Genomic DNA, 288358 nt, shown 5'->3' with positions numbered 1-288358 from the left:
AAAAACTAAAAGGATGTCATGAATGTGGCTACTGTCCCAGGCTGGACCTACAGAAATGTTAGGTTCCAGTTCTCATCTTGGTGAGCCAGCAAGGCCAAAGGTGAAGGTTATCCAAAGCATATGTATCAGATTGGAAAATGTTGGAATAAGAGTTTGATCTATAGGGAAGAAAGAGAACTAAAAGCATATCATGGAATTTTTACAGCTGCTATGGGTCTAGAGCAATGATTCCCAACCTGTGGTCCGCAGACACCTTTAGGGTTGCGATGTCATCACAGAAGATCCACAAAAGCTTGAAGAAATGTTTTGATTTAAATCTTAAATCTTGGGGGTCCTGTGGCCATAGTCTGTGACTACGAAAGGTATTTAAAAGGGTTCTGTGGTGAAGAAAATGTTGAGAATCATTGGTCTCTAGAGCCATGATAGACAAAACCAGGCTCCGAAGCCCCTAGGGCTCCCCAAGAAGTTGCTGCCTCAGTTGAAATTGTGACATGAAAGAGGAGCATTATTAAAAAGTAAGAAAATAGTCACACCATGTATTAATTTATTTTAGACTTGTTTCTATTTAAGTAAATTGAAGTCAAACTCTGTGTCCTGGCTTTGTCCATTACTTAATTTTATCCCTGCTTACATTTTAGAATCCTGTTCGCGGAATAAGACTTACATATTCCTTTGTACAACACAGGTAGTCCTTGACTCACCATGACAATTGAGGCCAAAAGTTTTGTTGCTAAGCCAGGGAGGTGCTGTTAAGTGGGTTTTGCTCCGTTTTTTGCCAAGGTTGCTAAGGAAATCACTACAATTGTTAATCATGCAATCATTAAGCAAATCTGACTTCTTCCATTGTTGGTTGCTTGTCAGAAGGCTAAAAACAGAGATCAGATGATACCAAGACAGTGTCATCAATTCACGGAAGCTGGCAAGTGCCCAAATTCTGATCACATGAATATGGGGGTGCTGCAATGGTTGTAAGTGTGAAAATTGGTCATAAGTCACTTTTTTTTTAGTTCAGTTGTAACTTCAAATGATTACTAAATGAATTATTGTAAATCATGGACTTCCTGTAGCATCTAACAAAGAATCTCTGCCTATTTTTCTCCATTTGGCTCCAGGTTAAGCTCCTCCATTAAAAAAATAGTTGATGGAGGAGCTAAATATCACACACTGGTCTACATCTAGTTGCCAAATGTTTTGGTGATTCCTAATCTATACATATATATAAATGTGTGTGTGTGTGTGTTTCAGCATAACTCTGGAAAGCCTTGAGCAATTTCAAACAAACTTAGTACACATATGGCTTACTCTCTGGAAAAAAATATTGTGGCGATAAGATACCCCTAAAACTCCTTGGTGTGTGTGTTCTGTTAAGATACAGCCTATTGTGCCTTAAAATGGATTCTACTGTACTGCCGTAAAATGGCTTCTACTGTACAGCACAGTAGAGTTGCCATGGCAATGGCTTCAAAGTATTTCACAAGGGGGCTCCCTCTAGTAAGGGAGAAAATCCAACATTAGAAATTAAGTTTGGTCTGGACATTTCTCCCCTATAAATAAATACCCGGGCATCAGCAGGTTATCGGCTAGTTTTATATATATCCTGCCTTTATTATTTTTACAAATAACACAAGATGGCCAACATATCTAATGCACTTCCATCCCCCGATTTTCCCCACAACAACAACCTTGAGAGGTGAGTTGACTTGAGAGAGAGAGAGGGACTGGCCCAAGGTTACTCAGCTATTTTTTCATGCCTAAGGCAGGACTAGAACTCACAGTCTCCCGATTTCTAACTTGGTGCCTTAACTACTAGACCAAACTGGCTTTCTAATAAAGTTACACAGACAAGGTATTTAAAGCAGAGAGGCTATTTAAGTCAGAGAAATAATAAAAGGTAATGTAAACTTGCAAAGTGTGCTGTTTGCAATTATTAAAACAGTATCTTGGATTTTTGTTTGCAGCTCTGTACATGGCTTTCAGAGACAAAGTGTATTTAATTTTCAAAGCCGGGCAATAAGACAATGGTAACCAGCCTTCTTTTTTCTTACTGCTATTGAGTCTGCAAGTATTTTTTTTATTAGGGGAGGAAAGGACAAATTTAGTTTTAATCTTCCTCCATCTATGGAATTAAATCATTGTACTTGTAAATTATGCATGTGAAATTACCAACAATTTGGGCTTGAGCAATTTCCAGTAAAATGTGCTAATCCTGAATGTGTGATTTGTAGTGTTTCAGATAGACTAATTTGTCAAGGCTGACTGAATCCATTTAGTGCCTCCTTAAAGGTGTAGATGAATTTGATTTTGAAAAAGATTTACATCCCCTGCACATAGCAATAAAACTGTTGGAAAATTTCTCAGATCTATCCCATAAATTTCCTCCTTTCAATATCATCCAGGTCACACTGAAGGGGAACCGTTCCAGGTCTCAGCTAAAAATTAAACATGAAATTAAAATACTTTCTTCAGTGATCTACCTTGAACATTTATTCCACGTTGAACGCTAGGACAACAGAGAAAGGAGACCCAGAAGTCCTTTCCTTCCAAAGATTACATTTGGGAAGAGCTTGTGTGGTTATGAATAACCTGGCAGGAACTTTGCAATAGAATTAGAACAAAAGCCATTCCATTCATAAAAGTCTAAAAGAAAGGAGGAGTGTTGCTAGTCTTAATCCACTCTTTTCTCCCTCCTGTCATTCATCAGCATTCATCACCTTACAATAATATGAGCATGAATGTGGGCAAAGTCAGGGGTGGGATTGAAAAATTTTAGCAACTGGTTCTCTGTCCGGTTCCTGGGTAGGCGTGGCCAGGGGGGGCATGGCCTCCTCAGCCTCCTCATTGTGTGGGGAAAGTTTTTGCTCTCCCCAGGGTCCAATGGCTTTCTTCAAGCCTCCGGGAGGGTGAAAACGGCCTCTCTGGGCTCTGGAGGCCCTCCGGAAGCCCGTTTCTGGACTTCTGGAGCTTCCAGTAGACCCATTTTTCACTTTCCCAGAGCCTCTGTGTGAGCCCTGTACTTACCTGGCATGATGAACAGGATGTGTGAAGACTCCTGGGAGGGGAGGGGTGGGCAGGGCCAGTCTGTCCTTGCAACAACCAGTTTGGTGAACCAGATGCAAATTTAGCGTCCCATTCGCTTGAACCGGTGCGAACCGGCTAAATCCCACCTCTGGGCAAAACACCAGTGGCACCAATCTCCCTTCCAGGTTTTAGTGGTTTACATTTCTCTGCTTCCTATTTCTGAGTGAAGGAAGGGAGTATGTACTTTCACTCTCTTTCATAAGGATATCGTGGAATTACATAGGAAGCCCACTCAGAGCAAATCCAGATCTTCCTCCCTGGGATTTTATGGCGAGAAAAGGCATTTGCCAATAGTTAGGAGCTCAACTATCTTTTATCCACAGGTGCATAAAACTTGTAACATTTGGGATAATGTCATTTCATAAAATAAGTGGTATATAAAGGTAGTCCTTGATTTACAACAGTTGGTTTAGCGCCCATTCAACAGCACTGAAAAAAGTGACTTATGGACTGTTTTTCACACTTATGACTGTTGCAGCTTCCCTACGGTCATGTGATCAAAATTTGGACACTTGGCAAGTGGTTCATATTTATGATGGTTGCAGTGTCCCAAGGTCATGTGATCACCTTTTGCAACCTTTTGACAAGCAAAGTCAATGGGGAAGCCAGATTCACTGGTTCACTAAGAGTTACTAACTTAACAATTGCAATGATTCATTTTACCAACTGTGGCAAAAAAAAAAAGTTGTGAAAAAGGGGAAAATTCAATTAACAAATGCCTCACTTAGCAACCAAAATTTGGGGCTCAATTATGGTCGTAAACCAAGGACTACCTGTACATTGATTAAAATAATTATATTTTATAGAGAGCAGGGGGACATTTCTCTCTGAATGGGGTACTTAGTACTCTCTGAGGTTGGTTGTTTTCTTGCAGATGTTTCATTATCCAACCAGGTTACATGCTTGAAAGAATTGTAGTCCTTTGAGGAGTGAGATCCAGCTCTGATAATGTTAACTGGTTGGGTAATGAAATGTCTGCAAGAAAACATTTAAATTCAGAGATCACCAAAGACCCCACATTTCAACCCCAAGCTACAAATATTCTCTTCTATTGATTATGTTTTCTCTTCTTACCCTGTTATTCTCCCCAGTCCCCACTTAATTTGTGGAGCAAAAAACCCCACAACTGTGCACTCAGTCCATGCTAGGAAAAACAAACCATTCTATTTAAATGTGGCTCATGAAAAGGAGAGTAATTCAGAAATGGTGCAAAGACACTGGATTGAGGTTAAGAGTCCTTAAATACCCCTTAGAATCTAAGAAGGTTAATTACTAAAGGAATGGACACATTTGAGTGAAGAAGCTAATTTACATATGCAGAAGAAGAACGATGTGAAAAATCCTGTGGGGACTATATTATTTCATTACATATAGAATATATTGAATAACATAACTGACTGCAAGCTATATCCTGTTATGAGCGATGCTCAAGTGATTGAAAACTACAACAAATCAGAGAAGGTATGCCCTTTTTTCTTGAATCCTAGATTTCCATGTGCTTCTGGATTACAGATCTGTTGGACTGAGCAACAGAAAACATATTCATCTTGGCTATAATCGCTAGTAACTAGTCTAACTCTTTAATGGATACACACCCATTTGAAGCTTACAGCGTTCTGATAATTGCTCTCATTTCTTATTTGGACATTCTTTTAATAATTCATAAGGAAGTCCATGTTTTGTCTTGGGCGGAGGTAGGAGTATTATATGCAACTTTTATTTGTCTGTTTAAATAAAATGTTATATTTCCAAGAAGAGCCAAATCTATGTGGCAGGCTTTCACAAGGCTTCCTTTTCAGTTCTACAAGTGAAAAGCGCTCTTTTCTTGCCAGATTTTTCCCTCCCAATAAGCTTTCCAGGAGTTTATTAAACATTTGAAAACACAATTGTTTATATTGTTTACATCATAGAAAAAGAATAGGGATAGTGGGGCATGTGCTGGGGAAAAATAAACTGTAGCCTGCACTCATATTTGCATCTAAATTCAAGATAGTCTAAAATAAAATGCATCCAAAGATGGGGAAGATTTTTTTCCCCAAGTGCAATTTTTCCATTTCCAGCAATGTGGATGCAACCTAAAACAGGAAGCGCTTACCCAAGGATATCAAACTTGATTTCATTAAAGGCTGCATCAGGGTTGTGTTTGACCTCAGGGAGCTGGGTGGGCATGGCCATAGTGGGCATGGCCAGCTTGATGTCACTCATGTTGGGGGCGCTTGTGATAGACCGAGTGCTCTGCCAATAAAAACAGAGTTTGGGAGGACCGCATGCAGCCCTCCGGAGCTCTGTTTTCACTGGCAAAGGGCTGCAGGATGCAGTTGCAGCCAACAACGGAGCTTAGGTGGACCACAAACGGCCCTCCCGAGCTTTGTTTTCGCTGGCAGAGGCACCATAGACAAGTCCTTTGCTGTTTCCAGGATGGCTCTTCGGGCCAGCTCTAAACACTCCATGACCTGGATCCTGTCCATGGGCCTTGAGTTTGACACCCCTGCCTTAGCCAGAATCCTCCCCTGTCTTGCTCTGGATCTGACTAAAGATGGAAATCAGCTTTCTTATACTGCATGCTTCTTACTCGGGCAATACAGTTAAGATTAGCAACATATAAGTTGTGGCTTTAAGCCTTCTCCCTCTTTTTGGCTTTAATATGCCCCCAGGATTACAACTTTGATATCTGGCAGTCAATCATCACAGCAATGTAGTTCCTTTCCAAATCTGGGAAGCATAACAAAATAAAAATAAAGTACACTAAACCTTCGTATAGACTTAGCATTTCCATAGTAGTAGCCAGCCTCCTTCTCAAAATTAGAACATCCCAACTGGATCAGGGATGAAATCCAGCAGGTTCTGACAGGTTCTGGAGAACCGGAGCAGAAATTTTGAGTAGTTCGGAGAACCGGCAAATGCCACCTCTAGCTGGTCCCTGAGTGGGGTGAGAATGGAGATTTTGCAGTATCCTTGCCCTGCTACGCCCACCAAGCCACACCATGCCCACCAAGCCATGCCCACAGAACCGGTAGAAAAAAAAATTGAATTTCACCACTGAACTGGATGACATCATCAGAAAATCATCCACTTCCTTCAGACCCAATTGTTGTTGTTGTTTTTAAAAAAGTGTTTTAATTCAATTGCTTCCTTCATGAAGACTGTAAATATAATTGAGAGTTATTAAAATCAGACACTTTATATAGGTCATCAGGTCATTTTATATATCTAGTCCTGAAAATATATATTATTCTAATATCTAGAGTTGACCACCACAAAATACTGTAGTAGGTTGTTTTCAAAAGATGTTATTATTATTACAACCTGTAGGTCTTGTAGCTACTGAAACACCATCTACAAAGATATTAATAGAGACAAATTACATGGAACATATGCAAACATTTTTTTGTTCAATTCCACATGATAGCCATCAAATTGTGAATTCCTCAGCTCCATTGGGGAATGTTTTGCTAGCATTAAAAATCTGGCAAAACACACAGCTGAATAGGGCAGAGTCCAGAATTCACAGTAAGGAGGACTCAAGCAAGATGCAACCCTGTATAACTTTCAGCAGTGTAAAATAATGTAAAGCATAAAACAACAGAGAATTCAAGAGTAAGATAGTGCTTTAGGCCAGCGGTCACCAACTCGTGATCCATGAGAAAATTTGGTTGTTTGCAGAAAAATTATTTGCATTTTTTATATTGCACTAAATCAGGGGTCCTCAAACTATGCCCCCTGTGATGGATGTGTGCAATGGCCTTTTGTTTTGCTGCAGAGAGTCTCTCCCTTCAGGGTCTTTTTGTGTGGGTCAGAGAGGGGCAGAAATTCTGACTTGAGGTCTGCTTTGGCCTCCTGGTGTGGGGCTTTGGGCAAAGGCTGGAGGGAAGTGCCACTGGTAGTGAAAAGCTGAGGGACCTTGTTCCAGTGGGACTGCATCATGGTTTGAAACTGGCTGACCATCTCAGCCCGCTGAGCCTCCAGGTGCCTGGCCTTGCACTCCCGCAGGTCTTCCCTCTGCTTGGAAAGCCTATGCTAGTAGTCCTCAGTGAGGTGCTTATGTTGAGCCTCCTTCTCAGTGAGATCCAATTTGAACTGAGCTGTTTTGCCAACTCTTTCTCATGGTGGCTGCTTAGCTCCATCAACTGCTTCCTGTTGGGGATCTAAGGAACCTTGGCGGGCAGGCAGGGAGTGACTGGGAGGGGAGGGGCAAGTAGATGCTGGTGAGGCGCCCCTCGACATGAGTGACATTGAGTTGACCATGCCCACCCAGTCACATGACCACCTAGCCACGCCCATCCAGCCTGTCATTAGGCAGATCATATTAATGGTCCGTGGGATTTAAAATTATGAATTTAGAAGCCCAAAAGGATGGGGACCCCTGCTTTAGGCAGTTCCATACACACAGTATTCTCCCAGGGATATTTCCTCTGAATTCATGCCTCTGAGCCTGAGAATGGGTACCAGATATTGAGATAATGACATGTAACGTCTCCTCCTCTGTACAGATACCAGGATATGTTCTCTCAGTGATGGGTAATACCATCTTGAAGAAGCAACTTTATAAAACATTGGCCCTATCCATCACAACTCTGCAGTCTTTGAATTTTCCAAAACTAAAGAAGTTGTCAACACAGTAAATAATAGCTATTGATCTGCAGAGAGATATTGCTTGGGAGTTGCCCTTGTTTTAACGTGTGGCCTTCATCCTTACTGGAAGAAAGCTACCATTGCATTGATTTCACCAGGGGGTTTGTCCTTCTCATTTGGAAGCAACTGAAACTATGGACTATGGGTTGCAAACACTTCATTCTGTGATGAAATATCCCCCCCCCATCTGACCTCACTTATTAGCAGGTTTCTTGACAGAGCTAACAAATTCTACCCAGGGGTGGGTTCTGGCTGCTGCCACTGCCAATTTGCTCAGGGACACGCTGTGCACTCGTGCTTAATGAACGCTACATGTAAATGCACAGTACTAAAAAATGCTTCTGCGCATGCGCATAAGCAAAAAACAAGATGGCACTGCAATAGGCGCCACTGAGAGAGCCGGTTCAGGGGTATGGCAGGCCAAGTTACTACCTACTCAGCCGAACCAGTCGGAACCAGTTGGAACCCACCTCTGATTCTACCTCTTGCTTAGACTCACAGATCACAATGATGTTATCACCTCTGGAGTCACCTATTTTTGCCTTGTTGGGAAATAGCGACAGACAACAATTATTCAATCAGACTAGAAATAAATCATGTAATCCAGCAACAAAAATGTATGTGTGTATGTATGTGTGTATGTGTGTATGTATGTGTGTATGTATGTACACACACACACACACACACACACACACTTACTTTAGGCTATTTTTGTTCTGTCTTACAAATCAGTATGTTTTTCTTCTGTACTTTTGCTTTTTGACGGCAAGTTGTGTAATCAGATTTAAAGATGTTGAAGATGTTGAAGAACTTGCATGGAGTACTTGGTATTTTAGTAGCTTAGTAGTTTAAAATTTTAGTATTTTGTGTGCAAAGAAATTTTCTAATTTAGCGATTTAGTTTAAAGTATCTAACCTTTTAACAGGCTAGTACTAGTATTTTATTCCTGTGTTTTTGTCACTTTTATTATGCTGTGTGCAGTCCTGGTCAGGAATTGTAATAGAGATATCCAGTCTGAGCCCTAAATAGAAATACAGCTTGATTTTATTGCCTAATATTCCCATTGATTCAAGAAGCCCTTCCATTTAAAGTGGCTTAACTTGCCAAGAGGCTTGGATTCCAGCAGCCCTAAAGAGATGAGGGATTTCTAGGCTAGAGAAAATGAATGTAACCTGGTCAGGCAAGAAATGTGCTGGCAAATTAATTTCACTTTCCTTCGACCTTTTGGAACAATGGAGTTGCCCAGCCCTTGTTTTGAGCAACCCCCACTAATCACTAATACATAGAATAGAATAGAATAGAATAGAATAGAATAGAATAGAGTAGAGTAGAGTAGAGTAGAGTAGAGTAGAGTAGAGTAGAGTAGAGTAGAGTAGAGTAGAGTAGAGTAGAGTAGAGTAGAATAGAATAGAATAGAATAGAATAACAGAGTTGGAAGGAAGCTTGGAGGTCTTCTAGTCCAACCCCCTGCTCAGGCAGAAAACCCTACACCACTTCAGACAAATGTTTATCTAATCTCTCCTTTAAAACTTCCAGTGTTGGAACATTCACAACTCCTGGGGGCAAGTTGTTCCACTGATTAATTGTTCTAACTGTCAGGAAATTTCTCCTCAGTTCTAGGTTGCTTCTCTCCTTGATTAGTTTCCTCCCATTGCTTCTTGTCCTGCCCTCAGGTACTTTGGAGAATAGTTTGACTCCCTCTTTTTGTGGCAGCCCCTGAGATATTAAAACACGGCTATCATGTATCTCCTAGTCCTTCTTTTTATTAAAGCATCTTCTGAATCTATAAATCTGTGACTTTGGTCCATATGTCATTACATGACTGTAGACTCTTCTTGGACCTATTTAGTCAGAAGGATGTCCAAGAAATGTCCATGTGAAACTCCTTCACTTCAGTTTTCATCCTCACTTGTGCTGGAGGTGTTGATGTGTATTTCATACAGGCTAGACAGATTTAAATTTACTGGCTAGGCTGATTCACAACTTCAGAAGGCAAGATTAATTCCAAGAATTAACCAGTGGAACAGCTTGCCTTCAGAAGTTGTGGGTGCTTCATTACTGGAGGTTTTTAAGAAGAGACTGGACAGCCACTTGTCTCAAAGTATATAGGGTTTCCTGATGGATAGGCTCATGAAAGAACTAAAAGAGAAAGAAGAATCTGAATATTACTCCGTATGGGATTTATGGTATAATTGACTAGAGGAAGGGGGGGGGGCGGAGCAGGAAAGCAAAAAAGAAAGAAAGAAAGATCAACAAATTAATAAACAACTACAAAACCGGAAAATGATTAAAAGATAGAAATACGAGATAGACTGTAGCAAATAAATAGTATACAAAATGACTCAAATGTAGTAAAGGCTGCTATACATAGAATATATAGAATATTATATATAGAATGAAAAAATATGAAATAATATAAATGTACATATATATAAAGTTATAGTTATAAAATATTTATTTGTATAGATAAATGAATCACAACAGATATGTAAAAAATGTGTTGCGAAGATGTTAGGTTAGGTTTAGGTTTATTGGACTTATATGCTTATAACACATGGACTTATGTTTATTGGACTTAAATATGTAAAGTTTGTACAGACAAAATAAAAAGTTATTTTTAAAAAAAGAAGGTGATGCCTTTTCCTTTGCAGAGTTTGTCATTTGGTGTAGCTTTCTAAGGCTTCACAAAGTTGCATGATTTAATTGTTCCTTAATATAGCACCATTTGTTGGAATTCAAATGAAAGACAGTGAAACCATACTGAGAATTGACTCCTGTTTAGTGAACTATCCCCAGGATCCAAATTAAAAAGATATTTTATGAACGCAAAGCCATTACTAGGTATTAATTCATCAAGAGAGTAAAATACATTTAAGTCAATATAGTTTTAAAAATATGTGAGTGTTTTGTTTCTTCTATAGAGACCTCCTACAGCAACATTTGTCAATCGATTCATGGTTACAGAATCAAGTGCTTCCAGCAGTGGGATAAGATGTTCTAAAAAATCGATATTTATCCAGTTACTCTCTAAATCTCTAAGAAAGGCAGTAGCTGCCATTCTCCCATATTTTATTTCAAATTTATTTAGCAGCATATGGTTAAGGACAGTTTGATTGGAGGTGACCCAGCAGCTGTCCAAAATTATTTGATTAGATTTGCAGAGCTGAACAGAACAGAAAGTAAGAGCAATTTAAACAATTTGAAGTTTGCAGTACAGATGTTCCTTGCAAAGTGGCTTTTGCTAACAGGTAGCGTGCCAAGGTAAAGCAATATGCCAGGAACATTTGGCCTGGCTAAAGCAAATGGCTGCAGAAAATACATTCTTTTATGTGAAAAGTAAAAGTAGAAAATACGTACATACATCATATTTAGCTATATTTAAATACGAAGGGACAAGAGTAACTTTTTTTTTTCCTTTAAGAATATAGAAAGACAGACAATTGCTTAAAACTAATATTCAATTAAGGTGTTCTCTGAGCTTGGTTGTTTCCTTGCAGATTTTTATTATCGAAACTAGGTAACATCATCAGTGCTAGTAAGGAATGAGATTTGCTCTCAGTTTACATTCTAGCGACTTGCCCTGGGCTGGTCTTTGGTTGGGCTGCTCACTGTTGCCTTGTTTGGCGGTTCCTTGATTGGGGTACGGTTTGCTTCTTGATTGTTGGTCTGATGTTAATCTAGCTGTTAACTCTATGCTCATCTAGGTGTTCATTGCTGGTGGGGACGTATTGTGGTCTTTTTGTTCCCTTTTTGACTTGTTGATTGTTGTTTGTATAAATCAACACAGGGGTGGTATTCACTTACCTTCTCTACCGGTTCTCAAATGTGAGTGGATGTGTGTGCATGCTTTGTTCGCACACGCCAACTCCGAGCATGCATTCAGCCTTATGTGCATGTGCTTTTGGCTAAAAAGGGGCCTAAATAGGATGTCATAGAAGTGGGGCAGGTGGGCGGGGCCACCTACGATTTTCGCTACCAGTTCAAGCGAATCAGTCCGAACCGGTAGAATACCACCTCTGAATCAACACCAAGATTAACATCAGACCAACAAGACCACCAACATTGATAAGTTAAGCCTCTAGAATACAAATTGACAGCTGAGTAAACCCCATTCCTGACTAGCAGTAATGATGTTATGTCATTTGGGTAATAAACATGTGTAAGGAAACAACCAAGCTCAGAGAGCACTAACGATCCCTTATTTCAGTCCTGAGTTACAAATATTCTCCTTTATCAGAGGTATTCAATTAGGAGGTAATCAATGGTGGAATTTACAAAAGATCTAAGGAAAAAGTGGGAAAATCTCAGAAACTCCAAGTAGTATCAAGGATTTTCCCAAAATCGTTTTACCTTTCTGGACTTATAGGTCCCATTCCAAACTCTGGAGAAAGGATTTTAGGATTGTAAGTAACTTCTCAATTTCAATTTTAATCTGCATTTAAATTCCAAGTGCTGTTGGTGTCATCTGGTCCCTTTGATGTGGCAACTGTCAAAACCAAGAGATCTTAAAGTCAGTTTTTATATATAAAATAACTTTGCATTTTATTTCCACAGATGAAGTCAAGATCAGAATTTAATTTAATGTTAATAGTTTTGATTCCAATGACAGTCAGACATTGTTTGGTTTGGTTTGGTTTATTGGGTTTATATGCCGCCCTTCTCCCAAGGACTTTGTCCCAAAGGTGCTTTTTCAAAAGGCAACTGGACATTCTTCACTTTTGGCATTTCACATCTCATCCAAGAGGCTTCTTCAGTTTTGAACTGAAGAATTAAAGAAGCTTCTTGGATGAGGAGCGAAACATCTTCAAGCAGAAAAAAAAGAAAGAAAGTCCAGTTGCCTTTTGAAAAAGTACCTTTGGAACAACCATGACCTGGACAACACATACATACATACATACATTTTAATTATTACAATAATCAAAGCTCCTGGATCTGGAACTTTCAAAATTCATCAAGCTTCCTATCTTATTCCTATCACAAAATGTAAAACACTTACCTAAATAGACTTCTGCTTATTCGTTGCAATAGAAAAGACTCTCTCCCACTATCCCTACTATAATTTAATTAAAGAATTACAACAGGAAAGGATTCTTGGGTTATATAGGATGCTCCAATATCTCAGTACTATTACACTCTGGTCTAGGCATTGGATAACCTTACTATACAGTAATAGAAACTGCAGTAGAGATTCTCAGTCATCCAAGTCATGGCAACCCCAAAGCTGCTTTTTTTCAGGAGGCAAATATGTTTTGCTTCTGATCCAAGAAGCTTCTTCAGCTCTGACAGGATAGTGGGGAATGGAAGGATTTATATTCCTTGTATGAATAATAAGGTAAAGGTTCCCCACACACATATGAGCTACTCGCTCCCGACTCCGTTTCAAAGCCGAAGAACCAGCGCTGTCCGAAGACATCTCCATGGTCATGTGGCCGGCATGACTAAACACCGAAAAAACACGGAACGCTGTTACCTTCCCACAAAGGTGGTTCCTGTTTTTCTACTTGCATTTTTACATGCTTTCAAACTGCTAGATTGGCAGAAGCTGGGACAAGTAATAGGAGCTCACTCCATTATGTGGCGCTAGGGAGTCAAACCGCCGAACTGCTGACCTTTCTGATCAACAAGCTCAGAGATTTAGCCACTGAACCACTGCGTCCCTCATATAAATAATATAAATATATAAAAAAATAAATTCTTCCATTCTCCACTATCCTGTCACAGCTGAAAAAGCTTCTTGGATGAGAAGCGAAACATCTTCAAAGAAAAACCAAGAAAGTTCAGTTGCCTCCTGAAAAAAAAGCATCTTTGGGACTTACTATAATGATGAATTTTCATTTGCTGGTCATGATATCAGATAAACTCTGAATATACCTAGAGCAAATTATAATAAATAGCTATGTCCATAGTGAGTAGTAGTTATAATATATATAATATATATACAATACTCTAAGGAAACCCCAAAATAATAAATTTCATTTTCCATAAATGAGAAGTTAATTCTTCACTAACTGCATGGGAGTTATCTGCCTGAATCTGAAAGAGCTGGTGTCTTAAAGAACATAAATATGTATTTCTTATATTAACATTCATTCAGCGGCATAACCCAGCTAAAACATTTTACCAAAAAAACAAAGAAAAGGGGGTCACACATTTATAGTTCACCTCACAAAGATAGTATAGCTGGGGAATTCCCACACCCATGAGAAATTTACAGGGCCATTGTTTTATTTAACTGCGCATGAAATATAGGCTATAGCAACTGCAAATCTGTGGAGGCTTAGGAACAAAGCCCTTTGAGTGGAGGAATTGGCACCTATAAAAAGATACATTATTCCTAAAAATATGTACAGTCCTCCAAGCAGCCTGAAATTAGACGTGTGAACAGAATTGTTAATACTCATAATGCCCTGTATAAGCTTAAAACAGCAACTGAATTTCTTAGATTTTGTTCAAGCAAGCCTCCGAAACTGGAGAGAAAGAGAGACAGACAGAGAGATCTATTTTTGTGTCCCCAAAGTAAGTGAAGAGAAGACCAGCAGTGGAAGAAAACACATGCAAAATTGGGAAATTCTCCCCTGTTTTCTCTAAGTGGCATGTCCTCACTATTTCAGGAGAGCTGGCTGGCCCTTTGAAAACCAAAGAATGTGGCAGTAGAAGGAGACAGGGATCAAAAAGAAGGAAGATTATGAAGACCATGGCAACTATATGGAAAGGAAGCAAAGAGTGGTGGAGAGGCGTAGAAACAGGACAGCTGTAGGAAGTGAGATGCCACAGGAGCAAACAAGTGAGTCCTGGGCCCTGGGATATGGAAGGCCCACATGCTGGCAACAAAGGGTGGCCCAAAAGTGTGGGAAAGAGAGCAGCAGCATTGGAGCCAGTTACAACCATCATCTCCTAAAGGACACCAGGCACCATGATGTACAGCTGCAGAGAAAAGAGGAATTAGACCCCCAACCAGAAGCAAAGAAAGGAAAGCCAGTTTTATGTAGGGGTTAGAAAAGCAAGTTTTAGTCCTGTATTAGATATGTAGCCAGCTGGTTGAGTTTGGGCTAGTCACTCTCTCTCTCAGTCTTAGGAGGAAGGTGGTGGCAAATCACTTCTAAAAATGTTGCCAGGAAAACCACATGGAAAACCACAGGCCAGGGGTTTCAAACTCAAGGCCTGGGGGTTGAATCCAGCCTGTGGGGGGCTTAGATCTGGCCCATGGGGCTGCCCTGGAAACAACGAAGGACTCTGCCATAGAGGTAGGTTCCTACTGGTTTGGACCCGTTCAGCCGAGTAGGTAGTAACTCAGCCTGCCATAGCCCTGAACCAGTTCTATTGTGGGGGGCGCCATCTTGATTTTAAGTTCTGCGCATGCGCAGAACAATCTTCAATGCAAAAATGTAATTTATTTTTTCCTTTTCTAACGTGCGCATGTGCAGACCTTTATAGGTGCAAAGGTGCATGCGCGCGGAGCCCACGTTTTGCGCACTGAACCGGCAGTAATGCCAGCAGCAACCCACCCCTGCTCTGCCAGTAAAAAGGGAGTTCAGGAGGGCTGTGCCTGACCCTCCCAGGTTCTTTTTTTGGCCACAATGGCCTCCTGCAGCCCTTTGAGCTCATGCAGGCCCTCCCCGGCTCCATTTTCTCTGGCAGAGGGCTGCAGTAGGCCGTTGTGGCCAAAAACGAGTGACGTCGAACTGGCCACACACACCAGCACTCCTGAGGTCAAACAACCCTGATGCAGCCCTCAATGAAATCGAGTTTGACACTCTGGTCTAGGCAGTCACCAGTATAACAACCACAGCCCATGTCTTCTATGAAAGCCTGTTAATACAACCATAACTGTAGATGCAGAAATATCTATCTATCTATCTACAAAAAATAAAGATATTTTCAGGTTCTCTAATAAAGCTGATGGGTGATTAGTTAACCTCAGCATTTCCTGAACATCCCTGGCTATATACACTATTGTCCTGCTTTTTTGTTTTGCTAGAATCACAGTGTAATTTTCACCTGTTCATTGAATGTTCATATAAGATTAGTGCAGAATGTCCAATTTTGACTTCATTGATAGATATCTGAAGAATTTTATGTCCATTTTTGCTCAAAGAGAATTTTCTTTATACTGTGCTATTTTACCATAATTATATTCTGAATCTGAATTATTCTGTGCATGTTACTTCGGAGGGAGAGGGGGGGGCATGCAAATTCATTTAGTTCCCTATGGCTCCATTATTAAGGTCTTTTAAATTTGCATCATCTTAGGTTAAAAGCGATTTCTGCCAAAACCTCTATTCAACACATTATTTAATTTTCCTTGAATAAATCAAAGAAAGGTTTTGTGTGCACATTTCTTATTTTCTCACAGACTCTGGGGAGAAAAACTTAATAAAAACAAATCAAAATTTTAAAAATCCTTCTAGTAGAAAAAGATGTATCATATTATACGTAAAAAGCTCTTTTGAAATATTACATTTTAGAGTTTAAATTTTAAGAGTTTCTTCTTTCTGTGATGAGTTGCTGCCTCTGAAAAGCTCCCTGGCCAGATCAAGGCTACTAATTTCTCTAACAAGAGAGTACAGTTACCGCAATATGAAACAGTGTTCACATTGTGAGTATCATTGTGTTGTTTCATTTTCTTGTTCCTAATGCAAATAAGTGGATGGTTTCCTGCCTCTTCCTTTGGCTTAGTGTGATGTGAACTTAGCCACAGGGGTGAAATCAACTTATCTTCACTGTTCTGACCCTCCTCCCCCGTCCAGGAATGAAAGCCGAGACAAACGTAAATGAGAATGTTTTTAATAAGTCCAGACTCTCGGTGGCTGAAAGCCAAATCAACAAAGAGATAAGCATTTTGGCAGCAAGTCCTACAACCTTGGAAGCAATGCAAACAAACTCTGGCAGCAATCCAGCCTGCCAAGTTTGTTTCCCATTAGTCCCTAACATTGACTTCTGCAAGAAGGGCGTGGCACAAGCGGTCTCTTTTATAATCGGGAGAGGAGCTTAATGAGCATCAGCTGAGCGTAATTACCTCCTGTAATTACATAGTTGTTCTTGACACCGAGTAGCCCTTCGACGGCGTGCATCCCAGAACAACTCACAGGTGGTTTCTGGATCACTCACTCTTGTCTCCTCCCAACTGATCCAAGGCTCAAGCGCCACCTGGTGGCCAACCAGTCTCTCTGTGCACTGCTTGGAGTCAGAACCCTGTCCAGGGTCCTCCACATCCTCCAGGGCCGACTCATAAGGCCCCTCACTGTCGGAGTCTGGTGGCTCTGTCGTCTCCTGCCGGGCCACAACACTTCACTATCAGTTCACAATTGTGAGTGTGAGTATGTGAGTGCTTTCCGTGCATGCGCAGAGTGTCAAAACAGGATGTGATGACATACGGGTGGGTAGGCAGAGCCTCTTGCTGCCACCGCTACCTATTCACCCAAACTGCATAGAACAGGCTGAATTAAAGATAAAAAATAACAGAGTTGGAAGGGACCTTGTAGGTCATCTAGTCCATCCCCCTGCCCAAGCAGGAGATCCTACACCATTTCTGACAGATTGTACCACTGCTTAGCCATGAGGGTTTCTAAGTTAAGGTGACCAGACATCCCACTTTTAGCGGGACAGTCCCAATTTTTCACAATTTGTCCTGCGTCCCACGGCATTTAAAAAAGTCCCAATTTTTGGAAAGAAGGCACGACCAGCTAGGGAACGACGGGAGAACGGGAGAACAAAAAATATCTAGGAAATTGTTCAACAATTAGGAGATCGACCCCTGGTGGCCAGTCACAACTCTTCACGTACAGAACAGTAACTGAGCGGACTTGTGACAGCGACTCACCACGAATCTTCCAGTGGCATTTAATAGCCCGTCGACACCTTTAAGTGGGAGAATCCTGTCAGTTTGTCCACCTGGAAATATCAAAGTTACCCGCTGGTTGGATAGCGAGCGGCGATCGCAGCATCAACTCCTGCCCGAGGACCTGGGGTTGACTCGAAGTGATCCACTGCGCACCTTTCTCATGCCAAATTCCTTGTGCAAGAGGGGTGGGAAGGGGAAGCTGCAAGGGAGAGGTCCGAAGAGAGTCCCCCCTCCCTTTTTAACCAATTAAGGCAGAGCAGAAATGGGCTGTGCGCTGACCCTAGAGAAGGGGCGTGGGAGGGGCCAGCAACCGCTCCTGCTGCAGATCTGGCTCTCCTAAGAGGGAGCTCTCTTCGGCTTCTGTCACCTCAACCGCTTCTTTGCTGCACAGTGGTTTGAGGGGAGCCCGAGCAGGGACTTGAACTCTGGTCAAAGCAAACCAGAAGGGCCAAAAAACAGGACATCAGACTGCCAGAGGGAAGGGAGGGGGAGGAGGGGGGTGTTGGAAAAAAAACCCACACGAAGGACTTCTCTAGGTAGCCGCTTCTGCAGACAGACTCAGCTCTGCCAGACAGGAGAAAGTGAGGTCTTCTACCCTCCTTTTGCTCGCTTCTCTCCAGCTTTTCGGGACCCAAAGCAGCAACTGAGAAGCACGCTTCCTTCTCTTCCGCCCCTCATCTTCACCCCCCTCCACATCCCTCCATCCCCCCCATGCCCACCACTGCCACACCATCTGAGCGTGGGGGGGGAAGGAAGCAGGGGCAGCCAAGAGAGAAGCCGAAAGTGTGCAGCTGGGGCAGGTCGAGCAAGAAGCACCGCTCGCCCTTCTTGCTTTGGCCGTGCATGCGCGCTGAGAAAAAGAGAGAGAGACAGAGAGAGGGCTGGCGGGCACAAGAGCTCAGCCCCGTGGGGAGAGAGAGGAAGAGAGAAAGAGAGAATGGTTCGCTCGCCGATGCTGCTCACCGGGACAGAGGAAGCTTGAGGGACGGACGGAAGGGAGATGCAGCCACGGTCTCCAGATGGGAATCTCTGGAGATGAGGCGGGCGCCCGCCGTCGCCACTGCATCTGTAGCAGCCCCGCATTTTTGAAGGTAGTTTGTGTGGATGGGAAAGCAAGGTGTGACGGGGCTCAGCCTAAGTACCCCCTTTGCCTAGGATGCCTGGGGGTGGGTGGGTGGGTGGGTGAAGAAGATAATTTAGACCAAATTTTTAATCAAGAACACCACACACACACACCCCGGTCAAAGTGGTGTCCCACTTTACCAATGTTAAAATCTGGTCACCTTATTCTAAGTCACGTTATGATTTAGCATGTTTTGTGAAGCAGTCTCTTATGGCATGCTCAGCAAATCAGAGCTTAACAGTAGAAATGGTTTCAGCCATTCTAACTCCCTTCTGATCTGCTCTTTTAGGCATTTCCAGATAGCTGAAGGTGCAGCTATACAAGTGAATGACAATGTCTTATTTCATTATGTTACAATATTTCTGCTGGGGTCCAGTTGTATAATTATGCCAGGATCAGAGGTGGGTTGCTCCCGGTTCGGCCCAGATCAGGTGCAGAAGCATCACACATGCCCACAAGCAAACCGGTAGTAAAAATAATGTAAACCCACAATTGGCCAGGATTCAAGGAGATATGGTTGTATCTGAGCAAGATCAAGTAAGAAGGAAGTACAGCAGACAATAGATTATTAACCAAGGGGTTTTCAACATTTCTTACAAATAATAAAATGAATTTGACTCCTCTCTGTGAATATAACCAATGATTTCATCTTAAAAATAATTTTATTAGGAATTTTAACAATAAGAAAAGATAACACAAAATGAAATTAAAGAAAGGAAATAAAAATAGAGAAAAGAATATGAAGAAAAGATGAATAGTGCAGAAGATAAAAAAGGAAAAAAGAAAATATATTTAAAGGTGACTTCTGTTCTTCCTTACAGCAGTTGCAGACAAATTTCATCTCTTTCTTCCCACTTTGTAATGTCATTACATGAATCAATATTTCCCAACCATATTCAATCAACAATGCCAAAAATCCTTTAACAGTTCTGGATAGAGAGAAGTTCCCTGAAGATGGGCTCCAGCATGAGTCCGAAAGCTCAGAAGACAATACCTCTGGTGCCGGTGACCAACCCAGATTAGATTTTGCAACATTATCCTGGTTCACATATATTCACCTTCATTCCTATGAACAATTCTTTCCGGTTTCTGAGAAAAGTCCATATAGGATTTCCAATTGTTTCATAATTATTCTCTCAGCTTGCTCATCCCTAAGCTTGATGCTAATTCCCAGAAGAATAAGAAGAAACCAACATTTATGCATTTGATTTATACTTTGTCCTTCTGCTCTAACAAGCACTCAAAATGACTCTGAATTAGTCAGAGAGGCACCTCATATTTACTGACGTGATTATATAGCCACAAATGATGTTGCAATTATTATAACATTATTTTCTTGAACTGGACATCCTCTTTCTCCTTGCACATACCCAATAACATAGCTAAACAGCTATGTTTAGGTATATTTCTCCCTTTCCGTGTATCTGTTTATATTATTTTAACACCAGCATTGCAACATATTTATAAATCCTTCCATTCTCCCATCCCAAAGATTTTTAATCTAACATTAGCTATTGAAGAAATAGGAGGTTGGCTAGTATTTACTTCTGCAAATATAAATTATTCCTAGCCTTTTATTCTCGGGGCTTATTTTCCCCATACAGTAGGCGAACTCCCAGTTTTGCAACTACACATCTTGCTAACCAATTCCCATATGGCATAGCAAACAAAGTGGGACTCTGCCAGATGAAGATCCAATTATAGGTTGCTCAATTATTGCATTTGATGCTATAATTATATTTTATAACTGTAAAAGGTTGCCATTTTGGCAAATATGGGGCATCCGCTTGAGGGATTTGGGAAGATGCATCAAAATTCATTTATGTTATATACCTATTCTTCTGGGATATGTATATTTATGAAGACATACTCATACCGAAAAAAAACGGGAGAGGAATATCCAAGAGATTGCTTGGATATTCAGATTAAAGGTTCCCATTATAAATTCTGATCCTGTTATTGAATAAATTGTTTGAAGGCCTAGGCCAGGGGAGTCCAAACTTGGGAAGTTTAAAACTTGTGGACGTCAACTCCCAGAATTCCCCAGCTGTCTTAAACTTCCCAAGTTTGGACACCCCTGGTCTAGACCAAAGAGTTTGACTTGTGATACTTACATAATGGGCTATCATTCATAATCTCACAGACAATGGGGCCCTCCTTACCAGGGAGCTCCAGTTCCATCACTGGAGGCAGTAGGAGACTAAGACCTGCTCAAAAATGATCATTTAGCCCTGCTATAGCTCAAACAATGGGATACATCATGTGTTAGTCAGTTCCAAAAGAGCAAACTCAAAAGGGAACCTTTCTCTCTGGACCGCCCTAGGCTATAAATGATGATTTGGATCTTGACTTCAGTTCTATCCTCATTTATACCCTTTGCAGGTTGCCCACATCTCCCAGAAATTAACACATCACTATAATTAGTGATAATAATGTTAATGATGGGATGCAGTGGCTCAGTGGCTAAGACGCTGAGCCTATCAATCAGAAAGGTCGGCAGTTGAATGGTTTGAATCCCTAGCACCACGTAATGGAGTGAGCTCCCGTTACTTGTCCCAGCTTCTGCCAACCTAGCAGTTCAAAACTGGTTCGGGGACGTGACAGGGCTGGGTCACTGCCGGTTCCAGTGACCCAGGCTGCCAAACCACTACCAGTTCAGCCAAACCGTTCCAAACCGGTAGGAACACACTACTGCTCCCTAATATTATCACAACTTTTGATACTAAGCAGGATACGGAACCAAAGTCATGAAGGTCTGCACGACTCTCAATATAAAGGCACAGTAACAGAATCTTGGAAGTCTGTATGCCCTTCCCTCTTCCCCCCTTCATCATTGTGAGAACTAGGGAGGGTCTTCTTTGAGACATTTTCACAGGTTACAATTCCGACCTGGGTTTAGTTTTCTTTATCTAGCTATTTTCTTGGTAGCAACTCTACCCACTATAAATACACTGTTATTAGTAATGCTGTGATCAGTAATGTTTTAACAGATTTCCTCAGCATATAACCTGAGTGATGCAATCAAGAAGAAGTTGGCTGTCTGCTGATTGGAGTCATGACAAACCAGGTTCATTTATTTAATACAACTTAGAGATACACATTCGTAACTCCAAATAACTCTAGATGGCTTATGCTTAAAATAAGGGTTTTTTTTCTTGTAATAAAAGAGAAATAGATAATAGGTTCCCAGAAGGCAAGTTCTACATAACAATGCCAATGCATTTTACAGGGACCCAAATCCTATTCATCACTTCATCACTTGAGACTTTCAAGAAGAGACTGGACTGCCATTTGTCAGAAATGGTGTAGGGTCTCCTGCTTGGGTGGGGGGTTGGACTAGATGACCTATAAAGTCCCTTCCAACTCTGTTAATCTAATCTAAATCTAATCTATTCTGCTCCAAGGCCTGGGGAAACAGTCAAGCTTTCAATTATTTTATATGATCGGGATGGGTCTCATGTTCACCTAAAGTCTAAGGATCCATCATAAATAATAGCTTAATTGGTATTATTTAAAGAGGTATGCTGTGGAATCTTTAAACTTGCTTTGTTTGTCAATACAATGTTATTTTCCCACTCTGTTGTGGGGTCCATGTAGTAGCTGATAGGTGGATTTGTATTTTTGATGTTATTTTGCAAATTTAACTTTGTTCCATTTACTTTGATTACACTATGAATGTTTTATAATAAATTACTGTTGCAACCCATTGAGAGTCAAGTATACCCTGACTGCAGCAGCCTAGAATCATATCAAATAAATATTTCAACATTTGCCTGACATTTCATCTACTTTAAAGAAAATAAAAGCTTCAGGGATGATTTTACTATTTTTAATTCACTTTATTAGTGAAAACTAGACTTTTTCTTCATCATATATTGCCTCAGTTCTGAATGCATTTGGGCAATCTCAGATGTATATGAATTCTAAAGAACATGGTTTCCCATTTTATTCAAAAGCAGAGACAACATACAAGTCAAATATTAATCTAAGAATGAATTTGGAATGAATTCTCATAACAATATTCCACAACAAAGAACGTCTCCTCTCGGGCCCTTGGAAAAAACACTTATATACAGAATACAGAATAACAAAATCAGAAAGGATCTTGGAGGTCTTCTATACATGGTGTTCACCCAGTAATTAAATAGAAACCTATTCAATAGAAATCTATTCAATAGATTTAGAAGTAGAAATAAAGGTGACCTCTTCCCAACTCAATACATTTATCTGCTAAATTATGGAAAGTGTACTTACTTTTTTCAATATTTTTAGTCTAAGCCACCTAGACGAAATTTATTATTAGATGGTCTATAAACTTTGTAACTACATAAATAAGTATATTTTCTGATTGATATGCATAAGATAGATGGCAGAGGACAGAGATATGTGTCCTCTGAGAAAAAGTAGGTTAGGGACAGATTGTCATGGAGTAAAATCTATGTGGTCACTGACAGCTTGGTGGCACTTAATCAGAGGTGGTATTCAGCAGGTTCTGACCAGTTCTGGGGAACCAGTAATGGAAATTTAGAGTACTTCAGAGAACCGGTAAACACTATCTCTGACTGGCCCTGCCCCCACCTATTCTCTGTCTCCTGAGTTCCAGCTGATCAGGAGGAAATGGGGATTTCCTCCCCTGGAGTGGGGAGGGAATGGAGATTTTACAGTATCTTTCCCCTGCCACACCCACCAAGGCACGCTCAAAGAACCAGTAGTAAAAAGTTTTGAATCCACCACTGCACTTAATGTGGCTGACACCAGCTTGATGCAGTTGATCAAGCTTGATGGCATATAAACAAAAAGAAAACAAAAAAAGACAGTTTCAAATAATACAGCAGCTTTTGGGTTTTGATGCAGTCACACAATACATGCCATTTTTCAGCTTTAGTTAGCAAACTCATCTGGGGTCAACAAAACATAAAGACAGAATGGTGAAAGTTAAATGCTTTGCTGAATTAGGGCTTCACTAAAGTAATATCTTTATCTTAGATCTGTGATGCCTACGTTCGGCTTAAGCAATACTTTTTCAAGCAGATAGCAAGAGTGCTGAATGAACACTGGTGAACGTAAGATAATTTTGCTGAATGCATGTGGGATAGATCACTGAATGAATCCTTTAGGGACAAATAAGGCTTTCTTCCGCATCCATCCTTCTGCTTAATTTATTATCCAAGACCTCACAGCAAAATCTTTACCATTGATTATTTAAGTCCTGCTGGTGCCATCTTTGCTTTACCCCATCTTCTTTTAATTTTCTTGGCCTGGGCTTTTGTTGGAAATAAAATGCTAATGCCTCCTTGCTATAGAAATCTCTACTGTAGTCAGGAAAGGTAGCTTAAAATACTTCAAGGTAGCATTCTGAATAACGGTTCTTATTTTTTTTACACAAAACCCAGATCACAGAGTAGGAAGTTAGCACTCACCCCTCTCCTAGAAAAATGAAATATTCTAAGAAATATTAAAAAGGCAAAATATTATCTTTTCCCTAGAGGAGAAACATGTTTCTAAATATTATCTTTTCCCTAGAGGAGAAACATGTTTCTAAAGAAATGAAGTCAGAGACTCAGCTCCCTGACCCACCCTCCTAGCAGATGGTGCCAACATATCTGCAAGACAAAGGCTGGACCAACTTATCTACAACACAAAAGTCCTTCACCCTCAGGACATCTTCACCCATCTCAACACATGGCACCTGGGAAGATTACATCACCATCAAGAGTCAACCAGGCCTGGGACTCAAGACAACCTACAAAGTTACCCCTGCATGGCCTCATGGTAGTCTGACAGGCAATCAGAGTACATTTCTTACACAGGAACAGGAAGCTCCAAGGCAGGGCCCAAGAGAGGGTATAAATCTCTCTCCCTCTCTCACCCATGTGCTCTTTTTTGTCCAGGACTTCAAACCATAAGGTCCTGTCCACCATTAAACCATCTTTCCAAGCAGGCTCCATGTTTCCAATGTCTTTCTTCCCATCTGGAACTGAACCCAGATGGACATTTCTTCTAACAACAGAATAGTACTATTGTGTCAGAAATTTATTCTTTGAAGCCTTACTTTTAGTTACTTACTAAATAAGTTACTTAGTTATTTTAGCTACTTACTAAGTATTAAACGCCTGTATTTACTGTATTTACTAATGTTGCAAGTATGTATTTGTTGCTCTCTATAGACAGATATTATCATAAAGAGAATGACTTAAAAATAATTCAAATATTGACAAAATATAAATTTATCTGATTTTTTTTTACTGAAGTTGATGATATTTTCTGAGCGAAAGCATATACTCTACACAATTCTATACATATATGCAACTGTGGTTAAATAAAACCCATAACAATATGTAAGTACTGTACACTAAGAAGTGAGAAATTTCCTGACCTAATGCATATATCCTCACTCTCACGTCCCACCACTTAAATCCAATACTTAAGGAAGAAATGAGACACCCCTGTTTGGTGAACTAGGACCATAATTTTTCTTTAACCTGTTAAACGCTTTGCTGACTCAGTGCTTCTTCTAAGCAGCATCTTAAAACTGTAATTCCTTCCACCTATTCAATGAATATATTTCAACCAGATAGATGGAGAGTGGATGGTGGGGCTGTGAAATATATTTTTCTTATCTGATACAGGAAGGATAGATCATTGGAAGAACACATTAAAGCCCAAGACAATAAGCCTTTCCTTTAGCAACTCTCCTTTCAACCAATTTGTTTTCCAACGATGCCCCCCCCCCGAAAATCTACATGAATATTGATACACACATTCATACATGTTTCTCTTAATATACATTTTTGCAAGCTCTGCTTCCTAAGACATATATTTTGCAGGCAAATTTTCCCAACATCATGTATTTTTGTGTATTGTATTCACTAACATTCATTTACACAGATTTTCTTTTAATGAACAAATTTCAATAAACATTTTTAAAATCAGATGACTGCATTGCAACCATTGGTAAGATGTGCCTATTGAAGTACAATTCCATTTCAGCTGATATATATTTTTTGTAAACAAAAAAGCAGAAATTTGGTAAAGTAGTATCTGACTTACATTCATTTAACAACCATTTAAACTGAACAATGGGGTTGAAAAAAATGGCTTAAAACCAGTCCTCATACTTATAACCATCACAGTATCCCCACAATCATGAGATTACTTGGCAAACAGCATGTCTTCGGACAGCACTGGCTCTTCGGCTTTGAAACGGAGATGAGCACTGCCCCCTAGAATTGGGAATGACTAGCACATATGTGCAAGGGGAACTTTTACCTTTAATCTAGGATCCCGCTTCCCAGATCTGCAACAATGCTTAATCATGGCAGAGGGGCTGCTAACTGGGACAAATAAGTGACGAACACGGAGAGTGTGCCAAGAATACACAATCCTGGCAGGGTCACCCCAAGTGTGAAGGTCCTCCTCACCCCCTAGTTAAAGCAAGCAGGCATCTATATTGCATAATAGAGTCTGGTCACTTTAGAGACAACACCGAAGGGATCATTTCATACTGCAAAGGAGAAGGAGAGAGGGTACATCACTCTTGCATTTTACGAAGAAAAATCACATGAATAGACAATATAAAATGATTGATGATGGCCGGATGACACTCAATATGCTATTGAGGAAGAGCCGAGGACCTTTCAGAGTACTAACGATGTCTGTGAGATTAAAGCCTTTGGGATGACTCACTGCTGAAGTCACCATGCAGGAAAGGAAAATCCAAAGCCGCAAAGACACATTACAAAGGGAACGTGTAAAATAAGATGCATGAAATGGGAATGCTAAACCTAGCAAAATATGAAATAAATCAACTATGCATTGACATCCTAGGCATCAGCTATTTGAAAGAGACTAGAAAAGGGCACTTTTTGTCAGAAGATCCTTCTGCTTACTATTCGGGACACAAAAGACAAAGAAGGAACAGCACTGCTTTCATAGCCAAGGTAACATATAGCAAGAATAATATTTGGTTACAGTAAAATCAATAGCCAGATAATTATTTAATTATCTAAATTTAACTATCTAATGTTCCAATCAGGTGTGCCAAAGAAGAAGAGTTTGGTGAGATTTGTGATCAAGTTCAATTTGAAATCAAGAGAGCAGGCTAGCAAGATCTGCTGCTTGTGGTTGGAGACTGGAATGCTTGAGCTGGAAATATTAAAGAGAAAAATGTAGTTGGACTATATAGTCTAAGAAACCAAAATGAAGCAGGAGAAATCGATTTTTTGGCCAATCCACCGATTTCTTCATTGTTAACGGTCTTCGAGCAACCACAATGATGCCTGTGAATAGAAACATCACCAATTGATGTTTGGTGCAAAAATCAAATTGACTGTCTTTTTGCTTCAGCTCAATGATAACAGCAAAGATGAAATTATATAGGGCTGTGATGGAGAACCTATGGCATGTGTGGCACATGGATCCATGTCGCTTGATATGCCAGACATTGTCTGTTCCTCCTCTGGGTTTCTGGTGCATATGCGCACACAACTATCGGTTGGCCTTCATGCGTGCAGCAGCACCGGAAACTGAAAGAACTGGTCTTCCATTTTCTGGTGTAAGCATGTATTTCAGTTAGCTGATCGTTGTGTGTGTATGCGCACCAGTAACCGGAAGACTAGCTGGCCAGCACGCATGTGCACGCTGGAAACTAGATGATCATTTCCTGGTGCACACATGTCCCCTGGGCAGCTCCCCTTCCAGGTTGCGGCCCTGACAAGTGTGCACGCTTTCTTTTCAGCACTCAGTGCTGAATCATCACTGATATAGGGTCTCCTGCTTGAGCAGAAGGTTGGACTAGAAGACCTCTAAAGTCCCTTCCAACATCTCTTATTCTGTTATTCTGATGTGGCCAGGGATTGACTATGGAACAGAAGGTTGGACTAGAAGACCTCTAAAGTCCCTTCCAACCTCTCTTATTCTGTTATTCTGATGTGGCCAGGGATTGACTATGGAACAGAAGGTTGGACTAGAAGAACTCTAAAGTCCCTTCCAACATCTCTTATTCTGTTATTCTGATGTGGCCAGGGATTGACTATGGAACAGATCACACGCAAGTTCAAATCAAAATAAAATAGAAAATCAACAGTTTCCATGAGATGAATGTCAACTATATACTGCCATTGTCAGAGAGAATATCAGGAGTCAGCTTGAAGATCAGGGCGTTACTGAAAGGGGTCTAAGGCAGCTATGGCACAAAATCAAAGGTGTTGTCAAGGATGAAAAGAGATGGTCGATGATCAAGAAACAGAGGAAAACAAATTGGACATCAGAACAAATAGTGGAAATTGGCAAAAAAAAAAAAAAAAAAAAAACACCAGAAGAGAAGCCAAAGCCAAGATAGGCAAAAAAAATAAAAATTCAGGAAGGAATTTAACAAAGAGTTTGGAGAACTGTTAGCAGAAACAAGATATATATTACAATATCATCTCTAAAGACATTGAAGATGGAAACAGATATGGGAAAAACTAGAAAAACCTTCCAAAAGATGCCTGAATTAAGAAGGCAGCTAAAGATGTTTATAAAAATAGATTGGACAACCATTTGATTGGGAAGATATAAGGCTCCTGCAGGGAATTGGTACCTTCTCCATTGCTTGTTTCTCCTTCTGAGGTCCCTTCAAACCCTAAGATTTTAGGATTCTATAATTATATGATCTTGTATGGGAATGACCCCTTTCTGCCTTAATACCACCCCTATATAATCTTCTTCCTCCAGGGATCAAGTGAGTCCTAACCCTACTGGTTTTTTACAAAGCCCTACAGACCTGGTACTGTGCTTAGATCTGGGATCCTGCATATGTAAAGGTCTTATCATTTGGGTATGATGTGGTGTTCTCAGTTGCTGTGTATTAGTTATCTATCTGTTTATTTGTTGTTTGTTTATATCAACCAGGTGATGCTGAGCAGCAAACAAACATACAGCAGCGGCCAAAATTGTGAAAACCTTTTGGGAAAAGTGTATTTTTGAGGTTTGATGGCTAATAACACCCCTTTTGGGGGGGGGGTGTTTCAGAATAATCATATTCCACTGCTGGAATGGTCTGGGAATAGCCAAAATCTTAACCCAATTGAAAATCTATGGAGCCAACTAAAGCCAACTGACCCAGCAATAAAACCCAGTTAATACAAGCAATCATTCAATCTTGGTTTCACAGTTTTTATAATAGCTGAAGAACTAAAAGACTTGGTTCACTCCATGGGAAGACATTGTAAGGCCATAATTCATGCTAAAGGTTACTCAACTAAGTATTAATTGATGTGACCATTTTTGCATATCTCGTTTTTTTTCCTATGGTGATAATTTTTTGTATATCTAATTTTTTTCTATATGTTTCATCTTTCCATTGATATATACTTTTATGGTACTACTAAAAAAAAATTGGTGCTATTAGCTAGTTTTAGAAAATACACTTTTCCCAAAAGGTTTCCACAATTTTAGCCACTACTGTATCTGTTTTTATTTTTAATTAATGTCTGTTTTCCAGAGTCTTCCAGATAATACAGTGGTACCTCGGCACTCATAGTTAATTGGCTCCAGGAGGTGCAATGAGTACCAAAAACAATGAGTACCAAAAAAAATTTTCCCAGAACAAATATTGTACAGCAGGGGTGCCAAACTCGATATCATTGAGGGCTGCATCAGGGTTGTGTTTGGCCTCCGGAGATCAGGGCCCGTGGCCAGAATGGGCATGGCCAGCTAAAAATCATTCATCGAGGCTTCGTTTTAGGCTGCAATGGCCTCCTTCAGCCTCTGCCAGCAAAAACGGAGCTTGGGGAGCTCCATTTTTGCTGCTACAGGTAGCACCTTCAGTTTGACACCACTGATGTAGAGAGTCACAAGGCAGTTGACACAGACAAGCTCTAGCTTGTGCTAAAACAAACAATGAGTACCAGGACAAACTTTTTGCATCAAAATTCATTGAGTACCAAATTTCAAAGCAGTTGAGTGCCAAGGTACCGCTTTAAATAAATTGATATTCCAACTTGATATATTGATGGACAACAAATAGATAGTTATTAATTCAAAGAAAATTAAACAAGGATGGATGGCGTATACTGCAGTAGTGTACAGCACAGATGTCGAAACCCAAGATATTCTCTATTTACAAGAACTCCTAGTACTAAAAGATGAACCTAGGTGAGTATTTCAGTCAACTCTGAAGGTTATAGGAATAGGTGAAATAGCTACTGAGATATGACAAGAAACAAAGGAAGAATCAGTTAAGGTTCACACAAAGCTATGCTGGAAAATCTGGAGAATAACACAGCAGATTACAGATTGGAAAAGATCGGTTTAAGATTTGATAATGGGAAGAAGGGACCTATGATATTAATTTGAGAGAGTGGAGATGATAACGGCTATGTTTGTAACTGCTGCAAAGAGGATTGGAAACTGCTTCTTTGGATATTTTTCTTTTTAGTAAACTTTCACATTTTATTGAATTATTTACATTTTCTTTCTTTTCCTATTTTTTCTTTTACATATCTGTAGGTTTTTTTTAACTGATAAAATCTTCTTATAATAAAAAATACTTTTAAAAAATAAAGAAATCTTATATACTAATACCCAGTGGTAGGATTCAAATAATTTAACAACTGGTTCACCCAGGATCAGGTTGGCCATCGTGGGAGGCATGGCCCATCCCTGTCCTCCACCTCCATCACACATGCAGGACGAGCCTCCCACAATGGCCCAACCTGACCCTGTATGAACCAGTTGTTAAATTACCACCACCATCTGCTATCAAAAGTGGATCCTGGGCGCTGCGCTACAATGGAGAGATGGGAAATGGAGGGAAGGAGGAGGAGCAGGGAGAAGAAAGAGTGAAAGTGGCCTCCTCCTTCCCTCACATCGGCTGCTCCATTGCTTGTTTCTCCATTGTAGTGCCGTGCCACAGAGCTTGCCCCACTTATCACCATCCAGATGTCCTTGCTTCCCCCAAGCATTTCTTGGCCTATCTGATTTCCAGATCCATCATGTTTCTCCATCATGTTTCTCACCGTCATGCGCAGGGAAACAAAAGTTTGTGGGACTAAAAAAAAAAGTTCAACCAATCAATTCCAACTTTGCGAGATCCTTTTTTTATAATGAAGTTGGAATTGATTGATTTGGACCTCTCTTTTTTTAGTCCCACAAACTTTTGTTTCCCTGCACTGGATGGTAAGAAATGTGACAGAGAAATGCGATGGACTTGGAAATCAGGTAGGCAAAGAAATGCATGGGGGAAACGAGGACATCTGGGTGCCAGGTGCTGAAATGGGCCCATCCCTCTCCAGCAGTTGCCAGGCCCACCAGAGGGAAGCCCGGCATCTACCGACACTTAAATGCAGCAGCCCATTCACTTCAGCATCCTCCCAGAGATTCTGGTGCTCCATCAACACTTTGGCCCTAGCCTACTGCCCCACAGGCCAGGCCAAGGCACTGCAAGCTGGAGGAATTAAAATAGATGCTATTCAGCCGGTTTGCCGAACTCCACAAAAAATTAGCTACTGGTTCTATTGAACCGGTACTAACCAGTTGAATCTCACCACTGTTAATACCTAAGAAAGGAATGTGCAAACCATCACATAATAACCATTATTTTACCTGCTAGCAAAATAATGCTTAGAATCATCCAGTGTATCTTCATAGATATATTCCAAAGATATTCATAGAAAGGGAGATGCAGATATTCAATATGGCTGTAGAAAAAACCAAGGACTATAGTACGTTACAGTTGATGCATGCTGGATAACTGAAAACATCCTTGTACTATAATCCCTAAGAGTTGACGTCAACTTGATGGCACATAGGAAGCCATTTTGCAGAAGGCATACTTAGCCACTTTAAGAAGCTAAGAGAAAACATTATTGAAGGACACCATCACTTTTTAATTTTTTTTACTTTGCAGCTAAGTATGCTTCATTTTATGAAGCATAAAGATTCCCTCAAGGCTTAAAACTGGAATAATTCATCTGCTTCATTAATAAATAAAGGAAAGCAATAACTATCTGCTGTATTCATATAAAGGTTGAATACCTCCTCTTGGATGGCGAGTTTCTATCTTCCTGAGACTTTTACACCATTTTTCCCTCTGTTTCCCAAGTTAAGCGCTGAGACATGTTAATGTCAAAGAAGATGCCGAAGTAACACAGGTCTGATACAGATGGAGCAAAGATGATTTTCTGAAGCCCAACATGAAATGATACTGTGGTTTCCCCATTTCAGGAAATGAAGCACCATAATGCTGTCATCTCTCATTTAGACTATCATGTTTTGGTTCAAACACACACACACAACCTGTCAAAGAATATACAATCCTGATTGATCGTGTCAGTTCCTGTCAAAGCTCTGTCCATTTCTTAGGGGGAGAAAAATTCCTTAGCTCCATAAATTTAGAGAAAAGTACTTTTACTAGGAATTAACCGAAAGCAAGAAATTCCAGGCAAGCTCTGAGGCAAAGTGTGCAAAAGCAGAAACTTGAAACAATTTGTACAGCCCAAGCCCCTTGTAGCTAGACAACTAGAGGGCTGCTGCATACCAGAGCTAGAAGAACAGACCTGGAGAGATAAGCAAATTCTAGGCCGTAGTTGCAAAGCTGCAATGAAAAATTCTCCACTCATCCCTCCCCTCTTTTCCATGGCAGCAAGCAGCAGGCTAGCTGACAGCTCCATTCAAGGGTATCCATGGATGCTTCCAGCTTTTATCAAAATGGTGAAAGCCGATCAGTCCATAAATTTGTCACCTTTTATAAACACTTTCCACATCATAATGCAAAGAAGGAGGAGGAGCCAACGACACGATGATGTGGAAGTGTGGTCTTGATGCTCTGAGACCGCAGCCAATATTTTTGCCGCTGGGTGGTCCAATCGGACCTAAACTATCCCGCAGAGATGGTGAACAGGAAGAATATGTCTTGTTGACCTCAGGGACATCACAAACTCCCTGATAGAAGCAAGAGAAGTTCTTCAAGCCGGCAACAAAAAATCCAGCCAAGGCTGACAAAGTCGGGGCAGCTCCAAAACAGAAGGATACGGAAAGAGAAAGTGTTTCCAGCTGGTGAGGAACTTTTACTGTTTTAAAAAGAGACTACCTATAAAAAAACCTTAAAATTAATTCAAATTGGAGAACAGAAGAATTGAGCGGCGGAATTAAATTTGGAATGGTTTTGGACAGTGGTTATCTTACTTTTTAAATGCTATCTTCATGGACAGAATTTATGCAAGCCTTTTGAAATGGATGGATTAAGCTTTCTTCTATTTTTTCTTTTATTGTTCTCTGTAACCTATGGACTAAAGTTTTCCTCTTTCATTGCTGTGGGTGTTTTTTTTTAATTCATTTAAAGATTGGACTCTTTTTTTAACTTGAAATACAAAAAGATACAAAAGAAATAATATTTGCAATGGTAACACTCCTGCTCGGAGGCTGGAGGGTTTGTTTATTGGAGCTTGTGTATTGGAAATGCAACATTTTTTTTCTTTGCTGATAGTTGTGGCTTGGCACTGTAAGGTCTTACTGCTTGGTTATAGAGAGTGATAAGAAGGGAAGCACATAGCTAACCCTTTGAAGTATATCTCTAACCAGAGAAAAGTGAAAACAAATGTTATTGAGAATCTAATTTTTTTAACCTTCCAAGCTAGAGTAGCTGTGTTTGTTAGCTGGAAAGAATGGCACAATTTCAAAAGCAAACAGAAACCTTGAGCTTTCAAAAGATATTTTCAGAAATACAGAAATTATCAAATACATATGAGAATATAGACAAGAAGTTGGAATACTTAGAGCACATAACAGCAAAATATGATGAAGAAGTTGAAGATGTTTATCAAATGCAAAATGTGGTGATTAAAACTCAAAAAATCAAAGTGGAAAGTGAATATAAAGAGATTAAATTTGCTGATATTTATGGTGATTGGTTTGTGTCTGGAAATGGAAAGAGTGGAATACTGAAAGAGGAATTAAAGGGAGGTGAAATTTATCCCATAGGGCAAGACACAGAAGAAGAAGAAAACAAAGAATTTATGGATTTAAAGAGAAAAATCTCATTAGCAATAGCATGGATAACACTACTGACAATCAAAGATAAGCTGATTAAGGAAACAGAAGAAGGGCATCAAGATTACATGAAACATCTTATAAGCAAGGAGTTGCTAAGATGAGTCCATACAAAGTTGATCAAGGAGATGATTAGAAGACTGGCATCACAAATGACAAAAGATAAGAGACTGTTTTGCTATTGGAAAGATACAGGTTGATAGATGGAAGAATATAATTTAAAACTAGTTAAACTTAGTGAAATTTATTGACAATAGATATAGTTTAAATAAATAATTGATAATGTTATTAATGTATACAATGTGTAGTGTTATGATGAGTATAATTGGATATGAATATGGAATGGTACCCATGTAAGGAAGATTAGAAATTCCTTTGGATTATACATTAAGGTTAATAAAAAAAGGGAATCAACTTAGATGCAGCTAACATTTTGATTATTAAGGGGGAAATGTTATGATACAGGATATAGTCAAATAAAGGAGGGATAAGAATAACAAATGCATATAGAAATGGGTATAATATAGAAACTGGATGTAAATTTTAAACAGTGATTTGGAAAGGATGCTTAGAAAACTTTGTTATTAAATATTATGGATGTTTAGCTAGAATAGGACATAAGGATTTAGTGTTAGTGGAGGATCTTAGAAATAGTAATCGAAAGGCCAATATGTGGTTATGTATTAAACTTTGGTATATTTTATGATGATAAACAATTGTAATCAAATGAAAATGGAGATATGATGATGGTGACATGTTTAAATATTTGAGTTAAAATTCTTGAGTTAATATAAAGTATGTTTGTTGACTGTGGAAGAGATGCACGAAAGTCTTTTTGTAACCAACTGATACACTTTCTACAGCATGAATAGAAGGATTGTGTTTGTTTTAAATTAAAAATATTTTTTTTAAACATAATGCACGTGCAAAGAAGTGGGTCTTTTGTCATTCCTATCAATTATCCTATCTCCTTTCTGGAATATTCATGTGAGTGACCCAACTCATCAGAAGTCTTATAACCTGGCCAAAGTCAAAGTGGAAGGACCACTACTCTATATCTTTCAGAGAGTTCTAGTATCAGAATTTCAGAGAGTTCTAGTAGAATTTCAGAGAGTTCTAGTATCAGAATCTCTGAAGAATCTAAAGATCTTCTGGCGTAAAACAGACCAGAGCATAATGATCGTGTTTTTTCTCAACTCCTAGCTGGGATACATTCTTTAGGCCCACTCCAAGATTCTTCATTTGGAGGTTCAAATCCACAACTTTTCTTTTCCTCTATGGTCCAGGCAACATTTGATCCTTTTAATCCGTTTTGACAATGGATTTCTTGCTTAAGCAGTAGTGGGATGCTGCCGATTCAGACTGGTTAAGGCAAACTGGTAGTTGCGACCTGAGAGTGGGTCCTTCCACCTGCGCATCCACCCCAGCACTATGCTATTCTATTTAGCCTTGTTTTTGATGCCGCAAGTATGTGTTCAAGGCGTGTGAGTGAGCAAAATGCATGCGCAGAAGGTCGGGCGCATGTGTGGTTGGCGTGTGCACATATTTTCAGTGCTGGGCAAACCAGTTGTTAATTCATGTGCCGCCCACCTCTGTGCATAAGGAAAGAAACTAGTTTGGAAGCAGCTGCCATGAGGAATGGGCAAAAGTGGTTTCAAGTCAGGTTTTCATTTGTGAGGTCAGCATTTCCCCCATTTCTGTTTGATCAGCGTTACCTCTTGCCGCCCCAGTGACACCACCTCAGCCACTCAGACTTTGCCTTTTCCTACATCTTTGGCAGTCCGGACTTAACATCTTTGGCATTCCCCTTAACCGCCTTAGACTCTTGGGACCTTTTCAACCTTACCAGAGGGGGGAAACGCCACCCTCCCCCTCTGCATACCCTCTGTGGATTGTGCCTGGGTTCTCAACCACCTTAGTTAACTTAATTGCCATAGGAAGGGAGAGGAGCGGAGTACCTCTCCCTCCCCCTTCTCACATTGTTCCATTTAAGATCTGCGCAATTTTTTAGTTTCTCTGCATTTTATGAATGAGGTGTGTATGGTGTGATTGTTGATGTATGTGCCCACTCTTTTAATCCCTATTATTATTGTAACTTTTTTGTGTTTTTAAATTGTTAGTGGGGAGTGATTGGCTGCGTGATTGTGTATGTCTGAGTAGGCTGGGACCTCATCCAGGTACCCTCTGCACTGAGTGCTCTGCAGAAGTGTCAGGGGGGCCTGGGCCCAATCCCAGCCTCAGGATGTTTGATTCGAAGGGCCTGCCGGAGCATGCGGGGGCTATGGGGGTGGGTGGAGGGACCACGGACACGGGAGTGGGCCGGAGCATTACGGTCTTAACAGGGAGGGGCAGATATGGCGGGGACTTTAGGGCTGGCCATTACCGGGGAAGGAGGGCTCGCTACGTCACAGAGATCCCTCCTTCCGGCCCTATGAGTCCCACTCCGAGGCCAGATGGTGCGAGTAATCAGGACCCTGGTCTCAGGCTGTTGTCGCTAAATGCCAGGTCTGTAGTTCATAAGGCTCCTCTCATTCGGGACTTAATTTTAGACGAGAGGGCAGACCTGGCATGTATTACTGAAACCTGGCTGGGCCCGGAGGGAGGAGTCCCCCTCGTAGAGATGTGCCCAGAGGGCTTTCAGGTGCTTCATCAGCCGCGAGCCCAAGGAAGGGGTGGGGGTGTGGCCATTGTTATCCGAGAGTCTCTAGTACCTCGTAGGATCCCTGCTCCGGAGCTTGTCGGGTGTGAGTCCCTGCTGGTGAAGTTGGACCTCAAGGGTCAAGTGGGCTTGCTGTTAACGTACCTGCCTCCCAACAGCATTGCAGCAGCCCTCCCCTCGCTCCTCGAGTCGGTAGCCGAGCTGGCAGTTGAGTTCCCCAGGCTTATGGTTCTGGGGGATTTCAATTTGCCTTCGCTCGGTGAACACTCTGATGGAGCGCAGGAGTTCATGGCTTCCATGACAGCCATGGGCTTGACCCAAGTAATCCGGGGCCCAACCCACTCAGCGGGTCACATGCTCGACCTCGTATTTCTCTCGGAGCAGTGGAGCTGTGATCTTGGTCTGAGGGGTAGTGAGATCTTACCCCTGTCATGGTTGGACCACTACCTACTGAGGCTTGACTTTCGGAGACCAAACCCCCACTGTAGGGAGGAGGAACCGACCAGGTGGTTCCGCCCCAGGCGACTTATGGACCCGTCGGGTTTTCAGACGGAGCTTGGGGTTATTCCTGATACTCTCGCCTGCAGTCCGGCGGAGACTCTGGTTGCTGCTTGGAATTCGGCAGCGACAGAGTCTCTTAACCGGATTGCGCCTTTACGGCCACTCTGAGGCAGTGGATCCAGGAGGGCTCCTTGGTTTACTGAGGAACTCCGGGAGATGAAGCGCCGAAAGAGACGCCTAGAGCACCGATGGAGATCCAGTAAATCCGAGTCGAACTGAGCACTTTTAACATCCAGCATCAGAGCCTATATCCGGGCAATTAGGACGTCAAAAAGAACATACATTGCCTCTCTGATTGCTTCCGCTGAGTCGCGCCCAGCCGCCCTGTTCAGGATAACCCGTTCCCTCCTAAATAGGAGGGATACGAGCGATCCTTTGCAGGGCAGAGCTGAGGACTATGTCCAATTCCTCGCGGATAAAGTTGCTCGGTTTCGGGCAGACCTGGACTCCAATCCCGCAGAACCAGCTGAGGCATTAAGGGATAATCTGGTAGGACATCACTGGATTGATTTTCAGGCTGTTACCCCTGAGGACTTGGACAAGGCCATGAGAGCTGTAGGTGCCTCCACTTGTGTACTGGACCCGTGCCCCTCCTGGCTGGTTGTTAACAGCAGGGCGGTGACACGGGGCTGGATCCAGGCATTTGTTACCGCCTCTCTTCGGGAGGGGGTCTTTCCCCCGCATTAAAGGCGGCAGTGGTGAGACCCCTCCTGAAGAAATCATCTTTGGATCCAGCCGTCCTAAACAACTATCGTCCAGTCTCCAACCTCCCCTTTGTGGGGAAGGTTGTTGAGAAGGTGGTGGCCTTTCAGCTCCAGCGGTCCTTGGAGGAAACCAGTTATTTAGATCCATTCCAGTCGGGCTTCAGGCCTGGCTACAGCACGGAAACCGCTTTGGTCGCATTGACCGATGATCTCTGGAGAGCCAGGGATGGAGGCCATGCCTCCATCCTAGTACTCCTTGACCTCTCTGTGGCTTTCGATACCATCGACCATGGTATCCTTCTGCGACGACTGCGGGAGGTGGTGGTGGGAGGCACTGTCTTACGGTGGTTCTCCTCTTACCTCTCGGACAGGTCGCAGTCGGTGTTAGTCGGAGGGCAGAGATCGACCCCTAGGCCCCTAACATATGGGGTGCTGCAGGGTTCGGTCCTGTCCCCCCTTCTCTTTAATATCTACATGAAACCGCTGGGTGAGATCATTCGACGGCACGGGATAAAATACCACCAGTATGCGGACGATACACAGCTGTATCTGTCCGCCCCGTGCCAACTCAATGAAGCGATGGACGTGATGAGCCAGGGCCTTGAGGCTGTTAGGGACTGGATGGGGGTTAACAAGCTTGTACTCAATCCAGATAAGACCGAGTGGCTGCTGTGCTTCCCTCCTACCAATTGGCCAAGTGTTTCATCTCTCAGGCTGGGGGGTCAAATAGTACGCCCCTCAGATAGGGTCCGCAACTTGGGAGTCCTCCTGGACCCACAGCTGACTTTCGAACACCATTTGTCAGCTGTGACCAGGGGGGCATTTGCCCAGGTTCGCCTGGTGCACCAGTTGCGTCCCTACCTGAACCGGGAGGCCCTCACAACAGTCACTCGTGCCCTTGTGACCTCTAGGCTGGAGTACTGCAACGTGCTCTACATGGGGCTGCCCTTGAAGAGTATCCGGCGACTTCAGCTTGTCCAGAATGCAGCCGCACGAGCGATCGTGGGTGCGCCTCGATTCACCCACGTAACACCTATCCTCCGCGAGCTGCACTGGCTACCTGCGTTTCAAGGTGCTAGTTGTCACCTACAAAGCCCTTCATGGTATTGGATCTGGGTACTTGAGAGACCGCCTACTGCCAATTACCTCCACTAGACCAATAAGATCCCATAGACTAGGCCTCCTCCGAATTCCATCAGCCGGCCAGTGTCGACTGGCGACTACCCGGAGGAGGGCCTTCTCTGTGGCTGCTCCGACCCTCTGGAACGAACTCCCCGTGGAGATTCATACCCTCACCACCCTCCAGGCCTTCCGCATAGCCCTTAAAACCTGGCTGTTTCAACAGGCCTGGGGCTAAAGACTTGCTGCCCCACTCGAATGGTATAATTGCTGTGCTTTTTAACTGTGTATGGACTTTATGTTTTGTAACTTTGTTTGTTCTCCCCCTCCCTTGAACTGTGAGCCGCCCTGAGTCCCTTCAGGGAAAAGGGCGGCATACAAATAAAGTAAATTGAATTGGGGAAAAAATTTCCCCAGTAACCTGGATTTTCTGGATTTAGAATGAAGTTGTCGTGCATGTACATTTACATATTCTTAGAAGAGATCATTGTTCAGCAATATTGAAAAGACACCAAAAGAATGTTAAGTTATCCTAGCCCAGTTTGCATGTGCACTGAGGAAAGGCAACTTTTTTGGGGGGGTGGGGGGAATCACCAGGATGGACCTGAACATTCTGTCATCATGTAGTAGCAAATATAACTATGGTCTTCTCTAACTTCATGATCTGTTGTGACACTTAACAAATCTGACAAGGAACTGATTCCACTTAACTTGGTAAGGGTCACTTGTTTTGTACTGATGAGAGAATAATAATTCAGAGGATTCTGAAATTGAGTTTCAGCATGATTTTGTCTTACGGGGACAAAGGTGAAGGCCCATGCTTCGAAGTAACACATTGATAGAATTTCGTGGGAAGAAAGGAAGGGCATCTGAAAGTTACTGAACACCATCATGCAAGCTGTTACTATCTTGGGTTGGCACCTGTATTGCATTTCTTATTAGGGCATATTGTGTGAGGAAACACTACAGTGAGCAAGGTGACCTTGATAAAATGTAGTACTTTCACTTCTCAGCCAAACCGGTGAGAATTACAGGGAAAATATCAACATTTTTACAGAAGGGATTCAAACTTTTTTTTTATTTCAGGGTGGCGGGGAGAGCTTTGATTGTCCAGCCTAGCATAATTTTTTTCCTGTATTTTATAATGCTTTACATTTCTGCTTTCTTCATTTCACTGCATAATTTCTAAATAAGTATTCTGAAATAGTTTTGATGCTACTCACAGTGCCATAATTATTCAAAATGGTTCCTAAATTCCTGGAATAACAGAGTTGGAAGAGTCCTTGAACGTCTTCTATTCTAGCCCCATGGTCAAACAGGAAAAAACAATTTCAGACAAATAATTGTTCAATCTCTGCTTTAAAACCTCCAGAGTTGGAGCGTTCACAACTTCTGGAGACAAGTCTGAATAATTGTACCATCAGGAAATTTCTCCTTAGTTCTAGGTTGCTTCTCTCCATGATTAGTTTCTATCCATTGCTTCTTGTCCTGCCTTCAGGTGCTTTGGAGAACTTGATTTCACCTCAGTTATAACTGTGGTTAGGTCAAATTTGTGACTTTCTGAATCTTCGTGGACTATTCAAATGTTGAGGTGTTCTGTAACTACAAAGATCAGGATTGTAAAAGTAATTATTTTCCCTGTGACATTCCATGAAAATGAATGTCAGACTTTGAAGAAGCAGGATAGAAAAAATATTGAAACTTGAATAGCCTAGAAAACAAATAAATGCATAATCAAATAAATCAACACAGAGTTCTCATTCAAGGCACCAATCACCAGGCTCAAATTATTATACTTTATGTTAATTTTCTAGAGAAGTTTCTAATGTTGAGAAAGGTGGAAGGAAAGAGAAGAAAAGAATGATCAGCAGCGACCATTTGACAAACCTGCTAGAACACACCTGAAGATCCAGATTGGAACAAATCATTGTGGAGAAGGTCTATTACAGGGATGTCAAACTCAATTTCATTGAGGGCCACATCAGAGTTATATATGACCTTGGAGGGCTGGAGGGGTATGACTGGGGGTGGGCATGGTCATGGCGGGAGTGAATGGGGTGGGCATATTTATAGTGGGCATTTGACACAGGCTGAAGATGTGCTTTTTCCATTCTCTTCTTTCTTTCCACAGTACTCCCCTGCCTCCAGAAATACTCTGCTGGCCAAAAACGGGCTGTGCAGAGACCCAAAGAGGCCCCCGTACGGCTCATTTTTGGCCTTCTCAGCCTCCAGAAGCACTCTGCTGGTCAAAAACAGGCCTGTGAGGCCTCCGAGCATGTGCCCCCCCCCCCCCGGCCCGTTTTGGTCGGTAGAGGCACCACAGACTGATCTTTCCAGGCTGGCCCCATGGACCAGATTTAAGCATCCCATGGGCCAGATCCTGCCCATGGGCCTTGAGTTTGACATCCCTGGCCTATTAGGTTACCAAGAATTATATGACTCCTAATCAATCAATGATCATCACTTTATCTTCTATTTATCTCTCTACATACACACACACACACACACACACACACACACATATACATACACATACATACATACATATGCTGTATGTATGTATGTATGTATGTATGTATGTATGTATGTATGTATGTATGTATGTGTGTATGTTCCAGCATAACTCTAGAGCGCCTCAAGCAATTTCAACCAAACTTGGTACACAGATGACTTACCCTCTGGAAATAAATATAGGGGGACGAAGAGACTCCTGGTGTGTGTCTGTATGTGTGTGTTCCAGCATAACTCTGGAACACCTGGCCCGTTAAGGAAACTGAATGTGGCATCAGCAATTGTTTGTGATGTCAGTTCCTTTGCAGCTTCCTTTGGAAAGCCAGCTGTGATGTTTGCCCTCCAGTGGACCAGTAGGGAAGCGTCTGATGGATTTGTGTCAAAGTGCCAGGTTTGTAGACAGGGCAAGAAAGAGGAATGCATGGCAGGGGAAAGGGAGAGGGTAGGGATGATGGGCATGGGAGTAAGGGGAAGAAAGATCCCTCTCAATGGCTCCCTGTCAGACAAACACTTTTATGTCTATAAATACCCGGACAACAGCAGGTTATCAGCTAGCAAGAAATAAAGAGTTATTTCTCTGCCTCCCAGAAAGATTCTAAAACTTCTAAACACACCTCATCTAATTCAATAATCGATAAGACCAACTGCAGATAACTTCTTTTATTGCTTAATGTAAAAATGACAATCCATTGATTGTAAATGGCCTCAAATGCTGATTAGCATTCAACCATGCAGTTCAAGATTGTCCAGTCTCTGTATCATCGTGACAGCTGGATAAAAGGCTGCCAGCTCAGTTCAGAGAGATCTGAGCATGTTTACTAAATAAACGAACCTGTAGATAAGCCACATATCTAGAGCCACAGCTTAGTGCCCTCTTAATCTTCTCCTGCTGTCCTGCAGAAACATAGTCTTTTAAACAACTATTCCTTCTTGAGAAAAGGCCTGTGATTCCATCTTTGATTTATTGATCAGTAAGAATTAAAAGCTCAGCTTTTTTTTCTCTTAGTTTTAAGCAAGTCCAAAAGATAGCCACACCATGTACTAAGCAGGGCTGCTTCAAGTTGCAGTTCAGCAACATTTTAGGTTCTTCTTATTCTTGATCTAAATTTTAAAAAAATCTTAATGCTGAAATAATTTTAGAGTTTAATGAACAGAGAAGAAATAATAATCAGATTTATTTTCTTATTGAAACAATAATTTTATAGGAAGTGAAAATAAGAAGAATTCTGTTAGGGGTGGTTTTCTCCCGGCTACAAATTCTTATTTTTTTTTTACTTTTCTTTGTTTAATTTTTGAATTAGTCAAATAACCAATCCTACCCAATATTAAGTAAGATTACCATTGGAGCTAATATGACAATGGTATAATTAGATATCAGTATAAAAACCAAATTCTAATCTGATCGTGTCGCTGATATTGTCTGAAAGCAATTAGGAGAAGGATGACATTATGGAAATGATGTCTTCAAGCACTTCAAAACTCAGGTTTAGGAGGAGTCCCCCACAAAAAACCTAATAGAATATGACTCATGTGTTTATGCTCTACATAACATAAGAAGCAACAAATTGTTTCAACCAAACTTTGATCTTCAGAATGGCATATTGACTGTAGTTTAATGAATTATTATGGCTTGTCACATGGTTAGGCACATAACTGGAGGTGGCATTCTTATGCAAGGATAAGTCCTTTCCAAAGATCTATGATAGGCAGATGCTGCTGTTGGATGGTGTTAACAGTATCCTCACTAGATGTAAGCTGTTCCAAGTAAAGTTGCCTTTTGCAATAGATTGATGGTGATTTTGTTAATGCCAATTGTATTCAACAGCTTTTCCAAATGTTTTGGTATTGCACCAGGCAGTTCTGGCAATCACTACTGCTGGTTCACTCGTAAGCGCACCGTGCACGACTTGATGCGTACATGCGCAGTGCAATAAAAATTGTTCTATGCATCTGCAGAAGCAAAAAAAACAAGATGGTGGCGCCTGCGGCTGCACCCAAAAAATACCTTTGGGGGTGTGGCAGGCCTGGATCACTTCTGGTTCTAGTGACCCAGGAAGCCAAACCACTACTGGTTCAGCCGAACTAGTCCGAACCAGTAGGAACCCACCACTGGATTGCACCCAAGGCACCTATTACTATTAGAACGAACTTTGTTTTCTTTTGCCTCATTTGTTCTACTTGTATTTGCAGGTCTTTTGAGAGTTTCTCTAGTTCTTTCTGTCCTATTCTGCTTATTACTTGTTCACAACAATGGAAAGCCACAACTGCCAATTCTTTAGCTGGTATTGGTCCTTCATATCATCAGGTTCTTCCCAAGAACCTAGAATATTATAATGTATTAGCATGGTATATGTGCAGATCCAAGCAGATTGCAGTTGATAGATTTGGCTTCTTGCAATTTTGAATTGACAAATTAATTAATTATTCTTTTAATTATTGATTATATAACAAGTCTTCCAACCTGGTTTTCTCCTTCTCCCATTTCGAGCTTCATCCTTTCTGTTTTTGGCTTCTATCAAGTTGTTTTCTAATATCTTGATTCCAAATCATGCAAAATTGGCCTTTGTTTTATTTTATTAGTAGTATCATAAACAGAACATACTTGAAGCAGGTATAAATTGTGCTGTATCATTGGTTCAACCCATGAAGATGCTGTCAACAAACATGTTATCTCCTTTCCAAACTCTGACTCTAATGTTGTTGAAATATCTATCACTTCAAATGGCCCCCTAGAGATTTATGTGTCGGTTTGACTGGTATCTTGTTTTCACATAGATATTCCAGGGAAGGACTTCTCCAGCGAGCTTCCACAGCAAAATGTACTTCTTTTATTGCTGACAAAACTCTTGACACATATAAGTAAGCAATGATTTCTCTCAAAAGCTGTTCTCTGCAAGAACTAACAAACAGCCAGGAACAGATGGACCAGGGCTGACTTTCACTCACAAAGTTGTTAATGAGCTATCCTGAGAAATATTTGACAAGACAAAGTAATTTTTTAAAAAAATCAGAAAGAAATTGCATACTATAGTAGATTTTGTAGTTGGATTTTTTTTTAAAAAAAATCTTCACCATTAATTATAAAATATTATTTGCATTTTGGTAATAATGTCCACAAAAGCATAATGGGAGGACAGAAACATTTCCTGTTAGGCCCAGCATTTGACAGAAGTAACAGTATTAACCCAAAATCTTCTGTAAATGTGAGGGTGGAATGAATCAAAGATAATTGGGAATGTCAGCCTGCCCTGCTCAATGCTAGTCCATGTCATATTCATCTGCCATCTGAAATAATAGCAGACAAATATAAAAGTGCCTTTCATCTGATGAATCCACCAAGTGAAACCACTTTCCATATTACTTTCATCAGAGCTTGAAGACATATTTTCATTTCAAAACAACTTGTACTTTCCTGCCATATCCCCTAGCCTCGATTTTTTTTACTCATTCTGGGTACTTCTCGAATTTTTCATTTATATTACTGCATTTTCCATGTTTGTTAATGTGGATATAATTTTGGAACTGCTAAAATTATCCAATCATTATGTTATTTTCATTTTTCCCTAATAACTAATAGAAGAGCCACTGGTAACCTTAGATCTCTCAAAGTGTAAAATCTCTAAAAATGGCAAACAAACAAAAATTGGAAGGGGTGGTTTGACAATTCTCTTGTGATATCATAGTGACATCATCACATCTGCCCCCTTTAGCGCTCAAGATATTGCTTAAAATTTTTTTCATAAAACAGTTGCTTTTAGCCCTGTATTAAACACAGTCAACTGCCTTGAAAGACAGGGGTCTGTTCTTCATTACACTAACACAGTGGTCTCCAACCTTGGCAACTTTAAGACCTGTGGACTTCAACTCCCATAGTTCCTCAGCCAGCTTTGCTGGCTGAGGAACTCTAGGAGTTGAAGTCCACAAGTCTTAAAGTTGCCAAGGTTGGAGACCACTGCACTAACAGATTAACACAGTTGGAAGGGTCCTTGCAGTCATCAAGTACAACCCCCCTGCAGGCTTTTGAGCAGAGATAGGAAGGAGGCTACAGAAACAAGTTACTTCCATGATTGTATCTCTGTGATTCTAGAAAATCATACATATCTTTTGTTAATGATGGCATTAGCCATAATTGTTATATGACTACCCTCTCTAAACCCATGATCTTTTAGTCTGCATTTAATTTGTTGCAATTTTAATCTGTTTTTATATTTATAATTGTTTTTAGATCTCTATTTTTATTTATAGTGTAAGTCACCCAGAATATCCTCAGACAGTGAGATGGGAAGCATAAAAATATAATAAATAAACAAAAATAAAAATCGGTTTCAGCAACAGCAAAGCCAGTAAGTCTAAACTTCACCCTAGCACAGTTTAAACCAGTCACATAGTGTCTGCCTCCTGGTAACTGACACCACCACACAGGATACACACGGTGTAAAACAGAGTAATTCCTTCCCCCTTAAGAGAAGAGGTAGAATTCATGTAAAATCTCATGCACAGAATATGATGTAATATAATTTTTCCTAACAGAATAACAGAGTTGGAAGGGACTTTAGAAGTCTTCTAGTCCAACCCCCTGCTCAAGTATGAGACCCAACAATTTCACATAGATGGCTGTCCAGTCTCTTCTTAAAAGCCCCCCATTGATGAAGAAGCACCCACAACTTCTGAAGGCAAGATGCTCCACTGATTCATTGTTCTCACTGTCAGAAAAATTCTCCTTTGTTCTAGATTGCTTCTCTCCTTGATTAGTTTTCATCCCTTGTTTCTTGTCCTGCTTTCTGGTGTTTTGGAAAATAGGTTGATCACCTCTTCTTTGTGGCAACCCCTCAGATATTGGAACGCTGCTTTCATGTTGCCCCTAGTCCTTCTTTTCGCTAAACTTTTCTGTATTTCTCTGCTCTGAGAACTTAAGGAGAGGTAATCTGTATAGATCATTCTGATTCTATATATTCCTTGTTGCAATCCCACTGGGCACAATGGCCTGGATAGTTCTTAAAGTTAATGAACTGCAAATAGTCATCTAAGATGCAAGGGTCCATAAATTCAATTCCCAGGAAAGGGTTTAAAGGCCATAGGATAGGTTCTGGCTATTTAAACCCAACAATTCCTAATACACTTACCATTTACTACTTCCTGCTGGTCAATATAACAATGCAGTGTGGAGGAGTAGAAACCTGATACAATAAAGATATAGGAGTCATTTGTCAAAAGCCTAATGAAAATGTTCACAATGGAATCACTCTGATTCATCCAATGAATTTCAGACTTCATCTAGGCAGGAGGGGAAGGAACAGCAATGCAGATCTAAGGGACAAAATATCTAAGGCGGACCCATTGTCTTTGTAAATTACAGACCCATTCCCGGTAGATGAGCACCGCTTTAAAAAGGACAAACTGTAGGTCTTTCCTTTCACAGAGAAGCCAATCTTCAACCAACAAAAAGACAAATTTTCATCCAACAAATAAACAAATTTGCCCATTTAAAAAAGGACCTGTTTGGGATTAGCAGGAGCGAAGGAATGAAAAAAGCAGATTTGTTCCTTTTTAGATAGGTAGAAATAGCAATAGCAATATTATTTTTAATAGCAATAGCACTGAGACTTACATACCACTTCGCAGTGCTTTACAACCCTCTCTAAGTGGTTTACAGAGTCAGGATATCCCCCCCCCCACAACAATTTGAGTCCTCATTTACCAACCTCAAAAGGATGGAAGGCTCAGTCAACCTTGAGACGTTCAGAATTGAACTGTGGGCAGTGAGCAGTGTAGTTAGCATGAAATACTGCGTTCTAACCACTGCACAACCACAGCTCCTGGTATATATAAAGATAATAGTACGTTGTTGATATTAAGTCCACTTACCTTTTTTATATCTTGCCTGGTTTCTTTTTCTCTCCCTTCTTTTGCTTGCCATTTTCCTGTTTCGTTGTTAACTATTTTTGATGTGAGTCGATGTTTAATGATAAAATCAAACTATATTCTTGGCTAGCTAAACTGAGTGTCATATGGAATAATTCTGAATTGACCAGGAGTTTTCTGGCTATAAACTAAAGTGCAATTACTCATACAAATTCTCCAACAACAGCAAGACAGCCGTTATCAGTCACATAAGCATCAACATCACAGCTGCTGCACATCATGGCTGTTTTTAAGCAGCTAATGCTTATCTAGCTTTAAAAAGCAGAGAACCGCACTGCTTCTTTCATTATTGGGAATTTATTTCTAAGCTGCACTGTTGGGCTTGCTAGTACAATTTCAAGTGTGGTAGGACTTGCTGTGAGAAACAGGTTGAGGGGTAGAAGGGGAATGAATCACCTTCAATTTTAGAAATCTGTTTGTTATGCACAGCCCCAGAGACTGGTAGAGGAAAAGCAAGTGTAATTGAAGTTTCCAGACTAGTAACCATGTTAATCTCATGGTATTTGAAAATGAGCTTTCAAATTCTACAGCCCCATGGTATACAAACAACACCCACTAGACTTTAAAAGGATTAATGTACAGTACACCAATCTGAAATGGCAATATCACTGAACAAGTCCTTCAGGAAACTCTCTTGCTGATTTCAAGATTTACAATGGATTTAGAAAGTCTGATTTTAGCATAAAACAGTAGAGTTAAAATTTGTTAGAAGATTTAATACCATTTCTTACTACTAACAAAAAGCAAAGTTCTTATCACACTACTTCAGATTAGCTAACTATTCCATGGAAAAAATGACTGTGTCACCCCTACTACTGCTTTCCTTATGGTCATAGGTAAAGGTTCCCCTCGCTCATATGTGTTAGTCATTCCTGACTCTAGGGGGCAGTGCTCATCTCCATTTCAAAGTCGAAAGCCAGCGCTGTCTGAAGACATCTCTGTGGTCATGTGGCCGACATGACTAAACACTGAAGGCACACAGAATGCTGTTACCTTCCCACTAAAGGTGGTTCCTATTTTTCTACTTGGATTTTTACATGCTTTCGAACTGCTAGGTTGGCAGAAGCTGAGACAAGCTCACTCCATTACGTGGTGCTAGGAATTCGAACCGCTGAATTGCCAACCTCTCTGACCGACAAACTTAGCCACTGAGACACCACGTCCCTATGGTCATAGGAGAAGGTTAATATATTTAGTGATCTTTATGTAATGGCCAAGATTGAAACAAGCTGAAAATCCATATCTGAGAAGTTTTAAAAAGAGCTAAAAAATAGAATGCATAGGTATAAAATATATATGCTGGACTTGTTGTATTCGGGTCTTTTCCCATGTAAGATTGAGATTGTCTTGGCAACATTTCAGCGAGGTCTCACTCGCCATCTTCAGGCTGGGTTTTAGCATTTAGCATTATCTTAACATTGTGAGCCTTCCCTAAACCTTTTTACACCTCATCTTTTTCTACCTCCTTTTTTCCTCCTGTTTCTAATTCATGTGAATGTTCGCCAACCCCTGGAGGAAAAAAAAATCACTTGAAACTGAAGATGTTAATCTTGAAACCTCTGCTTTTTTTCCCATTCTGCCTTCTCTTTTCAAACTCACCACCTCTTGTTCTGAAGTAATCTCCATTTTGTCAACCAAACTGTGGTCATGGTTGGCGGCTCTATGCTTGGCATTCTGCTTTCTTAACAGCTTTTTTCTTATATCGTCTCAGATGAAGTTTTATTAATGTCACATTTTTTTTTTATTTTCTACTGTTCTCTCTGCATACAACACCCCAATGTACTTATTCAAACCACAAGTTTTCTGTTTCATCTCCTCCAGATTTGTTCTTATTTTTTCCAGAGCAGCTTTCTTTCTTTCCCAATTGTCTCTGCTTTCTAATTTGTATTAGTTTGCTTTCCTATCTCCTACCACTGCCTTCCCAATAGCAATTTTCCCTCTCCCTCTTCCTTCCTCTTTTTCCACTGACCTTTTTTTTTTCATTTGTCATTTCTCCATAACATACTTATTACTGTATGTCTGTGTGTGTGCGTGTCTTATGTGTGTTTATATATATATATATATACATACATATATAGCACTACTTCTGAGTATGAATAATAAATAATATTAACAATACATAATGTACCATATTTATCATTGCCTTTCTGTCCTGCATACCACACATGTGTCATATATCACAATGACCTTTCCTATAAATTGTATGAATTTGTATTCCATTATGCCTACTTCAAACAACCCTGATTCTCCTCTCTGCCCTACTGATACTTTTGCCACTGAAAAATCTTTGAAAAATCTTTACTGTCTAATCATTCTACCATTATATATCAATTAGGGAGATATATACACACACATACACAGATATTCACATACTATGTGTATGTGTGTATGTGTATATACACATACATACTATGTGTGTGTATTCATACTGTATATATTCATACACATACACACACACCATTTCAGAACATTTAACTAAAAACAAAGCACCTGCGTTTACTGTTCTTGTTTTAATTTTTCCCCAACAATCACAGGCTTTTTATGTTGTCTTTTAACATTATAGCTAATAGGAAATTCACATATTTCATTCTTTTTTCAGTGTTACATTTTTTTGTGGCACTTTCTTCTGTGGTTTGGTTTTCTGTCAGCCACTGTCTCCTGAAACAACAGCCTTCATTGATCAATCTTTCAGATTGAATTGAAAACTAACTCTTAATTTTCCTTCCCTCTGCCAAATTTGAAAGATAACAACTCTCTATTAAGTACAAATTATCTCAGCTGTTCTCTCTATTCCTGGTCCTTAACTTCTACTTTAACGCAGAAGGTACCAAAATCAAATACCATAAATGCCTACATTTATTCTACCATTTTCAAAGTATCTAATGTGGCTCTATCAAACCATTCTTTTAGCTATTGGACCAACTACATACCTAAATCTCATGATTTCCTGTTTTTGCCATTTAGTCTCCAGTTTGATTAAAGATAGCATGTACCACAGTTGTTAAGTGAATTATATATTCATTAAACAAATCTGGCTCCTCTTATTGACTTTGCTTGTTTGATGCCCTTTGGAAAGGAAATCACTTGATCCCAAGATGCAGCAGCCATCATAAATACATGCCAGTTTCCAAGCGTCCAGTTTTGACCATGAGGATACTAAGAGAATCATAAGTACAATTACCAATTATAAGTCACTTTTTCAGGGCTATTGTAGCCTTGAACAGTCACTAAACTAATGTTGTAAGCTGAGGACTATCTGTATGTACAAGCTAAAGTTCTTGAGAATAATAGTGCTTTACAAATGAACCTCAAATTGCAACATTGCCTTGTCAATAGAAGAAAATATTTGCAGCTCAGGGTTGAATTATGGAATTCTAAGTGTTTTCTGGACTTGATTATTTTCTTGCAGACATTCCATTACCCAACTAGGTAACATCATCAATCTTAGAAGTTATGGATTTGCTTCAGAGGTGGGTTGCTAATTTTTTTATTACCGGTTCAGGTGTGCTCCCACATGTGTTCGCACACGCAACACTTCTCCGCATGCATAGAAGCATCTGGGCAAGTGGACAGAGCCTCCCACCGCCGCTACTACCGGTTCACCCGATCCAGGCTGAACGTGCAGCAACCCATCTCTGATTTGCTTTTATTTTATTACTAGTGGTTTGCCCCACCATTGTTGACTGGAGTGTTCTTGGTGGGTTCTTGGTTAGACTATTGTTTACGGTTAGCTTGTTTGTTAGATTAGTTCCTTGATTGGTGTACTGCTTATTTCTTGATTGTTAGTTTAGTCTTTATCTTGGTTTTAATCTCTGCTGGGTTTGATTGCTGCTAGAAGATGTTGTGGTCTTTTTCATTTCCTTTATGACTTTTTATTTGTCTTTTCTTTTTTAAATGGTATGAAGATGTTGTTTACCTCTATGTGCCTATTGATGGCTGATTTGTCGGAGTGCCAGACTCCCAGAAATTTTCTAGAGTTTTTAGACTTAACTTGATCTAAGATGCTCAGTTCCCTAATTGAAACTACGGGGAAGTCTGTCCATGTTTGTGTGGTTATGCCTCCTTCTCTCGACTCCATTTTGAATTTCATCTGCTTTCCTTTTATCTCCAGCTCTTTAGACTGTTTTCTTTCCTTAAAATGTCTAAATATTCAGTACTTGGCTTGATTTGGAATTTACATTTGTTTGTGGATTATTCTTGTTAACAGCTCTTTTTTTTAGGCAGTAGCAATCTCATACCTTCCACACTGACTCCTTCCTACTGGGAGCTGCTTCCCACATTAGTTTTTTTAACAGTTTTACTTATGGCAGCCATTTCTGGTTTTGTCAATGTTTTCCTTTCTGTTCACATTCACAGCTCCCCTCCTCCCCCCTGTAATTCTTTTTTATGAATTCTTCCATGTTTTCTTATTTTCTCGGGCCCTATCCAAATATATATATACATACATACATCTTCACATGAAAAGATTCCTCCTAGACCGAATCAACAAAGATCTCCTCACACTTCACCTCATACTCAGCAACAAGATCCACCCCACACTTTGGGACAAATTCAAACAACTCGCCGCCTGGAGAGCTGAAACAAAGACCACCCTCAAGACAGAAACACACATCACCAAACTCCAAAGACTAAAAGAACGCCAGAAACCAACCCCTCCCCCCTCACAGCCACACATGAAACAAACAGTGCATAACATCTCAGATAGGATCCTCACCAAAGCCGAAACCAATGTCCTTTCAAAAGGATTCAACTTTGCAGTTGCCCCCAAATACATCCTCACCATTATATGCGGAGTTGAAACCAGCCTGACCAAAATCAACCCTGATGACGCTAACAGAATCAGACTCGAAATCACCAATATCCTCTGCACCAGCAAGCCACCCAAAAGCAACTTACCCAAAGAAGAACAGACAGCACTACTTAATCTGAAAGAAGACACCAGCATAATAATCCTACCAGCAGACAAGGGCAATGCCACGGTGGTTATGAACACTTCTGACTAGCAAACCAAATTAACCAACCTACTCCAAGACTCCACATACAAACCCCTAAACACGGACTCCACCACCTACCTGGAAAAAAACACTAGATCCAAAATAAAAGCCTCCCCCATCAGCAAAGAGATCCAGCAAAGAATCATTCCCAGAGAGAAATCATCCAGATGCCCTAAGCTCTATGGTCTCCCCAAGATATACAAAGAAGGAACTCCACTTAGACCCATAGTCAGTTCCATAGGCTCACCTCTACAAAATCTAGCCAAATTTCTCACCAAACAACTACAGCCGTATGCATATTCCATCACCTCACATGTAAAAAACTCTTTCCAGTTCATAGAGATCATAAAGAAACAAAACTTACAGCCCAGCGACCTACTCGTGAGCTTCAATGTCCTATCCCTCTTCACCCAAGTGCCAATCAAAGAAGCCTTGACAGCTATCCAAAACAAATATAATCCCCCCAAACACATCCTTGATCTGACCAACCACTACCTATCCAACACATACTTCATTTATAATGGACAAAAATACAAACAGATAGAAGGAGCACCCATGGGATCACCCCTCTCACCTGTCATTGCCAACCTCTACATGAAAAACTTTGAAACCCAAGCTCTAGAAAAATCTGATCACAAACCCAAACTCTGGCTCAGATATGTAGACGACACTTTCATAATCTGGCCACATGGGAAAGAACAACTGGACAATTTCCTTACACGCCTCAACAGCCTACACCCCAAAATTCAGTTCACCATGGAAACAGAAGTAAACAACCAACTTCCCTTCCTGGATGTCTTAGTCTACAGGAAATCTAATGGCTCCCTAGGACACACCATCTACCAGAAGAAAACACACACTAACCGCTATCTGCACACACTCTCACACCACCACCCAGCCCAGATCAACTCCGTAGCCAAGACACTCATCTCCAGAACAAAACGCTTAGCTGATGAACAACACCTAAAAACCGAACTACACACTCTGACTAACGTACTGATATCCAATGGATTCCAAAGAAATAAGATCACCAACCTAATCCAAAAAGAAACCCCCACTAAAATCCAGGACAGAGAACAAGAAAATGGAAAAGCCCTCCTCCCATACATAAAAGGCACCACAGACAGAATCAGCAAAAACCTCTGCAAACACAACATCAAGACAGCATTCTGCACAAACCGAAAAATATCCACCATCCTAAGAAACTCCAAAGACAAAATTGAGTTAGAAAATCAAAGAGTATATGAAATCCCATGCACCACCTGCCCCACCACATACATCGGAACAAACCAACAGAAGAATAAGTGCACACAAAAACGCAATCAGAAAAGAGGAACCAACTTCTTCCCTGGTCCAACACCTTAAAGCCACAGGACATAAAATTGACTTTAAAAAGACCAGAACTATTGCCAAGGCTGAACATTTTAACAACAGAATAATCAGAGAAGCCATCGAGATAGAAAAACGCCCACACAGCATGAACAGGAGGGATGATATCTCCCGCCTGCCAGCCATTTGGAAGCCTGCCCTTATTGATAAACGAGTCCCTAACATGATGAATGACACCAGGCCCACACTCAGAAGGACCAGAAGCCAGACTGCAACTGCACCATTAGCCACTTTAAACCCCTCCTATCCTTACATGAAACACAAACCCCCAACCAATCAGAACACACCTCCACCCAATCAGAACACAGCCAAGCTCCCACCCAATTAGCTCAAACCCCGACTGGCAGTTAAAAGGAAGAAACAGCTGAGATCTCACATTGCTCCTGGAAGCACGAAGCCTGAAGATGACGAATGAGACTTCGTCAAAACGTCGCCAAGACACCTCCAATTTTACACAGGAGAAAACCCGAATAACCAAAGACCTACATACATACATATATGTATGTATGTAGGTATGTATATACATACACACACACACACATACACATATATATCCTTCAGACTTCCAGAGTTCTCTGATTCCTGTCCTTTTTCTTCAGCCTTTCACATTCCACTACCAGCATCACATATGGAGAAACCAGTCTTTCATTCTGTTGGGAGATGTGTGTGTGTGTGTGTGTGTGTGTGTGTGTGTGTGTGTGTGTGTGTGTTCCAGCATAGCTTTGGAGTGCCTCGACCAATTTCAACCAAAGTGGTACACAGATGACTTACTCCCTGAAAACAAATACTGTGGGGGTAGGGCACCCCTAAAACCCCTTGGGGTATGCGTTCTGTAGATACATCCTGTTGTGCCTTAAAAGGCCTCTACTGTACTGCATTAAATGACTTCTACTGTGCAGCGCAGTGGAGTTGCCATGGTAATGGTTTCACAGTACTCCATAAGGGGGCTCCCTCCAGTAAGGGGGAAAATCCAACATTAGAAATTACATTTGGTCCCGACATTTTCCCCCTATAAATAAATACCCGGGCAATGCCAGATTATCAGCTAGTATATAAATAAAATGTCACTGTGATTACTCCCAACCAGTTCTTACATTTTGCTTCCAACATTGCTCCAATTCTTTTTTTCCCTTTGTTCAGATGAACATCTTAGATTTAGATGTTGGGAGAACATTAAATTGTGTGTCTAGAAGACCAACTGATTATGAATAATTAAGCTTATATTTATCAAATAATCCTAACACATAATATAGGATATGATGTTTCTGTTTAAAGAGGTACATTAATAAAAGAAAAAAACTTTCTCTTCCTCCTTAATTGCAGAATGAATGTCTGGCCTGCCAAAAATGGTTACTAGACTCTCTTTTTCTTTATGATATAATTGTTGTCTTCTTTTCTTTTCCTAACAGGAGGGAGTAGGGTATATTAAATGAGCCAGGAAAAAGATCTCCACCCACCAACAGGTTCTCTTTGTTAATCTCTAAATTCCCTTAATTTAGAAACAAATGTCTATTTAACTCTTTTCTTTGCCTCTAGCAAAACAGTTTTCATTGCACCACAGTTGGCCCTGCTGGGGAACTGTTCTTATTGTTGGGAATATTTTTTTTTCTTACATTCATTCAAAAATATGCCTTTCCTGTAAATTAAATCTATTATTCCATATCTAGCTACAATTTTTTCTCTCTCTCAAAGCTACAATTTCCTGATTATTCCCATTTCTCTTATTAGTTTTGGTTTCTAGTCTCTGGATGATTCCTAACACCCTTCTCTGAATCTTTTACCAGTTCCATGAAGAATGCCCAAATCTGAATACAGGTATTCATCAACTTATGAACTTAGCATTTAAAGTTAATACCTCCAGACTTCCCTGGAGGTATTAATGACCCAAATTCTAAGTTCCAATGGGGGTTATCCCCCCCCATGGTCATGTGATCACACTTGGCACTTGTCAACAAAGCCTCATTTGCAGCCAACTGCAGCATCCCACAGTCACATGACCAAAGAAGAGGGAGTCAAGCACCTGAGGGTAGGACAAGAAGCAATGGATGGAAACTAATCAAGGAGAGAACCAATGTAGAACTAAGAAGAAATGTCCTGACAATGAGAACATTTAATCACTTGCCTCCAGAAGTTGTGAATGTTCCAACATTGGAAGTTTGTAAGATGAGATTGGACAACCATCTGTCTGAAAGGGTGTAGGGTCTCCTGCCTGAGCAGAGGGTGGACTAAAAGACCTCCAGGGTCCCTTCCAACTGTTATTCTATTCTATTCTACTCCATTCCACTCCACTCCATTCTTGTCACGTTTTGACCAAAACCTGACATTTACATTTTAGCAAAACCAGCCTACAGCAAAACATGAGTTCATTTAACAACTATGGCATTTGCTTAATGACCACAGCAAAAAAAAGTTTGTAAAATTGAGTTCATTGTGCGGGTGGCCCAATTTACAAACATCACAAGTGATGGGCATGCTCCACTAAGGTCATAACTCAAGGACTATCAGTACAATGTTTGAAATGGGATTTCACCACTATAAAATAGAATGCAATGATGACTTCTCAGAATTTAACTATACTTCTGCTGATACTGTCTGAAATTGCATTTCATTCTTCAGCAGCCATAGTGATGCCACTCCTATCAGTTTGTAATAAAATAATATTCCATATTCTCCTTACAGGAACTAGGGCTAAACCTGCCAAAACCCATTCTATATCTGAGCATTTGGCTTCTGTTTCCCAAGCGCATAACTTCACAATTGTCTGTGCTGCATTTCTTTCTGTCATTTCTAATGAATATTATTAACTTCTTGATATCATTTTGAATTTCATTTTTATTGAATAGGGTGTGAGCTTTTCTCCCCAGCTTTGTATCAACAGTAAACTTGATAAGCATTTTCTTCACATCTTCATCCAACTCATTAAGAAGAATATAAAATACAGATCACAGGACTGAACTTCATGGCACTTAATTTTGTATTTCACTCTAATTTAATAGGAATCACTAAAAAATACACTGTGAATCTGATTTCAAGCCAGCTATTTGGCCACTTAATTGTCATGCCTTCTAGCCCATATCATTCATCAGAAAAGCATGGGGCATTTATTGACATCAATAACATTGGCATATAGTGCTTTATTGACAACAAGATATATAGTATTACCTATAAAGCTTTCCTACAATGCTGACAATATTCCACACTTGGGAGAAAATGACAGTGAATTTGAAGAAACTAATTTTTACCTAGACATGTAAATCATGCAGGCTGCAAGTCTTCAGCTTCTTCTCCTTTTTTTAATTAGTCACAAGAGGAAAATGAGCTATGCAGCACACTGGAACTTCAGCTCCCATCTCTGAAACTATAATTTAGGTTTTCCTCATGTACCTTTATTTATATTTTGTATGATCATGAGGTTTTAGCAACTTGGGTTTCCAGGTAAATAAGCCTGAAGGTTCATTTCTAGCCTTAATATTAGCGCATTTCGCTCTCCCATGAAACTGCAACACACATACAGTTTTATGCAGGTCCTGAAAACACAAAGAATTCACAGCAATCTTAAACAACTTCTGCCCCAGAGTTCCTACCTTTGAAAACCTTCAATGAACCAAACCTCAAGAAACTGGCAAATCTCATGAAAACTTGGTGATTTTGCATATGGGTATGCCAATATTTTCATATAAGATCTTGATAAAATTCCTGGAATCTCAGAAGACTACATTATAAGATTTTTTGAAAAAAAAACAGGTATATACTCAATGGTGGGACTCAAATAAATTAACAACCAGTTCTCTGCTCTAATGATTTCTTCCAACAACCAGTTCGCCAAACTCCTCAGAAAGTTAACAACCAGTTCTCCCAAAGTAGTGCGAACTGGCTGAATCACTGTATATATACTGTATACCCTGGAACATGATATCTATATCATGAAAATCAGCACACCACTCCATTTCTCCACCATGCAAGCTTACAATGGCTGTGTCACTCAGGACAGGCTTTTCCTTCACACAGCAAAATGACCTACTTGGGTGTTTGTTATCCTTCCAATTTGGGTAGAAGTGCAAAGGAATGAGTTGGCTCCATGTGCTAGCCTTTTTACCTTCAGAATTGGACTTCTAAATCAAGCCCAGAGAGCAGTGACTGAAAATCCATTCAGGGGCTGTCTGCTCAAAAGGTCACAGAATGAAATAGTATAAGATAATTTTGCTATAGTTTATAGTGGTGCAATCTCTATCACAAAGGGGGAAACCACAAGAAAAAGTGCCATTTAATTCAGTTGGCCCAGGATCTTCAGGGTCTAGAGGGACAATGGGAATAAAGGAAACTGTCTTTCAGACAAATGAGTGAAGAAAAATATGGGCAACAATGGTATTCTGAATTGGGACATTTATAGCACTTCTCAAAATAAAAAGGGCGCATTTTGAGGGTTTGCCAGAAAGGTTTCGATTTGCTGTTGGATGGAATGCTATCAGACATTTTTTTTTAATCAGACATGGGTGCAATACTATGCATGGAAGTTGGAGCTGCACTGAACATAATTTATCCTTCAAATTATTACCTACAGAGATTTCCTCAATTGCCCCATACTTCCAACAACTCATTCATAATATTATTACTATTGATAACTTTTATAGAGTGTGATTAACATATGTGTGTGTGTGTGTGTTTGTGTGATGAGAGCTAAATAGCTTGAAATAGATCTATACTAGTCTCCCTTTATTTTTTTATCAGCACAAATGCAACACAATTGTAACAAAAAGGCAACAGTAAAAATAATGGCTTTCTGTCTGGATGGTCTCTTGGGATGAGCCGATAGACAGAGAAAGGAAGCAGTATGCTTCCTCCCATATTTGGGCATACCAGGGGTTGTGACACAAAATACATGTGTGTGTGTGTGTGTGTGCGCGCGCATGTGTGCGTGCGTATGCATGTACATACATACATATACACATACATACATACATACATACACATACATATATACATACATACATACATACATACATACATACATACATACATACATACATACATACATACATACACATATTTCCATACAAGAATACTTAGGAAGATTCAATAGCATCTTCTTAACAATAGTTTAGATTGGGGCAGCAGGTGAATTGACAGTGCATTTTTAGCTTTTTCAGTGCTACAGTATTTGTATTCTATGCCTGACCTTTAACTGAGGTTACAGACTTAATGATTAATCCTAATCTTGCCAATTTATTATGTTGCCATGGGAGGAAGCCTTTAAACTGACTAGGAGCTAGTGGGCTATAATTTGCATTACTTCAGTAATCAACAGATTTTGATTGTTGATAAGGAGATAAGGAATAGGTTTGTCAAATGTTGGAGCCAGAATTTTAAAAAGTTCAAGACACTACTTGGGAAATGTAGAGGATACAAACAAGTAAATTCAGAGCTGAGGAAATAACTTGTTTCAGGAACAGCCTATCTATCATCCAGGCAGAACCAAGAAAAAGTGATGCCCCAAACCCACTGCTAACAGTATCCTTCCTGCTGCCACAGAGACAAAACATTGTCAACCTCAGTCAGTCCATCATTTATAAATGTGTGGTCTGTGATGGATGATGACATCATTGGAAACACATCACATGACCCACTGCCTCCCTTAATCTGCTGAATCACAGTCAAGGACGCCAACAATGACAAAAAACATTTTATACTACACCATCCAGAATCCCTCTGTGAAGGAGATGAGAGGTTTTTAAATTTGATAAATAAATAAATAATTTCTCCCACTCTCTGGCTCTCTGTCATCTTTCCTGCCCTAAATAAGGGGCTCAATCAAGCACTGTTTCTTAACCTTGCCAACTTTAAGATGTGTGAACTTCAATCCCCAGAATTCCCCAGCCAGAACAGTTAGCTGGGGAATTCTGGGAGTTGAAATTCATACATTGTCAGGGCTCCAAGTAACACTCCTAATGAAAAAAGACTCTGAGGCTTGAGTTTCCTCAAAGTTCCATTTTATTAGAGATGTCATATTGGCACATCTGGGAAAACCCAAATCTGAAAGCTTCCAGGTTTTCCCCACCCGAACGAAAGTTCAAGTCCCTGCCCAGCACCCACATGTCCAATCAGGCACCATCCAAAACTGGAGATGCCTCCCAGTCATACCACTCCAGATGTAGGACAAGATGCCCTTTACTCTCTGAGAAAGGAATATTATTTAGACTATATTTTTCCCATACTCCATATAATCCCCCCACCCATTATCCCACAGCAGAAAATATGGCTTCCAGGCCTGACACACATCTTAAAGTTGCCACAGTTGAGAAACACTGAAATAAAGGATAAGGAGTAAAACTAAGAGTTTCTTTAAGCATGGTTCCCAGTTACCACGAAGCATTTTAAGGCAGTTCCTCCTTCTTGCTTTTCTTCTGAGGTAAAGAAGAAAGGGAAAGTTGGCTGTTTATTGTTTTCTGTTTGATTCCATCTCCTCGCCAGAATAGCTTCGAAATGGAAATGTTAAGTGTTGAGTATCAAAACCATGCTTAACGCCGTGCATAATTTAGGCATCATTAACAGGCTCAAAAGCATTAAACAAAATGTCCTCTCCCAGTCCCTTAGCAAGTCAGCCGCTAACAGAAATGTGTACAGTTTGGGTGGATGCTAATTTAAGGCAAAGAGGTGAAGGATTCTTGCCACCAACCAGCAGTAGGATTTAGGCAACATGATGACATATGGATCTAAATCTGGATTTTTGTTCCAGAGGAGAGCTTGAGGGATTGCCAATAATTCCAACATGTTTAGGAAGATGTTTCAGGACTCCTCCCGAAAGAGCGATTCCATTAATTGCTTGGGAGTTTTACTCAACACATATCCCTGTGCTCAAATCACAGAGTGACAAAACGGAGCCATTCCCCCCCCCCCATCCAGTCATGATCTTAATAAAAAGCACCTCAACAGATTTGCCAATGTTCCTGATGTAATGCCTCTCTGCAAAGTTTGCAGCATTTTCAGAAACAGATCTTCTGCTTTAATATGAATATGCATCTGATCCCTCTCAGGCTTTACCTTAATCACAGTTAAAGAGCAGTGTTATTATATAAATAATTCCTGTCACCGATGCAGCAGCAGCAGCCCAGAGGGACAGCAGATTTACACATCTCCAATGCCTTACAAAGCTAATATAAGGAGGATTTGCTACAATTAAGAGAAAGGATTAGGAAGGATATGTGAAAGGTGTTTGACTAATAGACAACCACACAGTTCTCTCTCTCTCTGCTGTTTTTCAGTCATATAGCCATTTTGTTCATCTATGTGCAGGCCTGTCAAACTGACGGCCTGCGGGGCCAGATGCATCATGCACAGGAGACACCCATCCTGGCTCCACAAAGGCAAAAAATGTCATGATACGTCATGTGACATGATCAAGTTTGACACCCGTGGGGAGGATTGCAGAAGTGACATGCTATGTAGCCATAACAAAATTCTTTCTAGAAAGCCAAGGTCATCCTTTGTCTTTGCACCTCTGCATCTGACTGGAACTGGATGGGTGGAACTGCCAGCATCGTAGTTGGAAATTGGACCATGTGATGGACTTGTGGGTGTGGGGGCAAGATCTTGAACTTTCAACTAGGTGGGAAAAACTGGGAAGCTTTCAGATTCGGGTTTTCCCAGATGTGCCAACGTGGCTCTCTTAATAAATTGGAACTTTGTGCAATACTTTGCCTTGGACTCTGATTTACTTTTGGATGCTATTTGGAACCCTGACACTGAGAAGCAGAGGGGAAGAGAAGTAGAGGCTTGCCCTAGGGTGGAGTCTAGCAATGAGTCACTATTCTCTCCACTTCCTCCAGGCTACAAAGCAGGTGGATTTCATCATGAAAAATAATATCACAATAAATTGTTACAGCTGATATGCCATGGAATAAGAGTCAAAATGTTAGTACGTAGCACATGAGGTCTCACAGATACAAAGAGCTTTAGACCTGGCTGACTCATAACGCACCTCTATTCACAATTTGACAGTAGAAACTAAGGGAGAGGGGAGGGGGTTGCTCGGAATGTATTGGGAGCTGGGAGGGAGGGGAGGAATGTATGTGAGCCAGTTTGAAGCATCAGAAAATCCTGACACTTCAAGGCCATGCAATGGGAACCTTCCGAAGGCGCAGACTGTTTTCCCAAAATAAAAACATGTTGGATTGGTGGACAATGGACAATGGATGGCTCATATGGGAAATTAACCATGCTTGTTTTTCACGCAAAAACCTCAGAGCTAGCTTTGCTTCTTCTGTGCCTGTATGGATCTATCAATAAAGTTATACTTTTGTTCAAGTAATATCCCAGGAGTTTCTTTTGCTGCATATGCCAATGGGGCAGTTGACACTACACTCAAGGTAGCCTGCTAGCTTGGAACAGCCTCCCAGGCATGGAGTTGTGCAGGCGGGAAAAATGGGTATATAGGATTGTCTCAACCTGTGTAAGAGTTATGCATGTCCTTCTTGATCCAAAAACATGATCCACCATCCTACAACACCAGTTTGATTGGGAAGGAACAGAAAACATTGGCCATGTTAGCACCCGTCATACACATGAATTTGTTGAGGAGTGGTATGCTACCAAAAGATCAATTAATTAAAATATTGACATAGTTCCAGCTTGTGAATATATATGAAACTAGACCTTTTGTACAACCAATTAACAAAAGAACCAAACAGCTGCTCAGAATTTAAATATAGCTCTAAACGAACAACCAATCACATGACCAACTGACCACACTGGCACACAAGACTTTTATAAAGCCAAGGAGAATAGGACAAGAAAATCCTGATGATGATGTTACTTAGTGTGATAACAAAACCTTTAGAAACTAAATTGAAACAGGCTTGGAGAGAAACTATTGCCAAAAATCTAAAACCTGAGCTACAAATATTTTATATTATTTCAACGATCCATCTCTATTTCAAGCCCTCCCATTTCATCTCACCATCCCAGAATGCTGTTTCCCTGGCTTTTCTCTCTCTCTTTTTTTTCTTTCCTCTGTCTTCTTTCCTTTGATAATGGACTTGAAAAGCAAAAATTCCAAAATACAAATCATTTTATTGCCAGTTATATCAATTTCTCTAATGTATACATATTCTCCCAGTCATGGTTTTTTTTTTCAGGCTGCATAGTGGTCTGAGGGTCTGCAAAATGATCTGAGAGGTTACTATAATGGGAAAGCACGTAAAAGGAAGTCGGTTAAAATAAAATTAAACAAAAGCATTGCAAACCTCTGAATCTTTTTCATCTGCCTTGCCAATATTCTCCTGCTTCAGTTAAAAGCCACTCTTAGTTATAAAAATGAAACAACAGCATGTTTGCAATTCCGCATCCCAGTAATTTCCCCAATTAGTTGTGACTATTGCATGTTTCTACTGTGGCTGATATAAACAACGGGGTTCTACTAAATGAATGTTTTTGGTTTTTTGGGAAAAAAAATCAAGCTCCAAAAACAAGATTCTGAATCTAGGTGGGGAGAGGAGAAATGATGGCTGGCTTATCCCACAGAAGCTAGGAGAATTTCTGCCAATGGGAAAATAGACTGCCCACTAGGTCAGCCGATCTGCAGTGATTCACAGCAAAATGCCATTTTCGGAGTCAAAAATAAATTGTCTCAGCTCTGCAGAATAGACAATATCATATATCAACCACAACCCCAGCTAATACTGAAGGTGTGCAAAATATTGATGTGGAAGTGCCCTCAGGTAAAAAGGGACCTTTCCCTCCAATCATCTATTTTCTTCTCTTTTAAAAAAAAAACCGTGGAGTTACCAGGACATAGTGTGCCATATGATCTTTAGCAGCCTATTATGGCTGTTGCTGCATTGGTGCATGTAAGAAAAAGGAGAGAGAAAAGGAGAGAAGAACCTCAGTCTTGGTGAAGAACAGCTGTGCTGCCATGAGGGCTAATGGCAGGCATAAACAGCCAGACACACGTCTAGAATTCAAACTAGCTACTTTATTGTTCTATGCTAATAATACAGGAATCTCCCCAGACTGGCAGCTTTGGTTGATTTCAGTTGACTCAGCCTTCCATCCTTCAGAGGTGGATAAAATGTGGACCTAGATTGTTGGGGACAATAGGCTGACTCTGTAAAACGCTTAGAGAGGCTGGAAAGCACTGTAAAGTGGTATATAAGTGCTGTTGCTATTCTCTGGACATAGAAGGAAGATAAATTGCTGATGCTGAAGAAAGCAAATATATGTATACTTGCATTCATGTGCGAGAGAGGGAGATTATGTATTCCCAACAATGGGAATCTACCCGGAACAGGAATGAGTGAAGAAAATACAGGAAGGAGGTAGGAAAGACTGCTACCTAGCTAACTTCATTTTACCAGGTGGAGAATCAGTCAGCAAAAGAGCTGCAAATTATGCAGAAAAACAAAGAGGTTAAATGCCTAACTCTCTACATCCTTGTGGTCAATAGGCTGTCAGATGCTAAAGATTCAGTGGCACACTTTTCCTTCTGAGAACAATATTAAGATTTGGTCTAATTAAGTACATACCCATCAGATTTTTCCCATCTGCAAAGTGCAGAAAAACTGTTCAATATTTTGGAAATCAGGAGAAAAAAGAAAGGTAACTTAATTTAGTTTACATCAACTCCTTATCTTTTTGTCCTTGCAAACTATCTTTCTTTCTACCATGTCTATACACTATAAACCAGAGGTGGTATTCAGCAGGTTCTGGAGAATCAGTAGTGGAACTTTTGAGTAGTTTGGGGAAACAGTAAATACCACCTCTAACTGACCCTGCCTCCATCTATTCTCTGCCTACCAGCTGATTGGGAGGAAATTGAGATTTTGTAATAACCTTCCTGCTATTTGTCCTGGGAAAGACTAGATGAAGCTCAAAGGCATCCACGGTGGTTATAGCAGAGACCACCCTGGTATGCAGGTATTAGAGACTATAGCCCTGGTGGGATCTTCACCTCCTCAGTAGATGGCGGATATGCTACTGCCACTCTGACCCCAAACTGGAGAGAGACAGAAGGAGAAGAGAGAAAAGAAAGCAAGAAAATGAGAATAACAAATGTCATGTTAGTAGTATGAATGTAGTATGAAGGAAAGTTCCATTTTTGGAAGACTGTTCTAACATTCCATTAAAATGATCTTTTGCACAAACAAAAAAATCACCCTAAAATGGCATAATCCTAGAATAGCTGTGCATTATTTCCACCATGGTGCAAAATCTTGCATTTTTCCTCCAAAGCCAAGCCTTTTAACAGCATATTTCAAATGTTCGGACATTTCACAGCACTTCATTCCTGAGGGGTGGTTTTTGTCATCATATTCATCTACAGGCATATTTCTCTCTACTTTCAAGTTCTCCACACCTCTGTGGATTCTGACTACTTTACGTAATACACAATCTTCATGGAATTCATTTACTGTTGCATTCAAGAGATTGCATTCTCCCCCTCTCTCCCCAATGCAGGGATCAGCTTTGAAGTACCCAGAGATGTTGACAGCTTCTGTTTATAAATTCTTGGACTCTTGTTGAATTCTACTTCTTCCTGTTCCCACTCATCCTGGCCGTCAAAAACATTCACTGAGCTTGTGTAACTGCAAATAATATTGAAGTTGCTTCTTTTCCATCCCTATTAGTTCTTACAGAAACTCATGCTGCTTTCTCATCACTATTTTGCCTGCACTGGCTCTTTCCTTCGCCTTCACTCACAAGCACTGCTTAACACATCATGCACCATTATTTTTAATATTCATCCCGTTTCATGAATCAGAATGAATGACAATTTACAAGCGTAGTCAAGAAAATCTGTGTACTGTGTACTGATAGTGCTTTCTATCTATACAGATAGACAGACAGACAGACAAAACTAAGAATCAGTTAGGTCACTAGCTACAACTGAGGAGCTGTACTTCCTCCTCAGTGAAGGTTATCGAGTCTGACAGGAGACACAGACATTCGGTGAACTGCACATCCCACTCAGAGAGTGCTTAGCAATTTGCTGAGTTGTCTGCCAAGGCAGTTCATGAGCAGTTTGCACAGAAAAAAAATAAGACAGCTGTGCTGAGGGGGCAACACAGATACTGGCAGCAACAGAAATTGGTTTTAAGCAATAAAAAAAACTCATCAAAATCAGCCACCTAGCCACCCCTAAAAAAGATGAAATAATATGACAGGGATCATAATGAAAGTAAGTACAGGTAGTCCCCATTTACCAACCACAATTGGGACTAGGAGTTATGTTGCTAAGTGGAGCATACCACCTCATGCAGAGGTGGTATTCATCAGATTCTGACCAGTTCTGGAGAACCGGTAGGGGAAATTTTGAGTAGTTCGGAGAACCAGTAAATATCACCTTTGACTGGCGCTGCCCCCATCTATTCTCTGCCTCTCAAGTCCCAGCTGATTGGGAGGAAATGGGGATTTTGCAGTATCTTTCCCCTGGAATGGGAAGGGAATGGAGATTTTACAGTATCTTTCCCCTGCCATGCCCACCAAGCTGCGCCCACAGAACCAGTAGTAAAAAAATAATTGAATCCTATCACTGACATCATGGGACCACACTGACTTACAATGTCAGTTCTGGGTGCAGTCATTAAGCAAAACACACACAGTCACATGACTTCTATTTGTTATTTCCTGCTGGTTTCCCCATTGACCTTCATTGTGAAAAGCCAGTGGGAAAGGTGGTAGATAGAAATTCCATGACTAGGGGTTGCTGCAAATGCCATAAATGCATACTGGTTGCCAAGCACCTGAATCGTAATCACGTGACTGTGATGACGCTGCAGCAGCTGCAACTTCAAGGACCAGTCATAAGTTTCCTTTTTCAGTACCATCATAACATTGAATGGTTGCTGAATGAGTGATGGCTAAGCAAGGACTATGTGTACAATCTTATCCACTAGTTACATCTAAATGAATGGTGCCCAAGTTAGACATCTCACTCCATTCTGGATAATTCCTCTTCCATAAGGAATTGTCAAATATAAACGGAACCTGATGAAATACAGGCATCTAAACAAAGGATCAGAAAACAGGGCCCAAGAGACACATCAACAAATCAACAGAACAGTAGTTCTCAGACCGCTCAGGGTCCGTGAAGGCTTGAAGGAATGTTCTACTTCAATCTTGAGTTAAGTCTTGGTGGTCCGTAGTGATGGTCCGTGGCCACAAAGGGTATTTAAAGAGGTCTGTGGTAAAGAAAAGGCTGAGAACCACTGCCTTAGGACAGAGTTCCCCAAACCTTTCGGCTTTGCAGACTGATGGTGGGGGGGCGGGGACAGTTCTGCATGAGCATCGGGCAAGCACGCGCACACAGCTCCATTTGCATGAATGGTGTGTGCGCACACCCATTACTTGTGCAAATGGAGCATGCACATACATTCTCATCTGCTGCTCATTCTCATGCAAGTGGAAATGCATGCACGCATGCTCACCCACCACTTCCAGACTGTCAAACTCACGGGCTGCAGGCCAGATGTATCACGCTCTGGCCACACCCGGTTTAGTGAGGGGGGGGAGATCACAATACGTCACATGACGCTGCTATGACTATGCGAGTTTGACACCCCCAACATAAAGGAGCAATTGAAAAAAGAAAAATTGTTAGCAGCTGGTTTACAATTGCCTAAATGAATAGTAAAATTGTTTTCCCAGTCCCACTCTCATGGCCTATATTGAATTTTTGTTTCCATTGTGGTGATTCTTTCTAACTTGCATCTACATTGGCACATGCCCTTTTTATCCATTCAGATCTTTCTTTACTAGTATAGTAGAGATTCTCCTTGAGGTTATTTCCTGCTTTTTCTGTCTATATCTTTTCTGTCAAAGTTTTAATTTCTTTTAGCATCTTTTCACAAGTATCAAAGTATCCGATTAAACTGTATTTCCTTTTATTAATTGCCAGTCTGGCCAATTTCTCCTCTCACAAAAGGGTAGGTTTACTAACAAATGATTCATGATCTCTCTCTTCCTCAAATTTGGTACAAAAATCTCCTGTTATCCACCCTTCCCAATAGAATATCAGATAATGCTGGCAATTGATGCTAACTTTAAGATTTCAAAATGGGGCTCTGAGTGAGAAACGTGGGAGCAACTTTCTAATCTAACATTTTCTTATGTTGCCTCTGCCCTTCTGTATGCACAGTGTACTGCAGAAACTGGAATGATGAGGCCTTTGGGGTAGACTAATTTTGCAACTCCAGCAAAAGAAGCATCTCACCCTCCTCCGGAGACAACTAATGATCTGATTTCATTGACTGGGTAGGAATACCGCTAAAATTCCCAATCTCTCAAACTCCATTCATCTTAAATAATGTCCAGATCCAGAAACAAGCCCTCATTTGAACACAAAGTGACTGTAACCTCAATCTAGTTCCCCTCTTTCCCATTATAGCAATAGTAATAGCAGTTAGACTTATATACCGCTTCATAGGGCTTTCAGCCCTCTCTAAGCGGTTTACAGACTCAGCATATCGCCCCACAGTCTGGGTCCTCATTTCACCCACCTCGGAAGGATGGAAGGCTGAGTCAACCTTGAGCCGGTGAGATTAGAACTGCTGAACTGCAGAGAACAGTCAGCTGAAGTGGCCTGCAGTACTGCACCCTAACCACTGCGCCACCTCGGCTCTTTTTAACATTATGACAGAGTGCCAAATAGTACATTTCATGCCACCATTCCTCACAAAAATGAGGCTGGGTCATGACTCCTGAAAACCCAAAAATTATCTCCCAGCTATATGGAAAGAATCTATCCAGGGGTGGGCTGCTACAGGTTCGCCCAAGCTTGGGAGAACCTGTAGCTAACATTATGGCCGGTTCGGAGAGCCTCCAAATCCCATCCCTGGCTGGCCCTTCCTAGCCCCGCCCACCCTGCCCACCCCTGCCAGGAGTCTCTACGTGGCCCATTTTGGATGTAAGGTAAGTGCAGAGCCTGCACAGGAGGAGGAAAAACAAGCCTCCCGGAAGTTCCAGAGGGCCTCCGGAGCCAGGGGGAGGCAGTTTTCATCCTACCAGAGGCTCAAGGAAAGCCTCCAGAGCCTGGGGAAGGAAAAAACACATGCTCCCCTGCCATGGTGCAGGAGGCCAACTAGGCCACATCCACCATGGCCATCCTCACCCAGCAACCGGGCAGAAAACCCATTGCTGAAACTTTTGAAGCTCACCCCTGAATCTATCTGTATTTACTACCAACACAAGTTTGTAGAATTCCATTTCAATATATGTACGTTAGAACAGATTGTGATCATTATGTCTGACTGCTGTCAAATCTAGAGTAAAATCCAGCTAAACAGCAAGTCATAATAAGGATATTGCAAAGGTTGTATTTTTTAAAAAAAAAAATGCACTCCCCCCTCCCCCCCCCCAGCAGCACAGCATATTTTGCCAAAGGACTTTTACTTTCTTAATATACCCAGGTGCACTACACAATCTTGGATTCACAAGGTGTATTTCTTCTCTTGTAAAAACAATGAATCTTTAATTTAAAACCCTGTACTTTATTTATCACATTAATACCCTGTATTTTATTTATCTCGATGTATGCCCCAACTCTCCCAGGCAGAAGCTCAGTGTAACTTGCAGGGTTAATACTATCTGACTTTTATCCACAAAGAAAACCTGTGTGTTAGAGTTATTGGAGGACCATGGTCTTTGTGACTAACCAGTGGGTTATATATGGATCTCCCCAGCTCAGCATTTGGCTTCTGATAAGACAACCTTCTTTCAAGTCAACATTAGTTAGACTTAGTCAAGTCTAACTAATCAAAACAGAGCTATTTTTCAGCTGCTATTTTATGTGTTATTTTAGAAGGCCTCAAACTGTTCTGCCTATCACCAGCGCTCATCTTGACATTGTAATTTATAAATAGTAAATGTGATATGAGACATATTTTGAATATTTATCCATGTAAACAAACTTCCATGGGTATAATAAGCTGGTACCACTGCACATCTCTCTGATATGATAGCATACTAAATCAGTAAGGAACTTTCTGTGTGAATATGCCTAAACTTACAGAGTCAGTGGGAGAAAGTTTGTAAACATCATACAGAAGCTAAGACAACATTCAATTGAATTCCAAAAGGTTAATGGATTTCTGCTTTGTTACTGTAGCAAAACAGCATTCTATAAAAATCTAAACACAGAAAGAATCATATCACCCTTTGTTTAGCTGCTCTGAAACGGGAAACAATAGACAATGGGGAATATTTTTTTTAGAATGGAATATTCCTATTTGGTGTTTGTTATAAAAGCAGCAAAGTCAGATTTTATTTCCCAAGCTGGCTCTACATTTTGTTTACGTTTTCGATATCTAGAAGTTGTAAAATTGCAGATGATTGTTGTGATAATTGACTGAACAAATCAGTCAATACTGTAATACTGAACAAATCAACTCTATTATGATTGTATAGAACTGTAGCATTTTTGATAAATGGGCATATTTCTGATTAGAATTGTGGACGTATGTTTCTAAAATGCAGTTTGTATCATAGGATCAGCAATACATTTTTTAAATATAATTTCTTCCTGTTGAAAACTATATTAAAAAGTGACTGGTTCCCTGAGTTAAATGCAATGGTTAGATTTGCAAGAATGCGAACTAGTACTGCTGAAGGCTGCGTACAATGCTGCGTACAATGCTGAATTTATTTGAAAGAAAATAAAAGAAGAATAGCTGCCTCTAGATATGTTTTATTTTTAAGTTTCCTAAGAATGGAGGTAGATTTTTTTTCCCCTCTAACTATTTTTTGGTGGGGGTGGTATTCACCTTAAATTCTTAGTCATCTTCCTTTGCAGCAAATACAGCATTATACAGATTTATTCCCTGGAAAAATACTAAACCAGGAAGCTATGCAATCATTTCACTGAATTGTAAAGCTGGATTGTGCTGAGAGAGAGTGACTGGTCCACAGTCAGCCAACTGACTTTAATGTCTAAGGTTTCTAGCACTGGACCAAACATGGTACTTTCTTTATGTAGTCTATAATGCAGATCCTAATGCAGAACAGCTTTATGAAGCTGTTCAAAGTCTGACTGCTTAATACATTACCTACAGTAAAACTGGATCAGGGCTACTTGGAGAATATTACAAAGAGCTGCTTTCCACCTCTGAGGTTTTTTGTGAAATAGGGCACCTCCCACCTACAATAGCATTTCTCAATCTTGGCACCTGTAGGATGTGTGGACTTCAGCTCCCAGAATTCCCCTGCCAGCATGCTCAGTTCTGGGAGTTGATATTCAGACTTCTTAAAATTTGTCATTATTAACTTCGTTGGCTAACAATGACAAGGCTTCTCTGTCTATCCAGGCAATGCTAGATGGACACGTATTACCAGTAGATTGAGAAAAACCCTTTTGTTCAGATCATCCAATGATCTTAGCAGAGGGACCTCCTGATCTAGCAACCATGCAAATAAAGCTGAGTGTGTATATAAACTAAAACTCAGAATACTATAAGGGCTTAGTAAAAACCAATGTTACTTTCAACTTGACTTTTGATGAGTTCAAGGGCTGTCCATGAAATCACTAAGAATCAAGCTGGATATGGCCTAACCCTAACCTTCTCATATTGTAAGTTCTCAGTCTTGTCTATAGCTCTAGTATTTGTTTGTGGTTTTCATCAACATATTAGCTGAGGTCACGTTAGGAGTGACCTTGTCCAAGGTCAAATTCAGTCAGGGGCCACAATTGCTGGGTTGAAGTTCATATTCACCAATTGGTATAAAGAATATCATATACCGAATTATTTTACTCGCCAAGGTTCTGTAACTTTAATATCCTCTGCTTTTTTATGGCAGTGAAAGGAACAGGAAACTGAAAAGTTTTGAGTTCAGATTTACAGTTCTTTGTTAGTCATGCTATATAAAGAATGTTTGCTCTGCAGTCTAGAATTCTAAGACTCAAACTATTATATTTTATATAATATGCAACCTAATTAATTATTTGTTTTCTTCTCTCTCTTTAAGATCCACCAAACATCTACCAACACACATTAACAATAATATTCATTAGAATAACTGGTGACAAAAATTGAACTCATTGAATAGCTTCTTTCTCCTAAAAGAGATCAACATTAAAAAAAGAGGTAATATAACTTGTAGTCATGAATAATAAAATAAATGTAATATTATCTGACTGGTCGAAATATAGACCAAATATTTCATAATCAGCAGTCCAGATTTTTTTTTTAAAAAAATCCTGTCCACATTTTGCTAAAGAAAAAAAAATCCAGGTTGCTAAAAATCATAATAACTATAATTTGGTCCTTCAATGATATAATCAGGAATCCACCCCCTCGATTTTCTAAATCGACACCTATAGTTATTATTTTATAGTGAGTCTTCTGGTTATTTATTTGTTAGCATATGGCAATGTTACATTAGCTAGGAGACTACAATGCTAATACAGAGTAGTAGTTTGGATGCCTGTTTGCTAGCTGTTTGGTTCACACTCATGCACTTCCCAAGGTGCACCACAGGAGGGCAAACTACCTCCGCACCAAAAAGAAGAACGGCTTGCCTGCAGGGCCATCCGAGGCCTCTCCCTCCACTGAAGCTGCCTCAGAAACTGTCATTGCAATGGGAAAAGTTCAGCACAGGCAGGATTCTGACCATCCACACAAAGCACCAGGTTGTCTCCTCACCGAACTGGTACTTCTTTATCTAGTTGCATAGAACACTGTTTCTCAACCTTGGCAACTTGAAGATGTCCGGACTTCAACTCCCAGAATTCCCCAGCCAGCGAATGCTGGCTGGGGAATTCTGGGAGTTGAAGTCCGGACATCTTCAAGTTGCCAAGGTTGAGAAACACTGGCATAGAACATGCTTTCAAACTGCTAGATAGGCAGAAGTTGAGGCGAGTGATGGGAGCTCACCCTGCCACATAGTGCTAGGACTCAAGCACTGGAGTAGAGACCATCTCCAGTGTCATTAAGTCACTGAGCTACTGTACCTCTAGTTTTCTAGGTTAATGCAGAAATGAGGTTTTACAATTGAGGAAAACTGATTTGAATGATGTGACTTGCATTCTCTTTCTCCCTATTAAGTGGTTGGATAAATGACCAGCAGAAATAGAGCATAGTAAATCTTAATGTTTCCATGCTCACCATACTATGTTTTCATTCTTGTTCTTCTCTGAGCTATATAGACCTTTCCAGGTAAAATAGTATATTTTGCCAATATTCTCTCAAGTAATTACACCCATAGTGTTAGCAGTGGGAAGTCTCTGATGCACAACATAAAACTTCATTGCGTACACACAAAGGACAGTGTGTTATTCAAAAACCAAGAACATTTTGCTGCGTTGAGTGCTTATGTGAAACACTGATGAAAAAGAAATGATTTAATTAATTTAATTTAATTAACCACATTTATATGCCCCCCAATCCCGAAGGACTCCAGGCGGCTTACAAAAATAAAGAGAAAAAAAAGACACATAACGAACACATAACGAAAGAAAACGGTTTAAAATAGCAACACCTCATACATTCATTCTAATCGGGGCTGGACTTCAACAGTGAACAGCCAAGTTTTTACAGCTTTCCTGAAGGCCATGAGAGTGGGTATGGTCCGGATCTCTGGGGGTAGCTTATTCCAAAGAGTCGGAGCAGCCACAGAGAAAGCTCTCCTCCGGGGGCCCGCCAGCCAATCTGTGGGATCTTACTGGCCGCTGGGAGGTATGTGACAGTAGGCGGTCTCGAAGGTACTCTGGCCCTAAGTCATGTAGGGCTTTAAAGGTGATAACCAACACCTTGAATTGCGTCCGGAGACCAATTGGTAGCCAGTGCAACTCGTGGAGGACAGGTGTAACGTGGGTGTACCTCGGTGCACCCAATATCGCTCGCACGGCCGCATTCTGGACTAACTGCAGTCTCCGAACGCTTTTCAAGGGATATCAAATACTATATAGTCAGATGCAGTTAGACACGATTTAACACAATTGCACCAAGTTAAGGGTTGGCATGAACTCCCAGCAAAGAAATTATGAGTAACTAACCATAATGAGAAAAGCTGTGTTTTCTTTGCTTGCTATCTTCATTCTCTCTCAAGTCAGAAAAATTAATAGCAGTTCCAAGGGAGCTGATAGTTCATGGATGGCGAGAGATTTTTCAAATTGGAAGGAATCTGAGGTATTGTTGTCTGTCACATGATGAAATGCTAATAATACTCCAGCAGGTTTGCATGGAGTGATAGAAAACATGATTTATTTCAGGTGTCAGGAGCAAAGTTGTTTTTTATTAGTCAGGAGGAACATTAGGAAGATTGGAACTAACCGGACATGGATAAATGTACTGCAGAAAGAACATCCAACAACTTTATCTTATGTCGCTGGTTGATTTCTGTAGTCTGCTAGTCCACAATAGTCTTTATTTTTTTTAAAAGTTCCTTAGAAAAATATGCAAATAATTATTCTCTTTTTTTTCAGTCAGAACATGGCAGTGACAACCTTACTAAAATTCTTATTGGAAGCGGGGGGGGAGAGGAAAGCTTTCCTCTGAAGCCTCCAACTACAGTGCTGACAACTGGATATGTTCAAAAACTTACTTTGGAAAGAATTTAAGGACAAAGATGTTATATATTATTGCAATTATATCAATATATAGTTATATTATTAACATTATTGTAACAAATATGATAACAAATATGTGGATTATATAACTGTTTAAATAACTGTATCTAGACCACACACAGTTTGATGGAAATGGGAAGTAATATAAATAAAACAAATAAAACATGAAAAAAAGACCTTACTTTATGAATGCTCCAAAGCAGGGGTGTCAAACTCAAGGCCTGTGGGTCAGATCCAGCCAGTGGTGGGTTTCAAAAATTGTTCGAACCTACTCTGTGGGTGTGGCCTCCTTTGTGGGAGTGGCTTGCCGCCCATGTGACCGGATGGGAGTGGCTTGCCACCCATGTGACCGGATATGAAGATGCTGACGATACTTGTCAGAACCACCTTAAATTACCTCACACACAGCACTGGCATGCATAAGAATATGATGTAAACTTGTTTTTTAAAAGGCATCTTTGGTTTGCATTAAAACAACTTCAACACACGCAATGTTCTGATTGCACCACAAACGCAGTAGTCATCCTTACCTTTCACAGAGGCACTGAGATTTATAAATATGAGCATGATAGTGTAGAATAATCATATCCAAGGACCAGTGGTGGGTTTCAAAAAATTTAGGAACCTCTTCTGTAGGTGTGGCCTGCTTTCCGGGTCCACTGGTGGAACCTCTTCTAACCGGTTCGGTAGATTTGACGAACCGGTTCTACCGAATAGGTGCGAACTGGTAGGAACCCACCTCTGGATCCAGCCCATGGGGTGCTTAGATCTGGTCCACAGGGCCCCTCTGGAAACAGCAAAGGATCGGCCTGCAGTGAAAAATGGAGCACTCAGGCCGCCACAGGAGCCAAGGTGGCGCAGTGGTTAAATGCAGCACTGCAGGCTACTGCTAGATCAGCAGGTCAGCGGTTCAAATCTCACCGGCTCAGGGTTGACTCAGCCTTCCATCCTTCCGAGGTGGGTAAAATGAGGACCCAGATTGTTGGGGGCAATATGCTGACTCTCTGTAAACCGCTTAGAGAGGCCTGAAAGGCCTATGAAGCGGTATATAAGTCTACTGCTACTACTGATACCAGTGATATCAAGCTGGCTATACACAGCGTAGCCACACCCACCCAGCCCCCCAAGGTCAAACACAACTCTGATGCAGCCATCAATGAAATTGAGTTTGACATCCCTGCAGTAAAGCTTACTTTGTCTATTTGTATGTTTAGTTAGTTAGTTAGTTAGTTAGTTAGTTAGTTAGTTAGTTAGTTAGTTAGTTAGTTATTCTTTAATGTTGTCTTTAAAAAAGCTAATGAAGCTGTTAAAAAACAATACTAAAAATCCCTAATACCAACATTCTAAGCTTTGGGAAATTCTGATTTAGAAGCACCTGGTTGGGTTTTATTAAGTGTGTTTTATTTTCCCTAGCATGCAGGAAAAAAATGATAGGCATCCAATGAATAGATCTGGATTAGCAAGCTATGTTTTATAACGCAGCAACAGCAGCAGTAACTCAAAGATCAAAGAAGAAACTCTGGGTTAGAGCAGTTTATATTTATTTCCAGACTGATTACTTAAATTATTTTCAAACTGATACTGCATTTTTCTACAATAAATTACACTCAAGAGTTGTCAAATTGGAATAAATAAATAAGCAAAATACAATCCTAACCATAAAATCAATAGATCAAAATGATAAAATACTGGCATAAAAACATCTCTCGAGAAAGCACAAGGGGGGGGGGGAAATGCTATCAGAGCTCTCCCACCAAACTGCCACCGATTTCTTAGCAAAGTCTAAATAGTGAAGTTGGGGTCGCACACGGCCATTACCTATATTCTTGTTCGTTTGGCTCTCACTTAGTACATGAGATGAAATCAGCCATCTGGTGGTTTCCTGGGTGGGAAATAATGATTTATCCTATTGTAAGAGTCCAGAAATAAACCATGATTAAACAAACCATATTGAGAGGCTGCACCTGGCAAGGTCATCAGATCAACTTAACAGAGTTGGAAGAATCTTATAGGTCATCTAGTACAACACACATATACCCTCAAACAGGAGACCCTATTACCATTTCTGACAAATGGCAGTCCAATCTCTCCTTGAAGCCCTCCATTGATGAAGCTCCCACAACTTCTGAAGGCAAGCTGTTCCATTGGTTGATTGTTCTCACTGTCAGAAAGTTCCTCCTTATTTCTAGGTTGACTCTCTCCTTGATCAGTTTCCATCCATTATTCCTTGTCTGGCCTTCAGGTGCCTTGGAAAATAGTTTGGCCCCTTCCTCTCTGTGGCAGCCCCACAAATATTGGAACACTGCTATCATGTCACCCCTGGTCCTTCTCTTCACTAGACTAGCCGTGCCCAGTTCCTGCAACTGTTCATCGTATGTTTTAGTCTCCAGTCCCCTAATCATCTTGGTTGCTCTCATCATCTACTAGCCTTTCCTAAAGATTGCAGAGGGTAAAAATTGCCCTTCATTATATACATAAAATATGAAGTGATGAGAGGCCTATTGACCTGGGGTCCTAAGGTGTCAATCATATCAACTTAAAAATAGATCGACACAGAAGGATTAAAGATTAAAGAAAAACCTCAAAAAAAAACCAAGGAATCTTTTTTGTTTGCAGTATGAAGTAAGATGCCGTCCAATTATTTAAGATCCTAGCTAGATCTGATCCTATTTCCCATAGAAGAATGTTCAGAATAAGCATGAAAATAACACAGTGCTGACTGAGCCACATCCCAATACAAATTGCTTCACTATCTAATCAGAGCATTTTTGCACCATCCTATGGGAAATGCTGAACTGCTCACTACCCATTGACTTGAGCCTTGGAATGTCATGAAGATGACATTTTCATAAATCTTCATCAGCCAATAAGCCTTAATCTATATGCTTGGGCCATTGGGAAATGCCCATAGCATTAAAGCACTAAATGTGAACAAGAGTAAGTAAAGGACAAAATAAAGCTGGCAAGAATCTTGATCATTTGAGCAATATCAACTTTCACCTGTCCATGAATACTTGGCAGTGGGACCAATGGCTGCCAAATGAAGTCTGAATTTTTTTACTACCAGTTTGGTGGGTGTGGCTTTGTGGGTGTGGTGTGGCATGGCTTTGTCGGCGTGACTTTGTGGGCGTGGCAGGGGAAGGTTACTGCAAAATCTCCATTCCCTCCCCAACTCACTAACTTGCTTCCCAGCTCCGTTCTCCTGTTCAGGGCAACAAAAGAAGATCAGCTAGGAGGCTGGGAGGCAGTGGGGGCCAGGCCAGTCTATTTTCTGGTTCTCCGAACTACTCAAAATTTCCACTACCGGTTCTCCAGAAGCTGTCAGAACTGGCTGAATAACACCTCTGAATGAATGTCTTTGTGTGCACTTTGTAGGAAAAGAAACTGCTATAACATTGGATGCTTCAGAGTTTTAGGAACAGTTCCTGAGAACCCACACACCCGCACAAAATGTGGTTTTTATGTATATAACAAAAGAGGGAAATATCAAATATTAAAATATGAAATATCAAATATTAAAATATGAGGAACTAATGCATACATATAATGTGACAATTAAATTTAACCAAATCTTGTTTAAATCCTGCTTCACACATCTCAGTATACGAAATATAGTTTAATCTTTATCAATGAACAATATTGCACAACTGAAAAAGAGGATTATGAAAATTTTCCATCATGGGTAGTCCAGTCTAAATCCCCATCATTCTCCAAATAAAATAGATATATGCAGTGATGGGATTCAAATAATTTAACAACCGGTTTTCTGCCCTAATAATTTCCTCCAACAGCCAGTTCACCAAACTGCTCAGAAAGTTAACAACCGGTTCTCCCGAACTGCTGGCTGAATCCCACCACTCGATACATGGCAATGCTGATGCAATGAAATAATTTTATTTCTTTCTTAGCTAAAGATAAGAGTTGTTTGATTGTCCACCATCACACTCTGATTGTGACAACATTAAACTCATAAATGAGCAAAGGAATATGTGGTGTGTCTATGTATATGCATTATTTTATTTATTTAAAACATTTATACAGCTCTCCATCTTCCAAACAACTCTGGGCAGCTCCTAATCAAAAATTAAAATAACATATAAAATCACGTTAAAACTATAAAACTGCTGTTGCTTCAACCAGCTCCGATAATATCTCCATGGCAGAAATTGTCTATACCTGATAGGCAGAAATGGGGAACAGGAAAAAACGCACAATTTATTTGGAATTCTCATACGGGAACCAGCTTTTCTTCAGAGCGGGCTGGAGAATTCTGGCAGTTGAAGTCCACTCATCTTAAAGTTGCCACACTGGAAACACAGTGATGTAATTTAATCCCTGCCTTGTTAAAACTTATCTAGGAAAGGAGAAAGGAAACCCATGAAGCAATTTATTCCCCCTGAATAGCAGCTCTTAATACTGGGACATTTTAATGGATGTCCAAGTGAAATTTCTTTACATATAATTTAAATTTGTTATTTAAACTCCTGTCTTCAGAAACATCTCTGAATGCTTTCTTCCTATTTTTTGTATGACAGCTCTTTAGATATTTGAAAACGGTCATCATGTTAAATATATCTGTCTCCAACTGTTCCTTGTGTTTGTTACATCTTGGCTGACTTCCTGTGGACATTAAGCAGTTTAATATTTTATTTGCCCTTCACTGCTTGCACACCATCATATCAGCATTATTTTGGCCTTGTTTGTCATTTAATGAGCATAAGTTTTGACATTTTCCTATTAATTATTTGCCTCTGAGGGCTCTGGTTTTTTCCTCCACTTTCTCTTTGATTGCTTCTCTTTCTGATAGCTGATACTTTGCTCTAATTCCTTCTCTTGATTTTTGCATATACATATTTCTCTGTGTTTTCTTTTTTGTTAAAAATGTAATAGCTTTAAAGTTCCAAATTCAAATTATGTGGTTGCTAGTAATCAAAAATAATCTAATAATACACAATCGATCATTGAATCAGCAAATTAGAAGGTAAAGGCAAAGGTTCCCCTCGCACACATGTGCTAGTCATTTCCAACTCTAGGGGGCAGTGCTCATCTCCATTTGAAAGCCGAAGAGCCAGCGCTGTTCAAAGGAATCTCCGTGGTCATGTGGTCGGCATGACTAAATACAGAAGGCACACAGAACACTGTTATCATCCCACCCAAGGTGGTTTCTATTTTTCCACTTGCATTTTTTACATGCTTTCGAACTGCTAGGTTCGACAAGTAACAGGAGCTTACTCCATTACGTGGCACTAGGGATTCGAACAGCCAAACTGCCAGCCTTTCTGATCGACAAGCTCAGCGTCTTAGCCACTGAGCTCAATGAAATTAGAAAGCCAAAATATAATTTAAGAATAAATATTGCCCAAATTATGTATCTAGGTTCTAGTGTTCTTTTCATTTGTAAAAAAGGAGCAATGCACAGCTCTGATGGGTTGAGCACTCTATGTCATCCAAAACTCTTCTTCCTTAGATCAAATGTTCTTTCCAACTCAACGGAATGTTGGACAGAAATTATGCAAATGGGATCAGGACTTTACCTGCCCACCTATATGTCACCAGAATAATACTGTAAACCAGGTGTGTCAAACTCAAGGGCCATGGGCCAGATCTGGCCCATAGGATGCTTAGATCTGGCCTGCGTGGCCACCCTGGAAACAGCAAAGGACCATCCCACAGTGCCTCTGCCAGCAAAAATGGAGGTTAAGAGGGCCACGTGATGCCCTCCCGAACTCCGCTTATGCTGAGAGAGGATTGCAGGAAGCAATGCAGCTGAAAACGGAGCTTTTGGCAGGACAGTCCCGATTATTAATAATTTGTCCTGTGTCCCGCGGTGTTTCAAAAAAGTCCCAATTTTTCACGCGGCTGCACACATGGTAAGAAAACACCGTGTGGCAGTTTGCAACTGCTGCGCAGTGATTTCTACTGTCAGAGGCTCCGGAAGCTGGGGAGGTCCTTTTCAGGTGGCTAGAACTGGCCACCCGCAAAGGATCTCCCCGGACTTGTTTTGATGAGCATGGGGCAATTGACGGTAGTTTGCACCAGCCACGCCCACTCAAACTATCGTCAGTCGCTCCGTGTTCAGCAAAGCAAGCCCGGGGAGGTCCTTTATTACATACCGAATTGGGGAGCATATTGCACTGTTATTTTATGGCTTTCCTATTGCTGTTGCGGCTGCTGTCTCTAGTAGTTCTTGCAAGCCCCGCGGGAAAGGAATCATCTTGTCTGAACCGATGTTACTCTAATTGTAAGTGTTGAAGCTTTTTTATTTTATTTTAAGGAAATAAACCGGGTGAATAGAACTTACTTCTGAGTAAGCACGGATAACCGTGTTTCACATCAAATATCTCCTGAAGAAATTCGCTTCAATTCGCCCCACCACTCACCCACCTCACTTTTCACCCGCTCTCCTCTTTTCAAAGCATACAAAAATGCAGGACGTTTTTCCCTGTTGCACAGCGGAATAATCTTTCCCCTCACCAGAGAGCCAGATGGACTCTTTTAAAGGGCAGACGCCGTGTTTCTGGAGTGAGGGTGGTGGCGGCTCCAGTGGCAAATTTACTAGGAAGATTCTCGCCATGGATGACCAAGGTTGTCCCCGATGCAAGACCACCAAATACAGGAACCCTTCCCTCAAGCTGATGGTGAACATTTGCGGGCACACTCTGTAAGTGTCTCTGGCTTGCAGAGGAGCGGTGGGAGAAAGGCAGGTGGCTCCGCTGTTAGGGCTTTGAGTCTCCGCAGAAACTGAGGATGGGAAAGCCTGTTTCAAAAGCTAACATAGCTCCGGAACAGAGATCTTCAACCTTGGCAACTTTAAGACTTGTGGACTTCAACTCCTAGAATTCTCCAGCCTGGCTGGAGAATTCTGGGAATTGAAGTCCACAAGTTTTAAAGTTGCCAAGTTTGGGGACCCCTGCTCTAGAAGTTACACACTGAGCATCTCCTTTATTATCTAGAGATAGCAATAGCAATAGCAGTTAGACTTATATACCGCTTCATAGGGCTTTCAGCCCTCTCTAAGCGGTTTACAGAGTCAGCATATTGCCCCCACAGTCTGGGTTCTCATTTCACCCACCTTGGAAGGATGGAAGGCTGAGTCAACCTTGAGCCGGTGAGATTTGAACCGCTGAATTGCAGATAACAGTCAGCTGAAGTGGCCTGCAGTGCTGCACCCTAACCACTGCGCCACCTCGGCTCTCTATAGATGATGGAGATAGGCTGCAGTGAGAGAAACGCAATTTTGCAGATGTTTAAAGATGCCCTTGTTTACATGCTAGGAGACCAGGTCATAAGCCCTAGAGGAGTTTTAAACAATACAGAGGATTTCAGAGGACCTCTGCAATAAAAACATTGAAAGGTGAAGCCGCCAAGCTCCCGCCAGCGCCCTTGCCCATGGCAGTGGCGCCTCCCCCTCTTCTTGGAGCACCTGAGCTGGGCACCACATTACCCCTGCCCCCTCCTCCTCCGCCATGCTTTTGAGGAGCCATGAGGCCGTGGGAGCCAGTAGGAAGGGGGCGGAGGGGGCGGGAGCAGGAAAAAAAGGCCCCATGGATTCTCAAAAGCATGGCGGAGGAGGAGGCGGCGATGGCAGGGGTAACACGGTGCCTAGCTCAGGTGCTCTGAGCAGAGGGGGAAGCAGCAGGGCCACTGCCATGGGTGGGGGCACCAGCGGGAGCTTTGGCGGCTTCACCTCAGCTGCAGCGCCCGGCGGCAAAATTTTTAATCAAGAACACACACACACACCCGGTCAATGGTGTCCCGTTTTACCAATTTTAAAATCTGGTCACCTTACTTTATCTCTCTCCATGCGCTCACCCTTCTGCATCACATTATTAAAAAAAACATAGGTGATTCCCCCAAAGTAAAACCTCTGGTTTTTGTGCCAAGCACCTGCCTTTCATTAGCTGCAAGCATCTCAAAACATGTTTCTATTAATAACTGCATAAATAGAGCCCAGGTGAAAACTCCATTGAGATTTCTGGATAATTAGGATGTGATAGTTGCACTGGCACATGAATGGCAAAGCATTTTTGACCAAGAGATGACTGTTTGGGAGGGGAAAGCACCTTCTTTGCATACTAAAGGCATCTCCTAGAGACGTTTGATTTGTCAGCTTACAAAGACCCACATATATAATTTATCCTTTTAAAGCATTTCTGTTTTGATAACATGACTTTTACTCCTAATGGAAATGAAAGGAGTGGTAATCAGACCATGAGTGACAACAGAACCCATGACATTTGAAAAGAGAAGGTGGAATAATAGCATTTCTCGTTAATTTAGACAACAAAACTAGCAATTCCAGGTGTAAAGGGTGAGAGGGAAATGCATATATACGTGTGTGTGTGTGTGTGTGTGTGTGTGTGTGTGTGTGTGTGTGTGTGTGTGTATGTATATATGAGCCCAAACTCTTATGTGGCCAATGTCTTGATAGCAGTCACTCACACCCTCGTCACCTCAAGACTGGATTACTGTAATGCGCTCTACTTGGGGCTGCCCCTGAAAAGTGTTCGGAGACTACAATTAGTCCAGAATGCAGCCGTGCGAGTGACAGTTACACCTATCCTCCGCGAGCTGCACTGGCTTCCCATTGGTATCTGAGCATGATTCAAGGTGCTGGTTATCACCTTTAAAGCCCTACATGGCCTAGGACCCGGATATCTACGAGACCGTCTTCTGCCACATACCTCCCTAAGACCGATAAGATTGCACAGGATGGGCCTTCTCCAGGTGCCATCAGCTGGACAATGCCAGCTGGCGACACCTTGGAGTAGGGCCTTCTCTGTTGCCGCTCCGGCCCTATGGAATGAGCTACCCCCAGAGATCTGGAGCCTACCCACTCTCATGGCCTTCCGTAAAGCTATCAAAACCTGGGTTTTCTGGCAGGCCTGGGGCTGTTGACCTCTTGATTGAGGTCCAGCCCCGCTTAGACTGGGTGCATGTTGTGCTTCTTTTAATTTGTTGTGTCTTATTTGTTTTAATCCTTTCTTAATATTTCTTATTTCTGTAAGCCGCCCAGAGTCCTCCGGGATTGGGCGGCCTATAAATTCAATAAATGGAAATGGAAATGGTTTTCCTCCTGGACTTCAAGGCCATTCCTCGTACAGAAATGAAGCTTTGCTTGTAGCAAGATTATTGTCTAGTGGGCTTCATTAGGCAGGGACCAGACCAGTATAGCTACAACAGCATTTATTGACTCAAAACTGGCACTAAGGAACTGCAGGCAAATGCCTGTAATTTTTACTCTGGGACAATAGGGCCTTAACCAATCATAATACTTGAAAAATCTTCTCAAATATGAATGTTCAAATTTCCCTCTAAAACAGTTGGAACTAACAGTGAGGGTAATCTAAAGGTTAGTTTCACTTTAGCAGGGCTTAACACAACTATATACATTCAATACATAACAAAGATGATCTACTTTTGATTTCCAACAAGATATTTGGTCGGGGGGATGGGGGAGGAAAGTATTCTATATGAACTAATATTCTCCTAAAACATGCACCTTTCTTTCAATAATGATACTATCCCTGAAAACAAGTGACTTTCTTTTTTTTAAAAAAAAAGATAATGGTCAGGTTCCATGCTTTCCTCAGAAGCAAGAAAGCTTCACCCACATCACAGTTGCCAGGTCATTGGAAAAAGACTCAGGCAGACTAAGCTTGCCTTCAGGAAGTCCTCTTCTGTATCTAGCAGGAGACAGTCAAAGGACAAAACTTCAACTGTATGCTGACACATAAATACAAAGAAAATGTTTCAATACCCAGATAAAACTGGTTAGGTTTTTTTTCCCTCAAATCCTATGGGCATCACAACACATAGCCAAAAATTGGTGGGGAGTGTTCATGAAGGAAAACAAAAAAGACATTTTGAAATGCAGGATACATGTTCCTTTCATGTTTGCTAGAAATTGTTCCTAGGGATCAAGATCTTCGGGACTAATGAATGACAGGCAGCGTTCTTCAGCCACCAGCTAGTAGAGAAGAACAGGGAAATGAGGTTATCTTTATGGCCCTCTTGTCCAGGGTTATGATTTGCCTGGATTTATCTGATTGGCCAGCAGATGATAGAGAATGCTGGATTACATAAACCAATGGTGTCAAACTCAATTTCATTGAGGGCTGCATCAGGGTTGTGTTTGACCTCGGTGGGGGCGGGGTGGGTGTGGCCAGTTTGATGGGGGGGTCACCTATGGTCTCCCAAGCTCTGTTTTTAGCTGCTGTGGCCTCCTGCAATCCTCTGCCGGTGAAAACCGAGCACGGGAGGGCTGTTTTCACTGGCAGAGGCACCATGGCTGATACTTCACTATTTCTAGGGCAGCCCTGTGGGCCAGATCTAAGCACCAGGATGGCCCACAGGCCTTGATTTTGACTCCCCTGACATAGACCCCCACTAGCTTAAAGTGACCAGACATCCTGCTTTTGGTGGGACAGTTCCGATTTTTCACAATTTGTCCCGCATCCCGCAGCATTTTTAAAAAGTCCAGATTTTTGTAGAAAGGGTGCCCCACCCCTTTTTTGGCTCCACCATGTGGCTTCCTCTTGCAAACATTTTCACTCATTTTTCCAGGTCTATTTTATTTAGGGGCAGCGCTAAGTCCTGCCTCGCAGTCGGAGATGTCCTTTGCTTTTCTCTTGGTGTGTGTATGTGTGTGTGCGTGAGCATGTGCGACACACATGAGTTGCGACTCAAAAGGAGTTGGGGGGGGGCCACTGGAAAAAAAGCCATTTTCCCAAGCCCACCGTATGAACTTGCATCCAAGTCAACCGCCCCCATTGATTCCACAAAACAGGGATCATTGCCCCTTCTTTCCTCTTAGATTCCCCCTCCCCCTTTCCTTCCCACAACCAAAATAGCCGGTTTTTCTTACTTTGCTAGCCCCCAACATAGAATAAGAAACTTTTGAAATCTAAAGCAATTGTTAAAAGTTTTGAAAAGCCTAGTCGTCTCCGTCTCTCCACCCAGTGTATGTGAGTTATTTTCTTCTTTTCCCTCCCACCTCCCATGACTCACTACCCAACATTTTATGCAAAAGGCATCAGCCATGAACAAGCTGTATATTGGAAACCTCAACGAGAACGTGACTCTGGCGGATCTGGAGAAAGTCTTCAACGACCACAAAATATCCTTCTCTGGCCAGTTCTTGGTGAAGTCTGGCTATGCCTTTGTCGACTGCCCAGATGAGCAATGGGCTATGAAAGCCATCAAAACTTTTTCTGGTAAGCCAATGGATTTATCGCTCACTCGTTCTGTCTTTTTCATCTCTTTTTTCCCCTTTTCCTTTGGAAACCTTTGAGATTTTGGAATGAACAATTGTTTTTCAAAAAAAGAAGAAAATCCGCATAATTTTATAAAACGGATACTGCCACTCAGAACTGTAAATACTACCAGGCCGGTTCTTTTTGTGTGTGCAAAGACTCGTAAAACGTGGTGTACAAAGGATGCGGCCACAGTTTGCTCGTACTCGCGCTTCTGCCCTTTCTTTCTTTAGCTCTCTGTAGTCATCAATGAAAGTTACTTTCGTTTCGTATTTTTCTCTCATCCACAGGAGGGGGGCACCCCTTCGATTCCCCCCTCCCACTTTTCTCCTTGAGTATTGAACTGGTGGTGAGTATTTTAACTTGTTGGGCCTAGAATCTCCTATCAACTTCCGTAGACCAAATTTTTAATCAAGAACCTCCCCCCCCCCCCCCGGTCAATGGTGTCCCGCTTTACCAATGTTAAAATCTGGTCACCTTACACTAGCTCCTCTTATTCTTAATGACATCTGTCAGGTGTGTCTGTGTGTGTGTGAGAGAGAGAGAGAGAGAGAGAGACAGACAGACAGACAGACAGACCTAATCCATACAGCATTTCACAGCTTCAGACTCTCAGAAAGCAATTCCAGATGAAGACTTGCCTTTGCATCTACATTTTCTTAAACTAAACTTTACTGAGCAGCAATATTAAAAGACCCTGTCATTACATTAAGATGCTTTTTTTAAACTTTCCTACTCTGACCTATAGGCCTGGGGTTTCCAGGTAGCCTCCTTTTCAAAGTCCTAACCAAGTTTGACCTTTTCTCAAGGTCAGTCAAAGTCAATTCACTCGTATCATCTGCTGCAGGAGACAGCCTAAAGCTAAAAGGTCTGAAAATAGTAAAATTCCAACTGCAACCTCCCCCCCCCCACCCCGCTGAGTTCTATTCCGTAGTCTTTAAAAAAGATCAAGTGGATTCTGCTGATTTTTAAGGGAGAAAACGTCTGCCTTCGATGTACGTGTTGTTTTTCTTCAAAGAAGCAGCAAGACTCAATGATAAAAAGATGAGGCACCAGGCTGCTTGTGCTTGCCTTCCTGCCTATTTACTTAGTTATTTGCAGACAATAATTCTGCTAAAAAAGCAGCCATTCCCAGGAAAGTAGCTATACCGAGGACAGAGCAGTAGAGCCAGGGGAACAGAGAAAACTTTTCAAATAAGAAATTAGCTCATAAGTTGTTATTATTCACGCCTGTGCCAGGCAATTCAGTGTCTTTTGTTTGTGTATGTGTTTGTGTAACATGAGCTGGTTTATTGGGGGGGAGGAAGTGAGCTCATCCCTCTGGATAACAAAACTCTACAATCTGACGCATTCAGTGAACATTCCCAGGTAAGTACTACATGTAGAAGAGTAGCTTAAATTCAAGTTTCCTACAGATGTGTTGGTATGGAATAACCTTGGAGTAAGGTCTTCTTACCTTACCTTCTTTACCTTTTCACCTCACTATTTAATTCCCACAACACTGTCAAATAATTTATTACTATTATTCAGGGGTGGGTTCTGGCAGGCACTACTGTCGGTTAACTTGTGTACGTGCTGTGCGCGCACACTTGATGTGCGCTGCACGCGCTTGCACAGTGCAATTATAATTGTTCTGCGCATGCGCAGCACTGAAAAACAAGAAAACCGGTTTGGGGGCGTCGCAGGCCTGGGTCATTGCCGGTTCCAGCGATCCAGGCCACCAAACCACTACCAGTTCAGCCGAACTGGTCCGAACCGGTAGGAACCCACCACTGCTATTATTCTTCTCATCCTTCCTAGTACCTATCTCTTCCCACTTAGGACCATGTTGCGTGTATCTTTACAATTTATATTGTTTTGTTTCCTAGTATAATTTGATTGCTTATTAGTAACCTATGACTATCACTAGGTATTGTATCTTAGGATTCTTGATGAATGTATTTTTTTATGTACACTGAGAGCCTATGCACCAAAGACAAATTCCTTGTGTGTCCGATCACACTTGGCCAATAAAGAATTCTATTCTATTCTATTCTATTCTATTCTATATTACATTACATTACATTACATTACATTACATTACATTACATTACATTACATTACATTCTAGGAATATACAGGTAGTATTTGACTTACAACAGTTCATTTAGCGACTATTTGGAGTTACAATGGCACTGAAAAAAGTGATGTATGACCATTTTTGACACTTACAACTGTTGCAGCATCCCCACGGTCACATGATCAAAATGTGGGTTCTTGGCAATTGACTCATATTTAGGAGATTGTAGTGTCCCCTTTTAGTGTCGTGTGATCCCTTTTTTTGAGCTTCTGATAAGCAAAGCCAATGAAGAAGGCAGAATCATTTAACAACCATGTTGCTAACTGAACAACTGCAATGATTCACTTAACAACTGCCACAAGAAGAGTCATAAAATGGGGCCAAACTCACTTAACAACTGTCTCGCTTAGCAACAGAAATTGTGAGCTCAATTGCGGTCGTAAGTCGAGGACTACCTGTACTCCCTGCAGGGTTGTGGAGCTGACATCTGTTTTAGCTCTTTAAAAAACCCTTAAAGCCCATCTTTTTTTTTGTACAGGCATTTTATAGCTAGTTTTAACTGTTAACTGAATTAATTTCATTGTTTTATTGCTATTTTAACTGTGTTTACTGCCTCAATTTTAAATTTGCTTTTATGGTCAACCACTGAGAAACTTCGGTAATCAGCAGTATATCAAGTCAAATAAATTCAAACTCTGGTACTGAATAGAAGAGATGATGAATCTACAATGTAGGAGAAAGGAGACTGGTTGACTGAGACCCTCTCTGTTTTGCTTTTTTTTAAATTCCCTCCTCTTCTACTCAGGCTTCATGTGAAAAAAAAAGGATAAAAATGAATTGGCACAAAAGGCTGCCAGACAGTTCAAAGTAAACCAATCTGATTGTCAATCCCTGGACTCTTGTTCAAATGACAAAGTGCTAGAAACCATGTGCTCTTAGTTTACCTGGAAAAAACTCAAGAAGAGACATTTGAAATGTCCGTAGTGTAGGAAGAGTCATAAGACCCTCCCCTTTTATTTCCATGTCCACAGAGAAGGCAAAGGAAAACCATCCATAGAAGCAGGGGTGGAGTTCAACCAGTACGGACCGGTACGGCCATACTGGATGGTGAAATTTAGCATGCCTTCCCGTACCCGTTGGTCAGGAGGCTCCGTACTGAACCCTACCTCCACTTGTTCGCTCTTTCACTCGCCCCGCCCATCCTCACCATGCTGCCAAAAAGTTCTCAAAAGAAGAACCAGAAGAAGAAAAAACTGGTGAGTGGCTGGGGTGGGGGGGAGGATGTTGAGGAAGAGGGAAGAGGCAGAGGGGCTGCTAGAAGAGTGTTTGTGAGTGAACAGGCTGTGGATTTTTAAAAAATGTCTGAGTGAATCCAGGAAGAGGGAAGAGGCAGAGGGGCTGGAAGTGTGTGCTGTGCACAGGCTATGAGTTTTAAAAACGTCTCAGTGAATCCAGGAAGAGGGAAGAGGCAGTGGGGCTGGAAGAGTATTTGTGCTGTGCACAGGCTGTGGGTTTTAAAAACATCTCAGTGAATCCAGGAAGAGGGAAAAAGCAGAGGGGCTGGAAGTGTGTGGGTAAGGTGGTCAGTAATGTTGAACACTGACAAGGACAACCATATTTCCTATGTAAGTAGCTGTTTTATTGTTTTGTGTACTTATTTTATTCTTATTTAAGTAGTAAGTGCACAAAATAATAAATTTCCTTTTTTATCTCTTCTTTTTGTAGGTCATTCTTTGGGGCAAAAAATTCAGTGACATCGACTTGGCCACTCCCACCCAGTCACATAACTGAGTGGGAGTGGCTTGGCAGTTATGTGACCGGGTGGGAGTAGCTTGGCAGTCAAGCTACTCCCACCCGGTCACATAACTGCCAAGCCACTCCCACTCAGTCACATGACTGCCAAGCTACTCCCACCTGGTCACATGATCCCCAAGCCACTCTTACCCAGTCACATGACCACCAAGCCACTCCCACAAAACATGCCACACCTACAGAATAGGTTCTAAAAAAAATTGAAATCCGCCACTGCATAGAAGCTAAAGGAATCCCTGCCTCCAAGCCAGAATTGTTGTTGCTGTTAGTTGTGAAGTTTTGTCCAACCCATCGTGACCCTATGGATGATGTTCCTCCAGGACTTCCTATCCTCTATCATCCACTGGAGTCCATTTAAGCTCATGCCAACTGCTTCATGACTCCATTCAGCCACCTCATTCTTTGTTGTCCCCTTCTTCTTTTGCCCTCAATCATTTCCAGCATTAGGCTCTTCTCCAGTGAGTCCTTCCTTCTCATTGGCTGGCCAAAGTATTTGAGTTTCATCTTCAGGATCTGGCCTTCTAAAGACCAGTCAGGGTTGATCTCCTCTAGGACTAACCGGTTTGTTTGCCTTGCAGTCCAAGGCACTCACATGAGTCTTCTCCTGCACCATAGTTCAAAGACCCAGCCAGAATGGCCTCAAGTAACTCCAGTTAGAAGACTGAATTGACAGGATTAAGTCAGAAAACACAAGGCCACACTGGATTTACATTCCCCACCTTTCCTCAAGGCTAGCCTTGACCCTGACCGCTGTAGGAGGTTATCACCCAGCCCTCTCCCTGAAAAATGAAATATCCTAGAAAATATTGAAAAGGCAGAATATTTCTTTGGATGTGAAAAGGAAGAAACATGTTTCAAAAAGACAAAGTAACTCTCCCTGCAGCTTGCTGCCCCCACCCACTTTGTCCATGTGTCATTAAAGCCTGAGCTAGTCCCTTTACATAATAAAGAGTTCTCCCCTTCAACTCCAGGGGGATGGGATTAAGGCATGATAATATTGGCCTTTTACCCAACTGACCACATGGCATCTGAGAATTCAACCAAACCTGGACTCAGCCTAGAGAGTTGCCCCTCCATGGCCCCGTGTGAGTCTGACAACCAATCAGAATACATTTCTTACACATGAACAGGAAACAGATAGGTGGGGCCGAACTGATTATAAAAAGCCCTGCAAGCCCCTCCCTCGACTCTTCTTCTTCTTCACCTGGAAGCATGTGATCACCTTTTTCCCCAGGACCTCAAACCATGCGGTCCTGTCCACCGTTAAAACATTAAACCATCTTTCTAAGCAGCCTCCAAGCCTCCAGTGTCTTTTTCCCCACTTGGAGCCGAACCCAGAATTTCTTCCAACACCGCCACCCAGGAAAATAAAAAGGGAACAATTAGAATACAGAAAAGCACATTATTCATCTAATCAAATGACCCCAGAAAGCATCTCCATCTCAAAGGTCCCAAACTGTATAAAAATCACTCTACTCCCCATGCCTGGCTGTCAGCTGTCCCAGAACTGATGTTTGCTTCTGATTCCTAAATAAATGGAGACCTCCTTTTCTGCAGCTTGCCTCCAAATTCATTGGCTCTTGCTTCTTTCTCCTGGCTTGGAAATAGACTGGATTTTACTTCCAACAGTAGGTTCTGCCGTCTGACATAATAGGAAGCTAAATACATTGAGTGGCTGCAAAGACCTTCATAATGTTGAAAAATTGCTTCTAAATAAGGACTGTTTCTGAAACAACAATAAGGCATAATGGACTTATTAACGTGCATATGTTGAAACCGGTCACAACTGGAAATAAATGGATTTAATCTATCCTGTTTCCCATCATGCCATGCACCACCCACAAGCATAAATAAAGTTTCCTTTTTCTACCTCATCCCTTTTTTCTCTGTGACATGTATTTTACAATGGTAAACTTGGGGACGGGGAAACAGCATCTGAATTTCATTTGATGATTTGCTATGGAAAGCCTTCAGGCTGAAGAAGGTCTGTAAATCATACTGGTAAGAAAAACCAAGTCTTATTTGGGATCTCCAGAACTTCTTTGTTCCAGTTTAGTTGGTGCTGTCCTTTTCTATAAACTGCTCAGTCTTGGTTCCTGGAACTACACTAGTGTGAAAAAGCATTTGCTCCCTTATAGATTTCCTGTGTGTTGTATATGTTCTCCGTGTAATGTTATTAGAGCTTCCTGTGGGTCTAACTGAGATGGAAAAGGAGTCTTGAATGAGCTCACATTTGATGTTTGCTTCCTTTATTTCATAGACAAAATCATTCAACGAGTGATTATTGTACGAGAGAGACAGAAAGTTTAGCCTATAGAAATAAAACCACTATCGAGTGATCCAGATAAACAGTCTACAAATCTGGCAAAGGCTGTTCTGCAAGACTAAACATATTTAAGTCGAAGGCATGAATGCCATGGCCAATTATCATCAGAAATAACACTGACAACATAAGAGATCTCTACTGCACAACAATTCCATCTCTCCAGAGGCTGCTTTATTTCGTATTTCGTATTCGTATTTATTATAATTTATAGGCCGCCCTTTTCCCTGAGGGGACTCAGGGCGGCTTACAAAACGCGGGAAAGGGGGTACAAGACAAAAAACATAAGACAATACATAATTTTAAAAATGGAGCACAACATTCATTCATCATTCGGGAGGGGACAAACTTTACATAGGTATGAAGAACAATGCTGCATTTAAGAGAGTATTAGAATCATTAAGCTCTTTGACTGGATTGGAAAAGCCATCTCAATCTCCTCAGGGTTTTTTCAAGGCTCCTCTAAGCTGGGCACTTGACGAAAGAGTTATTCCAAACTTGCAGAGGTGTTGGCAGCTCTATCATGCTTCAGTAAAACTGTCTATGCCAAGGTCTGCCTGAAGAATTCATCAGTGGCCAAGCAAAAAAGGGAACGAAATGTCTACGGACTGGTAAATAATATACTACCTTCATTAAGCCATTCACAGGAGGTGAGGAAATTGATATTGTGGTCAAGAGGCTTTTTATCATATACTTTTAATAACTTTGATGAATACATTAAACTGCTCTTGTAAACAAAATGTAGCACATCCCGTAAGGAATTCTATGGAATTTCTGGATACAATCTGGCTGGCTCCCAAGATTTTCTAGTTGAAATTAATCAGAGCTGTTTTTTGAAGTGTGTGTACAATATTTCTTAGGACATTTAGAGCGTAAAAAGGACTGTGGATGCCTCAAAAGGCTCATCTAGTGCTGTGTTTTCTTCCGATGCAGATGCTTTCAGAAGCAAAACCCGAGTCTCCATCCCCAGTACTGACAACCATACAACCTCTGGTCAGGAAAGAATCAATTTGCATAAAAACACAAATTGCGTTTAATAATAAATAAATAATAAATAAAATAAAAAAACAGATGACTAGGAGAAAAGAAGAGCAAAGGAATAACTTTGAATAAATAAGTTATTAGTTAGAAAATTAGCAAAAGGGTAAGCAGGGTAAAATTAAAGATGGGTAAAGAGATTGGCTTTTAATTTAAAATGGAATCCTTCCATGGTGGGTTCCATGTGGAAGTTCTCCTTCATGATGGTCCTCCTACTTTTCTATTTATGAAGAACGCTATGACTCCTATCCAGAAGTTCCCCTTAGAACAGGGGTCTCAAACTCAAGGCCCGGGGGCTGGATCTGGCCCATGGGGTGTTTAGATCTGGCCTGCAGGGCCGCTTTGGAAACAGCAAAGGACTGGCCCGCAGTGCCTCTGCCAGTGAAAATGGAGCTCGGGAGGGCCAAGCTCCATTTTAGCTGGCAGAGGGTTGCAGGAAGCTGTCACAGCTGAAAACAGAGCTCAGGAGACTGTTTTCACTGGCAGAGTGCTCGGGCCACACAGGTCCCCCCCCCAAGCATGAGTGACATTCCCATCCTGGCCACACCCACCCTAGCCCTGAGGTCAAGCATAACCTTGATGCAGCGCTCAATTAAATCAAGTTTGACATCCCTGCTTTAGAATTTTCTGATTTAAAAAAACAAAAACTTGGACATTTAAAAAACTGTTGGTGCCAAGATTATATGCAATGCACAGAGTGCAAGAAAATAATCCTATTGAATGTACCTTGGTTTCTAATACCTGCAGTTACATGGATGATCATGATAATAGTGGTGCTAATCGTCTGTCTATTGTGGATTATAATTTTTACATCATTTTTCCTTTAAGAAGCTCAGAACAATGTACAAAGGTTTTACACTCACAATGACACTGAAGGGTAGGCCTCAAACCAAGAGAAATTGGCAGATTTACCAGTTCTACAAGAAACAGTAGTTTCAAATTATTTATCAGGATTGCATTACGCCTGATAATCATCTCATCTATCATTACCAGGGTATGGGATAAATACATAATAAATATTTATTTACATAGATATAGCCATTGGGGTCTTGTAACATATATTAAAGTCAAAATGTGGTTTCCTTGTTTGTGATTTAGTGTTCTATGACAAGTCATTTGCTCTGTAATCCATGCTTATGATGGTGGGGAACAGTTTCTATGAGCTGGGAACTGACTATATGCCTATTAGTCAGGCTGCAGAAGACTTCCTGATGACATTGTGATGATACCAGAAGAAGCAATACCTTACTTTGGAAGATTTGGTGGGCAGAATAAGCTTTGGGGGATACTTTTTTTTTAATGCATCATTGAAATTTGACCATTTTGGCACTGAATTTCAATGGTGCAATTTCAGTATTTGGAAAATATATTCCAAGGCTGTGATGTACTTATACCTATAAAGAACAGATGTGTGCAAGCCACCATGTTCCCTTTGACACTCTATGGAAGTTGGACTTTGAAGACTCAAGATAGGAAATGTACTGATGCCTTTCAGCTTTGGTATTGGAGAAGCCTCCTGAGGATACCATGGGCAACCAAGAAAAGAAACAAATGGACCACTGAACAAATTAACCCAGATGTTAGACCTGACCCAGCCTGGTCTTCTAGGAAAGAAACATTCTCAACTCCATTTAGTAGCTAAAAGGTTACTTTTACTTAATGCCAAGTAGAATGGAGTGGAATGGAGTGGAATGGAATGGAATGGAGTGGAGTGGAGTGGAGTGGAGTAGAATAGAATAGAATAGAATAGAATAGAATAGAATAGAATAGAATAGAACAGAACAGAACAGAACAGAATTCTTTATTGGCCAAATGTGATTGGACACACAAGGAATTTGTCTTTGGTGCTTATGCTCTCAGTGTACATAAAAAGACAAGATACATTCATCAAGAATCATAAGGTACAACACTTAATGATAATTATAGAGTACAAATAAGCAATCAGAGAACAATCAATATCAATATAAATTGTAAGGATACAAGCAACAAAGTTACAGTCCTGCCATCATAAGTGGGAGGAGATGGGTGATAGGAACGATGAGATAGTAATAGTGATAGTAATGCAGCCTTAGTGAATAGTTTGACAGTGTTGAGGGAAATATTTGTTCAGAGGGATGGCATTTGGGGAAAAAACTATTCTTGTGTTTAGTTGTCTTGGTGTGCAGTGCTCTATAGCATCGTTTTGAGGGTAGGAGTTGAAACAATTTATGTCCAGAAGTGGTTATAGTAGCAAAACTGAATCTAAATATTTGTGCCCAAAGATTCCCTAGTTAACTTTCCCTTCTCCTTTCCACTGCCTATTATCTCCCCATTGTCCAGTCTTATTCCTAGACATCCCTGTAGATGGATAAGTGTTGAATTCCATTCCCAGATTTGCAGCCTTGGGATGTCTCAGAACAGCATGAAGTTCATTTTCGGTTCCCCTCTTTTCTTCCAACAGCTTCCCCCTCTCTCCCCATGTCTTATGGCAGGCTGGCATCTAGCAAAGCATGCATGCAAGTGAAGGATGGCAGCTCTGTCACCAGAGTTCTCACGCAAGGCTTAAATTACCCTACTTCCGACACAATATGTGGTAAAACCTAGCTTTCTGGAGAAGGTTTTAATTCTGGGAAAGCTGAAGGAAAGAGAAGAGGATAAGCAGCAGCAAGGTGGATGGACTCGATTATAGTAGTGATGTGGATGTCATTGGAAGGGCCAAAGGTCCAGTTTAAGGACAGATCATCGGGGAGAAAATCTATGCCACTAAAAGTTCGCAGTTACTTGATGGCACATAATCAATCACTTAAATCAATATTAGTATGCTGGGAAATTTGCAGGTTACCAATATTAGGTTATAGTTTAATATTTGAGATGAACCCAGTCACCTGTGGTTTATTCAATTAACCATGGTTAAGCAAGTCATGGCTTCGCATTCTGTCATAATGCAGTCAATATCTCATGGATATTATGAATCAGTGCCTAAGGATACGCAGAAATACATTCTGGACTTACAGTTTGAAGCAACCTAGTTGAAATACAGATTTAATAGCTTAGGCATAATTAAATCTTTATCTAAAGAAGAAAATGCTTTGGCATTGTTCTCCACTCCTGTTCTGTGAGCCAGATATAATGAGAGTTGTAAGTCCAACACATAAGAAGGATACTGGAGATGGAGACCCTAGCCCTAAGGCAGTGTTTTTCAACCTTTTTTGTGCAAAGGCACACTTTTTTCATGAAAAAAATCACGAGGCACACCACCATTAGAAAATGTTAAAAAAATTTAACTGTGCCTATATTGACTATATATAAAGTAATTCTCTTGAATCCTCCGCGATTGTTGCTATGGGCGCACGCATGGGACATCAGTGACGTCCCTGCGTGCGCTACCTCCTGGCGGTCCCTGCGTTTTTAAAGTAAACGCGGGGCCACAGGGACTTAATACAGACAATGTTCCCTCTAATTTTTTTTCAGTGTGAGCAGAAAAGTATAGTGTTTGAGCGGCATATTTTCATGCCTGAGCACCTGAATTTTTTCACAGATGTCACCTAAGACAACAACGAAATCAGTATTATTTGAAACTCAAAGTTATGTTTATTCAAGGTACCTGCTTAATTAAAAGTGTTATATAATATCAGTATCACTTAACAACGGTCCTGCTTAGCAACCAAAATGTTGGCTCAGAAACTGCAAGTCTTAAAGCTGTCAAGTTACAAGACCTTTTCACCCCTAACCCTTTAGAAAAAAAAATCCCTTAACAACGGTCCTTCAAAGGGATAACACGGGGGCCAGCTCAGGTGCTCTGCTTGGAGCCTCCACACATAACCGGTGTGCTCCACAAACGTTCCTGCTCACTAGCTCAAAAGGGCCCTCGCTGTTTCTCCAGGCAGCCCTCGCCCCTCCGTCCAGCCGAAGGTCGCTCCTGGCCAGGCAGGCTCCCCGCAGCTGCTCAGAGGCTCGCTCTCCTCGTAGCACCGTGAAATCCTTGGGTGGCTCCCAGTTCCTCTGCAATACAGCCAGTCCTTGACTTAGCCTCCACGCAGAGCACCTGAGCTGGCCCCCATGTTATCCCTCCCCCTTCCTCCTCCGCCATGCTTTTGAGGAGCCATTTGGCCGCGGGAGCTAGTAGGAAGGCGGCGGAGGGGGGGGAGCAGGGAAAAAGGCCTCATGGCTTCTGAAAAACCACGGAGGTGGAGGCGGCGGCAGGGGTAACCCAGAGCCCAGCTGAGGTGCTCCGGAGGGGGAGGCACCGCCGCCACTGCCTTGGGTGGGGGTGCCTGCGGGAGCTTTGGAGGCTTCACCTCGGCTGCAGCGTTGGCGGCAAATCCGGCAGTGCTGTTGGAGGAGGAGGAGGCAGCAGCAGCTATTCCCCTCAGCTTCGGGAGCCTGTGGCGCAGTTTGAAACGGCTGCGTGTTTTTCCCACGGCACACCTTACACTATGTCACGGCACACTAGTGTGCCGCGGCACAGTGGTTGAAAAACACTGCCCTAAGGAATAGGACACAAATGCATGTAAAGGAGCTCAGAAATATTTGCTTAAAGGATAATGGTGTATTTATTATTTGAAGCATTTAAATCCAGAGTTTCATCCTGAAAGGCTGTTACTGTGACTTGTTTAACACAAAAACAGACATCCCTTTTCCTTTGGTTGATGCTAGGACATAGAAAAGAAATGGGGAAGGCATATGCCATTCTTCACATTTTATAGCTAAACATAGATAGTCCTTAACTTAGAACCATTGTTTAGTTTAGTGACTGTTCACAGTTAAAATGGCACTGACAAAAGTGACTGATGACCATTTATGACATGACCATTGCAGCATCAGACACTTGGCAACGGGTTTGTAACAGTTGTAGGGTCCAGGGGTCATGTGATCACCTTTTGCAACCTTCTGAGAAGCCAAATCAATGGAAAGCCAGAGTCATTTAACAACTCTGTTATTAACATAACAAGTGTAGTGATTCATTTAACAACTGTGATAAGAAAGGTCATAAAATGGGGCAAAACTCGACAATTGCCTTCTTAGCAATAGAAATTTTGGGCTCAATTGTGGTCATAAATTGAGGACTTCCGAGGCTTCCCCCCCCCCTTTGTTCAAAGAAAAACAAGTATTGCACATTCAATTCAATAGGATAAAGCAGGGCCACATTTGAAGTTGTGGAGCACCCATCTTCTTTAGGAAAGTCTCCATAGTTAAGCTGTCACTGCCTCTTGTGGGAATATCTTGCCAGTTCAGAAATACTTGGGTTTTGTGTTTTACTTTTGGAGAAGGTCTCCCCCAGAAGTGGTATTCAGCCGGTTTGGACCAGTTTGCCTGAACTGGTAGTGGAAATCACAGATGTTCCCATCCCCGCCCACCCACCTCAGCTCTATGCTGTCCTATTTAAGCACGTCTTTGAGTCTGGGCGCATGTGCAGAAGATGCATGCATGAGCAAAGTGTATGCGTGGAAGGTGCGCATGCACAGAAGAAGCGCATGCACGGCAGGGTTGTGTGCACAGAAGGTGAGCATGCAGAGCGAGCACGCACATGGAAAACCAGTGGTAACAAAACATGAAACCCACCGCTAGTCTCCCCACTCTCAAGTACTCAAGACTGTACGCACTGGTCTTATCCTATCCCATTCCATGCACACTCAGGTTATCAAGTGGAGGGGGTGAGGGTTAGAGAGAGATCACTGCTTGATCCAATGTCAAAAGCGCCAAGGAAGAAACTTTTCCTGTGAATTGGAAGGGCAAAATCAAAAAGTGGAAAGGGACAGATAAGACCTTTTATACTTCTTTACTGTATTTGGCCTTCTCCTCCATTGTATTGTGTCCTGAAGTGGGAATGCCACCCTGGAAGGATAGATTCTACAAGATGAAAAGGGGTGTGAAGATCGGCTTCCAGGAACATGAAAAATGCCCAAGTTTTTTCCTCAATAGGCAAGAGGAGAATAAGAGGAATGCCAAAGAAAGATGCTCTGAGAAGCAGGAAATCAGGTATTGTCAGATTGCAGCGTCCATCCCTTCTGAACATTAGCCATGGTGGCTCAAACTAGTAGGCGCTGGATTCCATTGTCTTTTGAAAAGTCATAGGCTGTTTATCTCTGCTGTAAACCAGAGTATTCAGAGCACCAGTCAGAACAGGAACTGAATTGGACATAAATGCCTTTTGTTCACAGTCTAGATCAATTAAAGGAATTCCAATTTTGTGGGAAATACTGTTTGTTCTTTCTTTATTCTTAGTTTACTAGGCTATAAACGCTTCCTGCGTGACAGGTTTCCCTTATCCAGCGTCACCAAATTAAGCTACTCTAACCCCATGATTTGCTGCCCAGCCCCTCTGGCCGTAATTCCACACCTGCCACCCTTGCTTTCAAGATCTGCCAACAGTGCATGTTTACAACATTGCAAAGTTCACCCTGCTAAGCAAATAGGACCAGCAAGATATAAAAGGCAGGAAGAGTTATGGCCGAACTGCAAAGAGAAGCAGAAGTATTTTGCAAAAGGGACAGAGGAGTCTGCAATAAAAGTCACTACAAATGAGATCTGGCAGTTGGGTCATTAAAGTGTCACAGTGTCTATACAGCCCAGGAGTGACAAGCGCTGGCCCACAGATGTTCTAACTGGAGAACCCAATCCATCAATCTTTCAGCCTGTACCTGGCTTTAATTGTTGGAAATCTAAATGGCTGGGAAAAATCATATCAAAAATCTGTTTTCTCATTTTCTACATCACTAGTAATCCATATCCAAAGTTCCGCGGATACTTCACCTGGTAGGAATATCACTGAAAAGCTGGTTTCCATGGGGACAGCCCAACAGCCTGCAACAAAGTACATTAAACACATAATAGTGGGACACACACACACACACACACACACACACACCTTGTTTATTATTGTTTATATCTCCTGTTTTTCTTGGTGTTAATGCCCAAGGCAGATACCAATAGTACATATTGGGATTTAAAACTTTAATTATGAGATCAATTACAACAATACAATTTAATATGTAATTAGGCTAACTTAAGAAGCATGTTAAATATCTCCAAATGCAACCAATTAGAAATCAATTCAAAATAACAAAAGCTTAAGCACATAGAGAAGACTTTTCTTGCTAATGGAAATAGATTGTTCATCTTCAGTGAACTCAACTAATAAGGACCAAGTTGAAGAGTTCTCAAATTTTGTAATCCTGTGATAATTAACACAGCTATGAGTAACTCCTAATAGCCCAAATAAGATTAATGGTTTTAGTGGGATTAGTGTTGGGCAAGAAATAAACCAATCTTAATAATTAAATATTAATTCATAAATTGAACAAAACAATGATAGAATCTGACAGTTTTTAAAAAATATATTACTTTCATTGGAAATAAATCCCAAATGTAATCAAATATAAAGCCATGTTTTTAAAAAGAGAAGAGAATCTCATTTACTGTAGTATACTTCCTGATTCTACTTCTGGATTTTACTACTGCATTGAGATTATTCTCTTCTGTTTTCCATATTTGTTTTGGATAAATATTTGCTTTTTACAGCCCATGGTGCTAGCTGTCTCATTTAAGTTTTGTATGCCTTTTATGCAGTGGTGGGATTCAAATAATTTAACAAATGGTTCTCTGCCCTAATGACAGGCTGGTTGGGTGTGGCTGGGTGGTCATGTGACTGAGTGGGCATAGCCAACTTGATTGGTCTCACCCTTAGAAAATTTCTCCTTAGTCCAACTCAATAGAACAGAACAGAACAGAATAACAGAGTTGGAAGGGACCTTGGAGGTCTTCTAGTCCAACCCGCTGCTTAGGCAGGAAACCCTACACCACTGCAGACAAATGGCTATCCAATCTCTTCTTTAAAACTTCCAGCGTTGGAGCATTTACAACTTCTAGAGACAAGTTGTTCCACTGATTAATTGTTCTGTCGGGAAATTTGAGGGGTTCCTACAAAAATGAGGGAGTCAAACTATTTTCCAAAGTACCCAAAGGCATGACAAGAAACAATGGATGGAAAGTAACTAAAGGACAACCTAGGACTAAGAAGAAATTTCCTAAGGGTGAGACCAATCAACCAATGGAATAGCTTGTCTTCAGAAGTTGTGGGTGCTCCATCACACACAAGCAACACAGTTACAAGATAATTTGAAATCTTTACAGTGTAATACTGTAAGCTAACTCTGAAATGCTGAAAATGCAGGATCAAAATACATAAACATAGAAACAGCATTGCAACCCTATCCCAAATTAATAAAATCAATTCTGCTAATTAAAACGTGTATTTAAAAAGACACAAGAACTCTGACAAGAAACTCCTGCTCCGTATTAACATTTTTAAAACTCCTTCTCTGGCCTAATCCTGTCAAGAACAAGGAAAGATTCGATCTAGAAATAAGGAGGAATTTTCGGGCATTGAGAACAATCAACCAGTGGAACCGAAGTTGCCTTTGGAAGTTGTGGGAGCTTCATCACTGGAGGCTTTGAAGAGATAGGACTACAATTTGTCATAAATGGTGTAGGGTCTCCTGCTTGGGTGGGGGGTTGGACTAGATGACCTATAAAGTCCCTTCCAACTCTGTTAATCTGTATGATCTGTAAATTTCTATTGTTTCAGTGCTGACTGCATTCCTGTGGTTTGGTTATCACAACTAAGTATTTGCATGTTAAATGGTTCTTGGCTGTCTCCCTGGGCCAGAGCTATTAACTGAAGAGAGAGAAAAGTTGGGGGGGGGGGAAACGACCTCCCTTGCACTTTAAGCCTGAGTTTGTTAGACTTTTTCTGCTGAGGAAATGGCTATGTGGTTATTTCTTCTTTTTCTTTTCCCTTCCTTTGGTTAATTATAAATGGGAATGTTTGCATTGTGTGAGAGCTACTGGAATCGGTAGGCAGGCAAGCAGTTCGCAGAACTCCACAAAGAATTAACAAACAGTTCTCCTGAACTGGTGAGAACTGGTTGAATTCCACCACTGCTTTTATGTAAACTTAGAGAGATACTGTGCATAGGTAGGAATTTTATTTTGAAGGAAGGTAAGAAGAAATATCAGTGAATTGCCCCACCAGAACAGTACTGAGTAAATCAGTTCTCAGTTTATCATCATACAGATTCACTATCTTTACTAACACCCACACTTCTGTATAGACACTCCAAAGACTATTTAAAGTAATAGGTAAATATACAAAACATTATTGGCAGATTTGCTGGAAACTCATATCAAATATTTTATAGAAAGTTCAAACCCAGCTTTTGGCATTCCATGTTGATGGATAAAGTCTAGTAATAGTTTATCACATACTGGACAGTTGTCAGCAGTTATATCCTGCCAAAAAATAATAAGAGTTTAATCCATTTCAACTGCATTAAAAAGCTGCATTACACATTAATCAAAGTAAATAAAACTGACATTTTTGACACAACAGTGTTTCAACCGATTGAAGTCCAACATTCTGCAAAACAGATAAGCATGCATAACAACTCATTTACAAATAATATACTGTAGCATAACTTACAAATTACAAAAACAACGTTTTTGGCAGTTCATAAAACTGTGGTGCCTTTCTTAGGAAAAGGAAGCAGGTAGAAAACCCATTTGCAAGCTCGGTAATACTCAAAGGTTCAAACTTTACAAACCTACCTAAAAGTTTCTATTTATTAACAACCTCACCATTTCAGCCTAATGAATGAACAATGTATGAAATTTAACAGTCTAAGAACAACCGCCTAGAGCAGGGAAGTGCAGTCAGGGGAGGCAGGGGAGGCAGAGCCTCACCACTTTCATCATGAAAAGAAAAGAAAAAGTGTAAAAGGAAAAAGGCAAGAGCTGAGGCCAGGCTGTTTAAAAAATCCTCTAAAAAAGCACCCTCTACAGGAGGAGGCAGGAGAACGACATGCTTCATCTAGTCTGACTTTAGGCATTTTATGATCACTCAAGCAGAATTAAGCAAGGTTTAAAAGCCTAAAAATTCCTGACATAGGTGAGGCACGTCGTTCTCCTGCCTCCTCGTGTAGAGGGCGCTTTTTAGAGGATTTTTTAAACAGTTAAGCAGAGTCATTCTCTGACAGCAACTAGCTCAGCCTAACCTCAGTTCTTGCCTTTTTCCTTTTACATTTTTTTCTTTCCATGATGACAGGCAAGAGCAGAGTTGAAATCCTCTCTGAAACACCTGGAAAAGATGTGGGTCAGAGGGAGGGGGAGGAATTCAAACTTCATCCTCAAGTGTAGATTCCTCCCCAAGTGTAGTTTGATTGCAGGCAGAGCCACGTTGCCTTTTCAAACACACACACACACACACACACACACACAAACATACAGTTGGATAAAACTATATAAGCCCAGCTTCACTGATTACAAGTTTGAAAAGGCAACGTGGCTCCGCCTGCAATCAAAAGCTCGGATCAACTCCAATCCAACTTCTCTGTTTGTGTTTGTTTGAGAGAGAGAGAGTGAGAGAGGGAAGGGGTAGGAGAGATAGTCCAATCCAACTTCTCTGTGTGCGTATGTCTGTTTGAGAGAGGGGAGGGAGGGAGAGAGGGAGGAAGGAGGGAGAGGGAGAAGAAAAAGAATGAAGGAAACTTTTTTGCAAAGGAGAAAAACAAATGCTGTCACTTTAAATCGGAATTGAGCATGCCTGACTGTGGAATTCTGGGAGTTGAAGTCCACAAGTCTAAAAAAATTTGAAACCCACCACTGTGTCAGTGCCTCACCAGCCATAAACCTCACCACATGTCACTGATCTAGAGACATACTTTTGTGTTTGCATTTGGGTCATGATGCATTTTAAAATGTTGCAATTGTTTTGCAAAGATCCAACAACCTTGTGTTGGAGGAAGTATACAAATCCACCAAATTATGAATAAAGTCTCAGAATCTCATGCTAAAACTCTTCATTCTTTTTGAAAGACAGGAAGGCTGTATCACATCACAATAATCCCAGGATAAATGAGTTCTTCCAAAATAGTAAACCCCAAGGAAATTTCCATTTCTATGTGGCAACTTTAAAATTTGTGCAATTGAGTCAACTCTGCTATGCCTAATAATGATACAATTGAATTCCATTATGGATAAAATGCTCTATGTGTGTGTGGATGGATGGATGGACGGACGGACGGACAGAGACAGACAGTAAGTCAGTCAGTCAGTCAGTTTTTGCTTTAAGTCTGATTCTCATGAAAACATTAGGCATCACCTCTCTTGATTAGTTAAACAACACCTCCCCCTCTTGGACACACATGGTATTAATTTGCTTGCTTTATAAGAGAAGAGGAAGGTTAGATTTTAGCATTGCAATTTAAGGGTGCCGTTAATTAATTACTGCATGTATGTACTATTTAATTCATGGATAAATGCACACATTTACACAGGTACCAGGTAGACATCCTAAGGTTGCTCTGTCACCATGCCAAAGCTGGGGCATGACACAGCAAGAGAAACCCTCTGCTGTCCATAGATATTTAATGAGCTGGTGGAGATTCTGCAGAAGAGATTTGATGCAGACCCCTTTTGCCATTTGTCAGAGTTCAGCATCTGCCTAATGACCTGCTGATATTTTCTGCTGATCCTGTCTTTGTGGCAAAGGGCTAATGAGAAGAGGATTCAAACAGACTATCAATGAAGGCAGACCTGTATAAATGCACCCCCCTTCAGGGTGGATGAAGGTTAGCTCTTGTTACTCCCAGCATTTTCAAATAGGAGCTGCCTGCACACAAATCCAGCCTTTTGGGTAGTTTGAGGTGAGCTGATGCACATTTTGGATATGATGGCCTTGCTTTATGCAAGGCAGCAGAGAGCCAGTCAAAAGGAGGCTCTTCCGGCTAATTTATTTCAAAGGGAGAGCTAGAACACTTTGAACTTTTGTGTCAGCACCTTTCACTCAGGAACATCAAAGCCTCTTGCAAGGCAATTAGTTAATGAGTTGGTCAGCCTTTAGGAAGCAAAGGAATGAGGCTGCCAGCCAGCAGGGGGAAAATATAGAAACTGATTGGTCTAAGAGGGCTATTCTCCTTGACTGAGTGATTTACGATCTGAGGCTGTCCATTTCAATGCTATTGAAAAGAAATCGTCTCTGAATTTCACTGAACTTAAAAGTGGTGTAAATATGCACAGGGACAACTTTTAAAAATGAAAACTACTCTTCTTCTTTGAATCTTACTTGATTCTATACTTTGGGATTCCTCCTGCTACCTGGGAGAGATCAAAGTGAAATATAAAGAAACATTTGAAAGCACAAAAGATTATTAAGAGTTTCAATTTTTTCTTAAGACTATGGAATAGAATTCTTTATTGGCCAAGTGTGATTGGACACACAAGGAATTTGTCTTTGGTGTGTATTCTCTCAGTGTACATAGAGAGACAAGATACATTTGTCAAGTATCATAAGGTACAACAATTAATGATAGTCATAGGGTATAATAAACAATCAGGGAACGATATCAATATAAATTGTAAGGATATGTTGGAAGAAATGTCCTTCTGGGTTCAGTTCCAAGTGGGGAAAAAGACACTGGAAACATGGAGGCTGCTTAGAAAGATGGTTTAATGGTGGACAGGACCACATGGCTTGAGGTCCTGGGGAAAAGGGTGATCACATGCTTTCAGGTGTTGGGTGAAGAAGAAGAAGGGCCGAGGGAGGGGCTTGCAGGGCTTTTAATAATTTGTTTGGCCCCACCTATCTGTTTCCTGTTCCTGTGTAAGAAATGTATTCTGATTGGCCGTCAGACTCACATGGGGCCATGCAGGGGCAACTCTCTAGGCTGAGTCCAGGTTTGGTTGAATTCTCAGATGCCATGTGGTCAGTTGGGTAAAGGGCTTATACTAGCATGCCTTGATTCTATCACCCTGGAGCTGATGGGGTTGGGTCTTTGTTATGTAAATAGACTGGCTTGGCATCTTAATGGCCCATTGACAAAAGGGGGGGGGGGTGTAGGCAGGAAGCTGCAGGAAATAAAACATGTTTCTCCCTTTTTTACATCTAGGGAAGTATAATATACTGCCTTTTCAATATTTCCTAGGATATTTCATTTTTCTAGGAGAGGGGTGGGTTTTAACTTCCTACAGATAATAAAGTTACAGTCCTGCAGTCATAAGTGGGAGGAGATGGATGATAGGAATGATGAGAAGACTAATAGTGAAGGGGAATAGTAATAAGGATATAAACTTGTTGGTTTTAGTAGAAACATTTGTTTTTTGTAACATACATATATTATGCCTTGTATTTGTAATGTACCATATTTTTCAGAGTGTAAGACGCATCTTTTTTCCTCAAAAAAAGAGGCTGAAAATCTGGGTGCATCTTATACACCGACTACAATGTTTTTTGCCTCCTGAAGCCCCGCCCCTTCACCAAAATGGTCATGCATAGCCCTGTGGAGGCTTTCAGAGAGCTCCTGGGAGCTGGGGAGGGCAGAAATGAGCAAAAAAACGGACTGTTTGTTGCCCCCCTCCAGCCCCCAGCAGCACTCTATAAACCTTCATAAGGCTATGCATGCAAGTTTTTGCACTCTGCAAACCTCTGAAAAACGGGCCTGTTTTTGCAGAAAACAGATCATTTTTTGCTTGTTTTTTGGCCCCCAGCCACCCAGGAGCACTCTGCAAGCCTCCCCCCAAGGCTATTCATGCCCCCCCCTTTTTTTTTAAAGGGCCCATTTTTGGGAGGTTTGCAGAGTGCAAAAACTTTTTTTTTCCTTTTGGAAAGCTCTTTAACTGATTGATGAGAATTACATTGATCAAGTGCTATGCCAGCAGAAACAAAGTTTTAGGTGCTGCAGATTGTCAGCAATTTCCTTCTCCAGCACATGTATAAATACACTTGGAAACATCTATTTACCTACCTACTCTCTCTCTCTCCCTATCTACTGTATTTCTCTCTGTCTCTCCCTCCCTCTCCCTCTCCCTACCTACCTACTCTCTCCCTACCTTCTGTATTTCTCTCTCTATATATATTTCTCTCTTTCTATCCCTCTACCTATCAACCAACCTACCTACTCTCTCTTTCCCTCTCCCTACCTATCTACTGTATTTCTCTCTCTATCTCTTTCTATTTCTCTCTATCCCTATACCTACCAACCTATCTACTCTCTCTCTCTCCCTACTATATTTCTCTCTATCTCTTTCTATTTCTTTCTCTCCATCCCTCTACCTACCTACCTAGCTACACACATTCCCCCACCTACCTACTGTATTTCTCTATCTTTCTATCTATCTATCTATCTATCTATCTATCTCTATCTCTATCTCTATCTCTATCTCTATCTCTATCTCTCCCTTTATCTACCCACCTACCTAGCTAACTAACTAACTACTCTCTCTCTCTCTCTCTCTCTACCTACCTACCTACTGTATTTCTCTCTCTTTCTCTCCCTCTCTATCCTCTATCTACCCACCTACTTTATTAAAAAAATGCCTCTTCAAAACCTTGGTGAGTCTTATACTCCGGTACATCTTATACTCTGAAAAATACAGGTATATCCTTGCATGCTGTAAATGCCTTTTGTTCCCTGCAACTGACTTCCTATGGCACTGTTATTAGGGTCTGTAGAATATCTGGCAAGTGTCAAAACCTGTGACCCTTGCCATTTGAACTCTTATCAATCTGCAATCTATGGGCATAGAACTTATCCCAGAATGGAGCTGTAAAGTGCTGTAAAACTGACACTTTTGATATGTCCCCCTTCTGCCTAAGAACGTATCTCACCTTTGATCTGTGCCCTTCACAACAGGGGGCCAAATGGCCAATCGTGAGAACAGAGGAAAGAGATAATGCTGATAAGGCTAGTGAGGAGTATTGTAAAGCCAGGATGTTATTTGATGTTTCTGTCTGTATAAAAAAGAACTACACCTTCTCTGAAGAGTAGTGTCAGGCCTACAATTATATTCCTTTTAGAATTTTGGCCTGCCATACTTTCTCTTATTTCATTATGCTGTTTCATTAGTATAGTCGATGGGAGGGGGGAATAGAAGGAGTAGGATTGTGGAATGTATTGTTTTTTATTCTTTACTAGAAGCCAAGGTCATCCTTTGTCTCCGCACCAGTACACCTGACCGGAAGAAGTTGGGTGTGGATGCCAGCGTGGAAGAAGAAGATTGGACCATGTGATGGATTGTGGGTGTGGGGACAAGATCATGAACTTTTAACTGGGTGGAATTCTGATGTCATTTCCAGTATTGGAATTCCATAGCAAGATGCCAACATGCCTGCCTTATTAAATTGGAACTTTAAGCATAGTTTTGCCTTCAGCTCTGATTTAATTCTGCTTGGTATTTGGAATGCTGACAAGTAGTTCTTCCCTACATATCCTTGGGGTATGTTGAGAACAAGTGACAACCATGTCTTTAAACTCTAATCAAAGATTAAAGGCTGATAAGCCTCCGTTTAAGTCTCATGTGACTTGGATGTTTTCTCAAACTTCTATGGGTCTCAACGTATTTTCAAACCTTACAATAGTAATGCAGCCTTAGTCAATGGTTTGACAGTGGTGAGGGAATTATTTGTTTAGCAGAGTGATGGCATTGGGGGAAAAACTGTTCTAGTGTCTAGTTGTTCTGATGTGTAGTGCTCTATAGCAGTGGTTATACCAGGCAGTTATTTCATTTTTCAGGGAGGGATGGAATGAAAAGGGGCAATGCAGGGGTGAAAGAACAGAAGGGGGGCAATATGGGGAAAATGGAACGAGAAGTTTTGGGGACACTTATGAGACTTTTTTCGTACAGTGAACCACTGTATATCTGTCGTACAAAAACATCAGATTGTTTGCTATTAGTGGATTGAACTGTGTTTTAAAATGTTCCTCCAGTTAGCTTCAGTACAGAACGCCGTACATATGTGAATATGCATCGCTCATCTTCATGCCCATTGTGCAGCAGCCTCTCACTCTACCCATACAGTGGTGCACCCTTGGCCAGAATGGGCAGTGATGGAGGGGTGAGCACCTTTTCGAAATATCGCATGCTGAGTGGCTGTTCCCTGTGATGTCAGCTGTAATATCAACGTAACTGTTGAAACTAGGTTTATCGACGTTCACATGTGTTTTATAGTGTTCCAGTGCAGTCGAAGATTTGATTTGCAGTTAGTGCCTTTCATTTTGAAGACTTCTCAACATGGCTGAGAAGAGGAAGTCGCCAATATTCAACAGAATACCTAAAATTGGGATTCATTCCATTTCCTTCCAACATACAGCTTCCGTTTTGTCTTCTTTGTGAGAAAACATTTTCAAATGAAGTGATGAAGCCTTCCCGATGAAAGACCATTTGGTAAGAATTCATTTGGATAAAGCCGACAAACCGGTATCATTTTTCCAATCCTTAAAGGCCAAGTTTGAGGGTCGCAGCACTGTTGAGAAGTTATTTGGAAAATCGTCACTCAATGCCAACAAGGGGCTCATTTGTTCCTATGAAGTATCTTTGTTGATAGCAAAATGTGGCAAACCTCACACTATCGGAGAAACACTGATTTTACCAACAGTGAAACAGATTGTTGCCACCATGTTGGGGCCCAGCGCAAGCACTTTCACGCAATCGATTCCTTTGAGCAATAACACCATATCAAAAAGAATTGATGAAATGGCTGCTGAAGTGGAAGAAAGGCTTATTGACACCTTGAAAAGTACAGAATTCATGATACAGATTGATGAGTCAACGATTCGTGAAAATGAAGCCTTGTTATTGGCTTATGTCCGTTTCATCAACGGAAATGAAGAGATCAGGGAAGCTGTTATTTCCTCAAAATTTAGCCACCGACACAAAAGGTTCTTCAATATTAAAAAAGGTTGAAGAGTTTTTTAATGAGAAAAACATCCCTTTGACAAACGTCGTGGCATGTACAACCAATGGAGCTGCATCCATAGTTGGATGACATCGTGGATTTCAAGCTCATCTAAAATCAGTTGTATCTGGAGTTATGACTGTCCATTGCATCGTTCATAGATGAACGATGCACTTTGTCTCAAAAAAATTGAGTGGCCGTTTGCATGAGTCTATACATTACGTCATTAACGCTGTGAATAAAATTAAGTCAAATGCCTTGAACAACCGACTTTTTCACAAGCTTTGTGAAGAAAATGACGAGGAGTTTGAACGTCTCCTTTTGCACACCGAAGTAAGGTGGCTTTCAAAAGAAAAGTGTTTGCGGCGATTCCACCACCTTTTTGACACAGTTGTCAAATTTCTTGAATCCATTGATCCAAGTCTAAGCAGTTCTCTTAAACTTCAACATCTGGATGTAGCTTATCTCACTGATGTTTTTGACAAGCTGAATGAAGTGAACGGAAAGCTGCAAGGAGATAAAATCAATTTTTTTTAAGGCCAAAGGAGTAATCTGCTCATTTATTTCCAAATTGGACCTCCTTGCAAGCAATATGAATCGCCAGGAGCTGTATCAGTTCCCAAGCCTTGGTAATGAACGTCAACTCCAAGCAGAAGATTTTTGCTGCCATTTTACAGCAACTAAAAGAAGATATGGAAACCAGATTTTATGATCTGATAAATCTGGAAGTGCCCACTCCGTGCTAAATCCTTTCACAGCAGACTTTGCACAACTTCATCCCAAACTGCAAGAGCCACTGACAGATCTGAAATACGACTGTGAAGCCCAATCACTTTTTCAGAGTTACGGCCGTGAAGCTTTTTGGGTGAAAATGAGGAACACTTACCCAATATTGTGGGAGGAAGTTAAGTTGCTTCTTTTTCCACTTACTTAGTGGAGAGTAAGTAATCCGCCATCCAAACGATCCTTTTAGTGCCATCCAAACGATCCTTTTAAGCCAAGCAACATGTTGAAGATCACAGAGCGCGGTGATTTAAGAATGAGATTAACAAAAATGGTTCCAGTCATCAAGAAATTGGCATCAGCTCACCAAGCACAAGGCAGTCATTGATGTTCTTTTCTTGTTTTTTGTGTACATACATTTTCTTCGTTAATAATTGTCTCAGCTCTTATTGCTGTATTTGCTTCCATTGGATTTCGCGTTCCAGTTTGTGTTTTCGGCTTCATTTTTGAATTCTTGTTGTGCTCTGTAAAACATTTTGCGTGTCTCTTTGTATTGTACTTTTTTAGCATGCACTCCAGTTTGATATTACATTTTCTCGGTTTTATGGTTTCAATTTTTTTTGTTGTGCTCCATGTAAACTTTTTGTGTAGATATATATATTTTTCTTCAGTTTAAGGCATTAAATTTGTCGACCTGATTTTTGTTGCTTTCCTTCTGTAAAAATATTCTTTTGTGTCTTTTTAACTCTTTTTACAGTGTGCATGAATATATATTTTCCTCGAATCTTAATTTAGTTTCAGAGTTTTCGTCTTGAAATTCTTAGTTCCTGCATTGCGGTTTGTTCTTATGCCCTTTTTATATTTATTTTTGCGTCTTAAAATTCACTTGTAATTAAATCATTAAATGTTACTGTTTTTTTCGGGCATTTCATTTTCTTGCAATTTAATTTTGTTTTCAGTGGTCATTGCATTTAAGTGTCTTGAATAAATAAGGTAATAATGAAATACATGTATCACGAAGTTTGGGAGTAAAGAGATGGAGGCATCAGAATTTTTCACACAGTTGAGATATGGGGAAAAGACTTGAAATAAATTATTTGCATCGATATGTCCTGATGACAATTTTAAAGAAAACAAGAAATGTCTTTGCATAAATTGAAGAATTATTTCCCTGTGTTGTGATTGAGAAGTTATGTTGGGGAAGGGGGGCGATGATAACTTCCTCAATGGCTCAAAGGGGCGATTCTTTCAAAAAGGTTAAGAACCACTGCTCTATAGCATTGTTTTGAGGGTAGGAGTTGAAACAATTTATGTCCAGGATGTGAGGGGTCTGTAGATATTTTCATGGCCCTCATTTTGACTCCTGCAGTGTACAATTGGTAGCAAATGTTTTTTCTGCAGTTCTGATTATCCTCTGACTGTCTTGTTGGGTTGCAGAACCAAACCAGACAGTTATAGAGGTGCAGATGACAGACTCAATAATTCCTCTGTAGAACAGAATCAGCAGCTCCCTGGGCAGTTTGAGCTTCTTGAGTTGGCGCACAAAGAACATTCTTTGTTGTGCTTTTTTGATGACGTTTTTGATGTTAGGTGTCCATTTTAGGACTCAAGATATGATATGATAAGACAACTGGCTGGTGAATGTTTCTAAACAAAGAGATAAGGAAAACTTGTGAAAGATCATGTAACTCTAGGACCACATAGAGCTGGATGGTCTAAAGGAAGATATACATAAAAAAAAAACTTCAAAGATGCTGCAATGGTCATAAGTGTGAAAATGGTCATAAATCACTTTTTCCAGTGCTGTTGTTACTTAAAATGGTCCACTAAATGAACTGTTATAAGTCGAGGGTTCCATGTACTTGTTTAAAAATCTGCAATAAGATTTATATTTTTAAAAGTCTGCTTTGAATGAATCCATCAACAGGACAAAGGAAAAAAATCTAAAGGTGTAATTGAGTTGTTTAAGATGAATGACTAAAGGTAAGACATAATTAAGATTAAAGAAGGGAGATAAACTTTACATCAATTTGTGTGTGTGTATACACACACACATTCTGAAAATGATGAAAACAAATTAAATGAGCCTCAATATACTGAAAGGAATTAAAAATAAATATGAGAAAATGATTTGGGATAAAACTGAAATAGAAAAATGCTGGAAGGAGTATTTTTGGGATTTATATGGGAATTATAGTGATATATTGAAAAAGAGAACTGAAATTAAGGCTAAGTTGTGTCCAAAGAAAAATTGATGTAAAGGAAATTATAAGTACTGTGAAAATGTTGAAAAATGATAAGGCTGCAGATAGAGAAAATGTTACTGGAGAAACACCAAAATATATATTTAGTATGCTTATGTTGTGCTATGGCACTTGCATGCAAGTGCATCCATGCTTTACAACAGTATAATGAAATAATAATAATATTCTTTTGTATGGAAAGATAGCCCCCAAAATATAGAAAAATTAATTTATTAAATGTGGTTGGCAGGATTCTGGTCAAAAGATATAACAACCATGAATAAAATCTAGGATGTGCAGTGCAGCTTTATGCTGAACAGTATTTCCAAAGACCATATATTTCATCTTCAGCGGACCATTGAGATATGCATGAATGTGGGAAAGAAACTTTATTGTACATACGTTGATTTAAAGTTCATGCTAAAGTGAATAGAATTGAATTAGGGAATGTTTTCTGTGAATATGGAGTAAAAGCTTGGATGCTGAATGCAATCGTAGTACATGATGAATGTAATGCATGCATTAGAATAAATTAAATGGTTAATGCTTTTTGAAATGCTTATTTCAATACTGGTATGGAAAAAAGACAAGCCTATGTGATGTTCTCCTGGTTATTTAATGCACTTATCCTTGTAGTAACTTTAGAGATGTATTAGGTGGGGTTATGAAGGAGCATGTTCTTTATATTCAGATGATGTCACTGTTACATAAGAATTCAAAGAATTTGCAGTGATGGCAATAGACTGAGTTAAGAATTGAAAGTTAATGTATCAAAGCAGGTGCATTTGTCAAGAGATGGAAATGAATGGCACATGGATGGCAAAAATTACATTAACTTAATTTGTGTACCTCGGCAGAACGCTTATTTAAAAATGAAGATATGGGTTGATAATATTTATTGTGAAATACAAGTGAAAAATTGATAGTGCTTCTGCTCACTTTGTTACGCATAAGCGAAAGATGCCAGGAAAAACATGTCAAAAAATTGACTGCAGTGCGAGTTGGAAATTTATAAGTGGAGTAAGGGGAAACAAGGGTCAGGAATGAATGGGTGCTAAGAAAATGTAGACTGATGGCAAAAGCAAGTGGTCAGCGCAAAAGTCAGAAATGAAATTTGCCATAGAAAGAGGATGAAGGCAGGCTGAATTGCAAAGAAAATATACGGAGGGAAAGTGAATGTGTGGAAAGAAAGATAGTAAACGGAGTTTGAGTAGACGAGATTGCTAAAAAGAGAAAAATGAGACATTTAAAGGACAAAAAGTTATGTTTATAGCAATGGTGGGATTCTTTTTTTTTTTTTTACTGCCAGTTCTGTGGTAGTTGCTTGGCTTGGTGGGCATGGCAGGGGAGGTTACTGCAAAATCCCCATTCCCTCCCGATCAGCTGGGACTTGGAGGCAGAGAATAGATGGGAATGGGGCCAGTCGGTAGTTCAAATTTTGAACTACTCAAAATGTCCGCTACCGGTTCTCCAGAATTGGTCAGAACCTGCTGAATACCACCTCTGGTTTTTAGCATATAAACGTGGTAGAAGGAAAGATAGTTGGCAAGGACAGAAAAATAAGGAGTTGATGTAAACTAAATTAAGTTACCTTTCTTTTGTCTCCTGATTTCCAAAATCTTTTGCTCAATATTGAACAGAACTTTGCAGATGGGGAAGAATCTGATGGGTATGTACTTAATTAGATTAACACTTAATATTGTTCTCAGAAGGAAAAGTGTGCCATTGAATCTTTAGCATCTGACAGCCTATTGACCACAAGGATGTAGAAACAAAGATGCATTTAACCTCTTTATTTTCTGCATCATTTGCAGCTCTTTTGCTGACTGATTCTCCACCTGGTAAAATGAAGTTAGCTAGATAGCAGTCTTTCCTACCTCATTCCTGTATTTTCTTAAATAAAGTTTTTTTTTAAATTACTTTATTTATTTATTTATTTATTTATTTATTTATTTATTTATTTATTTATTTATTTATTTATTTATTTATAAAATTTATAGGGCGCCCAATCCCAGAGGCAAAAGCATTTATGCACCTGCTTCACTCATTTTGTTCCGGGTAGATTCCCATTCTTGGGAATACATAATATCTCTCTCTCGCACATGCATGCAAGTACATACGTATATATTTGCTTTCTTCAACATCAGCAATTTATCTTCTCTCTTTGCCCAGAGAATAGCAATAGCACTTAGACTTATATACCGCTCCACAGTCCCTTATAGCCCCTCTGTAAGCAGTTTACAAAGTCAGCATATTGCCCCCAACAATCTGGGTCCTCATTTTACCCACCTCGGAAGGATGGAAGGCTGAGTCAATCTTGAGCCTGGCGAGATTCCAACTGCCAAACTGAAGGCAGCCGGCAGTCAGCAGAAGTAGCCTGCACTACTGCATTCTAACCACTGCACCACCAGGGCTCAATCCTTTCTATATGTAGATATCAAACTATTTCTCATACATCAGGACTGGTGCCATTACAGATGTTTAAAGTTAATTCTATTGGCCTGCTGGCCAAGCGGATAATTACATTGTCAAGCAGTCCCAGATGTGCAATGATTAGAAAGCTGTCTCCTCCATGAGCCAAGAAGAGTTTATCTCCAAAATCGGGTTGTTTCCCCTGCTCTGCTCTAATAAACCCTCCTGCCTTCTTTCTCTTCCATACACACAATAGGATTTTTAATATTTCCAAAACAGAGCACAGAGTGAACCTAAAATAGCTTGAGCATAACAGATCATAAAACTGTTATCGCTGTCATAAAACAATAGCAAAAATAAAAATAGAAAAAGGAAAACACTATAGTGGATGCTGTTTCTAAAGACACCAAAGTTTAGAAATATCTTAGCCTGTTTCCAGAAGGATGATAAAGAGGCTGCCACACAGGAGCTGACATTGATGCTTATTTGCACCACAATAAGCCTCCACAAAACAAGTTTAATACGGTAATTGAATTAACCTTTTACTGAGTTGCACAGTATATCAAGCCATGTAAGAACAGTTACAGAACATGCTAAATCACCTAAAATCAATCATATTGTGTTCACATATTGTGTGAACGCAGCCACTCTTTCATTGACATGGATATGGGTAAATGTTTGGTTTGGTGTGGGTATCAACTTTTTTCAATGTTGACTGGAATGTCAATGCCATACTTTTCAAAAACCCAGCTTTCTGAGTTCAAAACATGCCAAGACTCTAATGTCAATATTCTCAAGTTTTGGCAGGACCCTGAAAGGGATCACAATAGCGGTGGGTTCCGGCAGTCAGTACTGCCGGTTTGCTCATGGTTGCTCCATACACGTGCACACACTTTGTGCTCGCATGCTCAGTGCAATAAAAATTGCAGTACAGGCACCGCCCGAAGTACTGGTTTGGGGGCGTGGCAGCCCTGGGTCGCTGCCGGTTCCAGTGACCCAGGCCACCAAACTACTACTGATTCAGCCGAACCAGTCCAAACCAGGAGGAACCCACCACTGGGTCACAAGCAACTTAGAACAGGTCACAATTTCTTTTTTTTAAAAAACCCTGATCATGTAAACTCTTTCTGGACTTTGTTTCTTGTTTTATCTATGCAAATCAACTGTGGGCCAGTCCAAGCAAAGCGGAAGCAAATCCCAACAGTGCTTCTATTTTGCCTTGACAAAATAAACTCCCTCTAGTCTTTGCTCTTCATTTTGGGAGCAATATCACAAAGTTTGAGAAGTTTGAGAAAATATATTATATTTATCATATATATGTGGGAAACCATATATAATTATGCATCATTATAATATAAGCGACAGATGTGATGGCTCAGTGGCTAAGATGCTGAGCTTGTCAGTCAGAAAGGTCAGCAGTTCGGTGGTTCGAATCCCTAGTGCCGCGTAACATTGTGAGCTTCCGTTACTTGTCCCAACTTCTGACAACCTAGCAGTTTGAAAGCATGTAAAAGTGCAAGTAGAAAAAATACTTTGGTGGGAAGGTAACAGTGTTCCGTGTGCCTTTGGTATTTAGTCATGCCAGCGACATGACCACGGAGATGTCTTCGGACAGCTCTGGTTCTTCGGCTTTGAAACGGAGTTGAGCACTGCCCCCTAGAGTTGAAAATGACTAGAACATATGTGCGAGAGGAACCTTTAGATTTACCTTTATAATATAAGCGGTCATGGCACTGCAAAATTGCAAAGCCACTTCTTGTAATGTGAGCCCTTCCTCAGATTTAACAGTATTAGGAAACAAACAAAGCCATCTCAAAGCAGTCTCTTGCTGCACTCAAAATGGAGAGATAGGAAACCAGGGCCCGGGCCCTTCTTACTCCACCACTACCACCACCCCAAATATTAAGTGATTTCTACAGGGTATGAAATATGATTCTCTGAGTAATTTCCTTGAAGCCCTTTTCCTCTCCCCCCTCCTCACCCCCTACCTTCTAAGATCTTAAAAGGCCAAGGAGGCCAGGCAGACTGACAGAAACATGGAGGATGGTTTTGGTAAAAGAAACTAATGTGGTAACGTGGCTGTGGTCTGGGAATAAAACAAAACTAAAACCTGTAACAGATGTTAAATGTGTAAAGAGTATGGGAGACAGGGCTGGGTTTCAACCGGTTCGCACCGGTCCCTGCGATCCGGTTGGTCGCCGAACCCGGAAGTAAGTAACTTCCGGGAACGGCGAAGGCCCCCCCCCCGCGCCCGCGCGCGCTCGCACACCCGCGCCCGCTCCTTACCCGGTTTTTTTTTAATTTCGCGCTTTCCACGCATGCGCAGAACGCCTGCGCGATCCTCCAGGAGCAGCTGGAGCATCGCGCAGACGCTAATACGCATGCGCACACCGCGTGCGTGCGTGAGGACGCCCCCGGCCTCGTTCCAACCGATCCGGTTGGAACGGGGCGAGAAACCCACCCCTGATGGGAGAATACTATAAAACCCAAGAGAAAAGAAAATCCAAGAAAAATCCAAGGGATAAATTCCATTTTATACTCATAAAATTAAAGGGAAGCTTATCTTTCTTTTCCCCTGATAATTTAGGAACAATCTGCTAACATTTGAACAATACACCTGGGCCTTTTTTTGGGATTGTGCAGCTACCCTCTTATGGCTGCCCCGTGACAATTGCAAGCTTGGAATTACATTTGCGCCCTCCCACTTCCTCCAAAGCACCTTTTGGAGACTGAATCTTAAGCAAAGCACAGTCCTAGCAAAGAGAGTCTGATGCATTGAGCAACTTCTCGAATGCTGGAGCTAAACAGAGTCACAGGTGAGTTGGTGGTCTTAGAAATTGATCTAATTAACAAATGCCTGAGATCCAAGTGGGGATGCAAAGAGATCTTGGATGAACTTTCCTCCTCTTACAAGTAGTCCTCAATTACCAACGGAACGAGGACTGGCAACTTCATCACTAAGTGATGCGGTTGTACAGCATGATATTGTGTGACCATGCTAACTTATGACAGCAGTTATGGCAGTGGCAGTTGCCTTATATTAAGCAAACCCCGCACACCGCAGCATCCCACAATCACATTTATCCATTTGTAGTCTCCTGCTGGCTTCCCCCACTGATGTTGTCGGAAGCCACAGCTAAAAGTCACAAATAGCAGTTGTGGGTTGCTGTGACTATCACAACTGCAAGACAGTCACCAAGCACCCAAATTCCAATCACGCAACCGCAGGGACCCTGTAATGGCCACAACTATGAGTAATGGTCATCAATCCCCTTGTTCAGTGTTGTTATAATTCAGAATGGTTAGTGAAAAAGTAGTCATTGAACGAGGACTACCTATATATCCATGAATTAATTAATTAAGTAGCTTCTTTGTTCAATTTTATAGCTGTTCATCTGAATCAATGACTCTGGACAGCTTACAATTCCAAAACATGCCAAGGTAGTGAGGTTAGGCTGCTCCAATCTTCCCTACAGGGAACAGCTGGGTGGGCAGGGGTACCAGCTTAACAACTGGTTCGCTGAGTGTGCGTTTGCTGCTGCGCACTTGCGCTGTTTACAGAGAAATCACCTTCCTCATTACTCATGGGGAGGAAAACAGCTGAGGAGCGGCAATCCACTCTGCCGTATCTTATCAGCTCAGCTTCAGAAAAGGGAACATAGGTGAGTATAGTGCAGGGGCGGGCAGGTGGGCCCAGCTGATAGTCGGAACTACCGGTTCACCCAAACCGATAGAATCCCACCCCTGTGGGTAGGTGAATGTTTACTGACGTCACTTGGGGCACATTTACATGTGTTCATCACACAACAGCTGCTGGCTTCTGATGATCACCCAGTTTATAGATGCTTGTGACATATGAACCCTTTAATGATTGTAGCCTCCCAAACTAAAGTTGGTTTGCAGCATTTCTCGTTTCTTTAGGAGGAAGTCATTATACCTATCGGCCCAATTATACCTATCTTCCTGTTTACTGATATTTGAATATAGTTTTTACAGCAAAGGGCATCATGGAAATTATTCCTATAGTCTAGCCTTTTGCAAGCCTATTTAAAAAGCTAAAATATAGTCAATAAAGAAATATAGGAATAATGTCTATGTTAGGGTACTGGATGGAGACCAGGAAATTTACTTTCAAGTCTCCACTGGGTATGAAGCTCATCTGGGAATGTACTTGCAATATATAACCTATTGTTGTTATCTCTTTTATTCATTAAACATGAAACTCAAGTCAACTGAACATTTAAAAATGTATCATAAATATCATTGACTGGTGCTAATGGTTGATACAGATTGCTGCCAGCCTCCTAGGTATCAACCAAGTATCTTCTTAAAATGTATGACGTTCCAAGTAGCATAGTTTTTTGCAGTTCCCTTGGTGTTATTGCACGAAGCTGCAATTTCTTGATGTATTTTATAAAACTCTTGGACATGGTACCAAGCGCCCCGATGACAACAAGTACCACTGTTACATGTTTCATCCATAATCACGTAATTTCGATGGCCAGGTCATGATATTTCGTGATTTGTTCCAGTTCTTTTTCTTCAACTCTAGGCTCTCCTGGTACAGCGATATCAATAAATTGTACATTTTGGTTTTCATCAACTGTGATATCTGGCATGTTGTGTTCCAAATAATGATCCATCTGTATTCAAAATTCCCACAAGATCTTCACGTTCTCATTTTCGTTTGTTTGTTTTTCACTTTATGTTCCGATGACTTTTTGGATTACAGAAGTCGTATTTTTTACCTAATGACCAGTGGATTAATATAGTAATTCAGTCATATTCATTATTAGTTTATTATTCCTTTAAATCATTGTTGACTCCTGGCAACTGTTTAAATCCTTGCAACTTTCTTGATTTCAGAACTGATTTCAGAAAAACTTTCTCAGCTTTCAGAAGTGGTTTGCCATTCATGTGGCTGAGAGAGAATGACTGGCCCAAAGTCAGCCAGCTGGCCTTGTATCTAAGGTGGGGCTAGAATTCATGGTTTCCTGTTTCTAGCCAGGTGTCTTAATCACTACACCGAACTGGCTTACAGGAGAGAGAGAGAAAAAAAGGGGGGGTAATGTAAGTGCCCTTTTTCGAGAAAAAAGTGAGATCTCAATAGTAATGATTTCCTCTTATTGTAGAAACCATATTCCAACTGATTAGCTACCTTGAAAGGAGACATTTCAAGGGAATAGAAGATCATCAGTGGCACCATGTCTCCTTAGGGTGGTATCTGCAAAGCTCAGCAGCTTAAAAATATGTGGACTTCGACTTCAATGGAGCTTGAAGATGGTTTTGGGGTTGGGGGAATGGCTCAGGGCCTAATCAAAATAGTGCAATTTCTGTAATAAGGGCTTTTATTTATTTATTTTTATTTTATTTCATTTCTCAGCTTGAATGAGAAAACAAGTATACGTATGAATATAACATATAAACATATAAGCATAAGCAGGTATATGTATACACATAAGAAATGGGTACATATAAATGGGGCCAGTAGGACAGGGACGGTAGGCACACTGGTGCACTTATGCACATCCCCTACTGACCTCTTAGGAGTGGGGTGAGGTCAACAGTTCACAGTTTAAGGTTAAAGTTATGGGGGTTTGGGGATGAAACCACAGAATCAGGTAGAGCATTCCACACATTGTCCACTCTGTTGCTGATGTCATATTTTCTGCAATCGAGTTTGGAGCAGTTTACTTTGAATTTGTATCTCTTGCGTGCCTGTGTATTATTGTGATTAAGGCTGAGTAATAAACTGAGTAAAAGAGCCAATGACTACATCAGTATCTGGCAACACCTGATTACATTCCTTTGAGCTACTTATCACAAGAAGTAAATTATTGTTTTGCAAACCCCAAAAGTTGTTTCCTCCTTCAAGTTAATGTTAGCCAGCAGAGGGAGTCACTGTGTTATGGAAGAGTCTTCCTTATGCAAGGACAAACAGGAAGCATATAAATCTTAATATACATAAAGAGAGAAAAGAAAGGAAAGCAAAGAAGGAGAAGAAAAACTTCCTGCTCACCAGAAGTCTGGTAGCATCTTGTCCAATTAACCCATTTTATAAGGCACAAACTTTTGAGAGCTGAAGTTCACTGCATCACATGCTTCTTGTAGAAAGAGTTACACGATTGGTGGCCAGTGTATAGAAAAGCCAGTTTGGTGAAGTGGCTAAGGCAACAGTCTGGAAACCTGGAGAGCATTTCACTCAATGTTCCCTCTAAGCCGGGCAGGTGCGCAGCCGCGCACATGGCAACAAAACACCCACAGCAGTTTCCAACTGCTGCACAGTGGTTTTTGTGAGACACCTTCCACGATAATAGGAGAGGAGAGCCAGCCTGGAGACAGCAATCACAAGGCAGAAAGTAGCTGAGAGAAGGGGTGTGAGGGTTGGGAGAAGGCATGGGATGGGCTCCCAGCAGCGGCTGCTTGGATTTGCCATTTGAGAGGGGGGTAAGGGGGAGAGAGAGAGAGAGAGAGAGAGAGAGGGAGGGAGGGAGGGAGGGAGGGAGAGGGAGGGAGGGAGGGAGGGGGAGAGAGAGAGAGAGAGAGAGAGAGAGAAAGAGAGAGAGACCAACACTCTCGCTGGCATCCCGGCCAGATGAGAGGGACTGCAGAGGGTGTCCTCGAGTCTAGGGCAGCGAGTCATTCTATGGGAAAGTTGCCTCTTGGAAGGAATGACCTGGCTTGACTCCCGCTTTTGACCGAACGGAGAAGCGAAGAGCCAGGAGAGATGAGGCAGGAGATACAAAGTGGCAGCCAAGCTGGGTCATTCCTTCCAAGAGGCAACTTTCCCATCGAATGACTCGCTGCTCTAGACTCGAGGACACTCTCTGCAGTCCCTCTCGTCTGGCTGGGATGCCAGCGAGAGTGTTAGTCTCTCTCTCTCTCTCTCTCTCTCCTTGTTTCTCTCTCTCTGTCTCTCTCTGTCTCTCTATCTCTATCTCCCTTCCCCCCCCCCTCTCTCTCAAATGGCAAATCCAAGCAGCTGCTGCTGGGAGCCCATCCCATGCTTTCTCCCAACCCTCACACCCCTTCTCTCAGCTACTTTCTGCCTTGTGATTGCTGTTTCCAGCTGGCTCTCCTCCCCTATTATTGTGGAAGGCGTCTCACAAAAACCACTGCGCAGCAGTTGGAAACTGCTGTGCGGTATTTTGTTGCCATGTGCACGGCCGCGGACCTGCCCGGCTTAGAGGGAACATTGCATATAGCCAGCTGAGTGACCTTATGTCAGTCACATTCTTTCTGCCCTAGGAAGCAGGCAAGGGCAAATCACTTCCGAAAAACCGTGCCAAGAAATCTCTTAGAGATTCCCAAAAGTGTTTTCAGAACACAGAGAATTCTACCTACTGATAGAGGGGGGAAAGAGGATTCAGGGTTGGAAAGAGAGTAAGTGTCTCTTTTTCATTTGCAACTGCACATTGGAAAATCTGCTTTCAACTACAAATGGATTTCTGGGAGAAACTCTGTCCTCCAATCTGGACTTTCATAGAACTGTAAAGGAGATAACCTCAGTTTTTTTCACACTGGGGCCATGGTAAAATTCATTTTTTTTAACTATCGGTTCTCTGGGCATGGCAGGGGAGGCAGGGCCTCACCACTGTCATCATGAAAAGAAAAAAAATGTAAAAGGAAAAAGGCTGAGGTAGTTGCTGCCAGAGTCATAGTGGATGACTCTGCTTAGTGCTTAACTGTTTAAAAAAGCCTCTAAAAAAGTGCCCTCTGCAGGAAGAGGTGAGAGAACCACGTGCCTCATTTAGTCTATCTTTATGATCACTTGAGCAGAGTTAAGCAAGGGTTAAAAGGCGAAAAATTCCTTATGTAGATGAGGCACTTGGTTCTCTCGCCTCCTCCTGTAGAGGGCACTTTTTAGAGGCTTTTTTTAAACAGTTAAGCAGAGTCATCCATTGGAGGCTCTGGCAGCAGCTAACCCAGCCTGACTTCAGCAGCTCTTGCCTTTTATATTTTTTACATTTTCATCATGGCAGACAAGAGCAGAGTTGAAATCCTCTGTGAAACAGCTGGAAAAGGTATGTGAGTCGGAGGGAGAGGGGAGGAATTCAAAATTATTGTAATTTGTAAGTAATTATAATTTGTATTATTGTAAGTAATGTGTGTGTGTGTGTGTGTGTGTGTGTGTGTGTGTTTTACCCGCCTCTGCTGGCGCGCGGGCTGCCACTTTATTTTTTATTTTTTATTTCTTAAAGCCCTGCCGCCGCGTCCGCCATAGAGCAGGACGCGTCCCGCCTGTATGGCGAACGCGGCGGCAGAGCTTCAACGGGACTTTTGGAAAGCCCCGGCGCTGGCAGACATAGGGCGGCTTTTGCACACTTGCCTCACCGGCCATGAACCTCACCGAATGTCACTGAGGGAAAGGATACTGCAAAATCTCCATTCCCTCTCCACTTTGGGGCCAGCCAGAGGTGGTATTTGCCAATTGTCTCAACTACTCAGACACTACCACTACCGGTCATCCAGAACCTGTCAGAACCTGCTGAATTTCACCCCTGACCAGGGCTATTTAGAATACTCTGAAGTATATCTCTTTATTGTGTCTGCAACTCAGGAATATACAGTTTTTACAGCAAAGGGCATCATAGGAATTGTTTCTATATTCTAGCCTTTGGAAAGCCTATTCAAAAGGCAAAAATGCAAACAATAATGAAATATAGGAATAATTTCTATGTTAGGGTACTGGATGGAGACCAGGGAACTTAGTTTCAAGTCTCCACTGTGTGTCAAGCTTATCTGGAAATTCACGTGCAAAATAATAATAATAATAATAATAATAACAACAACAACAACAACAACAACAACAACTCCGCCATTGCCGGTCCCAAGCCCGGATGAGAAAGGAGGAGGGTTGGGGTCAGGTTGGCAACCTGGCCCTATAAAAAAAACCCGCCAACCCATACAATATGGTGAAAGAAACGAATAAAAATTTTATACCGCATCGGTTGTCGTGCGGGTTAACAAGGGCCGCGGCGGATGTTGGGGTCCCTGGACATCCGTCGACAAGTGGGCTACAAGTGGACCAGCCAACAAAACGACAAAAATATAGTGCAGATGAAAACCGTGCCATAATGGCCTGTTACTACAACTCAGAGCTAGAAAAAAGAGGTTATTTAAAGCAAATGTATGAATTATGGAAACAACAATATCCAGATTCAAATGTTAGTGAACAAAGACTAGCAGATCAAAGGCAATTTATTATATGGAATAAAGTGTTTAGTGAAGTTGAATTTGAAGAAATTCAGGCAAATTGCAAAACCAAAAAAACAACATCACAAGCGGAAATAACTGATATTCAAGACACAACTAAAGACATTATAGTAGAACTCCCAGAAGAAGCTGTCGGGGAGGAAATAACAACACTACCACTAGAACCAGTTATCACTGAGCCAACTGATGAACTAACTCAAAAACAAAAAGAATTAAAGGATAAGATCATGGAGCATTTTCTGCTAAATGAGGAAAGGCAACGTTTATCATCACTAAAAACTGTGCCTAAGAAAATTTGGGCCCCTATCATGAAAATGGTTAATGCAGTGTTTTCAACAATTGAATCAGGATCCATCTTGGAAACGAACCAGTTAATGTACAGCGCAGCTGTAATAGTCACTAATGAACTAGGCATTAAAATCAAAGTACCTAGTCACACAACGGAAAAAGCATCAAAGTCAAAGTGGAAAATCCGATCAGAACAAAAAGTCAAAAAATTAAGGGCAGATGCTAGTAACTTAAAGAACATGCATGAGCAATTGCTTAAAAACAACAAAATCATAGATCAGCTAATCAGAAGATATAGGTTGGATACAAGAAACATCAATGAAGCTGTAGAGATTGTAAAACAGCAGATAACAGCAACAGCTAGAAAAATTGAAAGATATGAGGCACGAATCATCCAATATAAATAAAATCAGCAATTTCTATCACACCAACGGCGTTTTTATCAAAGTCTTAATGTAAATGGTGACACATCTTGCCAGTAGAGCAAAAAGGCAACAAAAGAAGGAGCAGGGGCACAAAAGATCAGCTCCTAATTGATAAAATGATATTAGAAAATTGTAAGAACAGAAAAACGAACTTGAATATGGTCTGGATTGATTACAAAAAGGCATTCGACTCATTGCCACATAGTTGGATCATAAAATGATTAGAAACAACTGGCATTAGCAAAAATATTACATCTTTTACTCAAAAGGCGATGAAACAATGGAGAACTGAATTGGCAGTAGGGAATGAGAACTACGGAATGGTTAATATCAAGCGAGGAATTTTCCAGGGTGATTCACTTTCATCTCTTCTCTTCATCATCGCCATGATCCCACTATCAATAATCTTAAAAAAAATGAAATTAGGCTACCAAACAGCCAAAGAAGCTGAAAAAATTTCGCATTTACTATATATGGATGATTTGAAACTCTATGGAAAGTCAGAAATAGAAATCCAATCACTGACAAACACAGTCCGAGTATTCAGCACCGATATTTCAATGCAGTTTGGCATGGAAAAATGCGCCACTGTATCCATAAAAAGGGGCAAAATCACTGCATGTGAGGGAATTGAAATGCCCAATGGCCAACTAATTAAATGCAACGAAAATGAAGCCTACAAATACTTAGGCATTCTGCAGTTGGATAACATCAAGCATGGAGAAGTAAAAACTATTGTCAGGCGAGAGTACACCAACAGAGTTAGGAAAATTTTGAAATCTAAATTGAATGGTGGAAATACAATCAAGGCCATAAATACCTGGGCAATACCAGTTATAAGATACACAGCTGGTATAGTTAATTGGACACAAGCTGATTTGGACATTTTGGACTGAAAAACCAGGAAACTAATGACAATGCACTACAGTTTACATCCACGTGATGATACTGATAGACTATACCTGCCCCAAAAATCAGGGGGCAGAGGATTATTACAAGTGAAGCAAACAGTTGAAGAAGAAAAACATGCACTGGCTGATTATTTAAAAGAAAGTCAAGAACATCTATTAATCGAAGTAAAGAACAAAAATCTACTGAAGGCCCAACAGACGAAACAAGAATACAGAAAAGATGTGATAAAATCAAGAATGGAGAGTTGGCAGAACAAAGCACTGCATGGCCAATTTCTGGAAAAAATAAAAGATAAAGTGGACAGTGAACAAACTTGGTTATGGTTAACAACAGGTACATTAAAGAAAGAAACAGAGTCACTAATCCTGGCTGCGCAAGAACAAGCTATCTGCACAAATGCCATTAAGGCCAAAATCGAAAAATCCTCTGATGATGCCAAATGCAGACTTTGCAAAGAAGCTGATGAAACTGTTGATCACATACTCAGCTGCTGTAAAAAAATCATGCAGACTGATTATAAATTGCAGCACAATTCAGTAGCACAAATGATCCATTGGAATTTGTGCAAAAATTATAATATTAAAACAGCAACAAACTGGTGGGAACATCAGCCTGAAAAAGTCACCGAAAATCAGATGGTCAAGATCTTGTGGGATTTTCGCATACAAACAGACAAAATACTGGCGCATAATAGACCAGACATCACACTGGTTGAGAAAAATAAGATCACAATCATAGACATTGCAATACCAGGTGATAACAGAGTCGCCGAGAAGGAACATGAAAAAAATCGCTAAATACCAGGACTTAAAAATCGAAATTCAACGACTATGGCACAAACCAGCAGTGGTAATTCCAGTGGTAATTGGCACACTGGGTGCTATTCCAAAAGCACTGGAATTACATTTAAAACAGTTAAAAATTGACAAAATCACCATCAGTCAAATGCAAAAAGCCGCACTGCTTGGATCTGCACGCATATTACGAAAATACATTACAACGTCCTAGGCCCCTGGGTGGGGCCCGACTAGTAACCAATGCCAAATCCGGCGAAACAACTGGCCTCTATAATGATAACAACAACAACAACAACAACTTTTAAATACAGATGGATCATCATTTGGAACATAACACACCAGATATCACAGTTGTTGAAAACTGAAACTTTCAATTTATTAATATTGCTGTAGCAGGAGACGCCAGAGTCGAAGAAAAAGAACTGGAAAAAATCACGAACTGTTGTGACCTGGCCATTGAAACTATGCAATTATGGATGAAACATGTAAGAGTGATACCCATTGTCATCGGGGCACTTGGTACCATGTCCAAAATTTTTACAAAATACATCAAGAAATTGCAGCTTCCTGCAATAACACCAGCGGAACTGCAAAAAACTGTGCTACTAGGAACATCATACATCTTAAGAAGGTACTTGGTTGGTATCTAGGATGCTGGCAGCAATCCATGTCAACCATCAGCGCCAGTCAATGGTATTTGTGATACATTTTTAATTGTTCAGTTGAGCGAGTTTCATGTTTAATGAATAAAAGAATAATAATATTTTGATGCCTTTTCCAAACACACGTTGGAAAATCTGCTTTCAAATAGATATGGAGTTCTGGAGAAACTCTGTCCTCCAACCTGGACTTTCATAGAACTGTAAATAATTCTGTTTTTCCACACTGTGGCTATTTAGAATATTCTGGACTATGTTTCTTTATAATGACCGCAACTCAGGAATATACCTTGAACACAATGAGGACAAGTGACCCTTGTCACACATCTCAGTGTTTGCAGTTTTGTGTATCTGCAGTGGATGAATTTCAGTAGATGTATAAAACTTTTCATAGATTGTGATTTTGGCTTTGCTTTTTGTTACTTTATGTATATTTCAAATGGCAGAAATACCTTACTTAGCACATGCATTGAATACTAATTGGTATTGAAGAATCATTGGCACTCAACTTATGACAATTGGGACCAAAGCTTCTGTTGCTAAGCAGGGTTTAATTAATTAAGAGAATTAATTAAATTAATTAATTTTACAATCATTTTGCTACTTTTGTTAAACCAATTACTGCCGTTATTAAGTGAATCATGTGATCACTAAGCGAACCTGGCTTTCCCCATTGATTTTGCTAGTTGGAAGCTGGCTCTGATCGCAAATAGTGATCACATGAGCTAGGGATGGCACAACGGTGGTGAATACATTCTGGTTGCCAAGTGCCCAAATTTTGATCATACGATTGTGGAAATGCTGCAACAGTCATACATGTGAGGATTAGTTGTAAGTCACTCTTTTCCGCTCCACTGTAATGTTGAACTAGGGCAAAAGGAATGGTTGTTAAAGTCGAGGATTACCTGTATTTTTTTTTCGGGTCGATGAACATGTTACATTATTTGCTTCTCGATGCTTAGTCAGCAACACTGCAGGGTGGTTTTGTCCTCACAGCAGCTGGCTTTCCTTGTGTTATCTGATCTGATAGATAAGATCATATTTTTTGCACCATATAGCTGACATTTCTCTACTCTGCTCTCTCACCCAGAAATTCAAGCCTGCCAACAGGAGGGCTCCTTGCAGATTGCTCCGATTGCAAAGAATGCCCTGTGGGCAGCATTTAACATCCAGAGGCTTTTCACAACTCTGTGAACGTGTAGTAGGGTCACCTTTTTGTCCCCATGTCCATCATTTGTCAGGCATAGCAGATATTGTCCAGCTTTTCAGGTGCTTTATTTTATTTTAACCAATTTCGTTGTATTTATTTAGTACAATGACAATAAAGGCTACACTATTTTGGACTGCTTTCACAACAGGAGTCTTTAAAACATTTGAGCATTGCGACCTTGTATTATCTGCTTCTTTTCTTTCCCTCCTTCATCAACACAGCTCAACAGTCTAGATTTATGTAGTTTATTTCCTGATTCCAGTGAACAGCTTCCATCCAGGTCCTTCAACTCTATGTAGATCACATGACTCATGTTTCTATGGTGAAATTTGCAGCTTTTCACTGCAATTTTTGCCCAGGTGCCAAATCATTTGCGTATCCTTCTTTCCCACCCCAATCTGTTGTTCTTTCCAATTGTCCCCCATTGCCTGTTGACGAGGTACATGGAGCATTGCACAGTGTCCGTTATGGTGCTTAAGCCTAAAAAAAGTAAACACAAACTTTTTTTTTTCTACAGGAAACAACTAGTTAAAGAAATGGAGACGTTTTTACAGCCAAATGGTAAACAGATTGATTTCAGAGGATTATGAAAGCCTTGGGGGGGGGGGGGAGTTAAGGGCCCACATCCTGCAGCTCTTAACCACTACTTTCTCACAATCCACAAATTACAGATTGGCTTTGGTGTCTTTAATTAAGACCAGGGTACATCGGCCATGTTATTGCTTAGCATAATTCATGACCCAGACTCAAATATATAAGCCAAGTGTTGTGTCTGGTTCAATGAACAAATTATGGTCACAAATCGTGGCTTAGCACACTGATGGCAAACCTTTTTAGGCACTGAGTGCCCAAACTGTGCATGTGCACATGGCCAAACTGAAAGGTGTGTGCGAACGTGGACATGCGTGCATGCGCAGCACACCTGAAGACCAGCTGGTCGGTAGGAAGTCGGGCATCCCAACACCAGCAGCATGGCAAGAGGTAAGATCTTTTTCTTTTGTGAGCTTCTGTTTCCCTGCAAATGACAAAACAGAAGCTCACAAAAGAAACAGCATGGAGATCTGACCTGGGGTGCTAGCACATGTGCCAGCAGAGAGGGCTCTGTGTGCCACCTCTGGCATGCATGCCATAGGTTCACCATCACGGGTTTAGCATATCTGAACCTACCCATAATTTCAAGTTACATCACAAAGTGGAAGGACAAGTCCCAACCCCTCCCAATTTCCTCCAGACCAGGAGTGGGCAACTATAGCCCCCTTTACAACTTGTGGACTTCAACTCCCAAAATTCCTAAGCCAGGAATCCTGGCTCAGGAATTCTGGGAGTTAAAGTCCACAGGTCATAAATTTACCATAGTTGCCAACTCCTGCTCCAGAGTATTGTTGGAGGAAAAGGGGGCTGAGAGTGGCTCATAATAGGCCTAAGAGAGAGCAAGGCTTTTTCCAGAGAAATAACCCGAGGCATTTGAAGCCTAAGGAGAAAAATATAAGCAATGCCCCTCCCACCCCAGTAACCAAACCCCAGCCATTGATAAAATCAGGAATCTGATTTTCTACCTAAGGCAAATTACCTCAACCTCTGGTGTCAAAGGGACCAATTTGAAATCTTCCGGATATCCTGGTGGGTTGCAGAGACAGGTAGGCTGTGTTACATTAGACGATTTTCTGGAAAGCAGTTTTCCTGATTGCAAAGGGCAGTGTGTGCTTTCCCAACAAACAACATTTCCTGGTCTGACACCATTAAGCATTAACGTACCTCTGAGTAGGTAAACATGGCATTGTTCACCTGTCAGCAAAGTTGTAAATTCTCCTTAAAAATACCAAGGATGGGCTGCTGACACACTTAAGCCCCAAGCATTTAGTCAGCATCGACTTGCAAAATAATGGCTTTTCCTCCCTGTTTTTCAGACATTTTCATCGAGTAAGCACCAGGAAGCCAGTAACAAGCAGCAATTCTCACCAGAGTTAGAGAAGTGTAAGGCAATTTCTACTAATCACGACAACCTCACTTAACCTAGCCTTAGAGTTGGCCACTGCATCCAGCAGCATCAGAATTCATTCATTACACTCCTAACGTTGCTCAAGGTTTCTGTATGGAAAATGCTGTACAGCAGTCTTCCCAGCCTTGCTGTTTCCTGGAACACCAATGTAAGGTGGCTTATTATTATATCCTGACAGGGAGAACAATTAACTATTGGAACAGTTTGCCTCCAGAAGTTATGGGTGTGCTGACGCTGGAGGTCTTTAAGAAGAGATTGGACAACTGTTTGTCTGAAATGGTTATTAGGTCTCCTCCTCTCCTCCTGGAGAGGGTTGGACTAGAAGACCTCCAAGGTCCCTGCCAACTCTTCTTATTCTGTTATTCTAATTATTTGTGCAGGTAGCCCTTGTTTAGTGACTGCCTGGGAGAACAAACTTTTGCAGCTATGATGTGGTGATGAAAAGCAGCAGCTTTGCCACCAATTCTCCCATTTATGGCCTTTGCAAGGTAAAAGGAAGCTGTAAAGAACAGTCATGGTTTCACTTAGAGACTATTGCACATAACAAAGAAGTTGCTGGTCCCAATTGGGGTTGCTAAACATGGACCACCGGTAATGGATTTGAACTAGGTTCAATTCTCTGTTCAGCCATTGATTTGAGGTTTTCACTCTCTCAGCTGAACATGTCAGAGGGAGGGGTTGCTGTCACAAAAGTAAATGTGGTAGCCGAGAGAGAGATTAATAACTGGTGGCACCTTGACTGCCATCTTGACTTTTTTTGACTCTTCTCCCATGGTTGACCCCACTATCAATCTAACCAACTTCAAAGGATTAGTGCTGAAAAGATAAAATGAAGACAGCTGCCCATGTAAGCCCTCTGGAGCATTCAAAGAAAAAGCTGGATATAAATGCCACCACTAAATATAAATGATTAGTAAATTCTCCATCTTCCTCAGCCAGCATTCAACACTTCTGAAAGGCATCAGACTGGGAAAGAGTTGTGCACAAAATACAAAATTAAAGCAGCATTCATTAGGATTAGTAATGAGACAACAGGCCAAGGATATCCCACATTTCAATCATCAGAATAGAGCTGGAAGGGACCTTGGAGGACTTCTAATCCAACCCCCTGCTCAACAGGAGACCAACTTCTGAAGGCAAGCTGTTCTACTGGTTAATTGTCCTTACTGTTAGGAAATTTCTCCTAATTTCAGATTGCTTGTCTCCTTTGTTAGGTAAGCTCCCTGTTGGGAGAACGAGTACATTCAGCGAAGCGTTGTGAGAGTTGTGTTGGAGAACACACAAACCAGCATACAGAGACACTGCAGTTTAAATAGGCTTTTACTTTCGTGAAAATAGAGGTATCAGAGTCCCTCAAACAGTCCAAGTCATACAATGATAAGTCAGTCAGTCATCAACGTCTTTCAGATAAGGGATAATCCAAATAACATAGTCCAGTATCCATATAATCAGTCCAGTACACAAAGTTTGCTAACAGTTGCAAAACTTACAATAGCTCATGGCACTTCCAGCTTCCAAAAACACTCAGATCAGATCAGCCCAGCATCTAACAAAACAGAGAGAGCTAACAGTCATTCTGGCTCCCTCTTATGGCTGATTGAGGAAAACAGCAACCAATCACATTTTACAGTATGATTTAAAGAAACAGGTATAGCATTGCTACATGATTTATATATTGCCAACCCAACCAGTAGAATTATATTCCTAACATCCTTGATTAGTTTACATCCATTGTTTCTTGTCCTGCCCTCTGGTGCTTTGGAAAATAAGTTGATCCCCTCCTCTTTCTGGCAACCTCTCAATTTTATTCAAGCCAAGGGCCATTTTTGGTTTGTAAATACACTACAGAGTAGATGAGGTCAGGAAATACAAAGGATGCTGTCTATAAGCAACTGATGGCTCCAGATTCTAGAATGTCTGAGAAAACAAAGGTGAAATACTGTGCATTTAATCTTTGAGGCAGCAGCATTTTGGGGAGGAAATAGAAGGTGATACACTCCTCTCTCTCCATTACTATTTGCTTCGTGTCAGTGAATTGGATCTTAGAAATGGCTTGTATGAGTTGAAAGCATTTATGCTAATGAAACATGGAATGTGAGAGGGGGGGGAGGAAAGTAACTGCAATTTCCCCAAATCTCTTTTTTTCATCCTGAGGCATGGTCCCCATTGTGCTAGATAAATCTCCAACCTTCAGGAGCTCCTTTAGAACAAATGCAAAGCACAAAGATATTCTCAGAAAGGAAGCAAAAATTGCCAGCTCCTATGATTCAATTCCCTAACTTTACTGTCATAATATTTTATCTTTCTTTCATATTTTCATGTACTGTTATACTCAACCGTGAGCTGTGTTGACATGCCAGTGTAAAAATGATCAATCAACATGGGATGTAATCAAATTTCAATTACAGTAGAACTTTAAAGTCATCTGAATCATAATTTCCTCATAACACTTAGCTTTTTATTTTTAGTTAGCAAGGATACATGGTGAGTTCCAAATAATGCAATACTTAATTCTGTCATGTCAAGGTAGGGGAAAAGCCAGTGCAAGTTTACTCTGAAGTAAACCTCTTTGATTTCAGTGATCTACTCCCAAGTAACTGGGTAGCCTTAAGGAATCGGCTTTCATTTTGTCCTTCATTTTCCACACATATTAAAACTGTCCAAGCTTCAGATTAAATTATGATTTAATGATACACTTGTGGCCATGAATTGTACTCGCATCCAGCCAAAGAAGATAATCATACTTTATGGGTCTGTTCTTAAGAAGCAGGAGCAATCATATTGGTGGGGCTATTTTTGAATGGTCATTTGGGTTTCAATTACATCTACTGAAATGTTACACGGCTCAGAGAGAAGTATTTTAAATATGTCTATGGAGATTCTCAGTCATCCAGGTCATGGTTGTCCCAAAGGTGCTTTTTTAGGAGGCAACTGGACTTCATTGTTTTTCTTTGAAGACATTTCGCTTCTCATCCAAGAAGCTTCTTCAGCTCTGACTGGAGGGCAGGGAATGGAAGGATTTATATTCCTTGCAGCCAGCTGGTCCTTTGCATTCTTTTAGAATGTTAACTTATTTAAATTTAACTTATGTTAAATATGGTTATGGCAATCATATCAAGGATTTTAAGAGTGGAAGTGGAAACAGTTTGCCTGTCTGAGACTTCCAATTCCTATCCTCCCTCTGAAATCCCATCCAAAACATTAAAAGAGCTAACTGCCCATTGATATCTCTAGCCTCCAGATATTCAGAAGGGCAAGATATAGCCACCAATTCTTAGAAAACTGCTCAGTCTTGTAGGAAACTGAACTGCTATTATGGCTTATCATATTGCACACAAATAGATCAAAGTCTTGCAAGCTATATAACAGACTTTAAGGAACAGTTGTCTTTCTATTGTCTTTTTCCCTTTAAATTGGGAAATGAGGTTTTTTAGAGTTCATCCCACCACTGCGGCACTTAATCCATCGCCACTTAAGATTCTACTTTAGGTTTGAAGTCTATAGTCTACAGTTAAGAAATATAATACAAATTAAGCACAATAAATTCAGTCTGAATTTCAGACAGGCAAGCAAATATCATCAGCCAGTCCAAGAGTCAGAGTTTCAAGTTTCTTATATAAGCTAAAGACAACACACCAGACATAGAAAATCAGATGATCGTTTCTAAATCTTACATAAGACTGAAGTACTGTAAGTGTTACATAAGGCTGTTTTTAGTTAAGCCAGGTGTTTGACAGGGGTCTCAATGAGCATCATTCCTCTGCTCTCCACCTTACCTCTAGAGCCCAAAGGCTGGGAAGTGAAATGCCATCATCTAATTATTCTAGCTTTGTGATGCTCCTTATCAGCTGATTCCTGACTTGGTGTTTCCTAAAGAAACTTGGTGTCTCCATGGTTCATGGCTTCGTGAGATTCAGTATTATCTGAGCCTTGACACTAACAAGTATTTGCTGACTGTCCTTAAAGGCCTAAATCCTTATGACTCTGGAAAGCTGTCTCAACATTCCAGAGACCCACTTTTAAGCAGAAATGATTGAAATTGGCTTTATGATCTAAACTAGTGTCTGTTACATCTTAAGCATCTCACCTGATATATAAGCTAATCAGCTATGCTTATTTGTTGAATATAAAAACCCTAAAATTGACTGTGAAAAACATGGGGAATGGCCTTGAAAGGTAGGAGGAAGAACTATTATCAAGGCAATAGTCAGATAAAAGGGGCATGAGGCCAGGCTAAAAAAGTAACTTGAGAAAACATCTCAAACAAGTCCCTCTTTAGTTCACACTAAATAAAGCAAGGGAAGGGGAAGCACCTTCAGATTTTACTACTATAGCTGTTACAATAAAGGTAGTCCTGTTTATAAGGCATTTGTTAATCTAGTCTACCTTATTGGGCCAACCCTGTTCTTCAAATATTACATTATATTTTAGAACCCATTTTCATTATCCTGTTTTTCTTCCTCCTGATGCCTCTGGATTCACAAGCATTCCTACTGTGAAAATAAATGTAAAACAGATAAGAATGTGATTAACTTAGAAAATGCCAAATTCTTTAGCTCAAATCCAGCGGGAAAAGAAAAGTGATGAAGGCAGAACAAAAGGGCACCAGATGTTTTAATCTAATGTTTCACTCTTTCTAAATGCCACATCGTGGTTGACCACAACATTCAAGAAATTGTTTAGGTCTCCCCTACCCTTCTTTTTCAGCTATGATAAATGGCTCAACAATGTGTTATGATAAGTATAATGGTAGACTCACATGCCTGGAAGAACTGAAATGCCATAATCTAGCTTCCAGAGCTATTCATTTTCCTAACCAGCCTTAATTGAGATGACATGAGAAGAATTCAGGTAAATCAGAGTTAAGAGGAGGAAAATCTCCTAGAATTCCTCCTAGGATAGTTAATTTGAACATTACTGAGAATTCTGGGAATTGAAGTATGGTTTTTTTGACGGTCCCAAGTTGAAGAAAAATGTTTAAGGAATAGCAATAGCCCTGGAACACCTCTGAATGTGGATTTTGCCTGCAGTTGTCAATCTGGAAATGCATTCCAGTGAAGTCACTGGGATTTAATCTGGAAAAAAAAATCAAATCTCATTGTGGCTCTTGCCCCAATTGTGAAATGTAATTAACATGGGATTTACATCCTGTTTTGTTTCCCTTCAGCCCTCAGATAGATTACATGCTATCATGAAAATAACACAATCAATTTGGCAATAAAAAGATCACTTTTTAAAAAGATTATTCTAATTATAAACATACATGCACATAATTTACTAAAACACAGTGATGCCTTTCTTTCCAAGGAAAAGTCCTGCAATCACTGCAATAAAGAGAAAAAGTCCTGTGCTTTATTTCAAATTGAATCCACTTTATCAGGCAAATGAAAAAGATGAAGGGAGATCGAGTAGGCTAGAAAGGGTGATAACTTCAATAGTTTATTTTTTGGGTTGTTTTGCAAACCATCAAACCCACCAGGGCAACTCTTCCTAACAGGCAATAGCAGTTCGACTTATACACCACTTCATAGGGCTTTCAGCCCTCTCTAAGCGGTTTACAGAGTCAGCATATCGCCCCCACAGTCTGGGTCCTCATTTTACCCACCTCAGAAGAATGGAAGGCTGAGTCAACCTTGAGCCGGTGAGATTAGAACCGCTGAACTGCAGATAACAATCAGCTGAAGTGGCCTGCAGTACTGCACCCTAACCACTGCGCCAGGTCTCCTCCTTATCAGCTGACAGTAGCCAACAGTAAAAAACATTGGGTTTCTGTCGTGATGGAGTCTTGTGACGAGCCGATTGACAGATGATGGAAGCAGTTAGCTTCCTCCCATAATTGGGGCTTACCAGGGGTTGTGACACTATATACATGTGTGTGTATGTGTATGCATGCATGCATACATACATACATACATGTTGCATTTGTACACACACACACACACACACACACACACACACACACACACACACACACACACACACACACACACACACACACACACACATATATATATATATATATATATATATATATATATATATATATATATATATATATATATATGTATATATATAGTCTTTTTGTATTTGGGACCCCAATACAACAAGACCACCATACCTACACCCATGAAAATCTACAAAAACATATAGACATACATACATACATACATACATGCATACATACATACATATATATATGAATTAAGTATAGTATAATATAGTATAAGTATATTTATATAACATATATGTGTGTGTATCATATTCTATAATTATACATACATGCATACATACATACATACATACATACATACATATATATATGAATTAAGTATAGTATAATATAGTATAAGTATATTTATATAACATATATGTGTGTGTGTGTGTACCATATTCTATAATTATATAATGAGCAGACGTTCATTAGCTCGAGTTTATTAACCGAACTCTTTACGTTTAGGATCAGAACAGGAGAGAAATTGTGGTCGTGGGATACCAACGTCTTCCCACCGCCTCAAAAAAAGGAAGGAGACAACCCCGAGTGATTGTGAGAACACACACACACACAGACACAAACCCCGACCAATCGCAAAAGTTGCCAACCGAAACCGGCCTTGAAATGCCAGGGAGCAAAAGAAGCTTCTCAACCTCGTGTACACCCCCACCAACCCGATGAAGCCGGGCGAGCAAACAGCGACACCTCCGACCAGGTTCCCTCGCACCCCGACCCCTGATCTCTCTGAGCCAAGGCAGATCTGATCCAGCCCCGCGCGGCACGTGATCCCCGACTCGGAGCTTATGGGACGCCAAGCCCCGGCGAGCACCTGGAAGGCGGCCGCCAAGCTCCTCCTTTCCAGCCTCCGGGAAAGCCGCTCGCCGATCCCCGACGAGGCAGCCACAGAAGGAGGAGGAGGAGGAGGAAGGCGTCGGCGTTAGGTGCCAGGGAGACGGCTGGAAGCGGGGGACGTCGTTCCCAGCTCTGATCCGAAGATCCTGGTCTCCCGAACGGGCCTGAAAACTCAGGCGCAACTCAGCATGGCTTTTGGAAAGAGTCAGAAGGATGCCTTCGGCACCCCCATAGGCCATCTGATCGGTAAGCGGCGCCTGTCGGGCAACTCATTCCCTTCAGATTCAGATTAACAGAGTTGGTCATCTAGTCCAGCCCCCTGCCCAAGCAGGAGACCCTATAACAGAGGTCTTCAAACTTGGCAACTTTAAGACTTAAGGGCTTCAACTCCGAAGTCCACAAGTCTTAAAGTTGCCAAGTTTGGGGATCCCTGCCTACACCATTTCTGACAAATGGAAATCCAGTCTCTTCTTGTGAAAGCTTGGGGCTAGCCCGGAGCCTTCTTCCTGAATTTAGCGGCTGGATCGCGAACTTCTGATACCCTGACATCGCTTGGGTTCCTGGCATTTTCCAATTACGATTATGTGAGGCTATTGAATTTGTGTATTCAAGGGGTTGTGTGGGGAGAAGTGCGTCACCCGGTGGGCAGGCGCATTTCTGGTAACTCATAGTAAAATCCCAAACTATTATCCCCTGCTGCTGAAAATTAGATTGTTATAGAAATGCTAATGGCAACCTATAGGGTAATTGAACTTTTTGGTGAGTTTGGAAGACTGAGCAAATGAAGAGATTTGATATTCATATATTACATATTTGGTAAGGTTGCTTAGAGGAAACTTTAGTCAACAACTGAGGATCAGAACTCCCCAAAGTGCTTCATCTATGCTTTCCTCTTCTTCTTTTTTTTGCAAGAATTTTTAACCACAACAGGTGTGTCCAATAAAGGCAACCAATGCTGAAGTCTCCTTTTTTCAGGGTACAAATTGTGAATATGCAGTACTGGAGTTCTGCATCTAACAGGGCAATGGGTCAACTTCCAGAAGCTGTTGATTAAGATTTATGATGATTAAGGTTCAATAGCAATAACTTTAGTCCCATTTTATCTTGGATATACCCTTCTTGTTACCCACGTCTCCTTAAATGGCATTGGAAAAATATCTTTGAGCCAGAACACCATGTTGAAACTCCACCAAATGCAATCTGTTACTATTAGCCGACTTCCCTACATTTAAAAGTTGGCTCAGAGATATGTGTTTATTTACAAGTCGTCCTTGATTTAGGACCACAGTTCAGCACCAGATTTCTGTTGCCAAGCGAGACAGATGTTAAGTGAATTTTACTCCACTTTATGACATTTTTGCCATAGTTGTTAAGTGAATTGCTGCAGTTGTTAAGTTAGTAACAAGTTGTTAAGTGAATCTGGCTTCCCCGTTGACTTTGATGGTCACAAAAGGCGATCACATGATCCCGGGACATTGCAACTGTCATAAATATGAGTCACTTCCCAAGCCTCTGAATTTTGATGCTGCAGTGGTCGTAAGGGTGAAAAAAGGCCATAAGTCACTTTTTTCAGTGCCATTGTAACTTTGAACAGTCACTGAATGAACTGTTGCAAATCAAGGACTACCTGTACTACATTTATATTTGGCTATTCACTCATTGTTTTAATTTGAAAAAAAACTGTCTCCTAAATGTCCTACTTTGGTCATCTAAAATAACAGTTTGTTCCTAAATGTCTAGCTTTTTAACTGTGAGCCCAATCTTTCCCTTGACAGAGAAAGCTACTTTTGGAACCTTGCAGACAGAAGAATGGGGTCAGTTTATGCATATTTGTGACCTTATCAACACAACTGAGGAAGGGTAAGCTGCTTGATCTTCTTTGAAAAGAGAAGCATTTGATCTTTAGCTAGGAGGTCAGAGAATGACAGTGCTTCTTCCTGAATTGTTGCATTTTTGTTTGTTATCAGTTTGCTCTTCAGCAGTTGGGAAAAAATAATGTTTGTGGGCAAGCATTTCCAGAGTAGTGGATGGAAACGTCTTACTTTTGTTTGCTTGTTTGTTTGTTTGGGGCTTTGTAAAATTTGTGGCTAAGAAGTATAATATGATAGCCCTTCAAGTTTGAAAAAGGTACTGTTTTTCAGTTGTGTACATGGAGATGGCTCTGCAGTCCCATTCTAGAAGCACAGAATCTATTGCAGTAGGGGCACAGGAAAGTCCATTGTTGTGGTGACTGTGGGTGATATTCTGTGAGTCCACCCACAGTTTTCTATCAATGTTTGGTGGCACATGTCTTCAAAGATGGTGACAGCTTCATAGCAGAGAGCTTGGCAACGGGTTCTGTCAGCAGCTGCAGCTTCTTGTTCTCTTAGCTGGAAGTCACAGTGGTGTGATTTCACCGTTTCTTTGTATGACCAATCTTGAGAAGTTCTCAAATTTTGAGATCTCTTCCCAGACTCCAGGACACAATGGAGAAACTGGAGAGGCATACAGCGACCATCCATTCTGATGATGTGTCCCACCCATCTCATCTGGGCTCTGATAATCAGAGACTCAATGCTGGTGGACTCTGCATATCCAAGATCTCTAGGTTGGAGACATGGCCTTGCTAACAAATATCAAGGATGGAGCAGAGAGCACGCATATGAAATTTCTCCAGTTGTTTGATGCACCTTCAGTACAGACTTCTGGATTCACATCCATATAGGAGGGAAGAGATAACATGGACTCTGTAGACTTCCGGCTTTGTGGTGGTATGCATGTTGTGTGGATTGAGCACTCCAGTACACTGCTATCCCAGCACTGGGTGGCTTTGCTGACCCCCTAAGTCAGTTTTGTATCCAGAGACCCATCACTCGAGATGATTCGAGATGATGCTTCCCAAGTATTTGAAGCTGTTTGCCTTTCCCAACAGGTTATTATCAACAATGATTTTTGGGGGCTTTTTCCAAGATTTTTTCTTTGGACTTGTACTGCTGGTAAAGTACTTCACTTTTGTTCAGGCTGATAGTCAGGGCCAAAGAACATAGCAGCTTCTAGAATTTTGTTTATTATTTATTTATTTCTAATTTAGAATTTATTTTAAGAAGGAAAATAAATATATGTTAAAACCTTTCAGGTTCCCTCCACCAAAAGTTCCTGAAAACAATGCATTTGCAATTGGGAAGAAATTTACTGGAGTGGGGAGGGAGAAAAATCCGCCAATCAGACCGTGTAAAATTTGTGGTTTATCCATTTCAGCTTTATATGACGTTGTGGGGACTTCTGCATCTCTTGCGATGTATGCTAGGAGTTACCAATGTTCATCAAGTCCCTCTAGCTTACCTTTGAATATTACTAGAACTCTTCTGAGTACTAGCAAAAGTAGGGCTTGATTGGCATAAAACACAAGCAAAAGTTTCTTTCCATGCTGTGAAATTTTCACCTTGACATTTTTTAAAAAAATCACAGACAGCAAGAAAAGACTGGATTGAAAATTGGTATCGCTACGTGTTTTGATGTTGTGATTACTGTTGCCTCATGAGTTGGATTTGAATGTGAATTGTCCAGCGTCTCTGGAACAGAATATAAATGCTAATAAATAAATACTGTACATAATAAACAAGACAAATTGTATGTATTAGGCAATCCTAGCTTCCTGGTAGATGTACTTGCATCCTACCTCCTGTGAAAACTCTTTATTTGTTGTGCATATGTTCATTAAATGTGTCTGTAAATTAATGACAGTGTACACTTTGAAAACATGGTGAGTAAAGCAGTTCTATAATGGATTTAGAATGGGGTGTCCATCTGCTGGCTGGGGAATTCTGGAAGTTGAAACCCACAAGCCTTAAAGTTGCCAAGATTGGACACCTCTGATTTATAGGATCGGGCAAGTTTGGTTAGTGCCTTCACTGGTTTTTAGCATTTGAATAGATGTGAGCAATAAGAACTTTTCTTACCCCGGAATAAAAAGGTCAAGGTCAAGATTTCCCTGTTCAGCCATGTCTGATTCTAGGGGGTGATGCTCATCTCCGATTTCTTAGCTAAGTGAGCCAGCATTGCCCAAAAACATTTCCATGGTCATGTGGTCAGCTTGACTATATGCCAATGAAGCCCGGTGGCTCATGTGGTTAGGATGCTGGGTTGACAATTTGCAGCAGCAAATTGTTCAAAGCCCAAGTGTGTCAGGGTGAGCCCTTATCATTCTCTCCAATTCCTGCTCTCCTAGCAGTTCCGAAACGTGCAAACAAGAGTAGAATAACAGAGTTGGAAGGGACTTTGTAGGTTATCTAGTCCAACCCCCTGCTCAAGCAAGAGATCCTGCCTATACCATTTCTGATATGGCTATTCAGTCTCTTCTTTAAAGCTTCCAAGGATGAAGCTCCCACAACTTCCGAAGGCAAGCTGTTTGACACCCCTGCTTTAGAGCATTCATAAAGTAAGGTTTTTTTCATGTTTTATTTGTTTTATTTATATTACTTCCCATTTCCATCAAACTGTGTGTGGTCTGGATACAGTTATTTAAACAGTTATATAATCCACATATTTGTTATTATATTTGTTACAATAATGTTAATAATATAACTATATATTGATATAATTTGGTTGATTGCTCCCACCGTCAGTTTACTTCTAGGTTGACTCTCTCCTTGGTCAGTTTCCATCCATTATTCCTTGGCTGGCCTTCAGGTGCTTTGGAAAATAGGTTGACCCCTTCCTCTGTGTGGCAGCCCCTCAAATATTGGAACACTGCTATTATGTGACCCCTGGTCCTTCTCTTCACTAGACTAGCCATGCCCAGTTCCTACAACCATTCTTCATATGTTTTAGTCTCCAGTCCCCTAATGATCTTGGTTTCTCTTCTCTGCACTCTTTCTAGAGTCTCAATATCTTTTTAGTGTGGTGCCAAAATTGGATGCACTATTCTGGTTGTGATGTTACTAAGGCTTTATAGAGTGGTGTTAGTACCTCATGTGATTTTGATTGAATCCCTCTGTTAATACATTTTAGGATTGCATTGGCTTTTTTGGCTGCTCCCACATACTGCTGGCTCACATTTAATTGCACTAACACTTCAAGTTCCCTCTTACAGGTACTGCTATTAAGCCAAGTTTCACCCAATCCATATTTGTACTTTTGGCTTTTCTTGCATACATGTAAGACTTTACTTTTCGCTACATTGAATTTCATGTTGTTAGGGCCCGGTGTTCAAGTCTATCAAGATCCATCTAGATCTTGAGCCTGTCATCTAGGGTGTTGACTATTCCTGCCAGTTTAATATCATCTACAAATTTGATGAGTTCCCCTTCTATTCATCTAAGTTGTTTATGAAGATATTGAAGAATACCGGGCTTAAGACAGAACCGTGTGGTACCCACTGCTTCCTTCCTTCCTTCCATGTAGACATAGTACTATTAAGGACTACTCATTAAGTACGATTTGTCAACCAGTTACAAATCTATCTGGTGGTGATGCTACTTGTATCTAGCTTACCAAGAAATAGGTTATGATCTATAAATAAATAAATCGATACTGCTTTGGTGGGCTCATTCATAGGGAGATGAAAGGAGCCCCCAACTGTGAATCAGAAACCAGCAAAAATATTGCAATTAACAATTACATGACTGTGAGATGTGCAACTGATAATAAAAGTGAGCCAGTTGCAAAGCACCTGAACTGCAATCAGGTTGGATGGGTAACAGTTGTAACTTCAGATTTAGGTCATCACTATCTTTTACTGAAGTTGTTGCTAATTCAAATCATCTTTAAGCGAACTGTCATAAGACAAGGGCGACCTTTTAGTTACGTTGGTGTCCTGCCTTCAAAAAAATGCAGAAAAGTCCATTATCCTCAGAGTAATCCTGAGATGTATTTTTGCCTGAGAAAGAGTGTTTAGCTTGGTGAGCCTTATGACCGAGCCTTGTGACTAATTGACACCCATGCCAATGCTCAATCCATAAGCTGTATGTCAAGGAAACCTCTGAAGCAGGAATTGCAAGGCACCTAGCAGAAAACATCCTATTTGAGGTGTGTAACTTTGCAAAAAAGCAGCATGTGTTTTGAGCATGTAATTCTATATCCTGAGGCTTGTTGTTTAAGAGCTACAGTACTAGTTCAAATTGACTTTTTTAATTGTACCAATTAATTTTACGGTTTTTATGGGTGGGTCAGATTCTGTATTCAAAAGAGTTCTAGTAATATTCAAAACTCTCTCAAGTATGCACCCTATTTGCTAACTACTGCTATGTAGGGTAGCTTACCCTGATTTGCTTGAAGTGATGGTACCTCTTCTGCTATCATGCAAAAAAAAATCCCAAGAAACCAAGTTTAACCTACTTCATGTAACACAAGGATAGAGGCAAATGACATCTCTGTATTGATAGTATTGCATAAATGATGCAACTTGTCCTCCCATCAGATATCACAGCACAGAATTGCATTATTTGCATGACAATATGACACACTGATCTGTTATTGTGACTTGTAATGTATGTGGCTGCTGCAATGGGAAACTGTCATTAAAGTGCTGAGCTACAGTTACTAGCATTCCTTACCATTGGCCATGATTGTTGAAGACTACTGGGAATGATAGTTCAGAAACTCTGTAAGTCCAGAAATGTGTGGACATAGTTCAATGCAGAGGTGGGTTGCTCCCGGTTCGGCCCGGATCGGGCAAACCGATAGAAGTGGCGGTGGGAGACTCCTCCCACTCACCCAGACGCTTCTGCAAGTGCGCCTGAACTGGTAGTAAAAACATAGACAACCCACCACTGCTTCAATGTATGAAGTAGCAGTAAACACAACATTTAGAATCTTGGATGAGTTATTGGGGGCTGTATATCTGGGTCTTTGCATAATTTTTGAATGTAATTCTTCCCTTTACAGGCCCAGATACTGTGGTATCTCTTGGCTGCTTTTTCTCAGGAGAGAAAAATAATCAAACTTAGTCTTCTCTAACTGTGTGTGCTCTAGATGAGTTGCACTACATGGGTAGTCCTTGCTTAACAACCAGTTATTTTGAGAATGTTTGCAGTTATGTCCACAGAATGGGGTCCTTACAGTCCAGAAAATACCCCTGCTTTTCGTAAATGGTCACACCACGTTCTCCCTGCGGTCATGTGGCTGCATGCTGGGCAGATCAGCTTTGTGGCATTCCTCAACCATGTGACCACAATCCCAGCTAAAAATGCCCATTCAAATGAATGGGTTTATTAATAACTTCCACGTTCGTTTAACGATTACTGTGTTTACTTAAGAACCACCACCACAAAAAAAGAAAGGTCTGGAAATCACTTCCAGTCATGTGAATGCCTTGAGTTATGACTGTAACAATTTATGATGGTAATTCCAGGCTCAAATTACAAGGCAAGGGCTACCTGTAGTCCTATATCTTTAACCAGCATAGCCAAAGAGAGTTACAGTCCCACATATTTTGAAGACAGCAGTCTGTGAGAATCATTGCTTCAAAGAGCAATTTTTGCTCAAAGCAAAATTGGAATAAAATAAGCTTTGTCTCTTACTGTTTGCTCCTAAGATATAGGTTGATGTTTATATGCACTTAGAAGAATTGCTTATTGCTAACCCTCGGTTTATTTGTTCTGGGATGGGTTTTGTGTTTTTGGTAGGGATTATTCTCTGGAATCCAGCCATGGCCTTTTCTTTGTACTTTAGCAGTAGAACCTGTTCTTCCTTTTAAAAGTGTTTCCTGGATGGCTTATTAAAAGAATAATAATAATAATAATAATAATAAAGCAACAAACCAGCAACAAACCAAATCAGCAAAAAAAAAAAAAAAAAAGCAACACATAGTGACAACAGTATTATTGCTGTCCGTGCTACTGCCTGTGGACTTAAACCTCTAAGCAATTTCCAACCACGCAAAGAAAATTGGCACATTGTTTTGAAAGACATCTCAGTTTAATTTAATTTGATTGCCTACTCTTATTAGATTCTGGGTGGCTTGCAAAACCCAGAAAGAATAGATTAAAAACAATCAAAACATACACAGGCAGCCCATATCAAAACACTAGGCCATGTAGATATGAAGGGCCCTCTACAAATACCTCAGCTAAACATGTTAACCTCAGATAAAAGCTAGTTTTTAAAGTTCTTTCAGGACTCCAGGAGGGTGAGTGCCTTTCATATCTCTGAGAGATGTTTTGCAGAGGGCAGGCATTGTGACAGAGAAGGCATACTTCCTCTATCCCACTGATGGCTAACCTTTTTGTCGTCGTGTGCTGAAAGCGTGCATGCACACACCCATAATGCAATGTGTGCGCGACTGCCCCCTGGTGCGCTCTGTCCCTAGTGCATGCATGTGTGACTCCCCTGCATGCCCACTCCTGTGCATGTGCATGTGTCTCCTGCATGCACCCCGTGCATGCACTGCAGAGACCCAAAAACCAGCTGGCCGGCTGGAGGTGTGCGCACATGTGCGGTAGAGCTGAGCTGAGCGACAGCTTGCTTGCCCGCAGAGAGAGCTCTGTGTGCCACCATCACGGCTCTGTCCTATAGTAGAAGGGACCTACAGTGTAACCCATTCTATGTAAATGTACCAGGCAGTATCAATTGAAGATAGACAGTACTTCGGATAACCAGGCCATATGCCACTAAGGGCTTTATGTTACTCTTCTGAAACTGTCTTTACATCTTCAACTTGGGGAGTTATACAGTACCTGCTCCCTTTCCTAACTATACTAACTTAAGATTGATGGGAGTTTTCAGTCAGAATACCTGGAGGGAACAAGTTTGAGGGAGAATCACCTAGAGTTGATGTGAATTTTTCTTTGCTTGTCCGTTCAATGTTCAGAGAGCAGAAGAAATAAAAAAGAAACAACATTCTGGGTTTTTGTTTCCCCGAAAACTTGCCAACTTTCTTTGGATCTGCATAACCACAGACATCTGTGGGCTTAGCTAAAGAGAAGCCATGTTCACAGGGGGAAATAGGATTATATGAGTTTTGGTTTGGTTTATGTGTCAGTCAATGAGAATATCCAGTGTTTAGCAACCCTTAAGCCTGTATCCAGTTCAGCATTTGAAATTATTTCACTAAAGGCTGGTCATTTAACAGTTGGTTGGTATCATTATCCTTAAATCTAGATGAGCAACAAAGATAGCCACCATTAAGCTTAGATTTACCAGGATCAGCAGAATATGCCAGTTTACAAAGCATTAAAAATGCAAATGTTCTCTTGCCACAGAGAAAATTCACCCCTGAGGGGGGGAAATGCTCTAAAGCAAGGGTGCCCAAACTTGGCAACTTTAAGAGTTGTGGACTTCAGCTCCCAGAATTCTCCAGCCAGCATAGCTGAAGTCCACAAGTCTAAAGTTGCCAAGTTTGGGCACCCCTGCTCTAACGTCGTGCTTTTCCATTTGTATTTATGAGTGTCAGAAGTGGCTTGAAGGCAACATAAGGTTTCATGCAGCATTGGAAAGCCACCTTTCAAAAGTAAACAGGATGTGACTTTGAAGTCCATTGTTGATGCCTTACGTTTCTGCAAGGCTTAAACGGGCCATTTCACCGTCCAAAAATACAACACAGTCCCTCAAATGAACTAGTGTGGCATAATAAGATATAAGAGCTGAAGTGGCGCAGTGGTTAAATGCAGCACTACAGGCTACTTCATCTGACTGCAGTTCTGCAGTTCGGCTGTTCAAATCTCACTGGCTCAGGGTTGACTCAGCCTTCCATCCTTCCGAGGTGGGTAAAATGAGGACCCGGATTGTTGTTGGGGGCAATATGCTGACTCTGTAAACCGCTTAGAGAGGGCTGAAAGCCCTATGAAGCGGTATATAAGTCTAACTGCTATAATGGATAAAATATTGGATTAAGAGTAGGGAGATCCAGGTTTGAGTTCCTGACCTCAATCATGGGAGCTGTTTCTCATAAGTTTGTTGCTTTATGTTTTATTGTTATTTTTTGGAAAATAGGATTGTGTCCACACAGACACAGACACAGACACACACACACACTTACACACACACTTACACACACACGCTTACTGTTACTGTAAAGGATAAGGATATGCAAATAGAAGCAGGCTGGATTTTCAGTAGTTAAATACTTTGGAGGCTAATGGAAGCAGGGAGTAGATTCAGAATTTATCTCGGTGTCACTCTGAATATAATCTTTTATTGTTTTGTTTTTATTCTCTTTCATATTGATGAGTATTATTTTCCATGCCTCCAGGAAAGGCATCTTACTTACAGCACTGACTGTTAGGCATGCTATACAGCATTTGGGGCTGATGGGACTTGGAATTCAACATTTTGATAAGCCTATAGGATTCCTACTGTAGACAGAAATGATGCACTGAGTTTGGGAACCATTTCAGCGAAGCTTGTGTAGTGTCCCCAATGGCGGGATATCCAACCTTCTGTAATAGGGATGCTATGTAGTCAACTATAAATTAACATTTACAAATATAAATCATCTCGGACATCAGGTCATGCAGATGTTGGAAATTAGTTATCTAGTGTACAAATTTCTGTAATGGAATGAAAAAATTATTCTTTGGCAAGACATAAATGTATGTCGGATGGGCAGCTCTGGCCATTTTAGGACCTGAAATCCATGAGTCATAAAGTTGCCATAGCTGCCCACCTCTAGTGTATGTACTCTCAACACACAACTCATCTTTGTCACTGAAGTGGCCACCTTGCTTTATTCCTGTTTTGATTTAATTTTTCTCTTTGGGGATTTTTCATTTCAGCAATCTTAATTCTTTATTTTCAGCTAACATTATAAGAGAAATAATATATATGTAGAATTGTAATGATCAGTATGTTTTCTGGTTTTATTTCTTCTAACCACAGACCCAAGGATGCAGTGAGAGCACTTAAAAAAAGGCTTTCCAAAAACTGTAATCACGTGGAGATTCATCTTACCTTGTCCGTAAGTACAACACGTTTGGTCCTCATAAAATATTTGCACAGCATAGGATAGAATTTGTAGCAGTTTTCCAGACAAGTGTGTTGCTGAAATATTAGCACAGTTTTCTGAAGCATCAAAAGTCAGCTTCATGGGACAGAAGTTGCCATTTTGGAATTAAATTTGAACTATCATTTGGATCCCCTTTAGTTCGATAGGCAGAGGACTGCTCCTCCCATTGAGAGTAGGAGAAGTGCTTTGTATACTTCACTTGCTTCTCAGACAAATGGCAAGGGAAGGAAAACTAAAGCAGAATACACTCTTACAAGTTTTAGGTTCCAGCACTGTAGCCTGGAAATTAATTTAGAACCTCCAGTTCTACTTACTATTAGTTTTATAGGGTGCTAGTTGTTCAAGAGCTCAAGACAGTTTCCATTCCCTACATTTTTACCATTATATAGTAGCAGGCCTCTGAATGATTGAGAATTACTTATTCAGAGCTAACCTGGGATATTGTGTGCTGAGGGGGGACTAGAGTCTAGCTCTCCACACTTAACCACTATATTAATATCCTTCTCCTCCACCTCCTCCCCACTTCTCTTGAATAAATATGGAAGTACAAAGCACCCAATTTAAAATAAACAGAAATTTAAGCAATGTTCAGAGTTCTAAGTTTTTTTTTTTAACATTCTAGTTTTATCCAACCCACTCTAAAGTAGAAAGCTTAGCATCTTTAATCAGCATATTGCCTCATATTTTCTTTTTAAACTAAGTATTTGGAAAGTTTGGAAGAAAAAGAATGACATCCTATTAAAGGAATTGTTGCTTAACCACAAAACTCTCTTGAGTTTTCCACTTTACAGTGGGCTGTAATATCTTTACCCGCTAGTATCAAGTACTATGAGAATATTATTGAACCAAGTCCATTGATACATGTAGTTTTAACTACACAAAGGTGTTGTTAGCTCAGAATCCGTTCACACAGAAAAGAGATGTTTATTTTGCAGTTTAAAAACGTCTTACATTATTTTATCTGTTAAGTCAATATGAAAAATTAATGTATGTTTGTTCGTGTATTTCTGTCTTTGTTGAGTTTTAATTGAGGGAGAAACTATTTGAATAACTAGATTAAAACTTTATTATAACTTAACTAAGATATAGGATGCTGGGAGTTATACTTTAATAATTATTACTGGGCAACAGTTCACTTTTGCTTTATTTGCAGGCATCTATAGTCTTTCATTTCAATGTCACAGTGCTGGATGGAAGCTTTATATTTTCAAAATCATAATTCATTATCTGATTGTTATGTTAAAAATATATGCAAGTTAAACCATGGTATTTTAGCAATAATAATATTTATATTATATGTTTGAACAGGCTACAGCTTGTTCCGCAAATCATAATTGCACTTCATCTATGATTTAATGTGATACATGAACCAAGTCATAAGCCGTTGAAAGGAGTTTAAGATAAACACATATAAGGATCTCTGTCTTGTGCATTTAGCCACCAGCCCAGTTTCCAGGATGTTGTAGGAAATAACATGCAATTTTAAAAAGTGGAGTTAAATGGCACGAGAGCCCATTTAGTGCAGGCACTTGGCTAGCAACTGGAAGACTGTGAGTTCTGATTCTGCCTTAAGCCAAGCTGTGTGACCATGGGCCACGCTCTCTCAACTCTTGGGAGCAAGCAAGGGCAAATCACTTATGGAAAAAAAAATACTTGCCAAATAATAACAAGTAGGTGTGAGTTAGAAATACTTGGAGCAAAAAAAAAAAAAGAATTTCCTGTATAGTAGCCCAGTCTGATATTTTAATGATGTTGTGTAACATTCCTATGTAGGCTGTAATCGAGGCCAGTATGGTCAAACAGTGATAGCAGTTAAGGAGGTTAAGGCAATGTAGGCTGGTCCATTGCTTGAACTTATATATAGTAATTGTAATGGTAGACAGATTCAAATTTCTATGCTTTTTTTTTAAAGTCACTAATGGTTCCAATGATTGATAGTTCTTGTTCACAGGATTACCTGCCTCGTTGTTTGTAATATAAGACACAACTTTTGGAATTTGAGGAATTTGCTTTTCAAAATAATGATTACCACACTGTATGAATGAATTCCTACTGATTTAAATTTCCCCCAAGGTTTGATACCGCCTAATGTTTGAATCCTTCCTTTCAAATATTACAGAACTGCAATAATGGATATTTTCCCCAAATGAGTACGATACCTTTCACTCCTAACTTGCACCTGTCATCCTGATTAATTTGCAGACAGTTTTAGAATGTGTGAAGTGTTGTAGACCACTATTAATCTTGTTATCATGTATTATTTTTCTTCATATACATATGTACATACATACACATACACAAACACATACGCGCACACACACAGAACAAGGATACACAATTATATCCAGCCTCTACTGTAATTAATAATTATTCATCATTTGAGAAATGTGAAAAATAGCAGGGGTCCCTTGAGATTTCATGTCCTATAAGAAAATAGAGGCATTTTTTATCTAGTGGTCTTTCAATTGGGGATGGCAGATGCATTAAAACAGTGATGGTGAACCTTTTTCTTATGGCGTGCCAAAATTGTATGTGCGCTATTGCACATGCCAACATGCCCACTAAATCCTCCCCGCCCATCTTTGCATGTGTGTGCAACCCCCCGCGCATGCACGCACAACCCCATCCCAGGCTCTGGATGCTTTTCTGAAGCTTAGAGAGGGTGAAAAACTTTCCTGAAGCCTGGGGAGAAAAACAGCCCCAACGTGCCAACTGGAAGTTCGGAAACAATCCGTTTCCAGCTTCCGGGGGGGGCAGGGGACGTCGTTTTTGCCCTCCCCAGGCTTCAGGAAAACCTCCGGAGACTGAGGAGGGTGAAAAACAGCCCCAATGGGCCAACTGGAAGTTGATTCCCAAACTCCAGAAGGGTAAAAAATCATCCGGCTCGGCATGCCACCTGTGGCAAACGTGTCATAGGTTCACCATCACAGCCTTAAAATATTAAATGGAATAAATGAATAATCATACCCACCATTTCAGAATTCTTTCAGCAGAATCAAGTTTGTAGATGTGTGTTTCTGTCTCGGGGATTTCTTGCAGAAATGATTTTTGAATTATAAAAAATCCATACACTTTTATAAATTGGGAAAGAGCCAATTTGATGTCGTGGTTAAGGCATAAGGCTAGAGACCATCTTAGCCACCCAGCTGCATAACTTTGGGCTAGCCCCTCTCTGTCTCAGCCCTAGGATCAGGGAAACACAAAATACTTCTGAAATCTTGCCAGAAAAAAAAAATGTAAGGACTTGTTCAAGCATTCCCCAGGACTCATCTGTCTGCCTATGGGCCTTTTTCTTGAGGAATTCTTATAGAGAGGTATCATGAAAAATAAAATGCTGAAGTGTTCACAAAAAAAGGATAAGATAGGGAGAAATCTGAATATTATGCCAAATTTCAGGGTCTGTGTAATCATGCAGCATTTGATCAGCAATGAATACAGGTGAAAACAAGATGCTTGCTACCTCTGTGTCTTAGGAGAAAATAGTATTGTGCAATGTGTGTGTGTGTTACTAACTTCTCTGCTTAATCAGAGGAGTTTATTAGGGATGATTATCAGATGTGCAGGAGCACACTTATTTATTGCATATTCTGCTTTTCTTCTGGTAACTTGTGGAGCAGGACAATTATCAGCAGAGTTGAGCTAATAATTTGGGTTGATCAGTGGCCAACATTTTCCAGACATCAATTTGGACAGCCTTAGTATGTTATGCTGGATTGGAGATTCAGATTCTTGGGTATGTCGACACACTTCTGTGCCCCCACCCTCTTCTTAGTAACTCTGAGTCACTACTGTAAGTATTTTGAAGTTCTTCTGAGTTGCGAACATATGCATTTTTTTATTTATAAAAAAACAGCCTTTGCTTCCTCTTGGCATGTGGATTAGATATCAAACTATCTGCCTTTTATTTATTTTCCCCTGCTTGCTCAGCACACCGTAATGTATGCCTTGAAAATGCCTTGGGATAATTTATCTAGAGATTTACTCTGCAGATGTTAATTTGCCACATGGAGTTTAAATAAAGAAAATCCTATATATTTTTATAGCTGTATGAGTTGGTGGAAGTTGGGAACATGACTGAGCTGCAAGTAATTTCTACAAGCAACAGTAAAGGCAACTTTTCAACAAGATTTTTCTTCTGCCCAATTCAGCACATTATTTCTGTACCTCTGTTAAAGAGTCAAAATTAGGAATTTGAAACTGGACATATTGTTATGTACTTGGTTTTTTAAGGCACAAGGGAGTTTTGATATTTGAGTGATGAAAAAATGGAGACTAAAACATGATGAAAATGACAATAGATATAACATTGAGACAAAATGCCCCCCCCCCAATTCCATGACTCACCTGTAAAGATTATTTTTTCATCGATTAAAAGAAGTAATATTTACAAATCAATATTACGGAGTTTTGTTTGTGGTGGGCCTTAGAAGAATACTTAGGGGAACAAGCAGCCACAAATCTTCACTGTTTACAATATTTGCAAAACATAGTAAGAAGGAATATTTTTAGATAGGCAGCCAAGATCTCTGTGTGGTTAGATAACCTCCTTTATTAATAATAAACTTTGGGTGTGTCAGACCTGTTTTCGTGGGAGATTACCTAATGGTTTAATGTAAATAAACAAGTTGCTGGATTTACTGGAGCCTTGATAATTCTCTAGGTTTTTGTCAGTCTGTTTATATGGTTTTTGCAGCAGTAGTAATCTAAGTGTTAATTGAAAGATCCTGCTGCTTTGGGTCACTATAAAGAAGATCTATGGAAGATAAATGTTTTCCCAGGCAAATCTGATTTTAGGGATCTGGATGTCATGGTACCACAGCTTTCTCAAATGCAATTGCACAATTCCCATATTAAATGGCTGGATTAGACAGAATGAGAAGATGACCGTTTGAAACAATAATGGGATTACAAATTAGAATCAAGAAGTTTATACCCCTTGAAGGATAGAAGCTTGAAATAGGGCTTTAGGGATAAACGGGAGGGAGAAAAATAGTCTCTCACTTACAGTGATGTCCTCTTTGTAATGAGCTGCATCATTATATGCTACCTGGAACCAAAAGGTGTCTTTAAATTTGTTAATGTAAGGACAACCCTAGTGGGGTTGCATCTGAAAAAGACATTCCTTTCTTCTTGTCTCCCACAGCTGGCTAGGTGTGAGGATTTGGGGCAGGGATTGATGTTTTGATTTACAGGCAGATCTTCTAAGAATGCAACATTCCCAATTTGTAATCTGAAGCACTGACATTGAGAAATTTAATGTATTTTGACCTATGTAAATTGAATGGAAGATAGGTACCTCCATTTCATCATTCATTAGATTTACATCCTGCCTTTCAGGGACGTGCAGCCAGAGGAGGCAGAGCCTCACCACTGTCATCATGAAAAGAAAAAAAATGTAAAAGGAAAAAGGCAAGAGCTGAGGTCAGGCTGAGCTAGTTGCTGCCAGAGTCACCATGGATGACTCTGCTTAATGCTTAACTGTTTAAAAAAGCCTTTAAAAAAGTGCCCTCTACAGGAGGAGGCAGGAGAACGACGTGCCTCATCTAGTCTGACTTTAGGCATTTTATGATCACTCGAGCAGAGTTAAGCAAGGGTTAAAAGCCTAAAAATTCCTGACGTAAGTGAGGCATGTCGTTCTCCTGCCTCCTCCTATAGAGGGTGCTTTTTTAGAGGCTTTTTTAAAACAGTTAAGCAGAGTCATCCACATGATGACTCTGGCAGCAACTAGCTCAGCCTGACCTCAGCTCTTGCCTTTTTCCTTTTACATTTTTTTTTCTTTTCATGATGGCAGGCAAGAGCAGAGTTGAAATCCTCTCTGAAACAGCTGGAAAAGGTACGTGTGGGTTGGAGGGAGGAGGAGGAATTCAAACTTCATCCTCAAGTGTAGATCCCTCCCCAAGTGTAGTTTGATTGCAGGCCTTTTCAAACAAACACACACACACACACACACACACACACACACACACACACACACACACCTGGATAAAACTATATAAACCCAGCTTCACTGATTACAAGTTTGAAAAGGCAACGTGGCTCTGCCTGCAATCAAAGGCTTGGATCGGCTCCAATCCAACTTCTGTGTTTGTGTTTGTTTGAGAGTGAGTGGGGGTAGGAGAGAGAGTCCAATCCAACTTCTCTGTGTGCGTGTGTCTGTTTGAGAGAGGGAGGAGGAAGGGAGAGAGGGTAGAAGGAGGGGGAGGGAGAAGAAAAAGAATGAAGGAAACTTTTTTGCAAAGGAGAAAAACAAATCCTGTTGCTTTAAATCGGAACTAAGCATGCCTGGCTGTGGAAGTGTGGGAGTTGAAGTCCACAAGTCTAAAAAAATTTGAAACCCCCGTGTCAGTGCCTCACCAGCCATAAACTTCACCGCACGTCACTGCTGCCTTTCATCCAATTAGAATGACACTTAATATTGGAACTTGCATGTCACTCCAACCCTAAAGCAGATTGTTTGATTTGGCTTGCCAAGTTTCATGAACTTCAGCCATTGCGGTCTTTAAATTATTGTTTATGGTTTGGGTAATGATGATGAACCTGGCCAATGATTTCCTCAGCAAAACATATTTAAATAAACAGTGGCCCTAATCCAAAGAATGATTCTGACCAAAGTGTATTTAGGGTGGGGTACAACTTTAATACAGTGCCACTAAATTGGCTTGCATTGTGTTTCATGTTAGCACTAATTGTAACAGCCAGCTATGGACTAGTAGCAAGATGCAAAGCTTCTTGAAGTACAGGGAGAAGACCAGCTATAAATGGGCAGAGTGTCTACACCAACATCACAGAGGCCTTTCCAGCAATCCAGAATCTCCTTAGGAAACAGAAGAACAATGTGTAACTCCTGTGATGGTCGCTCTAGTTCACGGATGTCAAACCTGTGGCATCACATGACGTATCATGCCTTTTTTTCCTTCGCAGAGCTAGGGTGGGTGTAGCCTGTGCATTCAGCCCACGGGGTGCCAGTTTGACACCCCTGCTTTAGATAGTCTGAGTTATTAGTGTAAGCAGTTACTTTCTTTAACATGGAAATGAGTGCCATGTGGCCATCCAGGTATTGTTGAACTGCAATTCAGTTTTGTATTTTCATTACCATTTCAACAACATTAGGAGGGTCAGCTTGGTAATATTTTTTGGTCCCTTCTCTACTGTTCACCAGTGTCACCAGTGGTGGGATTCAGCCAGTTCGTACCATTTCGGGAGAATCAGTTGTTAACTTTCTGAGCAGTTTGGTGAACTGGTTGTTGGAAGAAATCATTAGAGCAGAGAACCGGTTGTTAAATTACTTGAATCCAACAGCTGGGTGTCACCGAGTAAGTAAGAAGCTCACACTGATTTATTAAGGACTAAATTTTCTCTGGGCATTTAATATTAAAGGATTTGTGTTTAAAACAATCCATTCAGCTACCTGAAATTCTCTGTAATGTAGGGTGAACTACTTTCTCTCCATCCAGATAGTCAAACAAACAATTTGAGGTCCTGTTTCCATTAGTGAGGTGATATAATCTTATTTAAATGGCTCCATTTTGTTTGGAATATGCTTGTAGTGTTTGCCTGAAATCTATCACTGTGCAAACAGAACTGTGCTTTCATGAAAATATTTCCTCCACACCCTTCCCAATCTGCGTCCCTACCCTCCAGAGCAGTTTTGAGAACAAATGTTGGGCTGGAACAGAAAGGAAAACTTGGGCCCACTTTTCATTTCACTGACTAAATAATTCCATTAGCAAAACAGAACAAAACTCATTCAGGATCACTGCTGTATTTCCTGTGAAATAAATAGAAAAGTTGCACATTAGGTGGAACCAATATTCCCCAGGAAGCTGTAGAATTACCACCTTCAATGGAAACTATCTGGTTTGACAGTCTATCAAAGTTGTACAGAATTAATGATTCTTAACTTTGTTTCAATAAGTTGTTTGATAGCCCAGGAGACCCACTTCTAGCTTTTTTCCAGGTCTTGGCACTGCAGCTATAATTGCTTTCTCCTTCCCATTTTGACCTGCAGGCAAAATGTTCTTCATCAAATGCAAGCAGTACTTCTCAAGGTTTTGGCAAGTAGGTTGCATCTTTAGAGATTAGCTTCCTTCTCCATTGCTGGAAAATGGCCTTTCCTATTAGTATGCAATCCTTGCCTGCCTGGGGCAACACCCCCCCTCCCCCAACTATTTTTCTTTCTTTCCTTAATTGTGCAAGATGCTGTGGAGAAGTTCTTAAGATGCCTTAAGTGAGGGAAAGTTTATTTGTAAAAACAAGTGATTGTGAACAAGTATCATAAGAATCTTTTCTTGTGTATCTCTGGCAAAAAATCAAATCTTATAGATGCTAGCTGCACATAACAATAATAAAGTTTGTTCCTTTATTATTTTCATCCATTTATTCTGTTAATTATATATAAATGCATCAGCTTCATTTTCTTGCTTCTCTGTTATCATTCTGCTCTTTTAGAACCCTGTCATAATTGTATTTTCTTGCTTCAGGCAAGATCTTAATAGTGGGAATACAGATCTAGGAATGACAGCTCAAGTCCATCAACATCCTCTGATTTATTCTAACATGCCTCTTTTTTACATCTGTGTTCTTCGAGCTGCCACTACTGACTAATTTACCTTCATAAAAGCCATGTCAGGTTGCACTGCTAGAGATACAAATAGTTGTTCCAAACTGCAATGGATCAATGGTATGATCAGAAACAATAGCTTCCCATGTTATGCCTTATATGGGCTTGTATTCTTGTGGATCATTTGTGGATCTTCTGCTTTTATTGTAGTCATAAAGTAACATAGGCTGCTTTAGGATGGCTCTGCTGCTGGACAAAGTGAAATGGCCAAATAAGGCAGAAGAAGGGACAAGGAGTCATAACTGGTGAGAGACCTTGAAGAAAAGTTTTGTGTGCCATCACAACTTGTTTTTTATTCCTAAAGTAGCCTCTCACTTGATGCAAAGGAAGGTGTGGTTTATTATCAGTATTGGTAGTCCTCGACTTATGATCACAATTAAGCCCCAAATTTATGTTGCTAAGTGAGACATTTGTTAAGTGAGTTTTGCTCCATTTTACGACCTTTCTTGCCACAGTTGTTAAGTGAATCGTTGCAGTTGGTATGTGAATCTGTTTTACCCATTGACTTCACTTGTCAGAAGGTCACAAAAGGTGATCTTACGATCCTGGCAACACTGCAACTTTCATAAATGAGTCAGTTGCCCACTGTCTAAATTTTGAAGACTTGACCATGGGGATGCTGCAACAATTGTAAGTGTGAAGAATGATCATGTCCCTTTTTTCAGTGAGGTTGTAACTTTGAATAGTCACTAAATGAACTATTGTGATTCGAGGAGTACCTGCACTGAAATAAGCTGCAGCTTCTTGCTCTTTATGATGGATATTTATCTTAGAAGATATTCTAGTAGGCAACAAATCCATAGTTTACCATCACTTTTGAATCAAAATATCTTAAAAACTATCCCATTTTTAAAAGGGGGAGGGGGCTACTTGCATGAGGAACCTGGCTGTCTTCTCATATTCCAGTTAGCCTCTTGAATCCCTTAAAATAAGCTTCTTTTTAGTAGCTCTTGTTCACCTCGCTGTGAATGCTAATAGTTCTCTGGAGCATTCTTGTTGCTGCTTCCAGTTTTGTTCCTTGGAGATTCACCAAACCGTAAAATAATCAACATCCAGGAAATCGGTGATTTTTCATTGCCTAGACATGAATCTCTGCACAAATATGTAATTTAGCATGCAGTCAAATGAATCAGAGCTACAGTTCAGTATTCAGATTAATATGTAATCCATAACCCACAAATGAACAATTGAAAAATAGTTTTAAGATAAGATAAAATACTTATTTACTTCATTAAGAAATGCGGGTTCTTTACTCTCTTGGGAGATCAATACGGAATTAATAGGTAACAATTCTTGGATTCACACACTGCACTAAATTTAATGTGGCTTATTTTTCTGGCTTGCCATGAATGCGAGAAAGGAGTCAATAAATTATTGTTTAAGTATGGAGTAGTAAAGAACATTTGGAAATCTTGGTTTGTTGCTGTTTCAATTTTGATTTGGCATGAATAGAGATGCATTATTTCGGTTAGTGATTTATTGGTTTATACTTGATTGGCTTGATCTAATCAGTCTACAGAAATCCAAAGGGTGAAAAGGAAGAGGAACAAACCTATTTTGACCAAGCAATCAATTATTATTTTGTTTATCCTCTAGCTTTCCTTTGACATGTTTAAAACCTATGGCTAAGACAACTCATGACCTATTCGATCCTTTGGCAAAACTGTAGAATTCCATAAATGTCATTTTCAGGGAAGACAGTTGAACATACAGGGATAATAGAAAGCACAATGCTAAATATGTCAGATGCTTTTGTACTTTTCTGTCCCTGCTTATTTTGCATTTTTGAAGGAAACCTATCCAGGTGTTTGCCATTATCAACTAGTTTAATTTTCACTAACAAGGTTTTCTGAACACTTATGAGTGTATATGCTATTGTCTAGACTTCAAAATTTAATGTAGCTTCCCATATTAATCCCATATTAATTTTGGAAAATCCCCAACATTCTTGAGTAGCTTTGAAAGAGAGATATGAGCATTTAAATTCCATTTTAGTTGCATTGGGACCCCGCCCTCTGTATTGGCTGATTGTACTAATATTTCACAAACGTATGTGTTTATGAACAGGTTTAACATGGCTGCCTAGAATTATATCATGTTTCATATTATATTCAATATAATCTATTTCTGACTCCAGGATAGAAGTCTTATGGACAAGAAGTTAGAAAAGAAATATAGGAAAATAATATTGTTTTCGGGAACTGTGGCAAGATTATTGTATGCAGTAAGTTGGAAAAACAATGATATACCTACAGTGGTAGACTTATTATTAATATTTAATATATTTATTAATATATTAATAAACATTAATTTTTAGTTCGTGACCCTCCAATTCAAGTAATCTCTTGTTTTGGAGAGTCATCCACTCTTTAATACACACGAAACATCAAGCATCAAAGTACAATTTCAAATCTTGTAAACCCAAATCTCCTCTTTCTTTAGCATCTTGCAATAATTTATACATAATTTTTGAGTTTTTTCCCTCACCATATGAACTTAGAAATATCAATTTGCCATTATTTATAAATACTTATATTTATAAGAATTTAAAAGAATCAGTAAAGTCTGAAATAAGAATAGCATCTTTGGTAAGACTGTCATCTTTTAATATATTTTTTTTCATTTTTAATTTTCAAAACAGACACAACATATCCTTCTTTACATGCTGTAGAAAGTGTATCAGTTGGTTACAAAAATACTTTCGTGCATCTCTTCCACAGTCAACAAACATTATTCATTTTAACTCAAGTATTTTAACTCAGATATTTATACATGTTACCATTATCATATCTCCCTTTTTCATTTGACTATAATTGTTTAAACGTCCTTCATCATAAAATATACCAAGATTTAATACATAACCACATACTGACATTTACTATTTCTAAAATCCTCCATTAACACTGAATCCTTATGTCCTATTCTAGCTAAACATCCATAATATTTAATAACAAAATTTTCTAATTCTCCTTTCCAAATCACTGTTTACAATTTGCATCCAGTTTCCTTATGTTATACCCATATCTATATATACGTTGTTATCCTTATCCCTCCTTTATTTAACTATATCCTGTATCATAACATTTCTCCCTTAATAATCAAAACTTTAACTGTATCTAACTTAGTTCTTTTTTATTAATCTTTATATATAATCCAAAGGGATTTCTAATCTTCCTTTCATGGGTACCATTCAATACTCATATCCAATTATTACTCATCATGACACTACACATTGTATACATTAGTAACATTTTCAGTTATTTATTTTATATCTATTGTCACTAAATTTCACTAAGTTTAACTAGTTTTAAATTATACTCTTCCATCTATCAACCTGTATCTTTCCAATAGCAAAACAGTATCATATCTTCTGCCATTTGTGGTGTCAGTCCTTTAATCATTTCCTTAATCAACTTTGTATGGACTCCTCTTAGCAACTCCTTGCTTATAAAATCTCTCATGTAATCTCGATGCCCTTCTTCTGTTTCCTTAATCAGATTATCTTTGATTGTCAGTAATGTTATCAATGATATTGCTAATAAAATTTCTCTTTAAATCCATAAATTATTTTGTTTTTTCTTCTTCTGTATCTTGGCATCTGGGGTAAATTTCCCCTCCATTTAGTTCCTCTTTCAGTATTCCACTCTTTCAATTTTCAAAGACAAACTAATCACCATAAATATCAACAAATTTAAATTCTTTATATTCATTTTCCACTTCAATTTTTTGAGTTTTAACCACCACGTTTTCCACTTGATAAACATCCTCAACTTCTTCATCATATTTTGCTGTTAGATGCTCTAAGTCTTCCAGCTTCTTCTCTATCCTCTCATATGTATTTGATAATTTCTGTATTTCTGAAAATATCTTTTGAAAGCTCAAGGTTTCTGTTTGCTTTTGAAATTGTGCCATTCTTTCCAGGTAATGAACACAGCTGCTCTAGCTTGGAAGGTTAAAAAAATTAAACATAGATTCACAATAATGTTTTGTTTTTACTTTTCTCTGGTTAAAGATATACTTCAAAGGAACATCTGTATGCTTTCCTTCTTATCACTCTCTATAACCAAGCAGTGAGACCTTGTAGTGCCAAGCCAAAATAATCAGTGAGGAAAAAAAAGAGTGTTTCATTTCCAAAAACAAACCTTCCAGCCTCCGAGTAGCAGTGTTATTGTTACAATTTTCCTTGTTTCTTTTTGTAACTTTTTTGTATTTCAAGTTTTAAAAAAGTCCGATTTTTGAGTGAGTTAGGAGAATACCCACAGTAATGAAAGAGGAAAATTTTAGTCCATAGGTTACAGAAAATAATAAAAGAAAAAAAATGGAAGATAACTTAATCCATTCGTTTTAAAAGGCTTGCATAAATTCCATCCATGAAGATAGTATTTAAAAAGTAAGATAGCCCACTGTCCAAAACCATTCCAAATTTAATTCTGTCGCTTATTTCTTCTGTCCTCCAATTTAAATTAATTTTAAGTTTTTTATAGGCAATCTCTTTTTAAAACGGTAAAAGTTCCTCACCAGTTGGAAACACTTTCTCTTTCCATATCCTTCGTCAGCCTTGGCTGGATTTTTTGTCACGGGCTTGAAGAACTTCTCTTGCATCGATCAGGGACTTTGCAATATCCCTGAGGTCAGCAAGACGTATTCTTCCTGTTCATCATCTCTGCAGGACAGTTTAGGTCCAATTGGACCACCCAGCGACAAAAGTATCGGCTGCAGTCTCGGAGCATCGAGACCGCACGTCCGTATTGTCGCGACGTTGGCTCCTCCCTCCGGTAAGACAGTCATCTTAATTACACAAATTCTATCCAGAAAAGATAATTGCAAGTTGCCCCATCTTAATAGGTTTATATATATATATTCCATACAGGTACAAAGTTTGAAAGAATTTAGAATCTGTATTTGTCAATGTAGCCCCAACATATTTCACCTTTTTCTCCATCTTGAAGCCCAGTGTTTTTTGTTAAGTTTTCATAGTCCTAAAAAGTCTTATTCTTAACAAGCATTGTTGTTTTCGTCTTTATTTGTTTTGAAGCCTGATAAAGCTCCTAACTCATTTATTTTCTTCATCAAGTATTCTGTATCAGATTTTGGATCCTGCAAAAATATGACTAGGTACTTGAAAGGATTGATGAATAAGTCAACATCTACTGGGAGTGGGACAGATAACTTGCAGTATACAGTACAATAAATATTTATATTTTTTATTCCAATGAATGTGGCTCAGAACCAATTGAGGGCATTCTTCTCTGATGAAAATAGCTGTTACCATGGAAGTAGCTTCCATTAGTTTACTCACAAATGCTTTGCCAAAAAAAGGGAGCCTTTTAATTCACACTTTCAATCTAGCTGTTTCAGTTTATTGAAAACAATGGGAGGACTAAACTACTCTAATGGAATACAAAATCCAGTAACACTTCATCATCGTCTGTACAGGCAAAGGGTAATAACAGGAGAAGTGTCGATAATTCCTTCATTTATCTTGCAAAAAGTGTTTTCTATATACAGTACCACTTTAAACCCACTTCTGTGAGCAAATAGCTGATTAGCATGTCTTTCATGATTCTAGCTAAAACATTTTGGTAGCTGTGATATAGTCCTTTTCCTATGATGGCCTTCCTTCCTTCCTTCCGTCCGTCCGTCCGTCCATCAGTCAATCAGTCAGTCATTATTTTCCCTCCCAGTCACCATCTCTTTTTTTTAACCTAGTTTGTTTGCTTCTTTTCTAATCTGCGATTTTGGAGTGTTAGTTTTTCTGTTGTTTTTTTGTTTTTATTGTTCTAAACTTACAAGAAAATTGCTTTTTTAAAAATCCATACTTTGATCCAAATTGCCCTTAATTTGGCCTTCTGGAGCAGTGAATCCCCTTGAAATATTTATTGCTACAGATTTCTGGTAGAGGTATAGTAATACTGGTGCTTTGGTGAACTGAACAATTATTGAGAGGACTGTTACATTTTTACCATTTTCAGTCTTTTTATGCTATACCATGATAATGAAAAAGCTTCATTTGGAAATAATGCAAGGTATGGTTTAATGTTAACAAAAAGTAACAGTGTGTGTGCTTTTTACTTTTCTGCCCTTCCTATTGTAACTAACTGCATTTTACTGTTATGAATGAACAATGACCTAGTCTAGCCAGTGAAATTGTGGCTTGACTTTTTTGTCTTGTAATGCAGAGGCGGTCAAACAGTGGGTCATGCTTCCCACTCACCCCAACCCCAGGGATTGTGAGTAAATTGGGGAGGGGAGTGTTATAAATTTCTGAATTCATAGTTGGTGGGCAGAGAATTCAATCCACCTAGGAAGACAGCTTTAACAGCAGCTTTCAACCTAATCTATTAATTTCCAGACATGGAATTCAGATCTCCCCATCCTCAACCAGATGCTGGGGTGTTGTGGATGGGTATAACTCAGGCTTTTAGAATGCAGTGCAAAAAATACTACACAATTAGAGACAGCTGAATCCTTCCAGCAATTATAAATATCCCTATAATTTGTGGCTGTTACAGTTATTATTACTGCTATTTGTATTCCCATTGCTATTACCATTGGCATGAGTGACACACATTTGCATGGCACCGTAAGATCTGAGAACCAGAGATGGTATTCAGCAGGTTCTAACCAGTTTCTACTGGTAGTGGAAATTTTGAGTAGTTCGGAGAACCGGTAAGTTCTGACTGGGCCCGCCCCCATCTATTCTTTGCCTCCCGATGATCGGAAGGTAATGGGGATTTTGCAGTATTCTTCCCTGGAGTGTGGAGGGAATGGAGATTTTACAGTATCCTTCCTCTGCCATGCCCACTGTTGTATAGTAAAAGTTAGTCCTCGCTGTTACGAATGACAGCTCGGCAGCAGCCAGGCACGTCTTAGCCAATCAGACGCGCCTGTCAGTTGCCGGGCGAGTCTGAGGAACTATAAAAGGCAGACTCGTTCAAACTGTCAGTTGTTCAGCACCAGAGCAACGAACACTCCAGTCCAGCTGGAGCTGCTTCTCTGCCTCTCTCTCTACACAGATCATCCTTCTGTTGCTACATTGTTAAACCAGCACCCTGCCTGGTTGTTACCTGTTACTGTTACAAGTTGTGTTAAAATAAATTGGTTACAGAGTTACCGGACACGAGCCTCTGTCTCATTCCTGAAGATATAATACTGGCGACGAGGACTGGGGACCTGTAACCAGAAGAAAAAGGAACCAACTGCCACTTCTCCAACCAACTGCTATGGCCGGAATGCCAATGTTTGCCCCTTTTGGGGTTGGAGGTGAAACGGTAGGCCTGCGCCATATCCAGTTTAGCGAAAATACGGCCCTGCCCCAAGGAATGGAGCAGGTGCTGTACAACAGGGACTGGATAGGGGTTTGCCTGAAGGCCAAGGTTGATGGTCGACTTATAGTGGGCGCAGATCCTAATGGAGCCGTCGGCCTTCACCGCAATCACAATGGGGGTCTCCCAAGGTGAGTGGTCGACGGGCTCCAGTATGCCCTGCGCCACGAGCTTATCGAGCTCCGCTTCAACCTTTGGCCTTAATGCAAAGGGCACCCTGCGGGCCTTCAGTCTGATTGGTGCAACCTGGGGGTCCAAGCTAAGGGATATGGGGCTGCCTTTGTAATGGCCTAGCTGGCCATCAAAGATATCAGCATAGTCTGACAAGACTGCTGCTATGTCTGGGGGCGTGTCCGCAGTAGAATGAATCCCCTGAAGGGAGATACCCAAGGGAGAAAACCATTCTAACCCCAGAATTGCTGGTAAAGGTTTCTGAACAATTAAAGCAGGTAAAACAGCGCAAAACTTGCCATAAGAAACCCTCAAGGCATATGAACCTAGGATAGAGATATGGGAGCCTTGATAGTCTGTTAAAATTGCGTTAAGGGGTGACAAGTGACAACGTTTCACGTGGGGGCACAACATAGAAAAAGTGTCCCAAGAAAGAAGGGATTTTGATGAGCCGGAGTCCACTTCCATCTGACACGGCTTCCCTTCAATCAGTATTTTAATATTGATTTTGTCCGTACCCTGTGAGGATGAGTTGATGGAGGTGTCATGCAGGGACGAAGAAGCTTGATTGATGTTAAAGCATTCGTCTTGACGCTGAGCAGGTTTCCGCTGCTGCGAGCTCTTCGGCAGGGGTGGAGGAGGACCATATGGAGGAGGTGGCTCGATTGCTGCAGAAGGAGTAGGAAGTGAAGCCTTGCAGACATGGGCTAAATGTCCTTTCTTTCCGCAGCGGCGGCAAACCGCTGCCTTGAAGGGGCAATTAGCCCGGGCGTGCGCTCCGCCACAGCCAATGCAAGCAGAGGAGTTTGAAGGGAAACGGCTGATGGCTTGACTCTGTCGAGGCTGCTGACGGCGGGGTTGTGCTCCAAGTCTATCTACCTGAAGTTGTTGTAGATAGTCAGGCAGGGGGGCTAGCTCATCAATTAGATTTGTAATGTACGTTGGCTGCTGGAGCGGAGGAGGAGTTGGAACGGTTGAGGCTTGAGTGGCAGGTAACCCTCCAGCAACCGTCATCTGCGCGAGGTAGCGTTCTATTTCGTTGGAGGATGAATCTGCCAACTCCGCAGCGCGAGCCTCGTCTATGGCATAAGCTAATGTGACCTTAGGCTTGCCCAAAAGTCTACGCCTGAGAAAAATATCCTTTAGGCCACAGACGAATTGCTCTGCGAGATTTGCCTCAAGATCTGGGAACTCACACTGCACTGCAGCAACTCTCAAGGCTTGCAAAAATTGATTTACCGTTTCTGCAGGCTTTTGGACTCGCCTGCGGTAAGCGAAGCGTCTGGCTATTTGAGATGGAGTAGGTGCGTAGTATGCCTGCAATCCGTCTGTTAGTTCTTGCCAGGTGAGGTCGTACACCGCTCTAGGGGCGGCAAAGGACCTTGCGGTGGCAAACATTTCTGGGCCACAAGCCGTAAGGAAGAACCCACATTTCCTCGCTTGAGACTGACCTTGACGGTTGTTAGCAATTAAAAAGCATTCAAACCGTTCAAGAAATGCCTCCCAGGGAATTCATCCTACCCCTTCTAAATTGGCAGCTATCAGGAACGCTCCCACTCCTACTACAAAGGCGCAGCTCCAATCGTTCCTGGGGCTTCTAAATTTCTATGCGCCTTTCATCCCTCACAAGGCATCACTAGCCGAGCCGCTACATCGGTTGCTCGACCGATCCGCGCCTTGGCAATGGGGCAGCCGCGAAGCGCATGCATTCGCGGCTGTCAAATCCCTGCTGACATCAGAGGCAGTCTTAGTGCAATATAGCGACAAGATGCCCCTGACTCTAGCATGTGATGCCTCCCCCGTCGGTTTGGGGGCTGTTCTGAGTCACGTCCTGCCCAACGGCTCAGAAGCCCCCATAGCTTTTTATTCCAGAACACTGTCCTCAGCTGAGAGGAACTACAGCCAGATTGACAAGGAGGCTCTGGCTGCAGTGTCTGGAATCAAAAAGTTTCACGACTACCTATACGGGCGGCACTTCACCCTATTCACAGACCATAAGCCACTCCTTGGGCTACTGGCTGGTGATAGACCGACCCCTCCTATCCTGTCCCCAAGGATGACCCGCTGGACGGAGTTCTTAGCGGCGTATTCTTACGCCCTGTGCTACCGTCCGGGCAAGCAAATAGGGCATGCAGATGCCCTTAGTCGCTGCCCTCTTCCGGACATGGAAGATCAAGTGGTTCCTTGCCGTTCTGTTCTGGCAATTGCTCAGTTAGAATTGCCATTGACTTCTACCGATGTGGCCGCCTACTCTCGGTCTGACCCCACACTGTCACAGCTATTGAACTGGGTCCTGAGAGGCTGGCCTGCGGGTGAGTTACCACCTCAGTTCAAGCACTTCAAGAACAGACAGTGGGAGCTTTCTATACATTCAGGCTGCCTACTGTGGGGCGACCGTGTGGTCATCCCAACGGTCCTCCGACAACAGATTCTGCAACGTCTCCATGAAAGTCACCCCGGAGTAAGCAGAATGAAGGCCCTTGCTCGCAGTTTCGTTTGGTGGCCAGGGTTAGATGCAGAGATCGAAGCCTGGGTCGCCAAATGCGAAACCTGCCAGCAGTCCCGACCATCTCCTCCTTCCTCTCCCTCCCGGGAATGGGAGATGCCTCGGGGTCCCTGGTCTAGAATACATATAGATTTCGCTGGCCCCTTTCACGGCCAGACTTTCCTTATAGTTGTGGACGCGTACTCTCGATGGGTGGAAGTATTGCTCATGCACTCCACCACATCTGACAGTACTGTGCGAGCCTTGCGACGATTGTTCGCAACCCACGGGTTGCCGGACACAGTAGTGTCCGACAACGGCCCGCAATTCACGTCTACAATGTTCCAAACATACCTGGCCGAGCAAGGGGTCCGCCACGCGCTGGTTGCCCCTTACCACCCGGCCAGCAATGGCTGAGCGGAAAGGGCGGTTAGATCTGCCAAGGAGGCTTTGGGCCGTCTAAACCATGGAGACTGGCAGGCAAGGGTGGATGCTTACTTATTGGCACAGCACTCCACACCTTGCCCCCTGACACAGAAAAGCCCCGCGGAGATGTTGATGGGCAGGCGCCTGCGGACCACCCTGGATAGATTGCATCCCGTCTATTCAAGAATTCAGTCTGGCAACCTGGGGCCTCCAACCCCCTCCCGCACTTTTAAGCCTGGGGACCTGGTTTGGGCTAGAAACTATGGAGGAGAGACGAGATGGGTGCCTGCAATTATAACCGAAATAACAGGGCCCGTTTCCTACAGGATTCGAGTTTCAGATGGATCAACCTGGAGAAGACACCTGGATCAATTGAGACAACGACGGTCATCAGAAAATGATTCTCAAGCCGACACGCAAGGTCCTGGCTTAACCGTTTCTCAGCCAGACCTGAACCCGCAACCACAGTTAAATAACCACAACTCTCCAGCCTTCCCCAATCCAGGCCAACCTAGCTCAGTATCACAGCCCAGCAGTGCTTCTCAATCCGGAGTTGAAAACCCCAACCCATTACGTTTAGGCCAACATAGACCTAGCCTTCCCCTTCCAGAGGCCGCCTACCGGCCTAGTCATAAGCCATCAACATCCTCGGCCGCGCCCCCTTCGCCCAGCTTACCATTCAGTGGGAGTCATCCATTCAGGGTTCCTCTGCCATCAGACGTCACCTGGAGCTTCACTCCCCGAGGGGAGGAGCTCAGACAGGGACATCAATGCGATGATCCGCCTGCAATGCAATTGCGGCGTTCGGGGCGTGTCCGCCGTTCTCCTGTATACTTACAAGACTACGCGTGCGCAAACATCACGCATGCGCACAGCTGGGGGGGAAGAAGTGTTGTATAGTAAAAGTTAGTCCTCGCTGTTACGAATGACAGCTCGGCAGCAGCCAGGCACGTCTTAGCCAATCAGACGCGCCTGTCAGTTGCCGGGCGAGTCTGAGGAACTATAAAAGGCAGACTCGTTCAAACTGTCAGTTGTTCAGCACCAGAGCAACGAACACTCCAGTCCAGCTGGAGCTGCTTCTCTGCCTCTCTCTCTACACAGATCATCCTTCTGTTGCTACATTGTTAAACCAGCACCCTGCCTGGTTGTTACCTGTTACTGTTACAAGTTGTGTTAAAATAAATTGGTTACAGAGTTACCGGACACGAGCCTCTGTCTCATTCCTGAAGATATAATACCCACCAAACCACACCCACCAAGCCACACCACGCCCACAGAACCAGTAGTAAAAAAAAATGAATCCCACCGCTACTGAGAACACTGAGTTTAGTACAAGAGATCGTAACTAGTTGAAGAGCTTTTTCCTGACCTTGATTTAAATTAAAATTTATAGCCCCCCCTCCCCAAAAAATTAATACTGTTAATATAATTGTGCCTTGTGTATATAATTTCTCTCTTTTGTCACATTATATAACCAAGAATTCAGCACCAACTTTATAGGGCATCTTGGGCCTGCAGTACAAACATTGGCGATAATATACAGATAGTCCTTGACTTATGACCACAATTGGGACCAGTATTTTGGTGGCTAAGTGAAGTGGTTGTTAAGTGAGGCATCACATGATCAGATCTGATTTTACAACCATTTTTGCTATGGTCATTAATTGAATTAGGCAGCCATTAAGTGATATTTGGCTTCTTCTCTCATTGAGTTTGCTTGTCAGAAGCCAGTTAGACAGGTCTCAGGTCATGTTCACATGACAGCAACACATTACAACAGTTGTAAATGCAAGCCAGTTGCCAAGTGCTTGAATTGCAGTCATGGAACCATAGGAGTGGTGCAACAGTTGTAACTCTGAGGATAGGTCTTAAGTCACATTTTCCAAAGCTGTTATAACTTTGAATCATTGTTAAATGATCAGTTGCAACTCATTGATTATCTATTGTGTATAACTTTGGGGATTCAAATTATACACCGGAGCTTATCAAAGAAGACATTTATGTTTATAAAGCTGGTTTGATTCCCTAAGCCATATTTAACCACTGGTTACCTACAAGTTTGAATTGAGACTTACAGTAAATATAAAATGCAACTAATTGAAAATGAAATTGCTTCCATCTTCAGTGGGAGAATTGATACTCTATGTGTGCCTAAAACTTTTGTGAATGATGCTAATCAATGACTTTATTTTAGAGTTACAGTCTGAAGCAGATCATTGTAAAATTACAGCATAGCTGTGATATAATGATCTGTTTTTAATTGTCCTTAGAACTCTTGCTGATGGGAATATCATTACCGAACTTAGATGTACACCATATTTACACAATACAATACGAACAGGAGCTTCCTGTTCTTTCTAATAGCAATTGCCAATCGATATCGCTCACCTTATATTGTTTCCCCTTCTATTATATTTCATTTGCATTTCACCATTCTTAACCCTCTTATCTTACTCATCTGTCTGCTATATTGGCTGATTACCTCTAGTAAATTTAAACCATTTGGATACATATATATGTGTTAATACTCCATAACTACTATTTTTGGGCTTTGTTGTCTTCCTTCATTGATCCTTGTTTCTTTCCTCTATCCACCTATACCATTGATCCCATATCTGTTTCTTCTTTTCCCTGGATTTCTTTTGTTAATTTGTCCATTTCAGCACAGTCCATAACCTTTCTTATTATTTCATCTTCGCTTGAAATTAATTTGTTTTTCCATTTCTGGGCAAAGGCAATCCTCGCCGCCGTAATTATGTGTAATATTAAATACTGAATTTCTTTTTTATATTTTGCAGTCATTATTCCTAATTAAAAAAAACCAGGTTTCCATTCTATTTTAACACCTGTTATTACCTCTAGCCACTTTTTTATCCTTTTCCAAAAAAAATTAGCCTCCACATAGGTCCACCATAAGTGGTAGTATGTTCCATGTATTCATTCACATTTCCAGCATTTGGGGGAGGTATTTGTTGAGATTTTAGCTAACCTTGTTGGTGCCAGGTGCCATCTGTAAAACATTTTGTACTGGTTTTCCTTGTATGCAACTGACAGTGTCATTTTTAAGTTTGTTCCCCAAATTTTTCCCCATTTATCCAATTCAATATTATAGCCAAAGTTCTGTGCCCATTTTATCATTTGTTCTTTCACGATTTCCTCTTCCATTTTATGCTTCAGGAGAAATTTATGTATTCTCCCTATCATCTTTCTTTCTGAGCTGTGAATTATTTTATCCAATTCTTATGGTTCTGTTTCGATGTCATATATTTTAGTATCATTAGTGTGTTTAGTTTTGATTTGCAAGTAGGTTAGCCAGTCAACTTTCATGTTTTGTTCTGCCAATTCTTCAATTGTTTTTAAATTTCCCTGTCTGTCAATTATGTCTCTGTATCTTAGCATTTTATTCATATCTATAAAATTTGGATGGATGGTCCTTTCTGTCGGTGATAGCCAATTCGGGATTTTCACATAGTGGATTTTAAACTTTTAAGCATTTTTACTGTCCTTCTAAAATGAGTTAAATAATTTATTTTGATTATCTGCCCTGAACATAGTCCCCTTCTACTGTAGTCATTTGTATAACCCATTGGGTGTATATTTGACAAAACAATAAAACTGTCATACCAAAATTTGTCCTACAATTTTGGAAGAACCTTCACGTTTGATATCTATTTTTCAGAGTCCTTTAAAATCCCCTTAGAATTGGTTTGCAAGGCCTTTTTTGAATTGCATTGCTGCAAAAATGGCAGATCATACCAGCAATTCTCCCTTTCCCTCAGCTCCATTGAATCTCTGTCATTCTGCATGTCCACATTTCTGACAGAAAATGTCCTCATGAGGGAAGCGCCTTCATCCTATCTTCTCTTGGGATTTAATTGGGACAAGGGAAGCTAGCAAGGTTGTGGATAAGTGATCATACACTGAAAGATAAGTTGCTTATAAGCATCTCTTTGTCATTGTGTCAGGTCAGTGCAAGAATCCTAAGACGTACCCAGGAGAATCTCGTCAACATTTCTTCTCCTTAAAAAAAGAAAGAAAAAAGATTTTCCCCCTCCACCAGATTGAATGATTATCATTGAAGATCAGAAAATACTTCCTCAATATTCCCTACAATTTCAGGTTCAAAAGTGTCTGAATATTTGCTGTAGAGAAATAGTCATAGTCTAATAGTCACCGGCTGCAGGCCTGACACATGGAATATTACTCTTCTTTATAGACTTCCAAGAAGTCTGTGTAGAAAACAATGGTAGTTAGATGGAACTTTCCACTGATCCAGCAGGGCTTTTATGTGAAGGAAAAGGATATCTTTTTCTTTTAATTTTTTAAAAATTAGGAATATTCATATTTCTTTAAAAGGGAAGAGCAGATGAGCCAAATCAAAACATATTTTACTGATGGGCAGCATATTTCATCAATGTTTGGAATGGGATTATTAAAATCTTAGAATCAATATATTGTTCATCTAGTTTCGGAAGCTGAAAATCTATTTTCCGGAAGAGGTACTGAAGAGAAAGGTAGTGGAATCATTAGTGTCATTTGAGTTAAAAGGCTCATATTTTCTGTGAGTTTCCATTCAAGAATCTTCTGTCAGTTGTTATTCTTCAACTGTTTCATCTATCTGAGGAGAATCTGCCGCTGCCCACTCTTAATTCATGGATAGGTGCTCTGCTCATTTGGCAAGCCAGACTGATTGGATCCAAAAACCATATGCCACTTTGGCTGCCCCCCTCTCCTCCCAATTTTATCTTGCAACCAGTTTGTAGAATCATTTCAAGTTATTCAGGCAATATTGATGGTCTGTGGAATGTATTTTAAGAAACGCTACACTCGGAGGACCATTGACTGAGAAACGCTCAATAGTACAAGAGGAAGCTTGAGGTGATAACTGATGGCATGGGTGCCATGAGAAATGGGGCAGGAGAAATAGAAACAGGGCATTGCTCTCACAGAAGTAAATGAAATTGTTCATATCACTGATGCAAAAACCCATTTGTTTGCAGCTCCTTGAGATGTGTATGAAGAACTGCGGGCCAAGATTCCAGACTCTGATAGTGAAACGAGATTTTTGCAAAGATAGGCTAGTAAAGCTGCTGAATCCAAAGTTCAACTTACCAGTGAATTTGCAGGAGAAAATTTTGACCTTTATCATGGTAAGCTTTTTTTCCTTATTTCCTTTTTGCTCCCTCGATGAAATAAATGTAATCAATGTTTCATGACAGCTGGGCTTATGGTGCCTGAAAAGGGAGTGTGTGAAAATCAGTTTCCTTTTCTTCTCTTTGAAGCTCTGTATGGCACACAGAAACTGAAGAGAAGGATAGAGAATCTGTTGGCCTGGTTTTCAAATGATTCCTTTATAGTTGCATAATCTTCCCTATCTGCTCATACTGAAAAACCGTAAGGCAATCATTGTGTATTTTTTTCTGCTCTTAAGATAAAAGTTATTTTCCCAGTCAGCAAATGAAAGAAGTGTTTCTGACGGGAAAGTGAGTTTTTCTTCACTTTTGGTTGTCATGGGATCATAAGGTAAAGGTAAAGGTTTCCCTTGCCCATCTGTGCTAGCCGTTCCCGACTCTAAGGGGCGGTGCGCATCTCCATTCCAAAGCCGAAAAACCAGCGCTATCCGAAGACATCGGTGGTCATGTGGCTGGCATTACTAAACAATGAAGGCGCACAAAACGCTGTTACCTTCCCACCAATTGGTTCCTATTTTTCTACTTGCATTTTTATATGCTTTCAAACTGCTAGGTTGGCAGAAACTGGGACAAGTAACGGGAGCTCACTCCGTTATGCGGCACTAGGGATTCGAACTGCCGAACTGCTGACCTTTCTGATCGATAAGCTCTGCATCTTGGCCACTGAGCCACTGCGTCCCTGGGATCATACTGAATCATATATTCACTTCTACATCTGAGTGGGCCAAAACAAAAATAAGAAAACTTCACATCCCATTTTAGGCGTCAGTTTCCAGAAGCCAATAGTAATGGGTTATGGAAGTTGTGATCCAAAACATCCAAAAGCATCAGTTTGCTTACTTAAGGTATAAAATTTACACTTTCACAAAACCATTTAAGTAGGTAGAGGAGTCATTCTAACTGTTTACCAATTCTCAGAAATACAGTACTTATATCAAACATCCATTAAGAATCAGAGATTAGAATATCATTTTATTCTAGATGGCTAGTAAAGCTAGGAAGATCCGTGAAAGAAAGAAAGAAAGTCAGCCTTACCTTCACAGAACTTTCCAGCTTTAACAGATTAACAGAGTTTGGAGGGACCTTGCAGGTCATCTAGTCCAACCCCCTGCCCAAGCAGGGGACCCTACATCTGCCCCTATCTAGGATCGAACTCACAACCTCCTAATTGTGAGGCAAGAGCTCTACCTCTTTACTAGCCATCAAGAATAAAATGATATTCTAATCTCTGATCCTTAATAAATGGTTGACACCACTATTTCTGAGAGTTGCTAAAACAGTTATAATGACTCCTCTATCTACTGAAATGGTTTTATGACAGTGCTTCCATGAGATAAAAATCAAAATTTAGTCCTTTCGTACAACTAGTATTTCCCCTCCTCCTCGTGATGTTGAAAGCTAACCTGTCACATACGGGAGTAAACATTCACAAGCTTGCTGAATATGAGAAACACCAGCCTTGAGAAGAACAAAAGGAGGATTAAAGGCTCCATCTAATCTATTGTCCTGCCTGTGGATATGGAATGGCATTTTGCTTCCCAACAGAGGCATTGTATGAAGACTATAATTCTTTCAGCATTACAAGTCAATTTAATGGGATGACCTCTAGTGTAATGTAAGAATCAGGAAGACATCTGCAGAATGTCTAGTTTTATAACCCCGTCTCTTTGGCAATCCCTTTTTAAAGTTAAATCTTGTCTTTTTGTGTGTTGTTTTCCAAAGCAGGGGTCAGCAGTTTATGGCCTGTGGGCTGGATGGGCCTGCCATATGAAATAATCCAGCCTGTAGCCCCCCCCCCCCCCAAAAAAGTATCTTTACCTGGCTCACAAAAGAGAAGGAGAGAATGACAGGCTCTTTTTTTGAGCCCTTATCACCTTCCTGGGTGACCATTTTGATGACAGCTTCACCAGTCATCTCTGCATAGGCAACACAGCAAGTCTCCTGTCAAGTTCCAATGATGTGGTAAAAAAAATGGCAATGACGTGGACTTTGGCTCTATGTGGGAAAAGGACAATCCCTGTTCTGAAATATCCATTTTGAGAAATTTGAGAGATCTTCATTAAATAGTTTGGTCTTTTTTTCTCAACCTTTGGTTTGGTTTTAATACATAGACATCTCTTAATGTTCCTAAAATAGTTCCATTGCAATACCAAGGAATCCCTTTGTTCCATCTTGATCTGTCCATGTACTGATTCGGCAAGATAGGATAGGAAAATTTGATGCATCAGGTTCTTCTCTGATTCAGCCTCATTCCTCTGAAAGTCTTTTGAAGAAATAGCTGTTACCCAGCTTTTGACCCAAAATGGCAGTTATCAGGTTTTGAAAGGGGGGTTAATTGGATTCAGAAACTGTAACCTTTTTCACAAACAGACCTGGGCCAAGGGTTTTCAGAACGCTGTGGATGTGAGTGATGTAAAGGAGGCTTATCTAGAGCTTCTCAAGAAAGGAGTTGAATTTCCATCCTCAGAGATCAACAGGAGAACCACTAAGGTAAGTGCTTCATTGGGAGCTGTTGATTTGAAACAGGCTCTGCAAGTTGCAAAAATTGGCATGTGCAGAGAAGGTGTGTTAATTAACTCAATAATGTTCATTTGGCACAGTGATTTCCTTTGCTTGTGAAACCAGTCATCTGTTTCTGTCTTGGAGCTTTAAAAAAAATCTAACAGTAGGAGGAATAGTTTTAAAACTATTTCTTAAACAGGAAATGTAGAGGTTAAATCTGCCCACGGAATCCTAGTAACCCAGGTTTCTTCCTCAGGATAAAAGAAATTAAGTGTCCGGATTAGCCTGAAGGCTTTGCAAAATTCCACAAAGATGTAAACAACACTTGCACAGAAAACACAAGTTATCTTTTGAAATCAGAAAACGAGTTTAAATAACTTTATTCTTATGATTTCTAATGTATGCCTTAAAATCCAGGGGATTTTACTTCCCAGAATTCATAATGATGGGTATATAAATAGGTCTTGATTAGTTAATGACTCCCACAACATAGTTGCTTTATTCAAATTTGCAGTATTCAAAGTCATATTTCCATGGAAAATATGGTAATTAGTTCCAGTTTGATCAAAGTAGGCAAATAAAAACTTTTAAGCATAATGTTTATATGTATATTAATGATATATTACAGTAACTGTAAAGCATTGTATCACAATCTTGGCAACTTTAAGATGTCTGGAATTCTTGGAGTTGAAGTCCAGACGTCTTAAAGTTGCTAAGGTTGAGAAACACTGCAATAAAGAACAAAAGAATATGCTTTTAATTTAAATTTATGGTTCAGAAAGTCACAGAGTAGTTATAGATAGCCAAACAAAAAAATCTGTAGATCTAGACATTCCAATATCATATCCTGTTTTAGTGTGGCTATGATCACATTCATGCTGTTCATTTACATCAGACAGTTGCTCTAATATATAATATGAACATTTTTTTGATTTTGTACTTTTTTCTGATGGAGTTTTTCTTTTATCCATTTTGCCCATCCAAAACTGCAGCTGTGTATGTGCAAGTCTTAATTCTGCGTTTGCTAGCTTTGCATTAACTAAATTTTGGATCACTTTAAATGTGACCTGGTATCAATTTATGATTTGCACTAAATCAAATATTTCATTATTTTAACTCACCCTAATTGCAACCTCCCTGTATGCTCACTTTAAGCTATCTTAGTGAATAGTATTCACTTTATATAACTGGACTGTTGCTAGGTTTTTTTCATTATAGGTACTACATATTTTTCAACCTAACCCTGAAATTTATTGATTATAAACATTATATGAGTCTATTACTTAGTTACTGTCGGGACTTAGAAGGACAAAATAAGGGATCAGTACTTGAGATCAGTTGATTTCTGATGGTTGTTTAAAGACATCATGAGATTGCATTTTAAATATGATTTATCTATAACAGTCACTTAACAAATGGTCATAAATTGAGGTCCATCTATATGTTAAATCTCATAACTGATGAAAAAAATTAAACTAAGACTCATGCCATTGAATTTAGGAATAAAGCAACAATTATACTTTAATTGACAGCTTAAAGGCATTATAAGTATATTTGCATGTGCACGCCAATATAAATATGTGGGATAAAAGTGTGGGCTCTTTGAAGTACCTCCTACGTTTAAATGTTGAAAATCTCCTATTTACATCCACAGCCTTTGTCCACAAGGATATCTTATAATTCCTCCCAGAAGTGCCTTTCAAAACCCCTCTCCCCAGCTGCTGTAATAACACTGATTCCTGAGCAGGTATGGTTTGTTCCTTCAAATATTTACAAATTAAGCCTCATCATCCTAAAACTCTCAGATTTGAACAAGAGTGTAGGTTTGTTGTTTATCACTTACTATCTTATTAATACATTTTAATAAGCCTAGGTGGAGAAGTAAGGCTGAATTTTCAATTTAAGAAGAGAAGGAACATTCTTCTCCTTATAAGCCAATAAGAAAATGTTCAGATGTAAATGTTGGTTTTTTTTTAAAAAAAGAGCACAGACCACAACGGGCCTTCCATTTATTTTGAATTGAATCTTATGCTTTTGGACAGGTTGGAAAACTCTACAGTGAACTGGACATGGTAAAAATGAATGTCAGAGTCATGTCAGCAATATTGAAAGAAAATGTTCCTGGAGCAGAAAACCCAGATGATATGGCACTTCTACAGGTAGTATAATACTTTTTTGTTGTTATTGTTGTTTCTGTTTTGTGCTGGAAGTGTAAATACTTTCTGCACTACGGTTAAGCACAATCATTATTCAGCAGAGGTCCCTAACCCCTGGGCTGCATCCCACTAACAGGCTGCAGTCTGTTCAAAACCGGGCTGCAGGAGAAGTGGGCAAGCACATGTGTGAACCTCTAGTTGCATGAGTAGCAGGCAAATGCATATGTGTGCGCGAAGCTCCACTCATGAGCATGTGTGTGAAGCTCTGCTCGCACAAGTGGAGGACACTTGCACTCATGCATGAAGCTCCATTCACACAAATAGAGCTTTGGATGCGAGCGCCCTCTGCTCACACAAATAGAGCTTCATGTGCTCACACAGTGCCCTCCACTCAAGTACCCTCCACTCACACGAGTGTAGCTTTGCATGTGAACACAAATGCCTGCTGCTCATGCAAATGGAGTTTTGGGCGTGATACAAGCACCCCCTGCATTTGCGTGAGCAGAGGGTGTGTGTTCCTGCCACTCACATGCCCCCCCCCCCAAGCTGGGCCGGGACACCAAGCTAGAAAGGTTATGGAGCACTGTTATAAGAAGGTTTAGTAGGTGGCAAAAATATGGGCAGTCTATAACAAGTAAGAAATGCTCCAAGTGAGATTCCTGAGCTGATTCTGGCAATTCCTCAGTTGCTTCTTGAATTGTATGATCAAGAATCATTCTGGGCATAGTGAGATATCTTTTCATCTAACTCTTTTATTATTAATAAAAGCACACGTCGGCTTCAAAGATTTCAAAAAATGTGGAGTGTGAACGCAAGTGACAAGGAGGGAGCAAAATCTGTTCTTTCAATATCATAGCGATTATTTAGATTCTGTCCACATTTCTGGGACCAGAAATTCTGTTGCTAAGCAATGCAGCTGTTAAGTGAGTTGTGCCATACCTTATGACCTTTTTTGGCACTATTATTATTTGGCACTATAACATTGTTGTTAAGTGAATCTGGCTTCCACAATTGATTTTGCTTGTTGGAAGTTCCCTTTGAAGGTTGTAGATGGTGATTACATGACCCAGGGATACTGCAACTGTCATAAATACATATCAGTTACCAAATGCCTGGATTTTGATCACATGGTTTAGTGTAGCAAGTGAGGCTAGAAACCGGGAGACTGAATTCTAGTCCTGCCTTAGCCATGAAAGCTGACTGAATAGCTTTTGGGCTCAATCCCTCTGTCTCAGCACAACTCACCTCACAGCATTGTTGTTATGGGAGAAATAGGAGGAGGAAACTGTGTTGGATATGCTTGCCAGCTTGAATTGTTTACAAAGTAATAAAAGGTGGGACAAGGACACGGTGGCTCAGTGGCTAAGATGCTGAACTTGTTGATCAAAAAGGTTGGCACTTTGGCAGTTCGAATCCCTAGCGCCGCATAACGGAGTGAGCTCCCATTACAGCTTCTACCAACCTAGCATTTCAAAAGCATGTAAAAAATGCAAATAGGAAAAAATAGGAACCACCTTTGGTGGAAAGGTAACAACGTTTCCTGCGCCTTTGGCATTTAGTCATGCCAGCCACATGACCACGGAGACGTCTTCGGACAATGCTGGCTTTTCAGCTTTGAAATGAAGATGAGCACCGCCCCTTAGAGTCTGGAACGACTAGCACATATATGAAAGGGGAACCTTTGCCTTTACTAATAAAGGTGGGATATAAACATAATAAATGACTGCAGGGACATTGCAACAGTCATAAGTTACTTTTTCAATGCCGCTTTAACAGAACAAATTAAACAAATGGCCATCAGCCGAGGACTTTGTGTAAGCATTTGTAACTGGCATATGCCACCATTTTTCTATAGCAACCAGATTCCCTCAGTTGTCATCTTTCAAAGGCTCCATGGTAATCCCAGCTGAGGAGAAGATGGGACAGTACTGCTAGAATCAAAGTATCTGGGACAGTGATTGTCTAGCATACCCTCCTCCACTCTCCCTTTACATGTTCTTTTTAATCATATTCTCTTCTCCTTTCGTATATCCTCTTCTTTCTTTGCAAAACAGCCTTTTTGAAGAGCAACCTATTTATTATTCCCCAAAGTCTGGCCTGATCTCTTGCAGAAAATTGGGTCGAAAACTACAAGTTGCCTATCCTTGATTTGTAGCATGGAAAATGTTTTCCCTTTCCTTTGGTCCCTTTTGATAGTTTTTAATAAGGTGAATTTGTGTGGCATTATGTTATAACTTCAAATGATGAGATAAGGTCTTTGGTAAATAAAGGCCGAGATTACCTCATACTATAAAATGGTAAGTCTGTAATCAGATAACATCACCATTCAAAACTGCTGTGGAAATATCATCTCATGAGTTAAGACTAGGGAGCAATATGGTATTTCTTGTTTGTTTTTAATATGTCATGAGTTTCTGCAACAGAACCTAATTAATCTTTAAATGCCATAAGATTCTGTAGCATGATTGTCCCTCTTTAGCAATTATGTGGTAGTCCTCCAGTGATTTCTGGATCACTATATTTATGATCATTAAAGTAATCATAAATGTGATCCCTATATTTCTGTTTGTTTCCTTTGTACTACAGTTGACTTTATCTAGCTAAGATCTATGCAGCCCAATTCCGTACATGCTTATTTGAGGATGCCTATATATCTGTGTACAGCGGGATTTATTTCCTGTATCTCAGTGAGAAACAAGATGTTATCCCTATTCAGAAATGTCCAGAATGGCAGAATACAAAAAAAAAAAAAAAAAAAGTGAAAAAGTTAAAGTGAACATTAAAATAACATTGAATCCTTCAGAAGTAGAGGAGTGGCATTTATTCTCTGACAAAGCTTCAAGGTGAATTCTTCAAAGTATGTAACAACATTCAGTCTTCTGCTTATTTTCCTCATCCATTTAAAAAAGAAACACATTTTTAATGAATTTCTTTCCACAACTGGAAAAATTAAAATAATGTTGTAACAATAATTTCGAATCCAGTGGATCTTCAGCTTCGTTTTTCTTACAGTGAGGCCTCTGGCTTTCCAAAGTTAGTTTTTACTAACTAGAATTCTTTTTCTTCACAAGGAAATATGAACAATCCTACAGGCACTGAGGGAACCTCTTAGGGACTATAAGATTGCATGCTGAAATCTCTTATGTTTGTTTCCTGATGTCTGATGCTTCCTGCTGTGGTGTTTCTACGTTTTCTACTTCGTTCTCCCACATCTTTTCTGAAGAAAAGCAGTACATGCTTGAGTGAATGGAAGCTGTGTTTTGTCAAATAAACATAGGGAGGTTTTTTTTAATAATAAACATTGCAAATGATATATAGGAAAAGTGTGAAAATTCAGTTTTTTTCACAGGAGCCTGTTTTCTCTAAAGGTAATGGTAACCATAGAATAAGTGTGTATTTTGGATAAAGGTTTCTCAATTGTGTCGTAACAATCATTGGATGCAAGAAAAGGTAATGAAAGGAATAAAGTGGTTAGAGCAATGTCCTTTGTACTTCAATCGATTTCACTGAAGAGAAAAGGAAGCCAATTGGGGTATTTATCTTCAACACAGTTCTTATTAAATGTATGTTTAAAAGTGCACACCATTTTCTGTGAAGCATGAATGAAACACGTTCTAAGTGCCTTCCATTCCTGCAGGTTGCAAAATTCAAATATAAACCCTTCCTTAAGGAACCATAGTGGCACAGTGGTTAGAATGTAGCATTGCAGGCTAATTCTGTCCACTACTAAGAGTTTGATCCTGACCCGTCAAGTTTGACTCAGCCTTCCATCCTTCTGAGGTCGGTAAAATGAGGACCCATATTGTTGGGGCAATATGCTGACTCTGTAAACAGCTTAGAGTAGTCGTCCCCAATCTTTCTAGCTCCACAGACCAGCAGCAGCAGCAAGGGAGGGAAAGGATGGTTTCAAATGCACATACTAGATCCCATGCATGTGCAAATAAAGCTTTACATACTTGCGCAGCCCGGTTGCCAATGGGTCTCAGCCGGGGGATTGGGTCTGCAGCTTAGAGAGTGTTTTAAAGCACTATGAAGCAGTATATACGTGTTAAGTGTTATTGCTGTTGCTTCCATGTTCTTTGACACTGCATCCTTTATGATGCTAACTAAAGCATTTGTTGTATGGTTACAGTCACTAAAAGGGAGACAGGACTGTGGCCAGTTCTAAAAAGTTTTTTACTATGTTTTAAAATGTGACATGTTTTTACCATAAAACAAAAGATGGTGGGTGGGGAGGATTAATGAATTGATGACATGTTTTTTTTAATGCCATGTGGACCTGTGCTTTTGATGTTTCCAATATTTTCAGCATCTCCTATTTTAGCTATTCAAGTGCAAATAGTATACCTTTTCTCCCTTGGTAGAAGCTCTACAAAACAAGCCGAACAATGCAAGATAGAATTATGGAATTGCTAGCAACTGTGGAGAATGAAGATGTGATTACTGAACTCATACAAATGAATGAAAATCTAAATAACGTCTTACTGGGACATGAAAGGTATTATTACTTATTGTTATGTATGTAGTCTGTGCTAACAAATCATTGTGCCTTTCTTCACAAACAGCCTATCTCTTATTTATTCCTTCCTCCTACCCAAAGGGCTGAAGGAATTCTGGATCTTAAGTTAGAAACAGTTAATAGAAATAATAAATCAGTAGGTTATGTTCTTTGTATCGGACAAGTATGAAGCCTAATAAATGGAGTTTGAGTATAGAATAAACTTCACCCTTTTTTGAGAAACATATCACAAGGAAGAAACAAACATGGCTCTTTACCAAAAGTTCAAATATCTATAAATAGGTTAAACTATCATACTATTTTCTTTGCTGAATTGCTTGTAAAAATGACTATGAAATAGCATCATCTGTAACTATAACACGATGTTGCGAGGCTGTAAGATGAATCAGTTATCACACAGTTGGTACAAAAATTGGAAACTCATTTAATCAAGCCAAGGATTGACCACTGATATAACTGTGAAGACCTAAACTCCCTTTGTTCCACTATTATGAAAGACTGGAATAAGATATTAAGTACTACTGTCTTATCATATTAAAAGTACTATATCAATAAAACTTACTATACCTTTCCCCCTCCTATCAGAATACATGTAAATACTACTAGGTTGTGGAATGTCTTTTCAATGCAGGTAATCCTTGCGTACCAACCACTTGTTCAGTTGCCCTTTAAAGTTATGAAAAAGGAGACCCCTGCTTGGCCCTCAAAATTGCAGCCATCACAGTATCCTCACAGTGACATGATCCCAATTTGGACATTTGCAACCTGTGCGCATTTACTATGATTACAGCATCCCATAATCATGTTATCAGCATTTCAACCTTTACAGCCAGCTTTCGACTAGCAGAGTCATTGGGAAAGCTGGTAGGAAGTCTTAAGTTATTCAGCAGAATGTGTTATTCTGCTCAATGAACCACAGTGATTCACTTAACAATTGCACTCAAAATTGACGTAGAGCAACACTTACATTATATTTCACTTTATGACATTATCATTAATGGAACCACCAGTCCTAATTGCACTTGGTAAGTGAAGACTCACTGGAGAAGAACCTAATGTTGGGAATGATTGAGGGCAAAAGAAGAAGGGGACGATAGAGAATGAGGTAGATGGATGGAGTCACCGAAGCAGTAGGCGTGAGCTTAAATGGACTCCGGGGGATGGTAGAGGACAGGAAGGCCTGGAGGAATGTTGTCTATGGCGTCACAATGGGTCGGACATGACTTCGCAACTAACAACAACAACAACAAAGTGAAAACTGGCTGCATAAGAAAAAAAAGAGTTTAGAATCTCAACAGACTGAATTTATGTCTGAAGTTCAAACTGGAGCAATCCAGTGCATTTAAATATATGATAGCTTGAGATTTCCATCCAAGGCTGGTTGTAATATTCAACATTTTTTTAGCCTACAAAGATTTCTTTTTCAGTCAGATTTGGAAGGTAGTTTGAGCTGATTGAGTGCTTTTATGAAGAAGATCATGACATGAGTATTGAGAGGCTGAACAGACACTAATTGCCTGACCCATCTGCAAATGCAATTTCCTTTGAAATAGAGTTCAAACTGAAGAACAAAAGTTTCTGGTTACATTTCAAAATAATAGTAAAAAGTGGTGTGCCCTAAGTGTAAATGCAACTCTTGATAAGGGGTTTTGTTACAAATACTAGGAAAAATACAAATACAAGGTAAGCAAACATTTATAAAATTCAAACTGTGCATCTTTCTCTCACCAGGAGATTTTGGTTGGTTGGTTGGTTGGTTGGTTGGTTGGTTGGTTGGTTGGTTGGTTGGTTGGTTATTTTGACAGAAGAACCACCCAACATCTGTATGTGTTACTATAGCAGGTACTTGCTTCTGCTAGGCTTCATGTAACCTATAGGCAGGGTAGTCATATTATAGGGATTTCAGGACAGTATATTACCACCAGAGGAAGGCACTGCATGGCCAGTTTCCACCTATTTGGGACTCATTCCACATAGTCAACCAGATATGTTTTCAGTTACCTTGATCATCAGGAGGCAGGCACTATGCGATTGATTTGTCCTATTTGGGAACTTGTCAGTGCAACCTTCCTTTGTCTCTCAAGGCCTCGTATTCTGGATTCCTATCCTTAAGCCTTCAACCACAAGCCAAAAAATAGGTTAAATCAATGTGAATTATTGCAATTTTTGACAGAATTTAGGAATGGCTAAGAGCAGGAGGCATCTGGGAGGTCTCCTTCTGTCATTCTTACCCTTAAGTTTGAAAACAAATTTTAAGAAGTTTAAAAGTGTTGTTGAATTCTGGCAGTTATTCTATTATCTTTTTGGTGCCAGAATGTCAGGGTGCTGGGCAAGGCAGTATTGCAAGCACCACCAATTTCCCACCTTTGCTTTATAGGCTGTTTGTTACTATCTGGGAGTGACATTACTGTACTCTTCACTGTGACACTTGTGTCCCATTTTCCAGAAAGCCTCTTTCATGACTACTAAGTTTCCATACATTCTGAATGTTTGGACTGCAGATTCTCAGGGTTCTAGTTTGTTATGCCTCCTTCCACATTAAGAGATATATAAGGCGGGTTTGAAACCCTAGTGACGCATTATGGAGTGAGCTCCTGTTATTTGTCCCAGTTTCTGCCACCCTAGCAGTTTGAAAGCATGTAAAAAATGCAAGTAGGAAAATATGAACCACCTTTAGTGGGAAGCGTTCTGTGCACCTTCAGCGTTTAGTTATGCCAGCCACATGACTACACAGATGTCTTCAGACAGCGGTGGCTCTTCGGCTTTGAAACAGAGATGAACACCTTCCCCTAGAGTCGGCAACGACTAGAACATATGTGCGAGGGGAACCTTTACCTAAGGTGGATTCAGGAAGAATAAGTCTCCAGAAGTTTCTTTAACCAAGAGTTCTTTGCGCTCAAAAAAAACCAAAAAAAAAAAAAAACCAACCAGGAAGGTGGTACTCTGAAATGCTTGTTTTTCACTTTTGAGTCATCTGCTGCTTATAGGAGTACCTACCTGTTATTGCACAATAGGAACAAAAGAGATTTATTTCAGTTGTTCCAGTAATACCTCTACAGTTTTGTTTCCTTATAGCATCTGTGGTTTAATGGTGCTCATGATTTGAATATGCTAAGTCATCCCAGACTCTCAAATGTAAAAGGACAGGTATTGCATTTAAATATGAAGGCTGCTATTAGTCTCCATATCTGTGTGTTTTATGTTAATAAAACTCACTGTCATTGCATTGTTTGACATTGATTGTATTGATTATACTGTTTTTATCTAGGTTTTCTAGAAACAGAGTACGTTTCTGGGAAAATCAGAGAATCCTGAATGAACGTGCAGCAGTAAGTAACTGATAGTCATTTCTACCAGTCTAGAACATTTTGTGGTTAATCCTAAAATTCAGAATATTTTTCTCTTTCAAAACTATGTATGTTCCCAGAATTAAGTCCACTGGGTTAAGCATGGGTTTTTGTTTTTTTTAGTTCTCATCTTCCTACCCTCATGATATTCTAATTAGAATAAAAAAGCATTCAGGGAGGAGTGAGGATTTATATAATACAAATCTTCTCTAAGCATGATAGGAATGAAGAGCTTCAAGAAAGAGAAGAGGGGAAAAACATGTTGTGAACACAGGAAAGCAGCTATTATCATCTGGCTTATCTAAATCTCACCTGGCAGAAAAAAATCTCTTTCGTTCACTCATCTTCAATGTGCAGTAATCCTCTGGCTGACATGGAATCATATGTCATATTCAATATAATTTATGCTTATGAAATAACAGGTAACAAATGTAAAAACTGAGCAAGATTTCTAAGGCATTCTTAACTGGGCAGGAACCCTTGAAGGAAGTTAATTATTTCATTCTGACTTTGAAGATCATATTGATACTTTAGTGGTATTGGCCAATGAATGGATTGTCCTCACCAGGAAGGAGACAAGAGAGATATATGCCTCCATTGATCTTCTAAATTTATCAGCAATTTGTGGCATCCACAGATATAAGGCAGGGTGAAATAGAGATTTTGTTTCTTGTGATTGTGTCCAAAAAGCCTGTGGAAACCTCATGTTCAACATCAGGAATTTCATAGAGACCACGCTTTTTCATACTTATTCATTTGATTTTATTTTTGATGCTACCCAATTCCAGCTGGCTCTAGGTAGCTTACAGAATTTTAAAAGTTTTAAAAATAGTATAAAAACAAAAAATAAGAACATAATCAAAATCAATCCCCTCCCCAAATTACAAAACAGTTACAAAGTGATAAAGCCACTTATCTGAAACAGGTCTGCTGACCCTACCCTGATGCCTGGAAGAATAGCCAGATTTTCATATAAAATCACCTAGAAGTGATAAGTATTTTGAATAGAGATGTAGCACTGTGCTGATGAGACCAAATATAATTCCTGTCATCTGAACAAGATAAGTGTATGAAGATGATGAAACAATACCTGAAGGCTGTAACAGCTCAGAGAACCACGAATATGAATCCTACAAGATGGCTGTTATTTAACTGATCCTTAGTTCCAAGAGTTAGAAGCATAGCCTGTTGTACTCACACACACACACACAACATGTGTAAGGAGTCTTTATTAAGGCTTCCAAACCTAAATTGATATTCCCCAGCAATTCCCTGTGCCGACCCCAGTTCAACCCCTCTCAGGTTACTCAAATGAAGTCAACACTTGTCCTCAAGGCAAAGGCGAGTCCAGTCCACTAGTCCTCAAGGCAAAGGTGCGTCCTGTCCACTAGTCCTCAAGGCAAAGGCGAATCTGGTCCACAAGGCCAAAGCAAGTTCCCAAGGCAAAGGCAAGTTCCAAGACCAAAGCAAATCCACAAGCAAAGGCAAGGCAAGGCAAAGGAAACAGTTGGAGACACAGTCTGAAGTTCAATGGAAAAACACACAACAAGACAACAAACACATTCCCAGCATCATCTCCATCTGTCTGCTGTTCCAAATAGCTAATGTCTGGTGCAGCCTGTCAAGAAGGGCAAGGCTTCCTCTTCATGAGTAATGTGACTGACCTTCGCTCTCCTGCCTTTTATCTGCCCTACCTATTCTTAGATCAGGTGCAGAAGGCAGTTCCTCTTCCTCATTGCTGACCGGCTGCAGCTGTATGCTTTCCCCACCTGAAGTCTCATGGATGTCCTTCTGCGGCTGTGCTTTAGTCAGATCAGTCTCAGATGCTTGGAGCCATTGACCAACTGTCCTCCTGTCGTGCCTGGGACCTGATTCATCTTCCTCCAAGCTGTGACATCTGGAGAAGTATCTGGGGAAGTATCCAGTGGAATCATCACACATGTCCTGAATAGGGTTGTATTCCACCCAAAGAAGAAAAAAAATCTCTTGGGGGTAATTTTGATGCAGCCTAGTTATTGGAGGCCTAAATGGCTAGCGTGGTTCTGAAAATGATCCGGAAACAACTAGCAATGTGGGGTCCTTGGTGCTCTCTGAGCTTGGTGTTTTCTTGGAGACATTTCATTACCCAAACTGGATAACATCATCGGTGCTAGTGAAGTATCAATATTTTTTCAGGAACCATTGTCAGAATGGAAAGGCTTAACATTAACTATCTAAGATGAATTAGAGGTCCTTGTGTTAACCATCACAAAATCCAACATTACTTGAGTGTTGAATATCTGAAAGATTGCCTCAAGAAGAACTGCAACAGCTTGCCTGGGACCTTAAATCCTCCCATCTCATCATGAAGAAAAATAGAACAAACAGTTCTACTGTGAAATTGCAGTGTTCTCTTCTGAGAAGTATCTCTACTCCCATTTTTTAAAAAAATTCAGCACCAACCTAGGAGCTATTTCGGTTGCTAGAAATTCATGAAAAGTAGGTGGAATTTGCTGCCCTGTTTTTAAATAGTGTGTTGATTTGATCTACTCTTATTGAAATAAGACTGTTTTAGAGTTGTTGTTACCTTAAATGCACTATGGCTTATGTCAGGAGGGATGTAAATTGAATGAGTAGAGTATGTAAATAATCACTGACTTCAAGCAATCCTCACTAGCTACAAGATAGGTTTCAATGAGAGATTATTTGCAATGTTTAATATGGCAAAATGGACATCATCTCTAACAACTTTAATTTTAAGGCCGGTGGCAACCAACCATCTGCTCCTTCCTGTGATTTGCTTGACTTTGAGTCATGTCTTCCTGCTGCTGTGCCAAAGCCTATGAGAACTGACCTTCCCCAGTCTTCAGAGTTAAGTAAGTAAAATATATAAACTCCAATATTTTAGAAGCTATGTAAAAAAAATTGTTGCAGATTTGTTTGAGAGCTGTGCTAAATGTAAATGTATTTTTAAATATAATGTAATTTTAAATGTATTTCAAATAAAGGTGGTGTCTTATCTTCCTATCAATATTTAGGGGTTGTTTTTTTTTCAAATGCATTTTAGCTGCCAGAGAAATGCTGTTGACATTCAGAGCAGTAGCGGTAGGTAGGCTAGTTAGCTGAATTTCCTTAGAGGTTGTCTATGGAGAGTCTCAATTATCCAGGTCATGGTTGTCCCAAAGGTGCTTTTTTCCCAGAAAGTACAATTGCCTCTTTAAAAAAGCACTTTTGGGACTTCTTTAGAGGTTGTTGGTTTGGAGGAGCTCTGCCCTCTTCCTGGCATGGCAACAAGAAGATAGATTTCTCTTGAAGTTGCACACAAAGGTGGCAGAAAATTTGACTGTTACAATGCCTAACTCCTAACTTATGGGATGCACATCCCAGTCTAACATGTCAGGTGCACAATTAGTCCCCGACTTAACAACTGTTTGTTTATTGACTATATGGAGTTACAATGGCACTGAGAAAAGTGACGGACGGCCATTTTTCACACTTAAGACCAATACAGCATGATCCCATGTGCATGTGATCAAAACTCAGACACTTGGCAACTGACTCACATTTATTATGGTTACAGTGTACCAGGTCCATGTGATCACCTTTTGTGACCTTCTGACAAGCAAAATCAATGGGGAAGCCAGGTTAGCAGTAGCAATAGCAATAGCAGTTAGACTTATATACCGCTTCATAGGGCTTTCAGCCCTCTCTAAGCGGTTTACAGAGTCAGCATATTGCCCCCAACAACAATCCGGGTCCTCATTTTACCTACCTCAGAAGGATGGAAGGCTGAGTCAACCCTGAGCCAGTGAGATTTGAACAGCCGAACTGCAGAACTGCAGTCAGCTGAAGTAGCCTGCAGTGCTGCATTTAACCACTGCGCCACCTCGGCTCTTAAGATTCACTTAACACCCGTGTTACTAACTTAGCAACTGCAGTGAGTCCCTTAACAACGGTGGCAAAGAAAGGTATTAAAATGGTACAAAACTCAATTGACAACTGTCACGCTTAGCAGCAGAAATGTTGGGCTCAATTATGGTCATAAGTCGAGGACTACCTGTATTGGTTACCATGTAGAAGGCAATATCAATATCTGCTATTAGTATCTCATATGCATTTAGTGTGCCTAGTGTGCCTAAGAAAAGGCTAAATACTAAGCTCCTTAATAATATGTTTTTGCTAAATGCTGGCCAGATTTGTTTTCTGTATTTGAACGCATGCAGGAACATTCTGCCATTCACAATTACTAACTTGCCTCCCTTTAGATTATCCACCCCAAAGTGTGGTTGATCCACATCCTCATTCTGCTGTGCCATCAATATACCCTCAACTAAACTCACTTGATATTGCGAATGCTTCACAGTCTTCGTAAGTAGCAATGTTTAAAGTCCTGTAAACATTTAGACAACCTTTAACAGTTCATTAAGATCTCATCATTGGAAGTTTATCCAATAATTAGCTAGGCTTCTAGCAGATTTGATTTTCATTAATCCTTCATTTTAAAAGCTAATTTATGTAAAGTCATATGGCTATTGCAAATGAAGCAACAGACTAAGAAGCATAGCATTGCTTAATAAAATAGCAATAGCACTTACTTATATATGGCTTCACAGTGCTTCATAGCCCTCTCTAAGCTGTTTACAGAGTCAACATATTATCCCCAACAATCTGGCTCTTCATTTTACCCACCTCAGAAGGATGGAAGGCTGAGTCAATCCTGCGCCTGGTGAGATTCAAACTGCCAAATTGCAGGCAGTCAGCAGAAGTAGCCTGTAGTACTGTACTCTAACCACTGCGCCATGGTTGCTCTTTTGAATAGCTGAATAGTTAATTATCCTGTTTTGGGCACATAGGGAAAGCCATCATATTCCATTCTATTTATTGTATTTTGTTGGTGGATTCCAATGCAGTGTTTTTCTTTTAAAGATTCCCAACAGAAGTACAATGGCCATCCCAGGTGATCCCAAATGACCCAATGTATATCAATGTGAGTATCAAACTGTGTCCTGGTTTCTTTGTTTATTAAATTTATTAAATATATTTGCTGCCTATTTCACCTTGCGCTACTCTAGGCGGTTTACAATAAAAACGGAGAAATGAAAAGAAAGTGCAAATAAGACAATGGCAAAGTAATGGAACAATTGAATAAAGAATGAAAAAGAAAGCAAAGAGAATACAGTGATATGAGAACAAAAGATGGCTATGTAGGGAAGCGGGGGGGGGGGGGTGTTTCGACTTTTTTCTTACTATCAGTCTAGTAGCCGCCTCCTGCAGCTGTATTTGCTCTTTTGTAAACTATGATTTATAGGTTAGTACAAGTTGTGTCAACACACCCACTAAGCATGTACTGTGGAAGAGAAATTAACCGTTTTTCAGATCGTTGCTAAGGATTCCTAATCCCTAGAGATCAGTTGTAGCCAAGAAATACAAAAAGGCGCAATAGGCTGAATTTATTTCCTCAGTGCTCGTTGTTTTGTAATCAGCATATACCACATGTATGCAAGTACAAATAAATTTTAAGAAATCACCAGGCTGGAGTTGAATGTTTTAAAAATGTATTCTTCAGGATGCAAAGTCTGAGGAGTCTGATTCTGTAAACCAAATGCATTAATGACTTAATGCATTGTTTATATTAATAGAATCCTTAATCGCTTTTATTATAACCTCAGGTAGTATATATAAAAAAGAATGAACCATCTTGTTATGCTAAACCATTTTTACCAAAGCATCTTCCTGCATATCTGATTTAATTCCATTAATTTCCTTAGGTAAACAAGTGTTTAAATCCAGAGCCCTTGCATGCAGTAAACCATCTAAGTAATGGTACAGGAAATGCACCACCGGGAGGTAAATGTTTTATTATTGTAATTAGAGTTTGCAATTCATTATTATAATTAGAAGACTATAGGTAATTGTATTTGAGCCCAAAATTACAATTGTAATTCGTAGTGGTCATTAAGCGGATCACCACATGACTGCACCTGATTTACAACTTTTTTTGCTGCAGTTGTTAAGCAGATACTACACTTGTTAACCAAACCTGTCTTACTCAATGAATGTTTTTTGCCGGAAACTAAAATTAAATAGTGGTTTCCAGTAAAACTGCCCAAAATCACAATCGTGGGATACTGCAAACAGTCATAAATGCAAGCTGATTGTCAAGCACCCAAAATACGATTGTGTGACTATGAAGGGTTGTCAGAATGCCAGAACTGGCTTGTAAATAGCTCTGGGAGGATTCTTTGTAATCTTGAATGGCTGCCAAGTGACCAATAGATTCACTTTGATTGATTTTCATGTGAAGGGCAAATGTATTGGAAAAGCAAGTTCACATCATTGCCAGAGGAATTAGTTGTGTTGTTTTAAGTGCATCCATCTGTCACTCTGTCTGTCTGTCTAATAGCCTGTCTTACACTCAGGAGCTCAAGATGGACCTCACCCTCCCCAGTCCCACTTCCCCTGACAATAACAACTCTGAGAGTAGGTTAAGCAGAGAAAGAGAGCAATTGTACCAAAATCAACTAATCAGCTTCTGTGGATGAGAGTCAGAGGTGGGTTTCTGCCAGTTTGCCGCAGATCAGGCAAACCAGTAGTGGCGGCGGTGGAAGGCTCCGCCCACCCACCTGGATGTTTCTGCACATGCGCAGAAGCATCATGCGCAAGCGCACGGACATACAAATCAGTAGTAAAATAAATTGAAACCCATCACTGATGAGAGTGGACCTGTATCTCATAATTCCTAGTTCAACCTCTTCACCACTATACATATCATGTCCATGTGAAGATGGGGCAGAAAGGCAGTAGCAATGGCTCTGTATTCTTCTGATATTATTTAAAAAGTGAGTTCAAGTGTATACAGTCTGCTCACTCCTGAACTGTACTGCTGGGAGAAAACGCGGCCCAGATGGTATTTCCTTCACACTCCTTTCCTGATATAATTTTTACCTTTTATCTTAGAATTAGAGTACAATATGGGATTCGATATAATTTTTTGGTTTCTTAATACTTTTGATTAGCAGAACAAAACTTTTTTTTGTCTCTGGCTTTCTTTTTCCAGACATATCAAAAACCAACCCACATCCTCCTAATTATTATGAGCTAATGGAATTTGATCCTTTGGCCCCTTGTGACCCAACCAAGTAAGTGATTTTCAAAATGACTTAATTGTTGCTTGCTTATTTCTTCTTCTTAATAGTCCAGACCAACACAGACAGCTTTTCTTATACCAGCACAGCAAAAATATATTGTATATATTTTAAGCCATCAGTGATAGCCACTAAAATTGAACAGCCGCATAGATTTCTTTAATGCTTCTTTGTTTCATGTTACTGAATTGATCTAATAGTACCCATCCACTAGAGTGCAGTATCTCTTTTGCCATTCCCCCCAACTTTCTTAGCAGATAGAAAGGAGAAAGGTTTTGCTGATTGAGCAGTTCTGTTTATGTGATACTGCATTTTTTGTCATTATAACAAACAATACTTATATACATACACTATTCTCTTTGAGGCAAGCATCATTAATGCAAAGCATAGAACAGGCTAAGTGTTAAAAGCCAGTAACTTGAAGGGTGAGATGTTTATGCTAGCCTCCAAAATGGCACCTTTCTTCAAGATAGAACAGAGTAAAACATAAAACACTCAAACTGAAAAATGAGCAAACACTTCAGCCATATACAGCCGAGAAGAAAATGCAGAACTACGTACATCCATTCATCACCACATAGTGAGTGATGAAAGAATGAGAGACAGCAAAAGGAGAAAGGTAAGTTCACAAGAGTACTGAAGAATATTTAAGGCCATCTAAACTGGGGCTAGGCTGGGCTGTCAGGAAGTATAAATAAGAATCTGAACTTCCACATAGGTTGTTTAAAACAGCCTACAATCTACTCACTTCAAATTCCAAAGCTCAGTATCACTTGTCCCAAAGAACCCGACCCTCACATTGTAATCAGGATAACTTTTCATCTTTCCTTTTTGGGTCCACAGAAAGTGACCTTTGGGGTTTCTTATTCTTATTTTTCTGTTCAATATTGTAATGTTTTTTAGTTTTTTGGCATTCTCAAATGTACATGTATATTTCTTGTTGAAAACTCATGACCTCAAAATGTTTGAGGAAATCTCACCATAGATGTACATCATATTTGATAGTTAAATAATTTGATAGTTCACTAAGCCTCCTGTTCTGCAAAAAGGAAAGGAAGTTGAGAAGAACACTAAACTAAGCACTATATGAAATTATTATGGATTGAGAGGCAAGTGCATTGCCATTGATAAAAACTGGGTAAATACATGTCATGTAGTTAATTCTAGCGTGTTACCCCTAAAGAAAGGTGGGGAAAATTTTTATCTTGACCTAGCACCTCTATTCTACATACTGCAGTGTCTCAGAGGTTTCCAGTTTGTCAGCTGCATTTCAGAGGGAAATGCCTCTGAAAATAGTCTATTCCACCTATTGTGAGCAAAGTAATAATTAAACAACTAAGAGAAAGGATATGAACTTGCCTTCCTGATGAGCCCAATGGTTAGGAATTGTCAGGTATCATAAGAGTATTGTTTGTGAAATACGCAAGATAAGTGTATCTGAATAACAAATTGAACATGAAAACATGAGCAGTTTGATGAGTATTTTAACTGTCACTTAGCTGAAATGTGGCAAGACTGGTACAAAGAAAATTGTTTGGCAGATATACTGCAAGTACTGTATTTTTTTTTAATTTTGAGGACATGACCAGGAGGAATGTGAGGTTAATGGTATATCTGTCCTGAACACTTCTCCTATGTGCAAATGTTGCTTTAGTAACTAATTTTTAGATTATTCCTCATCACAAACTGTTTATTATCTGCTTTATTTCAGACATATTTATGAAGAAATTGATCCACACCTTTTCAAAACACAGGTTAACATCAAATGCTAGAAGCAGATGCCAATAGCAATATTTTATTTAACAAAATGTAGATTTTGCTGCTTGCTTCAAAATGTGTCAAAATCTATTCAGTAGGCTGAGATTTGGGATAAAAGTGTTTTATAAAACTGTTCAAAAGACGACACTTCAAATCTAAGATGTGTATTCTAAACATCCTACCTAAGTACATTGGCATTGGGTTCAACTCATTAAAAATACAAGATTCACTTCTGCAATCTTTGGACCAAAATCTACAATTGATACAATGATTGTTTTTCTAACTTTCATTCTTATAGCAAGTATAACATTCAGAATCTTGCAACTAAAGTAGGTTACTTTTATTGAATTCTTTAATAATAAAAGGAAAATCTTTTCCTATGGGAAGAACTACACTGCATATTGCTGAATAATTGACTGGAATCTTATAGAACTGCTTCTGATCCTAATCAAAGAACTTGAGTGTTGGATCGATGACTTACACCTGTAGAGGCTTAAGTCCAAATCCAAATTGTTTGAATGCAAGGAGAGATCTAGCTATTAATTAAATCCTGAAATCAGATTTCCTGGCAGGCTATTTGGTAGACGACCTTATAGTTTGTCTTTAATGTTGGTCTTTGGTGAAAAACAATCACTAACTAGGTTAGAATTCCTTGCAGTACATTTCCTATTCTTCTGATAGTTAGCCACTCTAAGACTTTTCTTAGTTATGGAATGCACTTTAAAAGCAAAAGAAAGTATACACAAGCCACAGCAAAACAGAATAAATGAATCTGTAGCAATTGTGACATGCTGTAGTAGCAGGTCTTGTTCCACTTTGTCTTAATGCCATTGTATCTGTTTCCTAGATTATTTTCATTCTCTCTTAACAAAGAAGCTAAATATGTATGAAGCAATAGCTTTCATAAGTTATGGAGGGTTTGCATTGGGAGCTGCTGCAAGAAAGCACTGCCAAAATGCATGGGTCCAGCAAAGTATAAAACATGCATTGTGGGGTATTTGGAATGATTTTGATTATATTACTGCTGTTACTTTCTATTACTCCCAACAATTCAGGATATCTTGAATAACACTTGGTCATGAGATCAGATAAAAGTGTGATTGAAATAAGTGCCTTTTCTCTATACATTTCCAGATCTAGTGTTCAAACTTAATAAATTGGTACCCTTTAAATCTTCAGTAATATGTATAGCATTATTTGTTTTACAATGGCTGTTATTAACATACAATCCAAGTAAAGAATCTAGAATGGAAAACTGAATTAAATTTGAACACAAATGCTCCCAAATGTTTTTTATGGTTAGCTTATTTTTTTAAGTAGTGTTTTGTGATGCATCAGATCCGCTCTACCAGATTTGCTTTGTATTGTTGAGGGATCTTCCATAAACATTAGGAAGATGCATAGGGAAGAGCAGGGAAAAATACAAAATTAACAAATGTTATTTTCTGGGCAAATGAGCTTTACGTTGTTAAACCTATAAAGATTTTATATGGGGAAGGAGGGGAGGAGAATCTTCTGCCTCTCTTTTTTCCACACAGTGGAATTTGTGAACAAATTGCTTTACATTTGTAATGTAATGTATTTTAAATATTGTTTGACACAGTTTTCAATACTGTATTCTAACAGTGATATTAATTTCTTCTTTTGGAAAAGCAGTTTGTAAACTTGTACAAAGCGGGGATCTAGTCAGATTTACTGAGGTTAAAATCCCATCTTAATGGAATTGTTTTCTCAACCCACCAACCCCCAAACACACACACACACACACACACACACACACACACACATATATATATATGAAAATCAGAGCAGCATCTTCCATACTGAAATATTGGTGTAACATATTTAACATGGTTACTGAATTTTAATCCATTTTCTGAGTTTGCAGAAGACAATGGATTTGTGCAATATTCTAAGCCACAGGAAAGGGTAGTCTAATCAAGCTTGGCATGCTATACAGATACAGCTACTCAAACCTTTATTTGACCTGGTTATGTGTTACCAAGTTAATAATAACAGAAAGAAAAGAATCAAAGTATAATTGTATTACCCTGAAGAAGAACTCAAGAGGAAAGGTTTAAGTGAGGATACTATGGGATGCATAAAAGCAGCATTTTTTTAAAAAAGTTGCTGTTATTAGTTATTCTTCTTTTATTTTGGTTTGTGGCAGTGGTGGGTTGCAGGCAGTACGCCCTGGTATGGGCGTACCGGTGCCTGCCAGGAGCACCAGGTACCGTTCCGGTACGATGCTCCGGAGGGCCCGCCTGCCCATCCTCCTTACCTGTATTTGAGCTCTTCGGCGCTTACGTACATGGCACATATGGTGCCTGCGCAATGTTCCAAGCAGCTGGAGCATCATGTCGCAAGAGGTAAGAACGCATGCGCGCACTGCACACGTTCATGTGGTGGACACCGGGCCCCACTGCACCATACCAGTTGCAAAGGGATCTGGAACTCACCACTGATTTGTGGGTAACTCATGAGAAATGTGATTGTAGCTTTTAACATGAAAAGCTGCTGCACGGAATAACAGTTTTAACACAGTACACTGAATGATATCTTCTGCATACTTATTTAAAACAGCTTACAAAACTTAACAGATTCTGATTTAAGGTAGGCAAGTAAAGTCAAATCTAGTATTTATTACTTTACTGATTACTTGTTACTTTATTAGGCAGACATCAAATTTCCAAAAATAAACTTACTATTTTCCCCTTTGACATATTAATCTATTAAATAACATTTTAGATAACTGTGTGGAATAAAAAACTTTACAAAATGAGAGTCATAAATTAGCAATTGGATAGATCTTCCTGTACATGAAGAGAGAAAAATGAACAAAATATGCTATTTTTGTATATAATTTCTTTGTATTCTTAATTTGATTTTAAAATGAAGATTAATCATATCTCTAAAGAAAAGACACATCAGTGCATATTCAGGAAATAAAACATAACGCCTGAAATATTCAGAACCTTTTTCCTGGGCTATTTTAATAGTTATTTTCACACAGTCAGTGATTATCAATAGAGCATTGAAGAGAAAACTCTGATGTAGTCTACATATTGTACTGTTAATTATAACCTGGAAGTGGTGGTTTATATCCAATTTTGGCTTCAAAAAAAGTGTAAGAAAGAGTAATCAAATTAACTTTCTCCATCCTTGGGTCTTCTACAAATTCAGGATCAATGAAGAAAAATACTGGCATGTCCACTTCCTCATGAGGATTGAGTCTTTGTTCTTCAAAACAAAAGCACTGAAAGGGGGAAAAAAGAGTTTATTTTCCAAAATTGAACAGTCAGCTAATTTTTTTAATGTTTTGTCTTAACCTTTAATTCAATACATTTTTTAAAAAATATCTATTAAAAACAAATCCATTTCAAACTCACTTTGTCAAGTAATTATTTTATAAACATTTTAAAATCTGTCTAAATATAAAGCATTTAAAGAAATATTAACATTAAAAACTAAGGAATACTGGTGAACATATTGGTTTTATTCATATTTCAGGGAAAACTGAGCATTTTCAACTATTGGAAATCTCATGTTTATTATGCTATAGAAAAATAAGATAGCAATCCTTAAAGAAAAAAATGAAGTTATACAGAATTCAAAAGGACAAGAAGAAGTATTGACAGCATACCATAAGTCTAATTCTATGACTTGCTGCAAATATGAATTATCAAAACAGACTCTAGTTTCAATTATAATAAATATGTAATAAATAAATATAATAAATATTTGAGGAACTTCACCAAATTGAGCAGCACTTACCTGTATCTTATTGAAATATTGTCCGGCCTCAGGTGGTAGTACATTGTAGGTAGATATTCCGATTATTGGTCTATCAGTGGGATTTTTTGCTTTATAAAAGGCCAGTGCAGTTTCTCCTGGAACCACCTATTTTAAAAAGTTACAACTGTTATGTTTCTAACTTATCTCCATACTTTTATTTCTTACAAAATGGGTTTTCTAACAAAGTCTGTGCACCAAGTTATATTAAAGCAGTTTTTCTCAAGAATTTTCCCAGACACATTTTTAAATCTGTTGAGGTTGAAAAACATGGCATTGTAGACTGGATAATCTGAGGTGGACTATCTCTGTTGGCATTATATTTCAAAATATTTATAAAAAGCCATTTCAGATTAAAGAAACCAACCAGAATTTGGTTCACTCTAATACCAATGACAGACCAAGACTATATTTACTGATTAAACTGCACTTGTGCACTTGGCAAACAGGCAGTAGTACTAGGATTTAACCTGGCTGCCATACATATTTGCTAGTAGAATAAACTTAATTCTAAAACTAATTTTGCTAATGGAAATTAGTAAATCAGAATGCATTGTTTGATTGTATCCCATTTACCTAATTGAAAAGGAGCCTTTTAATTAAAAATTCTCAGTTGGCTACAATTACTCACATTCTTGATTATTTTTATAAGAGCAGCATGTCATTTTATTGTAAAAACATGCTTATAAAAGTTCATGTAAAATTCACTTAGCAGATTTTAATTACTTACATAAACTTCAGTCTGCTGAGGCTTGAAGTTCCATTGAAGACTTGAATGTACATCTGAATTGAATGTGATTTTAATGATGCGATCCTTTACAGGCTCCATAGTTTCAATTTGTTCTGAACTATGACCATCTAAAGCTGACCCACCAAGCCCAGTAGCCTGAAAGGAAAATAAGATGAAGTGAAAAACAATCTGCTTGAAAACAAATTATTTTCATGGCAATAAGAACAGAGTAGAGGGTTTTTTTTTTTCATTAGAGATTGTTTACTTAAAATTAGCAACACTTACTAGAGCTGTGCAGTGCTTTAGATTCAAAGGCAAAAAGATGCCTCAATGTTTGCAAGGATGCTCATGGAATATTTCTCTGCAGCTTCTTAAAGCAGCTGTGGCTTTTCTCAGGATCATGCAGTTGTCTTCTGTAGTTGTAGCAAGATCCTGGGAAAATATGAGTTTGGTTTAAGTAGTTGGAGAGAGAAGCAATGTATGCACCCATTAATGCTTCAAAGCAAGTTTCTGAATCTGAAGTACTCCACAGCAATAAACTGAGCAGCAGTTGTGGGTCCCTCCCCACAAAAAGTCATGGTTGATCAAAAGGTTTATCAGTGTCATATTCTTTAAGGAGACCAACTAAATACTAATGAGGACTTCACCCGAAAGACATTAAGTAGTTAGGGAAGTTCATATGTGCACTGCATCTGTTGCTAGAAATAATATATAATTACTACAGTTCTCCCACCTTCATAAAACTGTAAAATCGCCTTACAAGGCTCCCTGTCAGCAGATGAGCACTTTCATGTAATGGTGAAGCTGGTTCAGTAAAACTAGGAAGAATGGGAACACTGACTTAAGTTGTTGCTGAACAGTTAAAAGTGGAAGGGATAAGTTATTTTAGACAAGAAATTCAAACATAAAAAAACAAATCATCTCTATATTGTTACCAAGGCAAGCATATGGGCATGGCTGGAACATTTAGACAAATGGTGGTGGCACCAGATATTGAGAATTCCTTTGTTCCAGAAGTCATTAAAAAGTTGTCTATTAATTGAAGAATACTGAATTTTCATATAGAGATCTGGACGTGATGATGTAATCAGATTGGAACCAGAAGGAAAGACCATTAAAATCTTAGTTACATTCAAATGTCCACTCAATCTGAATTTGCCATTTGAGTCCATTGACATCACTCTGGCCAAAAATATAATAAAGGTACCTCATATAAATTATATAAATTTATGTTTGGCCAGGATTATTTTGGGTACAATAGAAATTAAACTGAGGTGAAATCTGGATGCAGTTTATTATTTGAAGACTACTAAATTGAAGTTGTTAAACTGAGATTTTACTATACTAAAAGTGTTCTTCTCTTTACAAGAGCATGAACAATTATGAACATGAAAAGTGTGAATGAATAAATCAAGGGAAACTAAAATTGTCAAAACAGAAACAAAGTACTAAATTAGGAGGGATAGAAAGTGGCAAAAGCCAAGAACATTGGGGAGGTTAAAAGACAGTAAAAATGGAAAGTGCTGAGATAATTAGAGGTTTGGGCCAAGGCATGTTTGATATCAAGAACATCAGTGGAATAGCTAAGCAACTAAGGAGAAGTAGGAAATGGAAAGCACTAGGAAAATTGAGAAGTGAGCTGACCACCTCAATGTATATTTATTATACTTCTAGAAACAGACAATAATCTAGTTTACTAGATTAGCAATTTACAGGTTATAGAAACAAAAATTAAAATATTCATGTAGAGGTTAAAACCAACCAAAATAATCATATTCATCACAATAGTTATATCAGTTCCTACCAAATAAATATAAACATAAAAATGAGTCAAGGCAATAAAAGGGTAAAAAGAGATACAAAACAAATGCACAAATTACTGAAATCATGGCAGTTTTTCACACAATTATATTTTACTTAGGATTTTATTTAAGAAGGGACCATAGCTGGAGAGAGAGAAAAATAACATAGGAACACAGTATTTTAGAAAAGGCAGTGTAGGATGAGATAGAAAACACAAGACCGATAATGGAAAGAGTAGAATAATATGTGGATGTTTACCTCTGATTTAAATTAGAATTATTAACCATAGAGAGGCCTTAGAGTGGCAAGACCATGCAATTATTTCAAAACTAATGGATGTATCAAAACAACTTATTCATTTCAAAATCTTTACAAAACCACTATAAGAATTGAATTTAGAGAAAAGGGAAAAATCACAACAGGGAAGAGAAAGATACCAAAATACACACTGACTCAATGTTTATTTCATGCATTCAGCGTACCTACTGAAAGAGTGGGATTGGAAGAAGAGACCAATACAGATCTGCCTACTATACACCTGAGATTTGCAAATGCAACCACTTCATTGGCTGGAAGTAAATAAAGTTTAAAGAGTTCATTACAAAAGCAAAATCGGACACACCCCCACACCCCTAAATCCAGCCTTGCTAAGGCTCAGTAGCTAAGATGCTGAGCTTGTCGATCAGAAAGATTGCCGGTTGGAAACCCTATAGGTGAGCAGGGGGTTGGACTAGATGACCTCCAAGGTCCCTTCCAACTCTGTTACTGTTAAGGTCGCTACTCTATTTATGTCGACCATCATACTTCATGTACTCGGGAGTTCATGGAAAAGGCCTGAAGGTCATTCATTTGTCGGTTGTGGTTAAGTGCAGTACTGCAGGCTACTCCAGCTAACTGCAGTTTGGCAGTTGGAATCTCACCAGGCTCAAGGTTGACTCAGCCTTCCATCCTTCTGAAGTGGGTAAAATGAGGACCCAGATTGTTGGGAGCAATAGGCTGACTCTATAAAACCGGTTAGAGAGGGATGTAAAGCACTGTGAAGTGGTATACAAGTCTAAGTGCTATTGCTATTTTTGTGCACAAACACAAATAGAAGGAGCGCCTTAAGAGAGAAGCAATTGGTAATAAGACAAGATCGCGAAGAATAAAGACACTCCAATAACAAGGAAGATCAGAATAGTTTGAGCAATTGGCAATCCATACCTAAGATCGCCGCTTTATTTTCGTATCACGTACCATGGACCACAAGAACTACCCTCGTCCCCTAAAACATAGTAATCCTACGGAGCATCGTCGGCTGCAAGTGGACTCCTAACTCCTCGCCCTCCGCCACGGACCGCCCCATACCTGGCAGTAGAGGCGATAGAGCGGCACGGCTGCGTAGGATAAGCCCGCCATGCCCACTACACCGGCCGCCAGATAGGTGAGCACCGTCCTGTTGCGTTCCTTCCATTGCTGATCCTGCTGCCGGCGAAAAGCAGCGACAGCCTCCTCGATGCTCTTCTCCCGCTGGCCCCCGCGGAATTCCTGGCTGTTGCCACGGTGACAAAGCCTAACCGGGTTGCAGCCCCGACCTCTCACCGCCCGGGCCACCAGCGCGCAGCCCTTTGCGTCCAAACGCATGCTTCTTCCTGTCACGTGACCGCCCCTTTTCTCTTTGGCTGCCTTTCGCAAGCGGGCGGACGCGATTAGCAACTATCGCGAGAAGTAGCGAAGGTAAAACCCGGCGGCGGTGTCGCTTTGATGCTGGCAAAACTTTCCAGCGCTGGGGTAAGAACGTTCTGACTACGGCGGCCGTAGGGGGTAAGTTCGCGTTTTCGTTACCTGCCCGCCTCTTTGCTCCGCCTCTGAGTCAGGAGCGAGGCTAACTTTCCGCCAAGGTTGCTGGTGCTGGGTTTTTAAATTCAGGTCTGGGTTTTTTCTGTCCAGACTTGGGTTTTTCCATCCTTGTTGGGCTTCTAGGTGTTTTATTTAAAAAATTAATGCAGTCTTAAGTTTGAAATTAATTAATTAATTAAAATTAATGCAGTCTTAAGTAGGTATTACATAGGGAAAGATAATTTAGGTTAAAACGCATTTATGGTGTGGTTTGTCACCTGGGCTTTTTTTCCCCCCTGTAGGATCTGGGTTTATCTGAGCACGAAATCTGGTTTTAGAAATCCCCTCGGGCAATCCTGATAAATAGGTAAAAATAATTTAGTTTAAAACTGATTTATTGTGGGTTTTTGTTATCTGTTTTTTTAAATGTAGAATCTGGGATTATTTGAATGCAGAAACTTGGGTTTTTTGTTTTGTTGTTGAAAAAACCACTTGCAACCCTGCTTCCAGCAAATTTTAGATGCCCAGGGCTAGGCTTCAAAAAGGGGCAGGTGCACTGCAGATTTATTATCCAGACAAGCCCCTGGAAATCATAGGAAGGCTTTAAAGAATACAGTCTCTAAGGGTTAAACTGTTTTGCAAGTTTCAAACTTCATTAGGCATCAAAGGAGCTAGTCCTTTGATATTCATACCAAAGGACATGAGCAGGATGAGGGAACTGGACTCCTTTAGCCACCACAAAGCTTCCTGTGTGACCTGTGACTAGACAAAATTTTTCATCTCAAGATTGCTTTGAGGATAAAAGCAGCAGGTGGAGTAGTACTGAAATGCTGCTTTGGGTTTTTGAAATACATTTTAAAACAAAACAAAACTGTTCTTTCCCATTATATTGCCTAAGTAAGTACATAGTACAAGTAGTCCTCGAGTTACGACCACAATTGAGCCCCAAATTTATCTTGCTAAGTGAAACATTTGTTAAATGAGTTTGCCCCTTTTTACGACTTTTCTTGCCACATTTGTTAAGTGAATCACTGCAGTTGTTAAGTTAGTAACACGGTTGTTAAGTGAATCTGGATTCCCCATTGACTTTGCTTCTCAGAACAAAAAGGGATCATATGACCCTAGGACACTGCAATTGTCATAAATACAAACTAGTTGCCAAATATATGAATTTTGATTATGTCACCATGGGGATGCTGCAATGGGTCATAAGTGTGAAAAATGGTCATCAATCATTTTTTTCAGTGCCATTGTAACTGAACAGTCACTAAATGAACTGCTGTAAGTCAAGGACTACCTGTATTAAATGGCACACAGCATTTCCTTTTATTGATTTATATCCTGGCTTTTTAATATATTTTTTTAATGAACAAACATGTAAAATACACACACAAAACTTAGACATACACCACATTTACACAATACAATACGAACAGGGGCTTCCTGTTCTTTCCAATAGCAATTATAAATCGATACCGCTTACCTTATATTATTTCCCCCTTCTATTGTATTTCATTTGGATTTCACCATTCTTAACCCTCTTATTTTACCCATAACTATCATTTTTGAGTTTTGTTGTATTCCTTCATTGATTCTTGTTTCTTTCCTCCATCTACCTATACCATTTATCCCATATCTGGTAGAATTATGATTCTTCTTTTCCCTGGATTTCTTTAGTTAGTTTGTCCATTTCAGCACAATCCATAACCTTTCTTATTATTTCATCTTCGCTTGGAGTTAATTTGTTTTTCCATTTCTGGGCAAAGACAATCCTTACCGCCATAATTATATGTAATATTAAATACTGGATTTCTTTTTTGTATTTCGAAGACATTATTCCTAATTAAAAAATGTTTCTATTCTATTTTAATCCCTGTTATTGCCTTTTTATTTTTATAAATAAGGCAGTGAACATGCCCACTACTCCTTCCTCCTCCTATTTTCCCCACAACAACCCATGAGATGGGTTGGATTGAGAGAGTGATTAGCCCAAAGTCATTCAGCCAACTTTTCATGCTAAGGTTGGACTAGAACTCACAATCTCTTGGTTTCTAGTCTTATGCCTTAGCCACTAGATCAAACTGGTTCTTCTATTGGTTGCTGTCTTTAATCTAGTTTGGTAAGGACAATATTAGATTGAAACTAAGAAGTACAAACAATTGCATCCATCTGCCATCTGTTCAAGATACATTCTGCATATACACATAAACGTTGATCTGGACTGCAATCATAGAAAAAGTATAGCCAAAGGCGGTATTAAGCAGGTTCTGACCAGTTCTGGGGAGCCGATAGTGGAAATTTTGAGTAGTTTGGAGAACCGGTAAATGCCACCTCTGACTGGCCCCACCCCATCTATTATTTGCCTCCCAAGTCCCAGCTGATCAGGAGGAAATGGAGATTTTACAGTATCCTTCCCCTGCCATGCCCACCAAGCCACACCACACCCACCAAGCCACACCCACAGAACCAGAAGTAAACAAATTTGAATCTCACCACTACTGGTAGCTAATAAAAAGAGGTGGTCAGCATACTAGCTGGCCAGTTTGCTGGCTTCCCCAAGAAAGAAATGGATGTGTGAATGACTCAGTTATTGGAAAGTGGTTGTGATTGGAATTGGTACCCCTATTTAAGGGCAGTTTCCATGGAAATAAGAAAAGTGAACTTGGCAATGATTAGCCAAGAGAGATATGTCCAAAAGTGCATAATGAGCCATTCCTGTATAAAAGGGACCATCACTTGGATGCCAATCCCCATTTCTGGCCCTACAGCTTCAGCCCTTGATCTTGGTGGCCAAGATAGATAGTGTGCTTGATCTCAAGCTGCTAAAGATGTGGGATATTTTATTTTTAAACTAAGAAATATTCAGTAAATTCAATGCCAGCTGTATTACACAAACCATCAAAGGATGTACAGTATGTTTGCATTAGTTTGAAGGCAATCCATAGTAATTATAAATAAACACAAACCTAATTGTGTTCTCTTCTTCTTTACAGCAAATGGTTAGTTTTATTTGTGAGCCTGTTGGAATATTCCATTATTTATGACATGTCGACAGAGATGGCATCCCCAGACTCAAATCACCCAGATATGTAAGTCATATATAATGTTTTCACATCTTTAGACCCATAATAAATTCAATATCTCTGATTTCTATTATCAAAACAGTTCCTAATATATGTATATTGGTGTTAGCATGATATAGTTTGTTAGTGCAGTAAAGAACAAAAGAAATGTGCTTTCATACATGTTATACATGCATGCATACATTACTGTGTTCTTACATGCTGAGCTAATAAGTTTCCAGAGTGATCTTTTGTGATCATGGACAGTAAATAAAGTAAAATACCAATAAAAGAGAATATATGTAGTTCAGAGCTGAACTGTGGAGTCCTTGGAGCTCTGTGAAGCTTCAAAGGAATAAAATTTGCCAGGGAAGAAGAAAACAATACAATATCCTTCCTAGATATATTTTTCAACAGAAGAAATTAGAAACACAACCCTGTTGAAAAACAACCCACATAACCAAGTGTTCCATTACCAGAATAACAATCCAATCTTCCACAAGAGTAGCTGTGCAGGAATTATTATTCAGAGGAGGTATGGAATGTGTGGATAAGAGATGCTGCCTAGGAACCAGACGAAAGCAGCAGGAGCCCCCAGTGGCTTAACAATCAGAAAGAAACTTAGTAATGACCTGCTCTAATCATCTACAATATACGGTGGATGTAACAATCACTTCGTAGGACAGATAGGCAGAAGACTAGTTGAGCACATCCATGAACATCAGCTTGTTCAAAGAAGACACAGTGAAACTGAGAAATTGAGCATCCTAGACCAAACCAAATCCAAAAATGCTAGGAGACTCCTGGCATTCAGACAAATCAGATATCAATAGACACATAGAACTAAAGCATATGTACACATTTAGAAGAGACAACAAAAAACAAAGAAACAAAAAGTCCAGCACACATCCTCTCTCAATAGCCAACCACCATATAAGCAGCGATTAATGCCAAACAATACCCTATTCAAGGGTTAGGGGAAAACCTCTTTCAAATCAACACTGACAGGGCAAGCTACTGCAAATAAACCGGGAGCAAAACCCAAACCTACACTGAGGATGTTACCTAGTTGGATAATGAAATGTCTGCAAGCAAACATCCGAGCTCAGAGAGCGCCAAGGATTCCAAAGTAAAATACATGCTATGGTGCTGTCTGCCATTCCACCCCTTGGTATCTTTGGAACCTCCGCAGAGTAACTTGTATGTCTATGGGTATTCTGAAATATTGCTGCATTTTTCTATCAGTAAAAGTTGATATTTTACTTGCAAACTAATTTGAACATACAGTTTGCCAGTACCAGAATGCTAACCGTTTTCTCAGGATTACCTTATCCTCATTGCAGAGGTTTGAAAAATGGTAGATAGGTAAATAGGTAAGGTAGATTAGAAACCCAGGGCAGTGATGCCTAACCATTTTGTCTTTGCATGCCGAAAGAGTGTGCCCGCACGCAACAGCAAACACGTGCATGACCACACCCATAATGCAATGCATGCATGACACCCCCCTGCACAATATGACACCCTGCTCATTCACGTGCGACCCTCGCGCGCCCCATTTTGGGCTTAGCAGGCTTCTCTGAAGCATCCTGGCACCAAGAACAGGGCGCGGTGGGCACCGCTCCCCTCATGCTCCCCACAAACACGCGTCTGTGACACCCACACGCATGCACGCATGTCTCCGCATTCAAGGCAGGGACCCGAAAATCAGCTGGACAGCAGGAGGCACATTCACATGCGCAGTGGAGCTGACCTGGGTGACAGCTTGCGTGCCTGCAGAGGGCTCCGCATGCCATAGGTTCACCATTACTAGGCAATGTGTCATGGATCAAATCTAGAATCTTAGCTTGAAGAATTGGGAGGAAGAAATAGGTATGCTCAAGTAGATGAATCTAAGCATTCTTGGTAATAAAGAAATATGAAGCATATAAAATTTATTGGTTTAATATTTGTACCTTCGAATCAGTAGTTCCTGGACATGTCCCTGCCATTCTATTGGCAAGATTTCAGAAATGGTCTGCTCTTGCTTGCTTCCTAGAGTTCCTGAAAGTGATTGGCCTATTGCCCAGCTGACTTCATGCCTAAGGCAGGATTACAACTCACAATCTCCTTTCTAGTTTGGTGCATTAACCACTTACACCAAACTGTCTCTCATTTACATAGGATATATTGACAGATGTTTACCTTCTTCGTACACAAATGTAAGCAGAAACTTTTAGTCAACCATTGACAGCTAAAGTAAAAACCCAAAAGAACAGTTTTGCATGGAATCAACAAGAATTTTGTCTTAGAATCAGAAGTTCTATAAGTTTGAGTATCTAGGCCAATGTTTCAATTTTCAGTTAAAGAAAACCAAATATGCCTAGAAAGAAGATATAAGGGAATAAGCATTATTTGTAACTTTTGTTATTGCCTAGCACTGTCATTCAGAATGTAAGTAATTAGTTGGTAATTTTTCTATAGCAGGGGTCGGCAACCTTAAACACTCAAAGAGCCATAAAGGTCCTAACCGGAAGCCCCCTGTTCAGTTCCCCCACCATAGAGTCTCCTCCTAGCGCAGCACCCTTTTTCCTCTACTTGTCCTAACCAAAAACCCTAACCCTAACCCTATCAATTGTGAAGCTGACCGGTGACAGGGAGCCTCAGCAGAGGGATGAAAGAGCCACATGCGGCTCCAGAGCCACAGGTTGCTGACCCCTGGTCTGCAAAAACATATTAGAAAATAATTGCCTTGCAGTATCATTCTGAATTTATCCTGCTGTCTTCTCCTATTCCACTATGTACATGATGGATAGGTACTGGGGAGTTTTAGATTATTATAAATTGGTGAGTAAGGAGTTCTATTTCCTACATGTGCTGACACAATCTGATAGACATATTGTTTTAAACAGAAAAAGATCATTGAAGTTTTATGCCAAGAGGATTATTAAGAATGAATCCTAACACAAACAAAAGAAGCTATGGTTTATTATAAATCTTTTAGTGGAGTGAAAGATAAAAATGATATATTAAAATCCAGAGAAAATGCAAGTAATCACTATACTTTTAAAAAATAGTTCTTCGTACTTATTGAATTGCAATGGGAGACCTAATTTTTGCTGTCACAAGTGAATTATCTCATGTGAGAAGATTAACTGGAAAGAGAGATAAACTGATGTTTTAGTAACTGAAAGTAGGATGGAAGTAAGTATTTATACTGCTGCTGAATATGAAACCTTTCAGCACTTTTTAGGATTCATTTATTTCATTTGCAACAATTGTCTTTCACCAGAATGATGAATGAAAACCAGAGAATAAGATCTATATAGATATGCTTCATGGTTAGATTTTAGATAGCTATTCCTATTCATTGTCTAAATTTTTTTGTAAACAGGTATTTTCATCTCTGCCAGCCTGACATCACTCATATTGGGGGCACCTATGGTGGCCCGGGCAAGACTGGGGGATCCATTGTCTCCAGTGGAGGAAGGCTAGACCAGGGCGAGTGCCAAACCCTTGTCATTCAGAGCAACGGTCTCCAAGCTTGGCAACTTTAAGACTTTGTTGGCTGAGGAATTCTGGGAATTGAAGTCCACAAGTCTTAAAATTGCCACCGTTGGAGACCTCTGCTCCAGAGGAGCCTTGCCATCTGCTGGTGGTCAAGTACTAAGGCAGGACTTCCTTCCGTCCCTTCTTTTTCCTTCCCTCTTCATCCTCCTTTCTTCTTCCTTCCCCTCTTGCCTTCTTTTTCCTTCCTTGCTCTCTTCCCATCTTTCCTTCTTTTAATTTATCTTTCCTCTTTCCCTTTTTCCTTTCCTGTCTGTTCTTGGATGCTCAAATGCAAAACACGGTGCCTCTGCCAGTGAAAATGGGGGTTGGGGGCACTGAGCACGAACCTCCTAAGCTCCATTTTCTCTGGCAGAGGTACCGTGAGCCAGTCATTCGCTGTTTTCATGGCTGCCCCGCGAGCCAGATCTAAGCACCCGCGGGGGGATGTGGCTTGCGGACCTTGAGTTTGACAGCCCTGCTTTAGAACAACCTTCTAGTATTTTGAGGGACGGCTGTTATCAAATAAAATGTTGCTAGATAATAAGTAGGTCGTAACTACATCGTGCATTTGTGTTCTTTCCCCACATTTACACTTTCACTCTTCATCTTGATTTCATATTTATACAAACATTTCAAGTAACAGTTCAAGATTATTTATCTCTGCCTATCCTTCAGCTTAAATCTTGGAGATTGTACAGAAGACAGAAGTGATACCTGTGCACCACATAGGATTTTTACTGATCAGCATGATGACAGGTAGCTGACAGTGTAGATCAGAAGTACACAAGAGTGTCCTTTTACATTCATGGTACAACAGGCTGCCCATTTACCTAGTTTTTGTCACTAGTGCTACCAAGGTGACATTGTCCTAAGGAAATGTATCACTTTTCTTTGGGCACAAAGAATGTGAGAAAAAGTCCAGGGTAACGTGATCTAATTTTTTAAATCTGCTTCTTGTTGCTTGTTTCAAATTGCATTGTACTGTATTCTTTTATTGTACAATATATGGCTTAATGACTGCCCTGTTTGGCGAGTTTTTGTAGTTTCAGTGGTGCTGAAAAAGTAACTTTGCAACTAGTCCTTACACTTACAACTGTTACAACATTCCTGTGGTCACATGATCGAGACTTAAACATTTTGCAACCAGCAGGCGCTTGCCATATTTGCAGCAATCCATGGTCATGTAGTCACCCTTTGTACATTTCACAACTGGCTTCTGACAGGCAGAGTCAGTGGAGAATCTGGCAGTAAAATTGCAAGTCACAGTCACTTTATGACCACAGGTGATCCAATTTATGACCATGGAAGGGTAACGTTACATGTCTAGTGTGGCCATGTGATGTTTTGCTTAACAATCACATTGCTTAACAATCAAGTTGTCAGTTCCATTTGTGATTGTTAAATGAGAACTGTCTGTATTATGAACTGCCTAGAATCAACTGGAATAAGAGATCACCTAAGTCAAATTAAATTAAATTAACTTCCTGAGCTTAGCACCAGGAAGTTCTCAAAAGAATGAAAAGAGCATTGCAGGAATCGAGTCTGTTCTTGTTATTGTTAGTGCAAACCAGCTAAATAAAAATAAAACATCTCCTTCTAAATGGTGGAAGGAAACAGTGGAAGGAAACAAATGAGTTTAATTATTTATTCATGACTATTTCTAAAGATATCTGCTTCTCTTACCTTAATAGGCTCAATGTTTCAATTTTTTAAAACAATGGATTTCATAAGTTGCAACCACTCTGAAATCAACCTTCTCTTTTCTATTTCAAAGGACCTTTGTAGGCCCGCATGGAACGCATCGAACTATACACCATGTTTCATTTTCAGACTGCCAAAATGGATTAGGTAATCAGATTACATATTCAATTTACTCTAATGAAGTTGGAGAATTGCCATACTATTTTGGGCAGGTGGTCCACTCTGATTTATAATCAGAGGATTTATAATCTTTGCAGTTATTTAGCAATTTCCATGGTATGTTTATCACAGTGGGGAAAATAAGAAAATAACCTATTTATATCTTTGTTTTAATTGCTCAACAGGCATTAAAATTATTGGAGGCTGTCAAGATCAATCCAAAGAAGAGTATGGAATTTTCATAAAGGAGATATTACCTGAAAGGATAGCTGGTACAGATAGTAAATAATTACTTGTGATCTTCACTGGTGGCAATGCTGCTTTTTAAAAAAAAGCTGTAACAATCGATATATTCATTTTTTAAAATTAAAGATCCACACATCCTGACCATCTTCTTTTTCCTACCCCTACAGAACTCCCTGTATTCCAATCTTTTAGAGCAGATTACACAGGAAAAGCTGGGGTCCATCCACTCGTAGAAATAATTTTATCATTTGGGTGGGGGGAGTCATCCAGTAGATTCAAGTGAGAGAATTCTAGGCACACTATATACCTGATTTAATTTGGCCCAAAGAGAAATTGCAAATCTTACACACAATATACTACGTTGATGGATGGATTATGATGTTGTGAAAAAAGGAGAAATTTAATCAGCCAGGATATTAGAAGAATTTGCTTTTAGCTCCAGGTAGTCATGGAGTGTTTTGGAGGAAATTACCGTATTTTTCAGAGTATAAGACACACCTCCCCCCCAAAAAAAGAGCGTGGAAATGTTGTGTCTTATACACCAAATACAGCCATTTTTGGCCCCCGCATCCCATATGGACAAAGGACAGGAAATGTGGAATGAGTAGCCTCCCCCTGTCATCTCTATCCATGGGGGCTCCAAAACGGATTACCATGGATAGTTTTTGGTTTTACTTTTTTACTTTCCTCTTTATTGGAAATGAAAATTCATCTTTTTATTCACCTTCCAACCTCTTATGTATTAGCTGGCAAGACTGCAAAACTGTCAGTTCCCTCTGAGTAGAACATTGTTGATCATAAATTGCTGGTGCACAAGATAGGTATATTAGTGGGGAATAAATAACTAAGTCGGAAAAACAGGTATTAATATTTAGTTCACTAATTCAAGGCAATAATATGGGATCAAGGTATTATAATAGGCACGTCGGATAGTAAGATTCATATGATAGTTAAGTTACCCCCAGTGACTTTTTTATGTTAGAAGGGCATATAAAAATAGTAAAATTGCAGAAAAGATAAATGAAAGATTGCCTTAAATCATTACTATGAAGTCATATTTAAAAATATAAATAAAATAAACGTAGTGATTCTGCAGTCAGCTAGAAAGTAGCTAATTACTAATATTGTAGCTGTGTCATTTTGCTGAAAATATATCAGAAATAATTCTAACATTTTTCTGTCGTGATGTGTTTTTCTTTGGGGGGGGGGTTCTTTGAGTTTGTGTGTGTGTACAGTTTTTTTCCTAAATAAACATTTTGTTTTCTTGATGTAGCTGATTTGTAATTAACTATCATGGTTTTTTTTTCTTTTCAAGATCAGTTGTGTATTGGAGATTTGATTTTAGAAGTGAATGGCCAAAAATTATGTGGTGTAACTAATGAAAAGTAAGTTCTAACATTTAATTATAAGCATGAACTGTAATAGTTAACATTTGTATTTGCCTGTTAGTATTTTAAATGAGCATGTAATCAGTTCAACTCATAGAAAACAATTAGATAAAATGAATTATGGTGATGCTTTTGTAACACCTCAGTGGAGAAAATCAGTACATTTAACTCTTCATTTTTAACTTTACAGAGCTGTTGACATGTTACAGATGGCATCGGCAACCAATCACGTGTCTCTGTTTATTGCCCGAGATGAAGATGCAAAGTAAGAAACGTTAGATTTCCCCAAGTCCTAGAAAATTATACTAGACCCAAGTCTGAGTGTAGATCTTATCATTTCCCCTTTACAACCATTTCCTTCTTTTTCCTCCTCTTTAATTAATCTCTTTCATTAGAGCTTCTTTAATAGTGTGGGAACTTCCGTCAGTTCACTGCAAAATTGCAGTGTTTTCAATTTTTTTTTTGCAAATTAAAGAAGAAGAAAAATCCACAATCCCTATCCTTTTTGAGAAAATCTGGGATGAAAAATAAATATAGCACCTGTTCCCACTTTAATAAATCATCTGATAAAATCAATAGAGAAGGGAAACTAAATGTGAATCATACATGTCTGGTGATGATTCCTGCAATCTGTTCTTGAAAAATGAAGTCTGTAACTTTGTTTTCCTTTTCTGTGAGTTTTAGATTTGTGGACTTGTAGACTGCTAATTGCAGCAGGTCCATTATTATGGTTATATCTTGTGAAGTTTTATGAATAGAGTTCTCATAGAGCATTCTTTTCCAATCTGGTGCCTTTCAGATGTGTTTAGAATATCACTACTGATATTGCCTATATCTATATATTGCCAGACTTATACTTGAATACTGCTCACCTGCCTGGAACCCACTGCATTTCGGACTTTAAAACATTAGAGAGAGTCCAGAGGTATTTTACAAGAAGAGTACTCAACTCCTCTCATGATAAAATTCTGTATACCACCAAGCTTGAAATTTTAGGCCTGGATAATCTTGAACTACGCCATCTACATTCCAATCTGAGTTTAGTGCACAAAATAATCTGCCATAATGTCCTACCTGTTAATGACTACTTTTACTTCAACTGCAATAACACAGGGGCTATAAATAGATACAAACTTAATATAATCCGTTCTAATCTTGATTGCAAGAAAAACTATTTCAGCAGTAGAGTAGTAAATGTGTGGAACACCCTACCTGATCCTGTTGTTAGTTCCTCTACCTTTTACCTTAAGCTGACTACCATGGACCTTACACATTTCTTAAGAGGTCTGTAAAGGGGACATGCATAAACTCATCAGTGTGCCTACCATCCTTGTCCTACTGTCCCATTTTATATGTACTCTTTTTATGTGTTTATGGCTATGTTTTGCTTATTTATATCCATTTATTTGTGCCATTTTTCATACTTGCTTCCTTGTACTTGTTGACAAATAAATAAAAATAATTGCCACCTAGCTAGCTAAGGATTCTGGGAGTTGTAGGCGCATTATCTCTGGAGAACATTGTTGGAGAAGTTGGAGAAAATTGCTGCTAAAGAATCATGCTTTTACAGCGTTTGTCTAAATTTGATTTCCCTTTTCAGAATTGCAGTTCTGCTTGGGTGGATATATAGATGTAAATGTAGTTCCAACTAGCTTGCTTGCTTCTTTGCTTGCTTTGTGTGTGGGGTGTGTGTGTGTTTGTTTGTTTGTTTGTTTGTTTATTTATTTATTATACCTGTGAGATCAAACTAGTTATTATCTAAGCAAAACATGCATACCAGGTTAGCTAGCAATGGTAGGGAAACTGCACCTATATTGAAGACTATATGGATAGGATTGTGCAGGATTTTAAGCTAGTTTTCTTCTAAGCAAGTCTTTTCCTGATTTAAAACCTGGCTAACCACTTGTACATGAAAACAGCCTTTAACTGTTTTAATGGACTGCACAAATTCTTGTTCTCAAAGATTGGGAAAAATTGCTGGATTTGTAACATCTGAAACTCTATGCAAAGAAATAATTAGAGGTATTTAGGAAGCAAAAGTCAACAAAATTAAAAATGTAAGCACTGGAAATAAATACATTTTGTTCCTTTCTATAATGGAGGTCGGAGCACCCTGCCGTTTAACTCTGGAGTAACATTTTGCATTGAGGAAATATTGGCTACTGTTGAAAGAAAAATGGCCAATTTCCCCTAATGTGTGAAATAACACTATGCATCTGGACACACTTCATTGTGTAATTGCCAATTTTACTCGAATGGTTTTCTTCTCTGGCTGTTCTGTAAATTGGAGATTCCTAATCTGCTTCAGTTAAAAAATGCTGACCTATTTTTTTTAAACTACTGTAACCATCTTGAATAATTAAAATTTATAATCAGTTCAGGCATTCCAGCAGTTCTCAGTCCAGAACAGAATTAGACTCCCTCTTGCTAGTTTATAATTTTGTTTTATTGGGCTCATACTAACATGTATGTTCAAATCTCTTTAAATTTACACTGGCAAATTGTTATATAGCCTACATCTGTCTGGTCTTGGAGTCTTTTTTCCATCTGGCCATTTTAGTCAGGATGATCCTACTCACTACAGTATTATATTCCTGTAATAACAGGTGAGTACAAGTAATCCTTGACTTAACCACAATTCGTTTAGTGACAGTTCGAAGTTGCAATGGAATTGAAGAAAATGACATGACCAGTTTTCATACTTATGACTGTTGCAGCATGATATGATCAAAATTCAGATGCTTGACAAGTGGTTCATACTTATGACTATTGTAGAGTCCTGGAGTCATATGATGACCTTCTGACAAGCAAAGTCAGTGGGGAAGCCAGATTCACCTAACAACTGTTTGACTAACTTAACAACTGCAGTGATTCACTTAACAAATGTGGCAAGAAAAGTGGTAAAATGGGCAAAACTCACTTGACAAATTTCACTTAGCAACATAAATTCTGGATTCAATTGTGGTTGTAAGTCAAAGACTACTTGTATAGTCCTAAAGAGGTAGACTAAACCAGCAGTACCAACCTTTCCAGCTTTGCGGACCTGTGGTAGGTGGGGGGGAGTGGATGGTTCTGCATGAGCGGTAGACAAGTGCGGGCATGGCACTTGCACAAATGGAGTTGTGCACATGCTCTAAAGGCCGTTTGCACAAGCGGAACTGCGTACATGCTGTTTGCGTGGCTTGGTTCTGAACAGGCCATGGCCCAAGTTTGGGGAACCGTGGGCTAAACCACATTGAACTTAATCAGATTTACTTCTGAGTAGATTATCAGAAGTTAGTATGTTGACCTGAGTATTATGTAAGATACCTAATCGAGTACGCCTGTATCCCCAGACCTCTAGGTAGTTATGGAAAATGTGTCTTCCCTTTAGAAAGGATTGGTGCATTTGCTACTTAAAATCAAGTCTGATTTCTAGAATTGGGCTGTTTGATCTTTCTGATCATAGATTTGTTAATCTATGAGAAAACCATAATATAACCCTGGCAAAAGTAGAACATTTCTCTTCCTGTTTGTAGACAGAGGAATTCATCCATTTTGCTGTTCCCTAGCAATACATTGAGTGGTGACAGATCTCCAGATTTGAGAAGACAGGATGGGGGAAAGTTACTAGTCAGCCTTAAAAATCAATATGGGGAAAGCTTGGGCATCTTGACAAGCTTACTTTTGTGTTGGAATTTGCAAATTAAAAGAGCCTTTAAGAAAGTACATAAAGAATTCTTGCTGTTTCAAGTCTGCCTTTGAAAATGAATCAGTCTTGCATATTCCGTGCCACACAGAACTTCCAACCTGTAGTTATGCAACTGTAGTTGAAACATGATGGAAATATCTGACAGAAAATCTATTTCAGTTATCTATTGTCTAATCTTTAATACTATTATTCTTGTTTTCTATGAAGGAATGTTGGTACATTTCTTAACTGTTGTATTAAGGCAAAACACAGGATTTAGCTCAGCCAGCAGCAAATAAGCTAAACCTCTATTCATGAAAGGTCTCGGATCAGCACATTCTAAAAGATATTAAATGATGTATTGCATCTTTACCCTTTTAAAAAAAAAAAATTATTGCAGGAAAGAATTTCTGGCCTTGATGGAGAAGTACAGTTCACACAATAACTCCAGTAGGAATTCCCCAACGCAGATCCTAACTGGTAAGGGGTTGCTTATGTTTTCACTCTGCAATATAAGAGAATACTAGAAAATGCTTCTTGGCCTAATGGCCTCCATTAATATTTCAGGTTGGTAGAGATGCTTTCGCGAATTGGAAGGTAGACCTTTAACCCAGATTTTATGGGCTGATGTTTGATGGACAGAAAGGACACTTCAGTTCAATCAAAATTTTATATATATAATGAACTGAACAGTATAATAGTAGTGTCATACTGCCCCCTAAGGTTCATCTGTACATTTCCAAATGTTTGGTGGTTTGAGAACATATTGAGCCTATAATTCCAAAGTGTGCCAGGTAAATAATTAACTGTATTCTCAGGCGATCACTGGCTAACACTGCTGTGTTATGATTGCCACAGTGAGAAGAAAAACACTAGTAAACCAGCTGTTCAGGACCGTTTCAAGCCCCAGAATCCTGTATTACACATAGGTTACCATGTCGTATGTCAATTCCAATCAATTAAAGCCTATGCAGGGCCTTGCTTTGTAATATAGGAAAATGTTTCTGGCTTAGTGTTTAAAACGGAAAGAACTTAATTGTTGCTAACTTCTATTTTGTCAAAGTGCTTGCAAGTTTATTTATTGCCCATGTGAAGAGTAGAGTTCACATCTAATGAGTTTAGAGATTCTAAACTCATTAGAGTTTAGATTAGAAGATTAGAGTTTGAAGCACTTATAAGAGGCTGAACAGAGCAGATTGCAATTCATTGTAAAGGATGGTTTGGGGGCCTATCAGCTTGTTGTAGTTAAATTATATTTTCCCTTTGCCTTTTTCCCAAGGAGCTCATGGTGGATTGATTTTTCTCACATCCTGTTTTCCTTCACTGTGAGGTAGGGTAGGTTGAGCTTTATGACTGAATGGCAATTTGAAGTGAGGTTTCCCCAGCCCTAGTCCAGCAGTCTGTTAAATTATAACTCTCTCTGTTTTACTGGGGAGCCATTTCTGCCCTTACTGGTAGGCAGTTTAGTCTGAAAACGTTCATAGATGAAAGTACTACTTACAGTTCTCAGTCTTCAATTTACAACTGCAATTAGGAACAGACTTTCCATTGCTAAGTGGGGCAGTTGTTAAATGAGCTCTGGCCAATTTTACAACCTTTTTGCTGCAGTCATTAAGTGAATCATACAGCTGTTAAGCAAATCCAGCTTCCCCCATTGACTTTGCTTTTTGAAAGCTTTTCTGGGAAGGTCACAAATGACCAGAGCACTACAATCGTCATTCAATACCTGCCAGTTGCCAATCACCAGAATTTTGATCACATGACTGTGGGGATGCTACAATGGAATTCTGGAAGTTGAAGTCCACAGGTCTTAAAGTTGCCACGGTTGGACACCCCTACTACAAAAGATTTGGGATTACATTTGGCCCTGGAATTGCCAATCTCTTCCCTTCCTTGATGTCAGGGAACTCACTTAAGATGTTCCTAATAGAACATTGTGATCCTTGGATTGGACCCCATTCTTCACCCCTACTTTAAAATAATAGAAGATTTGAACAAGAGGCAGCAATCTTTGTGGTATTGAGCAGTTGCTTGCTTTAGTAGATACTCATTTTGTTTCCTTGACTCTTTTTTTATTCCTCCCCGCAAAGGTGTTGATAGCTTTTCTTCCGGAGCACCTTCAGTGAGTCATTCACTATTTCATCCAAAGGACACTGTGACAAACCTCCCGGGAAGGCCTGCAGCGGTAACATCACTTCAAGCCATCACAAAGTAACTATGTGAAGTTTGTTTTTCATGGAGAGTTTGTGGAAAAGACAGGATGCTGGGCTTAAAGCACAGGAATATTATCGTTTCCAAAGCCTCCCTTTTAATCTTAAGATTGTGAGCTGTCAATACTGACAGAAGGTTCTCAAAAGGGCATGGCTTTCGATTTTTGTTTTATAAGTTGTTTCTCTGCCTGGAATTAACTATGAAAAATGTCATAGCCAGGCTCTGCTGCCATTTTCTGTAGTTTGCTTGCACTTATTTTTCTTAAGTGGTCTCAGTTTTTAAGGAGCATAGAATCTTGTCCTATGTCAGTTCAGAGGTAATCTTTTGAACCCATTCAACAGAACTGAAGAAGCCTCTTGGATGAGAAGGGAAATGTTTTTAAAGAAAAAAACCCAAGAAGGTCCAGTTGCCTTTTGGAAAAAGCACCTTTGGGACAACCATGACCCAGATGGTTATGAATCTCCATAGACATCTTTCCATCCAATACTGTCCGGGTTTTCCTATGACCTTCTCCAAATCCATTAAACCTGAGACCCTGAGGATGCATCCTGGAACTTCCCCAAGGCCTTTTTTTATTTGCTTTTTTCTTTTTTAAAAAATAAGCAAAAAAAATCAAAACCTTGTCATTCTCTAAGTTGATTCTGAGGGCTGAGAGAAGACACATCAACTTGTAGGCTGGGAACTCTCACCTATAATCCTTTGTAGATGAGGAAAAGCTTTGCCTGTCCCTATTTTTCAAAACCTGGAAAAGAAGCAATGATGTGGTCACAGTTGCTTAGCAACTGTGCTTTTCTTTCATGGGCCCAAGTAAAACTTCCAGTTTTGTTCACTGGCAAGCAGACACATATCCAGGAGACAACTGCAAGGCCACCCAGCCTCCACATTTTCTGTCATGGTTACTGATCCCAGACACATTTCTGAAAGTGAAGTGAAAATCGCCCAACAGCAGGAACCCTACTGGGTTCTAAGCTTGGTATCTCTAGACATATTGGCCTCTGTGGCTGCCATGCTGTGGGGACAGCGTCTTAAAACAGCCTGATTGGAAGTGGCTGCCTTGCCAGCACTCAAAACAGAATTGTCTCCTGTGATCCAGTTTTTATTTTGTTTTTATGTTGCATTTATTATTTTTGCAAATAACTTATGGCAGCAAACATATCCTACACATCATCTTCCTCCTATTTTCATGGCTAAGGCAGAAGTTGAACTCACAGTCTCCTCTCCTGCTTTCTAGCCTGGTGCCTTAACCACTAGACAGAACTGGCTCCCGTCTTTAAATTTAAAGCAACGTTAGTTTTAAATTTTGTATCCTTGCTCCTTTTCCTTAGGTTCCTGGGTCCAAACCTTATTTTATTTTACTGTCTGTCAGGTTTCATTATGCTTATATTATGGACCACAGGTTATTTTCCTGATGTCTTTAGTATGCTATCATTGAGTTTACAGAGAAACATATAAACTGCCTGTTTTCCTAGATTTTGGCTCACCATTACACTTCAAATTCAATGCAGATTTATAATGCTCAGCTTTTAGGCTTATAGAAGAAAGGAAGATAGCAGTGACAAAAAAACTTCCATGTTTTTGCCAAGATAACTCATGAACCTATTATGAGTCAAACTAAACTGAAAAGTTTAACTTGACATATGTTTAATTTGCATATTATTACACTATGAATATAGACAGCTGTTGATCAATTAATCCCCATTTTCAAAGTTTGCAGAGCACTGTGCAAGCAGAACTCTTTGGTTATTCCCACACACACACCCCAATACATTAAGATAATGATCTTTTCTATCAGTCTGGTTCAGAGTTGGTGCCAGAAATATACAAAATGCCTGTTTTCCCTGGTCTTGGCTCCTCATTAAACTTCCAAGTTCTATACAGATTGATAAAGCTCAGCTTTTAGATATGTAGACATCGGCAATGCCCCAAGGCATTTGCTGCCCGGAGTGAAAAATAAAATGCTGGTTTGCCTGATTCCACCTGAGGTGTCTCTAAGGCCAGGCATTGAGTCCTGGCAGATGGCAGTGTTGTTAGATGGGGTAGGACAGACCAAGTGATTTTGCCAGGCAACCTCACGTTCGTCTGCTCATCTAAGAGAGATTCCTTACAGTCTAACGGAGCCTAGAGACAGGTTGCATTCTGGCATGGGTCTGGTTTATACAATTGCCTTGTCTGAAACAGCATATTATAATGGAGAGGAGGCAGTTCCAGATAAATGCCTTTTATTTGCTACTATATTTTTGGTTGAATGAATATGTAACACCTAGCATTTTAAATTTTTTTTAACCCTCAAATTCCATGAAGCAAATCAAAGAGAGAGAGAGAGAGAGAGAGAGAGGGAGAGAAATTCTTCCAGATATAGCAAGCTGTGGGACCTATCCTATTTCCCTGAAAATAAGACCTCCCTGGATAATAAGCCCAATTGGGCTTTTGAGCACATGTGCTAAAATAAGCCCTCCCCAAAAATAAGCCCTCCCCAAAATATTTCAATACAGCAGCAGCTATGAGGTGACTATGCTCGTCACCTCCTGCACCTCAAAAATAATAAGATTTCCCTGAAAATAAGGCCAAGTGCTTATTTCAGGGGTGAAAAGAAAATAAGACCCTGCTTAAACTAAGTTTAATTTTTTTTTATTTAAATCAAGTACATGGTATATTCATTATCACATTCCAAAGACATATAGTAAGGGATTCTTTCTTAGTCAACTGGGGAAAGAATAGTCTTCACAGAAACAGAATTGTATAAGGGGCCCCACGCCAAAGTTTCCATTTTGCACACGACTGCTTGATTCAACTTTCCTGTTCTTTTAGAGTGAGGTAGCGGGTAGAGGGGAATGTGATATCCTGCTTAATATTCGTAAGCATAAGAGGCATCAAAGCATGTCTGTGAGAAAACAAAAGATTTTGCTGCAAGGTATTCTTCATATTTGTTCTGTTTCCCAGTCACTGACCTTTTAAAACTAACTTTGTTTCTTTTTGTCTCTAGTGACAGCATATTTCAGATTATCAGCGTTTCCAAGGAAACGGGTCTGGGCCTGCAGATTGTAGGAGGCATCGACAAGGATGAAGGGCCCTTGGTGTATATTCTGGCAGTTATTCCTGGAGGAGACTGTCATAAGGTAGAGAAAGCAGAGAAGAGTTGGGGAAGAGGGTTTCTATCTCTGCTTTTCTCTTTGCAACCCAAGGCGGACGTGAGTGCCATTGATTGGCGTCTGCCTATATCTTAGAACTCTTTTTCAGAATTAAAATTAATCTCTAACTTAGAGGAGCAGCACACCTCTTGCTACATCCCCCTGAATTTTGCCTTCCTCAAATAAAAATGGGCATAGCTTCATTCTCACTACCATATTCAACATCCTGATGACTCACAATATCCTGCGGACACCTCTGATGTTAGATATTCTGACAGATATTTGAGATAGGTACCAAAGGTAGGTACCAAAGCGGGAGTATAGACTGGTTTGATCCAGGAACTGCCTGGGATCAGTCAGCTGTCAGTACAGAGTCATCTTCTTCAATGCAGAGGTTTTACCAATGAAGTGCTGTTTGCTTTGATGCTTTCAGGTTTCTTTTTCCCATTGCACTTTGTGTTTTAAAGTTTCATGCCGTGCTTTGAAGAGAAATATTCTTAATCAGTGTTTTGAAATTCCCTAAACTTCGATATTGTGTGCACTGATTTCTCTGTGTCATCTGGATAACTTCCAAGCACCTGAAATGTCTCATTTAAATATGGCACGGGTGATAACACTAGGCTGATCTTGTCTGTACTTGAAAGCCAAGAAGGGTCAGCCCTGCTTAATTCTTGGATGAGAGATTGTCAAGTAATTTTAGATTATTATGGGCTAGACTGGGATGTTGAAAGACATCAAGGAAGAAAGCAGTGACAAAAGCACTTCCATGTTATTGCCAAGATAACTCATGAACTCATTCTGAGTCAAACCGAACTTAAGAGTTTCACTTGACATATGTTTAATTTACACATTATTACAGCAAGAATATAGACAGCTGTTGATAAATTAATCCCCATTTTCAAAATTTGCAGATCTCTGCGAGCAGAACTCTCTGGATATCGTTGGTTTTTTTTTAATACTTTAAGAAAGTAGTCTTTTCTATCAGTCTGATTCAGAGTTGATGCCAGAATTGGGCAACCTGGTGCACTCCGTATGTTTTGGGCTGCATTTCCTATCACCTGTTTTCATGTGCCTTATTATCTGCAACTGTTAGGTTTAATTTCTTACATTCAAATAGAGGATGTTCTATTTGCAGGTACTGCCACAAGATGTCACCATTGTTGCTTGTATTATCACGCATTAGCACAGCCTTCCCCAACTTGGTGCATTCAGGATGTACCAGGATTGCAGTTCCCAGGCTGGTTGGAAATTCAGGAAGTTGCAGTCCCAACATATTGAGTGTTAGCAATAGAAAGCTAATCAGAAGGCATCTTAAAAGAACCATCAAATGCAAGTGCTCAATAATACTGTAGCTGAAGTTACTTTTAAGAAGGTGCAACCAATTAGCATCTTATGGACCATTGGAATACAGAATGTTATTAGAGGGGGGGATTAAAAATACTAATGGTGGTTTATTGTAGACATTGATCTGCATTGCAAGAGGTACTTGCATTGTTTTCTGTGAACCTTTCTTTCATTCCAAGTATTTCATACTGACAGTCCCACAACTCCTGTTATTCCTTTTTTTTTTTAATCTTTGTGGGTATAATTTCCTTTATTTCTTTTGCAATGTCTTATTGCTGCCTGCATCACAACACAGGCCCTTTAAGACAGAAACCCCAGACTATTAACATGGTACCTTGATGACAATAAAGAATTCTTCTGGTACTACCCTGAGAAATAGACAGCAGTAAATCAGCCTTCCTCGGTCTGATTTTAACTTCAAATCCCTGACTGAAGGCTGGTGAAAATGTCCTGAATTTATTGACATAAAAGTCAATCCATCATCTTTATATCTTTCTAATCGAGTTGTTCACTGAAGTATGTCTGCAGTAGTCATTGACAGCAGATTTTTATTTTCATCCCTTTGATAATAAATTAATCAAGTTCAGGGTTGGATTAACTAGTACAGAAATTCTCATAGGCTATCCGTGGCTTAATTCTATAACAAAATTAAACATCTGTAGTTTAATGTAAGCTAACCTCAGATCTCCCAGAGTTGTTATTTAGGCAAAAAATAATAATAGCAATTCAGTTCCCCAAGAGATTGATATTAATTTTCTCTTTAAACGTCCCACCCACTTTTATGAAAAAACCCTTGGACATTATTTGTAGGCGGTCCCCAGCTATGCTGGATGGATTAGAAAGCATGGAGAAAGCTTACACAAAACATTATTCTGAGCTTTGGTGAGTTTGTAATCTCATTTTCTTTTCTAAAGGCATAAAGCAAGAAGCTGGTACCACTTCTATATCCTTACATATCCCACACCAGAGGGAATCCAGTCTGTCTGGCTTCTTATTCAAGAGAGACTAACAGTATTTTGGATGTCTGGTACTACAGAGAATTATGCTTCCTTTTAATTCAGTAGACCAGGGGTGCCAAACTCAAGGCCCAGGGCTGGATTCAGCTCATGGGGTGCTTAGATCTGGCCCATGGGACCACCCTGGAAACTGCAAAGGATCAGCTTGTGGTGCCTCTGTCAGTGAAAATGGAGCTCATGAGGGCTGCATGTGGCCCTCCTGAGCTCCATTTTCACTGGCAGAGGGTTGCAGGAGGCCATTGCAGCCAAAAAATAGAGCTTGGAAAGCTCATTTTCGTTGGCAGAGTGCTCAGGCCACCACAGACGCCCTCAACATGAGTGACATCAAGCTGGGCACGCCCATCCTGTGTCCCCCCCCCCGCCGGTCAAATACAACCCTGATGCGACCCTCAATGAAATTTGAGTTTGACACCCCTGCAGTAGACAAAATAAGTGACTCTAAAAGAACAAGACTTACTATGGAGTACATATTTTTCAGAAACATATGCAATATAGTGAGATTTCTTTGAATATCCTTCCATGTGGGCGTAGTGCCCTTCAATGCTAGAGAAAAATGAGAGTTATTTTTCCATCTTCTCTCTGGATGAAGAATATAGTTCAGAGGAGAGTATATAGCAAGGAGTGTTCGTTCTTTTTTAGGATTAATCAACCATACTGCAGAATCAATGCATTCAGATCAGTAAAATGGAGGGTCTATTACATTCCTGTAGGGGAAAATATAATTCTGTTATTATTCCCTTTTCCTGCATATGTTAGTTTATATATTGCAAAATAGGTACGTCTTCAGAGGAGGCAATGGGCTTATTTGGACAATAAGTTCCAATTGCTCAGAGACACGATAATAGTTTCATTGTATGAATTGCTTTTTAAAAACATTTTTGCTACTTTACTTCCAGAGGGCATGTTATATTTAGTAGATTTTTATCCCACCTTTATTACTTTATAACAGGGGTCCCTGACCCCTGTGCTGTTGCCTTTTGGGAACTGGGCCAACGAAGCAGTAGGTGAGTGCACAAAGCTTCATGTGAACATGTGCAGAACTTAGGTTGCTTACGCAAAACCTTCCCCCCACCACAGAAGCTGCCAAAGCCACTGCCGCTAGTCCATGGAACCAAATAGGTTGGGGACCCCTGCTTTATAAGTCAGCAGTCCCCAGCCTTTATGGCTTGGTGGCCTAGCAGGGGGGAAGAGGAGAACTGGCCCGTGCAAGTGGTTGGCCGGTTTCTACATGCATGCGCACACCGGCTCATCACTTGTGCAAGTCGAGATGTGCTCACATGTGCCAGCCCACCACTTATGTGAGTAGAGCTGCATGCACACTTGCCAGCCCACCATTCACGTAGCCCAATTCCAAAATGGTTACGGCCAGGTAGTGGGCCGCAGCCCAGGGATTGGGGACCCCTGTTATAAGTAACTCAAAGTGGCAAACATACTCCTTCCTATCTCCTATTTTCCCCACAACGACAAGCTGATGGAGTGGGAGGGGGTGAGAGTTACCTTTAGCTTTCATGCCTAAAACAGAATTAGAGCTCAGTGTCGGGATTTCCAGGCCAGCACCTTAACTGCTAGCCAAACTGATTCACTCTCTTACATGATGGCTTGCTATTAGGTTCTCCATGCCACTGTTTATTGGGAAGATCTGCCCAGGGTGAACGAGTTAAAAGAGAATGCTTTGGGAATGCGAGCATGAGACAGAGAAAAAAAAATAAAAAACTGGCTGTTGAGGCAACATCCCTTGTATTTAGCAGCTCTCCCCTGCCCTTTCACTCTTCTTCAATCTGACTGGTAACTTGGTTTCCCTTCACAGTTAATAGATTTACAGAAGTTTTCATTAAGCTGTTTGAACTGATGGTAAAAATCAGCGTGAAACCCTGTCCTCATTATTCTTGTTAGGATGGTCGATTGAGACCTGGTGACCAGCTTGTATCTGTTAATGGGGAATCATTGATTGGGATCACCTATGAAGAGGCAAGAAATCTAATCAACCAAACACAGCCGAGGTAACCATTTGTTATAAAACCAAGCATCCCAACATTCATTCTCAGATTATGTTTATGTATTTAACTCTCTTAAAATTGTCAAAAAGAGTTTTGGACACGTGCTTCTGAAAATGTGTGTGATAATTTTATAAGTAATCATGGGAAATTAAAGTATATGAATGGATTTCACTCGGGGCTTCATTGAATTGTGCAGAATGTATTTTGTTCATACCGTGTTTCTCCAAAAATAAGATGGTCTTATTTTGTTTTGCAACCCCCTACCCCAAATAAGCATTTGGCCTTATTTTCGGGGAGGTCTTATTATTTTTGAGGTACAGGAGGTGGCAAGTGTGGTCACCTCATGGCTGCTGCTGTGTTGCAATATTTTTGGGGACAGCTTATTTTGGGGGGGAGGGCTTATTTTAGCATCTGCGTTCAAAAGCCTGATTGGGCTTATTATCCGGGGAGGTTAGCGTTAAGGTTTTCACAACTAAACTACAGGTAATCCTTGATTTATGACCACAATGGAGCCCAGCATTTATGTTGCTAAGTGAGACATTTTTAAATGACTTTTGCCCCATTTTACGACCTTGCCACATTTGTTAAGTTAATTGCTGCAGTTGTTAAATTAGTAACACGTTTGTTAAGTAAATCTGGCTTCCCCATTGACTTTGCTTATCAGAAGGTGGCAAAACCTGATCAAATGACCCTGGGACACCGCAACCGTCATAAATATGAGTCAGTTGCCAAGTATCTGATCATGTGACCATGAGAATGCTGCAGTAGTCATAAGTGTGAAAAAAGGCCATAAATCATTTTTTTCATTGCTGTTGTAATTTCGAACCATCATTAAACAAACTTCTAAATCAAGGATTACCCGTATTCACCTCTTATGTCAAAAGCCAGTAAAAACAGTGTAATAAATTTTAATCTTACTGAATTTGTTCCCTAAATAGCTAGAAAGCAACAAAAAATATTTATTACTTGGAAGGACTCCGCATATGATACAAGTTCTTTTTCATTCATTTAGTTCATATATCTCTTGGGAGATAACTTTCATTCGACATGATTCTGGTCCTGATGAAGTGGAAAATATGCATCCATTCTCCAATCTACTAAATTCAGAGAGATGTGGACTACAGAATGATTTATTCAACCTCTGCCCAACATTGTCTTCTAATGAGAATATTACTGCTGAGAAATCTGATATGGCAAGTTTAATTTGTCACACAAAAATTTGCTTTCTTTTAAAAATTGCTGTGTTTTGAGTGGAAGAATTTTACTGAAGCAGTATCTGGCTGATCTCAAAAACCTGAGCAGGGAGACATAGTACTTTGATGAGAAACCGTTAGGAAAGAAGGCTGTAAACTAATCAAGAAACAATAATTTTTAAAATCTTGGAGAATAGCAGTGTCAAGCAATCTGCTCAGCCACACCCATGGAGTCACCAGGAGTTGACGTTGTTTCAAAGAGAACTTTATGGTCTAATTTTGCAAAATACATGACCACAATCAAATGTAATAAAAAAATACATAAAATCAAATTTCTTGCAATGTTGTTTATGCATTGACTATTTTTATAAATTTAGAAGTGACTATTGTTTTCTGTAAGGGCATACCCAAATATTTCCAAATATATAATAGTAGGTGAGCATTTATTTGCATAAGACAATTTCTCGGGAAGGCTTTAAAGACAATTATTTTGGGCTTTCCGGGCAAGCGCATATGGGCGCGAAGCTGCCTTAGTGTATGTGGCATGCATGTGCCAAACCTTCCCCTACCCCTGCCACCACTTGGAACTGAGCCATGTGAACGGTGGGCAATTTTGTTTTCATTTATTTTAAAACTTATATGCCATTTGACTCCCGGTGATTACTAATAGCTAATTGGGGGCGGGGGGGGGGAGAAATCAATGAAGACCTAAGAAAAGAAGGTGAGATTACTGATTGCAATGTAACAAAGTTTGGACTCCCTGTAAAGTTTTATCAATGAGGCATAACTATTACATGAGAAGCAGTTTGTTTGCAAATATTCACTGTTTATTGATTATCTGTCTACAGCAGTTTTAAGGCAATTTGCAGTTGAAAATTATGCATGCTAATATTATAATGCATACTTTCTGTAAAAAAGAAACAAGAAAAACAGAAATTAAGTAATCAAAGAGAAAATAAACTAATTAAGAGCAAACTCTTCATGCTCATTATTGTCAACTGAATAGGACTGGGTGTCATGTTTAGCTTCATCCGATTGCTACTTCTGTTGTATTCTTTTCTTATGCATAAAGCATTCAATCTAAAGAAATTCTATACATGGTCATTGCTATTGCTGAGAAGAGTATGACTATCAAATGCCTAATGAGCTAGGTAAATTACACATCTTTAACTTAAAGCATCTAGTTATTTGCTAATTAATACTATCACAAATAATTTCTTTGAACTCCTGGCTTGTACATGGCACACCTCAAAGAAATAACTTGTTCTAGTTGGTTTGGCTCTCCAATCTTATGTCCTCTGTATATGTTGCCTTTCAGCTCCCAGCAGGCATGGTTTTTATCATATTTCTTGGATATTACGTAGGGTATAAATTCAACATATCACAGGGCACCAGGCTGGATGAACAACGCAGCAGCCTGAATTTTTCTGCACAAAGTGGGTTCATATTCACCCACTTTAATTTGCTTTATGAGAAGAAATAAATCTCTGAAAAACATCATTCTTTCTTTTGAGGAAAAAATCATTTTCATGTATTCTTTTAGCTATAGGAAGCAGCCTTATTCTGAGAAGATAATTAGTATTCAAAATAATTGTCTATATTTGCTGTTAAATTAGATAGCACTTCTCCCAGACCGATGTTTAATGCAGAAGAAATATTTTAAATAGCCTAAGGGGAAGTATATGTCCTAGGAGATGTGGGCTGGTTTCTCCATTATCAGAATACTTCCTTTATGGAGAAGCCTATCTATGATTAGAACATGATTGCATCAAGGCCTCCTGGAAGAAAAGAAAAAAGCAGTGCACACAAAGCATGATTCTCTTTGAAATAAACACTCAACTAAAAGCATGTTGCATTTCTCAGAAATTTCAAAATCCAGAATAATGTAGTTATACAAAACTTTCAAAAAAAGAGTCTTTTCAAGACCAGATTCCCATAGAAAACAAACCTTTTTTTAGATGATAATGCAGTTGTATCAACTATAAGATCAGAGGCGGGTTGCTAATTCTTTTACTACCAGTTCGGGCCGCTCCCGTGCTCACTCACACCCACATGCGTTGCTTCTGTGCATGCGCCGAAGCATTCGGGCAGGTGGGCAGAACCTCTCACCGCTGCTACTACCGGTTCAGCCAATCCAGGCCGAACCGGCAGCAACCCATCTCTGTATAAGATTCATGTGACTGCTTCAAAAACAGTTCCTACATCTCTGTAGGTGCATAGCGGTTTTACTTCATGATTTTGCCCAGACCTAGAGAATAATATTTTGTTCCACTGAGTGATTGGGTTTGATTTTGTGTTTCTTTTTGGTACTGACTGAGAAGGGACTTGTCCTAGATTAGACTAGAATTCCAATTAGAATCCAAAATCCAGCCCTGTTTAATTGTTGGAATCTACACACATGATTGTACATTAAATAAATGTACAATCATATACATAAACACCACCACCAGAGGAGAGACCAGAAGTAGAGAGTGCAGCGGATGTTCTACAGCTTTTTAAAGCTGTATTTGAGAAATTTTGCCTTCAGTGTTTCTAAAGTACCAGCATGCAGTTTTAATAAAAAATTATATAAGTAATGTAGAACATGGTGGTGTTTATTTTTAATGGTATTCATTATTTCTAGCTTGTTAAAAAATGTCATGAAACAATGAAATCCTCAGTGCTATAAGTTTACTGTGAAATGCCTTCATCTGGCAAGTTGTAGATTACTTAATGCACATTAAATATATATGCACATATTTACGAGGGAGGCAAAGAATTATACTCAGTGCTGTTTTGGATCACTGATAGTCAAAATGATCATTTAGGCATTCTCCATGTGAAACAGTCAAGGGAAAAATAACTAGTTCAATTTGAAAAGCAGTGGAAGAATCAGTATCAAATAGTAAATTGACTGAAAATGTTTTTCAACATAGCATCTGACAGGTTGATGGGTTTTTTTAACTAGGATCCCTCAGTGAAGAACTACCATGTCACAAATCCTGAGATACTTTTGCTTACTCCTATGTCTAATGTAGCACTCTCCTCTTTTTTTGTGGCTCTTGATTTGGTTGACTTGGTTATCATTAATTGACACAGACTTCTGATAAAGTTGTTTGTAGTTTGCTTTGCTAATCCTGTTTGAGAAGGGAAAATCAGTATTATTGAAAGATTCTGCTAATCTTTATTCTACGGACTGATTACTATAGTAAAAGTATTGTTTTGCATACCGTAATAGTTGTTATAGTAAACTTGTTGGGTGTTTGGCAAAATGTAAGCACATTTTTTTCTCCATAATAGACTAATAATTTAGTTAATAAAAAATGAACATCAGTATTTAGCCTGGGACCTACTTTAATAAATAGTACTTCCTAATTTTTATGTTTTTCTTTCACAGATGAAAACTGAATTCAAGAAAGGAGAGCAATTTTGTACATTTTCTACAGACAACAGTTTCATTGGTGTATCAGCTGGAGGTACTTATGTTTGTTCACCCTCTATTTGTTGTTACTACTTTTCACATGAGTAATATGTAATTTGTTTTCTTTTCTTTAAAAAAACAGTATGTGGGCCTTTTCTTTTGACAATGTGAATGAAAAACTGAAATGAATGAATTGTTGAGGTATCTTTTTCAATGACAACTAAATAAAAGTTGATTGTCCTTGTTTGTAACATTTGCTTGTATAGTATGACATTTAAACAGAGAGATTGTGGTTGTAAATCTCAGGGTACAATACAAACTTAGTTACACCAAGGAAGCTGCAAAGACTTAGGTGAAGCAAGTAGGCCTTTGTGTTCAGAGTGTGGATGAGAATCCTTCTAAGAAAAGATACATACTGCTTTAAGTTCCATGATGAAAATATATATACAAGGATGGGTTCCTACCGGTTTGGACCGATTTGGTAGTGGTTTGGCGGCGTGGGTCTCTGGAACTGGCAGCGACCCAGGCCTGCCACACACACCCCAACCGCTTTTCTTGTTTTTCGCTTCTGCACATGCACAGAACAATTTTTATAGCATTGCACATGTGTGCACAGTGTGCATCAAGCCCGTGCAGTGCGCCCACGAGCAAACTGGCAGTACTACCTGCCAGAACCCACCCCTGCAAGGATGTAACTGTAAGGCAGGATGAAGGCCGTTTTAGAAGTTGAAATGACAGTATATATAAATACCCAATTTATTTCTGAGATCTGTTTTTTGAAAAATAGCTCCCTCCTCGCCTACTTGTGTGACCACCTATTTTAAAACAAGGAAAAGTTTAAGGACGGTTTGTGATACAGCTATTTCAAAAGAGGAACACTGAGTCTCCTTAGATCATATCTCAATCTTTGGAAAGCAGATCACTGGCTCCCATTCACAAACATCTCTTGTTTAGTGAACGGAAGAACAAGGATGCAAATTACTTAAGGTTGCAAGTTTCCCAGGCCTTGTGTTACTCCAGATCTATATTGGGAAGAATAACATGTTAGAGGCACTCCTTATGTCATATCAGTGCTGATGTTGGGTGGAAATTGAAATGATCCAACATACAGTATTTTGAAGCCTTGTATCATGGGGTTATTGTGACTTTGAAAAAAAAGTGATTTGACAAGATCCCCCCCTCCCCGCAACAAAATAATTGCCATAAGAATGATTTTTATAAGTATATTCACAACCAGTCGGTCTCCTATGTCTTGTTAAAAAGATATATCACAGGTACAAGCTGTATATATAACTTTTATTGTTTAAATAATACCTTTTTGTTCCACTTTGTCTTTGTCAATTAAACCCTAGGTATGTGTATTTCCCATTCTTCTTAATTTCTTAGTGGGTAAATATAAAAGGGCTTAACAGCATCTGTAAGTTTCCATTTTAACAACATCTTGTTTAATATTTAAAGGGAAAAAATAATCAACATTTGGCATTCAAGCGATTAGCTGAGTTGTTTGAACAGCAGGAGTTTAGAACATATCCTTCAGCAGAAAAAAAATCCAATTAGATTTCCAATTAATGTGCAACCTGTTGTCTCATAGCTGTTAGCCCCTCTTGGAGAATTGATTATGGACCACAAAGGAAGATTTCCCTCAATCCCTCAGTTCGCCTCAAAGCAGATAAACTAGAGATGGTAAATATCTCCTTGTTTTAATGTTTGTTCTTAATGTAATGTGATAGCTTTCAGATAAGTTTTCAGAATTCATTTTAATATTACTTCAAAATAAAATTACTATTCTGCTTGAGTCAATAATTAATTCATCAAGCTTATCACTTACTATGCCGCATCTATATTGATATGTGATGAAATTATTTAGTCAATTGAAATGATCTAACTGTATCAATCTGTTTTGGAATTTGATCCTTCAGTTTAAGCTGTGATTTCATTTGCTAGCTTTGGAACTGCTTAACATTTCTTTGTTGTTTTGCAAGCCATATAGGATGTTGATTTATTCATTTTGGCCCACCCTGTTCCCCCTCCCACCAAACAGTTGGAAAGAGGTTGCAGGTCCCTTCGAGTGACCTTATATGTTTTGTTTTGTTTTTTGTATTCTTGCTTCAGCAGCTGTTATATTTTAAGATGCAAGCCATTTCAGAAAGTGTTAAGTTGCCTTTTCAGAATAAGAAGATAGTGTAGCAAAAAAAAAAAAAGTTTTAGCTATGCCTGCAAAGCACATAATTTATACATTTTAACTTACAATTAGGATCCCAAGGGGCAAGTGTGGTTTTCCATGCCTTCATGTTTTGTTCATTCTTACCTAACCAACATGTTTCCATCTTGCCTTTGGCAAGACACCCAGGCAAAATTCAGTTGGCATCAAACTTGCCATCCTTTTTAGTCAAGGCGGAACAATAAATTGTCTTAAGAGTATAACAGCTGTAGGAATCAAGTCAAAAACTTTTCTAAGTTGTTCGCCGCCCTGAGTCCCGCTGGGAATAGAGCGGCATATAAATAAAACAAATCTCAATCTCTAATTCTGCATTTTCTTTGTTTATTATTGCATTTATACCTTATATATATAAAGGACATGTATACATAAGTTTTTCTCTTGGAACTCAGGATAATATATATAGAGAGATTTTGCCTAATTTTATCCTCAGAACAATACCCCTATAAGGTAGAGTTTGCTGAAAGAGAAAGATTGATTTAAAATCATTCAGTAAAATGGGAGCATGAACTTGGGTTTTCCCAATCCTTGTCCAGCACTTGAAACACGACACTGCACTGGCTGTTTGTACAGTGCCCCTCTGATTTCCTAGCCCATCTCAAGCTCATTCTGAGCATTTTGGCCAAGGAGATTATAGTATGTTATTGTTCCGCAAACTAAGATATTTTGAGAGGTCTGATAAAATCATCCAGTTCTGTGGAGAATTCTGTTTCTTGTTTCTATCCAGACTATATGTGTTACTGACTTACCATGCCAACAAATTTTCTTTGTTTTCCTTTCATCTATTTTCTCCTTTAAAACCAACTCATTTATTTTGTCTCTAACTTCTGGCATTTGCTCAGAAAGAGCTGTATATAGTATCTCTTTCCATGTGTGTGCTTTTTCCCCTGTTTATTTATTTTTTTTAGTTTTGTTACTGCCCAACTTCAGATTTACTCTGGGTGGCTTTTTTTGATAACTCATGTTTTATACTTATTTTCTACTCTTTCTCCCTTTTGAATGTGCCACAGTAGCTTTTATCTTTATTAGATAGAGATGATTCTTCTTTGAACCAGATGCTCCCTAATTTCGGCCATGCTTTTCTGAGTTTGCAAGACATGATATTCTGCCACAGTTTAATTTTAGTGCCAGCATTCTGGTCTATTTTGTGAAGTCCAGATTTGTTAAGAAATGTTTTGTATTGCTTAATAAATCTAACCTTTTTGTCTTTAGCATCCCTTTTCAGTCCACCTCAGTCAGCCATACTATCTTGTACACAAAACATAACTTTTCAAAAAACAATATTTTTTGTCTTTCAAACTTCGCAGCAACTTAAATTAGATTTTTGTTCAGTTATGACAACATTGCTTTGGCTTTCAGCTCTGGTTATGTTGACCAACAGTTGTGAGTAGTTTGGGACTATAGTATGTCCTGCTTGCCAAACAAATTAATGCCAACAGTATTGGATTCAAGATCTCAAAAACAAAGATAGATTTAACATGCAGGGGAGTTCCAATCTTAGTGCAGTTGAAGAAAAAGGCTACATCTCTGAAGCCAGATTCAGTGCACAAAATACTCACTGTGGAAATGAATCATCTCCACGTCTTTTGTCAACCTGTAGTTTCAAGGATTTCTCTGAAGGTTAGAACATGATGTTCCCTTCTATAGCATCTTAGTTCTCCAGAATTTCTGAGAGATTATTCTAGTTCTGAGATCATATCAACAAGTTTGCCAATTCTTTAGAATGAAAATACTTTGACACTGAAGTTTTCAGTTCTTTTATGATAGTTAGAAATTTCCTGACCGGCTTCTCAGGTTTCAATCCTCAGTCACCCCCAAGGTTATCATGAGAATGTATGCATTTAACTTTGGAGATGACAAGGGCAGAATAGGAGGTCACCCATTCTTCCTTCAACCTGTTGTGTTTTAAAATGTCATCATTATTTCTTACATTCTTGCTTCAAACTTACCTGAAAAATTTATTTTAGTTTCAATACTCAGTTTATTCTAAATCCTAGCTTTCCTATCTTATCCTATCCTATCCTGTATCTCTCTGTCTATTCTGTCTTCCATGTTCTGGTGGTTTCTTGTTTTCTGATCCTCATTAAACTTTTCATTTGTGTCTTTTTTATTGCTAACTAGAATTGTTTATTATTGTGTATCTAATTAATCCTCCTTTTCAAAAAATATTCTTCTTCCAAATCTTAGGCTTCTTTTGTAAGAAAAATCTCATTCAGATCATTCTCAGTTCCTCATAACCATGAACGAAATCATCAATATGTGCTTTTTGGTAATTCGCTATTATTTCTTCCAAAATATTTTTTAGAACTTCCCAGTCTAGTCTACAGCCCTGATAATTGCTGGAATTCTTCCATTCTGGTTCCAACTAAACCAAACTCTGCTTATGTCCCAAGCTCAGAGAAGGTCAGTCTGGTAATGCCACTTGTCGAGACAGGCTTCTTTTAGATGTTAGTATCTCTACATTGAATTAAACTGAAGCATTTAATTTTGCATTTAACTGAAAAGGCTCTGGGACAAATTAACAAAAATTAACAAGACTGCCCTTTGTCCTCAGGCTTGTGAACTAAAACAATATGGCACAAATTGAAAATGAATTGGGCAAGGGGAGAAAAATGGTTCTCAGAAGTATTCTTTCCCACAGGAAAACATGAAGCGAAATCCTTGAAGATGTGGAACCACTTTGGTCTTTCCTTGGTATATTGTTCTCGGAGTACAAAAGATGCAGTGACACAGTAGCCCTTGATCTAGTAGCATAAGCTGAAGTCTCAGGGTAATCTCTTTGAACTGGATGGTTTTTTTTCCTAGAAAACAGAGATAAATCAAGCCACTGTTCTTCTCTGGTTGGTAGAATCCAACCTAGCAATTCTCTAAGATTGTTAATATCTAAAGAACACCCTTGACTACACTCATATTTAGATTTTTCATAAAATCATGGATTCCAGTGGTTTCAGATATTATTACAATTTGTGTTTGATTTCATCTGAAAGCTGAACACTTTTTTAAAAATCTGCAAATAGATATTACACAGTGAAAACAGTTTCTTCACATAAAAAGGTTTATTTTCTGTTTGTGAAAGTAGAGCTACTACACAGGTTTTGTTTCTAACCCAGAGCTATAAAGCAAAGTCTAAGGCACCTTTTAGATTAGAAAACCCAAAGCCTCCTTACTTTGTGGTTTTTTTCTTTCATTTTTTTTTCTTGACCAGGCTTTGAAGTATCTTGGGATTCAGCCTACAAAAGAAGAGCAAGAAATCCTAAGGCAACAGCTACCAAGAGATTCTGAAGGAACAGTCTGTTTTGGAGGTAATTAAATGAAGGGTTTTTTTCGGAAACTATAAGAGAGATTTCAGAATTCTACATACAATTATTCTTAACAGAAGTCACTAAATGTGCTTCAGGGTTGATTTGATATTTTTGTCAAGCTCTCCATGAAGCCCCTATGTGTAAGGTGAATAATGTGACGATTTGCATTCCCATTTTAAAGGTATTTGTTACCCAGCACTTTCTTACTTACAAATTAAAACACTTATTAGACAGCTTTATTCCAATATACTTAAGAAAAAGTGTGCAGAACAAATGTGCAGAACAAATTATAAAGAGCAGGAGAGTTAGTGAGTCAAATTTGCAGTTGAGGAATAAAGTTGGTTAAGAAGATCTTACTGTCCTGGTATGTTTGTTGTGAGCTTTCCATAGATATATGGGTAATCATTAAGGAAACAGAATTTAGCCACACCTGATGCAGACGTTATATTTTAGGATAATGAATGAAAATTTAAGGCCTCGTCCTAGGTTTTTCAGAGTGGTTTCTTCACAAATGCATCCAGGATTCTTCAGAGTGGTTTCTTCATAGCACATTTTCCTCATTTTCCTTGTTCTGCTCTTCTCCACCATGAAGCAGGAATTGAGTTCTTCTCAGAGCTTATCTTTTTTCTTTCTTTCATTGAGTAATGCAGTGTTTTACCTCCAAAACACAATGCAAATTGAATTTTAATTAAATATTAAGCAATTAATCAGGATTATGAGACTTAAGATTGCATTCTTAGCCATGGGACCATCCCATCTTCAGAGGTAAGGATATAGAATTCTGTTCCCATTGGTGGTTAAATATCTGCAAGCTACAATAACACAAGAGTAAATTATAGAAGAGCTTCTCAACACACAAGAGTCCATGGAAACTATTTGTCTTTGAATCATTCTAATAGTCATTTTCCCTCAGATTAACACAGTTGCACAATAAGCATAGCTGCATATGTGTGCACACACATTCATTTAGCTTTGCATCTATACTTCCTCTGAAGGATTTGCTTCAATTATCAGATCCGTTAGAACCGACTATCAATTAGTTACCTCTTTAATGAAAACTGTAATTTATCCTTACATTTGATGTACATGACAGCAATGGTGTGATGTTTGCTTTTCAAATATGAAAAACAAACCAAGGTTTGTTTGGAAGACAATTGCAAGACCATAGCTTTCCATTTTTATTTCATGCTACTTTACTTAAATGAGGCTGAATGCATGACGGGGAGAAGGAGGAAGTCCAGGCTTTAGCGCTTGCTCTCTGTTGTACCTTCAAGTCAATCCTGACTGTTGGTGACCATACAGAAAAGTCTTTACAGTTTTCTTGGCAAGGTTTTAGTTTGGAGCTTAAACTGACATTCTGAAATACTAAATAACTAACAGATACTAGATTGTTTAATGAAAAATATAAGTTGATTTTTCTGTGATTGACACTATAGTGTTGTTCTGACTTAAATTATATGTTAGATTTTATTCAGGTGGCAAGAGATTTATTTTCTCAGCAGCTGGATGAGACTGGTCACAGCCCTGTACATGAAATTGCTAAATTACTAGATTCACAGGTAAATAATATAATTCTTATCTCCAAACAAAAGTGGTGAAGTTTTGATTTAAAATTCCTTGAAGATTCAAATCTTCTAGCTCACTGTGGTCTTTCAAAAGGATGACTAGAAAGGATATTAAGGAGCTCTCATAACAAATTACTTTCAATGCTATTATACAATCATGATTTTCCACACATTGTAATTAACCATTGTACACAATGTACATTTGTTTAAAATAGTCTTCCCAACTATGTTGAGTGCAGAGAAGAGCAACAAAGATGATTAGGGGATTGGAGGCTAAAACACGAAGAACGGTTGCAGGAATTGGGTATGTCTAGTCTGATGAAAAGAAGGACTAGGAGAGACATGATAGCAGTGTTCCAATATCTCAGGGGTTGCCACAAAGAAGAGGGAGTCAAGCTATTCTCCAAAGCACCTGAGGGTAGGACAAGAAGCAATGAGTGGAAACTAATTAAGGAGAGAAGCAACTTAGAACTGAGGAGAAATTTCCTGACAGTTAGAACAATCAACCAATGGAACAACTTGCCTCCAGAAGTTGTGAATGCTCCAATACTGGAAATTTTAAAGATGTTTTTAAGAAGATTTGTCTGAAATGGTATTGGGTTTCCTGTCTAGGATGGACTAGAAGACCCCCCAAGGTCCTTTCCAACTCTGTTATTCTATTCAACTTCACTTGAGGGCAGTAGGTGGAGAAAGCTTATATCAAATAATTGTGGATGACAAATTAGGCACTAATAGCAGAGGGTTCTGCTGCCCTGGAGTTACAGCATCTTCTAGGTGGCTGACTGCCCACAGGCAAATTAAAAGCTTTTTCTTTAAAGGTTCCAGCAATTATTGAAAGCTGACCATTGGATTATAATCTTCACTGGCTTTTCTACTGCTGTCTTTCATGAGTTATTTGTCTTGTTGCCATTTTAATTATAGTTTGTGAGAGTTTAACTAGACCAGTTGTGTGCATATTTATTTATCGGTAGTAAATAAATCAAGCTTGCTTTCACAAATGTAAAAAGCATTGCAAGTTAAACTACCACAGGTAGTCCTCACCCTATGATCACAATGGAGCCCAGAATTTCTGTTATACGTTGTTGCAGAGTACGTTGAGGCACTATAAGACTGGACCTTATTTTACAGCCATTTTTATGACAGTCGTAAAACCAGAAAATGGCAAAAAAGTCACAAATCTCAGTCATGCAAAATGCTGGTAACCAGTAATAAATGTGAGTCATTTGCCAAGCGTATTTATAGTTTTCTAACTTTACAGTATATAACAGAAAGGAGGATTTGTTTGGTAGGCTGAATTAGAAAGCTTAAAGTATTATGTTAAATAACAGACATGTTGTTATTTTTCTGTTATTTGTATCCATGTATTCCCTCAACGTCTGCTTCTGATTTATTTATTTTACTGCATACAGCTTGTATCTTGTGATCATTTGGAAAGACATGAAATGGAACAACTTAGGAAAGAGAAAAATGAAGCTTTGAAAGAACTATGTCAACTGAAGGTGACATTTTGCTTTAATCAATTTAAACATCCACACTAACCTTTGCTTATTTTAAACCTATTGCAGTACTTACCACTTAGTAAAAAGGTGAGCTAAGTGTAGAATGATTAAATAAAATTAGTATTATTTGCTTTCTTTATACCGTAATGTTAAAACTTCCTGGCTATGATACAGTTTAATTCTGTTCTTGCTAGTGTCTCAGTGTCATTTTCGACAGGGAGAAGAAAATATGCAGCATTGATTTGTTCTTCTATAAAGTGCCATAATATATCCATGTAACACCTGCTCCATGAGCTGTATTGGTTGCCAATTAGCTTCTGAGTACAATTCAAGGGCTGCTTACAATTTATAATCCTTTGTGACCTAGGGCATGGCTATCTGTAGAACTGCCTGGCCCTGATATTTCCTACCCATCCTGTATGATGGGTGGGCATGCCCCAGGTTCCATCAATCATACAGTGTCATCCGATGACACAAGGAAATGGGATTTTTCTCTCATGGTGCCTTCATCCTTTCAGATACTCATATGGATCCAATGCCACCTATCATTAAAAAAAATCACTGAAAATCTGTTTACACACACACACACACACACACACACACACACACGTGTGTGTGTGTGTGGTTTTTGGTTTTTTTTTGTGCTGATAAATAAATAAAGGGAGACTAGTATAGATCTATTTCAAGCTATTTAGCTCTCATCAGCTTGAAATAGATCTATACTAGTCTCCCTTTATTTATTTATCAGCACAAAAAAAACACACACACACACAAATATAACAAAGGCAACAGTAAAAATATTGGGTTTCTGTCGTGATGGACTCTTGTGACGAGCCGATTGACAGATGATGGAAGCAGTTAGCTTCCTCCCATAATTGGGGCTTACCAGGGGTTGTAAAAAATCTTATATATATAAACAACAAAGAATGTCTTGCAAAAATAACATTAAATAGTATGTGTGATACATACATACATTATACATACTATTTAATGTTATTTTTGCAAGACATTCTTTGTTGTTTTGATTTTTTTTTATGTTGCACACTGCTTGAGTCATGTGGATTTGGACAACCTTCTTAAATAAATGAGTCCTGTCCCAGCTATTGTTCAACAGTAATTATTTCTGGTTGCTTTTTAATATATGCTAATATTTTTAATCCATTCCATTCCCACTGATCCATTATATTTTTGATATATTGCCCTCAAACCTTAGGGGGTGGGGGGAGGGAGCATGGAAGTTGAATGAAAACACAATTTACTTTAAGTGATTTGCACGTTAAACATAATCCTTGGAGACTACTTGGGAACATCTATGCAGGTTTTTTAGCAACAATATGGGTGTGTTTTGCTATTACCTTCTGTAATATTTTTTCGAGTTCCCAATCTAGTCTGTAGGAATTCCCTGGCAGCTTCTCTTCTACCACCAGACCCAACTTGGCTTAGCTTCGCAGCTCAGACAAGATCAGCCAAGTGCAACTACATACTGAGGAAGTTCATTTGGGAAACCTTTTGTTTTATTGTATTGTGTGAGTTGGCTTGTTTAACTGATATTGCAACAACTTCCATTGTTGCTGCTGTTGTTAAGAGCTCTGAACTTCCTAAATGATGGCCTGCTCAGTAGACTGACTCAAGATAGCTTGCGACATAGACATCCTCATTTAACTTTTATTCAGAAACAAAACAAAAACAAAAAAACAAAAAAAAATATGAATCACATAAAGCTGTGCTTCTTAACAAATCCTGCTACAACATACAGTGTTGCTAGGTTCTGTGCAGCAACACAATTCACCAGATGGTGACCTGTGCTATAAACTAGATTTAATGAACAACTAATTCACCATATTAGAATGCCTTGTAACTTGATAGATGTACTTACTATATGCCAACCTTTTATGCTCCCCTGCACTCATCTAATGCTGCTACCTTTCTTTTAAGTTTCACACTTTTTAGAATACTTTTAGTTTTTCATTCAGCTATCTATTATATCTTATAGCTTTTCATTATCTTTTTTATTTTTTTACTCCTGATGTTTTTAATGCTTTTTTCATGCTTTATGGTTTTTTAATGACTGTATCCCACCTTTCCTATGCTGGCCTATGACCATAATGAAGCTTTGATTGATGCTTCTTAATAGGAAGCATAGATTGCTAATCTTAAACATGTGCTGGGCTTTAAAGCTTTTTAAAAGTGAAAACACTTCCTGTGTGATTGCCTGCACTAAGAGTTAATTTGTTAAGTAATTAAGAAAATTGTTTGATTATGTCTTTGGATACGTCCCCAGGAGAAAATTCTCTGCGGACTTCCAAATATGTCTTCAATGCTGGCAACATGTAATTGCTACTGCTACCTATTCCAGTGACGTATTGTTGGACCATGTGCATGCTAATTTGTAACTGCACCGCTTTAATTTTTAAAAAATATTTTTAACTATGGGCCTCACTGAACCTATTTATGTAAAACTTTGATTAAGTGTAATGAAGAGGGATTGTTTAACCAACTGAATTAATTGTGATGAAAATAAATAGAAGTCAGAAAGCACAGAATCTCAGATGGGGAGGTCCCCTGAGATTGTTTCTGTAAAGACTGGAAGTTGAGAGTTTTTTCATCAGGGGTTTTTAGATCAGACTTTCCCAGTGTGGACAACAACTCTCATCAATAGTTGGCTGTACATGATAGGAATTACTTCAACATATCTGCAAAGCATACGTTTGGAGATGCCCAACCTTATAATTATTTTCACAAATGCTTTGAGGTCCCACGTAGATAAACAAAGCTTGTTTAAGAGTATACTCAAACATACCCAGAAAAAGTGCAAGAGGCACCATGCTGGGGAAAAGACTAGAGGAATTAACAATGGGCATTCTCACAGGCTGTCTTCTAGTGTGGGGGCTGTTTTGTGACTTGTTCTGCTAACTGTGATAGATAGCCTACAAGAGCACCCATAGCATAGTCAAAATGGTCTTAAAAGGGACCTATGGGTATCTTTGGCACCCTCAGAGCTTGGTAGCTTTCTTGCAACCAAGAAAGCAACCAAGTCACTAGCACTGATGAGGTTATCTAGTTTGACTGGCATTGATGGTTGTTGCCTAGTTTGGGTGATAGAAACATCTGCAAGAAAACAACCAAGCTCAGAGAGCACCCTGGAGCCCTCATTTCAAATCTGAGCCACAAATGTTCTCCTTCAAAGACTGCATGGATAGGAGATCACTTGCTTAAACCAGCATGCTGAACTAGTTTGGGACAGAGGAAGAATATGCAACTGTGAACACACAGCCCTAAAGTCCATTTCCCAATAGGAAGAAATGCAGTCACCTTGGTTCATTTGTTTCAGAAGGGAATAGTGTAGGAATCGGGAGTATATGAATTGCACTTGCAGTTCCCCAGTTTTTAAAGCAAATTATTCCATGAAATTTTTAAGTGTTTTATTTCCTTTGAGGAGAGCCCGATTCCTCATTTACTTGCACCACGACTGATGTTTCCATCATAAAAATGGCAATCCAATTAGAAGTTTCCTCTTTCCAACTAAAGTTTGACCTATTATAGTCTTCCTTTAACAATATTGTGGGGAACATTGTTCCTTTTTCCTCTTTTGCCAGCATTTTTATATCTTTTTTTAACCCACCATTTTAAGACATAAGCATTTTTCTCTCAACTACATATATATTACATTGTCATGCTTTTCCCACAAGGTCTCATTCATTAAGATGCTTCAGACAAGAAATCTTTCTTCTTCTTTCTTGCCTCCAGCCTTCCTGATTGATGCGGCACACAGTGATGTCAAGCTGTCAAGTTTACTGCTTTCAGAAACCATTAGAAAGGAAATGTCAATAAAAGTAACAAGCCTGTTCCATTTTTTTTCACAGAACCCAAATATCTTCCTTCATATTTAGTGTTCATATTTGCTGTTTGTTTCATTGAACAATTGCACATACATAATTTTAAAATAAGCACAAACAGCTCCAGGAGGCATTTCCAGAATGAAGTGGAAAAAGAGTTTGTACAGCAGGTTCTGACCAGTTCTGGAAAACCAGAACCTGCCAGTGGAAATTTTGAGTAGTTCAGAGAACCGGTCAATTCCATCTCTGACTGACCCCGGCCCCATCTATTCTCCGCCTCCTGAGTCCCAGCTGATCAGGAGGAAATGGGGATTTTGCAGTAACTTTCCCCTGGAGTGGTGAGGGAATGGAGATTTTACACTATCCTTCCCCTGCCACACCCACCAATAGCAATAGCAATAGCAGTAGACTTATATACCGCTTCATAGGCCTTTCAGGCCTCTCTAAGCGGTTTACAGAGAGTCAGCATATTGCCCCCAACTATCTGGGTCCTCATTTTACCCAAACCACGCCCATAGAACCGGTAGTAAAAAAAATTGAATACCACCACTGATTTGTACATACAGCTAGTCCTCAACTTACAATCACAATTGAGCCCAAAGTACATTTTGCTAAGCAAAACAGTTATTAAGTGTGTTTTTCCCCGTTTTACTTTCCTTCTTGCCACAGTTGTTCAGAGAATCATTGCAGTTAAGTTAGTCACATGGTTGTTAATTGAATCTGGCTTCCCCATTGACTTTCATTGTCAGAAGATCGCAAAAGGTGATCACATGACTTTAGGACACTGCAATCATCATAAATATGAGCCAGTTGCCAAGCTTTGCATGAATTTTGATCACATGACCATGGGGGTGCTACAACAGTTTTAATTTTAATTAACTGGATGGTGGGGAATGGAAGGATTTATACTCCTTCCAGACAGCTGGCCATTCACATTCTTTCAGTGGGTCAGTAAGGCCCCCTGGAGGTTTATCTGTGTCATCAGGGTCACCTGAGTGGTACAAATTGGTGTGGAGCCTTCTTGGAACTGTTGAAAAGACTGTGTTGTAGATTGGAGATAGATGATATTGTATCCCTCCCCCTCTGTTGAGAGAGGGCTGTTCAATTTTGACACTGATGGCCTCTTTGACCCCTCTTTCAAACCAGCAGCCCTCTCTGTCCAAAATATGGGCTTTGTTGTCTTCAAAAGAGTGGCCTTTGTCTTTTAAATGCAGATGGACTGCTGAATCTAATCCTGATGTGTTTGCTCTGAAGAAGCTTCTTGGATGAAAAGCGAAACATCTTCAAAGAAAAACCAGAAAGTCCAGTTGCTTCTTGAAAAAAAAGGGGGGGAGAAGCATCTTTGGGATAACCATGACCTGGATGACTGAGAATCTCCATAGACAAGACAGAGCAGGAAACAGGGGCAGAATCATACTTTGAGAAGAGAGGTTCAGATTTCCGGAAGCTTTGGTTTGTTTTCTAGAAAGCTGAAATCATTTATTAGTTGTTGCTTTAACCAGCCAGATTTTCTTATATCAAAATGTCATGGAATGATGGGAGATGGTGGGGAGGAAATCTCTAAATTTAACTGCTTATCTTTTCTCTGTGTATGTTTTAGGAAGAATTGGCAAAGTCAGAATGTGTGAGAAAACAACTAGCTGAAGAGCTGCAGATTACCAAACAAGTGGGTAGAATATCTGTAATATTAAATTAAGCAATTCAATCTGTTTTTTGCCCCCGCTGAGAGATATTCCTTGTTTCTGAGATATCCATTTTCCATATTTCATAACTTGATTACGTCATTTATAATATATAGATAGCCCTCAACTAACGACAGATCACTTAGGGACCATTCAAAGTTACAACAAATCCCGGAAAAGCTACCTACAGTATGGACTCAAAGTTCTGACGTCTGCCTCTGCACTCGCCCCAATGGTCATGTGACCACATTTGGGTGCTTGGCAACTGTCCTGCATTTACAGCCATTTGAAGCATGTCACAGTCACATCACTGCAATTTACAACATATTTGCAAAATGTCCCATAGTAAACAAGGGGTTCACTTAACAACCATGGCATTTGCTTAACAATTGTTGCATTCATTTAACAACTGTAGTCTTCATTTAACCACCTCCATGTTGTTGCCACAAAAAAGATCGTAAAATCGGATCTGGTCACATGATGAACTGCTTTACGATGGTCACAAGTTACAACCAAAATTATGGGTTCAATTATGGTTGTAAGTCAAGGACTATCTTATAAGTATCATCATCATCATCATTTTAGCCATTATCTATCCACTGCAGGATGAAGGCCTCTTCCTCATGTTTCCAATGAATATGGTCCTGAGCTTTCTTTTGCCAATTAGGCCCATAATACTTGCAGAATATATAGTTATAAGTATATTGCTTAATAAAACCAAAGTCTCACTTTTTACACACAGAAAGAGTTCATAAGTTATTCCTTTCTGACCATTTTTTGTTTTTACCCAAACAATGAAGGTGAGGTAAATAATTATGAGATGGCTTTTCCCAAAAAAGCGCATTCAGCTTGAATTCTGTTATCTTTTCAGGGCTAAATTCTCTTTTTTACTTTCTTGCCAACCCTTCAATTGTTAGTTTTATGTGGCAAAATATTCTAATTATTTTTTATCTCTTCTGTTTTAATTTCTTCTCTGTAATGTTATAGTTATTTAGTTCGTAATTATTTAGTAATTTGTTGACTTTAAATCTTTAAATTCCTTACCTCTCTCTTTTTCAGAACTTTGTCAGTTTCTCTAACCATGACTTCTCCATTCTCACAGCCCATCAGATTATATTAAGTGTATTCAGAATTTTGTTCATGCGAATTTGGCAATATGATTTTAATGAAGTTCCTGCCAAATAATAATTTGCCATTTTTCCTGATGCCTTACTTTGTCTAGTAGTTCTTATTTATTTATTTATTTATTTATTTATTTATTTATTTATTTATTTATTATTTAAATAAATATGCTGTGGTGGCACAGTGGTTAGAATGCAGTATATGCGGGCTGACTCTGCCCACAACCAGGAGTTCGATCCTAACCAACTCAAGGTTGATTCAGCCTTTTATCCTTCCGAGGTGTAAAATGAGGATTCAGACTGTTGGGGGCAATATGCTGACTCTGAAAACCGCTTAGAGAGGGCTGTAAAACACTGTGAAGCAGTATATAAGCCTAAATGTTTTTGCTAAATGTATATGGCCACCTACTCAATACATAATTCTGGGTACTAGCAGTCCATTAAAATAGTTAATAATAAAGATAATTTTAAAACATCACATTGTAACAGGGTGATACAAAACATATGAAATCACAGCGCCAAGGCAACCTCACCAAATAACTTGGTCCAATGCTCAGGAGAGGAACCAAGTCTTCCATGTCTTGAAATAAAAAGGCCAACACAGCGAGGCCCACCTGAATCTCCAGGAAAGGTTGATCCACAGGGAGCATCACAACACAGAAGATGTAGCACTGTTTAATAGAGAGGACCCAAATCCTCTCAAAAGGGCAAGAAGAAACAAGGAGAATGGGAGCCCCTCTTTCTGCAACTGTTAACAATACATGTATTTGCAATGCTTTTGGAGTCTGTTTTTCCGAGCTGTTTCTAAAGGAGAAAAGATGTATTCAAAGGAACTTTACACAGTCAAAACAAAATGAAAGTATCGACTTAGCTTGAATGGTACATTTTAAAAATAGAATTTGATTCCCTGTAGGAAGCCAAGGCATCTGTGGAGGAGGCGAGAACCTTGCGAAGCAGAATCCATCTCGCAGAAGCGGCTCAAAAGCAGGCTCGTGGAATGGAACTGGACTATGAGGAAGTAATCAGTTTGCTGGAGATAGAAATCACCAGGCTGAAGGGTCAGCTTGCTGATCACGGTGGCCAAAATAAAGTAAGCACCTCAGTAGTCTCTAGTAGAGTTGCCATGGTTTCCTTGCTGTTGTCAAGTATCCTGGTTTTCAGTTTTCTTCCATTTGTTCTCCTAAAATAGGTCACTATTTGTCTTGTGCGATTCAAGAGCTGGAATTAACGTGTTGTGTAGGGAAGAGGGGCATAAAAGCTATGAACTTTTTCTTTTCTTGAGAGAACTGTTTTGAGTGGCAAAATATGAACTTTGGCTTCATTTGGGTTCCTGGCCAGTATGGCCTAGCTCAAGCATACATACAAGACATGGAGCATATTGCATTTGTATTTGATCTATATTTTAACCATACAATGGATAAAACAGCTTTATTTTTATGCGGAAACTAAAATTACAGTCCCATAAACATTTAATTCAGTCTGAGTTCCAGTTAGCTAGGGGTCTTTAGTTTGGATATTTATTTTCATTATTTTATATAAAACATTTATAACTTGCCTAATTATGTAGAGGATTTTATGATGGTTAATAGGGAGTAAATATAGAAGTTGTATAATTACTATTTTTTTTATAAATGTTTAAAAATTAAAGCTTTATTTCAAGTGCTTTCTTTTTAATGCTGAAATTCAATTGCAGCTGTGGTAACTAGATATTCTATTTGATTGGTGCATTTTCCAGAAATGATATAAGGCTTAAAGCAAAATCAATTAACTTGATGTTGTAATTAGTAGAAATAGGCTACAACCCATAAGTTCAGTTTACTATAAATTTTATTTACTTTAGAACAGACCACAAAGAGTGAAAGATCCTTCACTTTCCCCAAAGAATTATGGACTTTCCAGCATACAAAAGACTAAAATAAAATTCATTTCCAGCTTGAGAGCTAAAAGTAATTTTGACTCTGGAAGGAAGGAATGGGGTGAATTACTTAATGACCACACTGATTTGCTTAATGCCCACTGCAAATTCATTTTATGAATTGGAAATTTAACTGCAGTCTTAAGCACAAATACCTGCTATTGGGTGGATCTGAGTAACATGGAAACCTGAAATTAATTATACATGAGGAATAGTAGCAAGATTTTAAAATACATAATAAGTGGAGGCAATTTTTATACCGTCAGCTACAATATATTTAAATATAAAGTTGTAATTTTGGAAGAGGGGATATTGTAATGTTTTTATCTCAGGATATCCATGGCTAACATTTATATAGTATGCATGTCAAAACAGGCTCCTAAGTTCATTTTATTACACCCAAGCTTGAACAGTGCCTGAAGGGAGAATATAGAGAGGAATTGTTACCCAGTTTAAAACTGGTTCAGCTCTTTTCCTCTTGCAGATTGCTAAAAGAAAAACAATTGGTTTGAGGGCAGAGAAGCAAAAATCTGCCTTTTCCCAGCAAAGCGTGGTTCACACAGAGCAGAAGTAAATTGTTTTCCTCCGCTCTTCGATAATCATTTTGTTGTCTGAACTGGAGGATCAGATGAAACAGCTAAGCTGACTGTATACCACGTAGTTGACCACAGGCCACTGTCAAACACTATCCACTCTATTAATAGCTGCCGCTCAGTGTGGCTGCCTTACTCTGCTTGTAGAGGAAGCCCTATTTTTTCTTCTTATGCTTGCCACTGATATATGTACAACCCAGTTAGCTAGTGTAAAGTTAGTTTGTCATCCCTCCTCCCGCGCACAGTGCACCAGGGATAGGGACCTAAGCGCTGAACAGAAAGAAGTAGCATTCTAGGCTGTCAGGACTACACTGTCTGTCTAGCTTGTGTAGATTTTCTTGACATTGTATGCCATATGCTAAATAATAAACAACCCATGAAAAGGAATGTATTAACAAATTAACCAGTGGAACAACTTGCCTCCAGAAGTTGTGAATTCTCTGACACTGGAAGTTTTTAAGAAGAAATTGGACAACCTTTCTGTCTGAAAGGGTATAGGGTTTCCCGCAATATTCTATTGTGTTATGTTGTTTTTCCCACATTGAACAGTTTGTTCAGGATTACAAATGAAGGAAATAATTAACCAACTTTAAGGACACTGGACTACATATTTAAAGAAAAAAATGGATCGGTTTCCTCAGTATTTTAATCATCTTCAAATTCACTTGACAAACACCTCCCCCCCCCCCGGGCGCAATTAGAAAATCTTTTATTTTGCAATATCTCAGGGTGCTAGATCAGATCTTGGTACAAGTAATGCCTTTTTGTTCCTTTGTTGACAGAGTTAAAAAGAATCTCCCTGCCCTGATATTTGTATTCTCTTTTTAATATTGTAGCCTTTTTGTTTTTATTTAATTTCTTTCCTAGGAGAGTGTGCAAGATTTAAGGAAGAGGGTTACTGTGCTTGATTGTCAGTTAAGAAAATCTGAAACAGCCAAGAAGACCTTTGAAGTGGCAACTGAAAAGTTGCTAGAATTTGTTGAGGTAATGGAAAATTCATATATTGTTTTTCCTTAAAGGGACTAGAGTATGTTGATTGTTTACCTTTTAAAAAGATATGTTATTAAAAATTATTTAATTGCACTATTATTAATGGGTTGAAAACTTATTCTTCTTTTCAGTAAAACAAAACAAAACCCAAACCTAACAATTCAGAAAGCCGAACTACAACATCTCTGAAAAATTAAGTCCCTTTGTGAACAGACAAGTCTCTGTTTAGGAGTTAGACACTATGAAAGGATTAAGCGCTTTTTATATAATTCAGCTATTACTATAATCTAGGGTTTGTAATTTAAGGACCACAAAATTGTAAAAATAGATTTTTTTCACATTAGACATTTCTAGATTGTCTCAAAAACTCAAACTCAAAGAAGAATACATTGAATGTTTTTCTGATATGAACACGATGTTTAATACCATAATAAGAAATGCTTTGGCTTTTACTTTGTTATTGTTAGTTTTTAACTTGTTTAGTGGTACAATCCGTGATGCCAACTCTAAAGGGATGTGGCTAATGCTGTTGGGTTCCCTTTCTTATCTGCCTTCTGTATTAATGGTTGCTTTTCTAGCAGATCACCAGGGAAGGAAGAAGAATCCCTGACATCCAATGCATTTTTTTTCCTTCCACCCCTTAAGAAATCCCCAAAGACATTCATTAACAATATTCCCTCTCTAGTTCTTCCATTATTATGTCATATAGTTTCTCATCGATGTAGAAGCTTGGGATAATCTATTTGGTCAAATAATATGAGGGAAGTCTTGTTTCTTCTCTTTTTGATTGCATCTCTTAGATACTGCCTTAGAAATGTATTCATTGGAAATGATTTGGATAATATATGGTGATAATTTTCATTAAATCTCTTCCCTACTTTTATTCCCATAATTTGAACAGTGGACTAGAGCTATTTCAAGGCATTCTTCTAATAATAGCAATAACACTTAGACTTATATATCACTTCATAGTGTTTCACAGCCTTCTCTAAGCAATTTACAAAGTCATGATATTGCCCCCAGCAATCTGGGCCTCCGAAAGATGGAAGGCTGAATCGAGTCAGGATCGAACTCCTAGCAGTGAGCAGTGAGTTAACCTGCTATACTGCATTCTAACCACTATGCCACCATGGTTCTAGGGGCCATGGGGGTAGGATGGAACAGAAGTTGGCAGAAGCAGTTTGAGAGAGGGGTGATCTTGTCCATATCTCACAAAGCTAAGCCTGTCTCCAACTTTAGCTATTATGCAACACTATTAGGATTGTTGGCAAACTACACCATGACAATTGTAGATTGGATGCTGATTTGCATGCCTATCCTGATACAAGAGCAGAAAATTCATAGGCATCTGAAAGATAAGACTGTTAACTGATGCATTGAAGGCAACTGAAAGAATCAAGAACCATTAAGAAGAGTACTAACTGCCGTTGATTTCAGAAGGGTGTGAATTGTTACCAATCAAGCTAATATACCTTAAGAGGCAGATTTTCAAAATGCAGACTTGGAGGACTAATGATTATATAACCCCTGAAAGAGAAAGTCATGCTATTTTGTCTTTTGGACATTGTTATTTTATTTATTTTTCTTATTTCTACCATTTGCCTGTAGACTGTACCTGAAATGCTATTGCATGGCAGTAGTCCTCCAGTCACTTTAAGGTAAGAAATGTGTGCTGTTGAAATTGTCTTGAATTCATACTTTTAACTCTGCTAAGAGGGCAATTAATCCAAGAACCAATTCTTATACTTTGATACTGTTTGCTTACAAACCCCATACAAAACCTTTTCTGCAGATTTTTTAAAATTAGCTTTATAACATTGATATGCAGAAGATTCTGTTTGATGAAACAAGAAGTCTTATTTTGATATGGATAGGTATTTAACTCTACAGAAATAGCTGATTTGCCCAGGCTAAACAATTGAGTTTGTTACAATCTGAACATGGTTCTCAGTTCCACTCACCCATCAATTGAAACTTTTGTATTCCTGTTGAAACTTGTTTACAGGGATTTTAAGAATAGAATCAGATTTTAGGGTTAGAATCTATCAGAACACTAAATATAATCCACCTTCCCTTAAGATTTCACGGCAGAGAGATGTGGATATAACATTATGTCATATTTCCATTTATAAAATTATACATGACTTCTACCTAATTAATAATCTTTCTCACCTATTGATATATATCAACACTGTCATGTTGATTTCTAGCTCTCAATGTTCTATTGCAATCTACTGCTATCATTCATTCATTATTCAATCTTATTTTGGCCAGCAGTAAATATAATTCTGGTTTAATCATAATACTATGTTAATCCACAGTATCATTTGAATTGTTGTATTAATTTGCACCCAAATTCCTGTACTTTTTCACAAGTCTACCATGAATGGGGAATGGTACAAAGTCCTCTCTTCGTCTTCACACTTCCAATGCTTACTTGATATTCTTTTATACATTTTAGACTGTAAATTGGGTCACATACCATTGGTACATTATTTTATAACAGTTCTCTCTTAAATTATGACACAATGTAAATTTTAACACCAGTTTCTCACATTTTCTGCCATATATCCATATTTATAACATAGCAAAAGTTTGCAGCCTACTTCAGCATGCAGTGTTTAACCTCTTTGTCCTCTGTTTCAAAAAATGGTATTAATTTATTTTGAGAAATCTTTCAGCTCGGAATAGAGTGTTCTGGCAAATCAATCCTTGAATACTCTAGATATAGATGAAAATGAAAATGCATTTAGTGACCAAAACCAGCCCCCCCCCCCAACCCCTGGGCCGCAGCCCATTACTGGGCCTTCAGCTGTTTGGAACTCGACCAGAGAGATAGCAGATAAGTGTGTGTGCTTCCATATTTGCACAAACAGTGGGCAGGCACATATGTGTGTGGGCGCTCCATTTGTGCCAGCAGCAGGCGCATGTGTCCCACCGCTCACACAGACCCATTTGCAAAGGTGGAAAGTTTGGGGACCTTTGATCTAAACAAAAATATTGCAACAGAAAATGCTTTGTTCTTTTTTCTGATCATTTTATCCAGTGATAGGAAAGCCACGATCTCTTCAAAAATGCTCCTTGCACATCTGGGACGGAATGGCCACACTCTTGCAGCATCTCTTGCCACAGAAGCCAAAGAACTTGCTAGATCTGTCCGGGCTATTCTAGAAGCAGATTGTGAGTTTTATTAAATTATTTTTCGTTTTCCAACCTCTATTTTCTCTTCGTTTTCCTTTCTTTTCTACCCCACCCCCTTTTTTAAATTCTTTTTTAAATGTTCCTAAAAAAAATATTTGGCATTTTTTGTGTTGTGCCATGTGGTTTGTCAAAAGAAAGGAAAATAATCATCCGTGAAATGTTCAAATGGTGACAGATGTAATAATTTAGATCAACTGTATAATATATACTTGGGAATGTGGAACTACATAATTGAGAAGAATGCTTGGTGCATGCATTCTCAGTCTATAATTGTACCTATTCTTGTTTAACTGCAAACATGCAAAGCAAAAACTAAAAAGAGCAAATTGTGATTCAAATAGATGAAGCTTTCAAATTACATGCTAATTATCCCAAATGTTGTTTCTGCCAGTAAGATAATGTACATAGGAAGTAGTCACGTCTTCATAGTAAGCAGAACTGTAAAATAGGGTTATATTTAAATGTACTGCATGGATGGAATGTATAACAAGACCATTCTAAAAATTTCTGAGGTATCATCTTCAAGAAGACACATGACCCCAGTTGGCTAAACATTATTAAAGAAACTGCTTCTGAATTTATATACAGGTAGTCCTTGGAGCCTGTCCACTACCATCATAAGTCGGGATAGTCATAAAGCAGAACCAAACCGATTTTACAACCTTTTTTGCGATCATAAAGCAAATGTTGCATTCGTTAAGCAAACCAATTGTTCACTGTGGGCTGGTTTTGCCAAAAACTGAAAGTAAATGCTGTTTTTGGCAAAAACGTTGTCACATGACTGTGGGATGCGGCAAACAGCCATAAATGCAAGCCATTGCCAAGCAATCAAAATGCAGTCACATGACTGAATATGGAGCCCAGTCATCGGAACTTCAGAACCGGGTTGTAAGCATCCCTAGGGCAGCCTGTCGTAACTTCTAACAGTAATTAAACAAATGGTTGTAAGTTGAGGCCTATCCATAAGTTGGTGTTACTCACTTAGTTACAGAGTGAGTTGGAACCAGTCATCTGTAGCTGAAACAATAATCCTTCCTTTGAAGCATATTTATAGTTATTTTTCATTGTTACATAAATAAGCAAATCTGTTGTGTTAATTGCAATATTGAGTTAACTTTAATGTGTGAAAAACCAAAGCAGAGACTTTTGCCCCTTAAAAGGTGTGTGTCACTGTAGCACTCTATGTATCTTCTTTAAAGATACTATCGATTTGACTCAACAAGATAATTACACCAATTTAATAATGTCAGCTTTCTTTTTTATTCTAAAAAATATCTGAATTGTTATGGCAGCACTCCTATAAAGAAACTACCGTAGTTTAACTGTGATGAGAACTTCTTACATAGATCCGATCCAGTCCTATCTTTTTCCATTGTGACTACAGAGAATTATTGGGATTTTTTTCATCAGCTTCGGATTAATGAGTTTCTCTTGCTTTCTATGAAGCAACAGATTTGGGTTAAATTTAAATGTGATATGTTAGCTTACATGTGTTGAATCAAACTAGGGTTAAGGATTCAAATGACACTATATTTTGACATATTAAAATTGGAAATAACAACTTCCAAGACTTTTACTATATAGGAAGGAATCTTGTAATAACATAGATTTACTGTATATCACTAAGTCCCTAACTATGGGATATTTAGTTTTTTCAGGCAATGTTCTATAAACCAAATGCAATTAATATTTTACTTAATGAGGAATGGCAATATATTCAGCATTAAGGAAGCAGCATGATTTAACAATACACACTTTCCCTTGGCAACTACCTAAATATAAAACGTCCTTTCTTTTGTTTTTAGTACCGTAGAAGATACTATATTTCCACAGGCATTTATAAGGAAGGAATTGAAGATCTGTTCTATTAGCTAAGTTATTCTGGAAGAATTTGCTTAATGAGTAGCATCATAAATATTTTTCTATATTTTTATTTTGGAAGTCATTTATATGTTGGACATACTTACATAGTTCGTTTAGGAATTGGTTACAGTTTCAAATTGTGATGACCACAGTTTCAGGAAAAGAATAATTCATCTTTTAAATTTGTGTAATCCTAACATACATAGAGATACACACTGTCTTAGTCATCCTTGATATAATAATAACATTAATTATCTATTCCCTTTCAGTCTGGAAAATGTTGTTAATGGTATTCAGATTTTAGAATCAAATGGGAAGAATAATAGTTGACCTTGCTGATGAAAGGAGCATGGATTTTCTAACTCAAACAAGACCATATAATGTATTATTCAAATTATTTATGGAGTACTGATAATGCTGCCAAAAGGTTAAATGCTTCTTCTTTCAAATGTATATTGCAGTGCTTTGAATTAAAACTAGATCAAAGCAAGTTGAAAAAGAGCTTATACTTCTATAAGAAAATGTCATAGAGAACTCACTGAAATAATAGTCAATTTAAGACAGTATCTCATATAAGTTTTTATTATGGCAGAATGATTGCAAAGCGAATGTTATGTAGGGCACTGAATTTCATGGATCTATAATGACAAGAATTTTACTTTGGCCCAAACTTTTTGGAATAATCTGAAAAGTACACACAGTCTAAGTGCAACTTCTGTCCATTTTCCACACTTATCCTGATTGATAGGAATATGAAGATTGTAGGAGAGAGTAGGACCTCAGTGTAAAAACATTTAGAACAATTAGATACAGTATAAAACATTTTCTTTCCTAATTTTCAAAGATGCTACAAAAGTAGACAGCAGGGTTATTAAAAAAAAACACCTTACAATATGCATTTTTCATGAGTCCCAGCACCTGTGTTCACAATGACAGGTACATAAGGTACATAATATCTAGAGGCTAGGAACAGAGGGAACTATAACAATCAAGATTTCCAACAACTTTTTATACTTGTTCTACATCTTTATGGCAGTATCCAGGGAATAATAATCCTAAATGATCCAATTCTTTTATTCCTCTTGTTACCACATCCTAATAAGTAAGATGAAAGTGATTATGGAGAAAGCTTAGATTGGTTTGCCTGAGGTCCTGTCAAATGGAAGCAACCTGAGCCATTTGTAAATAGTGAAAGGCTGTAATTTTAATGCTTACCACTTATGTTACAAGAATCTCACCAGACTGCTTGCCTTCCCTGGGAATGACCAGATAAGGCTCATGGATCTTGGGGGAGCTAAACATGATGCCATTTGCAGCTATACAAGGACTCTAAGCAAAGTCCTCACTTGACCCCTTCCTTCCAGCTTAGTTGACAGTTTCCCAAAATGGCCGCAGTTCAAGCTTGGTTTATTTTTCTGAATATTTGGAGGATGATAATTGAATACATGCCATCAAGTCACTGTTGACTCTGAGTGACCACATAGGTGTATCTTCATCAAGATGATCTGCCTCCAGCCTTGTTCTTCAGATCTTCCAATAGTGCACCACTCACTACTATAATTGAGTACATACACCTTGCTGCTAATAATTGTCTTCACTTTTCTTTATCTTTCCTGGACTTTTTGAGGAAACTGGGCCTTTGCATAATGTGTCCAAAATATAATAAACTAAGCTAGCAATTTGTGCTTCGAATGAGAACTCTGGATTGATTTGTTCTATTATCCATTTGTTTGTTTTCTTAGCTATCTATGATATTCTCATGAATGCTAACAATCTTAATATAGATCACTACATCATTTTCAGTGCAAAATATGCTTATATGGAAAGATATCATTGACATATACATAACATGAACATCTGAGAACTTCAGAGGAGTCAAGTGAGCTTCAATAAAATTACTGAAAAAGTCCACCTGTGGACTACTGTATTTTTCAGACTATAAGACGCACCAGAGTATAAGACGCACCACGATTTTGAAGAGGTAAATTAAAAAAAAAGTTTTTGCACTCTGCAGGCCTCCCAAACTCTCTGCATGCCTCATTTTTTTGTGAAAAACAAGACATGCAGAGAGTTTGAGAGGCCTGCAAAGTTCCCCTGGGGGCTGGGGAGAGCAAAAACGAGCAAAAAAAGGTCCATTTTTTGCACACAAAAAAAAGGGCATGTATATGCTTTGTGAGGCTTGTAGAGTGTTCCTGGGGGCTGGGGGGAGCAAAAAATGGCAAAAAATTGCCTGTTTTTGCTCATTTTTGCCCTCCCCGACCCCCAGGAGCACTGTACAGGCCTCCCAAAGCTTATGCACATCCATTTTTGCAAAGGGGACAGGGTTTCGGGACGCCAAACATGCTGTATTCAGTGTATACGACACATCCAGATTTTCACCCTCTTTTGGGGGGGGGGAGGCGCATCTTGTACTCTGAAAAATACAGTAGCTGACCCTTGGATTTTTAACAAAAATATGAAAATTGCACCATCCATGAATAAGTCAACTTTTATTTTCCACAGTGTTTTGGTTAAAAATTCAAGGAGCTGCTTATCTACAGATGGGATTACACATCAGTATCACAGGAAATATAGGTGCTTTAAAATGTGCAACTGCAAATAAGCCTATTAGTGGCTAAGTTAAACGCGATTTTAAAAAATACATTGTGGCATCTAAAAGTCTTCGCTTATCTGTGAGTATATACAGCAGGGAGGCATTTTTTTGTGTGAGAGACTTTATTGGGCAGGATGTTGGGAGGACTCTATAAATTTATATTCACAAAGTTTGGTAATTATGAAAAGCCAGAATACTTTAGAAATATGGCTGCATATAATATTCTGCAAAAGCCAACAATCATTGCAACCCAAAAAATGTAAGCCATTGGTTATTAACATGGTTTTGTTACTTAGTTCTTATTTAATGTTCAAAGGGATTTTAAGGGGAAAAGGTGTAACACGATGTTGGTGACTATATGTGTCAGGGTTCCAAGTAACACCCCTAACAATAAAAGGCTTGAGTTTCCTCCAAGTCTCAATTGGCAGAGGCAGCAATCAATGCCTAGAACAGCTGATCAGAAGTATTCTGGGAGGCCAATCCTACTGCTAATCAGCTGTTCGGCAGTAAAGGCTCCAGTGTTCCCCGGCGGTGGGAAACCCACCCACAATATTTGCTCTATAAGACTCATATTTCCACCCACTTTTGCGGGGGGAAGTGCATCTTGTAGTGCGAAAAATACGGTAACCTCAAGTATATTGCAACTAGATTACTGTAGTACACGATATGAAACATTCACAATTTTTTAATGAAAGAATTAGGAATGATAATTATTTGATTCTGAAATAATTATGCACTCACTTGTTTCCAAGCAGTCAGATTATTTATAGTTGGAACCTAGTCAGTCATTTTATTAAGAAGCAACTGTTAAATATTTCAATTAATGTTGCTTTCAAATATGTATGTACAGTTGAAGTTTTAAAAGTTTTAAGCTAAATCTAAGCTTTATTTTTTTGTTCTGTAGTTGTTTTACAGAATTTGCAGATAAATGTTCTTCATAAAAGAACATTTTATGAAATTTCTCATTGTTGTGATAAATCAGTGAGCAAATATTATAGTTCTAATCTCAAAAGAATTAAAATGTCATATGAAAAAGTTTTATTTAAATCTGTTGCTAAAAAAAAGTATCTATAAAAACCAACAGAGTACACATTTTCTTTATTGTAGTGTTTACAATCTATATACTGTACCTCCCAGGGCAACACTTTTTGAATCAAGATGCCTCAAATAGCTAACTCAGTGTTTCTCAACCTTGGCAACATTAAGATGTGTGGACGTCTAATCCCAGAATTCTCCATCCTGCCAGAGAATTCTGGGAGTTGAAGTGCACACATCTTCAAATTGTAAAGGTTGAGAAACACTGAGCTAATTTATAGAATGTATCCAGAATCTGGGGCTCATAACTTCCACAGGGTTGAAATTTGAGAAAGCTTTGGCTGCTTCATTACTACTGACTGCTGCTGTGGTCATGTGGTCTTCATTTTCAACATTCTGTGACAGTTTTCCAGCCAGTCTTGAAATTCCTCACTTCCTCCTCCAACCAGCAGCAGCCATTTTCCTGCTGGCTGGGAAAGGAAGGGAGGAGGACCCCTTGCAGGACTTCCCTAACCTGCCTGGCACATCTGCCACACCTTTATGCAGTCAGCTGCATGTCTCCCTGAACTGTGCAGCACTTCTTGCACATCCCCTTTCACCCTCCCCAAATCGTGTGGCTCCCACGAACCCTTCCTGACCCACATTGCCCCGTGTGCTTTTCATCACCTGCATGGGAGGGAACCTTTTGGGCACCCAGACACACCCTTCCCAACCCAGACTGCATCCTCCTGTGCATTATCTCTGATCTGCATGGCACTGCTTGGATATTCCCAAGCACCCTTCTGAAGCCATTCACCACCACCGCCCTGAATGTCATCCATTACTGACATGGTTGATATTATGGCTACTAACAGAATAACAGACCTGGGGGGTCTTGTAATCGAACCTCCTGCTCAGGCAGGAGAACCTATACCATTCTGGACAAGTGGGTTGTCGAATCTCTTCTTGAAAATCTCCAGTCTTGGATCACCCACAGCTTCTGAAGGTAACACATTCCACTGGTTACTTGTTCTCACTGCCAGGAAATTTCTCCTTAATTCTAGGTTGCTTTTCTCTTAAGGTCTATGGAAATTCTTAGTCATCCAGGTCATGGTCATCTCAAAGAAGCTTTTTCAAGAGGCAACTGGACTTTCTGTTTTTTTCTTGAAAACGTTTCACTTCTCATCCAGGAAGCTTTTTCAACTCTGACTGGATGGTGGGGAATAGAAGAATTTATACTCCTTGCAGACAGCTGGTCATTTGTTGAGTTGTTGAGGCTACCTGGAGGTTTATCAGTGTGATCAAGGTCACTTGAGTGGTGTAAATGGGTGTGGGGCCTTGGAACTGTTGAAAGGACCATGTTGTAGATTGGAGATAGATGATGTCATATCCCTCCCCCTCTGTTGAGAAAGGGCAGTTCAATTTTGACATAGATGACCTCTTTGACCCCTCTTTCAAACCAGCAATCCTCTGTCCACAATACGGACTTTGCTGTCTTCAAAAGTGTGACCTGTGTCTTTTAAATGCAGATGCACTGCTGAATCTAGTCCTGATGTGTTTGTTCTACACAGATCGAAGGCAAACGTACCTGATGTTTTCACACTTGTTATTCCAAAGAGCTGCAATAATTTAATAGTGGTTAATGATCAGTTTCTGAAAGCGACTAGGAAATGAGGTTCCCTTAAAACTTCCGCTACAGTTGCATCTCCCTGCTCTCAAACTTGCAGAAAACTGTCCTGCAATCTCTTCACCAGGAGCAACCATCCAGAGTACATGTGGGCAATTTCCTGTCCTCTCCTGATCTGGAGATGTTCCAAGGAACTGGTTTATTCATTGTTTTATTGATCTTTGCAATACTCATCAGTTCCCCTTTTGCAAAGCCATCTTCAGTTCGCCATACTTCATACCTGGTGGCCTCTACCATTGTCTTTCTCCAGGATATCTTTTCATTACCCAAACTAGCATGAACTTCTGACACTCAGTGATTTCCCTTGCAACAATAATCAGGACCTGTCATATACATATTTCAAGAACAATCAAATGTTGCTATGTGCTGAAAGTAAAAATGTGGTACCACAACTGTACTACCACAAACAATGACATATGTATGTAACGAACCTGGCTCACATGAGTACCTGCCTTAATTTCTCAGATGCGGGAACATGCACACATAGTATAGTCACTTTTCATAGGTTGCCATAATATCATGACATGTCAGAAAAACAAGGATCTTTGGAACAGTTGAAGGTATGGAAGCATTTTAATAATGAAGTTTAGAATTCATTATGATTTTATAAAATACTGCAGCTTTGAAAGTAAGAAATGATGCTGTTCCCAAAAGCTCAGCCAGATAGAACCATTTTCTGGCAAAATTATTCTTTGTGAGAGCAGGAGCAATTTGGTGGGAATGTGGATGAAAATGTTCTGTCACATTAAATTATTTCCAGAAGGCTGTGTGAGAAGTCATGCAAGAGAAACCTTTAATTCTAAATGCAGCTGAAGACGAACAGTCGGTTGTGTCAACTTTAATAGACAGAAATTGGTTAAAAAGTACTGGAGCTAGAGGATGGATCCCTTCTGTGAATCCAAAAGTTAAAAATAAAGCTGTGGAAAAGGATTTAAAGATTGAACGTTATCCTTTTTCATTCGTTTTGACGTGGGGAATTATTGCATATACAGTACAGCCACATTTATTCTGATCTGGCAAATATAGCATTCCAAGTGTCTTCAATGTTTTAGTGGTTTATTTAGAATAGCTGTCAAGAGAAATAACAAAAATGTGAGACTATATTGCCAATGAATAACCAATTTGATTAACTCATTTGCAGTCAGCAGGGATGCTTTAAAAAATACCCTTGTCCTGATTTAAACCATTGTTACTCATATGTACCTGTTTGTGAGTGATCAAAATGAAGTATGTTAGTTGACCTGGAATAAATTAGCTCCTCTCTGCCTTGTTATTTCCTAACTCCTATGCTGAGTTTAGTATATTCCAGCTTTGGCAAACAAACTACTGCCAGCTTTAATGAGAAAAAAATTGTCTACATTTGTCAAAACAGCAAGGATGATGAATTTTATGATACATATTTGTAAATCCAGTTTGAAAAGTTTATAAAAGAATATAATTGACATCACTACAGACTCAATAACAGCCGTAGATTTTCTTCAAGAAACCACCAGATTGGTCTATAGTTAAGGCACTAAGCTAGAAACTGGGAGACCATGAGTTCTAGTTCCGCCTTAGTAGGCATGAAAATCAGAATAATATTGCACTATTAAAAACTGAGAAATACTTATCAGCAAATATAAAAGTAGATTATGCAGAGATAGATGACATGTATCTTGGTCACTAACTGCTAGCTAATTTATGAACCTTTTTCAACCTTTTATTGTTGTCTGTTCAATTTAATACTCTAAATGAACATATTATAAATGAAGATATTTTCAGAAAATTTGGGAACAAAATGTGTTAAGAAAATACCTGCCTCTGTCAAAGACTATAGTCATTCTTGTATTTTTTAAAATATTGAATATTTGCAGAACTCCCAAAGATTTTTATTAATCATTAAGTAGATATTCTGGGTAGCAAACATCAGTTTTTGTTATTTTAAAACTCATCTGGTACAATTGGAATGCCATGGTTTTTGCATTTGTCATTCTAGTATATTAATTCCTAGTTAGGTTATGAGATATATAATAGCGAAAGACAAAATTCATGCAGGATTATTTCAAATGGAATTGTTTCCTCATCTATCAAATTATCCAAAATACCCCTTATTTCCTAAGTGTTTGTAAATTGAACCCTGGCTCATTCAATCAAAGGACTTTTTGATCATTAAAACATTTGAAGATGAACCCAAATGATCATATTCTGATCATATGTACATTTTATTGCTTGCAGTATTTAATGGAATTAAAGCCTTAAATGCCTGGCCTAATCAGTTACCCAAAAATTAATTTAATTTTTTTTCTGGTTATTAAGCTCATATCCTTGCAGAAATTTCATAATTCCCTGTAGAAGTCATTAAAAACCATATTTCAGCTGACAATGATGAAAGCACTATGAGAATTTTCATTGCCGTTGTTTTAAATTGAGCGCCCTTGTATGAAAAATAGTATGCGGGGAGGGAAATAAAGGGGGGGATCTGATCTTTGTATTAGTAAAAACTATATGTGGATTTACTGTTGTACTGTGGTATAAATCTTCATAAGTGAAAATGCATAGCTTCCTCCAAAAAACACCATAAGCATCAAGTAATCAGAAAGTCAGTACCCATGTGCTTTACTACTTAAATGATGTTGCATTTCTGCTTGGATTAAAACAAAAAAGCTTTTTTTAATATATGTAACCACCTTCACCACGCACTGCATCACTCAAGGCACTGTTATAGCATGGTAGCAAATAATTTACCAGTAGTGCAAGCAAAATACAGTATATAAATAATAATCTGAGAGAGAGAACTTGAAATTAAGGGCCAGTCTTAATTTTATCCAGATAACTTATTCTGCATTGCCAATGTTGGAAAATATAACTGGATATACAAAATATATAACTGGATATACAGCTCTTCCTCTTGTTTATTATTTATAATTTAGACATATATTTCAATCACTCGATGTTTTCTATGTGTCTGGAAAAAGGCATGGATTCTAGAAAACGACCTGGAGAAAGATATATTCTAAAAAAATCTTACATCTTCAATACTCTGTACAGACACTGTTTCCAGTAACTTTAGCAATTTGCATGGCCACACCTTAATAATTTGAGATTACATGAGCAGTTAAATAGCTATGGAGATTCTCAGTCATCCAGGTTATGGTTGTCACAAAAGTGCTTTTTTCAAAGGTGCCTCTTGAAAAAAGCACTTTTGGAACATGAGCAGTAAGAGAGAGTTAGCATGACCTGCACTTAGATTTTTCAAACCTAAAAATATTGTTTTATTATTGTTTACAATTCTTATCTTTAGCCTTTCGTGTGGTGCAAAACATTATATTGGTCATGTCTATAGCACTATATGCTAGGATCCATTTTGGTGTTTCTGAAAAGTTAAATAAGGATTAACTTGTGGAGCATTTCCATTCTAATTCCCAAGTGAATTTTTTATGGGGAGCTGGCTTCTGCTTAGCTCTGCTCATACTAAAAATAGTCTGACCCTAGACTATGGAACTTGTTGATTTCTATCTCTTTGATAGCTGAGCATGAAGAGAGAGAGATCGCTGCCAATAAAGTTTATAACAGAGCTAAAAATTATACTCCTATATTCAGATTTACGGCAGATCATAAGAGCCCAGTCAACTGTGCCTTGAATGTTAACTTTGGATACATTGGTTTGAAAATCCATTCATTTGTTTTCTTGGCTATGCGTGGCATTCTCAAGAATCTTCTCCAACACCCAAGGTCAAAAGTAACAATACATTTTCTATTCCGTTTCTTCAAAGTTTGAATTTTGGCTTCCATAGGGTATTGTAGGGGGAACCCTTCTGTTTTAGGAACTGAACCATAAAATACACTATCTGAAGTTAAATTCTAGTTTGTGTTGCTTTCCTAGGGAATCTTTTTATTTTCATTCCTGAAAAAAAAAATCAGAAGGTTCCACCAAGAGCTGTGATCCATCCCCTTTATAGGTAGTCCTTGACTTACCATCAAAATTGGGATTGGAGTTTCCGCCGCTAAGTGATGTGATCCATTAAATGACCCAAACGTCCTTTTTCAGGAAACAACTGGACTTTCTTGTTTTTTCTTTTGAAGACATTTCACTTCTCATCCAAGAAGTTTCTTCAGCTCTGACAGGATAGGGGGGAATGGAAGTCTTCAAAAGGGGGAAAAAAAACAAACAGTCCAGTTGCCTCCTGAAAAAGCACATTTGGGACCACCATGACCTGGATGACTGAGAACCTCTTAAGCAAATCACACAGCTGTTAAAGAGATCCAGCTTTTCCCATTGATTTTGCTTGTCGGAAGCCCCATTAGAATGTTGCAAATAATGACCATGTGACCCCAGGTCACTATAATCATGAAAATACCTGCCAGTTACCAAGCACCTGAATTTTGACCATGTGATCACAAACCCACTAGGATGGTTGTAATTGCCACTACCAGTTGTAAGTCACCTTTTTCAGCGCCGTTATAACTTCAAATGGGCATAAATTAAGGACTATCTATAATATAATTAGGATTATGACACTCAAGTTTGGAAAATGAGTGCCTGAGAAACAGCCAGAGGACAGTGCTCCCCTTTCCCGATAGTTTTGTTAATACAGAATTGGGATGCATGGAGAAAGAGTTTAGAATTTTCTTCAAAAAAGAAAAGAAAAAAAATAGACAAACAACAGAACACAATAGTCTTAATTGTTATTCTCTTCACTGAAATTCAGATTGCTGTATTACAAGGTCATCTTCAGCCTATAAACTCAGATGGTTTCAGCTTACTGAGTACAACAATTGTTCATGTTTGATTGCCTTCAGCAAAGCATGCAAAGGTGTTTTATTGCTTTGTTCAGTGCTGTGTGCTCATTTCGCCTAGCATTAAACTCCTGCTTGGATTAAAAATTAGTCACAGCTGGATTTTTCCCTTCTGAGTTTAATAACCCTCCAGATCCACGAAGGTTTCTCTGATTTGAAATAGTGAGAGCCTTTAGTCTGACAGAGTTATATTGGTTTCTTTCTATAAAGATGATTTTCTAATGAGATTTTGAAAGCTTCAGCTTGCCATATTTTAAAATGTCACCCGAATAAGGAAAGGAACAGTCTTCGTGCACATTTGAAATGATCGTTTATGAGTTTTTCCCAACTACAGTTCCTCATTTGTAGCTGGCAAGCTGTACTCCCATGTGTTGTGAGGCTAATGGCAAGCAGGAATGAGTTTTGTTTTTCCCTAAATAGCAATTCTCTGTTGCTAATGCATATTCATGCTATCTTTGCTCAGTTTTGAGATGGATGGAGTTCAGTAGATGAGTGAACATAAACCACTCCCTGACCTTTAATTCAGTACTAATTCCCAGTGTAGATCTGTTGTTGTGAGCACATCTTGTATTGACATAACATTGTGCCAGATTGGACATGCTTTATGCTGTTCTTCATTGGTGAAGTGCCATTTTATCTCAATCAGCAACAATGACAAATTAGTTCTAATTGTTTGTGCTGTAATCTGCAATGTAGGGGGGGGAATAGGAATGTTCCTTTAGCAGAATCTTATTAAGATGAAAATATATACTTAGCAGAAGCAGATTAAGGAACGGGGAGGTATGTAAAATAAAGGCACACATTTTGTAAAACTTCTCATGTCCTGTCATATGAACAGTATTTAGAACTAACCATTTTATTTAATGTATTCTGTCAAGTTCACCTTATTTTGATTTGGAGTGATGAGGACTGGTTTTCATTCAGTCCCCAATTTAAGAATGCATTTCGTTCTCAAGGTCTGTCCTTAAGTTGAATTTGTATGCAAGCTGGCACATTGTATAAATACTGTATAACTAATACTGTGCAATGAACTTGGGCCATTGTGTATTTAACTTGAATTATTGTTTATTTAACACAAATTTTGCCACAAATCAGGCTCTTTTCTTAACCATGGGTCATTCTTTAACCGGAGACTTGCTGTACTGTTATAGAGCATCAAGGGGGAAGAAACCAATGCAGGTTATTTTCTAGTTGACTTTGAGTTCAAGCCTATGTTTGCATTAGTAAAGGTTAGAACAGAGCGCAGTGAAAAATAAAATGTCACACCGCTTATGGAGTTAGCAGTATTGGGTACAGTAAGGATAAAAGGGATAGCTTTAATCCCCAATATTTTATCCCTATCAAGATTTTAGATATTATGAGATAGCACCTCTCTCATTCTCCTGGATAAGAAGCTAAATCATTGATACGAAGTTTGTATGACCCCAAGATTTCTGTTACTTCCAACAATAGTTGCATGGAACTATTGATGGAACTGGTTTCCTTATGCTATCTAATAATTTTGTGAGTTGCAATCTAAAAAAATATTTTGGACTAACACTGCTACATAAGCAAATTTAGCATTGAGCGACAGATGCTGCATTGTTTCTTCTCCTTCTGATCCTGTTGGCTAGAAGAAGATGGCAGTTTATGTCAAAGTGATATCCCATGTTTCTCTATCTGCTCAGGGGAGACAGAGCGTTGATTTTTAATATTGTTATACCTGCAAGGGCTTCACAAATAAACATACAGTATTGTTTGGGTGGACAGAGAAAGAAATCTGACGTCAGAGATTAGAATCGCTGAGGGAGCAAAGAGGGGTTTAGCAGGGAATTCAACTGAGGACAGGGAAGAGACAGGATCACCTAGGAGACAGAGGGCTATAATTTCTACATTGTGCTGCTGTTTGTTGCAAATTGCCTATTATCTGAACTTCTATGTGGCTGAGGTACCTTCAGGGAGCATATAAGGAAACCAGTTCCCCATAGAGTAAACTCACAGAGCTGTCAAATAGGACTTCAGTAGGAAAGGTCAAACAGGAGAAATATTTTTCATTGTTGCTCATCAACAAAGACGAGAGGGCTATTCTTGTGACCTGCAGGAGATGGGCCATGTTTGTTTTCCTCTGTGAAGATGACAATAGTCCAATTAAGCATGGACTTCTGGGGAAGGTTTGGTGAATTGAAATGTCTCCTTGAAAGCAAAACCAACAACCTCAGCGAAGGTTAAGGAACCAACAGGTTGGTTTCTTGCAACACATTCAGATAAGGAGAGGATGAGAGATCGCTCACATGTGCAAGAAGAGTGCAGAACAGTAGTTTTCTGCAGTCTGAACACCATGAGATAATGGGATTGGCCATATTCTCACAACCGAGATGGAGCCTTTAAGTTTAAGGCCATTAAGCTTGCAAGCCACCCTTTCTACTCTCCTTCCAAAATTGCCTATTAATTATCGTAAAGCTCTTAGAGACCTTCAGAATGAAAAGTTTGAAAAGTCTTTAGGTGAGTTTATCTTGAACAAAAGAAAAATTAATTATAAGCTTAAAAAATATAAATCGAAAAAAGCTAAATAAGATTTTGATCTAAGAATGTTATAAATAGATTAAGGGTCCAGATAAATTTGGAATGTTGTTGACTTTTGCCATAAGACTTTGGAATTACGGTAAGTATAAAAAAACAAATAGCGTCTTTTGGGAAACAGACTTATTTTGGCTATCCTGACTATTGGAAGTCATATCAAAGATAGGTTACTTTATGATTTTAGAAACTGGACACCAGCAGGGACTAACGATAATAAGCAAAAGAAAGAAAGGACATATAAGCCTCTTATTGATGTCAGTATTTTATGGGGACTGGGACTTAGAAAATGAAAAAAAAAAGTTATCTGAAATCTTAAAAGATACATTTTAACAATGGAGCCAGAAATTAATATCTAAAATATCACTGTTGTCAGTAATGATGTCTGTTTCTATGAATAGAGTGTGTTCAAGAGATGTTAATAAAGGAATGATTGATGTGTAACACATTTTATCTGACAGGATAAAATACAGAAAGTGAAACTACAAATGACAGGCCAAGAGAATTATTTGGAAAAGGACACTAGAAAAGCAAAAGAACTGCTGAGACTTTAAAAATTAAAGGGGAAATGCAAATGATAAACCAAGAGAATGACCTAGAAAATGTTTTCTTATTGGTTCTACAAAAGAAGCATGATAAAGTCTTGAGGCAATCTGTGATAGAATAAAAAAGAATTAAGGAGAAATCAGTTCCTTCGATAGTTTGTGATTAAATTAAAGAATATAAAATTGATTTACCTGATCAAGATTAAAATTAATTAATTAAGTTTTCTTTTGCAAATTCTAGCAACCCTTTATGGACTTTCTTGCTGATACCAGGATTGAACAGTTGACATTTAATGGATTTGCCTATAGACAAAGGATAAGGGCTGAAGAGATATCTGTTTGTAAATTTATAAGTGGTAGAGAGTTACTAAATTTGTTTATAATGAAGGTCACTCCTTTATATGTTTATTTTCTGTTTATTCTCTTTTTGTTTTTCCTACACTTTTTATTTTTCCCTTCTAAGTTTAGTTTGTATTAGTTTGACTATTGTAATCAAAATTCTTATTAAAATTATATTTTAAAAATTGTTCAGTCAAGAGTGTTTGGGTAGGAATTCAAGGAAGTGGTGACTACAATGATACTATCCTTTGCTATAAACTGTAAATCAGGCATACCTAAGGATAATCTCCTCTTGAACCAGGTAGCCAAATTTCAGGAAGAAGAAATGACAGGAAGTAATCTGACCAAGAATGGAAGTCCCCCCAAATTACTCAGTGATCCTGTTGTTTCATTTTCCAAAAGGATGAGGAAGAGACATGGGGATCTGTTCTCCTAGACTGGGACCTAACCACTAGAAAAGAAATGTTTGAAGAGGTTAAAAAATACTTATCCAACTTAATTGCTAACCATAAACTCACCCTAATGTGAAGTCTCAAATAAATTTGACCACTAACCACAAGAAAACATAATCCAAACCTTACTCATATGCCAATATCAATATTTACCTTAACCACTACACCAGCGCAGAAATAACTGTGGTATACAACTACTAACCAGAAAAACACATTTATGCTATCCCTCAAACTTAGCTATAGATGTATTTCTGAAAATTTTGAACAATCAAGAGTAAAATCCAGCTAAAATGAAGTTCAGAAAGACCAAAGTTTAAGGGCTTTGGTATCAGTCCTAAGGTGTCACTGCTAAAAACGTAAGAAAAAAAAAGGCTAGGAATTAACCAATAAGTTAATGGCATCATTTCATCAATATGTTTACTCAGTTTTGACCAATGTGAACCAAATACTTCACTTCTGAGTAAGTATATAAAGGATTGTCATCTTAGGCATTGAGTATTACTGAGGCAAGAGGATAACAACTCTTCTTAATTTGCTTCAGACTCTACGAAATACCCTCACAAAGGATGTTTTGTAGAGAATGGCCTGCAGAACTGTCAGGATCAAATAACCAGACACATTCATTCCGTTCAAAGCACAGAAGAGTTTGTTATTGCTACTTTAGTGCAAGACTCTAGTCAACTAACCATCAAAGCAAAATTGGCTCTAGATATGGGTCAACAGATTTCACAGGGGGTTAGACTTGGGTCTCTTGTGGCAATGCAATGACTCCAAACTGATGATTTGTTTGACTGTAACTTTCAGATCTGCATGCTTTTCTATGAAAACTGTCACTGGCATTTAAATACTAATGAGAGACATAGAGACAGAGCTTGATGGTTCCAGCCATCCTTGTCTAGCTCTAGTGCTTGACTTTTAACTTTCACACTGTGAATCAAAACCTTAGTTTTTTGCTTGCTATATAATCATGTCAGTGACTACGTTGCTTAGAGACAAGATGTAAAAATTAATAGGCTAGGATACTCCTGCATTTTATTTAAGCAAAAGGGCATTTTCACAGAGAACAAGATGTGAAAATGATGACAATGACATAATTGTGCAACAGCTTGTGACTTACACACTTGCATGATTATCTCATTCCGTGGATTTTAGAATCATCACTGTTTGCTGGGTAAGTTGGTAAGTTGCTGTTTGCAACACATTTTCGCTGAGGAAATTTCCTGGAAAACACTAGTAATAGTAGGCTGTTTATGGCAAATGTTCAGTGAAATCAAACTCTTTCTCCGGACAGAAATTCAATCAAGGCAGAAATAGATTTTGGTGGGATTTCTTTTCAAATTGGCATTAGGCCAGAGATCTATACATTAATTTGTGTAGTTGCAACTCTTCTACTTTATATGCTTCAGAAACAATCTGCCTACCAAAGCTTTTAGAGCCCCTGTCATAGTAGAAAGGGCTCTAAAAAGCTTAACTAAAAGAGGAAACCAAGAGGAAAAACTTTATTTTCTATCAACAAGTATTGTATAGAGTGCCACTTGTCTAGTCTGTACTTTACAAAATAAATAGCAAGCTCACAAGAAGTCAAGGTCTCTGTTGAATACATCAGACAAAGCATGCAAACCCGTGAAATCTGCACGAATAACAATTTCTTGACTTCACTTGAAATGTGAAAAACCTGCTGGTGGTTTTGATCTTATACTGTCTAATTTCCTCCTCTGCTAAATGTGAATTTCCTTCAAGTTTTTCACATCTAACATTTTAACTTCAAGAAATGAAGCCAGGGTGTTGGCATGATCAAGCACCTACAGCGTACTACTGGAACCTTTATAGCTGTGAGTTCTCTGCTTCGGCTCCTTGTTGCCAATGGTGGTTTGCCTACATTTTCTGAGTGAAGAAGCAAACAAGCAGTCACGACCAGAAACATAGTGGAGAAGTTTCTGTTTCCGTTTCTTTTTCCTTCTGCATTGGGTCCAAAGTAAGATGGCAAAAATGAACAGGAGTGAAATCAAGGGAGACTCTCTCTCTGAGAAACCTGCAAACCAGGAACTTCTCCGCTTTAAAAGTGATGGTCTTTCAGAAGTGGGTCTTAGGACATGTTCCTGCCATAGCTCCCATCATAGCCAGGATGTTCAGATGAGATTGTAGGAAGTAAGAATCAATGTAAAGACTTTCATCATCCATCATTAAGTCTTCTTTTTGCGCTCAGCAAAATATTATTTGTCTTGAAATGAAATAGTTTGATGTGTATATAAGCATGTCTGAATGTGAAATTTGTGGTATTGAGAGTGATTCATTCTGTTTTGTTTTTATTCGTGTTTCTCCTCTCCCTTGACTTAGGTCTGCCTTATGGGTGGGAAAAAGCGTATACAGCAGATGGAATCAAATACTTCATCAAGTAAGTACATCACTTTCAGAAGGCAGTTATAAAATATATAAATAAAATAAAGGTTTATAATCTTGGATGCATGTGGCCACTAAGGAATATGATCAGTATGCTAGTAAAAGAAGAGAAATATGCTCTAGTTGGCACATGAGGAGATTCTTCTTGTTCAGTGTTAGACCATCTTGCTAACTCAAAGTGATATACATTTGATGTTGATTGAAGGCAAATTAAGATTCCCATAAAAAGAGATGTAAACATATAACCTTATTCAGAAATGGTTTCCACCCCTTTGTAAATAGTTATGCTGCTGCTGCTAATCTATTAATTATTTATCTTAGCATAGATTCTCACAGCACACCCATGCACCAAAGTAGATCACTTCACTCAGATCGCACGCACCACCTCCATGTATGTGCACCGCCTTCCGCACCTGTGCTTTTGGTGAAAAAAGGGCCTATATGGGATGCCGTAGAGCCGGGGCAAGTGGGCGGGGCCACCCACGATTTCCGCTACCAGTTTGGGCGAACCAGTAGAATACCACCTCTGACTTCACTTTGCTGCAAGACAGAAGCAATGTGATAAAAAGGGAGCATGTGCAGAGGCTTGACTCAAAAAGCAATGAGCTTTTTTTCATTGAGTTAAAAACTCTTCTCAGAATGCAGTTTAGAGGCTGGTCAGTAAAAGGTTACTCTGCTTCTTAGCATTTTGTTTCTATAAAAATACGGGAACTATTTCTTCTTTCTGTCCTACACCTCCTTCATAATATGAGTGTGATGTTGGGGGGTTGAGTTTGGTACCAGATGAGTTGTGTGCTTGTTCTTCGTATTAATCAATGTCATGTCATCACTCAAAAGGTGTTATACATTTATCAACAGCAAACTTTTATCACTGAAACAAAATGAATGTGTGAAATTTTATCTCACTCAATTCAAACAAATGACTTTTACAAATTTTCTCCAAAACTGAGTGATACTGAGAGATATATTTTTGCAGAAGTCTAAAATAGGTTACTAATCTTCAGGAAGGATGGTGAACTCTCCAGTCCTCCTCTCCCCTTAAAAATTAATATTGATCCATTTTCTCCTTTGTCATTTAAATCTCTGGTAACTAACAGATTATCTTAATAAACTTCCTTTGGAATAGACCAGTCCTAAAAGAATTTCACAGACAGAAGCACTCTTAAAAGAAATGCAATAGGCGGAAACAGGATTGCTAAAAGGTTTCAAAAACGTAAAAGAATTTTTTTAATTATATAAACATAATAAATATACACTTAGCACCTTAAAAAGCACCGTATTTCCATTTATACAACACAGTTTTTATGAGTAAACATCCACATTTCAGTCAGCTAATCCCAAAAAGAATTTGGCAAATTTTCTTCAGATTAGAACATACAATGCATTTTTATGTTATAGAGGAGTCAGAATATTGATGCCATATGGCACATATAGCTTGGAATTACTCCTAATATTGCCCTTTTGGTGTTATTTGCTTCACCTATTACTTGTATATTTAGCTGTTCTTGGGATATGAGTAGAAGTAGTTTGTTTCTCTTTTATCAGAACTGTCCACTGCTAAATAAAAGGGGCTTTAACTCTGCTAGTACTAAACAATATCAAAATAAACAATAACCAGAACTTCCAATAAGATGACTAGAAAAAGGGAGTTGGCACTTGGTTTGGTTTGGTTTATTAGATTTATATGCTGCCCTTCTCCCAAGGACTCAGGGCGGCGCACAACATTAAAAGAAACACATAATACAAAAGTAAAAAAAAAATTAAATAGAATATCCCAAACAAATCCAATTAGAATTGACAATAACATTTTTTAAAAAAATTGAATTAAAATTAACAATGATTAATAATTTGTTTTGTTTTGTTCAGGCCAGGCTGGCTCGCTGGGAAAGCCAACTTTTTAGGGCGCGTTGGAAAGACCGGAGGTTGGGGATTATATGAAGCTCCGGCGGCAGCTTATTCCAGAGGGAAGGCTCTCCCACAGAGAAGGCTCTCCCCCTGGGGGTTGCTAGCTGACACTGTCTGGCTGACGGCACCCTGAGGAGGCCAACTCTGTGGGATCGCACTGGATGGTGGGAGGCTACCAGTGGCAGTAGGTGATCTTCATTAGATGTCATCCATTAGGTAGTTTTGAGATTGTTTTTCATGGTTGCTTCTACATACTTGAACATTTTTTAGATTGGAGGTTTATTTACAATTTTAGAATATCTATCCATCCATCAATCCATCCATCCATCTATCTATCTATCTCAACAAAGACAGAGAGGTAGATTTGACCAAAAGGAAAACCAAATGAGAGGAGTGGTTTATTTACAATTTTAGATATATCAATATCTGTCTGTCTGTCTGTCTATCTCACCAAAGACAAAGTGGTAGATTTAACAAAGAGGTAATCAGTAAGCAAATTGGATCTCAATAGATATTCAAACTTCAGAGATTTCTCCTTCACATATACTAGACAGCTCCTGGGAGGACTTCTGCCAAATATGGTAGCAGGAGAAACATTTTTTTTAAGACAGAACACTTTAGACTGACTTCTGCCTGCTTCAGCAAAGAGTTAATGACAAGATGAAAGTGCCCTTGTGAGAACATGTCCTCTACAAACTGTTAATTGGTGTCCTCACACTGTGGCAAACAGGATGTATGGAAAGATCCATAGACAGGCATGAATCAGCAGTCACCTCTCAGGGCCAGTCAGTTATCCAGACCACAACCAAAAATTGTGGCCATGTTGCAAAAAGATAAGCTTTCCTTAGAAAAGAGAGGTCTCAAAAGTATTTTTAATCAGATGGTCCCATTCAAGCTTTAGTTTAACGTGTGTATATTATATAAAGAAAAATTAGTAGAAGTAAATTTCAGTCTCTTCTCTCACTCTTTGGTATTTGAAATAGCTGTAGTTATGAGGGTCTTAAAATTATTTCCCACTGTTCTGTTTCCAGTGTACAAAATTAGGAACATGTCTTGGTTGTCATGGTAATTATAATTCCCCATATCATTCTAATTTTTAATCTACTGTGCCTGAATCCTTCAGTTTATAGCTCGGGGCTATTTTCTCAATTGCATTTCAACTGAAGGTGATAGGTTAAATTATATTTCATTGTTGTAAGGGAAGAGACTAGTAAATGCAAGGGTATTATTAACTTAGCAGATAGCTTGAATCCGTAAGTTTGCATAACAATAAATGCAATAAATGCTTTACAGAAATGGCATTGACTATTTTTAAACTGGAATAGTAAAGAAAACCTCTTCTTCAGGTTTGAAATTGACTCATGCTGACCACACAGGGACAGCCATGTTGTTTTCTTGACAATGTTGCTAAGACACCCTCTGGAACGTTCTTTCAGTTTCACCAAACAAACCTACACTTCTAGAATATGCTGATGATCTCTTATTACAGGCTGTCTTATGTTTGTGTTGGAAAATAAGATATTTCTGTCTATTAATATAGAAATAAATTCTAAAACAAAAGTATACAGCATAATCAATTAGGTATTTTATGAAATATAATGTCCTAAAGGTTGCTTACTTAATCTGAGATGTCAAACTTTTGTTAGATTTCCCAGTCTCTCTCTGTTAATGTTCTGTTAGAACTTTAATCTGCATTATTTGCTAAGACTGGCATATAAAATAATATATTATCCTATAGTCATGCTTCAGCTATAGGAGACTGCCGCACAATTCACGGTGAGCTTTCTTGCACAGGATCTCTTAGAATGAATGGATACTACAAAGCAAGTAATGATTTGCACAGATTTTATTCAGTAAGACAAACATTTTAAAAAAAACACCCTTATAGGTTTTCCCATTGGAGTTTCCTATCGGTATGGGCTAACATAATGAAACACTGCAACTAAGAGCTGCAGTGGTTAGAGTGTAGTACTGCAAGCTACTTCTGCTGCTTGCCACTGCCTACAATTTGGCAGATCGAATCTAACCAGGCTCAAGGCTGACTCAGCCTTCCAGCCTTCCGAGGTTGGTAAAATGAGGACCCAGATTGTTGTGGGCAATATGATGACTTTGTAAACTGCTTAGAGAGGACTGTAAAGCACTGTAAGGCGGTATATTAAGTCTAAATTTAAAAAAAAACCAAGAACTTGCCTAATTTTTCTACTGCAGTCACTGAATCAGCCTTCTTTTGGTGCATAGCAATTTCCCGCATATTTGGTTATAATTCCATTGTGCCCATTTTCTACAATACTACAGTTTAAAAAGGGAAAGCTCATAAAAATTCACATTTTTTCAATCCAATTTTCCCTCACAGTGCCTGTGTGCAATTGTGTGTATAATTATGGAACCAAGAACAGCATATGCATAATTGCAAGAAGCACATACTGAATAACTGGTTTCTAATATTCGTTATTAGCCTGAAAAGTGAAAGAGTTAGATCAGTTCGAAAAATGTAGATCAAGTACCTCAGCACTTGACTGCTTCAAAATTCATCAAACTCGTCAAATTCGGTATTTAACACATTTTGAAGCAGAAATCTTCTCCCAGCACTTGTCTTTCTCCCAATAGTTGACACACAAGGAAGAACTTGCTAACATTGGCTGCTTCGTGACTTGCTATTTCTTCTGGCTGAAATAGTGGGTCACAGGGTTAGTCATGGTTTTCTCAGGACCCATCGCTTTTAGTATTCATTGCATCTTCTGGAGCACATTACCAACGAGTACAAAGTACTACTGTACATTCTTTTGTATCCCTCTTCTTCATTCCCAAGGACATCCAGGTTAAGGATTTTATCACTTAAATCGAATGATGGTACATGGTTTTAAAGTTGATTATGCCTGATACGATGCAGCTGGAGCGTAAGTGAAAGTTTATGCATTCTGTGATGATTATGCTCAATCCTGCGTTTTGCACCTTTTTTTACAATTAGAATTAAAGCACATTTCTGCAAAGATAAGCGGTTGAAATGTAAAGCCAAAGAGAAATAGGATAAGGCATTTAATATGGCATGAAGCTTCATTTTGCAAAGTTTGGATTTGTTCCCATTATTAGAACATATTACAAAAAAGGAGAGAGATAGAATTATATACCCAATTGATGTAAAATATAAAAGTTGCCTTTTCTTTGGTGAAAAGCATAATTTTTGTACACCAAGTATGCTTAATACTGAATGGTCTTCCTAGATAATCTCATAAACCATGCAGTGGAGAAAATAGTACTGTTGCTTTACGTGCTGTGCTGTACGTATGTACTGTATCACAGGCAGATTTTTTTTGTCCCCCTTCAATCAGCAACTCTTACTAAGTCCCTACTATTCTTTCACAGATACTATTACTTACATCTGTATACATTTTTTAAAATTTGCTGTTTCAAAAAAGAAAACTTTGATTTATATGGCCTACCACCATTGGCAGTCCAGAAATGATGTTTTGGAACCGACAAGAATTTACAGGTTATACAACTGTGATTTCCAGGAATGCTTGTCAGTTCCAAAATACCATTCCTGGAAACCACAATTTGTATAACCTGTAAATAATCTCTTGTATCTTGTATCTCTTTATCTAATTTCTGAAATGTGTGAAGAGCCTGTTCCTCCTCATGTATAATGAAACCGGGATGGACAGGTGTGCTAAAGTATTGACATGCCTTCACTATTTCCCAAAGATTTCCAATTTGTCATGAAATAAGGCATGAAACTCGTGCAAGTAAATGTCATCTACCTTCTACAATCCATGTGTAACAGACACATTGTTTATGATGAACAATTTAACATGCTCTTGTCAATAAAACAAAACATAAGCATAAAAGATTGGATTTCAGAGATAGGTGAATTAGCAATATATTTTTCAAACACACACACACACACACACACACACACACACACACACGGGCTACCATATATATGGTCAATCAGAAAATGTTACATTTCGGATATTTTGAAAAGCTTGGTTAATATTTTAAAAATTCATTTTTAAGTATTTACAACATCGGGTGAACTTGGGATATGGTTGTAATTCTAGGGTCTTTTGTGCAATATTTTCTAACATTTTTCTTAATTTGGTGTATGGTAAATTATTTGATATTATTTTATGTATGTCTGTCTGTAAATGGATTAGTACAAGTATTTGGAGAAGCATTAACATAGTCGATAGGTTAAACTAGCATGCCTGGGAATCCTTGCAATGTTTGTTGTGATCTGGCCTACCTCAAAAAGTATAATAACAGCATCTTGAAAGCCTGTCTACGTTTCCATTATATCCCCTCTTACACTAATAAAATAAAGGAGGGTTTATTCTCAGTTTCTTAGGCTTGCTTTGAGTCTGGACCATCCAATTGCTTATCCAAATCCATCATTAATGGTTCTTTTATACCAAGTTCATTTCTGAATTTACAAATACATTGCAAAGGGATAGAGATGGAGAGGGAAAGACAGCGGAGTAACACAGTGAAAGACTACATGGGAGACAATTTACAAGCATGATGGCATATAGCACATTAGAAGAAGAGGATCCAAATGTTGTTGGAGCCCATAATAGTGCTTCTATAAAAGTGAGAGCAAAGCAGACATCTGGGCTTGTTCCCATTGTGTGCCAGCAATGCACCTCTGGATTCTGTGTCAGGCAGTCTCGAATTTGCACACAAGAATTAATCGTCACAAGTCAGACATCAGGACTCAACCAGCACAAAGTAATAATGGAGCATTAACTTCTCAGGACATCCCAATATAAATCTCAGAGAAGCAATTTTGGAACAAAGAAACTTTGCCAGCATAACAGCATAAGAGGTTTTAGGTTATTTCAAATGGTCTGAACAAACACAATGAATTTAACACATTACAATTTTTAATTGATAAAATACTTTTTAACCAGATTTGTTTTCCTGATTTTTGATTATGATAAAAACCTGCTGGGCCTGAATTAAGAGATACAGATTCTGACTTGGCCTCCTGCTTATAAGTAAAAGGGCTATTTCTGATGATTACCATTCCTGAGGTATAAATAATGATTTAGTTCCCAGCTGTGTTTTTCAAAACGTCTGGTTGGAGGAGCTTGACTGGCAGGCTGAGTATTCTTGCTAATGAAAAAAATGGGCATAACAACATGAAAATGGACTACAGCAATTTAATACAAAGGAAAGATTAGCACAATACTGGCTTTTATGCAATTTCCTACATGGTAAAGCACAGTCAGAAATAAATTGATTCGGCTTCTAGATAGATGATGATGTCCATCTAGAAAACAGGTCTGAAGCTGGTGCAAAACTGGCATTTTCAAGAATTCAGGACACTTCAAAAATCCTTTTTTCTCTCCATCAATCTAGTTAAGCCACCGACAGCCTAAGCAAAACTTCAAAATGCTAATTTTGAAGTAAATTCTGATCATCCTTATCCAGTCACATTCAAAATATATTTTTGCCACTTGTTACCAATACTTTTATCAAGCTGCTTTTTGCATCCTTATTTTCTTTATTATCTGTTTTTGAAATCTGGCTGCACATCCTGGACATTATTTGATCCTGCTTGCCCCTGCTATATGTCTATTCAATCTTTCATTTACCCTTTATTTCTTTGTAATAGACCGTATTCTGAAGCAAAGATAGGTAGGATCAGAGCAAGATAAATCCTGCTGATTTTTTCACATCCAATAGTTTAAGAATCAAGAAAAGCTACTATTCTGCACGCCCTGTTGGATGATTGAAATTTCCTTAGCTACAGAAATAGAACTACTATGGAATGGCAAAACAATGGAAGTAGAAGCAATTTACTTCCTATTGGCTTCTCCATTGAGTTTCCTTACGGAAAGCTGGCAGGGAGCATCAAAAAACTTTCTTCCTTCAACCCTTGCTACTTTCTCACTGTTCCTCCTTTCTTCCTTCCTCTCCCACACTTTCTCCCTCTCTTCCATCCTTCTTTGCTTTCTTTCTTTCCGCCCTCCTCCCCTACCTCTCCCTCCTTCCTTTCTTCCCTCACTTCCTTACTGCACCCCCCTTTTCTTCATTCACTTATTTCCTTCTTCCCTGTCTTTTTCTATCTTCCCTCCTTCCTTTCCTTCCCTTCCTGATTCCCCATTTTGCTTGTAGGAAACTTGCAGGGAGAAAGTCAGCGGGGAAGCCAGCAGAAAGTTGCAAGTCCAAGGCCAGCAGGCAAGTAAGTGACTGCTTTCGGATGACGGAGGAAATCAAGGGTCTGCAGGTCAGGAATGGTAGACGGGAGTGCACGAGAAGTGTCTTGTGGGTTGGGAAGGATGTGTGCACTAGAGATGGCATGTGATTTGAGGAGGGAGCATAGTTTGGGAAAGGTGCCCCCGGATGCACAAAAAGTGCTGTGTGGATTGGGGAGGGCGCATGAGGTGCGGGGTAGGTTAAGAAGGGTTCATGAAGGTTATGGAGGTAAGAGGTACCATGCAGATCAACTAGGCACCAGCACAGGTTAAGAAGAATGTACGGGGGTAGGAAGAATATGAGAGGTGCCATGCCAGTTAGGAATGGCAGACTGGGGTGGGTGGGTGTTGAATGGGCTCTGGAAGTGATCTAGTGAAGAGAAGGAATTGAGGAAAACTTGTGGAGAAAGAATTAAGGTAAACTTCAGAAAAAGGATTCCCTCCCAGATAAGGAGCTGCAGGGTTTAGAGTAGAATATCTGAAGAAAGAGAGGATAAAGGAGACAAACAATGTTCAGTGCCTTAAGAAGTAACCGTTTTTATTCTTTCAGCATTTTTGTGGATTGCTTCCACTTTAAGATGGATTTTATCAATGTATTCACTAATGGAAGGCTGAAAAGAACTAGGATAAGAATAAGCAATATTGTATGAAAGGATGAGAAGCAGAGAGAAAATATTGGCCAGAAAGAAAGCAACCACAGTATCCTTGTCAATTCTATACAATAAAAGCCAAGATCAGCAACACCCTATTTATAGTTGTGAGAAAGGAAAATGTTTACATGCACAGTTGCAGGAACAGAAAGGAGAGAAAATGAAATGCTTACCTGGCTTTAAGCCAATTTTAAAAAATGAACTTTTATTTTATTGTTACATCTACCCATCTTGCAGATATAATTCTGGCAGTCTAACACAATTTAGAAACAATACAAAATAAACAATAGCCAAAAGCAAGGACAAGCATGCTATGCCAACCAAAGAAACTAGGAACAACCCATCTGGACAAAACTGTCCTCTTAACATTGAGACCTGGGGAAATAGCCAATTCTTAAGAGTGTTCCAAAAAGCCAACTTAATCCTGGGTTGAGCCATAACAGAAAATTTAACATTTTCTATTTAATTTTCTTAATTTTAATTTTCTATTTAACACTAAATAGAAATGTATCTCTGTCCTAACTCAGTCTTCTACCTTTGATGTGACAGAAACTAATTTCTGATAAAAAGATAATGCAGGAAAGTTGGTACTGGTGGCAAATAGTTCTTTTTTCCCCCTTTTATCTGTCTTAAAATCAGAATATATTATTTCTATAATATTGTTTTGGGACTTTGTAAGTAGGTTTTGCTACAAACTTCCCACATAGGTTGACAGGTACAGCTGTGTGAAAAAGTCCTGCATGCTTTACGGTTTATGACATTTTTTGGATAGGCCATTGATTTTATGATATTTTATGCTAACGGCTATGCAAATATTGTTATATTTAAATAAATAATGGTGGTTTTTAAGTGAAAAGCATAAGCTTTTTGCAATTTGGTGCTGTTTGGATGGGGATTGTGAATTTTCTTGCATGCTTACAATGACTATGAAAACAGATTAACAGATGCATACCCAGCGACATACGTGTTGCAATTACTAAGGCCAATGTTTGTGTTTTGTTAACATTTTTATTGTTTGTGGCCCTGAAAAGGACCATTTAGGAAACCAAACATGGTTACTAATATGAAATTGGCCAGCCCTTATTGCTTATCACTAGGTGGCATCACTTCGACATAGACTGTATAAGCCTTTGCATGTGATCTTTGGTGACAATAGCAATAGCAGTTAGACTTATATACCGCTTCATAGGGCTTTCAGCCCTCTCTAAGCGGTTTACAGAGTCAGCATATTGCCCCCAACAACAATCTGGGTCCTCATGTGATGCTAGGCTGCAATAATGGATTCAATCAGTTCCTGCTTGGTCTTCAGATGCTTCTTGCTTATTTTGTAACCAATCTTGGCCCACAAGTTCTCAATTGGGTTCAAATCTGGGCTCTGAGCTTTGCCAATCCAGGAGTCAAACACCATGCTTCTTCATCCACTGCTGGACGGACTTGGCTCGATGACCTGGATGTAAAAGTCCTTCCCTACAAGTTGCTGAGTTGAAGGAAGCATGGTCTTTTCCAAGACTTCAACATACTGTTTGGAATTCATGACTCCCTGCACGATTTGTATCTGACCAATACCAGAAGCAGCAATACAGCCCCAAATCATCATGTGCAATGGATGCTTCACAGAGAGATTCAGGCAGGAGGGCTTAAATTATTCAGCTGGAATTTTTCTGACATATTTATTGCACTAATTCCCAGTCAAGTAGAAATTGTTCTTGTCACTGAAGATGACCTTGGCCCACTGTTCGTTGGTCCACTTGGCAAACGTCTTGGCCCATGCATGTCGACGAGAACGGTGAGCTTCTATGAGCAAAGGTTTACTTCAAACCCTGCAGCCTTTGAGCTCTCTGGCAAGCAGTCTGTGATGCACTGTGCTTGTGCACACTTTTACATCACATGTTTCACCCCAAATTCTTGTAATCTGAGGTGAGGTGAACTTCCTGTCAGCCATCGAAATGCGTTGCAGAGCCCAATCTTGCCATTTTGTCGACTTTCTTAGTCTTCCAGAGCAGAGCCTGTCATCAACTGAACCAGTTATTTGGTATTTTTCAACCACTTTGCTCACTGTGGTGCAATGGCATTTCACTCTCTTGGCTGTTTCTGTACAGGAGTAACTCTCTTCATGAAGCACAATGATATGATGCCGCTGCTCAGTACTGATGAAAACAAAGGCCTTCATCCTTGCCCGCATCCAGAGCTAAATTAAATTTCTCAATGCTTTTCATGTTTATTTATAGTCAGAGAGTATGACAACATTGATCGGCTCATACATTTAGCCTCTGTGCATTTTGATTGGTCAGCCAAAGCTTGCTGCTGATTGGCTACGTTCAATCCTAACATTCCCGAAAATTCAAGTTATGTTTGTTTTAGCACATAAGCTCACTCAAAACCTTTAAAAGACTTTGGTTATATTAATAAAAATTATGCATATCAATCCAACTACAGAAATTTTCATCAAAGTACTAATTTTGCATGGTTTATATGAGTGAAAAGTTGACTAAACATAAATACAGCTTAAAACTGAAAGCGTGCAGGATTTTTTCACATAGCTGTATGCTATTTGGCTTTCTTGATATCCATTTTGCCACATTTCCACAATGAAAGAGCTTCTGTTTAACCTTTCTTTGACCTTGCAATACCACCCTCCTCCCCAGCACAGGCTACCTATCCCCCACAATAACATCAAAACTCCAATAACCTGTGCAGTAATGGTCACCGATGCGTAAATATATCTGGAAAGCCACTGTTGAATATACCAAACGTTAATAATTTAGCAAATGATTGCACTGTACTGCTGACTAAAGAAGCCGAATATTTGAGAATATGTACACTAGGAGAAACTAAATAGCTCTAATTATTCTGAATTAAATATATCTGAATTAAATTCTGCTTTAGCAAAAACAAGTCTAAATAGAAGTTGCAGAAAACACAGAATTTTCTTTGACCGCATTCTGCAATTACCTTTGAAGTCTTGAAATAATTGTCTCCTTGTTGGATCTATTTTTTTTAATTTATCACATTGTACAAATCTATTGACTTTTTTCTTGCCAGATTTGGCTCCATTTACAGGTAGCTCTCAACTGGAAATGGAAATCTGGTCTTAAATTGAGCATTCGTGTCACTAGACCCATTTTTACAACATTTTTGCGGCAGTCATTAAGTGAATCCATTCTTCTGATTGGTTGTCTTTTGCCTGGAAAATATAGATCACATGACTATGTGACACTGCAGCCAGTCATAAATCTGAGCCAGTTGACAAGTGCCCAAAGTGCAGTCACATGACTGCAGGAAGCACAACATGTTATAACAGCTGGAAGCGCTTCATATGCTTTATAGATGGTTTCTTGAGTGATAGATGGTAAATAGATTTAGATCTGGTTATATTAGAATAAATATTGTGTATTGTAGACATGAATAATATGTGTTATGTTGTATGTAAACAATGCCATGTTGACCTCTGATAATGCTAATGATTTACACATAAATTATGTGATGCAACAAGAAGCACAGATCTGAAAATTTAAGTATCAAAGACCAAGGTGGATTATTTATTTGATTGACAAGAAAAATATAGTGAACCATTGCAATTTATAAGCAAGTACATTAAATTCTCTATCCTTTTCTGAAGAAATGAAAAAAAAAATTAAGATAAACAAATGCTGGTAATATTGTAGGAGTGAACATTCAAATGAGTGAAACTATAGAAGTGCATGCTTCCTTTATTACTGTATTGCTGTAAGAGTTGACATATAAGAAATATGGAAGTTGGATTCAATAGAAATGGAATATTTAATGAAGTACTTTGGTTAAAAACAAGAGGAGTTAGCATCAGGAATGAATCAGTGCTCATTAAAAATGGAGTAAAGGAAAAATAAGTGGCCAATACATTTGGGTTTGATCATATAGAGAATTTATGAACACCTAATTGCATAAGAGAAGGAATGAATAAATTAAAAGGAAGAACAAAAGTCATAGTTGGATGGAGCTGATGCGTTCAAAAATGAAGATGTTTAAAGAGGCCACCCAATATTTAGATGTGATGAAAGAGTGATTTGAAAAGACAGAAAGATATGGAAGAGTGATACTGACTGGGGTTAGTATAAATTAGATTTAGTTTCCCTTTTCTGATCTTCTGCCTAAATTGATCAAATTTAGAAAGAAAATCAGAGAACATCTCAATCAAATGGATTAGGAAGGTATAAATTCATTCATACATATGGGTCTTCTCTTTTTCAGAATGCCAACCAGACAGACATGACATTTGTGCGTATGTGTTTTGTGTGATTGATGCCAATTGGCTACATAAGGATTTATAAATAATGAATTCACTATTAGTTATTTAATATTCTTCTTATAGCTGGAAAGAGCAGATGGGAATTAGCCATGTAAGTACCTGTGTTCACCAACAGGTAGAGTGCGACCTAAATCTAACTTAGAATTATGGACTAGGAGAAATATTTCAGGCAACACTAAGAGAGAGGCTATCATACTATTTTATTTCTTTGAGGAACAAAGCAAGTTTTATTTATATTTATTAGAGTAAAATATAAAACTTAAAACATTCAAATAACCATTCATAAAAATAAACTGACATTTATGAATAAATTGCATGTCAGATAATACTTGGGTCAAATTCTGAGATTAGATTTTCAGTGAGTAAAGTTCTGAAATGTTATCTTTGATGGGAAAGATGCTTCTATGACAGCTAGTCCTTTTTCAACAGAACTATTCAAATATTCTTTTTGTTTAAATATCTGCATGGCTATTCCTCCTCTATAAATGATTTTGCTTTTTAAAGTAAAACCTGAATTGCATATTTCTCAATATTAAAATACATTTTTCTTTTCACCTTTTAATTGGGAAAGCAACTGAATCATTACAGTAAATTTATCTCCCTGTATCAAGGAACGTCACTGGTAGTTTTTCACAACTTTATGCTAGCTTTTTTTTTCAAAACATCTGGCATACTTTATTGATGGGTAAGATTTAAAGCTGATCTCTCAGAATAATTGTTGTTGGTTTGTTTTCTAGTCATGTGACACAAACAACATCCTGGATCCATCCCGTCACTAATGTACTTGCCTTGTCATGCTTGGAAGAAAACGAGGATGATGGTTTCAGAGAACTTCCGGATCCCCAAACCTGAGACCATAGATGAAAGACAACCTGCTTCCAACAGTTTATTCATCAACAGAAATAAATTAAAGCTTGGTTATTGTTTATGTACAACAGATTTTCAAGAGAAACAATTGCCCTCACAAGATCAGTATTATACAGAAGAACCAGTTTCATATTACAAGAGCTTAATTTTAATATTGTTTATGTCCTTCCCATTACAAATTCACATTCTTTGCAAATTAACCATGAATATCTTCTTGCATTCCTGACAATTATTGCTGGTAACAGATGATATCTGGCCCAAGAGCTGAATTGTTTCCTATTGTATGTTATTCAATAGTGCTGAGTCCCTCAAGCTAGTCCTACCATGAGGTAGATTTAAAAGACTAGTATCAGAAAGTTTGGGGGTATAGAAAGGTAACAAAAACAGTTGTTGATTTTCAGGTTTTGTTTTGATGCCCTTGAGTCAACGTTGATCCTGATGATACTTTGGACAAGTCCCTGAAGTTTTATTGGCAAGATTTTGGAAGTGGTTTGCTCTTGCTTTCTTCCTAGGGCTGAGAGACTGGCCACAAAGTCGCCCCACTGGCTTTGTGCCTAAGGCAAGACTGAAATTCACAGTCTAGATTTCTAGCCTGGTGCCTTCATCACTTCATTAGATTGGCTCTCCAATCTAATGCAGATTGCAAAAATGTTATTGCATTTTTAATGGAAGAGATGGCAGGGGTTGTAGCTTAAAAGTATACTTCCTAGGATATCTTGAGGAATTTCCACTGGAGTTGAGTAACCAGTCAGCACTATTTGTTCGCCTAGATCTGGAAATATCAATCTAGCTACTCTTTATAGCCCACCAAAGCTTATGGCGTTTAATGTATTAGTCAGAAACGATGCTACAAGACTCTTTCTGACACTATAGACTAGCATGGCTGTCTTCTTAATGTTGCTACCAAATTAATGATGTATCTGTTGTGCAACTCTTTAGTCCCATACATTTCCAAACAACTATCAGTACATAGATGTAAGTAATTAGCACAGCAGTTTTATTTTACGCTGAGCCATAGTAACATTTCAGCAATCTGTAGATGTTTGAGGGTTTTTTAAACCTATTAATAGCTCTTCAGAAGTAAGTAGCTATGTCCAGTGTATTTCTTTATCCTAGCATCATATTGCTGGGCAGATAAGTTCCAGTCACTTCACATTTTTACTGACATGTCATCAAAGCAGATTGTTTTCTATTTAAAAGCAAAATATTTTCTAGCCTTGACTTTTTTTTTATAAGTTACAACATGTATTTCATTATGCAGGCAAATGCAAATGGGATATGTAGTGTTAAGATATAGTGCCTTAGCTGTTTATAAGTATTAGTAGTGTTCTTAATAGTTTTTATAAAAAAAATAGCCTAATTTTTAACTTTTGTTTATTTCCTATGAGTTTTCCAAATTTTTCACCTTTTCTCTTTGCACATAATTATAATAGGCTAATGAGAGACATTGTACTGTTATTGCATTCAATCTTAAAAGATGAATAAATGATATTTCTTTCAAGGTTTTAAAGTTTGAAGTATTTAGTCTTCTCAAAGCTGTGATTAGGAATCATAAAAGCTAGAATTTTTACTATAACAGATTATAGTATCTTGCTAGCTGTGAACTAAGGGGCATATTCCAAAAAACATGCTTAACAAGCCAAAACCAAAAGTTATTTATAAATTGGGTTTTTTTATCTGTTTCCAAAGTGTACAGTAATTGCATTCCCTTTGTCCTGTATATCAGCGGTCCCCAACTTTTCTGCAACTAGGGACTGGTTTCAGAAGAAAAATTGTCTTCCATGGACTGGAGGCTGGGGGGAATGATTTTACGTACAACCTAGATCCTGCACATGTGCAGATGAAGTTTCATTCGCTCACCTGCCACTTGCGCAGACCAGTTCCTAACAATCCACAGACTGGTACCAGTCCACGGCTTGGGGGTTGGGGACTCCTGCTGTATATCAGTCAGTTGTTTCAAGAAGTGCCTGACTTATGAGAGCAGTAAATCAATTTGTATATTGTAATGAAAGCCTGCTGGCAAGGGAAACATTTTAGAAATAACTTTGTCAACTAAAATTATATTAGGTAGCAATCCAAGATATAACTTAGAGAAGATCCTTATTACTTACTTAGTACTTTTTTTGTGGTCTTCGTAGCATAGAAAGCCATCTCATCTAAGTACAGCCCCCTACAAGCTGTGAAGGGCATCTTCCTATGATCATCCTAATGCTTCCCTTTGCAACACTGGCTCCTCTTCCTTGGCATCTGTCCTTGATTATAGTTGTTGCCAGAGATTCTTGGATTCTACCAGTCAAAATCACTTGTTTTGTGGTCAAAGCGATGGGAGTTGTAGTACAACACAGATTTAGGAGACTACAATTTCTCAATGTTTGGGATGAGGCAATGCAGGTAATGTTTATTTCTATTATTATCATCTGAGACATTTCATACACATTGCAGTCCATAGCTTCATAAAACAGCCTTCTGTCATCTATATAGAGATGTGTTTTGGGCTGTGGTAGTTACATAATTGATATGACATTTCAGTAATTACTGGGGGGGGCACACTTAATTTGTAACCCGTTTGTAATAACAAGAATGATGAAATTGACATGTAAATGATCAAGAAGGAATTGCCAGAAGCTCCCAACTTAGTATTCTGACATTTGACTAGCAACATTGGCTCTGAAAGCCAAAAACAAACTCCCATGGAAACTGTCAGTGAACTGAATGTCTTTATTTTTATTTAAAGAACCCTCTTCAACATGATTCATGATTAATCCCCATTTCAGTCTCTCTAGTATTTGTGATTTATGATTGCCCTTGACAGATGAAGGTGGATTTTAAAATGTTTACAGAGCATTTAAAACTTACCCCTCCCTAGAAAATCAGTTCCACTACTCAGTCGCTCTTCTATTCGAAAGCTTTTCCTGATTTTCAGCTGAAACCTTCCTTTATTCCATGCCCCAGACTCTGTGATAAATGTAACTTTTCTCCATGGGACTGACAACTCTTCAAACTGACAGCACAGTTAACTCAGGCTGTCCCCTTACCCATTCAGATCCTTAGCAGTGATTCTGGCAGCACACAATCACATTGAATCAAGGCTGTATGTTGGGAATAATGTCCTCGGCCACAAACCATGATATACCATAAGCCCTTCAAGCAGGTGGCAAGAGAGGGTTGTCAGGGCAAACTAGGCATGTTTGGGCACTGTAATCTGTGTGTGGAATTGTGTGTTTGTGTTGCCAGGCATCAGTATTGCATTGGCATCCTTCAGTCTCAAAAGACCATGGTATCGTGCTCTGGAAAGAGGTCAAAGCTGGAGTGTCCTCTCCAGCACGAGGCCTAGGTAGATTGATATGGAGGATAGACTGTTACCCAAGCAGCAGATCCCCCCTCTCCACGTCGCTGAAATAGTCCAATGGAATGGCAGAGCCGATACGATTGATTCCAGGTGTGTCACAACAGTTACCAGAACATGGTTGTACACAGTCATGAACTGCCTCTGGGTCTCTGGCTGAAGATTTTGCCCCGAGGTTGACTCCTGAAGCCTTTTCTAGTAGTGGATATGGCCACATGGTAATGGAGGTTTGTAATCAGTTTTCCTTCTCCTAGAAGATGGTTCTGCCACTTCATCTGCCGTTGGGGCATAGAGCCTCTTCCTCCTTCAAAACCATTGACCATCTTCTATAACCCTGGAAAGGCGCCCTTACAAAGTGCTACCCGCCGGGCCAGCTGGACCAAGGTTTTTTAAGGAGGTGTTACTCCTCCATCATCACTGCCAAACATCAGTAGTGAAGAATATAACAAACAGGCTTTCTTTTTTTCATCCATTCTTTCTATCCAACACTTTTTTCTTACAGGACTAACTGGGCAATAATAGGACAACTGTGTTTTGGGGTTTCCCATGATAAGTATAACTTGCACATTTATCACTATGCAAGAGAGGTTCTTTTTGGAGATAAGTTTATTCTCTTCAGGTTAGTTGAATGAATCAACTAATTCCCTTGTTGGTATCCCATAAGATACATCTCCACCCAATTGTGATTAAGTGTGTTATGAGATCAGGGCCATCGTTGGTATCAAGTTTCCCCCAGCATTCTCTTCAGAAAGCAATTTTTTCCTCATCCCACATAACATTGTTTCAATACCATCATTGCAGAGGATGGGGAGGTCTAGAAACACAAGATATAAACAAACAAATAAAATTATCTTTACCTGGGGGGGGGGGAGTTCCCCATCGGAGGAAAAACTTCAGTTGTTGGCTTTAACAAAATCCTAATGATGACTTTTTCTCTCCAGAGTGAAAATTGCAGCTTCAGAAGCAGAAATCAGAAATATTCTACAGGCCCTCTTGTAAACTGAGAAGTTTCAAAAACAAAAACATTGACAAAGTTGAAACAAAGATGTATTTCATGTAATGTAATGCTTCTTTCTCATATTTAGTTCAGGGGAGGGGGCAGTGTTTTCTGTCTCCAGATTTCAATTTTGTTTATATTTCATCAAGTCAATATCAACTCTTATTGACCGGATGGCTAAATCATCTCCAGGATGAG

General features: G+C 39.4%; 3 protein-coding genes and 1 pseudogene across 6 annotated transcripts; 3 read left to right on the top strand and 1 right to left on the bottom strand.

Annotated features, from left to right (window-relative positions):
• Positions 1-100546: 100546 nt before the first annotated feature.
• Positions 100547-109474, top strand: LOC148048215 (SCAN domain-containing protein 3-like; annotated as a pseudogene).
• A 27580-nt stretch (positions 109475-137054) lies between these two features.
• Positions 137055-194761, top strand: TOM1L1 (target of myb1 like 1 membrane trafficking protein). Of its 2 annotated transcripts, XM_087710336.1 has the most exons (15): positions 137055-137283; positions 138813-138897; positions 147832-147910; positions 171986-172135; positions 174548-174667; positions 176334-176426; positions 176722-176838; positions 181200-181333; positions 184623-184683; positions 187442-187556; positions 188946-189048; positions 189607-189667; positions 190449-190527; positions 191738-191819; positions 193537-194761. In XM_087710336.1, exons 1-15 carry the CDS (start codon positions 137226-137228, stop codon positions 193595-193597), a joined length of 1398 nt encoding a protein of 465 aa, XP_087566462.1. In that variant the 5' UTR covers positions 137055-137225; the 3' UTR covers positions 193598-194761. The 2 variants fall into 2 exon arrangements, with proteins under 2 accessions (XP_087566462.1, XP_087566463.1); XM_087710337.1 differs by lacking the exon at positions 138813-138897 and having other exon boundaries at positions 137058-137283.
• Positions 194762-196222: 1461 nt separating this feature from the next.
• Positions 196223-201555, bottom strand: COX11 (cytochrome c oxidase copper chaperone COX11). Its single transcript, XM_014076174.2, has 4 exons — positions 201256-201555; positions 198106-198261; positions 197358-197483; positions 196223-196839 (listed from the first exon to the last, which is right to left on the bottom strand). The coding sequence occupies exons 1-4, from the start codon at positions 201529-201531 to the stop codon at positions 196657-196659; spliced, it is 741 nt and encodes a 246-aa protein (XP_013931649.2). The 5' UTR covers positions 201532-201555; the 3' UTR covers positions 196223-196656.
• Positions 201556-201600: 45 nt separating this feature from the next.
• On the top strand, positions 201601-285327 carry STXBP4 (syntaxin binding protein 4). 3 transcript variants are annotated; one of them, XM_087710334.1, is made up of 24 exons: positions 201601-201711; positions 204720-204815; positions 210088-210161; positions 210359-210445; positions 211735-211804; positions 211998-212072; positions 215878-215957; positions 217568-217688; positions 220672-220804; positions 225070-225176; positions 226186-226366; positions 229743-229821; positions 231358-231449; positions 235190-235286; positions 236751-236845; positions 238261-238350; positions 243787-243852; positions 245903-246079; positions 248365-248481; positions 250096-250145; positions 251534-251667; positions 269851-269908; positions 277947-278002; positions 278566-283804. In XM_087710334.1, exons 2-24 carry the CDS (start codon positions 204772-204774, stop codon positions 278628-278630), a joined length of 2148 nt encoding a protein of 715 aa, XP_087566460.1. In that variant the 5' UTR covers positions 201601-201711; positions 204720-204771; the 3' UTR covers positions 278631-283804. The 3 variants fall into 3 exon arrangements, with proteins under 3 accessions (XP_087566460.1, XP_087566461.1, XP_087566459.1); XM_087710333.1 differs by lacking the exon at positions 201601-201711 and adding an exon at positions 202410-202623; XM_087710335.1 differs by lacking the exons at positions 201601-201711; positions 277947-278002 and adding an exon at positions 201887-202093 and having other exon boundaries at positions 283688-285327.
• Positions 285328-288358: the final 3031 nt, after the last annotated feature.

This window comes from Thamnophis sirtalis, unplaced genomic scaffold, assembly GCF_051295495.1.
Source record: "Thamnophis sirtalis isolate CommonGarterSnake01/CBP01778 unplaced genomic scaffold, rThaSir2_p1.2 scaffold_3, whole genome shotgun sequence".
NCBI classification, from domain to species: domain Eukaryota; kingdom Metazoa; phylum Chordata; class Lepidosauria; order Squamata; family Natricidae; genus Thamnophis; species Thamnophis sirtalis.
This window is presented reverse-complemented; position numbering and strand designations above follow the sequence as displayed.

Excerpts from the sequence above, each read along its gene's own strand:
- TOM1L1 (XM_087710336.1), top strand. The coding sequence starts at position 137,226 with ATGGCTTTTGGAAAGAGTCAGAAGGATGCCTTCGGCACCCCCATAGGC. Across the intron at positions 189,049-189,606 it reads GCGAATGCTTCACAGTCTTC|ATTCCCAACAGAAGTACAAT; the intron begins GTAAGTAGCAAT and ends TTTCTTTTAAAG. Across the intron at positions 191,820-193,536 it reads GCCCCTTGTGACCCAACCAA|ACATATTTATGAAGAAATTG; the intron begins GTAAGTGATTTT and ends GCTTTATTTCAG.
- COX11 (XM_014076174.2), bottom strand. The coding sequence starts at position 201,531 with ATGCGTTTGGACGCAAAGGGCTGCGCGCTGGTGGCCCGGGCGGTGAGA. Across the intron at positions 198,262-201,255 it reads TCTATCGCCTCTACTGCCAG|GCTACTGGGCTTGGTGGGTC; the intron begins GTATGGGGCGGT and ends TTTTCCTTTCAG. Across the intron at positions 196,840-197,357 it reads AATATTTCAATAAGATACAG|TGCTTTTGTTTTGAAGAACA; the intron begins GTAAGTGCTGCT and ends TCCCCCTTTCAG.
- STXBP4 (XM_087710334.1), top strand. The coding sequence starts at position 204,772 with ATGTCGACAGAGATGGCATCCCCAGACTCAAATCACCCAGATAT. Across the intron at positions 204,816-210,087 it reads GACTCAAATCACCCAGATAT|GACCTTTGTAGGCCCGCATG; the intron begins GTAAGTCATATA and ends TCTATTTCAAAG. Across the intron at positions 220,805-225,069 it reads CTGGAGGAGACTGTCATAAG|GATGGTCGATTGAGACCTGG; the intron begins GTAGAGAAAGCA and ends TATTCTTGTTAG.